We start from the raw sequence: 288,358 nt of genomic DNA, 5'->3' as shown, positions 1-288,358 counted from the left end.
CTAGTGAAACTTCATGTGCAGATAGGTAGCTTAAAGTACTTAAAGTAACTATCTCTCATATGAGGACTTACTGATTATATACCTTCCCTAAAGGGTGAGTAACTGATCTGAGCAATGAATTTGCCTAGGGTGTAACCTAAACTAACCAGCACATGCATGTACATGCATGTACACACACATACACACACATGCATGCATGTGCACACACGATATAGCCTTGCCAATGCCAAAATACTTTGCAACAAAATCACAAACATAACAAGTGTTATTTGGCCATTATAAACATTTGAGTTTGTATTCCTCCTAGGAAATCCTGTTGAGTGTACTCTTCCTGTTGACTACCACATAGATTGCTGTCTAGACTTCAGATTCTAGACTATCTATTGCTATAAAACAAACATGGTGACTTCAATGTAAATAACCGCTAATTGTCACTTTCCGGTTTAATCTTAGAAATTTGTACATGATTGCAATTATCATTCTTGGGAGGGAGGTTACTGTGATATTTGAAATATTTTCATTTGTCTGTGTAAATGTCTTGATCTAAATTTATTTTTGGAAAGGAGAGTGTTCAGGGCTAACATGTACAATCTTCTTATGTAAGTAAAGTAAGTATAAGATTTTTTGCAATACATTAGAAATTATATTCTTAAATTGAAAAGAAATTCTGTCACTATTTATGAGTCTAGATTTTGTGATTACCATTGTTTGAAACTATTGAATAAATCTTTATTAAGTGTAATTGTTGAGAAAACTGTCAATTAATTGAAATAGAACTTAATTTTGTAAATATTTAAAATCCTTTAGGTTCTACTTAAATTCATTCATCAAGAGAAAATAACTCTTAAAATGATATAAGTGTTGGAAATAAAATGATTGCTGTTTTAAACAGGAAATGAGATATTCTCCATTTCCTTTGCATTAGGCACAGAATTAATATGATGAAATAAATTAAGTACATAAGGAAACCCTGAATATACTTAAAATTGTATACCTAATCTGTACAAATTTAAGAAATAAAATTACTTTATCTTTAAAAGAATAAAGATAAAGATATCAGTTCAGTGCAGTCACTTGGTTGTGTCCAGCTCTTTGTGACCCCATGGACTGCACCAACTCCCAGAGCTTACTCAAACTCATGTCCTCTGAGTCAGTGATGCCATCCAACCATCTCATCCTCTATCTCCTCCTTCTCCTCCCACCTTCAGTCTTTCCTAGCATCAGGGTCTTTTCCAATGAGTCAGTTATTTGCATCAGGTGACCAAAGTATTGGAGTTTCAGCTTCAGCATCAGTCCTTCCAATGAATATTCAAGACTGATTTCCTTTAGGATGGACTGGTTGGATCTCTTTGCAGTCCAAGGGACTCTCAGGAGTCTTCTCCAACACCACAGTTCAGTAGCATCCATTCTTCGGTGCTCAGCTTTCTTTATAGTCCAACTCTCAAATCCAAACAGGACTACTGGAAAAACCATAGCTTTGAATAGATGGAACTTGTCAGCAAAAATGTCTCTGCTTTTTAATATGCTCTCTAGGTTGGCCATAGCTCTTCTTCCAAGGGGTAAGCTTCCTTTAATTTCATGGCTTCAGTCACCATCTGCAGTGATTTTGGAGCCCCAAAAAATAAAGTCTCTCATTGTCCATTTTTTTCACCATGTATTTGTCATGAAGTGATGGGACTAGATGTTGTAGCTGATCTTAGTTTTCTGAATGTTAAGTTTTAAGCCAACTTTTTCACTCTCCTCTTTCGCTTTCATCAAAAGGCTTTTTAGTTCTTTGCTTTCTGCCATAAGGGTGGTGTAATCTGCACATATGAAGTTATTGCTATTTCTCCCAGCAATCTTAATTCTAGCTTGTGTTTCATCCAATCTGGCATTTCATATGAGGTACTCTGCATGTAAGTTAAATAAGCAGGGTGACAATATACAGCCTTGACATACTCTTTTCCTGATTTGGAACCAGCCTGCTGTTCCATGTCTAGTTCTAACTGTTGCTTCTTGACCTGCATATAGATTTCTCAGGAGGCAGGTAAGGTGGTCTGGTATTCCCATCTCTTGAAGATTTTTTCACAGTTTGTTGTGATTCACACAGTCAAAGGCTTTGGTGTAGTCAATAAAGCAGAAGTAGATATTTTTCTGGAACTCTCTTGCTTTTTCAATATGGGCTTTATCTTTAATAATTCATGGAAAAGGAAACTGACATATAAACTGAGAGCAGGCTGATATGAAGATATGGGCTTTAAAACTTAGATATTTCTTGGGAAAGTAGACTGACAAACTATTTGGTTTAATTTTATTTCATGTAAATAATAAAATTAGGAGATTAGGTTATTTTGGAGATTTTGTAATAAGGCAGTCAAGTCTCAATTATCACTAGGGTATTAGCTTTCTTTTGGAACAAATTATTTTTTTTCTTATTCCTAACCCCCACCATGTTGGGTTTCCCAGGTGGCACTAGCAGTAAGGAATCTGCCTGCCAACACAGGAGACACAAAAGACACAGGTTCGATCCCTGGGTCAGGAAGATTCCCCTGGAGTAGTAAATGGCAATCCACTTCAGTATTCTTGCCTGGGAAATCCCATGGACAGAGGAGCCTGGTGAGCTATAGTTCATGGGGTCACAAAGAGTTGGACATGACTGAGTGACTTGAGTAACATATATCACCCATGTAATAATTGCTGAAAGATCAGAATCCAGCTACTCTCTGTACCTAGGGTCTTCATTTTGCTCTACTGGTGTCTTTAAATTGGCATTTACACACAAAGTGTGTCTTTTTAATTTTACACAGAAAAATAAACCAAGTCTAATCTGAGAAGTTGGCCTTCCCTGGTGGCTCAGAGCATAAAGCGTCTGCCTGCAATGCAGAAGACCCAGGTTCAATCCCTGGGTCAGGAAGATCCCCTGGAAAAGCAAATAACAACCCACTCTAGTATTCTTGCCTGGAGAATCCCATGGACGGAAGAGCCTGGTGAGTTACAGTCCACAGGGTTGCAAAGAGTCGGACACAACTGAGCAACTTCATTTTCAATCTGAGAAATTATTTAGTAGGAAACAACACACTAGGCCCATTTGACCACTTAATATTTATTCTTGATACTAACTGATTGGTTTAACTTAAATTTAAAGAATATTGCAACACCCCAACTAATTGCAAAATATCATCCTACAGTTAAAAATAATAAACATTATGGACTATTGGTTATATTGTTCTTTTCAGCTTGAATGAAAAATTGATTACAAATAACACACTGTTACAATTTGATTGAAAAGGGAAAAGTTTAAGTAAGTTATAAATCAGAAGCAAGACTTGGCTCCTACACAGTATTACTACGTTTGGGAAAATATTATGAAATGTGAAATGTATATCACCTGCAAAATAGAATAACAGAAAGAAATCATATCACATAGCTGTTACCTTGGGACAAAATATACAGCTTTGGTCACATTTAATTGGTACATTTTAAAAACAGGCATATTCAAAATCTGTCAATCACAATAACATATCTAGAGAAAGCCATGTTATTAAATACTAAATGTTGAAAAATACTAATGAAAACCAAAATAAATGATGCCTGAATTACCAGTAGAGTATGAGTTAAATAGGAATTAGAATACCTCAATATAACTTTCAAATAATTAATCTCCTTTAAAAATTGGTCTTGTAGCTGTTAAGAAAATTGAGCCTTCTATCTGTTCTAATAAAAGTTTTAATGTATCAGTTCAGTTCAGTTCAGTCACTCATTCGTGTCCAACTCTTTGCAACCCTATAGACTGCAGCATGCCAGGCCTTCCTTTCCATCACCAACTCCTGGAATTTACTCAAAGTCATGTCCATCGAGTTGGTGATGCCATCCAACCATCTCCTTCTCTGTTATCCCCTTCTCCTTCTGCCTTCAATCTTTCCCAGCATCAGGGTCTTTTCAAATGAGTCAGTTCTTCACATCAAATGGCCAAAGCATTGGAGCTTCAACTTCAGCATCAGTCCATCCAATGAATATTCAGGACTGATTTCCTTTAGGATGGACTGGTTTGATCTCCTTGCAGTGCAAGGGACTCTCAAGAGTCTTCTCCAACACCACAGTTCAAAAGCATTAGTTCTTCAGTGCTCAGCTTTCTTTATAGTCCAACTCTCACATCTGAACATAACTACTGGAAAAACCATAGCTTTGACTAGACAGACCTTTGTTGGAAAAATAATGTCTCTGCATTTTAACATGCTGTCTAGGTTGGTTATAGCTTTTATTCTAAGGAGCAATGTATACAAGGCTTAATAAATTTTAGGGTACATTCATTATCTCTGGCATTCATAACATCATGTGGACTAAGTTCATTAATATCATTTAACAAATGAGACAACTGAAGGCCATTTGAGAAGAGCTAGAGATGGAGCCAGGGTTCAAAAACAGATCTTTGTCTCCAGATCTACAATATAGCCTCCAAACTAGAGGAGTTAATTTTATTTTATCTGTATATATGTTTCCCTGCTAGTTTTGCTATGACCAGAGGGTAGCATAAAGTGAGCTCCCTGAGGTGGATTTTGTTTATTATCTGAGTGTTGACTGCACAATAGGTTCAGTAAAAATTCATCCAACTTTAACCTTATGACTTGTGCAATTATGTTAATCTTCAAAAAATAAACAAAAATAAAATAAAATAGTATTTCTGTCCAAGAGCACCATTTTCATTCATAGTAAATGTCATCACATTTTTCACCTACCCAATGCCACTCCTCCTGCTTTATTTTTCTTCTCCATCCCTTGCTTTATTTTTCATTATATAGCTTTTCACAATTTAATATATTATGTGTTTCACTCACTTAAAAATGTTTTTTCTCTCCATTAGAATAGAAGTAACATGAGGCCAAGAATGTTTATGTGTTTCATTCACTGTTATGTAATCTGTGCCTAGAACATACTAGGTGCTCAATAAATACATAACAAATTAGTGGGTGAATCAATTAAATCAACAATGGAGAAAATGCACATAGTCGCAATGCATTCATGCACTCCATTCTCCTTTTATTCCTACTATATTCCATGCAGACTTCCATGAAAGCAACTTCATATTTCATTGTACTATTTTATTGACACTTTTGAGATAATTGTGCATTCAATGTAGTTATATTAAATAATACACTTTCCATGTAAACTTCACTCAGTTTCCACCGATACTGACATTTAAAAAAAAATTGTAATATATCACAACCAAAATATTAAAATTGATTCAATCCACTGATCTTATTTATATTTCCTCAGTTTTATCTGTACTCACTTGTGTATGTGTGTATGCATTTAGCTTTATACAGTTCTGTCACATGTCTTTATGTTCATGAATCCACCAGCAGTTAGGATACTGAAAGGTCCATCACAGTCCTTCACATTGCCCTTTAATAAAGACACCTACCTCCCTTCCACTGGCAACCACCAATCTTTTCTCCATTTAATTGTATAATTTCAAAAATATTATAGAAGTGGAAGTTTGCAAACTTTAGCATTGCAAATTGGATATATAATTCCCTGAAGTTTCATCTAAGTTGTTACTTGATTCAAGTTAGTTCATTTTTATTGATATAGTTTCCATGATATGCATGTATCACTGTTTAATTTCTTACTTTTTTGAAGGTAATATGGACTGTTTCCAGTTTTCAACTATTACAAATAAAACTGCTAAGTACATTTGTATACAGACTTTTGTATGAACACAAATCTTCACTTCTCTGGGATAAATTCCCAGGAGTGCAAGTGCTGGGTCATAAGGTAGTTGCATGATTAGTTTTATAACAAATTGACAGATTTCTACAGTGGCTGAACTGAGCAATGTGTGAGTGATACCATTTCTTCATATCCTTGACATCATTTTGTATTGTCACTTTTTTTTTTGGTCAATCTGATAGGTATGTAGTCTAGTTTTGTTTATAAGGTGGTCTTTTCTTTAAAAAAAAAAAAAAAGGTGAATCTGAAAGCCAACCTTTGTATTATTCTTTTCTGTATTTCCTGTACTTAATCTACTACCTGGCACATAGTGTGTCCTGAATAAATATATGTTGAATAAATAAATAAATAAGTTGATGGATGAGTAAAACTTTTATATTCTAAAATTTTAAGGTCCAATATATATAATTATTAACACAAAACAATGTTAGCTAAAAATAAAATCTATACTGTAATTAAATGACCTATCATAAATGTAACTAAAACAAGGATATATTTCCATTATATTCATTGAATTTCATAGCTATAGTGTTTGAAATTATGATGTTATCAGCTGATTAAATTTCACTGTATTCATTGCATTACAAATATATAGTAAGGAAATGGTCTCTGAAAACTTACCAATATGATTTCATAGTAAAAAGATTATCCCAGGATAATCATTATAGTTATTTTACAATAGAATTCTTATTAAAACTGAACATACTATTACTGAATGCTTATAAAGATGACAACATCTCATGAAAAAACATTACAGCAACATTACACTCTGTTAGCAATAATAACATTTTCACCTTCCTTAACAAAGCAGGTCAGTTATTATATTATCACAGCAAATTACTATGAGCTCTATACATAAAACATTTTTTTTCTCACCATTAGATGAAAAAATATAATTTTGTGCTTAGTATTCATTTTGGGCAAAATACTCTTATTATCTAAAAATGTGAATTGGCATGGAGTAGGCAGTGAACCAGCTGAACTCAAGGTTTCATTTCTTTTTAATTTAGGGGGGAAGAAATATGAAAGGCTCAAAATGAAATTACTTCATCAGAATTCACATTTGATTTTCATCTTTCAAGCTACCCAGCTGCATCAATGCTCAACTGACTATACTCCCAGCTGCATTATTCAAGAAAGTTATTCAAGAAGGAATAGTTGCAATATGTGTTATACTGAGTAGCAAGCTAATTAAAAGAAACTCACAGCTGGATTTTTTGAAGGCTTTGATCTTAATTGTAAGGTGCTGAAAATGCTTGTTGGTTGGATCTTATTCTTTGTACCCTAAATCTGAAGTCTTCTCTTTTAAGAAAATTAGTAAGAACTGTTCATGAATGAGTGAATCTTTATCTCTGCTCTCTCTCTTTTTTTTTTTCCTATCAGAGCTTAATCAACTATTTATCATTTATAATTTCTTACATTTCAAAGAGATCTCCTGAACAGGAAAAATGGTAAGAATGCAATACTACATCTTCCAGGAAGGTTCTGTTGTTTACAGTCAATTAAAAACACTACATTTAAAAAATATGTGTTCTGAAAACTGTATTCCTCTAATTGAAAATTTATAAAATGTTTGCAATGTTTTGCTTTGGGTTTATTTTTCTTCACCAAATTATAGGGCTTTATCTTTGCTACATGGGACCTAATGGGGTTGGGGAGAGAAAATAATAAGAGAATTTAAATGGAAAAATAATATGAAATAAATAAAAAGGACTGCATGAAAAGAACCTTGACCAAGAAGAAGCAGTGAAATAATTGAGTCTGGACACGACTGAAGCGACTTAGCAGCAGCAGCAGCAGCAGTATGACCTAAGAATCCACCTCTTAAGATCTGTATGTCACTTGCTTCAATTGCAAATATATAATTGTGCAAGTTATTTGTTTTTTTTTATTATTATTCTATAGGCAAGTTATTTTGTTTGAAGTAAATAAAATTTACTCCTGCTGGCTTAAGCAGAAAAGGGAAATTTAATGTAAGGGAAGGGAGTGTACCATAATTAAACTGAGAGCAGAAAGTATATTCGGGACTTGCATTAAACTAGCAATCTACAAGAAAAATAGCATTTCTAGAACTTCTTGGTTTCTTCTCTGCTGTGCTTTGAGTTTAATCCTGGTTTTGTTTGTTGTTTTTTGTTTGTTTGTTTCTCTCTCTCTCTCTCTCTCTATTTTCTTTTTATGCCTCTTTGGCCAAGTCCTCATTCTAGTACTGTTATAGGTTAAGTAGGATTAACGCATCTTCAATACAATTTCCAACTCCATAGACAGAAAAACAGGTTAGTCAAGTATGAATCAGAATCTACTTTTTGGAATCAACTAACAGTAGGGAGGGAGGGGGCATGTGGCTCCCTGTCTGTTCAGCGGGGACCCATGTAGCTTCATTGAGAAAGGTATCGGGAGAATAGAAGAAGGGATTGAACTTGTTCACCTCATTGAAGGAGAGGCTATTATGGGATTTTGGAGTAGAAAAATAAAATATATATATTTTTTTCTTTATTTATGCAACAATACAATGTTTACTATAAATGTCTTGTATATATAGATTTAGAAGAGTGGAGTGAGAGGAATGGGATTTCCAGGTAGCACAGTGGTAAAGAATCTGCCTGCCAGTCCAGGAGATGCAAAAGATATGGGTTTGATCTCTGAGTTGGGAAGATCCCCTGGAGTAGGAAATGGCAACCCACTCCAGTATTCTTGCCTGGAAAATTCTATGGACAGAGAAGCTTGGCAGGCTACAGTCCATGGGCTTGCAAAGAGGTGGACACGACTGAACAGGCACACTGACTTGTGTATATATGCAGATTTAGAAAGTGAATGAAAATAGAGGTATCTGGAGAAAAAAATTCAGAATTTTTGTAGCCTGAATTGCTTCAGTGAATTAGTCTCTTGACTTGCCATATATATATTTTTTCTCTCTTGATATTATTTGAAAATGAGCTATTAAGCATGTTTTTGATGATTTCTCTTTCCTGTAAAATAATCATATAAATGGAACTAATGTTAACCTCGGAAAAGTCACTGGATGATGTTTAGAAAACTGGAGAAATTTATATATGTTCATATTAAGCTCAGTGAATTGATATTCTCATTTGCAAAAATGGTCCATATTCTTAGGACATAGTATGTGTGAACCACCTCAATTTTCCCTCAAGTTATCTATTTCTCAGCTAGTTGATGTTATAATAAAATTTCTGAATTTTGCATTATATATTTTCACACCTAAATAAGCTTAAAATAAAAATTGAGGTATTCAGCATTTTTAAATTTTCAAAAAGATTGTTTCCTCATTTAATTAAAATTTATCTAAAATTTGAATTATATAAAGTCATTCAGATCAATCTCTATCAGCTATAAATATCTTAAATTATCATTATGTATTTTGGGATGAATGTGATTTGTTTGATATGACCATGGTCAATTACCATGGTCATTTTCCTGGTTAATTAAGGCAAAATGACATGGTTAATTAAGGCAAAATTATAATAATAATAATTATTATTATTACTTATATTTTATATTCTTTTAATTTTACAAAGACCTATAAATTTGCTTTTATCTGGTCTTGATTAAAATTGTAAGGTAAGGATAGGAATTATTTTTCACCTTACCTCTAACAAAGATTCATAGAAATAAATTGTGTTGCCTATACTCATATAGCTTTATAGAAGCAAAAGCTAGGCAGCAAAAGTCAATCAAAAATCCACGTTGATTCAGATTCACCCTTCTTTCTATTATACTGCAGGGTCTAATATTCACTAATAATGTTTATGTACATGATAAGCATCATGCCCATTTAAAATAATCCAACTGGGATAATATTTTGTCTCTAACAGAAGCAATAAAGATTGCTTTGGGAAGAGAATTAACATTTCCTTTCAAGCAATTTTCCTTAAAATAATCCTAGCATGTAATTATGTAACCTAAATATCCATAATTCCTTTGGTGCATTATTTATGATTTATGTAAATTTTTCTTGAGCCTATTTAGAATTTCTTTCTAAACTCCTTCCTAATGATATCCATGAAAGTACTAAATACTTATTTTCTCCATTTAATCCCAAGGCCAGGTCTTTATTCTAAAATTCTATGTTTTGGAGATTAGTTTCACATCCAATGTAGCTCCATTTTTAATATTTTCATCTATTTTCTTGAAAACACTAAGTAATTAGGTACTATTTAATTAGAACCACTCTTATTTAAGAGTAGAATCTAAACCTTGGGTTATTTTGATACCAAGCAGTGCCCTGTGGCGATCCTGTGCACAAAATCCTTTCTGTGTCTCCCATTTATTTGATTATGGGAAACAGGTTTCATTCAGGCTCCCTGACCTTCCCTGTGTTCTGAGGGGCAGATTCAAACAGTTATTAATTAGAAAAGAGAGAGGATGTGAGTCAATGGAGAAACAACAATATCTTAGCTGTTTTGCAGATACTGAAGCCCCCACTCCCAGGTAGCTCAGTGGTAAAGAATCTGCTTGCCAATGCAGGAGACACAAGTTTAATCCTTGGGTCAGGAAGATCCCCTGGAGAAGGACATGGCAACCTATTCCAGTATTCTTGCCAGGATAATCTCATGGACAGAGGAGCCTGGTGAGCTGCAGTCCATGGAGATGCAAAGAATCAGATACAACAGGGCAACACACACGAAACCCCCCCTAGATGGAAGCATTAATGGTTAATGGTGGCATGCTGCCCACAAACATGTAGGCCCCACATTAGTAGGAACTTGAAGGTTGATGATGCTGAATCCTACTTACCTCATCACCAACCAATCAGAAGAATTTACAAGCTAATCACACCGTTGTTGAATCAGAGCTTTGACTAGATGGACCTTTGTGACAAAGTAATGCCTCTGGTTTTTAATAAGCTATTTTTTATTGCCTATACTAACATAAATTTCAAACAAATTTGTGAGATAAAACATAGCTAATTCTCCAATTTCAGAAGCTAGCATTTGATGTTAAAATATTTTACAGTAATACTAGCTAACATGCAAACTATTAATGCTACATATATTAACTCTTCTAATATTTTTAACAACCAGAGATGTATTATTATTTTCTGATTTTACAGGTAAAGAAAGTAAGATACAGAGAGGTTAAGATATTTGTTTCTCTATATAGCTAGCAAGTGGTGGAGATGATACTTGAACACTGGCAATCTGGATAATCTGCTACTTATTTTTTGTTATTAGGATATATTATTTCTGACCCTGTGGATGGCAGCCCACCAAGCTCCTCTGTCCATGGGATTCTCCAGGCAAGAATACTAGAGGGGGCTGCCATGCCCTCCTCCAGGGGATCTTCCTGACCTAGGGATCAAACCCATGTCTCACATCTCTTGCATTGACAGGTAAGTTCTTTACCTCTAGTGCCACCGGGGATGTCCCATTACCAGCTTTCACTAAAGAAAAATGACCCTCAGATGTTTTCCTGCTAGCACTTGTAATAGGTACAGATCTACTGGCTGATACTTACTAAAACCCTGACTAAAGGATCCTCCACCTGACAGACAATGTGACCCAGATGCTCCTTTTGTAAATTTCCAATGACTTCAACTTTCTTCTCTTGCCCATCTCTGAGGACTGAACACCTTTGCCTGTCCATCTACAAGGGTGTCTTTTGTCTATTTTCCTCAAGCCAAAAACACTTCCTGACTTTGGATGGCCTATCCTTTCCAAGCTGAACAAATAAATAAAACACTATAATCAAGATGGTATGGGGAGGGAGGAGGGAGGAGGGTTCAGGATGGGGAACACATGTATGCCTGTGGCAGATTCATTTTGATATTTAGCAAAACTAATACAATTATGTAAAGTTTAAAAATAAAATAAAATTTAAAAAAGAAAAAAAAAAAAAAAAAGACTTCATAGACCAGTAACAAAAGAGAGGGTAACATAGTATCATTCTGGTGATCACTAAGCCATCTTTGAGGTCTCAATGGAGAATTAGTTTTTAACAAATATCCTTGTATTCTCTTGTGAACAATGAACATTTAACAGGGAAGACTATCAAATTTCTGAGGACTGCATATATGGTGCTTATATCTAATTCAGAACATCATGACTTGTGTAGTGGAGCTGTCCAATTGCTAGGAGAGAATCAACCTTTAAACCTGAGATAGACTCTTTGCTTTTACAATTAAACTAACAACTTTAAGTCTTATCTAACTTAATAAATAAATAGACTATTACAAGATTTTTTTAACTACATTAACTATTTCTCTGGCTAAATAAAGAAATCAAACTGATCTAACTTGGTAATCAGTTAACCTTCTGCAAGTAGTATTTTATAATGAGAAAACATATCTGTGTTTAAATAGACTCTTCTGAGATTCATCCTGTAGTGTTAATGACTTGAGCTAGAAAAATAAAGCCGTCTTTTTGTTTCTCTAAAAGCAGATTATACAAAGAAAATAAATTTTAAGTTTGTTTAGACAGATAGATTGTTCCAATTCGAAGCAGCCAGCCATGTGGAAAAATGTAAATTGTCCAGGCAGGAATGATATGCTACTCTATCCAGCCTCCATAACAACATCTGTTGTAAGCACAATAAATACTTATTGAATTGAAGTGTTGGAGCAGCAGTTCACCAACATTTTTACAAGAAAAGGCTGCTGGAAAAATTCGTAGTCTTATTTTTACAGAAGTCATATCGCCAGCATTATTATCTAATGCCAAAGATTTTTCTTTCACATAACCTCAAATGTACAAAATAACAGAAAGATAAGTATTATATATATATATGTGTGTGTGTGTATATATATATATATATATATATATATGTATCTTATACTCTCATGTTTGATGGTAAGTTTTATATGCAACTTCAAATAGCAGATCAGAGTGGTATTGTATATTTCTGCAATTTTCATCATTTTTCCTTCATCTGTTGATGTTAAGAACTCTGGAAAAACCATATAAACTGTGGAAGTCTACAACATAAGAAAGAAAGAACAAAAATTAACTGTGGACTTGTTTATATAATAGTGCCACATTTAGAGAAATTGTTTGGCCAATTTAGCAGTTGTCCACAGAAGGAATAGAATAAATCTGTCCATTCCTTAATTACTGAGTGCTTCTGGCAGGGTTCCTCAACCTATTGGCATTTTGGAGCAAGTAATTCTTTGTTTAGTGATCTGTGCTGTGCATTGTAGGGTATTTAGCAGCACTGTTGGTCTCTGCCTACCAGATGACAATAGCATTCTCCTTTCCAAAATTGAGACAACCAAAAATGTCTCCATATAATTTCAAATGTCCTCTGAGAGCAAAAATCACTGGTTAAAAACCACTTAGCTTCATTTTGCAGTTTAAGCAAAACCAAAGGACAATTGTTTATTTTTCTTTTCCTCTTTTCAGTCTAGTATCTTTACTCTAGAGCTCTAAAGACATAAGGCAAATGCAAGCTTTGTAATATGCCTAAAAGCCTGGATGTACAATTGATAATAGAGTTACCAGGAACTGTCCACCGCTGCTTGATTGTTACAACTTGTTGCAAGTTTTCAAATTTTTTTTTTCTAGAGAGTAGGAATCCATCACCTTATGTATTAATACCTAGAAATCAGAGCTATCATTTAGTTACTGGAGCTCCTCAATCTGCCTGATAAATATGTTATTTGCATAAAAGAGACTACAGTTTTTCCAACCTTGAAAGAAGCCATTAGTCTTGAAGATGATTTTATAGAGTAGACAGCAAAGCTTGTATTCATACATGTTCATTTTTTTGTGGGAAGGTCAAAAAGAAATTCTTAGAATGTATGTGAACAGTTCTGGGTGCTTTCATTTGGGGCCTCAAGAGGTGTTGACTGTGAGGTTGTCCCTAGAAGATTTTTTTTTTTTTAAACACATGGTGTGGACATATTATTTTGCTTTTGTTCTTTATCTGTATAGCCACGTCACAGGGAGGTTTCTCTGGGAAGCTGACTCTGAGAATTTCATGCAGTAACATTATTGGAGAAGGGGAGTTGGGTTGAGCAGGGGAAGGAGAACCACAAGACAAACACAGTAAAGGCCTTAGCACACCCCTTGAGGAGTTCTCAAGCTCGGATGGCCTTATAGAATCATCCTGTCTTAAGAAAAGGGAGTTATCTTCTATGAACTCCTATAAACCAATCCTCAGAATCTAGCTGCCCTGCAAAGGCAGTGTGGATTTACGCAAAGCAGATCTTTTGAATTGAGGCCAATGCCTGGAAAGGGATAAAGTTGAGTGGTGTCAGCCAGAAACTTTCCTACAGCTGGAATAATTGAGGCCTCAGTTCTCACTCATTCTCAGTGTGCTCAGTTGCTCTGTCCTATTCAGCCCTGTGACTCCCTGGATTTCTCAGGCAAGAATACTGGAGTGCGTTGCCGTGGTCTCTTCTAGGGGATCTTCCCAATCCAGGGATCGAACCTGCGTCTCCTGCCGTCTCCTGCATTGGCAGGTGGATTCTTTACCACTGCACCACCTGGGAAGTCCAGTTCCCACTCAGCCATCTACTAAAAGACACATATTTCTAGAGAAAATTATACATACCTACTTCCATAAGCTTGAGGGAGCTCTGAGATGCTCTTCTTAATTCTGCCCCCAGCATCAGATCTGGGAGATTTGTTGGATTTTGAAATTTTTAGACAAGAGATAATTTTAAGGACACTTGTAATTATTTTTTCCTTTCCTATAACCCTTTACTAATATCTGAAAATGAATCAAAAGTTTCTGGAGTTCCCCTAAAATTAAGAGAAAAAGACTAGAATAATCATCAAAATGTGCAAGATCTGTCATGAAAGAAAATAACAATCTTCTCACTCTAGATTATAGCAGTGGTCTCAAAAGTGCATGTGAATGAGAGTTGGTCATTCACTGAAAATTAAATCAGATTTTTCCAATTGACATAAATATTAATTACATAAACATTTTTTTCTTTACTGCAATAAAAATGACACCACATAGAACAGAAAATGAAAATTAGAAATATGTTTTCAAATAATAAAAATTGTTCATTACGATTTATATTTTTCTATCAACACAGATTCAAAACAGCACATGAAATATCTAACACAAGATGTGCATTAGTTATGTCATTGTTTGTAGTGTCTGATTTTTAGAACAAGTAATCCATGAGATTTTAGAAATAATAAACACTATCTTTAAAAAGTCTGATTTTTTTAATTTTCACACAACTTTATTGACATATAAAATTATATATAATTAAGATATACATGATTTTTATATATGTATATATTGTAAAAGAATCACTACATCAAGCTAATTAATCTATTCATCACCTCTACATAGTTATAATTTTGTTTTTGTGTGTGTGCATGTGTGGAAAAAGATTAATCTCTATCCTCTGCAGATTTCAATTATACAATACAGTATTGTTAACTATCGTCACAAAATACAGAATTCTTCTCTGCATGTCAACATTGATCAGGCATCATTCTAAGCTCTGTATTGATCCAATTTTAGTTTATGTGCTAACAAAATGAGAACAAAAAAATCTTACTTTAAAAAGCACTAATCTTCATTATCTTCATTATCTTACCCATACTCATATTCATTAAAACAATTTATACTTAACACCATTGTAACTTGTTTCACTGATTATCATCATTTTTAATATCATAATGTTCTCATTTTTGAATTATAAAATATGAGTTATCTTTTCAAGATGATACTTCTTTTTCTAATAATTAATTGCAACTGCTATCACACATGAAAGAAAGGAAATTCCCAGAGAAGTAACCAAGAATAAGAGTATGGGTGTGCCCATGAGGAGCCAATGAAAATCCCAGTTGTTCAAACCTCCCATTCCTCCAATTCTACCACAAACTCTGGGAAGACTAATATGCAAATTAGCATTTAGTCGACTTTTTACTTCTTTTATCTATCTATCTGTTTCCTCTGATCATTCTCAAAAGATAAAAAAGAAAGCTTCTACACAAACAGATCCACATAAAGGCACAAGTATATTTTTTCAAAGTTAACATTGTGGAGATGATATGCAAGAAGTAAAAGCATTTTCTTTCCTCTGCTGAGCAAAGCAATGCAATATACTGAGGAAGAAATAAATAATTTAATTCTAAAGATAGATAATAGTATGAAGGCAGCATCAGTACATATACAAATGGTACCAAATTTTCTTCTAGGTGTACCAGGGGAAACTTGACTGGGGACAGGAGCAAAGTGCTGGAAAGAAGGAGGTCCTCATTCTAATAGTGACTAATGTTGCTAATAGTGTTAATACAGCATGTGCTAATAGTGATTAATACACATACTAATAGTAACTAATAACCTATACTGTTAATTACAATCAGTATTTTTCATTCCTGGGTGAACATTAGAATCTCTTGGGAGATTTGAAAAGCTGTCATTCCAGGGGTGCCATCCAATACAAATTAGTCAGTATTTCTGGAAGTCGGTCTTTAGAAGTGATAATTTTTAAATCTCCCCAGTGGTTATTCATATGCAGAGTTGGGAAGTTCTACTTTAAACTATTGATATAGACTACTAAACAGAGTTTTACTTTATATTTTTAGATTTTCCCAATATGCTTTTTACATTGTTGATGAATTTCCCTAAGTACACATACTTCCTGAAAAAAACAATGAATGCTATATATTTAAATACATTTTACATGTAACTATTTTGTTTACTATTATAAAGTAAATATTAAATATAAGATTTAGTTTCAACAAGTCTAACCATATTTTTAGTAGAAGTTATATAAAGTATCTAATGACTAGCAACTTCAATTATCTTCTAATAGGTAATTGCATCAAATGCATTAAAACTATCCATGAATTTCATCTAGTATTATTCATAACCTCCTTCATATGAAAGAAACTTTAAGGATTTTCCTTCTATCTTGTAAGTGTGATGCATTATTCAGAAATTCTGTTTTGTCTTCCTTTCAAACCATAATCTTATACTTCTTTTCAACTAAGAGAAATGTTTTTGAATTTTTTTTTCTTATTTGTTCTCTTATCCAGTCTGCTCTCCCTTATGGATTTTTATCATATTCAAAAATGTTCATATTTCCTTTTATTTCTCTTTTAGTATTTATGTCTTTGCCTTTTTGTAAAGGCATTTTGAGACATTTTGAAAAGACATGTTTGAGAGTTTTAGAGACTACTTTTCTCAGAAATCCATCAGCTCCCTTTTCTAACTCATTAATTCAATCATGTTTTGTCTCTCTTTTTAAAGACATTTTTCCCTTAGGAAAAATATTTAACCATATATTCTGGCTTGATATTTTTATATGAAGACTTTTATGATAATTTGATAATTTTGTGTAGATTCACTATTATCTAGGTTAGAATCACATTGAGGGTATTTTAATTATATTTTTAAAAGTATTTCCTCTATTAACTGTTTCATTGAGATCTATTTTACAATTCTGAGAGTTAACAACCTCTTTTCATTGGATTGTCCTCACTTTTGGTGACTTGCGTTACATATATTTAGATTTTTTATCATACTTAAAGTCAGAAGCAAGTAAATATATGTTGTCACCTAAATGAAAATCAGTGTACATTCAGTGGTAAATAGAGCTCTCCATTACAGGATCTTTCAGTTTAGTTCAGTTCAGTTCAGTGGCTCAGTCGTGTCTGACTCCTTGCGACCTCATGAATCGCAGCATGGCAGGCCTCCCTGTCCATCACCAATTCCCGGAGTTCACCCAGACTCACGTCCATCGAGTCAGTGATGCCATTCAGCCATCTCATCCTCTGTCGTCCCCTTCTCCTCCTGCCCCCAATCCCTCCCAGCATCAGCCAGTTGGTATTAATGTGGAAATGGTAGACATATGAGATGAAGTGGCAAGACACACATGTAGCTTGATTTACGGCTGTCAAAGTTCATAATCGTCTAGGTTATTTTATGTCTGGGCCCTTTTCTCTTTCCATATCCCCAGTATCTGTTTCAGCAACACTCTAAGTTAAAATCACTTCATTATTCAGAAAGAAAATACACAGATTAATCATTTTTCCATTTCCATTCCTTCTCCTATTGTTTTTGAGAAGGTGCCAAAGTAAGACTGGGCATCCCAGGTGGTGTAGTGGTAAAGAACCTGCCTGCCAATGCCGGAGACATAAGATACACAGGTTCAGTCTTTGGGTCAGGAAGATCCCCTGGAGGAGGGCAGAGCAACCCACTTCAGTATTCTTGCCTGGACAATCCCATAGACAGAGGAGCCTGGCGGGCTACAGTCCACAGAGTAGCAAAGACTGGGACATGACTGAAGCAACTTAGCATGCACACAAAGTAAGACTACTCAGCATCTACCTAGTCTTTTACTCACAAGCTTTGGACAGTAGAAGCAACCAGTGCTTCAGCTAGAGTAACCAACCATCTTTAAAGTCACCTACTGGCATATATAAGGGAAAGGCTGGGATCCCCCTGAACCAGGTTTTCTAAAATGCAATATTTTAGTTAATCATGAAGATAATTATTAATGTCCCAAACATTATGGTGTTAGTTGTTTTGTGGCCAATAATTATTCTATTTTTCTCTTTCTACCTAATCCAGGCAGTGATTCAAGTACCTTGAAATTCTCTGTCCCTTTGAACTTACAACTTTCTTTTAGATATATCTCAAAAAGTTTATCTATGATATTTGTCTTTTTAAAGCCATGATGGCTCTCTTTTGTAAATATTTCCTATTATTTTGATTGGAATTGATTCACAGGCTCACTCTACCACCTTAATCCAATCTCTCTCCTTCCATTTTTTAAAACATCATTTCTTATTTTGTCTGCCCTAGGACTCAGTTGCAGCAAGCATGTATGATCTAGTTCCTCAACCAAGGATTGAACCTGGGTCTCCTGCATTGGGATCTCAGTCTTACCCTCTGGACCACTAGGGAATTTCCATCTCTCCTTCCACTTTTAAAGCAACTTTTCCTAGTCACATACTTTTATTTCTCTGTATAAGGATTGCGTTGTAGCTTTTAGAATCTCCATATATATTTGAAAGCTACAAATACCAGAGAATTCATTTAAGACTGAGACCTAGTAGCACAATTTGTTTATAAGTAGCAGTATTAGTATAATATAGGTAGCAGTATCTCTAAAGATGGCTCAGGTCTCAGAAGGCTTAAGAAAATATCAGTGGGGGAGGTATGTATGCAGTATGGTAGAAGGACCCAAATTCTACCTGGTATGAGTTATGTTTAATTAGATTTAAAATGGATCTATAAGATTTTGTATACTTAATTTAACATTGAACCTTTACCAGCATCTATTATTCAATATTAAAAGAATAATATGATTGTTGCATAAAATTATGCTATCTCTAGCAGTCCTCTTTATATTTATTTTTCTTCATTATTTCTGAGAAGTGACTAATATGGTTATCTAATGTAGGAAATTTGTAGAAAAGGGTTTTATTTCTTTTGCAGCTTGTATCATCTTTAAAAGAAAGGCTCATTAACTCCTATTATGCCCCACTGATCCAGCTGATCCAGGAGATATTTTGAGGGTGGCCATATCAGTACCACTTAACAGATTCAAATCTAAAACTACAGTTAAGAATAAAGCATACTACATTAAATCAATTCTACTTAAGAAATGTTTATTGAAAACTTTTCATATATAAAGTATAAAAATGAATGAAACTCTGTTCTGTACAGATTTGAACAGTGAAATCAATGTATAGCTTCACAGAGAATAGCTGAAAAAAACACAAAAAGGTCAGAATTTACAGTAAAAATGCGTCCACATTTTAGATTCAGCGTAAGAAGAGAAACTATCAAAAGATACAGAGAAAAATCAATTAAAAGTTAAGATTTCCACAAGGATCTCAAACTGGCAGCCTCAAAGTCAAATGCAATAACCAGAATAAACCCAAAGAGAGAGAGGTTTATGATTGATAAATCAATCTTTTTTTTTGAGAAACATTTTAGTGAGAGGGCAGTTGGCAGAGGCCATGTTAGGTGATGGAGTGGGTTGTAAAATACTATAGAGTATAGCCTATGCTTTCAAAGCATAGCAGGGTGAGAAAGAAAGCATAGTCAAGGATTGAATTTCTTGAGTTCTTAGAAGCCAAGGTCACTAGAGGAAAAGAGATAACCTAAAAATACAAAGGGAAAAGAAAAATTCTGGGAGGGTTGGCAGACACAAGACCAGTCATTCAAGTAGTTAAGTGTTTCTCTGAAAATGGAGAGAGAAGAAATAATTTAAATTTTGGAGAAATTTGAAGTGAAAAGTAGAAATTTGAAAGAATTCTCATTGGACAGTTTCTATCATTCTATTAATGTAAAAAATCAACACCATAGGATGGAATTTCAGGCTTTATTTACTGCTTCACTAAACAAATCATACCTGACAATTTATATAAGTTTGGTACAGTGCTAATCACTGGGGATTTGTTGAAAAATGAAACAAGCATAATTTCTGCACAGGAACCTAAATAAAATGTAAGAGCACTGATAAATATTATATAAATAAACAGGGATAATATGCATCAAAAAAAAGGGGGCTAGATAGAGAAAAAGGCTGAGGGAGAGGATTAGGCTTTTAAATCAAGTGAACAGAGAATTCCTCCTGACTTAACTGAAATTTAAAAAAAGACTTAAAGGATTAGATGAAACTGTCCAAGTAAAAAATAGGAGGAAAATCATTCCAGATAGGATCCCAAAGATAAGAAAAGTCTTTCCAGTAGAAAATGGTACAGCTTTGTGAATGAGAAATGTTGCTTTCCAGATCAGTAAACAAAGGATGTTGCAACTACCAAGCCACTGCAGTCCTCTCAAGGTGAACCTTAAGGAACGCAGCCTGGGAAACATACTGGTCTTAGATAGCTAAAGTGAGTATCAAAAGAATGGTTTCAATGACCCCAAAGTCTGACATTTTCTCATACATAGAAAAATGCTAAATTCATTAATTTGAGATCTCTGGTTTTTTTTGTTTGTTTATTTGTGTTTGTTTTCAGCAGTAATTTATTGATGTACAGATTTTCCCAGGTGGCTCAGACAGTAAAGAATCTGCCTGCAATGCAAAATACTTGAGTTCAATCCCTGGGTGGGGAAGATCACCTGGAGAAGGGAATGGCAACCCACTCCAGGATTCTTGCACGGGAAATACTATGGACAGAGGAGCCTGGCAGGATACAGTCCATGGGGTCTCAGAGTCAGACACGACTGAGCGACAATTTCTTTCTCTTTTGATATACCAACTTTCTGGTCTTCTTTGCAAAAATGTTTATATATCCTGGCTCCTCCCTTACCTATTAGGATCAGTCCCTCTGAGATGTCTGAGAGATTGCTTCTTAGGCTGGAAGTCTTCAGAAAGACAGCTGAAGAAAACATAATCTCAACTTTTAGTTTTGAAAGGTTGTTGCTGAACCACAAAAGATGCTGGGATTCTTGGCCTAAAAGGTAGAATAATTCAATCTGGGGCCAGAGATGAGGCTTGATTGCTCAGAGCTTTGTGTAATAAAGTTTTATTAAAGTATAAAAGAAATAGAGAAAGCTTCAGAAGAGGGAAGAAAGAGTGCCCCCCTGCTAGTCTTTAGCCCAAGGCTATATAGCTACGAGCAAGCTGTTAACTATAGAAAGCAGCAACTCAGAGCAGCAACAAGCCCCTCACCCACAACATGCACTTTGAGATAACATCGGCACCAGGTGAGTCATTCCAGGCCATAAAATGATTGACATGAATCTTGAAGAAGGCAGGTTTCCAGGTAAATATAGTTTCATTAACATAGATTAGGAGAACAATGTGTGGGTAAAACACACTGGTTTGTTAAGTCATTTCTGATTCTTAGGTGGAACCGACTTGAAGACAGTTCAGTTCAGTTGAGTTGCTCAGTAGTGTCCAACACTTTGCAACCCCATGGGCTGCAGCATGCCAGGACTCCCTGTCTATCACCAACTCCCAGAGTTTACTCAAACTCATGTCCATGGAGTCAGTGATGCATACAACCATCTCATCCTCTGCCGTCCCCTTATCCTCTCTCCTTCAATCTTTTCCAGCATCAGGGTTTTTTCAAGTGACTCAGTTCTTTGCATCAGGTAGCCAAAGTATTGGAGTTCGTCTCCAAGGCAAACCATTCAATATCACAGTAATCCAAGTCAATGTCCTGACCAGTAATGCTGAAGAAGCTGAGGTTGAACAGTTCTATGAAGACCTACACGACCTTCTAGAACTAACACCCCACAAAAAAGGTCCTTTGCATTGTAGGGGACTGGAAAGCAAAAGAAGGAAGTCAAGAAATACCTGGAGTCATAGCCAAATTTGGCCTTGAAGTACAGAATGAAGCAGGGCAAAGGCTAATAGAGTTTTGCCAAGAGAATGCACTGGTCATAACAAACTCCCTCTTCCAACAACACAAGAGAAGACTCTACACATGGACATCACCAGATGGTCAATACTGAAATCAGATTGATTATATTTTTTGCAGCCAAAGATGGAGAAGCTCTATACAGTCAGCAAAAACAAGACTGGGAGCTGACTATGGCTCAGGTCATGAACTCCTTACTGTCAAATTCAGACTTAAATTGAAGAAAGTAGAGAAAACCACTAGACCATTCAGATATGACCTAAATCAAATCCCTTATGACTATACAGTGGAAGTGAGAAATGGATTCAAGGGGTTAGATATGATAGACAGAGTGCCTGATGAATTATGGACGGAGGTTCATGACATTGTATAGGAGGCAGGGATCAAAACCATCCCCAAGAAAAAAGAAGTGCAAAAAGGCAAAATGGTTGCCTGAGGAGGCCTTACAAATAGCTGTGAAAAGAAGAGAAGCTACAGGCAAAGAATAAAAGGAAAAACATACCCACTTGAATGCAGAGTTCCAAAGAATAACAGGGAGAGATAAGCCTTCCTCAGTGATCAATGCAAAGAAATAAAGGAAAACAATAGAACGGGAAAGACTAGAGATCTCTTCAAGAAAATTAGAGATACCAAGAGAACATTTCATGCAAAGATGGACACAATAAAGGACAGAAATGGTATGGACCTAACCGAAGCAGAAGATATTAAGTAGAGGTGGCAAAAATACCCTGAGCTATACAAAAAAGATCTTCACAACCCAGATTATCATGATGGTATCATGATTATCCACTTAGAGCCAGGCATCCTGGAATGTGAAGCCAAGTGGGCCTTAGGAAGCATCAGGAAGAACAAAGCTAGTGGAGGTGATGGTATTCCAGTTGAGCAATTTCAAATCCTGAAAGACTTGAAGACAGAGTCTAGGGTAAATATATACCTCATTTACATAGCTTAAGATAAACATTTCCTTAAGAAAAAGGCATTGGTTAGTTCAAGGTTTGAGAAAAGTTAAGTTCAGCTTGTCTTCATGTTGATTTCATGGCAACACAGAATTTTAAGAGAAACCTCTTTTTAAATTTGTGTAGAGAAGGGGGAAAAAAGTTAACACATTTTTGTTTCCTTCTGCCAGAAGAGAGAGAGAGAGAAATGTCTGACACTTGCAGCCTATTTCCTCTGTTGGGAGACCCCTAGCCTTGCTGCCTATTACCCTCTCGGTATGAGCAATTTTTTTCAGTGTGATGTAGGATATCTATGGGTTCCAGTTTAGATGTTTACAACTAGCCTCCTGTTTGTATTTCTTGAGACAAGGGATAGGTGGGCTCCATTTGTTCAGTTCAGTCGCTCAGTCCTGTCTGACTCTTTGCAACCCCATGAACTGCAGCTCGCCAGGCCTCCCTGTCCATCACCAACTCCAGGAGTTCACCCAAACCAATGTCCATTGAGTTGATGATGCCATTCAACCATTTCATCCTCTTTCATCACCTTTTCCTCCTGCCCTCAATCTTTCCAAGCACCAGGGTTTTTTCCAATGAGTAAGCTCTTCGCATCAGGTGGCCAATGTATTGGAGTTTCAGCTTCAAAATAGGTCCTTCCAAAGAACACCCAGGACTGATCTCCTTTAGGATGGACTGGTAGGATCTCCTTGCAGTCCAAGGGACCCTCAAGAGTCTTCTCCAACACCACAGTTCAAAAGCATCAGTTCTTCAGCACTCAGCTTTGTTTATAGTCCAACTCTCACATCCATACATGACTACTGGAAAAACCATAGCCTTGACTAGATGGACATTGGTTGGCAAAGTAATGGCTCTGCTTTTTAATATGTTGTCTACGTTGGTCATAGCTTTCCTTCCAAGGAGTAAGTGTCTTTTAATTTCATGGCTGCAATCACTATTTGCAGTGATTTTGGAGCCCAGAAAAATAAAGTCAGCCACTCTTTCCACTCTTTCCCCATCTATTTTCCATGAAGTGATGGGACTGGATGCCATGATCTTAGTTTTCTGAATGTTGAGCTTTAAGCCAACTTTTTCACTCTCCTCTTCACTTTCATCAAGAGGCTCTTTAGTTCTTCTTCACTTTCAGGCTTAAGGGTGGTATCATCTGCATATCTGAGGTTATTGATATTTCTCCTGGCAATCTTGATTCCAGCTTGTGCTTCCTCCAGCCCAGCATTTCTCATGATGTACTGTGAATATAAGTTAAATAAGCAGGGTGACAATATACAGCCTTGGTGTACTCCTTTTCCTATTTGGAACCAGACTGTTGTTCCATGTCCAGTTCTAATTGTTGCTTCCTGACCTGCATACAGATTTCTCAGGAGGCAGGTCAGGAGGTCTGGTATGCCCATCTCTTTAAGAATTTTCCACAGTTTGTGGTGATCCACACAGCCAAAGGTTTTGGCATAGTCAATAAAGCAGAAATAGATGTTTTTCTGGAACTCTGTTGCTTTTTCAATGATCCAGCTGATGTTGGCAATTTAATCTCTGGTTCCTCTGCCTTTTCTAAAACCAGCTTGAACATCTGGAAGTTCATGGTTCACATATTGCTGAAGACTGGCTTGGAGAATTTTAGGCATTACTTTGCTAGCATGTGAGATGAGTGCAATTGTGTGGTAGTTTGAGAGTTCTCTGGTGGCTCAGAAGGTAGAGCGTCTGTCTACAGTGCAGGAGAACTGGGTTCGATCCCTGGGTCAGGAAGATCTGCTGGAGAAGAAAATGGCAATCCACTCCAGTACTATTGCCTGGAAAATCCCATGGACAGAGTAGCCTGGTAAATTACAGTCCATGGGGCCGCAAAGTGTCAGACATGACTGAGCGACTTCATTTCATTTGAACATTCGCTGGTATTGCTTTTCTTTGGGACTGGAATGAAAACTGACCTTTTCCAGTCCTATGGCCACTGCTGAGTTTTCCAAATTTGCTGGCATATTGAGTGCAGCACTTTCACAGCATCATCTTTCAGGATTTGAAGTAGCTCAACTGGAATTCCATTACCTCCACTAGCTTTGTTCTTCATGTTGCTTCCCAAGGACCACTTGACTTCACATTCCAGGATGTCTAGCTCTAGGTGAGTGATCACACCATCATGATTATCTGGGTCGTGAAGATCTTTTTTGTACAGTTCTTCTGTGTATTCTTGCCACCTTTTCTTAATATCTTCTGCTTCTGTTGGGTCCATACCATTTCTGTCCTTTATTGAGCCCATCTTTGCATAAAATGTTCCCTTGGTATCTCTAATTTTCTTGAAGAGATCTCTAGTCTTTCCCCTTCTATTGTTTTCCTCTATTTCTTTGCATTGATCACTGAAGAAGCTTTCTTATCTCTCCTTGCTGTTCTTTGGAATTCTGCATTCAAATGGTATATCTTTCCTTTTCCCCTTTGCGTTTCCCTTCCCTTCTTTCCACAGCTCTTTGTAAGGCCTCCTCAGACAGCCATTTTGCTTTTTTGCATTTCTTTTTTTTTGGGGGGGGGGATAGTTTTGATTCCTGTCTCCTGTACAATGTCAGGAACCTCCATCCATAGTTCATCAGGCACTCTGTCTATCAGATCCAGTCCCTTAAATCTATTTCTCCCTTCCACTGTATAGTCATAAGGGATTTGATTTAGGTCATACCTGAATGGCCTAGTGGTTTTCTCCACTTTCTTCAATTTCAGTCTGAATTTGGCAATAAGGAATTCATGATCCGAGCCGCAGTCAGTTCCTGGTCTTGTTTTTATTGACTGTATAGAGCGTCTTCATTAGGTGTCAACCCTCTGGTGATTTGAGGCATTTATAATCAGCCTCCTGTTTGCCCTCTGAAATGGAAGTAACAACAGAAACAATAAATAGCCACTGTTTATCTCTTGTAAACACCTTAAGGGAATAGTCATGGCAAAGGCATAGGGGTAAAACCCTGTATGAGTAAAGGATTAAGGTATCTCCTTACCCCTTCTTTTGGGACGAGGGAGACACTACACATGTGCAGAAAGATTCCTTGTGGATCAAAAATCAAGGGGCAACTCCAGGCTATAATGAGTCTTGCTCCTCCCAGAAGCCTTCATTTTGAGACCCATCTTGACTGAGAGGTGTATGCACACCCAAGGGAGGGTCCCAGGCTAGGTCAGGTGTGGAAAAAGAAATCAGATAATTGGCCTGGAGGAAGACAAAGACCCAGAAGAGCTGATCTTTATAAATGACCTAACGGCCTTTTACTGTGCTCCTCTTCCCTAGGAGGTATGCTTACACTCTTTCTCCCTAGGTGTGCATCTCTGCCTTGCTTCTGTCTTAACTAAACAAACTGTTTCTCTAGGTGCTCTCCCACTTGCTATGCTATGTCTCTAATAATAAACTTGTACCTTAATTTACAATTTCTGCCTCCATGATAAATATATTTTTCCCTGGGGACAAAATTCCATGGAAAAATAACTTCTAACCTCTAACCCTTGCTGGTATGATGACTAGGATTCCTGGTTCTCATCAAGGCTACCCAGGTTCAATTCCTGGTCAGGGAATAAGATCTTGCTGCTGCCTTGCAGAAATCAAGTTGACAGTTTGTTGAAAGAACTGAAATGCAATTGACCCTTGGACAAAATGAGATTGAACTGTGCAAGTTCATTTATATACAGATTTGTTTTTCAATAAATGCTGCAGTACTACACAATCCTTGGTTAGTTGAATCTGCAGATTGTGGAACCATGCAGAGTGTGGACTGTGAAGTTTTTTCAGTGTAAGATTTTTGACTGCAGAGAATAGGTAACCTAACCTCCACCATTTTTGAGTCAACTGTAATTTGAGTCAAGATTAGAAAGCAAGTGAACAAGTGAGAACATAACAAGATATGAGCTTGGGGAAGTAAGCAGGAGTCAGATCATGAAAAGCTTTGTATAACAGGTAAAAGAATTTGAATTTTGCTACAGCTACAATGAGAAACCACTGTAATATTTTAAGCAAGGACCAAATACAGTTTTTATATTCTAAGAAGATCGCTTGGAATATTGTATAGAATATGGTCTGGAAAAAAGCATACAAGAAAACAGAAGAAGTTAAGAAGCAATGAGGACTGGTGGCACTAAGATGGTGGCAGTAAATATAAAAAAATAATGGACAGATTTGAGGTGTTCTTGTGAAGATGATTGATATGGGGTTGAGGGAAAGAAAAGCAACTATAATAACTTGTAGATTTTGGATTTAGCTTCCTATATGATTGTGGCATTTAAAGAGATGGGAAAGAGGGGAGGTGCTAAGATGGCAGAAGAATAGGATGGGGAGAACACTTTCTCCCCCACAATTCATCAAAAGAACATTTAAACGCGGAGTGAATTCCACAAAACAACTTCTGAATGCTGGCAGAGGACATCAGGCACCCAGAAAAGCAACCCATTGTCTTCGAAAGGAGGTAGGAAAAGATATAAAAGGCAAAAAAAAGAGACAAAAGAGGGAGGGACGGAGCTCCGTCCCGGGAAGGGAGTCTTAAAAAGAGAGAAGTTTCCAAACGCCAGGAAACATTCTCACTGCCAAGTCTGTGCCGAGCCTTGGAAGCACAGAGGGCAACATAACAGGGAGGAAAAATAAATAAACAATTAAAACCCACAGATTACGAGCCTTACAGTAACTCCCCCAGTGGAGAAGCAGCGCAGATGCCTGCATCTGCCATTAGCAAGTGGGGGCTGGGCAGGGAGGTGCGGCGCGGACCACAACACTTAGAGTAAGGATCTGGCCTGAATACCCCGAGTGCTACCTGAGTGAAATAATTTGGGCTAGCAAACCAGACTGTGGGATATCTACCACGCAAAAAGCCAGCCCTAACCGCAGGGCCGCGCACGGAACAAAGGACTGTACAGAGATAGCGGGCTGCAGACTGTCCCCCCTCCAGTGACAGGCTGCCAGAGCCAGAAGGGGTCAATCGCAGCCCCAGAGAGACATTATCTACAAAACTGTAAGCAGGCTTCTTTGCTAACTAAAACTTCTTGGGGTTCTGGACAGTCAACATCTGCCTGAGAAGGTGCGCCGGTTATACACCCAGATAACCGAGCGGCGGGGAGGCGATTAGTCACAGCAACCGTGCTCGCCAAACACCTCATCATTGAAAGACAAGTATATGTCTTGTCTTTCTTGTCTGAGCTGCTCGGACCTGGGAAGAGCACAAAACGCAGGCCCAACCGACTCTGTGCCTCTGAGGACTACCCAAGTGCCTGAACCTGAGCTGCTTAGACCTGGGAGGTTGCAAGCAGCCCAGGGCCAGCCACAAATGGTTCCCGGAGGAGCAATCTAGAGCCTGAGCAGTGTGCGCAGGGAGGCTACACGTGCCGTGAGCAGGGGCAGGCCCAGTGTGGCTGAGGCACTGCGAGCACTTGCCAGTCTTATTTATTTGCAGCGTCCCTCCCTCCCCACAGCACGACTGAACAAGTGAGCCTTAAAAAAAAAAAAAAAAAAAAAGGTGTCCACCACCGTCCCCTTTGTATCAGGGTGGAAATCAGACACTGAAGAGACCAGCAAACAGAAGAAGCTATAACAGAAGGAACCGCCCTGGAAGCGACAGGCAATAGATTAAAACTCCATGGTTAGTACCGACTACATAGGAAGAGACCTATAGATCTTGAGAAATATAAGCTGGAACAAGGAACTAGCCGAAAATAAACTGAACCCACAACACCCACAACAACATCAGAGAAAGTCCTATATATATTTTTACTATTTTTACGATCTTTCTTTCTTTTTTTTTAATTAAAAAAAAAATTTAAGTCCTCTATTAGTCCTTCAATTTTCACTTTTATAACCTCCTATTACTTTGCAAAAAAAAAAAAAAGACCCTTTTTTTGTTTAAAAAAAAAAGCAAACTTCATATATATATATTTTTTATAACTTTTGTGACCTTGTTTTTTTTTTTCCTTCTTCTTTTCTTTAACATTGTATTTTTGAAATTCCAAACTCTGCTCTAGATTTTTAATTTTAGCTTTTTGGTATTTGTTATCAATTTTGTACCTTTTTTTTTTTTTTATAACATTTGAGATTTTTTTTTCTCTCTTTCTTTATCTTCATCTTTTCTTTAACATTGTATTCTTGAAATTCCAAACTCTACTCTAGATTTTTAATTTATGCTTTTTGGTATTTGTTATCAATTTTGTACCTATATCTTCTTTATAATTTTTGTGACTTTGTTTGTTTTTGTTTTGTTTTGTTTTCTCTTTCTTTTTCTTCTTCTTTTCTTTAACATTGTATTTTTGAAATTCCAAACTCTACTCTAGATTTTTAATTTTTGCTTTTAGGTATTTGTTACCAATTTTGTACCTTTAACAACCCAATCTTCAGAACCCATTTTATACTAGGGAGCGAGATTACTGGCTTGACTGCTCTCTCCCCCTTCGAACTCTCCTTTTTTTCCACCAGGTCGCTTGTGTCTCCTCCCTAACCCTTCTCTACTCTACCCAACTCTGTGAATTTCTGTGTGTTCCAAACAGTGGAGAACACTTAAGGAACTGATTACTGGCTGGATCTGTCTCTCTCCTTTTCATTCCCTCCTTTTATCCTCCTGGCCACCTCTGTCTCCTTCCTCCCTCTTCTCTTCTCTATATAACTCCATGAACATCTCTGAGCGGTCCAGTTGTGGAGTGAACATAAGGAAGTGATTACTGGCTAGCCCACTTTCTCTTGTATTGATTCCACCTCATCTCATTCGGGTCACTTCTAACTCCCTCCTCACTCTTCTTTTCTCCATGTAACTCTGTGAACCTCTCTGGGTGACCCTCATAGTGGAAAAACTTTTCATCTTTAACCTAGATGTTTTATCAATAGTGCTGCATAAAAGAAGTTTTGAGACTACTGTAAAAATAAAACCGATAACTGGAAGCAGGAGGCTTAAGTCCAAACCCTGACTCCAGGGAACATTAATTGACAGGAACTCATCAAATGCCTCCATACCTACACTGAAACCAAGCACCACAGGAGGGCCAACAAGTTCCAGGGCAAGACATACCAAGCAAATTCTCCAGCAACACAGGAACACAGCCCTGAGCTCCAATATACAGACTGCCCAAAGTCACCCCAAAACCATAGACATCCCATAACTCATTAATGGACACTTCATTGCACTCCAGAGAGAAGAAATCCAGCTCCACCCACCAGAACACCAACACAAGCTTCCCTAACCAAGAAACCTTGACAAGCCACCTGTACAGACCCACACACAGTGAGGAAATGCCACAATAAAGAGAACTTCACAAACTGCCAGAATACAGGAAGGACACACCAAACTCAGAAATTTAAACAAGATGAAAAGACAGAGGAATTCCCAGCAGGTAAAGGAACAGGAAAAATGCCCACAAAACCAAACAAAAGAGGAAGAGATAGGGAATCTACCTGATAAAGAATTCCGAATAATGATAGTGAAATTGATCCAAAATCTTGAAATCAAACTGGAATCACAGATGAATAGCCTGGAGACAAGGATTGAGAAGATGAAAGAAAGGTTTAACAAAGACCTAGAAGAAATAAAAAAGAGTCAATATATAATTAATAATGCAATAAATGAGATCAAAAATACTCTGGAGGCAACAAATAGTAGAATAACAGAGGCAGAAGATAGGATTAGTGAATTAGAAGATAGAATGGTAGAAATAAATGAATCAGAGAGGAAAAAAGAAAAACTAATTAAAAGAAATGAGGACAATCTCAGAGACCTCCAGGACAATATTAAATGCTACAACACTCGAATCATAGGGGTCCCAGAAGAAGAAGACAAAAAGAAAGACCATGAGAAAATACTTGAGGAGATAATAGTTGAAAACTTCCCTAAAATGGGGAAGGAAATAATCACTCAAGTCCAAGAAACCCAGAGAGTCCCAAACAGGATAAACCCAAGGTGAAACACCCCAAGACACATATTAATCAAATTAACAAATATTAAACACAAAGAAAAAATATTAAAAACAGCAAGGGAAAAACAACAAATAACACACAAGGGAATTCCCATAAGGATAACAGCTGATCTTTCAATAGAAACTCTTCAAGCCAGGAGGGAATGGCAAGACATATTTAAAGTGATGAAAGAAAATAACCTACAGCCCAGATTATTGTACCCAGCAAGGATCTCATTCAAATATGAAGGAGAAATCAAAAGCTTTACAGACAAGCAAAAGCTGAGAGAATTCAGCACCACAAAACCACCTCTCCAACAAATACTAAACGATATTCTCTAGACAGGAAACACAAAAAGGGTGTATAAACAATAGAGTAAATGGCAACAGGATCATACTTATCAATAATTACCTTAAACGTAAATGGGTTGAATGCCCCAACCAAAAGACAAAGACTGGCTGAATGGATACAAAAACAAGACCCCTACATATGTTGTCTACAAGAGACCCACCTCAAAACAGGGGACACATTCAGACTGAAAGTGAAGGGCTGGAAAAAGATTTTCCATGCAAATACGGACCAAAAGAAAGCAGGAATAGCAATACTCATATCAGATAAAACAGACTTTAAAACAAAGGCTGTGAAAAGAGACAAAGATGGTCACTACATAATGATCAAAGGATCAATCCAAGAAGAAGATATAACAATTATAAATATATATGCACCCAACATAGGAGCACCACAATATGTAAGACAAATGCTAACAAGTATGAAAGGAGAAATTAACAATAACACAATAATAGTGGGAGACTTTAATACCCCACTCGCATCTGTGGATAGATCAACTAAACAAAAAATTAACAAGGAAACACAAACTTTAAACAATACAATAGACCAGTTAGACCTAATAGATATCTATAGGACATTTCATCCCAAAACAATGAATTTCACCTTTTCTCAAGCCCACATGGAACCTTCTCCAGGATAGATCACATCCTGGGCCATAAATCTAGCCTTGGTAAATTCAGAAAAATTGAAATCATTCCAAGCATCTTTTCTGACCACAATGCAGTAAGATTAGATCTCAGTTACAGGAGAAAAACTATTAAAAATTCCAACATATGGAGGCTGAACAACACGCTGCTGAATAACCAACAAATCACAGAAGAAATCACAGAAGAAATCAAAATTTGCATAGAAACGAATGAAAATTAAAACACAACAACCCAAAACCTGTGGGACACTGTAAAAGCAGTCCTAAGGGGAAAGTTCATAGCAATACAGGCATACCTCAAGAAACAAGAAAAAAGTCAAATGAATAATCTAACTCTACACCTAAAGCAACTAGAAAAGGAAGAAATGAAGAACCCCAGGGTTAGAAGAAGGAAAGAAATCTTAAAAATTAGGGCAGAAATAAATGCAAAAGAAACAAAAGAGACCATAGCAAAAATCAACAAAGCCAAAAGCTGGTTCTTTGAAAGGATAAATAAAATTGACAAACCATTAGCCAGACTCATCAAGAAACAAAGGGAGAAAAATCAAATCAATAAAATTAGAAATGAAAATGGAGAGATCACAACAGACAACACAGAAATACAAAGGATCATAAGAGACTACTATCAACAATTATATGGCAATAAAATGGACAACATGGAAGAAATGGACAAATCCTTAGAAAAGTACAACTTTCCAAAACTGGACTAGGAAGAAATAGAAAATCTTAACAGACCCATCCCAAGCATGGAAATTGAAACTGTAATCAGAAATCTTCCAACAAACCAAAGCCCAGGTCCAGACAGCTTCACAGCTGAATTCTACCAAAAATTTAGAGAAGAGCTAACACCTGTCCTACTCAAACTCTTCCAGAAAATTGCAGAGGATGGTAAACTTCCAAACTCATTCTATGAGGCCACCATCACCCTAATACCAAAACCTGACAAAGATGCCACAAAAAAAGAAAACTACAGGCCAATATCACTGATGAACATAGATGGAAACATCCTTAATAAAATTCTAGCAATCAGAATCGAACAACACATTAAAAAAATCATACACCATGACCAAGTGGGCTTTATCCCAGGGATGCAAGGATTTTTCAATATCCACAAATCAATCAATGTAATACACCACATTAACAAATTGAAAAATAAAAACCATATGATTATCTCAATAGATGCAGAGAAAGCCTTTGACAAAATTCAACATCCATTTATGATCAAAACTCTCCAGAAAGCAGGAATAGAAGGAACATACCTCAACATAATAAAAGCTATATATGACAAACCCACAGCAAACATTATCCTCAATGGTGAAAAATTGAAAGCATTTCCTCTAAAGTCAGGAACAAGACAAGGGTGCCCACTTTCACCATTACTATTCAACATAGTTTTGGAAGTTTTGGCCACAGCAATCAGAGCAGAAAAAGAAATAAAAGGAATCCAAATTGGAAAAGAAGAAGTAAAACTCTCACTATTTGCAGATGACATGATCCTCTACATAGAAAACCCTAAAGACTCCATCAGAAAATTGCTAGAACTAATCAATGAATATAGTAAAATTGCAGGATATAAAATCAACACCCAGAAATCCCTTGCATTCCTATACACTAATAATGAGAAAACAGAAAGAGAAATTAAGGAAACAATTCCATTCACCATTGCAACGAAAAGAATAAAATACTTAGGAATATATCTACCTAAAGAAACTAAAGACCTATATACAGAAAACTATAAAACACTGGTGAAAGAAATCAAAGAGGACACTAATAGATGGAGAAATATACCATGTTCATGGATTGGAAGAATCAATATAGTGAAAATGAGTATACTACCCAAAGCAATTTATAGATTCAATGCAATCCCTATCAAGCTACCAACGATATTCTTCACAGAGCTAGAACAAATAATTTCACAATTTCTATGGAAATACAAAAAAAACCTCGAATAGCCAAAGCTATCTTGAGAAAGAAGAATGGAACTGGAAGAATCAACCTGCCTGACTTCAGGCTCTACTACAAAGCCACAGTCATCAAGACAGTATGGTACTGGCACAAAGACAGAAATATAGATCAATGGAACAAAATAGAAAGCCCAGAGATAAATCCACGCACATATGGACACCTTATCTTTGACAAAGGAGGCAAGAATATACAATGGATTAAAGACAATCTCTTTAACAAGTGGTGCTGGGAAAACTGGTCAACCACTTGCAAAAGAATGAAACTAGAATACTTTCTAACACTGTACACAAAAATAAACTCAAAATGGATTAAAGATATAAATGTAAGACCAGAAACTATAAAACTCGTAGAGGAGAACATAGGCAAAACACTCTCCGACATACATCACAGCAGGATCCTTATGACCCACCTCCCAGAATATTGGAAATAAAAGCAAAAATAAACAAATGGGACCTAATAAAACTTAAAAGCTTCTGCACAACAAAGGAAACTATAAGCAAGGTGAAAAGACAGCCTTCAGAATGGGAGAAAATAACAGCAAATGAAGCAACTGACAAACAACTAATCTCAAAAATATACAAGCAACTCCTACAGCTCAATTCCAGAAAAATAAATGACCCAATCAAAAAATGGATCAAAGAACTAAATAGACATTTCTCCAAAAAAGACATACAGATGGCTAACAAACACATGAAAAGATGCTCAACATCACTCTTTATCAGAGAAATGCAAATCAAAACCACTATGAGGTACCATTTCACACCAGTCAGAATGGCTGCGATCCAAAAGTCTACAAGTAATAAATGCTGGAGAGGGTGTGGAGAAAAGGGAACCCTCTTACACTGCTGGTGGGAATGCAAACTAGTACAGCCACTATGGAGAACAGTGTGGAGATGCCTCAAAAAACTGGAAATAGAACTGCCTTATGATCCAGCAATCCCACTGCTGGGCATACACACTGAAGAAACCAGAAGGGAAAGAGACACGTGTACCCCACTGTTCATCGCAGCACTGTTTATAATAACCAGGACATGGAAGCAACCTAGATGCCCATCAGCAGATGAATGGATAAGAAAGCCATGGTACATATACACAATGGAGTATTACTCAGCCATTAAAAAGAATACATTTGAATTAATTCTAATGAGGTGGATGAAACTGGAGCCTATTACACAGAGTGAAGTAAGCCAGAAAGAAAAACACCAATACAGTATACTAACGCATATATATGGAATTTAGAAATATGGTAACAATAACCCTGTTTTTCAAGACAGCAAAAGAGACACGGATGTATAGAACAGTCTTTTGGACTCTGTGGGAGAGGGAGAGGGTGGGATGATTTGGGAGAATGGCATTGAAATATGTATAATATCATATATGGAATGAGTCACCAGTCCAGGTTCGATGCACAATACTGGATGCTTGGGGCTGGTGCACTGGGAGAACCCAGAGGATGGTATGGGGAGGGAGGAGGGGAGGAGAGTTCAGGATGGGGAACACATGTATACCTGTGTCAGATTCATTTTGATATATGGCAAAACCAATACAATATTGTAAAGTTAAATAAAATAAAATTTAAAAAATATATAAAAAATACACAAATAAATAAAAAATAAAATAAAGAGATGGGAAAGATAATAGGTTAGGGAACATGCTTGCTGGGGATAGAGATTTTTGGAGTGAAATAAAACTAATAAAGAAAAATATAATTTTGAAATTGAGTAGAGAAGAAAAGGATAATAATATTGGGCATCCAGAAGGCCAAGCACTTTTGAGTAAAAAAATGAAAGAAGAAATTGACTTCTCTAGAAATGCACAATGAATGACAAGAAGGGGCAGAGACAAAAGTTCAGGAACTGCCTGATTGACAACGAGTGAAATGTCAGAAACAAGGAGGCAGCTACACTGGTTCAGAAGGTTGATTATTATAGAAAAGCACAAAAAGAGGGCAAAATGAATGCACAAGTAAAAAAGATGAACAAAGATAAGGTGTTGCTTCAAAGATGATTTCAGATGTTCTTTGTGGGAGATAGAACGATTACAATTTTATGGCAAAGCTCAAATTTAGATGAAAAGGAAATTTAGATACACAAATAGTTTGTATTTCTAAGTAATTGCTTTCCAAATAATTATCTTCAAATGGTCAGAGTTTTGCATGAACTTACATTAAAACTTCATCAGCATGACTTTAGGGATTTGTGTCATTAAAATAAAAAACATTTCAGCCAATAAAACTTTGAACTGCTATCTGTTTATATTTTAATGTGAGCCTGTAACTGAGCTTTGGAGAAGGTGGTTGCCCTTGAAACAACTTTGGGCCTAGGTTACCTCCTCTCTGCAAACTCGAAAGTCCTACATTGAAAAAACTTTATAGTATGCCTTCCAAATGTGCAATTCTCAAGGTACAAAGAAACTGCAGAAGGATAAATGTTGGCAAACAGTCTATTAATATTTATTAAACACCAAATATTTATTCAGTATCTGTAATTATTCCTAAAGGTATACTGTATATTCTGATTATGATAATAACAATAACAGAAATAATAATTCCATTTGTTGAATACTCATTAGGCCCAATTCTCTTGTTTAATCCTTCTATAAATAAAATCAAACTCAATTTTCATAGCCCTGTCTGGTAGGCATTATTATTATATATATTTACAGATTAATTGAGAATTAAAAAGGTTAATTTGAAGATTAATTGACAATCATAATACTTACAAAAGATAATGTTGGGACTATTTGATTCAACCTCTTCATCTGGTAGAAGAGTAAAGCAAGACTCAGAATAAAGAAATAATTTGCTAATAGTCACATGGCTACTGAGCTATTTCCTAGGATCATTTAAGTAATTTTTATGTCAGGATAGAAGTTCCTTAGAAGAATTATATTTGAAACATCCTTGAATTGCAAATAATAATTCAATAGCTAGAAACTCCAGAAGATAGAATATGGTAACTAAAGATATTTCAACTGTTTAAAAAGTGTTCTAGAAACAAATTTGACTTTGACTTAAGCTGATGGTTTATATAATAAAATAAGTAGTAGAAAACAAGGTGAAAGAAAGTGAAAGTCAAAGTCAAAGTCAAAGTGAAGTCCCTCAGTCATGTCCAGCTCTTTGCAACCCCATGGACTGTGTAGCCTACCAGGCTTCTCAGTCCATGGGATTTTCCAGGCAAGAGTACTGGAGCGGGTTGCCATTCCCTTCTCCAGGGGATCTTCCCTACCCAGGAATTGAACCTGAAAACAAGGTAAACATTATTAAATGAACACAGATTGAATTAGGCTTGAAAAACTGTCTCTTATTGAGCCACAGTTTACTGATTTATCCCTTTAAAAAGGACATAGTTCAGCTTTTCAAAGGCCGATATGCAATCTCTGTCTCTACCATCTGGGGCTAGTTATCAGTAGGTTTCCTCAGTCTTAGTTTTCCCATCTATAACATGATTTTAACAATGCCTCTTTTATATTTTCAAAACTTCATTAACAAAGTATTTTATCTTTTACTTTTTGCAAGTAAAGAGATGTTAATTTTCAGTACTTCAAATTTATAGATATTACAAAAGCTGAATATTCAGTTTCTCAATATTGAGCTTTCTTGTTTTGGTCTTCATTAGCTATAACTGGGAGAAGACAATGGCACCCCACTCCAGTACTCTTGCCTGGCAAATCCCATGGACGGAGGAGCCTGGTGCACTGCAGTCCATGGGGTCGCTAGAAGTCGGACACGACTGAGCGACTTCACTTTCACTTTTCACTTTCATGCATTGGAGAAGGAAATGGCAACCCACTCCAGTGTTCTTGCCTGGAGAATCCCAGGGACGGCAGAGCCTGGTGGGCTGCCGTCTCTGGGGTCGCACAGAGTTGGACACCACTGATGCGACTTAGCAGCAGCAGCAGCTATAACTATTACTTTCCAAATTTTACAAAGATAAATAATATCTGTTGGATTTCTCTTGAAATTCATATAACTTCAAGGTTGATTATAAAAATTAAATTGTGTGGTCAGTGAAACTGTCACTTTTTGGTTTATCTTTGGGCCAGTTCTAAAAGTCTAATTTCATCCTAGATTTCTTCCAACTTCTCAAGCCAGTTCTGTCTATAAGAACATGTGAAGTTATTTCGGTCAGTTTTTTGTTTTTTTTTTTGTTTGTTTGTTTGTTTGTTTTCAGTTGAATCATTTGAATTTTTTAAAAAAATTTTAATTGAAGCATAATTGCTTTACAATGTTGTGATTTCTGCCATACAACAAAAAGTATTCAAAAAGTATAGGTCATCAATTCAGTTCAGGTGCTCAGTCGTGTCCTACTATTTGCAACCATATGGACTGCAGCATGCAACACTTCCCTGTCTATTAACATCTCCCAGAGCTTGTTCAAACTCATGTCTATCAAGTAGGTGATGCTATCCAACCATCTTATGCTCTGTCGTTCCCTTCTCCTCCTGCCTTCAATCTTTCCAAGCATCAGGTCTTTTCCAGTGTGTCAGTTATTCACATCAGGTGGTCAAAGTATTGGAGCTTCAGCATCTGTCCTTCCAATGAATATTCAGGACTGATTTCCTTTAGGATTAACTAACATGATCTCCTTGCAATCCAAGGGACCCTCAAGAGAGAGTACAAATTGAATTCATTCGATTTTCATTATAGGGGACTGGAATGCAAAAGTGGAAAGTCAAGAAATTCATGGAGTCACAGGCAAATTTACCCTTGGAGTACAAAATGAAGCAGTGCAAAGGCTAATAGAGTTTTGCGAAGAGAACGCACTGGTCATGGCAAACACCCTCGTCCAACAATACAAGGGAAGAATCTACACATGAACATCACCAGATGGTCAATACCAAAATCAGATTGATTATATTCTTTGCAGCCAAAGATGGAGAAGCTCTATACAGTCAGCAAAAACAGGGAGCTGACTGTGGCTCAGATCATGAACTCCTTATTGCCAAATTCAGACTTAAATTGATGAAAGTGGGGAAAGTCACTAGACCATTCAGGTAGGACCTAAATCAAATCCCATATGATTATACAGGGGAAGTGAAAAATAGATTTAAGGGACTAGATCTTATAGACAGAGTGCCTAATGAACTATGAACAGAGGTTCATGACATTGTAGAGGAGACAGGGATCAAGACCATCCCCAAGAAAAAGAAATGCAAAAAGGCAAAATGGCTGTCTGAGGAGGCCTTACAAATAGCTGTGAAAAGAAGTGAAAAGCAAAGGAGTAAAGGAAAGACATATACATTTGAATGTAGAGTTTCCAAAGAATAGCAAGGAGGGAAAAGAAAGCCTTCCTCAACGATCAGTGCAAAGAAATAGAGAAAAACAAGAGAATAGGAACAATTAGAGTTCTCTTCAAGAAGATTAGAGATACCAAGGGATTTTTTTCATGCAAAGATGGGCTGGATAAAGGACAGAAATGGTATGGACCTAACACAGAAGAACTATACAGAAAAGATCTTCATGACCCAGATAATCACGATGGTGTGATCACTCACCTAGAGCCAGACATCCTGGAATGTGAAGTCAAGTGGGGCTTAGGAAGCAACAGGAAGAACAAAGCTAGTGGAGGTGATGGAATTACAGTTGATAAATTTCAAATCCTGAAAGATGATGCTATGAAAGTGCCCCTCTCAATATGCCAGCAAATTTGGAAAACTCAGCAGTGGTCACAGGACTGGAAAAGGTCAGTTTTCATTCCAATCCCAAAGAAAGGCAATGCCAAAGAATGCTCAAACTACTTCACAGTTTCACTCATCTCACACGCTAGCAAAGTAATGCTCAAAATTCTCCAAACCAGGCCTCAGCAATACATGAACCGTGAGCTTCCAGATGTTCACGCTGGTTTTAGAAAAGGCAGAGGAAAAGACCAAATTGCCAACATCCGCTGCAACATCGAAAAAGCAAAAGATTCCAGAAAAACATCTATTTCTGTTTTATTGACTATGCCAAAGCCTTTGACTGTGTGGATCACAATAAACTGTGGAAAATTCTGAAAGAGATGGGAATACCAGACCACCTGATCTGCCTCTTGAGAAACCTGTATGCAGGTCAGGAAGCAACAGTTAGAACTGGACGTGGAACAACAGACTGGTTCCAAATAGGAAAAGGGGTCCATCAAGGCTGTATATTGTCACCCTGCTTATTTAACTTATATGCAGAATACATCATAAGAAACACTGCGCTGGAGGAAGCACAAGCTGGAATCAAGATTGCCAGGAGAAATATCAATAACCTCAGATATGCAGATGATACCACCCTTATGGCAGATAGTGAAGAAGTGAAAGAAGAGAGTGAAAAAGTTGGCTAAAAGCTCAACATTCAGAAAACTAAGATCATGACATCTGGTCCCATCACTTCATGGCAAATAGATGGGGAAACAGTGGAAACAGTGGCTGACTTTATTTTTCTGGGTTCCAAAATCATTGCAGATGGTGACTGTAGCCATGAAATTAAAGATGCTTACTCCTTGGAAGGAAAGCTATGACCAACCTAGACAGCATATTAAAAGCAGAGACATTACTTTGTCAACAAAGGTCCGTCTAGTCAAGGCTATGGTTTTTCCAGTAGTCATGTATGGATGTGAGAGTTGGACTATAAACAAAGCTGAATGCTGAAGAATTGATGCTTTTGAATTGAGTCGTTGGAAAAGACTCTTGAGAGTCCCTTGGACTGCAAGGAGATCCTACCAGTCCATCCTAAAGGAGATCAGTCCTGGGTGCTCATTGGAAGGACTGGTATTGAAGCTGAAACTCCAATATTTGGCCACCTGATGCGAAGAGCTGACTCATTTGAAAAGACCCTGGTGCTTGGAAAGATTGAGGGCAGGAGGAGAAGGGGAGGATAGAGTATGAGATGGTTAGATGGCATCACCAACTCAATGGACATGAGTTTGGGTAAACTCCGGGAGTTGGTAATGGACAGGGAGGCCTGGCCTGCTGCGGTTCATGGGGTTGGACATGCAAAGAGTCGGACACGACTGAGCAACTGAGCAGAACTGAACTGAACTGATTATGATTACTTCAACAAGTATGGTAGCTCATACTATTATATTACACATGACTTACTAAATAGGCAACTAAGTAGACAAATTTGTGATATTAAATGTTTGCTCTTAGCAAACACGTTAGAATTGTTGTTTGGACATAGGTCATGGAGATTTTTAAATCCAGCACAATTCACTTGAATTTTCATCCAATAGACATTTGGACCACACAGCATGTTTTTTATTATAAAGTGAATGATTTTATGAATATAATATTTTAGGAATTATATCCACTAATCAAGACAGTATAGGCTCAAATAAACTGTTTAGGAAATTATTGATACAGTCTAAGAGAAATTTAATAATTAACAAAGCTGTTGAAAGACAGAAGCTACTATGATAACTGAATTGCATATAAAAGAAAATAATTAAAAATTGATTTAATAGTTAAAAATTAGAATTGTAGGAAAAAAATCAATAAAATATTCTCTATGTCTTTTTAAGCGAGAAATCTAGATTGCCCAGAACTAGATATAAAATATAGACAAAGAGTATATAGGTTTTATTCACTTTATTCACACCATTATGTGAAAAGAAAAAGCTGGTGTCGTTTATTGATTTTTTTTTGTTTAACTGCATTTGATATAGATCTGATCTCTTTTCTAAGAACTTTAAAGTTGGAAAAGCTCATATTTGTTCCTGTAGATATTGTTACTGGGTTTAAGTCAATGCTACATCTGAAAGAAAAAATAAATAAACACTAACTATTAGGTTATCTATTGAGAACATAAAATAAAGGCATAAGTACCCCTGAGGAAATTTTGCTGCCACTTTCTGACATCCTTAAATATGTTTAAATATGTATTCCCTCAATGTAGAGTATAACTGAGTATACATCTTCTTTGTACAACTGCCCAAGAGAAGTCATGAGTATCCCTGGTGGTTCAGATTGTAAACAATCTGCCTGCAACGCAGGAGACCTGGGTTCGATCCCTGGGTCAGGAAGATCTCCTGCAGGAGGGGATCTTCCAGTATTCTGCCTGGAGAATTCCATGGACAGAGGAGCTGATGGGCTACAATCAGTCCATGAGTTTGCAAAGATCAGATACAACTGAGTAATTAACACTATGAGGAGTAATAATGCTTAGGAATAATATAACAGTTGTAGCACATCAATTTCTTTACAAGTGTGTATGTGCTCAATCATGTCTGACTCTTTACAACCTAATGGGCTATAGCCCACCAAGGCTCTCTGTCCATGGGATTTTCCAAGCCAGGATACTGGAGCAGCTAGCCATTTCCTACTCCAGTGGCTTTTTCCAATCCAGGGATTGCACCCATGTCTCTTGTGTCTCCTGCTTTGGCAGTCAGAGTCTTTACCACTGCACCACCAAGAAATCATAAACTGTACTTTACTATACATGTATTTTTTTTTTACAATGCTACAAAAATTCACATTTTCATTAAAATAAAAGTCATTTATAATAGTAATGAGCAATAAAATTACTCCATTTCATGGAAAAAAATTATTCCAAAGTAGGGCTAGTGAATTTCTAGGGTTAAAAAAAAACAAAAAACAATTTTTGTTTATTAAGATATTATTTCTTAAGGAGGTAAGTTAACTGAAAGAAGCCAAATAAAGTTTACTAAATGGATAGGATTGTCCAAAACGAAAGGTACATTCTTTTTTTTTTTTAATTTATTATTATTATTATTTTTACTTTACAATATTGTATTGGTTTTGCCATACATTAACATTTTTAATAAATGCAGGATTCTTGAATTTTTCCTTTTCTTCAGAAGAAAAACACTATTGTATGTAGAGAGGAGGAGGACTCTCTCCCTGAAGCTATAACTATGCATTTAAACACAGGATAATTTTGTTGTTTAATTTTACTTACAATACCTTCACGTCTCTCAATTTAACTCTTAGTTTAAAAAGGACCATAGAAAATGTTATAAATTGGAGCATATATACTGCATATACTAAATGAAATTTTTTGTTGTTGTAACGATTTGAGGCTTTTTAAAAAAATCATCGTCTTACAGGAGAAGGAAGTAAATCATATAAAAGTTATGACTTCCCCATAGACACATAGCTAGTTTGAATCAGTTCCCAAATTGCAACTGAATCTGATTTCAAAAGGGATATCTGGAACCATTTAATTATGGGGAAAAAAATAGGAAAGGTCCCAAAGCATTGTAAATGAAGGTGGGGACCAAATTAAATTGGAAAAAAATAAAATCAAAACAAAAGGAATTTCTCATATCTTATGCAAGTGACCACTTTTCCTAATGTTTATTTAAATGTGTTTTACATTTTATTGAAAAAGTCATTCTTTTTTTTATTTATTTTTTTATTGAAGAATAATTGTTTTACAGAATTCTTGTTTTCTGTCAAACTTCAACATGAATCAACCATAAGTATACACATATCTCCTCCCTTTTGAATCTCCCTCCCATCTCCCGACACACCCCACCCCTCTAGATTGATACTGAGCCCCTGTTTGTGTTTCCTGAGCCATACAGCAAATTCCCATGGGTATCTATTTTACATATGGAAAAAGAAATTCCAATTCAGACTCTACATATATCATGACTTGGAAGTCAAAATTTCAAAAATAAGCATGGAATTCATTAAAGTCCAAAAAAGTCTTGCACTTTAGTATTACATTATGTAAAATGATGAAATAATTCTTTGATATATTTCAGTTTCACAGTGGTTCTTATTTGACCTCTTGTCAGTAGGATTATTTAAAGAGAGAGGAGATAACTCTTTTGTGAAAAATTTCAACTTAGCATACATTGTTTAACCAAGGTGAATTTTTATTTTAACAGCATGCATAAAAATTATGAACATTTCTTAGCTTTATTACAATAGTTATTAACAATTCTTGCTGCAATTATAATTAATAATGGTTCTTATGTCAGTCATTGTACTTAATGATATCATTAATGATATTCATTTATGCATCTTAAAGCAAATTAAAGATACAGTATTCTAGAATAGTGCAAATTTTGGGAAGTTACCATTTGACACCACTCATGAAGCAAAAATTTATAATAATAATAAAATAATAATAAAAGAATTGATTACTAGAACACTTGGAGAACTAACTTTGGTCTAGTTTCACTTTATTTCCTGTGTATATTGTGAGTTCTTGTTGAACAGAAGTTAAATCTTATTGCAATTTTTGTTTTTCAGATAATAATTGATAATATGTCAAATAATTCATACCAACTTCTGTTCAATAAATGTTTATTGCATAAATGACTTAACCAATAGATTAAGTGGTTATAACATTTAAAATTATATATTAGTAGAAAGAATGCTTTATTTGTAATCAAAATTCCAAAATATGAATCCCTTCCTAACCCATATACTTTCTTATTATGAGAGTTTAGAGAAGCCACATGTTCACTCTGATTCTAATCTAACAAATGGGGTAAATAATGTTATATCTCAAAGCTTCTGTATGTATTAAATGAGACAATGCATGCAAAATAATTTGACTAATTTTGAAGTTATGAGACTTCTTAGCTCTCATTTATTTTGATACCACACACATGGAGAAGGCAATGGCACCCCACTCCAGTACTCTTGCCTGGAAAATCCCATGGGCAGAGGAGCCTGGTGGGCTGCAATCCGTGGAGTTGCAAAGAGTCTGACACGACTGAGTGACTTCACTTTCACTTTTCACTTTCATGCATTGGAGAAGGAAATGGCAACCCACTCCAGCATTCTTGCCTGGAGAATCCCAGGGACAGGGGAGCCTGGTGGGCTGCATCTATGGGGTCGCACAGAGTCGAACACGACTGAAGTGCCTTAGCAGCAGTAGCATTATATCACATATTACTATCTTAAATGAGTCAGATTCTTCTAGTACCTATCTGTCAGAGATGGCATGGTACAATAAAAATAGAATTAAAAGATATAGGTTTTCCTTTGATTTTTAATCTTTAATTTGTTATCTTTATGAACATCTTTGTTATCTTTGAAATTTGGATGCTTCATTGGTAAAATATGTATGTTTGTGTTCACTTATGTCCAACCCTTTGTGACCCCCATGGACTGTAGCCTGCTAGGCTGCTAGCCTCCTCTGTCCATGGGATTTTTTCAGGCAAGAATGTGAGAGTGGGTTGCCATTTCTTTCTCCAGGGGATCTTCCTGAGAGATCCCCTGAGACTGAACCCACATCTCTTGCTTTTTCTGCATTGGCAGGTGGATTCTTTAGCACTGGTACCACCATTGATGAAATAAGAATATAATATTGGAACATTTCTATATATTCTCTGTTCTGCTAGGCCTGTAAGGATTTTTTAGTGGGCATAGTAATATTGAATTATATAAACTATTTTCCTTTTATAAAGTGCAAAATGTTTATAACTAAATATGTTATTAAAAAAAAACTTTGTAGTGCATAATCTATAAAACTATTGAATTACTATGTTGTACATCTGAAACTAATATAATATGGTATATCAATTACACTTCAAGCAATAATAGAAAAAGAGTACCAAAGTCAACTATTTAATCTGCATTCAATAAATATTACAGACTTATGAAGCATATGTTTTTTAATATAAATCTTTTTTGGTTTCTAATTATGTCTCTCCTGCTTTCTACTCTTTCCTTATCTCTTTCTCTCTCTCTATCTGTGTGTGTATGTGTATACACACTAAATTATCTTAGTTTCTATTTCTATTTATTATTTTATAATTTTATCTTTCTCTGCATACGTATATGTGAAAACATGATTAATTTTCTCTATAACATTTGACTATCATGACATTCCATCTTGACCCATAAACCACATACAAAAACCAATCTTAGCTATATTTTGTCATCTTTAAGTTTAAACAAAACAAATTATTTTGCTTAGCTACAAGTTTTATTATACCTTTTGAGCACTTAATAATTTATTTCCTTCAACCAAGGGCTATGTTACATATAACATGTCTGCCTTTACACCCACCATCCCAGAAGTTTTCTTTTGCTGAGTTATTGTCATTTAGAGCAATTTTGAGTTTCATGAGACTCTGATGTTATAATAAAATAAATTTAAGTATGCAAATTATTAACATATTATTTATGGCAACAGGTATTTTAGAAATAAAATTTTAAATTATCTATATTTGCTTACCTTTTTAAACTGGAAAAATAATTTGTTAAGTGCTTAAGTTGACGATATGGAGGACAGAAACAAGAAGGAAACAGAAGCTACATTTCTCTGAATATACTCTTTTGTAGATTTGGCATTAGAAGCATGTAAAAGTTTTGCATAATTATAAAACAAAATTAAATCAAAGGAGAAAAAAGAAACACCTAAAATCTGTGAACAAAACAGAACAATGAAAGTTGAACTGATAGCTCTACCATGCAGAGAGGAAATATTTTAACTGATCTTAAAGTATAAAATTTGATTATAAATAAAAATAATTGGGAGAAAAAAGGAAAAAAAAATCTTAAACAGCTTTTAGTGATACTGTTAAGAGTCAATATCTTTATTTGAAATAAGCATTGCAAATAGTTTCAGTAATGTTTAGGGAACTAATATTTTAAGTGTAAGAGAAAATAGATGATATTGAAACCATTTACCATAGACTGGACTCGAATCCAGCCAAAACCCTGCTGGGGACTTGAACTCACGTAACTGGGACTCAAACTAATCCAAAACCCAAGGTGCCTGGTTTTAGGACCCTAACCCTAACCCTAACTCTAATCTGAAGCTCAGATTCTTGATGTCTCATCACTAAAAGAATTCAGTGAGAGACAAAGTGAGAGGTAAGAAGTGGATTTATTCAGATTCAGAGAGCAGCACACTCCATAGAGAGAGTGTGGGGCATCACAGAGGGCAAGTGTGGCCCCTAAATTTGGCATGGTTAATTTCTATAGGGTGGGAATTTCATATACTAATGAGTGGGAAGATTATTTGGGGGAAGGGGTAGAGATTTCTAGGATTTGGATCACGACCCACTCCTTGGTAGTTTAGCAGTGCCTTGGAACTGTCATGGCAACTCTGGGTGTGTCATTTCACTTGCTGATTGAGTATCAAGGTCTAGTCTTATCTGCCAACTTGATCCCATTTGATTCTAATCAGTTTATGTTGTGTCTTTGGGTTAGGTCATTCTTTCAAAAATTGTACCCTCTCCCTTTACCTCTTGTTACAATATATTAAGGATTTAATAAAACCACACAATTCTACATTTAAACTAGAAATATCAATATAATTCCCAAAATACTTCCTTTTTTAAATTATGCATATTTTCTGGTTCTGTTCATTACAATAGGTATGGGAACAGGGACCAATTCCATGAATAACAAGCGCACTATCTTCCAGATAGTAGATTTTGAATATCATTTCTCACAATTACTTTAAGAAATACAAAGAATAAAATAAGAATTACAGAATTCAAGGTAGAGAAGAGAAACAGAATAAGCCATAGCATTGGCCTGTAATATTGTATATTCTAGTAAACTGATACAGATAAAATTAAGATAATTCAGTAACAATTGTTATTGAAAACCTATCAGCTATTATCTGTATTTAATAAATTTTATATGGAGACATACACAAATATTCCAAAACTCATATAGCTATGGTAGGGGATTGGTTCCATGACCCTCCTTCATACCAAAATTCATGGATGTGCAAGTCTCTTATTTTATAATGACCTAATGTCAATACAATGTAATTCTTTTGTAATAGTTGCAAGCAGGAAAAATTCAAGTTTTGTGTTTTGAAAATATCTGGAATTTAAAAATATATATTTTCCATTTGCTATTGGTTAAATCTTTCAATCTGGAACCTCCAGATACGAAGGGCTGACTGTACTTATTTGTTTCAGGGGAGAAGCGATAAAGGACGTCAAGCCCCATAAGAACTGAATGTCTTCAGTCCAGGTATGTGTTTCAAAATAAAACTTAAGATAAAGGAAAGTATGGTGTGCAATAATTAGTAAAAATTATGACCATTAAATTTTCTTGCTAAAGTAAACCTTTCTGTATCTTCTGGAGATTTTAAAATTTCTCTCCACATCTAGTCTTTATTCACAGATCATGCTTTTATTGTACTTTTTAAAAGAATGTATAAGCTTATTATTAAAGTTATCATTCACTAAGACTGAACAGAAAAATTATTTATGTAGTTTATATTACTTTGCATAATTTATATTTCTTATTAAGAGGGGAAAATATACCAGAGCACACTAATTCTACCATCTAACTTTTATCACTCTTAAATTTTAGCTTCTAACCTGTTTTTTCAAGTATCTTAACATAAAATGTTTTAAAAAATTGATGACAAACTTCATCTTTTCTCTTCTAGTATAACTTCCATATCACAATATATTCTGTCTTTCCCTTTGTTGTTAATATTCAATATTGATTGTTCAGTTAGTTACAAATCCTATCCCTTAATAGCAAAAGAACAGATTCTTATTGGCTTAAAAGCTTTGCGAATAATCATCCAGCTACATTGCCACAAATTAGACTAGCTATTACTGAATTTTGCTCTATAGTATACTTAGCCATACATCTTTAATGTACATCAATTTCTAAAACCACATATAGTTAATACATTGATGCAACTCAGTAATCCTCTTCTGAGAGATGTTCAGAGGAGTGACCTGAAGCAGCAGTCCCTGAATATGCATGTTTGTGAAGATACTCAGAGTGCCTATTTCTTGGAGATCCTCAGTGCACATTGTCATAGTAGCACTATAAATTAAAACATCCAAGGGGGCTTCTCTAGTGATTCAGTAGTTAAGACTCCACATATCCAGTGCAGGTGGCACAGGTTTGATCCCTGGTCAAAGAAATAATATCTCACAAGCCACAAAATGCAGCTAAAAAAGCAAAATTAAAACAGTTTAAAGGCTAAAAATCAATGATTTTTAAAAATAATAAATACATAGATGAAAGCATCTGAGAAATCCATCTGTAAAATTATTTATTCAGTTGTTTGTACCAATGTTTCTTTTACTTGTTGAAATATAGAATGCTTTTTCATTACAACAGATCAGTGTCTGTGTATGTATGTATGTAAGCTGCATTGGTTTGTTTTGTTTGGATTTTTTTTCTATTATTTCCCAATATACTACTTTGAGGAATGTTGAAATGACATTTAGTCTGTCGTCAATACCAGAGTAACATATAACTATGGATGAATATGCATGATTAAATAATAACTCACTGACATTTTAAGAGTTTATATTGCTTGGTTTACCATTTATTTATGCAGTTCATTATTATTCTCTCTTGGTGGTGGCTACAGAGTGTATAATCTCCCTAAAAAACACTATCTTCTCTAAGATATCTTTATTTAAATTCAGATGTCTTACTTGCTCTGAGGAAAACTGCTTTTTAAAAGTAAAACAAACACTCCATACTGTACTTAGTTACCAAGCAAAACCAAATAAATACCTCTTTCCAAATTTCTAGTTACCATTTCTTCACATCATGCATAGTTAAATAATTCCAATGGCTCAAGTGGAACTCAAGTGTCCAGTTCTAAGATATCAGTAGTGGTCCAATAAGCTTGGGCAAAGACAGGCTTTTCTAACAGGAAAATCTGTTTTCTTTCACTTCAGCAACTATCAAAAGTGAAAGTGTTAGTCACTCATTTCTGTCTGACTTCTTTGCAACCCCATGGATTGTAGCCTGCCAGGCTCCTCTGGCTCCTCTGAATTCTCCAGGCAAGAATATTGGAGTGGACTGCCATTCCCTTCTCCAAGGGATCTTCCCAACCTAGGGATCAAGCCCTGGTCTCCTGCACTGCAGGTGGATTGAAAATTAAATGGAATAAGCATGAGTTTAGAGTATTATCTGATCTAGAAGAGTACCTGGTCAATAGTTAGCTCTCAATAAAAGTTAATTGTATTTAATACTCTACATTGCAGTTTATATATATATATATAAATAAAGATGTATATTTATGACTTGGGATAATAAACACTATTTTCTAGGTTCCCCATAGTTAGTAAGTAAATTGTCTTAAGTTCAAGCATATTACTGACTTTTGAAGGACAAAAACATTGGGATCAGAAAAAAATTTCCTTAAGCTCAGATAAAGACATTTAATTAGTATTTCACTTCAAAATTTTTGTATTTATTCATCCAAATTAAATTAGTTAAAATCATATCTCACAGAACGTTTCCTTTTCCGTATGTGCTCTGTCTTAAGATGACATTGTAAAAGTTTATTACTCAAGAAATATGCAAATACAATGCTGGTATTAATAAGAATATTATAATTATCTATGGAAATTGAATTTAGGTTATTTTTTTATAATCTCACTCAAGACAAAAACTTTTGTCACAAGGGATTAAAAATTATCATCATCAATATCATCATTAAATTTTTTTTCTCAAATATATACCACTGTTTTAAGTGAGTGCCAGCAAAAACTCACCTTAGAAAAATGTTATTTTATCTAGAATATACAAAACCGTTTTTGACAATTTGGAGAAATGATTTTTTCCCATTGAAATTCTTACAGAGGAGTAGTAAATGCATATTGGTAATTCTTTAAAGTGAATTCCCTATTAAAGTAACTATGTTACTAATATTTCTAGTTGCTTGTTTGCTAAGTCACTTCAGTCATGTCTGACTCTTTGTGATCCCATGGACTGTCATCTGCCAGGCTCCCCTGTTCCTGGAATTCTTCAGGCAAAGATAACCTGAGTGGGTTGCCATTTCCCCCTTCAGGGGATCTTCCAGACCTGGGATCGAACCCATGTCTCTTATGTCTCCTGCATTGGCAGGCAGGTTCTTTACCACTAAGTGACAAAATGGTCAGTGAAGAAGCGAGTGAGTGAGTGAAGTCGCTCAGTCGTGTCTGACTCTTTGCGACCCCATGCACTGTAGCCTACCAGGTTCAAAGTTTCCTATATATACTTTTTCTTAACCTGACAATTTTAATAAGTATTAGATGTTGCCAAAGCTAAGATGAACAGTGAAGGAAGCATTAGGTTCCTTATTACATACTCATTATTTATTACATACAACTTGCTATTTTACTACTTCTTCTGGATTATTTCTCACAAAAATTTAAAACAAAATCTGGAATGTCTCCAATAACCTTGTAAGCTATTATTGATGTAGGCTGAATGAAATTTTTTTAGAAAAACTGAAATGAATTTCAAGTATCATATAGTACATATGGGTACATTCCCAGCCCAGGAATGGAACCAGGGTCTTGCTTTGCAGGTGGATTCTTTACCAGCTTAGTTACAAGGGAAGCCCTATATGGTACAGAGAAATAGGATAATTTTTAGGAAAGCTTTGGTAGAAGTAGAAATAAGCTATAAATAACACATATACAAAGTCCAAAGCTACTTATATCTACTTTATAAATATTAATTGATTACAAGCTTCCAAAAGATAAATTAGTGTTATTCTAAAGAGTTCTAGAAACACTTACCTTTGTATTTTTGCAATATTTTTCATATTTTTTTTCAATGACTGAATGGAAAACCCCTAATCCTTAATAGAGCTGTGTTTCTTTTATACAAAATACATTTTGAATGGTCAGCAATCATACTATTTTTATGCTTGAATAACAGATAATTAATACCTTAAAATTCGTGTAATGTATTTTTAGATCCCCAGAAATGACTCTTCATTATTAGATGTTGATATTTAGTATCCCCCTCCTTTTAATGGTTAAGTTTTAGCTTCATTTATGATTATCAGCTTTCCTCATATCAGATTGCTTTTTTACTGACAGGCTAGATTTCATCATAAAATCATTTCTATATGTGGGCCTTCAGTACCCATATTATTCCATTTTCCCAGCTTATTTTTCCAAAAAGTTAATTATGTGAAATTGACTCAAGCCAAGCAGTGAATTGGTAAATCAGGCCTAAATCTATGATTCACATTCCTGATCCTTTTTATCTAACCTTTTAAGCAATAATTAAATACTTTCAGCTTGTGTGTGTGTTCCATTTTTTATCAGCACATTCTACTACTTATCTTCTTTAAATGTTATCTGTTCCCTGTCATTAAATGCTGTGGATAATAAGTACTATCTGCAAAAGCTATGTTTTACTGTTTTCTAAGAGAATTTCATTTGTGGTTTTTATTTTATTTTCACTGCTGTGACCTTATCTTTTTTTAACCACAAGCACATGTAGATGGCACATGTCATTCTGTACCCTTTCTTACCAGATGCACTGCTGTCTTTCTAATTCCTTTTTGTTGTCAAGGATATTTTTGCATGTCCTCAGCAATAATGAACAGACTCTATAAATTACTGAAATAAAAGTGTATATAATATATTTTTTCATCTTCAAAATCTGGAAGTAGTAAAGAGACACAAAAACTGATGTTAAGCTATGGTGTTCAATAGCTAAGTGATTGCATATCTCAGTCTTTACCATTTTGTACTTATAAGAGTAAATCATATGACTGCTTCTCTAATTTTCATGTATTGAATGAGACCCAGGTTCGATACCTGGGTCAGGAAGATCCTCTGGGAAAGGAAATGGCAACCCACTCCAGTATTCTTGCCTGGAGAATCCCATGAGCAGAGGAGCCTGTCAGGCTACAGTCCACGGGGTCTCAAGAGTCAGACATGACTTAGTGACTAAACTACCACCACCTAATTTTCATTTATGAACTTATTAAATTAAAAATACCACAGTGTATAACCGCAAGAAAATATTGCACAATCAAAATGAAGGAAAAGTTCAAGGAACTTAGACTAAATTCAGCTTATCCTGCAAACTTTTTGCCTTAGTTCATAGGCAAACCTAGAGCAACATGAGTCATGCAAAAGATAGTTTAACTGATACTGTTTAAAAATATGGCTAGAGAATATAATATGGATTTGTGTGTAAAGAAATAACAGAAAGTGAGAATAAAGAAGAGACAAGTGCTACCCAAACTGAGAGGGGCTTTAGAAGCTGTGCTAAATATTAACACTTAAAATTTAGAGAGAAGCAATTAATGATCTGCTAAATATTTTTAAGTAACATTGCAGTATCAGAATACTGCATTTATGATATATGTAAGGAAATTGTACATAACTACCACTATATATTTTCACTAACACTTTATATGTAAATGGAGTAAAATCATCTTAGTCTTATGACACAACTGTTTTTAGCTCTTTGAAGATATATAAGTCTTCCCTTTCTTCATATTCTTTCACCCCTTACCAGTTAATGAAAAAAAGAAATCCTAAGGAATATATTAACATAAATTTGTAGCTAACCAATAAGGTCTTATTGTATAGCACAAGGAACTACATTCAATATCTTATAATAAACCACAATGGAAATATACATGAGAAAGAATATATATATATGTATATAATATTGATAATTTGATAAACTTGAAGCTCATCAGGAGTCCACCTGAGGCCAGATTAAAGGAGTTCAGGTCCTCTGGCTTATCCACAACCCCATTCTTGAACCATTGCTATAAAACTCCTCACCAAAACTGCTTGGGTCAGGACACACAGTTTTAAGGGCAAGAACCTGCTGTAACCCCCTTTTCCTGGCAAAGCAATAAAACCCTTCTTCTCTACTTCATCCAAAACTCTGACTGAGATCTGACTTGGTACTGTTGCACAGAGACTGAGATTTCATAATTATCCACTGCCAGCCAGATTCCCAGAACCAAAAGTGGCATAAAATTTTACTGCTTTTTGCTCAACAAAAGAAATGACAATCAAAACTATGGGAAAATTATCTTATAAATGATAGAAGACATATATGGGGTCCAAGTCAGAAAATGTATCTTGTTGATCTGCATTCTGGAAAATTCAGTCAATTCAGTCACTCAGTCATATCTGACTCTTTGAGACACATTGGACTGCAACATGCCAGGCCTCCCTTTCCATCACCAACTCCCAAAGTTTGCTAAAATTCATGTCCATCAATTTGGTGATGCCATCCAACTATCTCATCCCCTATCATCCCCTTCTCCTGCCTTCAATCTTTCCCAGCATCAGGGATTTTTCCAATGAGTCACTTCTTTGCATCAGATGGCCAAAGTATTGGAGCTTCAGTTTCACATCAGTCCTTCCAAAGAATATTCAGGATTGATTTCCTTTAGGATGGACTGGTTGGATATTCTTGCAGTCCAAGGGACTCTTAAGAGTCTTTTCCAAAACCACAGTTAAAAAGCATCGATTTTTCAGCACTCAACTTTCCTTATAGTCCAACTCTCACATCCATACATGACTACTGGACAAACCGTAGCTTTGAATAGATGGACCTTTGTCAGCAAAGTAATGTCTCTGCTTTTTAATATGCAGTCTAGGTTGGTCATAGTTTTCCTTCCAAAGAGTAAGCATCTTTTAATTTCATGGCTGCAGTCACTATCTGCAGTGATTTTGGAGCCAAGAAAATAAAGTCTGTCACTGTTTCCATTTTTTCCCCATCTATTTGCCATGAAGTGATGAGACTGGAAGCCATGATCTTAGATTTTTTAATTTTGAGTTTTAAGCCAGCTTTTTCACTCTGGAAAATAAAATTGTCAATTTGGAAAATTAAAATGCATTAATTCTTGTCTACCAGGAATTTTTTAAAAGTAGAATGGATGAATGGATGCAAATTACTGCACTAAGACGGAGTTCTGGGTAATTTTAAATAGTTACTTGGGATAATGGGGGATACCTTGAGTGGAAAGAGCAACTCTTGTCATTTGTACATCTATTCATTTGCACTAACAGTTCAGTATTGTGTCCTACCTCATTATTTCTATGAAAAGGAGAAGTCATACTTCACCATTCCAAGCTTTAGTACAATGCTAAACATAGTAGGTCCTCAAAATATATTTTAATAGCTGAATAGTATTACAGATATAAAACATCTAGATAATAATAATCAAGAAACAGATTAGCAATTAACATGTTGTTTATTTATGACATTATCTTCTATGATTTATGGAAGCTACTAAAAGCCACACATCCTGATCATATCTCCAACATAACAAACAATGTAATTAAAGACTGTAACTAGATGATGAATATAGGCATGAAAAGAGTGTTGATGGCACTAAAATAATTTATCAATGATTAATGTGAAGGTGGCTATACAGCTCCTCTTAAAAACACATTGTTTAGTTTACAAATGTTTGTTAACTTGTTCTTCCATCAGCCCCCCTTCCATCTTATGGAATTTCCCCCCCCTTTCCCTACTATCTCAGTACCACAGATGATGGTACCACCATCTTCCTGTTATTAAGCCACACAAGAAAATCACTTGGCCTCATTTAAGCCAGCTCGTCTCCATTTCTGCTATTCCTTTGATGCTGTATTCCTGGCAATTAATCACCTTGTGCTGCAATTCTTAACAGCACTGAAATTCTTATTTCTGCAAAGTGAAACATAGAGCAACTATGTCAAAATGGTTTATAAAAATTTAAAACAGCCAGATATTAGTCTCAGAGCTAGGAGATTCCATTGTCAAGCACAATAATACATTTATATGATAGTTTTCAATTCTAAAATTTAAATGCACATTTTTGAGATCTCTAATAAGAAGAAATTTGGTTCCCATGCCCATGGTGATTCGGAGAAGTCAGTAAGTGGAAGTGCAAGTTAGTCTCCCTTAACTGAACTCGCCATGTATCAGAACTTGCCGGACAGTTTTGCAAACTCAGGAGAATGGTTTTTGCCACATTACCAAGAATGGATTTATTTTTCTCAAGCAGTCTGAAAAGTGAAAGTTATAGCTTTCTTTAAATAATTCAAAACAACCTCTTGAAATTCAAGCCAGAAGTTCAAATATAAATACCCGAAATGGTATGCTGTAAAAACTTTCATTTGCATTCTTGGTTTGGACAATTCGTGAATGACTCGGAAAGTCTATGGCATGGTAATTTGCAACTTTGCCCAAACAAATTCCAGTCATACACCTGCTGGAAGTCTTAAATGTGGAAAAGAGACATTTATCTGGGAACTGAGCCTGGTTTACTACACAGCATCAAGAATTCAAAGCAGTTTCCCTCTTTTCCACTTGTGTCTGCTCTCAAATAAATAATACGAGGCTGAAGGTTGTTACTTCAACTTTTCATTATCAATTTGCATGTATACATTTTGAAGATTTGAATTCTGAGGGAGATGGGCTTAGAGATTTTTATTTCCTACTAAAAATTAGAATTAAGTAAATGTCTCTCTGAAAATAACACACATACATACACATACAACCTGTTGTGCTGGAGCTTTATGCTCATCCAAGGGCAGGTTAAAGCATCTGCCTCCAATGAGGGAGACCCGGGTTCAATCCCTGGGTCGGGAAGATCACCTGGAGAAGCAAACAGTAACCCACTCCAGTATTTTTGCCTGGAGAATCCCATGGACAGAGAAGCCTCGTAGGCTACAGTCCACAGGGTCGCAAGAGTCGGACACGACTGAGTGACTTAACTTAACAAGGGCAAAATCAAAATTAAAGGGAAAGTGATTTTTGTTCCCTTGTCCTAGAAGTAAAGTAATAAAATCTTACCTTCTTTAACACTTTCTTAATGATAATCTGAGCAAAACATTTTAAAATGACAATTTCAAAAAAACTGTAGTGTGGTAACTACTGTAATTACAAGTCTATATATTTTTCTAAGATAGTACTACTTATAAAGTCCTAAAGGACAGTAAGAATATAAAAGCTAATGAAGTTTTTATGCTTTGACACTAACAACAAAATTGAAGTATTCAGTAACAAACAGTTTTTGGTGTCTTTCTGTAATATAAATATTGAGATCTCTAGAATAGTGGTCATCAAATATAAATAATGCTATTTCTGGGTGGTGTGATTTTGGGTGGTTAAAATTTCTTAGTATTTTTCTGCTTTGCTCAATTAAAAAAATAATGCACTATATTTTCTTAAATAATAGACAATTGAAAATAAAAATCCTTTGTAATACCTTTAAATATTATATTGGCATTCTAAAGATTTGTTTTATTGTGAACCTTTATCATTCACTAAATTTATAGAAAACCCAAGTTTCAAGTCAATTAAGTTTAGTTTGCAATCATTTTTGGCTGGAGTGAGAATAGGGAGAAAGTATTCTTAATGAAAAATTTCTTTTAACATACATTTTCAAGATAAAGCTAGTCTTAAAAGATGCTTAGTCCTTGGAAGGAAAGTTATGACCAACCTAGACAGCATATTAAAAGCAGAGACATTATTTTGTCAACAAAGGTCCATCTAGTCAAAGCTTTGGTTTTTCCAGTAGTCATGTATTGATGTGAGAGTTGGACTATAAAGAAAGCTGAGCACTGAAGATTTGATGCTTTTGGACTATGGCGTTGGATTAGACTCTTGAGAGTCCCTTGGACTGCAAGGAGATCCAACCAGTCCATCCTAAAGGAGATCAGTCCTGGGTGTTCATTGGAAAGACTGATGTTGAAGCTGAAACTCTAACTTTGGCCACCTGATGTGAAGAGCTGACTCATTTGAAAAGACCCTGATGCTGGGAAAGATTGAGGGCATGAGGAGAAGGGGACAACAGAGGATGAGATGGTTGGATGGCACCACTGACTCAATGGATATGGGTTTGGGTGAACTCTGGGAGTTGATGATGGACAGGGAGGTCTGGCATGCTGCAGTTCATGGGGTCACAAAGAGTTGGACATGACTGAGCAACTGAACTGAACTAAACTGTGTAATCATGAGTCCTACTTCACATTTTATGTATTTGTATTCAGCTCATTTGTTGAGAGGATTGGATAACATCACTGACTCAACGGACATGAGTTTGAGCAAACTCTAGGAGATAGTGAAGGACAGGGAAGCCTGGTATGCTGCAGTACGTGAGGTTGTTAAGAGTCAGAGACAAGCAAGCCACTGAACAACCACAACTCATTTATTGATATATGAAACAAATTATCTAATTGGAAGATATTTATTTATTCAAATTTATTATTTGTTATATTAATTTTAATCATAACATTGACTTTAATATACTGGTCACAAATTGTGCTTGCCATGCATTAACTCATGGATGGATGTGTCTATTTTTTTTACAGCTTAAAAAAAGAAGGGTTAGAGAATGAAGTAACATAGCAAATGTGTAAAACTAGTAAGTGATATAAAAATCAAGATTTAAATCTATGAGCACCTAAGTTTTACATATATTATTTTAATACATTCTTCTGAAATTAAAATAATTTCTAAACTATATAAGATCTTTCAGTGTATCATATGTTAAATTTTTTCCAATTATCATTTCTTTTAATCCACATAAATATACAAAGTAGATACTATCATTATCCCTTTTTATAGATAAAAATAATTACATAATTTACCCAAAGTCATGCACTTAATAGTCACAGTAATGCTTGTTGATATTCAGTATCCCACCTAGCTTTTTAACTCTTACCACAAGGGCATTAGGCCTCTAAACCTTTCTCAGACTTTCTTGCCCAAGAGTTCCTGTGATATATTTCTTGGGCTCCCTTTAATCTTCAAACCAAAAATGGCCAGTCACAGCACCCTGACACTGATGCCCTTCTGCCTCCCTCCTCCCCTTATAAGGATCCTTGTGATTACTCTGGAACTACTCAAGTAACCCAGGATAATTTTTCAATATCAAGGTTGCTGCTGCTGCTGCTAAGTCACTTCGGTCATGTCCAGCTCTGTGCGACCCCATAGACTGCAGCCCACCAGGCTCCCCCATCCCTGGGATTCTCCAGGCAAGAACACTGGATAGGTTGCCATTTCCTTCTCTAATGCATGACAGTGAAAAGTGAAAGTGAAGTCGCTCAGTTGTGTCTGACTCTTCGCGACCCCATGGACTGCAGCCTACCCGGCTCCTCTGTCCGTGGGATTTTCCAGGCAAGAGTACTGGAGTGGGGTGCCATTGCCTTCTCCAATATCAAGGTTAGTTGACTAGAAATTTTAATTTCTTCTGAAACTTTCCTTTGCTGTGTAACCTAATATATTCTAAGGTTCGGAGGATAAGGACATGGATATCTCTGGGGTGGGTATTATTCTGCCTATCACAATTGGCTATAAAAAATAGACCAAAGACAAAAGATTTTAGATCACTAACCTTTAACTGGATGACTATCTGATTCAGCTTGGTTCAGTTCAGTCGCTCAGCTGTGTCTGCCTCTTTGGAACCCCATGAACCGCAGCACACCAGGACTCCCTGACCATTACCAACTTCCAGAGTTAACCCGAACTCATGTTCATTGAGTTGGTGATGCTATCCAACCATCTCATCTACTGTCATCCCCTTCTCCTCATGCCCTCAATCTTTCCCAGCATCAGGGTCTTTTCAAATGAGTCAGCTCTTCGCATCAGGTGGCCAAAGTATTGGAGTTTCAGCTTCAACATCAGTCTTTCCAATTAACACCCAGGACTGATCTCCTTTAGGATGGACTGGTTGGATCTCCTTGCAGTCCAAGGGTCTCTCAAGAGTCTTCTCCAACGCTACAGTTCAAAAGCATCAATTCTTCTGCACTCAGCTTTCTTTATAGTCCAACTCTCACATCCATACATGACTACTGGAAAAACCATAGCCTTGATTAGACGGACATTGGTTGGCAAAGTAATGTTTCTGTTTTTTAATATGCTGTCTAGGTTTGTCATAACTTTCCTTCCAAGGAGTAAGTGTCTTTTAATTTCATGGCTGCAATCACCATCTGCAGTGATTTTTGAGCCCAAAAAATAAAGTCAGCTACTGTTTCCCCGTCTATTTGCCATGAAGTGATGGGACCGGATGCCATGTTCTTAGTTTTCTGAATGTTGAGCTTTAAGCCAACTTTTTCACTCTCCTTTTTCACTTTCATCATGAGGCTCTTTAGTTCTTCTTCACTTTCTGCCATAAAGGTGATGTCATCTGCATATGTGAAGTTATTGATATTTCTCCCAGCAGTCTTGATTCCAGCTTGTGCTTCATCCAGCTCAGCATTTCCAATGATGTACTCTGCATATAAGTTAAATAAGCAGGGTGACAATATATAGCCTTGACGTACTCCTTTTCCTATTTGGAACCAGTCTGTTGTTTCATGTCTAGTTCTAACTGTTGCTTCTTGACCTGCATACAGGTTTCTCAAGAGGCAGGTCAGGCGGTCTGGTATTCCCATCTCTTTAAGAATTTTCCACAATTTGTGGTGATTCACACAGTCAAAGGCTCTGGCATAGTCAATAAAGCAGAAATAGATGTTTTTCTGGAACTCTTTTGCTTTTTCAGTGATCCAGAGGATGTTGGCAATTTGATCTCTGGTTCTTCTGCCTTTTCTAAAACCAGCTTGAACATGAGGAAGTTCATGGTTCACATATTGCTAAACCCTGGCTTATAGAATTTTGAGCAACACTTTATTAGCATGTGAGATGAGTACAGTTGTGCAGTAGTTTGAGCATTCTTTGGCATTGCCTTTCTTTGGGATTGGAATGAAAACCGACCTTTTCCAGTCCTGTGGACACTGCTGAGTTTTCCAAATTTGCTAGCATATTGAGTGCAGCACTTTCACAACATCATCTTTTAGGATTTGAAATAGCTTAAATGGTATTCCATCATGTCCACTAGCTTTGTTCGTAGTGATGCTTCTTAAGGTCCACTTGACTCCGCATTCCAGGATGTCTGCCTCTAGGTGAGTGTGAGTAATCACACCATCATGATTATCTGGGTCATAAAGATCTCTTTTTTTACAGTTCTTCTGTGTATTCTTGCCACCTCTTCTTAATATCTTCTGCTTCTCTTAGGTCCATACCATTTCTGTCCTAAATCCCATGGACGGAGGAGCCTGGTAGGCTGCAGTCCATGGGGCCACTAAGTTGGACATGACTGAGTGACTTCACTTTCGCTTTTCACTTTCATGCATTGGAGAAGGCAATGGCAACCCACTCCAGTGTTCTTGCCTGGAGAATCCCAGGTATGGGGCAGCCTGGTGGGCTGCCATCTATGGGGTCACACAGAGTCAGACACGACTGAGGTGACTTAACAGTAGTTGAATGAAATGTTCCCTTGGTATCTCTAATTTTCTTGAAGAGATCTCTAGTCTTTCCCATTCTATTGTTTTCCTGTATCTGATTACTATGGTCTTCTTTGAGCAAATATGCCAAGTTTCCCTCCCACCCAAAAAAAATGTATTTGCTATGGTAATTGTTGTGATGATAGCTGTGGCAGTATTTTGTGGGAACTTCGATATTGTAAATATTGTATATAAGAGGCAGTTTCCAAAGTTTTCATTTCATAACATTGTTCCTATCAAGGAAATTTGTGTTTATATTAAGAAAATGTCTATTTTAAAAATTAACAGTATTTGAGGAGATAAAACACATTTCTGAATTCTGTTTTAAACCAATTTACACCTATTAGAATGTGTTGAACTGAAAAAGGAAATATCCATATTTTCAGCATGTCAAATGCAAATGTTTTCTGTGTTTTGATATTTCAGAGGGTGAGAATGCTCCTTGGGTCAGCTAAATTTTACCACAGATATGTCTAATTATATGCAGAAATCCATTAGGTGCCAAGGTAAATAATACTGATTGCTGTTTCCTCCTAATAGACATCATTTATAATAGAAATAATGAATCTATGGAAAATAGTAAACATTCTTTTGGAGGAAACACCTTTTTTTCTGCCGCTCCTGATTCAAGCCAATGCATGCAAGAGTATCAAACCAAAATACCTTGCAGCTAAAATAGCTGAGATTCAAATCACTGTTCTGCCACTTTCATGCTGGCTGACCTTAACAATCAGATTCCTCATTAAAAAAAAATAGAGACAATTATATAAATGTTGTGTTGTCAGGAGAGTTAAAGAAGGTGAATTAATTTTTCCAAAAATATTTATTATCTTTTCATTGACAGCTGCTTTTCTAGGAGTTGGGCATCAAAGAGCTCACATTCTGGGGGCAGGTAGACAAGCAGGTAGACAAATACACGAATAAACATTATAGTGTCTTTTACGGTAAAAAGTGCTAAAGATGAACCATTGAAGGGGGGTATGAAGTACAGCAGTCTGGCCAGGGATGACCTCATTGAGAAGGCAACCACTTTCAAGCACCTAAAGGAAGTGAGGGAATCAGATGTGCTATTACACATAGAGAACAATAAGTGCCCATAGAAGGACTTCCTTGGTGGTCCAGTGGTTAAGACTCTACTGTAGGGGGCTTGGGTTTGTTCCCTGGCCAGGGAACTGAAATATTGCATGCCCACCCATGTTGTCCCTCAGTCATGTCCGACACTTTGTGTCCCCATAGACTATAGCCTGCCAGACTCCTCAGTCCATGGAATTTTTAGTGGTATGAATACTTGAGTGGGTTGTCATTTCTTACTCCATGGAGATACTGCATGCCATGCCCCATGGTGTGTGTGTGGGGGGCGGGGGGGGAGGGTGGAGTGTCCCATAGAAGAGTAGGTTCAAATGACTCAAGTTGGAAGAAGCATAGCATTTCTAGAAACACAAAGAAGATAAGTATAACTGAAGCAGGGAAAGTGAAGGACAGTGTGACACCAGGTGAATACGGAGAACCAGAACTATACCATATCAGGAAGGCTCATGTGATGGCTTTATTTCCACTGTAAGAGAAAAGGGAAGCCATTGATGAGTAAGCGTGATGGCAATGTAATTGTAGTTGTTTTTATTAAACATGTTGGCTTTTGTAAAGAGAATGGGGGGGCAAGAATTGAGGAAACTGAGGAAGACAGAGTAATTAATGGGCTACTCCGGCATTCCAGATGAGCCTTAAAAATGACTTGTACTATGTCAGGAGCTAGAGAGATAAATAGTTGAAAGAAAAATTTAGGACCTAGAATCTACAGAATTTGGGGACATATTAGTTATGGGGTATAAAGAAGAAATCACTGTCAAAGATGACCTCCTAATTTTGGTATGAAATACTGTGAATGGTGGGGCCATTTTCTGAAGTGAAAAGGAATGGATGAAGAGCTAGTTTGGCAATTAAAGTGGAGTTGCGAAGTTGGGGAAGATCGTGAATTCAAATATGAAAAGTTCACGTTTGCAGGGCTTGTGAGATGTCCAAAAAACTACTGAAAAGAGTTGCATACACAGGTGTGAAGCCCACATGGAGATCTGGCCTGGAGGCTCAGATTGCTGAAGGTTGAAGCAATAAAGCACTAGAGAAGCAGTGCCAAGGGGGAAGTCAAGCTTCCACTAAGGATAGCAAAATGTGCTGAGGGAATATTCTGAGCAGTGGAAGGATCTGGTCATTTACTGACTGTGAAGCTGAAATGGCCCAGAGAATGAGTAGGAGGTTAGAGAAGTAAATAGCTGTGAAGGGGAAAGGATGTAGGGAGCCTTTGAGGGATATGGAATGCCTCTAAAGTTAATCTACATATTTCTGCTCTGAACCATTGCATGTTGATTTTGGAGACATCTTACTTCCAAATTCTTAAAATTTATCTTACTATAACATCTGTGTATTGATAATAGCTTTCACATTTAAACTATCACATCAGATGAAATTTAAATGTTTTGATTCAATGCTATTTAATCTTATTGTACTTCTAGATAATTATTTTTCTCAATTCATACACTGTGACTTCTTTGACTATTATATCATAATGTATCAGATATTTCAAGTAAGGATTTCACCTACATGAGCTATAATTTTTTCCCAAACTCAGTGTTGAGAAATGAAATTCTAGTTGGTGATGTTATAAAGTCCACAGTGATAAAAGGACTAAAATAAAGTAATAGATTTGGTTTTTTTTTCCAATTAACCTATTTCATTGTAATCTCATTTTAAAATAAAATTACATGTGGTCACTACATATTATTAGTATTCATTTAAAAAGTGAAGCAATTTTCATATCCATAGTAAACACAAAATTATGTCAAAGATCTTTAAAATGTTTACTAAAATGACATTAAGAAATGAAATATATATATTATAATAGAAAAAGCTTAGTCAGATATGGCAGTAACATACATCAGGAACAAAATGTGGAAGACCTGGCTAATAAAGAAAATAATTATTTGATGAAATGGCTGATAATTTCATGGCCTATATGATATGTTAAGTTTAAAAAGAAACAAATTTACATCCAACTATTCAGATAATGTCCAGAATTACTGAAATACATAAAAATATAACAAGGAGCTAAACAAATAGACAAGAAGCAGAAGAAAACAAATTTTATGAAAGAATAAACTTCAAATAATTTCTCCAACAATTTCAATTAAAGAAATTTTAAGAAGAGAAATATTTAAATTTTTAGAAGAGAAAAATATTTCTTTTGGACAACCACAATCTGTAGTACTCAGTAACCATAAGATACAATACATGCTCTCAAGAGACACTGTGAGATTTGTTTTTTGATTAGTTTGTGACTACATTCAAGCTCTGGAGTCTAAGAGTTACTATCTGGAAAAGTAAAACATATATAGGGTAGTAACATAATATTTCATTTCCCTTAATTTATGCAAACTGTATCAATTTTGAAACTTGTATTCACAAAAATTTGTAATGACAAAAGATAAAAACACCACAATCTCCTCTGCAATCTTTCAACTGCTCAAAAGATGTCTCAACATTTCCTACCTAGTTCAACCAGAAGATCTCCCAGGGAGAGTCCTCTGTATGTAATGTGCAGTTGCTCTCACACCTTTGATGTAAGTTAATAAAAATATTAACTTCAGTTAGACTACATGTATAAGTATATTTTGTTCCCTGCAGAGATCCTGGTGCCAGTTAGCTTGCTCCTCCCTTAATCTTGTATTTCTTCTCATCTAGAATGACTTTCCCAAATCTATGTAATAAAAAAGCCACTTTGTTTACATTTATTCAAAATCATATGTATGTACTTTTTTCTAATTTATCACCCACCAACCAATAGTCTATCAAAGTTCCCTTTTATCAACATCCTCTCCAACACATATTTCTTGTGTTTTGGATTATAGCTGTCATTATCATTATGGCATCCTTGTATTCTGAGCCTTTTGGCTAAGATCAAGTGTAACATGGGGACTTCCTTGGTGGCTCAGTGGTAAAGAATCCACCTGCCCATGCAGGAGACACAAGAGATGTGGATTCAATTCCTGGGTCAGGAAGATCTCCTGGAGTAGGAAATGGCAACTCACTCTAGTATTGACTGAAAAATTCCATGGACAGAGGAGCCTGGTGGGCCACCATCCATGGGGTTGCAAAGAGTTAGGCACAACTGAGCATGTGACTGAGCTATTCTGAGTTATGAATTCTCTTAAATATTTCAATTATAACAACATTCAAATTTTTTTAATTAGGAAAAATTATATATTATTCAGATATTAGTTGGTTGAGTAGATTCAAATAAACTTAAATGTTAAAAAATACCAATGAATATTATTTTAAATCATGACTTAGTCATTCAACCAGAATGAATGAGCTAAGGTAATTTATTCAGCTAATTAAATAAATAGATAGTAATGTTTTTTCTCCTATCCATAAAGGAAAGCTAGAGGAAGAAATCTGGATTTCTGCCCTGGCCTGAAGCTTGTGTCCCCTTCCCCCAAGTTCATATGTTGAACCCCTAATTTCTGACAAATTGGTATCTAGAGATGACACCTTTGGGACATATACAGTCATATGGGTGGAGCCCTCATGAATGGAAATAGTGTCCTATAAGAAGAGATGTCAGAGAGCTCAGGTCCTTTCTCTTTGCTTTCTGCTATGTGGGGACACAAGGAGAAACTGACTGTCTGCAAAGCAGAAAGAGGGCCCTCACCAGACACCAGATCTGCTGGTGCCTTGATCTCAAACTTCCCAGAACTGTGAGAAATACATTTTTATTGTTTAAGCCACACAATCTATGGTAAATTCTTACAGCAACCCAAACTAAGACAATTTCCTTTTGGAAAATAAATAAAAATGTACATTATTTATATTTAAATACATTTTATTTTTTGTTTTCTAATTAAATGTATAGAATAAGAAATAATTAAATCTGATGACAATTGGTGGTGTGTAACTTAAAACTACTAAACATTGAAGAAAATGTCATATAAAATCACAAAATTTTTGCTTAATTTAAAAATCACCTGTTTTAATTATATCTTAGTTACACACACATGTATTTAGTAATTAGATTACAGTTTCAGCTGATACTTAGTAAAAGCAACTAGAACCATTAAATTCTACTAAATATATTTAAAAATTGAATCTAGGCCATGTTAATAGTATATAATTAATATTAATATTGATTAACATTCTGCAATAACTTTATATAGATGTTATTAAAATCATATTTTACACAATATAAGAAACAAATGAAGAGGGTAAACTATAAGTATGGTGGTAAACTTAAATCCAGATGTTAATTTCTCTTTGACAACTCGGACTGATGGTGATCTTCATGACCAGTTGACTTCTATTGGTTCATCTAGAGTAACATTATTCCCTGTTAGATCAATATCTAATATCTTTAAATAGAAAAAAAACAAAAATGGTAATTAATTGTTTAATCAGAACTTGGGTTTTTTCCAACAAAAACTAATTCCATAAATAAATACTTTATAAGTAAACACATTATAGCTTGTTTTTCTTTCCCATTTTGATGAATTTTTACTTCAGAGAGTTTGCAACCATTTCAGTAATACTTCCAGCCCAACCACCCATTATACAGACGATGAAAATAAGTCTCAAAGAGGGCAAATGGCTGTCAAAACACAATCAGAAACTATTTACCAGTTATTTCTACAACTTTTCTCTTTCTCTATGACTCATAAATACTCAATTATAATTGCATTACATATACCTCTATGCTTTCTGCCCTCAAATATTATCCAGTCATCTACACACAGAATTTAGATTTTAGTAATATGCTTTCTTTTGCATCGGTCTCAAAGGGCTTTATGCTGAATTTATTGCCAATGATTTCATTGCATGTATGTTACTTTCTTTCACTGGAGAGAATCTCTATCAGACCATATAGGGACTAAGTAGGGAGGTGACTAATGAAGCAGCTGTACTTAAATAATCATCTGTAATATATCTGTAATATAATGAACTCACTAGACTTTTCTATTGCTCTGATACACTCACATGACTCTCAGTGCCTTTAGCTCAGAAAGTGGATTCAATCATCAAATATGTAAGATAAGAAGAAGAACATGAGCATTCCTTTACTGCTAACCAAATACCAAGTATGCATGTAGGGACATTATACAATTTATTCTTTATTGGAGCACCTTAGAATTTCCCACACTTTATAGTAGAAGAGTTTAAAACGTAACAGGTAAATAATGTTCTTAGTATCTAACAGCTAGATTTGAAACTGATCCATCTTATACAAAAACCTAACAAAATTCTTTTATATCAAACATGAAGAACAAACCCATGCATCTCATAGCTCTTAATAGCTGCATAGATGGCAACTAGGCGTAATCGTTGTTAGGTGAATATTTTTAAAATTGCCCTGATACAGCAATTAAATCATCTTTTGTATGTAATTCCTACACCCATGGGCAACGGTCACCAAGATAGAGAAAGAAATTGATCACTCCTTCCTTTTCCCATATATCTATAAAACCTTAGAAAACAAAAGGTGTTCATAAATATTTGTTTTATTTAAATGTACTTAGAAGGGATTGCTCCATTTTTTGGTAAACTTAACATCTTCTTTTAGAATCATTGAGATTATAAAATATTAAAAAATTATTCTTAATAGTTAAAATTCTTTGTGAATATTTGAAAGCAGTGGAATGAACTTTTCTTTATAAATAATGATTTTTTTTAATGCCAAGTATTTGGTCAAAATTAACTTGAAATAATACTTGGTATGTTAAAATACCTTATTTGACATTGCTTAACTGACTGTATTTAGTTTTACAGTAAAAGTTGTGAGCTTTATTTTTCACCATTGTGAAACAATGAACAAGAACAAGAAAGAAGAAGAAAATAAATAAAGGAAACCACCATTCTTTAATCTCATTTAAAACTGGGTTATTAAAAAAAAAAGCTGATTTCTGATTATGATGGATAATTATTGACTGTTTATTCTTGGGGAATTAATTTTCTCTTTCAAGCTCAGTTTCCAAGACTGTCATATAAGACTACTGGACTAAATCACTGATTCCCATACTTTAGAATTGTATAAACCAGTAAAAATTTAAGAAGAAAAAAATGAGGGTGAGGTGCTAAGTTATCAATTTTTATTCTATCATAGAGGGACACAAAATACATAAAACTCTAATTTCTCAAACTCTATAGAGTTTAAAGAAATTTAATGTCAAGGTAGTAATTAAGACTCAGATATATATGAAAGGGGAAATTCTGATTGCCTATAGAATAGCAGTAATAATAGGATAGATGCTAAATTTCAACAGAATGAAATGACTTTTCAGGCGCTGTTCAACTCTCACATCTTGTAAAATTTATGAAAACCTAAAATTGTGTCCAAGACAATTATTTTCTTTTTCAGTTGTAGTCAGCCAAACAACTAGCTGTTTTGTAAATTATGTTCACTGAAGTGGTCAGTTGATTAAAAAGCCAGTTGTTTTCATTCAGCTTTAAACACAAAACAGGTATGTGTACACACACTTAACGTTTTAGCAGTTTAGATGTAGCCTTGAACTTGGATCAAACAAAACAGTTCATGGATTCTAAAATATATGTTCTTTAAAATCTATTTTTGTAGAATTTAGGATGAGAAAGAGTTTAAGAGATTGTTTACTTGCATATTCTTATTTAATAGGAAAGAAAAAGAAGCACTGAAATTATTTACTCAAAGTAAAAAGCTCATTACTAACAGCAAAGGGACTTTAACATAAGAATCCTGAGTCCTTATTTAATGTTTGAATCATATCCTTGTACTGTATGCCATATTATTCATAGATGTTAATAGATAATTCTATTCATTTTGAAAGGGCTTTAAAGTATAATTTATCCAAGACATATTAAATGTTCAAATGTGAGCATTTTGTTTTAGAAAACTATTAGGTTTTGAGGCACTTTATCGTAAAGGGATGAAAATAATTTAGAGGTTTAATGTTAATTTTGCTTTGATTATGTCAGAACAATTATAAAATAGATTCCACTAGGTTGATTTCTATGACAAGTTACCAAGGATGATAATATAGAAATATGTATGAAAGTTTAATGAAAATAAATAAATAAGGACAGTCATAGGTTGTTTTTTTTTGTTTGTTTGTTTGTTTGTTTTAGGTCTAAGAAATGTAAGAGGTTCACACAGATATTTTGAATAGTTCCTTTTAAAAAGAAACATTTTCTTCTGTCAATTACCTCCAGGTTTGCGTCTTCAGTAAAATTAACAGACTCTTTATTTCCTTTGTGTGTGAGAGTAACCTCACTAACACGCATCTTTTCTTTCCCCCATATGTGGATATATCCAAGCCTCATTTCATTTCTGTTTATGTAACCATTTTTCAGTATAGTGCTTGTCAAGATGGTCTATGAAGACAAAGAAAAAGAAATCATTTGAACCTTTCATCTAGCAAGAGCAATTAAGTCTTTTGTTGTTGTTTAGTTGGTAAGTCATGTCCAACTCTTTGCGACCTTATGGACTTTAGCCTGCCAGGCTCCTCTGTCCATGTGATTTCCCAGGCAAGAATACTGGAGTGGATTGCCATGCCCCCCTCCAGGGGAATCTTCCCAACCCAGGTATTGAACCATGTCTCCGCATTGGCAGGTGGATTCTTTACCACTGAGCCACCAAGGAAGTCCCATTAAATATTTAAAAAGCATATATTTGTTAACCAAACTATATCAATATTTCATAGTATACAGATTGTTTATTCATATACTTGAAATGAGGTATATTATATAACATATATCATATGTAAATACAAAACATGGCATAAAACTTCAAATATTATTTAACACAATTGCATATAAATGATCTGTAATGATTACATACCTTATTTAAATTAAATTGTACCAAGGAATATAGGTCTCTTTCATAGGTGTCTATAGGGGAAAAAAGAGTGATGTATTTATATTTCCAAAAAATAATCTGTAGTAAATACTAGCATATTTTGCTTTTCTTTCACAGTACAAAGGATACCAAATACCATCAATGTATATCTAATTCTGTCTAAGTTTATGTATCTTATTCAAACACATTCTGAGGAGCACTGAAATATGAAGAATAAGTCATGTATCCATGTAGACAGAGTCCTACATGGATGGGCAGATTGATGTGTGTGTGTTTGTGTGTGGGAGAGTAACTCTAAAGGAGACACAGGTCTAAACACTTCTCTAGGAGGGTGGAACAAGTATAAGAATAAACAGAATTAGGTGTGATAATCATCGACACTTCCTGGCCATCTTGATGGCTGAGAATAACAATATAAAGGTAAAAGAATATGATGACAACTTATCCTAGTGTCATTTGAGAAAAATATTCATTGTTAGAGATTATTAAAAGGAAAATTGAAATCAAATGGATAAAACATAGGCTTTATATTCATCACTTTAAATTAGGTATAATCTTGCCATGCTAAGTCGCTTCAGTCGTGTCCGACTCTGTGCGACCCCATAGACGGCAGCCCACCAGGCTCCGCAATCTCTGGGATCCTCCAGGCAAGAATACTGGAGTGGGTTGTCACCTCCTTCTCCAATGCATGAAAGTGAAAAGTGAAAGGGAAGTCGCTCAGTCGTGTCCGACTCCTAGCGACCCCATGGACTGCAGCCTACCAGGCTTCTCTGTCCATGGGATTTTCCAGGCAAGAGTGCTGGAGTGGGGTGCCATTGCCTTCTCCAAATCTTGCCATACTGAAAATCAATTAAAAATGTAATCTTAGAACTAAAATTTATTTAGTATCTGTCAAATTCTAACTACTTTATCACTATGCTGTAAGAAATATATTATTATTTTTCCTACTGTATAGAAGAGAGAAATGAGTCCCAGAGAAATTAAATAAATAGCTCAAAATGAAACAACTAATTAATATCAAGTCTGAACTTATGTCTGGTTTTCTCTGATTTCTATGATTGTGTTCATATGTAAAACCACACAAACGTGTAAGACAGAAAAGCAAAAGTAGAGTCAAAGGCATGATGAAAACAAGTATTAGGATAACATTGAAAAAGTAACAAATTTTAATTCCTTCTTCCATTACCATGCCAGCATTGTATTCATTAATTCTCTGAAAAATAAAATGCTTAATTTGATAATAATTTTTTCATAAAAAATTAAATTATATTCTCTGTAAACTTTTTCTCTATAAATAGATTAATTCATATATGATTTAATAACACATTTGAGGCAAAAAATTTAGACTAATTTTAAAATACATAAGTATAACAAATTTTAAGAGCAATTTTTAAGTACAGATCTATGAGATGAAAGAAAGCAAAAGTGACAGCTATTAAGAGCATATGAGCAGTTTTTTTTGTTTTTAATGAATAAAAGAAAGATATCATGTATGATCTTACTTCAAGGTAGACATATGTCTATTTCACTAAGATGAGTAGGACAAATTAATATTTTACTAAACTACAACCTTATTAGCTAGAACAGTCAAAATTTACTTAATATACCCACATTTCAAAATAAGTTTATTTTGCTTTATCTTATTTTTGTTTTTTGAGAAAAATACATGTTTACAAATAAAAAGTGATTGGGACAGAGGAAAGGGACCAGATAGATGATTAAATAGTTAATTCCACTAGGGAATTTTAAGTAAAAAAAAAAAAAAATCCTGTAACTTAATGATCACTCAGGAAAATAGGTTTGCTTAACTACAAAATCAAGCAGGCTTGCTTAGCAATAAAATCATACAATGCAAGCATGAGACATGGTCCAAACGAATAAAACAGTGGAGTGAAACCCACACCCTGCTCAGTAAGATCAATAAGTTAATGAATCCTGGGACAAGCTTTTCTGCACACACTAAAAACAAAAATATAAGGAAAAGATGACATTATACTGAAACCTGAGATAATTTACTATATTTTAGTATGTTACCCCCTTTTTGCTGATTTCCACTGTGCCATGACAGTCCCCATTTGAGCATGTAGGAACAAGAAAACTCCCTCCCTTGCCTGATGTGGAGGAGGAGCTGATGTTGGAAGCTTGATGTCTACTCAAGAATGAGGAAGAAGGTGGTCTTTTCTCCCTCCCCAGCTCTCCTTTGATTATAAAACAGTAGCCCACTAAGTTCTCAGTGCAACACCCTCTTGCCCACCTCTTATAAACCTCACAAGAGCTCTATTCTTGCATCTTATTAAGGATCCTCTTGCTTAATTCTTTCTGCCCTGAAACATAAAGAATTGGAGCCTCCCAAAACACATTTTTACAGTTTCAATAGTATTCCTTAAAATTTAAATATACTTAAAAGAAAATTTTATTTAGATATCTAGTTTATTGGATAGGTTGACAAGCTGGTTGTAAGAGAAAATTTCTTCAGAGATTCTGATCTAATAAAACCAAAGATTCCAAGCATTTGCTATGTATTGTTGTTGCTATTCATTTAAGAAATTTCAGAGGATTTGCTGAAACCTTTATAATTACTTATAACAAATATACTGAGATTGTGAAATATAACCAAACTAGTAGATAGAATGGGTCAGAACAACTTTGTATGTTTGCATAAAGAGAACATAGAGAAATATATGAATTCTGCTCACTTTTCAGTGATAAAACAAAAGAAAAATCTGCCATGAAACTTCAACAGAGTAAAGGTTTTACCAAGTTCTTTCATCTATATCTTAGCTTGATAGAAATAGCTGTATTAAAAAAAAAAAAAAAGAAAAAAAAAAAACAACTAAGAGAAGCCTTGTCTCCCTACTGTTAAAATGAATTAACTAAATTTGCTAGACAGTGAGATCCAAATATTCCAAGACAAGCATGCAAATTATGCATAACTCATCTTTACACCCCTGGAGAATTGTAGGCAAATTCAAAGTGCCTCCTAGTGAGGAAGAAAGGCTATAAACTTTGTAGAACCTCAGTTAATGTGTTAATGAAGTTCAGAGCTCTGAAAACAAGATTTTATTTAACTAATAGCAGTTGAGTCACTTTCTAATTCACAAAATACTAGGAAGAGCTTATTTATTTATTTATTTTGAGGCTTGCTTATTACCATATGATTCTTTTTTTTTTTTAATTTTATACCATATGATTCTTATATCACTTTCTGATATAGATTACTTACTAATAGATTCCTCTTTCTTATGGTTGTAGAATATTAACTATGATTAACCTGAAAAGACGCAAGAAAGATGTCTTTGCTATTAATGAAAAATCTCTCATCTATGGATAATGTATTTAAATTGTAGTACACTGTCCTACAGCTCTACACAAATGTTAGTTACTATGACTAAGAGCCATGTCAAGAGAATACTTAGATCCCCATCTTAGGGAGCTGATATTGCTAATCCTCTAACAGTGTTTATTTAACAGTGAAATAATAACCTGGAGGCACTGACTCAAAGGCAGATTTCTGGGCCTTTCCTTAACTTAATGGAATTTGGATGGCCTTAGAATAGCCATTCTTTACAGACTACTCAGGAAGCAGAGCACACACTGCTAAAAGTTTAGCAGTTCAGTCTGATTTTGAGGAATAGCCATGGAGTAAACAAAGATTTAAATTTAAATCCTCAAACTTTTCATGTAAAAAACTGTAAAATATTAAAAAAGAAAAACAGAAAAAAGCAAAAGCTATAGCATAAAGCACACAGACTAAGTTTAAATTTGTTTCTGAACTATCTCATGTTTTAAAGGCATCGTTATGCATCAATATGTGCACATGGGAAAGTGGCTTTTCAACTCAGCTGACCTCACACATACTGAATGTCTATCATGCAAACAGAATTGGCTAATTCTGGGAATACAAAGATGATCAATATACCATCCCTGTCCACACAAATCTCTTTGTTATCTAGACGTTGATCATAGGGATTACATATATTTAGGATAAGAAGAACGTCTTTAAATATTTGTAAGTCTATTTTTAAGTTGACTGAGGTGGATGAAACTGGAGCCTATTATACAGAGTGAAGTAAGCCAGAATGAAAAACACCAATACAGTATACTAACACATATATATGGAATTTAGAAAGATGGTAACAATAACCCTGTGTACGAGACAGCAAAAGAGACACTGATGTATAGAACAGTCTTATGGACTCTGTGGGAGAGGGAGAGGGTGGGAAGATTTGGGAGAATGGCATTGAAACATGTAAAGTATCATGTATGAAAGGAGTTGCCAGTCCAGGTTCGATGCACGATACTGGATGCTTGGCGCTGGTGCACTGGGACGACCCAGAGGGACGGTATGGGGAGGGAGGAGGGAGGAGGGTTCAGGATGGGGGATGGGGAACACATGTATACCTGTGGCGGATTCATTTTGATATTTGGCAAAACTGATACAATTATGTAAACTTTAAAAATAAAATAAAATTTAAAAAAAATCAAGACTTAAAAAAAAAAAATTAAGTTGACTCAAATATTAATTAAACTATTTTAGCTCTCAATCACATTATTGGCCTTTTTTGTACTCAGCTTCCAAAGCACAATAATAGGTAACCAAAAAATAATGTGAGATAATATGTATGTTATCAGTTATATTTAATCTCCTGTTGAGTAGTCATTGCTATTTTGGACTTCTTCTTCCTACTCTAACTACTTAGTGAGTGAAGTTACTTAGTTGTGTCTGACTCTTAGCGACCCCATGGACTGCAGCCCACCAGGCTCCTCTGTCCGGAGGAGACAGACACGACTGAGCGACTTCACTCACTAAGTAGTTAGAGTAGGAAAAAGGAATCCAAAATAGCAATGGCTAAAAGACAAAGAAAGGAAAAAGCCCACAAAAATAGGTCAAAGGAAGGTCTGAGGACTGGAGTGAGAACCTCAGGTGAAGCAAACAGCTCTCCTGGCTAGCACAATTTACATAAGGTAGGCTCAGGGGTAGGAGAAAAAAAAAAAAAAAAAAAAAAAAACAAAAAAAAAAAACAGAAAAAGAGGAGCCAAAATTGAGCCTCTGTCTTCTCTTCTCTTCTCTTCACTTCTTTTGGGTCAGCCTGTCCTCACATCCTGCCTCACACTTTGAGGATGTATTTTCCTTTGCTTGCCAAATAAAACTGAGCTGTAACTGACATAATACTGAGCTGTAACACTGGTCCATCCGTCGCTTCAAATTGTTGCTGCGGTAAGTCAGAACAAAGGAAATTACACACTCCCCTGACATATCTGGTGCTGTTTCTTGGATTTAACCTGGATGAAACAACGTCAGCCTGGCCCCCATGAGGCAGAGACCAAGCACAGCAGAAGCCCAACTTGGTGAAAGCTCCCATGGTGGAAGCTGAATGCAAAGAAAACCCAGCACAGTGGAACTGACAGGATGCCCAGTGTGCTGGAAACCAGGACAGCAAAAACAAATTTGGTAGAAAGCTCACATGGCTCAGTCTCAGATTTCAAAAGACCCTGTTAAGGGGTTAAGGTAGGATGTCCTTGATCCTATGGCTGGGGGGACATATGGCTAACAAAATCTTAATGTTGTGGTCTGGGTGTGGGTTGGAAAAGAATTTCCAGACGTGAGGCAGAATGAGAGGAAAATAAAGTTTATTAGAGTGGGAGACACTGTTAGAAGAGTGGGCCAGCACAAGGGAGAATCAACTTTGAACAGGGGTCCTTAGTCCACTTTTATACCCATGGTACAAAGAGTTGGATGGGGGTCTTGTGGGTAATTTGCTGATTGGATGAGGCACATATACTGGGTGGGGATAGGGAAGAGTAAGGCAAATATCTTCTCCCTATGTGGTAGTGGAGTAGCCATCATGGTCAATAAAAGAGTCCAAAATGCAGTATTTGGATGTAATCTCAAAAATGACAGAATGATCTCTGTTCGTTTCCAAGGCAAACCATTAAATATCACAGTAATCCAAGCCTATGCCTCAACCAGTAACACTGAAACAGCTGAAGTTGAATGGTTCTATGAAGACCTACAAGACCTTTTAGAACTAAAATCCCAAAAAAGATGTCCTTTTCATTATAGGGGACTGGAATGCAAAAGTAGGAAGTCAAGAAACACCTGGAGTAACAGGCAAATTTGGCCTTTGAGTACAGAATGAAGCAGGGCAAAGGCTAATAGCGTTTTGCCAAGAGAACGCACTTGTCAAAGCAAAGACCCTCTTCCAATGCAAGAGAAGACTCTACACATGGACATCACCGGATGATCAACACCAAAATCAGACTGATTATATTCTTTGCAGCCAAAGATGGAGAAGCTCTATACAGTCAGCAAAAACAAGACCAGGAGCTGACTATGGCTCAGACCATGAACCTCTTATTGCCAAATTCAGACTTAAATTGAAAGTAGGGAAAACCACTAGACCATTCAGGTATGACCTAAATCAAATCCCTTATGATTATACAGTGGAAGTTAGAAATATATTTAAGGGACTAGATCTGATAGAAAGAGTGCCTGATGAACTATGGATGGAGGTTTGTGACAGTGTACAGGAGACAGGGATCAAGACCATCCCCATGGAAAAGAAATGCAAAAACCAAAATGGCTGTCTGGGGAGGCCTTACAAAGAGCTATGAAAAGAAGAGACATGAAAAGCAAAGGAGAAAAGGAAAGATATAAGCATCTGAATGCAGAGTTCCATAGAATAGCAAGGAGAGATAAGAAAGCCTTCCTCAGCGATCAATGCAAAGAAATAGAGGAAAACAACAGAATGGGAAAGACTAGAGATCTCTTCAAGAAAATTAGAGATACCAAGGGAACATTTAATGCAAAGATGGGCTTGATAAAGGACAGAAAAGGTATGGACCAAACAGAAGAAGATATTAAGAAGAGGTGGCAAGAATACACAAAAAAACTGTACAAAAAAGATCTTCATGACCCAGATAATCATGATGGTGTGATCACTGACCTAGAGCCAGACATCCTAGAATGTGAAGTCAAGTGGGCCTTAGAAAGCATCATTACGAATAAAGCTAGTGGAGGTGATGGAATTCCAGTTGAGCTATTCCAAATCCTGAAAGATGATGCTGTAAAAGTGCTGCACTCAATATGCCAGCAAATTTGGAAAACTCAGCAGTGGCCACAGGACTGGAAAAGGGCAGTTTTCATTCCAATCCCAAAGAAAGGCAATGACAAAAATGCTTAAACTACTGCACCATTGCACTCATCTCACCCGCTAGTAAAGTAATGCTCAAAATTCTCCAAGCAGGCTTCAGCAATATGTGAACCATGAACTTCCAGATGTTCAAGCTGGTTTTAGAAAAGGCAGAGGAACCAGAGATCAAATTGCCAACATCCGCTGGATCATTGAAAAAGCAAAAGAGTTCCAGAAAAACATCTATTTCTACTTTACTGACTATGCCAAAGCCTTTGACGATGTGGATCACCATAAACTGTAGAAAATTCTTAAAGAGATGGGAATATCAGACTACTTGACCTGCCTCTTGAGAAACCTATATTCAGGTCAGGAAGCAACAGGTAGAACTGGACATGAAACAACAGACTAGTTCCAAATAGGAAAAGGAGTACTTCAAGGCTGTATATTGTCACACTGCTTATTTAACTTATATGCAGAGTACATTATGAGAAGTGCTGGGCTGGATGAAGCACAAGCTGGAATCAAGATTGCTGGGAGAAATATCAATAACCTCAGATATGCAGATGACACCACCCTTATGGCAGAAAGTGAAAAGGAACTAAACAGCCTGTTGATGAAAGTGAGAGAGGAGAATGAAAAAGTTGGCTTAAAGCTCAACATTGAGAAAACGAAGATCATGGCATCTGGTTCCGTCACTTCAAAGGAAATAGATGGGGAAACAGTGGAAACAGTGTCAGACTTTATTTTGGGGGGGCTTCAAAATCACTGCAGATGGTGACTGCAGCCATGAAATTAAAAGACACTTACTTCTTGGAAGGAAAGTTATGACCAATCTAGATAGCATATTGAAAAGCAGAGACATTACTTTGCCAACAAAGGTCCGTCTAGTCAAGGCTATGGTTTTTCCAGTGGTCATGTATGGATGTGAGAGTTGGACTGTGAAGAAAGCTGAGAGCCGAAGAAGTGATGCTTGAACTGTGGTGTTGGAGAAGACTCTTGCGAGTCCCTTGGACTGCAAGAAGATCCAACCAGTCCATCTTAAAGGAGATCAGTCCTGGGTATTCATTGGAAGGACTGATGCTAAAGCTGAAACTCCAATACTTTGGCCATCTCATGCGAAGAGTTGACTCATTGGAAAAGGCCCTTTTGCTGGGAGGGACTGGGGGCAGGAGGAGATGGGGACGACAGAGGATGAGATGGCTGGATGGCACCACCGACTCGATGTACATGAGTATGAGTGAACTCCGGGAGTTGGTGATGGACAGGGAGGCCCTTTGTGCTGCGATTCATGGGGTCGCAAATAGTCGGACACGACTGAGTGACTGAATTGAATGGGGTAGGAGGGGAGACAGGTTATAATGCTCAGGAGCACCTGAAATTTGTCAATAGTTACAACATGGGGGAAGGAAGGATGATAAGGTTCTAGTTTTTCCATTCCTGCATTCCAAGATCCTCCTTGGTTTTATATGCTCTTTTGTCCTTGGGTCACCACACTTAATTCCTTTATAATCTCTCATTTCTTGTTTCTTTGAACCCCTTGCAAACAGGCGAGCAGCAGTGTGTGCAATTGAGGGACTCTGGCAGGGGCTACTTAGTAGCTGTTGCCCAAGCAAGTGGGGGTTCTTTGTCCTTAACCTGCTTTGTGCCAAGGATCAGGCCAATTAAAACTGTGAGCACAGGTCAGGTATTTAGCAGATTTTCCAGCAGGTTATGAAGGCGATTCCTTGGCACAATCTTCCCAGTGTTTTTTCCTCCTGTCCTTCATCTCCTCTCTCCATCTATGCAACTGTTTACAAAATATTGGACAGGTCATCATCTTTCGATTACTGAAGGTTGTGTTTGAAACTGATTACCTAAGATTGGGACTCAAATCTAGGTGGCAGGGACTGTGCTATGCTTAGTCAGTCAGTCGCATCTGACTGGGACTTGAGCCTAGCCAAAATGCACAGTGCCTGGTCTTAGGACCTAATGAAGCTCAGGCTCTTGATGTCATTGCAAAAAAGTCAGCTAGAGACACAGTGATAGGTAAGAGGTGGATTTGCTTGGATTTAGAGAGGAGCACAGGCCACAGGGTGTGGGTCATCACAGAGGGCAAGTTCCAGTGCTGTGGCCATGGAATGTGGTGTGGTTAGTTTTCGTGAGCTGGGTGATTTCATATGCTAATGAGTAGGAGGATCATTCCAACAATTGGGGAATGCCTTGGAACAGTCATGATGCCTCTGTGTGTGTCATTTAGCTTGCAGATTGAGAAGCAAGGTTTAGTTAAATTTGACTTGTGCGTCATCTTGGGCCCATTTGATTTTAATCAGTTTATGTTAGACCTTGGGCTATGTCATTCTTTCAAAGGTTGTGCCCTGCTCCCTTAGCTCCTATTTCATGCTCTTTTCCTAAGCCCTATCAGGGCCCTCAGTGTTGCCTCTATATTCTCCTGGAGGGAAAACCAGAAAATAGCTCGCTCTTGGGAGGGAAATACTATATAATATCCAATCTCTCTAGATATTCCAGCCTTCATCTTCCATGTTTCGTACAACATGTGCAACAACAGTATTCTCAGTGAACACGCTAGGGCTGGTGACAGGCACACAATGCCTGCTAGAAGTCTGTCTGTTGGTGGCATCCCTTTAAGGGCAATTGGGCTTCCATGGATAATGTTTGCCACTTTGTGAGTTAGCCCTGCAGGCCGTTTGGGCCCAAACCCTTACCATCCTTCTCCTAAATTTATAAACGTACCCCCAGATCAAATCTCCTCTCCACTTTTATGGAACATCTGTTCTGTTGCTTCTTACCAATTTGTTCTTAAGCCACTTACTAACTCCTACAACCAGAACTCTGCTCCCTTGTAGCCATTACTCCACCCTGCTTATGATTAAAATATTCTTAATGCCCCTAACAGGACCAGATAACCCAATCCTTTGTCATTACTTAATATTACTTAAAGTGGGTCTATGACAATGAAATATTTACCACTGGAAACATCCTAAACTGTTCTTATGGAGGACTAGAGGAAGAAATCAGTGCCTTACATTCCCTCAGAGCAATAACAGGATAAGGCTTATGGCTATTTCCCCAGGTTCCCAGTTTCAGGCCATAGGCTTGTATTGCTTTACATCATGGTATCTATTCCCATCTGTGGCGGAGAAACCGGCAATGAGTTAAGATTACAACCCCTTAATCCTAAGCAGCAGTAGTCATGCTGGATACCTTGGGGACACCCAACTCCAGCCTGGGATCCCAGGAGGTTGATCTGCCTCAACCTGCCTAGGGATCTGGTCCCTGGGAGATTGTCACACCTCAATCTGCTCAGAGATCTGCCAATCCAGGGGTTCCAGGAGGCTGACATGCCTCGACTTGCCTGGGGATTTGATCTTCAGGAGGCTGTCATGTCTCAGCTGGTCTGGGGATCTGCACCCTGACCTGGAGAAGCCTGGCTCTCAGGTTGCAATAGAACTTGGTAGGATACATTTCAGAAAGATTCACCCCTAAGGAAGTCCACCTGTAAATAATAGAAAGAGGCCTACTCTTTTTTTTTTCCCTCCCTGTCATCACTATCTTTCAGGTGGGAAATAACCAATCCACTTCCTAACAGACACCCTTGAGATGCACCCTTGAGATAACCAGAAGCTGTTCAATCCTCTAACCTTAAGGAGAAGTTGCTTAAAATTCTTTTGTGCCACTGCCTGGCCATGGTATCCTCAGGGATAAGGAACTCTTGCCTGAGTATGGAAGTTTAAATTACAATACGATCCTGCAGCTAGACTTATTCTGCAAAAGACAAGAGAAATGGACATAGATACCCTGTCCAAATTTTCTCCTGACTAAGGGATATGAAGGAACCCTGTCTTAAGTATGGGATTGTATACCTAAAAGTGAGCTGACTAGGCAAATGGTGTTAGGCACAGACAACCAAGAGAAGGAACCACCACCCCCCGCACCCCCCCCCCCCCCGTGGCCCCCATGAAGGCTTACCTCCCATGGCTCCCGAGTTGTCTGGTGCTCCTTCCTTGTATTCAAATATGCCCCCATATCCAGGATCACCCCCTCCACAAAAACCAACTTGAGTACGTCACTTAGTTGAAACTGGAGGAGAATTCGGACCAACCCGGGTGCATAAGCCCTTCTCCCTCTGAGAACTAAGATAGATCAAACAAGGCCTGGGAAGCTATATAGATGACCCAGGCAAATATACAGATACATTGCAACACATTACCTTAACCTTTGATTTAACGTGAAAGGACATCATGGTCATATTTAGTCAAACTTTTTCTGACCCTGAGTTTGCTGGAGTATTAAAGGAAGCCTGAAGGTATGCTAGGGGGCTTCACAGGTCAAGCGATAAATACCCAGTGGGAGAAACTGCGGTCCCCTCATCAGGTCCTAATTGGAATTATAATAATATATAATATGGGAATTATAATAACCCTAAGCACATCTGAGAAAGGGATCATTTTCTGATCTGTGTAAAGGCAGGACTAAAAGCAGCCAAGCAAAAAGTAATCAGCTATGCCTGATTACTCAAGAGCCCAACAAGAACACCATTGCCTTTCTGGAAAGGCTAAAAGAGGCCTTCCAAAGTTTACCAATCTGGACTTAGATTCTTACAAGGGACAGGTGATTTTAAAGGGCAAATTCCTGTCCCAATGTGCATTAGACATCAGGATAAAATTATAACAGCTACAGCAGCAGGACCCTGCTACCTCTTTAGATGAGAAGGTCCAGACAGCCACCATACCTTTTATAAGAGAGAACAGGAAAGGGAGGAGCCAAGGCCCAGGAAAGGGAGAAAGGGAAACAGACAAGGCATGCCCAGGTGCTGACTGCCCTCCAGGGAAGCCCTATGACAAACACCCAGTCCTTAAAGGACAAGGCAGGGGGCAAATACCTCAGTTATAAACAAATGGGACATTGGGCCAAAGTGTCCAAACCATGACAAGTTTCCTAAAATGGCTTGCTACAAATGCCATCAGTTGGGGCATTAGGTGGCATTCTGCCCTCGGGACACAAGAGCCTCAAAGTCAAGCGCCAAGCCTTCTGTTATGATGGTTCAAGAGGACTGAAGCAGCCCACTCCAGCCAGCCTGCATGTCACAGATAACCATCACAGGGCTGGAGCCAAGGGTGCAATGGGATATGGCAGGTAGGTCTGAGAATTCCTTGGTTGACACAGGGGCTACCTAGTCTGTCCTGACCTCCTACTCTGGAGCCTTCTCTTCCCAAAATTTTACCATTTTGGGTGCTACAGGAAAAGCAATTACAAAAAGATTCACCTGAGCACTTCTTTGTTGCTGGGATGGACAAATATTTTCCCACCAGTTTCTGGTGGTCCCTGAATGTCCTACTCCCTTATTGGAAAGAGATCTTTCCCTGTCTTTGAAATCTTTCAGCTACTGCAGTCCTGATAGAAGATGCTTTAAAACACTCTTTTGAGGGCAAACTATTTCTACCAGTCACCAAGTGAAACAACTCCTGAATGGGAGAGGCCATTTATGGATGTCTGATCAAATGATCCTCAGATATCAAGTAGTGCTGATGGAAAATCCAGGCCTGACTATATCCCCTTGTGAGGTTCTTAACCCAGCTACCTTCCTGCCTACCTCTGAGGTCTCTCTTCTCTTTCACTCTTGCCTAGAAACCTTGGACCACTGGACAAAACCCAAGCGGGATTGTCAGAAAATCTTCAGACCAATCCTGAGGAAATCATGTACACTGATGGAAGCAGCTTTGTCTTGGACGGAAAAAGAACTGAATATGCAGTAGCCTCCAATTTTGAGATCACAGGTGCTAAACGTTTGCCACCAGTTACTTCGGCCCAATTAGCTGAGCTCATAGCCCTGACTTGAGCTTTAGGGCTGAGAAAAAGAAAAAGAGTAGCCATTTACAGACTCCAAGTATGCCTTTGTGGTGCTACATACACACTGCTATTTGGAAAGAAAGAGAACACTTGACCACCTGAGGGTTCCCAATCAAATATGGTGATCAAATCCTTAGGCTCTTGAAGGCAGTCCATCTGCTCATTGAGGTTTCAGTCTCCCACTCTAAAGGGAGCACGGAAGTGGTACGAGGGAAACAAGCAGCCAATCAGGCAGTTAAGAGAGCAGCATTACGGAACAATGACCTAATAGGGGTTGCCACCTTAGATCCACAGACTAATTTGCCAGAAACTCCTTCATAAACTGAAGGAGAGACTCTTAAAGCTAAGAGTGAGGGCTTTCACAAAGATCATATGAGGGTGGTTCCAAAAGGAGGGATTCCTTTTTCTGCCTGGGAACCTTCAATGGAAGTTGGTTAACTCCTTATATGCCACCACTCATTTAGGGGAAAAGGCCCTCCAAAGATTACTAGAAAGGTCCTTCAAAGGAACAAGCCTCCAGACAACTAGAAGGCAAGTGTTCTCCTTTTGTCCCACTTGTCAGTTAAACAATGCCCAAGGAGCCCAAAGACACCAGCTGGCCCAGCCTGCCCAACAATGTGGTACCTACCCAGGAGAGGACTGGGAGAAGGACTTCACCCAGATGCCAGTTTCTCAAGGGTATAAATACCTATAAGTCATGACAGACACATTCACAGGATGGACTGAAGGCTTTCCCACCCAGACTGAGAAGGCTGAGGAGGTGGTAAAAAAAAAAAAAAAAAAAAACTGCTCTATGAAATCATTCTGAGATTTGGTCTGCCAAGATCATTACAAAGTGACAGTGGGACATCATTTTCTTCTAAGCTCATCCAAGGGGTCTCTAAAGCATTGGGCATTACTTATTATCTCCATTGTGCCTGGAGGACTCGGTCTTCAGGAAAAGTAGAAAGAGCCAAACAATTATTAAAATCAGCAATTAAAAAGATAACCCAGGTGACCTCCCTGGGATGGAAGGAGGCTTTACCAATAGCTCTCCTCCACATCCATATTGCCCCTAAGGAACAGGTTGGTCTTAGTCCTTATGAGATGCTATATGGGAGACCATTTGTTTATGTCAATGACTTCTTCCTAGATCCAGAGACTCAGACCCTCCGGTCTCATACCATGGCCACTGGGCAATTCCAACAAGATATACACTTGTGGGGTGTCAACCAGGACCCAAAAGATTCTAAAGAACCACCATTATAAGCTCCAGGGACTCAAGTCTTAATTAAAATCTGGAAAGATGGGTCCCCAAAGGCTCAGCTCCAGCCCACATGGAAGGGCCCCTTCCCTGTAATGCTTTCTACCCCCACAGCAGTCAAGTTAACAGGATACGACTCCTGGATTCACTACTCACAGGTCAAGCCATGGAAGAAAACAGAAAAGGACAATCAGTATACCTGTGAGCCCCTGGGAGATCTCAGATACCTATTCAGGACTACAAATGAGTGCCATTCTAATGAACAGCCAAAAATTAAGTTTCTGGGGATGAAATTTCTCAGGATAGCTCTAAAGAGCCAACACAGCTTGGTAAGGGTTGTACTCCAAAATAGACAAGAGATAGATCTCCTGATCCCTGAACAAGGAGGGACTTGAGCCATCTTGAACGAGATATGTTTTTTCTGGGTAAATACCTCCAGCTAAAGTTTAAGAAAGTCTCACAGTTCTCAAGAAAAACAGAACATTCAGATCCTACAGGAGCTTAAAGAATGAGCTGGAGAGTTCTTGGGGTGGCTACAATCTCTCTTTGTGGATACTTCTTCTGGTGATGGAGGATTTGGAGCTGGCTAATGCAGAAAGCTGAGCACTGAATAATTGCTGCTTTTGAACTGTGGTGTTGGAGAAGACTCTTGAGAGTCCCTTGGATTGCAAGGAGATCCAACCAGTCCATTCTAAAGGAGATCAGCCCTGGGTGTGCTTTGGAAGGATGATGCTAAAGTTGAAACTCCAGTACTTTGGCCACCTCATGCGAAGAGTTGACTCATTGGAAAAGATTCTGATGCTGGGAGGGATTGGGGACAGGAGGAAAAGGGGACGACAGAGGATGAGATGGCTGGATGGCATCACTGACTCGATGGACATGAGTTTGAGTGAACTCTGGGAGCTGGTGATGGACAGGGAGGCCTGGTGTGCTGCGATTCATGGGGTTGCAAAGAGTCGGACACGACTGAGCGACTGAACTGAACTGAATGCCCCTCCTAATCCCTGTTATCACAATATTGATGCTGCTTGTGATTGCTCCATGTATTATCAATTGTGTAACCCAGTTTGTCTCTGCCCAGGTCAATAAGCTATAACATGCAGTGCCAGTTCAATACGGATATATAAAACTACACCTGACCATGGGAAACATCACTCACCCTTAGATAGACACCACTATAAGGAATCTGAGGCTTGAGATTAGCAAGAGGGGGAGGCCCAATACCCCTCACCATCCCAGCTCAGTAGGAAGTAGCCAGACAGACCTTGATGGAGGCCTCTATTCCAAAAGAATTGCACCTCTCATCTCTTGAGGGGGGGAATTTTAGGTACTTAGAATAGGAAAAAGGAGTCCAAAAAATAGCAGTGGCTAAAAGACAAAGAAAAAACCTGCAAAAATAGAACAAAGGAAGGTCTGAGGACCAGAGTAAGAACCTCAGGTGAAGCAAACAGCCCTACTGGCTAGCCCAATTTACATAGGGCAGGCTCAGAGGGAGGAGAAAAAAAGTATAAAAGAGGAGCCTCTGGCATCTTTTCTCTTTTCTTCACTTCTTTTGGGTCGGCCCACCCTCACGCTTCAAGGATGTATTTTCCTTTGCTTGCCAAATGAAACTGAGCTGTATCACCAAGCTGTAACACTGGTCTGTCCATTGCTTCAAATTTTTGTTGCTGTGAGACAGGACCAAGGAAATTACACACTCCCCCAACACTCCTAAATGGAAGACTTACCAATAGTCTCTCCATCATCCCAAAACAGAGATCCTTGTGCCATCTGATTATCATCTGCAGCAACAATGAGCTTCATGTAATTCTGTCGGCTGTAAAAAGAATATAATTTTATCAACATTTAAAGAGTATCAAGTGTTTTATTGTATGGGTCCAAAGAACACAAATAAGAATATCAATTAAGGAGAATACAAAATGTTTTAGGAAAATAAAATAAGAGGATTTTCCTGGCTTCCCTGCTGGCTCAGATAGTGAAGAATCTTCCTGTAATGCAGAAGATGTAGGTTCAATCCCTGGCCTGGAAAGATCCTCTGGAAAAGGGAATGGCTACCTACTCCAGTATCCTTGCCTGAAGCATTCCATGGAGAGAGAAGCCTGGTGGGATACAGTCCATGGGATCACAGAGAGTCAGATACAACTGAGTGACTAACAAGAATGGAAAGTATATAAATCACAAATCCTTCATATTTAATAGAAAATATGCATATCTTTGATATCAAGGATTTACCTACTATAGAAAATCAGACGTGACCTCATTTATAATTAAAACTATGTTAAGGTTATTAATGTATTTATTTACATTTTCTATGATAATTCTGCAATTGACCATTAAACATAAAGCTGTTTCAGTAGCATGTTTTAATCCTTATGACATAAGTTATCTTCATATTTCCATATATAAATAATTTAATTATCATTGGCAGTTGTTAATAAGAATGTGAAGAGTAGCTAGTAGAAAATTGCAAATCCTCTCCTTGGATTGAGCAATACTTACCATCTTCTGCCTACAATATGCTTATTTCTGAATTAAATATCTGCTTCCATGTTCAGTATACAAATCACTTGGTTTGACAGCCTTATACTGCCATGGAAGGATTAATTATGCTTAGCTATCTGCCTTTTCTGAACACAAATGTTAAAGGCTGTACTACTATGGAAGTCTCCTAAAATATCCAAAATATCTAGAGTTCAAATCTCCATAGCAACTTTATACTTTCCATGTAAAGATTTTAGCATGTCTCAGCAAGTATGTATATATGTATTTCAGTTCACTGTCACTGAATTAAAATATAAGTAGATCTTACTAGCAACATGAAAATATGGTTTAACATAATTTCCCAACATACTTAAATGAGATTAAGAGAAGCTTCACAACTTTCATTCTACCCTGTATATAGAGTTTACCCTTGAACAGCATATATCCAAGTAACCACAGTTCCTCTGCACCCACAGATTCAGCCAATCATGGACTGAGTATTACTGTACTATTTACTATTGAAAAATATCCATATATAAGTGGACTCATGTAATTCAAACCCATGTTGTTCAAAGGTTATCTGTATACCTAAATATCTTATTTACTTTACCCATCTACACACACACACACACACACTTACTCACACAGAATCGCCTCTCTAGTCCTCTTTAATAACATAAGGATTCTTCAAGGCACAACTTATAACTGGTCTCCTTCACGAGATTCTCACTTCTCAGGTGCAATCATTTTTCTCCTCTTTAATTGATATCAATATAAAGTATTGGAGGAGTACTGGAGCAGGGTATGGCAACCCACTCCAGTAGTCTTGCCTGAGAATCCCCATGGACATAGGAGCTTAGCCAGCTACAGTTCATGGGGTTGCAGAGTCAGACACAACTGAGTGACTAGCCACAGCACAAGATAAGGTGTTGATAGAAATGGATCTGGATGGCTTTAGGAGATACAAATAACCTATTCATGCCAGCTGGGGCTGTCAGCACATGTGAGAGGAGGTACAGCAGGAGATGAGAAGAGGAACAGAACTGAGTCCTCTAGAATCTGAATATCTAAGCCAGGAGTTGAACAGTGGAAATACATTCTGTGATTGGTGTCAGAGATTCATTCTTACATCAGTCATAGGAGACAGAATGGACCCACAACCCCTGGTAGATATGACACATCGTTGAACAAGAAGGAGATAATGTCACATAAGCGGTCTTAGAAGATGTTCAGTTATAAATGGTAATGGATAGAAAATCTGAATTACCTTTAATTGTAAAATGGGACAAGATTGATAAAAACAGGTCTGGTTCTTCTATGGACAACAGAAGACTTAGCAGTTTGAAGAAGTAGTGATATTGTCAATGGATATCTACTTTCATAAACTAAAGTGAATCAGGGAATGTGTCATAGTACTGATAGAGGAAGAAAAGGGGGACTGGAAAAGACGAAAAGAGAAGTCTTCTGAGCATTGTTTGATTAAAGTTCATAGAAAAGTTCATTTTAAAAATATACTTTAATAAATAAAATAATACTTCTTTCCACATATCAGGCTCAGAAAAAATAATAAGTCTTAGTTGAGGCAGCTATTTAAAATACAAGACCTTTGCACGTTATCAGTACCTTTGCATGTTTATACAAAAGACATTAAATTTCAGTTGTTTTTTTGGTCTGGGAAACATTCCTATCATGTTGGAAGTCAATTTTCCATGAGTCAAGTTTCTGCATATTTAAGCACTGACAGTTTTTCTCCCTTTAAAGCAAATAATGGATAATTTACTCAAAATCTATTATAAAAGGTTGAGTTTCCCAAAACTTGGCATTCCATTGTGACACAAACCTCTTGCATGGACAGTATCCACCTGGGTCACTTGATGTCACTCACCCATATGGGACTTGGAGGTCAAGTGAAACTGAAGGAAACATGAAGTTTGTATTTCTTGCTATGCCATGAGTAAGACCTTTGTCTCAGACACAGTAGTCATGAAACTGGTAGGGTAACCTGTAAACTTGGATAAAATCTCAGACCTTTCCTGGTTCTTGACAATTCTAGCATTATGTATTTGAAAATCTCATCTGAGTTCTGTAAACACTTTGTTTTTGTTGCTGTTGATCAGTTGCCAAATCGTGTCCAACTCTTTACAACTGTAGCTGCCAGGCTCCTCTGTCCTCCACTATCTCCCTGGTGTTGCTCAATTTCATGTCCATTGAGTCGGTGATACTCTCTAATCATCTCATCCTCTGCTGCCCCCTTCTCCATTTGTCTTCAATTTTTCCCAGCATCAGGGTCTTTTCTAATAAGCTGGTTATTCGCATACAGGGCCAAAAAGGGGCTTCAGCAACAGTCCTTCCAACGAATATTCAGGCTTGATTTCCTTTAGAATTAACTGGTTTGATCGACTTGCAGTTCAAGGGACTCTCAAGACTTACACTGCACTTACCTGTAAAATGTGTTGTTAGCAGGCTCTTGACATGGTAGGATGTAACCACCACGGACATGTAGGTTTATTTCATATAAAGGAGCTGCAAATGTATGAAATGTTTCTCTGACACCAATATCTTTGCCCTGGAAATGAGACAGTTGCAAGATAGAACAAAAGCAATAAGAGAATCATCAGCAATACTGGTACTTGAGGGGGCACATTTATAGAATCAAATAATATACTTTTTAATTTAAAAAATAATAAAACCACACACATTTATTCAGGAAGTTATATTGGTTAAAGGATAAACCACTTTATTCCTTAGTTTATTTATAGCTTTGAAATTAACTTACCACTATTTTTTGTAGTATGCACATGTAGAAAATACATGGGTGTTTGATGGGTCACAAAAGCTATTCTTGACTTGTCACATATATTATTCTTGGAAGGAATGCATTACTGTTAACAATCTTCTTGCATACTTAATAAAAGGCAATGACCTTTTTGTGCACAATGTACAATTTTGACATTTAGTAAAATAAATCCATGACTATATAACAATCTATGGCACAATAAATTAACTCTCTCACTGTTTGTTAATTTGATTCAGATATAATTAGTAAGAAACATCTTACTCTTTTTAAGTGGAAAGGAAAATAAATATGTCATTAATAAAAAGGCTATAATCAAGTTGTTACCCATTTCTATTTTGTCAATCCCCCAGAATTCCTTAATTACTTACTGTATGGTAATCAAACCACCGAGCATTAGGGACATAGCCTTCTACAGTGTCAACGTACTGGAATTTAAAAATATAGTCATTAAAAACATATAAACCAAAGAATATTATTTTGTGAACAAAAATATGTGATGTGACTTACAGGTTCCAATACAGGGGTAACCATAAATGCTGGACCCCACAGAAACTGTTTGAATATATCCCAGGTTGGTTTTTCATTTAAAAACCTGGACAAAATATATACAAAGTTAAATCAAAGAAATTTAGCTTTTATAAATGCAATAAAATAATTATTAAAATCATATTTTGAACTATGGACTTTTGTGGATTGAAATGCAAATCAAACTATAAAAGATCAAAAACAATTTCATCACTTGGAATTCAATATGTGAAAGTCACTCAGTCATGTCCAACTCTTTGTGACCTTATGGACTATACAGTCCATGGAATTCTCCAGGCCAGAATACTAGAGCAGGTAGATGTTCCCTTTTCCAGGGGATCTTCCCAAACCAGGGATTGAATCCAGGTCTCCGGCATTGCAGGCAGATTCTTTACCAGCTGAGCCGCCAGGGAAGCCCCAGAATTCAATATGCAGTGATACAATATTTATGAGTAAACCTAGAGCATGACTAAACCTTCTGACAAAATGCAGAGTTGCAATGGACATGTAAGACCAACTGAGTGAGAAATCTCCTTTGACGTGAACTTGCTGCTAAGTCACTTCAGTCGTGTCCGACTCTGTGTGACCCCATAGACGGCAGCCACCAGGCTCCCCCGTCCCTGGGATTCTCCAGGCAAGAACACTGGAGTGGGTTGCCATTTCTTACTCCAATGCAGGAAAGTGAAAGTGAAGTCCCTCAGTCATGTCGGACTCTTCACGACCCCATGGACTGCAGCCTACCAGGCTCCTCCATCCATGGGATTTTCCATGCAAGAGTACTGGAGTGGGGTGCCATTGCCTTCTCCGAGAAGTGAACTTACATAGGTTCAAATATTAACTTTGCCAAGTAGAAAATCAAAACACAGGAAGCAAAGATACAAACACTCTGGAAGAAAAGTGTGAGGCTGTGAAAGTGCTGCACTCAATATGGCAGCAAATTTGGAAAGCTCAGCAGCGGCCACAGGACTGGAAAAGGTCAGTTTTCCTTCCAATCCCAAAGAAAGGCAATGCCAAAGAATGCTCAAACTACCGCACAATTGCACTCATCTCACACACTAGCAAAGTAATGCTCAAAATTCTCCAAGCCAGGCTTCAGCAATACATGAACCATGAGCTTCCAGATGTTCAAGCTGGTTTTAGAAAAGTCAGACGAAACAGAGATCAAATTGCCAACATCCGCTGGATCATCCAAAAAGCAAGAGAGTTCCAGAAAAATATCTATTTCTGCTTTATTGACTAGGCCAAAGCCTTGAACTGTGTGGATCATAATAAACTATGGAAAATTCTGAAAGAGATGGGAATATCAGACTACCTGACCTGCCTCTTGAGAAACCTATATGCAGGTCAGGAAGCAACAGTTAGAAGCGGACATGGAACAACAGACTGGTTCCAAATAGGAAAAGGAGTACGTCAAGGCTGTATATTGTCACCCTGCTTATCGAACTTATATGCAGACTATATCTTGAGAAACGCTGGGCTGGAAGAAGCACAAGCTGGAATCAAGATTGCTGGGAGAAATATCAATAACCTCAGATATGCAGATGACACCACCCTTATGGCAGAAAGTGAAGAGGAACTAAAAAGTCTCTTGATGAAAGTGAAAGAGGAGAGTGAAAAAGTTGGCTTAAAGTTCAACATTTGTAAAACTAAGATCATGGCATCTGGTCCCATCACTTCATGGGAAATAGATGGGGAAACAGTGGAAACAGTGTCAGACTTTGTTTTTTGGGGCTCCAAAATCACTGCAGATGGTGATTGCAGCCATGAAATTAAAAGACACTTCCTCCTTGGAAGGAAAGTTATGACCAACCTAGATAGCATATTGAAAAGCAGAGACATTACTTTGCCAACAAAGGTCCATCTAGTCAAGGCTATGGTTTTTCCAGTGGTCATGTATGGATGTGAGAGTTGGACTGTGAAGAAAGCTGAGCACCGAAGAATTGATGCTTTTGAACTGTGGTGTTGGAAAAGACTTTTGAGTATCCCTTGGACTGCAAGGAGATCCAACCAGTCCATCCTAAAGGAAATCAGTCGTGGGTGTTCATTGGAAAGAATGATGCTAAAGCTGAAACTCCAGTACTTTGGTCAACTCATGTGAAGGGTTGACTCATTGGAAAAGACTCTGATGCTGGGAGGGATTGGGGGCAGGAGGAGAAAGGGACGACAGAGAATGAAATGGTTGGATGGCATCACTGACTGGAAGGACATGAGTTTGAGCGAACTCCGGGAATTGGTGATTGACAGGGAGGCCTGGTGTGCTGTGATTCATGGGGTCGGAAAGAGTCAGACCTGAGTGACTGAACTGAACTGAACTGTTTAATTTGAGTAAATGTTCTCTGCATATTTTTTACTGGTTTATGAATAGTGAAATCTAACAAATCACCTCATTCAATTACTCTGATAATATAGGGCACACAAGAAGATAAGTATGTCATGATTATTTCAATTTTTTTTGGTTTGTTTATGTGTTTGTTTTTTACTTTGTGTAACATCCATAAGAAATGTATTTGCACTAAAAACAGAACATGTTAACATTTTTGCAACTATATTCATAGAATTGAATTTCAAGATTTGGTCATATATAGTTTGAGATTTAAAGAGTAAATCTAAAACAATTTTCTATAGAGAATGAGAGAATTAGGATGGTCTTCTTCAGTCAGGCATTTGTATGTGCTACATTTACTGGATTGCAGTAAACTTCAGTTAAATAAATTATAATATAGAGATAATATTACTTATTTCCAAGTATTCTCAAAAATACACAATGTAATAAGGTCTATAAGTAATCTAAAACAATACTTGGTATATAGTAGTTATTTCTAAAAATTATCACTTTTTAAAAACTGGTTAATGTATTTCATTTTTAATGGCACATATTGGACTGCTTTTTAGTAGATTTCTTCATGTAAATACTTATTAATCTAAAATGTACACTAAAACAACAACAAAAAATGTTTTAGTTTAAAATATTTTATATTGAAGTGAAAGTAGATTGGAAAGTGAAAGTCTAGATCACTCTGTCATGCTGACTGTTTGTGATCCCATGGACTACACAGTCCATGGAATTCCCCAGTCCATAATACTGAAGTGGATAGCCATTCCCTTCTCCAGGGGATCTTCCCAACCCAGGGGTTAAATCCACATCTCCCGCATTGCAGGCAGGTTGTTTACCAGCTAAGTCACCAGGGAAAGTTCATTTTATATTGATTATTGAATAAAACAAAGAAAAGCTCATCTCTTTGTGGTAGTAAAAAGATAATGTGAACTTACTCATGCAAAAGGGGTCGGATAACAGTGCCACCATGAGCATGAATTTCATGCATCTGTGTATAGAAGTAGGGCAATAAAGTGTATCTAATATTTAGAATATCCCTTGACATTGCAGAAAAAGTTTTATTCCAGGAAGCAGGATCTTGTCTCTGAAACAAAGCAAAATGAAATAGTCATAAGCTCATGTCCTTGATTAAATCATAATTTTCAAATACATATTTGAAGAATAAAAAGTATGGAATAATTTGAATCACCATCATATGCTATATACGTTCTTAACAAAATTCTTCTGGAGTAATATTTCTATCTCATATGATGGAAAGACAGAGCATAATATTAACACTCTAATAAGAAAATGCAAATTAAGCCCATACATGATTTCATGTAGGTGAACCTACTTAAAGAGTAGTTTATATTTGAATAGGTGACAAATATCCTTGTCAACTGTGGTGATACTCACTATATGATGAAAAATCTAGGGGAGAAACAGAATGCTATACAAAAGTGGACTGAAATAGAGACATGCAAAGTCCATCACAATAACCCTGCACACTGTGATCTCATGAGAAATGAATAAACTATGGTACTGAAGAATTAATAGTATAGGAAAAGGAGAGGATCAAATTAATATTGCATAACAAAAAAGAACATGCCCCACAAATCTACTCTGGAATCATTCTCCAGGTAAAAAGCCTAAAATTGATACTTGAAAGTTAAAAACTTCTCAGTAATGTTATTGTGGGCTTCCCTGGTGGCTCAGTGGTAAAGACTCTGTCTGCCAATGCAGAAGACTCAAGAGACGCTGGTTCAATCTCTGGGTCAGGAGGATCCCCTGGAGGAGGAAATGGCAACCCGCTTGTGTATTCTTGATTGGGAAATTGCCTGATGGGCTATAGTCCAGGGGGTTGCACAACCCATGCATGCACCCAAACAATGTTATTGCACTTACTGGTTAAAAAATAATAATTGATTACTATCTTACATTCTACTTTATATCAAGGGAACAAACAAGACTGCCACATGACTCCAGGGGACAACACTTTCAATGTTTTTTGTGATTATCAACAGGAACAGAGTTTTTTAAGAGTGGCATCCTATCTATGAAGATTCCAGCTTTTCTAGATTTCAGTAGTAAAAATGTTTGAATGGTGACCAATTGTTACATTGGTACTTGTAGAATTGGAATAGGCAACCTTGCAAGTACAATGATCCAATAACTATTAAGCTCTGTCTTCTCCTACTGTTAGCAGTTTCCAAGTCAAGTTAGAAGAAAGAGGCAAAGACCATATCTGTTGCATACTAACTTTGTTGACATTATTTCAGTTTTTAAATGCTGAAAATAAGCATTTAATCCTAAACTATACATCCCTAAATTCAATTATACTACCTCCTAAACTTGAGACTTCTGTTCTTCACATTTTCATTCAGAAATACTTCATCAGTCTTTCCCTCTCCAACTTCATAGTCTTAAAAACTCCAGGCACATTCCCACCTTGTGGTCTTTCACTTGTTCCCCTGAATTTCAAGTCAGGGGAAATTCATCCCCATATGTTTAAATTTGTTTCTTTCCCCAACTCAAGTCTCTGCTCTAATGCTAATGTCACTTTATCCAAGAGGACTTCCCTGAGCACCCTCTCTAAAACAGAACCCTCATAACTCCTTATCATTTTAGCTTACTCAAGTTTTCTCTCATATGACTTATTTGGACTTGCTCTTCTATAATGTATTATATATAATATACTACTACTACTAAGTCACTTCAGTTGTGTCCGACTCTGTGCGACCCCAGAGACTGAAGCCCACCAGGCTCCCCCGTCCCTGGGATTCTCCAGGCAAGAACACTGGAGTGGGCTGACATTTCCTTCTCCAATGCATGAAAGTGAAAAGTGAAAGTGAAGTCTCTCAGTCGTGTCCGACCCTCAGCGACCCCATGGACTGCAGCCCTCCAGGCTCCTCCATCCATGAGATTTTCCAGGCAAGAGTACCGGAGTGGGGTGCCATTGCCTTCTCCGTATATATAATATATATGTATATAAAACTGTCTATAATCTCTATCCTTCCTGCATTATATAAATCATATAGCACAAGGACTTTGTAAATTATTAAATAATAGATTTTCAATGAATTCCTCTTGAATAAAAGAAGAATTAAAGAATTATTAAAGAATCCCTGTTTAGGATTTTATTCATTCAAGCCTCAGTCTCCCAATAATACAGCATTCTGAATTACATTATTGACATAATGTTCTCCTGTTAAAATATTCCTATCAACTTCTCTATTGCCCAACTTATTATAAATTATTACAAAGAATTACAAATTCTCCCAAAATGTAGACTCATACTGCCTTTAACCTTGTATATATTTTCATTTTGTAATATAAATTTTTCCTTCTATTCTGACTAAAATTTCCCAGAGGTGACATGAAGAATTCACAACACATGATGAACACTACCATTCAGTTATTATGGCTAGAGTGCATCCTTAAAAGACCAACTCCATCTACAATTCTTCCATGAGGTGCATTTTGATAATTTATCTTTTTTTCTATATTTTTTCACCAAAAGTGAATATCACAAAATTTAGCACTTAGTTAGATACTATCTTCAATTGTTTATACTTTTCCATGAGCTGTGTGCTAAGTTGCTTCAATCGTGCCCAACTCTTTGCAACCCTATGGAACACAGCCCTCCAGGTTCCTCTGTCCATGGGATTCTTCAGACAAGAATACTGGAGTGGGTTGCCATCCTCCTCCAGGGGATCTTCCAGCCCAAGGACTGAACCCACTTTTCTTATGTCTCCTGAACTGGCCGGCAAGTTCTTTACCACTAACACCACCAACCACCTCACTCAAAAAGTTCTTCCAGTTTAGTAAAGTATATATAAAGTATATAGTGCTACCATATATAAATTAGTTCTCATGATTCCCTTTTCCTTTTATTTCTTCTCAACTCATTTTTAAAATGTTTGCTGTTTAAACTTGCCAATTTCACGCATTGATACTAATATTTTAAATGACTTTTTCTAATTATTTAGGTTGAAGTCAATTTTTTTTTTATTGTTCTATCCAGGTTTGTAAGGATTTCCAGAAGCAGTTTTTTTCCCTGGCTTCCCCAAAATTATATAGAGCAGCAGTACATATGCCAGCCAACCAAGTCTTGAACCCCAAAGTATAAAGAAAACCCAAATCAGAAAATTCTTAAACTGATGGGCTCAGATGCCCTCAGTAAATGTAAAGAGATTCAAAGCTGGAAATCAGCCAGGAAGGGTGAATTCTGATCAAAGATGCTTAAGGTTAGTGGGACAAAGGAATGAGAGTAAATGCAGTAATTACATACTCTAGTAAATGCACTGTTGTGATTTCTTGCATATGGATAAAATGCTCCAAGTTGCATCCAGCGGGCACAAAGCTGATATTCTGAATTGTTGAAGAAACCACAGATATCTGCTCCAATCTAAAATACAGTTATATTTAAATGAATGTTAATAGTATGTTTTTTAATATTCACAAGTGATGAAGATAAGAGGAATGGAGCTACTTACATATGACATTCCAAAGAGACTAAATTCCATCATACCTAAAAATTAGAAAAGAAAATTGTAGAAATCAATATTTTGATATTTGCTTTTTTCTATTTATTTTTTCTAAAACTGACCTCTAATTCAATAAAACAGCTTTTCAGATTAATACACTTTTTATTTTTTCTTCCTATAAAATGTATGTATTTTTTTACTTTATAGTGTTAATGACATTTATAAAAATAAGGCTCTTTGATTCTTTCAAGATGACACATTTAGATCACAAAACTGTTATGAACAAATTATAGTATAAGAATGTGTTAATGGCTTCCTTGGTTTTATTATTAAAATAAAAGGCTGTTTCTGTAATTATTTAGCCATAGATCTTATCATCTGAAACAAACTGAATTATCCTTATTAGACAAAATCCCCTGAGGAGTGATCATTTTCATGAAATAGAATGTATGTGAATTTCCAGCTCTTCTTTTAAAGGAATATTCCTAAACATTGATTAAATGTTTTCCTTGAATCCTAATATAAATATAAAGAATATTTAAGTCTGTATCTGAAACTGAAAAATAATGCCTTTAACAAAATAATATTTTATTTACTCTTTATCCAAATATAGTCAGAAAACTTTCAAAGTTTGTTTGAGATGTTTCATACTTTAGCATCTACAAGATATTCTTATTCCCTAGACTCTAGAATTTCTATCCATTTCTTTTCTTAGTTCTATATGTTATCTTTCCATTTCTGCCCTTTCACAAAAGGAAACTGAGACCAAAAGGGACAAAATTATTTTCTCAAAATAAGCTAAATCCTGCTTTCTGGCCCACTGCTTTTTCATTATGCTATTTGTCAGAGAACATGGTGCCAAAAGCATATTCAAAGGACTTATAAAGTATATGAACTTGCAACAGTGAATAGCTAATACAAACTTCAAAAGAATAATGAGAAAGATGGTGACTCTCACATACCAATGATAGATTTTTCCAAATTGTCCCATGTTGCATAGTTGTCTCCAAGCCAGTGTCCTGACCATCGTCCAGCAGAGGGATATGTGGAACGAGAAATAATAATTCCTCTTTTGCCAGTTGCCTTTTGCAATGCACTAATATAGATGGAGAGGAACTATGAGTTCTTATAATATATGAGATATTTTCTTCATATATTTCTACATAAGACTACTTCCTTAAAAAAAAAAAAAGTATTTTATTTATGGTGTCTATGCCCCCAATCCCTCCCAGCATCAGAGTCTTTTCCAATGAGTCAACTCTTCGCATGAGGTGGCCAAAGTACTGGAGTTTCAGCTTTAGCATCAGTCCTTCCAAAGAACACCCAGGACTGATCTCCTTTAGAATGGACTAGTTGGATCTCCTTGTAGTCCAAGGGACTCTCAAGAGTCTTCTCCAACACCACAGTTCAAAAGCATCAATTCTTCAGCACTCAGCTGTCTTCACAGTCCAACTCTCACATCCATACATGACTACTGGAAAAATCATAGCCTTGACCAGACAGACCTTTGTTGGCAAAGTAATGTCTCTGCTTTTGAATATGCTATCTAGGTTGGTCATAACTTTCCTTTCAAGGAGTAAGCATCTTTTAATTTCATGGCTGCAGTCACCACCTGCAGTGATTTTGGAAACCCCAAAAATAAAGTCTGACACTGTTTCCACTGTTTCCCCATCTATTTGCCATCTAACTCCAAGAGTTGGTGATGGACAGGGAGGCCTGGTGTGCTGCAATTCATGGGGTCGCAAAGAGTCAGACACGACTGAGCAACTGAACTGAACTGAACTGATGCTGTCTCTTGCTATAGCTAGCTCTTTACAAGTGAGTCTTCTCTCTTATACTATAAAATCCTCACAAACATGGAAGACATCTTTTTTCCCTTCAAACATTTAGCAGAGCAACATGCCTAAGTGGCCCTTTTGCTATTTGACCAGTGAATACAAGCCAACTATTGATATTATCAACTCAACTAATTATATTGTGAGCTTTTGAATGAACTCATTTCATTCTATTTAAACAGGTTCTCTTAATAAAGTTTAGGCCCTATTAATGCTTCAACTCTTCTTATTTATAATTTGTCAACAATTAATCTCCATATCACTCTGCAGAGAATCTTTGCTGTAATACTCCCTGTTTTAGAGGGTAGTTTAAAGACAGAAAGGCTTCTCTAGGTCTTAAAAATAAAAAAAATAAAAATAGTTATTCTATTTTAAGCATAGAGTCTCTCCAAAGCCAGATCTCAAAAGAACGGTTTTAAAAATTAGATCTTATATTTTTCTTTTCCTCTCTTTTCAGCCTTTGAAGAACAAGTTTATTGACTTTATTATTTATTTAAAATATATGCTAGTGTTAAGAATAATGCAATATATTATCTGTATCTATTATAATTATAAATGTACCAAAAATTAAAAAACACTATTGTATTAGTTATAAAAATAATTGCTTTTATTTTATTATTCAGAATAAATTGTATATGAATAGGGACTATAGAACTATATTGGAAAAATATTTCAAATTCTTAGGCAGATTTGTAACCTACAGGCATGTTATCAACTGTATGTAATCATTTCCTTGTTAAAGATGGATCACAGTGTGTACTGATTTCTTTACACATAAAACTTCTTCAATGAGACCTTGAGACTCTGGAGGTTTAAGGAATGCCTTAATCTTCTTTGTACTCCTTATACCTAATATAGTGCTTGGCATATAATTAATTTTTGAATTAATATCTCAAACTTATAGGAAACAGAATTATTGAAACTGAAATAATGAAACTGAAAATGGTACAGTCTGAATAACTTGAAGAAAAATATTATGCTTTTCATTCTTTCAGTTTTTTCCAATGTTAAAAAGTCTTACTCTCCATTATTTGTTTAAATGTAATTTATTTATAGCATCCTTTTACATTTGCAAGATCTTTAAATGTATAATGACTATATTTAATCTCTATAATAGCTGAGAGTTCAACAATTTTATTCTCATATAACTGAAAAAGTTAAATAATAAGAAAGTACTTAAAAGATATAAAAAGTCTATGGCTATGCATAAATTGAGCTATTTAACTCAACATTTAAAACTTATTAATCTTTTAATTTAAACAACAAATATGGTTAAACTTTTACTGAAAGATTTAATGTACAAGAACAAAATTAACATTAAATGGATGTTCTTTGGAAAACTGTACCCATATCTTCCTCATAATGCTATTTGAGAGCTGAAAATGGATTTTAACATCCCCAAATAACTTATAACGTATCATATAACAACATATCAACTATCTGGAGATTTACCTAATTTTTCCCTGAATTTATTTATACAATTTTAATAGCTGTGGTAAGATAAAACTGGTTCACTTAGATGTACTAAACATTGCACAGTGTGTCAGGAACCATGCTAGATTCTGTAACGTGCCCCAGAAATTCAATTTATTGTCCTCTGTGGGAAAAAAAAAAATTCTTTTCATTTCCCTTAAAGTACATACATTCATCTCAAGTTATATAAGTTTTGCTAATGGGTTCACCAGTCACCTGTCAATATTTCTGTTATTTTTAATATCTATAGTTTTATGGTAAAGTGAGGTTAGGGAAGGATAATTGTGCTCCATATTATGTTCCAATAGGGTTAACTGAAGAAGCATTTGTCTCAATAAAAAAGCATTACTCTTAAGAAATACATCTACTAGTTTTTCTGAATGTCCTTACATTGGGATTTAGTGAACAAATCTATAGTCAGTCATTCATGTAATAATATCTTAGATAATTCACCTATTCTAGGTTGAAAAGAGTTTGGTCCTGGAAATAAGATGTGTGTTTCGCTAAATGAGGAAATATTACCCATACCCTTTACTGCAAAATGCTTTTCATTCTTTTACCAACTTTAGCCATCTACTAGAGTACTGGTTTTCAATCCCGGATGCTCATTACAACCCTCTAGGGAATTTAAAAAAAATTCAGATTCTTGGGCTGCAGTTCAGATTAATTAAAATCAGAATTTATACAGTACAAAAATCTCCAATTTGGTACTATATTTAAAATAGATGACTAACAAAGGTCTACTGTATAGAACAGGGAACTCTACTTAATATTCTATTAATCTAAATGGGAAAAGAAACTGAACCACTTTGCCATACACCTACAAATAACACAACATTGTTAATATGTTGTGTTATATGCTCCAATATAAAATAAAATTTAAAAAATATCCAGTTGATTACAATGTGTAGTTAAGAACCAATGATCTAGAGTTGCACTGTGTAATTTGGTGACCATAAGCCACATGGTACTGTTTAATTTAAATTTATGAAAATTAAATAAAATTTAAAATTATTTTCCCGAGTTACACTAGCCATATTGTTCAACAATCATATATGGCTGGTAGCTACCACACTGAACAATCCAGAATTATAGAACATTTATATCATTGCAGAAAAATCTGTTGCACAGTGTTAATAGAGACTTGATATTTAAAGAATTGACTATGTTTCATCATTATTAGCCTCATATAAGAATTTGTTTAATAGAGCTATTAGTGGGCTTCCCAGATGTTGTGGTGATAAAAAATCCACCTGCCAATTCAAGAGACATGGGTTCAATCCCTGGATTGAGAAGATGCCCTGGAATAGGAAATGCAACCCACTCCAGTATTCTTGCCTGGAAAATTCCATGGACAGAAGAGCCAGGCAGGCTACAGTCCATGGGGACGCAAAGAGTCAAACATGACTGAGCACAAGTATGATTATTAAGGTTTGAGAAGCTCAAAGTCAATTACATAGTTTCTTGTTTGCTGATAATGGATTTAAATAGCAGATTTAGCCTAGCATTTGTGCTTTAATTAATGACATCAAACTATATATTGTTTACTCAAATATTCATTAAAAATTACTCTTTGAACACTTACTATTCCTGAGGCATTGTGCTACTATGAGCTGAGTACATGCTTGGGAACAAAATAAAATGATTCAGGGTCCTTTGGGAATAGGATGAAAATTTAAAATAAATATACAGAGAGAGAGAGAAACTATTCTAAGTGCTTTGAATGGCCAAGTAAGGTAAGGTCATCAGGGAAGGACTCAAAGTAGGAACATTAATATCTAACAAATAATAGAAAGGATGATTATGAAAATTGCTTACTCATAAGTTGGTTTCAGCTGTGACCATCCATATAGATTGTGAACATCATAATGTAAAACAGATGATCCATCACTAAGAATCTGCTCTGTTTCCATACACATGGTTCTGAAATGTAATCCATCAGTTCTTTTTGTGAGTTCTGGGGAGAATCAATGAAAAAACATTAATATGTTATAAAGTCATCTATATTGAAATGTGTAACCTGTAGTCATAAGCTATTTTGGTAAAACATTAATCACTGTTTGAAAAAGAGTACTTTTTAACCAATTGTACACTTTGTTTATGCTAATTTTAAATTAAAAACTGGTCTGCAATTGTTAAGTGGTTGCAATTACAATTGTGACTGGAAAATATGTGCAAAATTTTACTTTATTTAGTAACAAAAATGTTAATAATTAATATGAATTCATAAAGCCATGAAAAATGTACTCCTTAAAATCTACTATATTTTATGCATTTAGATGAGAAATACTGATTAAATAGATTTTTTTTAAAAAAAGACTCCATTTGCTAACATAAAGCCCTGGGATAAAGAGCCAGGCAAATGCTATAACAGCACTATCTCTTGATCCAATTTTTTCTCAGTTTCAGATTAAAATTTTCAGAGCTTTGCCATCACTTTAGATGTTAACCATTTATGCAGTTTACTGCCTATGTGGAAGTATATGAATCAATGCCAAAAGACTGTACTTTTCTCTCCTAGGTCAGGGACAACCAAGGAAGTGTTGTTAGCATTCTTTCACTTTTTCCCTAATAAAGAAAAACTTAAAAAAAAAAAAAACTTTATAAAAGATTTAAAGATTTTTATTCAAACAATACTGAGGATTCTCAAATCTGAGAAGATTCATAAGAAAATCAAAGTAATCAAATTTAGAAATGTATTCATATAGGTAAAGCATATTTTTTGACTTTTTTTTTCCTCAAAGTAATGTTAGATGATCTAGATGATATTGGTAATGAGCTGAGGTGTGGTCCAGTGTGCAAATGGGTAGTGAGAATTGGGAATGTGAATCCTGTTCTCTAGATCATAAAGTTATATAAACCTGATAAATAAATGATAATAACATGATAACATCAAAGGTATAACAGCAATAATGTACCTGGAAAATAAGGTGGATAATTCAGCTCTGTATTTCTGCATTGATTAGTAGTTGTTCCGTTTACAAAACTTGATGGTTCATTCATATCCTTAAAGAGAGAAAGAAAAGTAAACAAAAAACAAATTTAGGGCATATCTTCTTAAAAGAACTAATTCAGAAACTCAATAAATTGAAATAGCATATCCAAATACCAACACTTTTAAAAAGCAAAAATATAAGACAATCTCAACAATACAAAAGAATTTTGTTTAGCTCAATATTTCTTAACATTTTACAGTTCATGTCTCCTTTTTTAAAATATAAAATGTCCTATCTTTCTCTATAGATAAAACCTACATGTAAAAGTGAATTGTTTTCTGTGTTTCTAGACATAAAACTGAATTATAATAGTGTATATTCCCTCATGTTTTTCCCTCCACTTCTGCCCTGGAACTTTGTATAATTTTTATTTTTGAACAATGGCTTGTGGTTTTTAAAACTGCAAGATATAGTTTACAAATACAGAAAACTTCAAAAAGTCTCTATTGTGAATACACATTTTAGAATCTTAGTAGCCACATATAAAGGGATCATCATATAAATATATAAATTAGTTGCCAGTTAAAGGTGAGGAGGAAATGGCAACCCACTCCAGTATTCTTGCCTGGAGAATCCCATGGACAGAGGAGCATGGTGGGCTATAGTCCATGGGGTCGCAAAGATTTGGATGCGACAGAAGAAACTAACACACACATTTAAAGCTGATTCCTTTAGCATAAAAAGGTTGTTTTTTCTGGAACAAGATATAATTCTTAGGGATTATTTAATAAAATCCCTTATAGTGCACAACTTTACACATAAAATAAAATTGTATTTCCATTAATTAAAAAAATACATACACTTTTATATCCTCAAGGCTTGTACTTAATATCACCTCTATAAATTTTTTAATTCAAAAAGTAAGTAAATTAATGCAGACATGCTGAAAAATCAACAGATAAGTTCACCTACAAAAATCTAGAGAAGTATTATGTAAAATCTCCTGTATTAAATGTTTACTTGTGATATAGTAAATTCATCTTATGTTATCTCAAAATTTTATTACTAAAATCTTATATCAACACTTTAAAGTTACACATAAAATTAGAAAATTATTTAAAGGATGATTTTGCTACATCTGTAAGAGACTATGACTTCTTAAACCAAAGACTGACAGTTGAGTGTGAGATTTATTCCTACATTGGATGAAAATTAAACAAATATTTATAAGCACTTATAAATCATTAAAGAGACTACTTTGGTTTCTTGGTAAAGTTGAAATTCAATTTTAATATTCAGCAAAAAGCAGCCAAATACTTAAATTGAATTGTTAAAACTGCATTTTATCAGTTCTTTGCATAAGAAAGTTCTACAGAAAAAAATGAGTGAGATAATTTCATAAAGAATACTTTGTTAAGATTATTAGAATTTAGTAAAATTTTTGCATAATCAGTATGCAATAAATAACTTAAAATATAAATTTCTCAAAGTTTGCTTACAATCCACAATCCATCAAACTTCATCTGGTTATTATAAAAATCTATAATTTCCCTTGCCCACCACTCTGCTGTGGAATTCCTGAAGAAATCTGGAAAAGCTGCATGAGCTCTGGTAGCCTGTAAAAACAAAAATTAGACCAACATGTAGAAAGTCATAAGAGAAATCTTATATTTCAGTAAGATATTTATCTATCAGATTCACAAGTTGTGAACAAGTTATAGTAAAGGCAACTTGATCTCAACCCTAATGAATGAATATCCATGATCATCCTCCAACAACCAAGTCTATGTGTGTCCTGAAATCTAAACTGAGTTTCTCATAGACAGCATATTTATATAACTTACAAACTGTTAGCTAGACTAAGGAAAAAGAGAAAGTTAAATAAAATCAGATATGGAAGATGAGAAATACAACTGATGTCACAGAAATAGAAAGGATGGTAAGAGGCCATGATAAATAATTATACAACAGACTAGATAACCTAGAAGAAATGGACACATTCCTAGTTTCACACAAACTAACAATATCTAATGAGTAGATATACAAGCATTCTCAACCAAACTATTAGCAAAACACATTCAACAGCACATCAAAAGGATCATACACCATGACTAAGTGGGATTTTTCCCTGTGAGGCAAGGATTATATAACACACAAAAATCAATTACTGTGGTACAGCATATCAACAGAATATATGGTAAAAATCACATGGCCATATCAATAACAGTGCTTCCCCAGTGGCTCAGTGGGTAAAGTATCTGCCTGCAATGCGGGAGCCACAGGAGACTCAGTTTTGATCCCTGGGTCAGGAAGATCTCCTGGAGAAGGAATTGACAACCCACTCCAGTATTCTTGCCTGAAAAATCCCAAGGACAGAGGAGCGTGGTGGGCTATAGTCCGAAGGGTCCCAGAGTCAGACATGACTGAATGACTAAGCATAAGCATATCAATAAACGATGCCAGAAAATGTATTTGATAAAATTCAACACTTTTTCATGATAAAAACAAAAAACAAAAAACTCCCAACAAACCAGAAATAGAAAGAAATTACCTTAACATGATGAAGACTATATATTAAATGTCCATAGCTAATATCATAGTCTTTAAGAAAACACTTTCAGTTTTCTAGTTCAAATAAGAAACAAGATAAGGTTTCTTACTCTCACCACTTCTATTTAACATAGTCCTAGCCAAAATAACTAGGCATAAATAAGGGGGAAAGAAGCATGCTAATCAGAAAAAGAACTGAAAGTGTCTCTGTTTGTAGATGATATAATCTTATACTTAGAAATCCCTAAAGAACACACACACACAACTATTAGAATTAATAAATAGGTTCAATAAAGTTGGCAGAATACAAAATCTACATGCAAAAATCAGTTACACATCTGTACACTAATAATAAACTATTTGAAAGGAAAATTAGGAAAGTAATCCAATATATAATAGCAATAAACAATAGTAAAGTACTTAGAAATAAATGACTAAGGAAATAAAAAATCTGTACACTAAAAACTATAAAACATTCCTGAAAGATATCTAAGAAGAAACAGACAAATAGAAAGAAAACCAAAGTTCATGGACTGAAATAATATTGTTAAAATATCCTCAGTACTGAAAGTAATCCATAGATTCAATGTAACCCCCATCAAAATCCCAATGACATATTTTACAGAAACAGAAAAAACAATCTTCCAACTTATTTGGAACCACAAAAGGCCTTGAATAGTTCCTTAAACATAATAATCTTGAGTAGGTAGAACAAAGCTGAAGGTATTAGGTTTTCTGATTTCAAGATATATTCCAAAGCTACTGTTGTGAAAAGCATGGTCTTGGCATAAAAATAAACATATAGGCCAATGGCACAGTTAAAGAGCCCAGAAATCAATCCACACATGTATAGTTAACTGATCTTTGATAAGAGTGCAAGACTATGCAATGAGGAAAGTATAGTCTCTTTAGCTAATGGTGCAGGAGAAACTGGATATTCACATGCAGAACAGTGAAATCTCTAATTATTAAATCTAAGTGCTGAATTTCTTTTAGTTCTACAATTAATCAACATGAAACTTACATTAACAGCTTCATCTTCAGTTAGACTTTCATCTATTGTCACATTAGGCAAATCTGGCCAAACCTACAAAAAGAGAAGAAATGAGAAACCAGTTCAAAATAAATTCATAAATTTACTTTTGTAAATAAAGCATAACAAAGTTTTATAAGCAAATAATAAAAAATAATTCCTTCAATTATTTGCTTAGTTTGTGTTTTGCATATGTATCATTTGCAAACTATTTCCATTTTCCATATTAATCTTCTCTTTAATATGACAAATAAAAAAAAATCCATCCTTGGTGTAGGTAGTGATTTTGAAAACAATGCATGTAATGAAATTGTCTAGTGAACAATTAATTTGAAACACATACACCAAATTTAATTTAATGTGATATATTAAAATTATGTCTACACCTACTCCAGGATAACATTTGAAAAACAAAAATATATATATTTTTATATGAAAGGAATTTAATATCTGAGTTGGATGATGCCATACTGAGGCAAATAATCCTCTTGGTTTTCACAGTAGTACTAAAATCCTTCTCTCCACCATATTCCTACTCCAGTCACTGCCTCTTAGCCTACCAATGTTTCTTCTACTCCAATCACAAACAGAAAACAGGACTCAAATTCAATCATACCAAAAGCTCTGGGATTTAAATCTATGTTGTAGAAAGTAGAATCCACAGAAGGGTAATTACATATAAGAGATTAGTTGCTGATAGAGAATAGTGCTTAAAAGGTAGTAAAAGGAGAAAATGTACAAAAATACAGAATTAGAAGAAAGTAGGAGGAAAATAATCCCTTTTAATAATAAATATTCTATACTTGCATGTTTCTTAAAACATTGTGATTTTTCACCTTTTACCACAGAATTTTTTCTATTTTACTTTTAACTTTTTATTTTAAAATACTTTCAGACTTATAGAAAAGTCACAAACAATATACCTAGTGTTTTTCTATACCTCTCACCGTGCTTCTCCTAATAGTAATATATTTATAACCACTGTACAATTAGCAAAACCAAGAAGTTAACATTAATAGAATATTACTAGCTAATCTATAGGCCATGTTCAAATATCACCACTTTTATCACTGATGTTAATATTTTTGGTCTAAGATCCAAATAGACTTGCACATTGCATTTAATTACATCTCCCACAATGGAAATTATTTTCATTTCAATTGTGACTAGTGGATTTTTTTCTTTACTCTTTACAAAAATGTATTCTATATTGGAGTATAGTTGATTAATAATATTGTGTTAGTTCATATACATATACATGTATCTATTGTTTCTGAAATTCTTTTCCCATTTAGGTTTTTATAGAGTATTGAGCATCTTTACTCTTTATGTATAAGCCAAAGGAGGATGTTTTCTACAATGTATTAATATAATCAGATCTGAATATTATTGTCTAAATGAAATACAATGAATTATTTTCCCTGTTCAAGTAAGGAATATAAGTATGCTATGCTATGCTATGCTAAGTCACTTCAGTCGTGTCCGACTCTGTGTGACCCCATAGACGGCAGCCCACCAGGCTCCGCCGTCCCTGAGATTCTCTAGGCAAGAACACTGGAGTGGGTTGCCATTTCCTTCTCCAATGCATGAAAGTGAAAAGTGAAAGTGAAGTCGCTCAGTCGTGTCCGACTCTTAGCGACCCCATGGACTGCAGCCGTCCAGGCTCCTCCGTCCATGGGAATTTCCAAGCAAGAATGTAAGTATAGCTTTTACAATTATACAAGATGTTTTAAAGAGAATTACATTGTGAGAGTTGGACTGTGAAGAAAGCTGAGCACCGAAGTATTGATGCTTTTGAACTGTGGTGTTGGAGAAGACTCTTGAGAATCCCTTGGACTGCAAGGAGATCCAACCAGTCCATTCTGAAGGAGATCAGCCCTGGGATTTCTTTGGAAGGACTGATGCTAAAGCTGAAACTCCAGTACTTGGGCCACCTCTATGTAAAGAGTTGACTCATTGAAAAAGACTCTGATGCTGGGAGGGATTGGGGGCAGGAGGAAAAGGGGACGACGGAGGATGAGATGGCTGGATGGCATCACTGACTCGATGGACGTGAGTTTGAGTGAACTCTGGGCATTGGTGGTGGACAGGGAGGCCCAGCGTGCTGCGATTCATGGGGCCACAAAGAGTCGGACAAGACTGAGCAACTGAACTGACTGAACTGACTGACAAATATTAAATGACTTTTGTAGTATAGAATAATGAATAACCATCTTATTAGTGGTAATTTTATAATAAAACACCAAGGTACCAAGAAATATGATAAAAAACAAATGAAAGATGAAACGAATAGTATTTGGACATATGATATATGAATTCTTTCTAACAGTTTGGACTGAACTCATGGAGTATCTATTATTTTATTTATTAGCTATTAAATCATTGTATCTCTTCTTCTGAATAGCCTTAACAGTTGCTTAATTAAGTAGAAACTTTCAATGAAATAGCATTTTTACACTTATTTTATTTCAAGCTATCAATTCAATACCTTTGCCCAACAAATATCACTTGTGTTAGGCCATTTGATAAAGACATCTTTCTCCTGTCCTCTTTCAAAGGCAGGGTAAGGCTTTGTTTCATTTCCTGAAATTGCTGGATCCTAAAATGAAAATGAAATACAAAATAGGTGTCTATGATATAGAAGTATAGCCACCTGGTAGCTGTTATGAAATATTACAATTTTGCATTATTAAATTATCATTGTATTGTATTATCACATAGACTGACAGATGGACTGATGGTATAAATTTTTGTGTTCTAGCTTGATTGTTTTTTAAATTTTTAGATGGAAAATTTAAGAACTTCTGAAAATGTGTTAGCTATGATTATAAGCAAGATTACTAGTATTTTTGTTTTGCTTTTATTGCCCCAGTGGGATTTTTAACTGCCTAGCTTGCTTTTTGTAACGTATTGATGAAATATTCTCCCCATAGAATCACTAATTCAAAGGCAAATTTTTAAACATGACAAGCGTAAGAAGCAGTCCCAGAGAGAGATATGAGAATCTTAAAGGAATAAAAAAATCCATCATCACTTTGTGATAGTGTCTATAAACTGAGGTCAGTTTGTAGCTTGGGTGATTATTAAGAAACAGCCTGTCTTTGACTCCCAGCTTTATTTAGTCTTAGGTCTCTACGGATAAACCCAAGAATGAAGGTAGCCTTGTGGCTGCCCATGTAAATTAATTGTTAAAGGAAGAAAGCTTTAGATTTGGGAGTAGAATTCAAACTTACATATTTCATATTTTGAAACACCTTTTCCTCCCTCGTTAAAAAGAGAAATCTGAACAAAACTAATATAATAAGGCTCAGATAGAAGATGAAATACCTCCAATTAAAATAAATACAATTAAATTTAAAAAAAGAAGATAAAATATAAGTACTGACCAGGATAATAATGTACCTCATTCCCTCACTTCTTATTTTGTCAACAAACTGAGGAAGGTCATTGAATTCATCATCAATTGTAAAGTCTAGTTGCCTTTCCATGTAATCAATATCTGTGTACTGAACATCCTGAAAAATATGTGAATTGTAGTGTGGTAAGAATCAGCAGAGTGAATTCATCACATTCTATCATGTTTATAAAAGTAATAGTAGTATGAAAGTTTCAATGCTTGAGAATTGAGTAATGCGATATTCAAGAAATAAAAATAGCATGTATAGATGCAAAATATTCTAAGAACAAGTTCATATAAGTGCTATGTTTTGTTAAAAGTTCATTAAATAGTAATTCTGATTTAGAAGTAAAAATCCTTTCAAATCAGTATCTTTTGTTTTATAATTCCCAAAAGAAATAAGACACAAGAGTAAAGGACTTATGAGGTTATGAAATTATACTAAATAATAACTTGGAATTTTGCACAGTATACAGAAAAAAAGTATTGCTCTATTTCTGGAAACAAAATGCAAATATGGGATAATTTCAATAATTCTAAAATTATAAAAGGAGAAAAAATTATTAATAAATTCATCAATTATTTTGTTATTCTTTTATCATCCACCAAAGTCATTTTCAAAATAATAGCCTAAGCTTAAATAAGCAAAATATTGTTTACCAGTAGATATTTACAAATATATTTATATGAATAAATGCTTTCATTATATTATTAAATCTTTAATTTAGGCCTAAATTACTTTAAAAAAATATTTTCTGTTAAAGACAATTTCTTTTTCTAGATATTACAAAAAATTGGGTAACATAGGACTAATTTCCCTATAATAATGTATTCAGGAACCATATGTTGGATTCTACTGTGTCTTGATGTCTTATAAATGAGACTCTACTTATTCTTCTTAGAGTGAGTTCTTATATACAAAGCATTCTAGATTTTAATATTTAAATATTACCAGGAGGATACCTGAGATTACTTAATCTTGCTAAAAAATAAAAATCACAGGAACTGATTATTTAGTTTCCCACGCATTGAGGGAAGAGGATATTCTGCAAGCCCACTGATTCTGTATGACAGCTGTCAGCAATTCCACAGCAAAAATCATTGTTTCACCTCAAAGTGTTTTTCTGTAATTTGTTATTTCAGTTGATGAAATAAGTTCCCTGGATTCTTACACTCATTTAAAAGAAGACAATAAATGTGTTCGACTACCTATGGGACACAGAGTTTCTCAGAGAAAAGCAAGTGCATAGTGACTTGTTTAGCACAACTCACAGTCATAAGACTGATGAGAAAGAAGGAAAAATAATGGTATTAGCCCTTTCTTTAACCCTCTGTTAAAGACAATCAGTATAATCTGATATCCAATTCATTTTGTGCTACTAACAAACTATGCATTGCTTTTTGTCAAATGTTTAAATAATTTTAAAGTGTATGTTTAATTATTTCATTCTGCTTTTATAGATGACATATTTAACACTATTTTAAAAATTGATATACATACATAGGGGATCTGAGCAGCCACCATGTCATTATATACTTCTTCAACTTGTGAAGTATTTCTGTATCCATAACGACATAACTGGAATCCCAAAGCCCAATAAGGTGGCATGACTGGTTGGCCGATTACCTTTGAAAAAAAAAAAATTCCTGGTGAACTAAGATAAATACTTTATATTATAAAGAAAACTTTATCTCTTTTTAAAATCCGCAATCATACTTCATGGTATTGCTGTGTTGCGACTTCTGGAGATGGGCCCAAAAACATATAAAAGTCCAAGATTCCTCCAATCATGCGATATGTCAGAGCAGGCATTGGCTGAAATGTAACATCTGGAAATCCAAAATATGATTAAATTTTATCTATATATGTTATTATTTTATTTGAGTCACATAAAATATGATTTTTTAATTTAACTTTTTAAAAAATTGTTTTACCCATTGCATTGCTGTTAAGTAAGAGAACTCCATGAGCATTGTTCTCATCTTCCAGAGCCATGTAATAGGGATGAACTCCATAGGAATCAAGTTTGTACTAAAATTGAAAAAATAAACATAATGTATATTTAAATAATAATAGCATGTGAATTTTTGTCAATGTAATATTTAAATTCACTATAAGACTGAGCCTAGGAATTTAAATATTCCTTCATTGCATACCTACACTATGACTGAATTAAAACAAACACATTTTTAAAAAAAATTTATTTATTATTCAAACCATTAGTGCATTAGAGTATGAGAATGAATATACAAATGTGTAACACTCACAAATACTGCCAAATTAACTTACATAAAGAAACCACTGGTTTTAGAATAGCTGGGTTTTTTTCCATAGATTATGTGTCTTAATTTATTTATGAATTGGTACTTCTTTTTCAATAATAGAATGTTTTATTAATGATTAAAGTGATAAGTACTCAATCTCCTTAAGTACTTAATGGGATATCTAAGTTTCTATAATAATTTATGATAATATTTTAAATTAATATATTTTTCTTCTACTGAGCATTTAATTTCATTTTCAGCATCATCTTTTAATTTTTCAGAATGGAAAATCTATATGCAGAGTCATGCAATGTCAAGATTACAAAACTTATATAAGTTGATGATCCCTAATCAAATTAGTGTCATTGACCCACAATGAATCCTAGTAACTGAGTAGCTTGTGACAGAAAATTTATATATTTAGGAACAAGGTTATATGAACCTAATAGTGCCAGTACTTAATGTTGAAGGGTTTTTGTTTTTTTTTTTGATTCCCCAACCAAGGATCAAACTTGTGCTTCCTGCAGGGGCAGCATGGAGTTTCAACCACTGCACCACAAGGGAAGTTCCTGAAGCGTTTTAAAGAGGTAAACTTTGGTAAGACATGGTCTTTCAAGCTGGAATAAATGAAAAACAGCATTCATAAGTTTGAACTATTGTGATACAAATGAAAATTGTATGAGCACCGTAAAATAAAAAGTGGTTACGATAGTATACACATTTATAATCTCATGCTGAATATATCCTTTAAGTACACATGACATATGAAAAATGTAAATGAACTAGTATGTTTATTAAAATGTACTTTTCTATGATATATTTAGAGTAATTATAGTTAATATTAATTGTGAGAAATATATTAAATATTCATGAAATATACACCATTAATAAGACAAAACTTTGGGGAAAGTGTCATGAGTATATAAAAATATTTCCTAAACTTGTAACTAACAGCATAACCTCATAAAAATGCATAAAAACTGCAGCTTAGGGTAACAAAGGAAAAAGTGAGAATCCAATCTTTATCTAAGGGGTAAAAAAAGAAAATTTCAAGGAGAACTTTAGCCAGTTATTTTCTAAAAGCTGAAAGTAAACATGTATTTGGCAGGGAATATTGAATCTGAATGTTCTTTCTATGCAGTTGAGAGAGTAAGCAATTGGGTCACGACCTCACTTCTCACTGTAGTCAATGATGTTATCTGATCAGTAATTTACTTTCACCTGTACTTTATTGTGACTTTTTGTTTGTTTTTCAGAAAAACACTCCAGCAACTGTCATGATTTCTAGTCCCTTTTATTGTTTCAATATTGAAATACAGGCCAACAAAGAGATGGCTGTGTCTTAGTTGCCACTTATGGTAGTCAAATACTGGTACTTACACCAGGGGGTTGGTCTCTTGTGAACATTCCCCAAGTATGCCAGTTCAGGTCACGCTTAAATGTTGTGTGTTCCATTTCCCCAAAACCATACACATATTCTGAAGGCAGGCGGGTAGATATCTGAATGAACTGGTTGTTAAAAGCAAAACCAGGAAGGCGAGAATCCCAACTGAAAACAAAAGAAAGCAATTGTATTCCTGCATATGTATACAAATAGGATCAAAATAATAATGGTAATTCTTTCTTAGGTGATGTTAAAATCAGTAGTATTTTTCCCTCTATAGGGCTTACCATACCCAGATATAGATGGAAATAGATAATTATTCCAATACTTTTGTGGCTAACATAACAAATATCAAAATATGTTTTACAAATTCATAATCTTATTATGACTATATGTGTGTCTTTAGATATATATCACTTTTTAAAATAAAATCAATATAAATATATAAATAATATACGACCTATAAGTAATAAATGTTCTAAGAATTGAAAGTCCTTCATTTTCCTGTTCTCTTGAGAGAATCAGCAAACTTTTACTACATATAGAATAAAAAGAAATCAATATCAAAATAAATAACACATAATGTATATTTTAATTTCAAACTCTATTACTATACCTTATCATTTTCTTCATCTTTTAATTTATATTTGTAAAAACATGTTTACAAAGAAATCCAGAAGAAAGGTGTTACAGAGAATGTCATTTACAATAAGAAGATAAAAGAAGAGGAAAAGAAAGTTGGCAGAGGAAGAAAACATATTATTACAAAAAATTTGGAACATATTCATATTTTTATATTAATGATTTTGGAAAAGTATTTGCTAAAGAATAATGCTTCCTGAATAACAATAAATAATGTCTCTGAACCAGGGATTTTCCACAAAATCATTTAGCTTTTTAACATTTGGAATGAAACTCTTCAACATTTTGAAACAATATAACATGTTTTTCTTCATTATTTGTATCCATACTGACAATACCTGAAAACATCCTGACAACATCATGTAAAGAATAGCAGGGAAAGCTTAAATTACATAGAAGTATTTTGTAATAGAAAATACATAAGAGTGTACTTTGTAGAACTTTTCACTAAAATAAAGGAAATATTTTAAAAATTAAATTTATTCATTGAACATAAAAATCATATCTATATGCATACATCTAAACTTCCTTTTGATTCTTGACAGAGATAGTATTAACTTGGTCAAAATCCAGAACTAAAAAACTCCAATTTCAATCGTTCTAATAAAATATTGACATATTTCTAAACACATTTATAGATACTTATTTTGACAAAACTCCTCAGGCTTTCCAACATGAGTCTTTATTTTTGCTCTCAGCTTGAATAGAAGAATGGGTCTGATATTTAATAATCAAATTCATCACATCCAAAGTATCAATAAAATCTTAGACCAATTGTTAACGGCTCACTAACTTTTGTTTTTGAATGTTAAAATAAGCCAATTATTTAATACCTTTAAAACCACTTTTGATTTGATGACACAGGAGCACAGTGAAGGCTGTGAAAATAATCATCCAACTTTGCCACCTAAGCTAAAATGAAACTATCCTTCATATCAAGTAATTCAATTACTTACATAACTCTTCTTGTGCTTCTTCTTCGAATCTGAATGCCAAATGGATTTTCCTTGATTTCAACATCATAAAGTCTAGTTTCATAAGTACTTGTTGGTGTATTTGGAATGTTCAATGGTACAGGAACTTCATATCTCTTATTTTGGGCATCATAAATCTATTATAGAGAAATAAGGAAAAGAGATATGTTTAGTTCTTAATAGTGACATATTAGGTGCTGTGCTGTGCTTAGTCCCTCAGCCATGTCTGATTCTTTGCGACCCCATGGACTATAGCCTGCCAGGCTCCTCTGTCCATGGGGATTCTCCAAGCAAGAATACTGGAGTGGGCTGCCATGATCTTTCCAACCCAGGAACCCGGGTCTCCCACATTGTAGGCAGATTGTTTACCATCTGAGCCACCAGGGAAACCCGAGAATACTAGAGTGGTAGCCTATCCTGTCTCCAGGGGAACTTCATGACCCAGGAATCAAACTGTTGTCTCCTACATTGCAGGTTGGATTCTTTAGCAGCTGAATTATCAGGGAAGCCCAATATATTTAGGTACATATCATTAAATAATTTAAATAATGCCTCAAACAAGAACATTTAAATTATTTACATAATTCTTAATTTTGTATCCATGGTCCATATATCTATTTCAAATTCCATAAACATATATAGATGTATAATGAATTAAATTATGTACAGTATTTTACCTGTTTTAATGTTTTGTAATTCATTTTTTCATACAGTAAGACCTTTTAAGGAAGAGAAGTTTCAGAACTAGATATTCACTTATATGGATACACAAAATTATTTACCACTCATGGTTAGACACAGTTGCCTCAATATTTTACAATGAATATTAATGCTAATTTATCTTCATTCACATCTTTACTTAGTATATTACTTACAAGTGATAATATTAGGTCAGAATATATTATAATTTGTAGGATCCTTGATATCTATTGGTAAACTATTTTCCAGAATTAGTGTATTAATGAATATTCTCATTAAAATATGTACTCTAATACTATTCTTTGTTAAACAAGAAAACACTTTTTTTTCTAAAACTGCCATTTATTTCCTTGCTGATGAGGATAAACACTTAGTTTTCTCATTTTTTGTCTTTGTCTTTAATTTCTATCATTTTTATTAGCCTCCAATAAAAATAAATAAATTTATATTAAAAAAGTAAAGGGTGTTAAGTATTTTAATATTTTATTCCAGATTGTATTTCTTCAGTTAAATGTCTGCATATGTATGGGTTGAAATTGCTTTCCATTTGTCATATATAAGTCAGTAGCATTTCTAATAATTTTCTTAATGGAGTTCTTCAGTGCTCTTAAGTGAAAAATAACTGCTAGGTATAAATATTGAAAGAAATTATCTCTTTCGTATTTCTTACTATATTGGCCATAAACTTCAGATCACTGTTTAAAAAGAATGGAAACAATAAGGATCTTATTGTGTTTGTTTTGTCCTATCTTGTTTACTTGAATGGAACAACCAACAGAGTCCAACTAAACGATTTATCAATTTATCAAGAATTTAAATAATTAAAAATCACCACTATATGTTTACTTATTCAAAAAGCTAGCTAAAACAGAAAGTTTTACTTATTGTGCATCTAGCTATGAGCTCTGTAGGAAGATAAAAAAAGCTTTATAGAATCAAAAGATCATCAATTCAATTAACAATCCTTAATATTACATGAAAAACTCAAGCACCTAATCTATTTAAAATTTTTCTTGAGAGATGAATCATGCATTGTGATAGTTTATAATAAACATACCTTAAACTGCAACATATCATCTTTGTGATATTTCACCTCTACACGAAGAGACGAAATGGAGTCAGAAGGTAGCTTTATTCGAGGATTTGCAGTATTTAGCTGGAGGTCAGCTGTTATACCTACTGATGAGTACTGAGTTGAGTGGACTAAATAAGAGTTGTCTTCTTTAGGAAAGTAACACTCAGGTGCTTTGGATCCTAAATGAGCCTAAAAACACAATACATGTTCATTTCAGAAATTGTAAGAATTGTAATTTTTAGCTAAAGAAAACCAGAGTAGACATGTTAACCACATGTATGATTTATAAAATGTTTACATTAAAGTCTATAAATAATTTACATTAAATATTAATTACAAATTTATATTATTTAGTGCAATAAAATACATTAAATAATTTACAAATTATTTAATACAAAAATGAAAGTACAATCATAACACAAAATATCTATCAGGAAACACTATCTATCAGGGTAGCCATTCCCTCTCCAGTGGGATCTTACCAACCCAGGGATTGAACCCAGGTATTCTGCATCGCAGGCAGACTCTTTTCCATCTGAGCCACCATTCTCAGAAGACATCAACTAGACCCAAACTGATGGACATTCTACCACAAACCTTGCCAGTAATCTTCAATTATAAAAGACAAGACACAGAAATTTCACAACTTAGGAGGAAACAGAGATCAAATTGCCAACGTCCGTTGGATCATTGAAAAAGCACCAGAGTTCAGGAAAAACATCTACTTTTGCTTTATTGACTATGTCAAAGCCTTGGACTGTACACAAACTGTGGAAAATACTTAAAGAGATGGCAATACCAGACCACCTAACCTGTCTTCTGAGAAATCTGTATGCAGGTCAAGAAGCAACAGTTAGAACCGGACATGACTGGTTCCAAATCAGGAAAGGAGTACATCAAGGCTGTATATTGTCACCCTGCTTATTTTACCTATATGCAGAGTACATCATGTGAAGTGCCGGGCTGGATGAAGCACCAGCTGGAATGAAGATTGCCGGGAGTAATATCAATAACCTCAGATATGCAGGTGACACCACCCTTATGAAAGAAAGTGAAGAAGAACTAAAGAGCCTCTTGATGAAAGTGAAAGAGGAGAGTAAAAAAGCTGGCTTAAAGCTCAACATTCAAAAAACTAAGATCATGACATTCAGTCCCATCACTTCATGGCAAATAGATGGGGAAACCATGGAAACAGTGGCAGGCTTTATTTTCTTGGGTTCCAAAATCACTGCAGATGGTGACTGCAGCCATGAAATTAAAAGATGCTTGCTCCTTGGAAGAAAAGCTGTGACCAACCTAGACAGCATATTAAAAAGCAGAGACATTACTTTGCCAACAAAGGTCTGTCTAGTCAAGGCTATGGTTTTTCCAGTAGTCATGTATGAATGTGAGAGTTGGATTATACAGAAAACTGAGTGCTCAAGAATTGGTGCTGTTGAACTGTGGTGTTGGAGAAGACTTTTGAGAGTCCCTTGGACTTCAAGGAGATCCAACCAGTCCATCCTAAACATTCATTGGAAGGACTGATGCTGAAGCTTAAATTCTAATACTTTGGCCACCTGATGCAAAGAAGTGACTAATTGGAAAAGACCCTGATTTGGGGAAAGTTTGAAGGCTGGAGAAGGGAACAACAGAAGATGAGATAGTTGGATGGCATCACCGACTTGTTGGACATGAGTTTGAGTAAGCTCCAAGAGTTGGTGATGGACAGAGAAGTCTGGATGCTGCAGTCCATGGGGTGGCATAGAGTCAGACACAAGTGAGTGACTGAACTGAATTTAACTGAGGAGATCCCTGGGTCAGGAAGATCCCCTGGAGAAGGGATTGGCTACCCACCCCAGTATTCTTGCTTGGAGAATTCCAGGGACAGAGGAGCCTGGCACAATGGAGTGACGAACACATTCACTTTTTTTCTAAATCTCAGTGCCTAAGTTTTTTGGCTTAATGTGGCTTGAAAAATGCTGGAAATCATGCAGATTGCTCTCCCTTTACATAATCATGAAAGTTAGAGTAGGTCCAAAAGACATAATCATGCTATATTTGCCTCGTTCATTCACTATCACACTGCCCTGGATAACATTTTCCTTTTGTCTTCATGAAAAATCCTCCCTATTCTCATCATCTCCTAATGATTTTCCTTATTATTTCAGTATGAAAAGGAAAGCAATCAGAAGAAATACCAGAATGAAACAGGACAACTACCCGACCACCTCTTTACTTCCTGTTACAAAATATGTTCTGCCTGTGATTCTATATAAGGAGAACCATTTCATTTGTGCACCCAGTCCCATGCCTCTTTGCCAGCAAAGACATTTCTCCTGCAATTCTCAACTTTCTGTCCTGTATCACTAATATTCCACTCATTACAGGTTATTCCCAATGGCATAAACTCATTTGATTTTTCCCATCTTGTTGTGCTAGTTGTAAACATTGCACCTGCCAAGGCAGGAGATTCAAGAGACGCAGGTTCGATCCCTGGGTTGGGAAGATCCCCTAGAGAAGGAAATGGCAACCCACTCCAGTACCTTTGCCTAGAGAATCCCACGGACCGAGGAGCCTGCCAGGCTATAGTCCATGGGGTTGCAAAGAGTCAGATATGACTGAGGTGACTTAGCATGCACTCATCTTAAAGAAACTGTCACCTCATTAATTTCTCCATCTACTGCTCTATTTTTTATGCTTTCCTTATGGCCAAATACAAAAAGCTCACCATATTCTCTATATCTAAGTTGTGACTTTAGTGTTAATGGAATCTCATTCTCACTCTGATGAGGCTTTTATTCCCAGAACTCTATCAGTATTTCTCTTGTAATAGTTACCAAAGACTTCCATGATGCCAAATCCATGCCACTTTCCAGTTCTTATCTTACTAATTTTTAAACATAATTTGTACAATTGGTAATTTTCACTGTCTTGAAATGCCTTGTTTGCTTGGCTGACAAGAACAACAATTAGATTGTTTTCAATCTAATTCATTTACAATTTATTTTCAGTCTCTTAACTGATTCTTTATCATTTCACTGAGTCAAAGCTTTGGATGATTCAGAAGTTTAGTTTTTGAACTTTCCCCTTTTCAAGCTCCTTCCTTTGATGATGTCACTGCATCATATAACTTTAAAAACTATATATATATACTGACTCTACATTTTATATATTACCAATGATGTAAAATTTTCAGTTTCATTAGTTTCAGTTCAGTTTAGTCACTCAGTCGTGTACGACTCTTTGCAACCCCATGGACTGCAGTACCCCAGGCTTTCCTGTCTGTCACCAACTTCCAGAGCATGCTCAAACTCATGTCCATTGAGTTGGTTATGCCATCCAACCATCTCATCTTCTGCTGTCCCCTTCTCCTCCTGCCTTCAATCTTTGCCCAAATCAGGGTCTTTTCCAGTTAGTCAGTTCTTCACATCAGGTAACCAAAGTATTGGAGTTTCAGTTTCAGCATCAGTCCTTCCAATGAATATTTAGGACTGATTTCCTTTAGGATGGACTGGTTGGATCTCCTTGCAGTCCAAGGGACTCTCAAGAGTCTTCTCCAACACCACAGTTCAATAGCATCAATTCTTTGGTGCTCAGCTTTCTTTACAGTCTGACTCTCACATCCATACTTGACTACTGGAAAACCATAGCCTTGACTAGGTGGAATTGTTGGCAAAGTAATGTGTCTGCTTTTTAATATACTGTATAGGTTGGTCATAGCTTTTCTTTTAAGGAGCAAGCATCTTTTAATTTCATGGCTGCACTAGGCATCTGTAGTGATTTTGGAGCTCAAGAATATAAAGTCTGCCACTGTTTCCATTGTTTCCCCATCTATTTGCCATGGAGTGATGGGACTGGATGCCATGATCTTAGTTTTTTGAATGTTGAGCTTCAAGCCAGCATTTTCAGTCTCCTCTTTCACTTTCATCAGAAGGCTCTTTAGTTCCTCTTCGCTTTCTTCCATAAGGGTGGTGTCATCTGTATATCTGAGGTTAGTGATATTTCTCTGGGCAATCTTGTTTCCAGCTTGTGCTTCATCCAGCCTAGCATTTCACATGATGTACTCTGCATATAAGTTAAATGAGCAGGGTGACAGTATACAGCCTTGATATACTCCTTTCCCAGTTTGAAACCAGTCTTTTATTCCATGTCTTGTTCTAACTGTTGCTTCTTGACCTGCATACAGATTTCTCAGGAGGCAGATATAGTTTGTTGTGATCCACACAGTCAAAGACTTTGATGTAATCAATAAAGCAGAAGTAGATGTTTTTCTGGAGAAGGAAATGGCAACCCACTCCAGTGTTCTTGCCTGGAGAATCCCAGGGACGGGGGAGCCTGGTGGGCTGCCGTCTATGGGGTTGCACAGAGTCGGACATGACTGAAGTGATTTAGCAGCAGCAGCAGATGTTTTCTGGAACTCTCTTATTTTTTCTATGATCCAAAGGATGTTGGCAAATTGATCTCTGGTTCCTCTGCCTTCTCTAAATCCAGCTTGAACACATGGAAGTTCACAGTTCATGTACTGTTGAAGCCTGTCTTCGAGAGCTTTGAGAATTACTTTGCTAGCATGTTAGATGAGGGCAATCGTGCAGTAGTTTGCCTTCTTTGCATTGCCTTTCTTTGAGACTGGAATGAAAACCGACCTTTTCCAGTCCTGTGCCCAGCGCTGAGTTTTCCAAATTTGCTGGCATATTGAGTGCAGCACTTTCACAGCATCATCTTTCAGGATTTGAAATAGCTCAACTGGAATTCCATCACCTCCATTAGCTCTGTTCATAGTGATGCTTCCTAAAGCCCATTTGACTTCACATTCCAGGATGTCTGGCTCCAGGTGAGTGATCACACCATCACAGTTATCCAGGTCATGAAGATCTTTTTTGTATAGTTCTTCTGTGTTCATTAGTTTATATCTCACAATTGGAAAGCTTCACTTTGATTTGTATTGAGTGTCTCAGTTTTAATTTGTCCAAAACAAAACTCTTCCTCTCCTTGCTTGTTTCCCCATAGTTTTGACAGTGTGTTACTAAATACTTTCTCTTTTTCTCAGCTGTTTACACCAAAAACTTGAAGTCATTTTACTCTTCTTTCTCTCATATCCCATATCCAATCAAAGAACAACATTTTCTAGCTTTATGTTAAAAATATGGACAAAAATCAATCGTGTGTGTGTTTAGTCACTAAGTTGTGTCTGACTCTTTGTGATCCCATGGACTGTAGCCCACCAGGCTCCTATTTCCATGGGATTTACTAAGCCAGAATACTGGAGTGGGCTGCCATTTCCTCCTCCAGGGGATCTTCCTGACTCAGCAATTGAACCTGAGTCTCCTGGGTCTCTTGCACTGGCAGATGGATTCTTTACCAATAAAACACCTGGGAAGCACCGCACAAAGTCAAACACTTATTACTAATTCTACCATTACCACTTTGGCTCAATCTACCAATATTTTACTTTGTTTACTGCAGTAACCTCTTTCCTGGTCTCCCTGTCTTAGTCTTCTCACAGACTGTTCTCAACACAGAAACCATTATAGTTCCATTAACATGGAAATTTAATCTACTTATTTGTCTGTTCAAAATTCTCTAGTAGAATTCTATCTCGGAGTAGAAATTTTATTCCTAAAAGTGGTCAAAGTAACGGAACTATATTATCTGTTTTCATATGTCTGTAATTTTATCTCTGGCTGGTCTTCCTTCCACTCATTCTGTTTCAGACACAATGGCCTCCTTGCTGTTTGTAGACTCTACCAGGTACATTTTTACTTCAGGTTCAATTCAGGTTGATTTATTTTCTTTCTGGAATATTATTCCTTCCTTTCTTCCCTTTGTCTCTTTTAACAAATGCCACCTTCTCAAAGAAACCTTTTGTGCATACTAATTATAGTTACACAAATGACATCCCACATCCTCCCTTTTCCTTTTCTGCTTTTTGTTCTCTGTAATAATTAACATAGAACACAATTTTTATTTTTTAAGTTTTTAAAATATTTTTTGATGTGAACCATTTTTAAAGTCTATTTGAATTAATTACAATATTATTTCTGTTTTCTGCTTTGTTTTTTGGCTGCAGGGCATGTGGGATCTAAACTCCCTGAAGAGGGAGTGAACCCACAGCCCTGGCACTGGAAGACAATGTCTTAACCACTGGGCCACCAGGAAAGTCCCTAAAACAACTTTTTAAGTTATCTGTTTCTTTTCCCACACTGAAATATAATCCCTAACAGACAGGAGAGTTTCGTTTGTTTTGTTCTCCTACAACAGTGCCTAGAACATAGTAGCGCTCAACTATTTGTTAAATGAATGAATAAACAGTATGGTCTAAAGAAACATTAATTTTCTAAATTATATTTGATAAATTTCTAATGTTAAAGCTCCACTTATTTGACTTAAAAATCTATAAGGTGTTGAATATGAAGAGTAATAGTAATGCGAAGAGTAAATTTTTCACACTTTCTTATTAGAAGTTATTGGAGCTTTAGTACCATCCTTTAGATTCATTTTGATAACAGAAGTGACCATGCACTGAACTCAGTGGAGGATGGGTATGGATTTGAATGAAGAGCTGCAATTTTAAAAGAAGATACTGTAGGCAAACTGTAACGATACTTCAATATTTGTTTTTATTGATTTCAGAATCTTTTCTCCTTCTCACTTGTTTTCTTCAGCTCTTTCATAAACTTTCCTAATGGTAAAGATTATGCAATTTTACCAAGCAATGAAGAGGAATGAGGGCCATTTCTTTTGGGGCAGGTATTCTATGTATTCCTCATATAAGTGCAGATATTTCTAGGAAGTTGCTGGCAGATGTGTCTAGACTCTTCTCAGTGTAATAAGACATGCATTTAATTTGTTGGTAACATGAAATTTGGAAAACTCAGCAGTGGCCACAGCTCTGGAAAAGGTCAGTTTTCATTCCAATCACAAAGAAAGGCAGTGCCAAAGAATGCTCAAATTACTGCACAATTGCACTCAACTCACATGCTAGTAAAGTAATGCTCAAAATTCACAAACCCATGCTTCAGCAATATGTGAACTGTGAACTTCCAGATGTTCAAGCTAGTTTTAGAAAAGGCAGAAGAACCAGAGATCAAATTGCCAATATCTGCTGGATCATCGAAAAAGCAAGAGAGTTCCAGAAAAATATCTATTTCTGCTTTATTGACTATGCCAAAGCCTTTGACTGTGTGGATCACAATAAACTGTGGAAAATTCTTCAAGAGATGGGAATACAAGACCACCTGACCTGCCTCTTGAGAAATCTGTATGCAGGTCAAGAAGCAACAGTTAGAACTGGACAGGAACAACAGACTGGTTCCAAATAGGAAAAGGAGTACGTCAAGGCTGTATATTGTCACCCTGCTTATTTAACTTATATGCAGAGTACATCATGAGAAACGCTGGGCTGGATGAAGCACAAGCTGGAATCAAGATTGCCAGGAGAAATATCAATAACCTCAGATATGCAGATGACACCACCCTTATGGCAGAAAGTGGAGAACTAAAGAGTCTTTTGATGAAAGTGAAAGAGGAGAGTGGAAAAGTTGGCTTAAAACTCAACATTCAAAAAACTAAGATCATGACATCTGGTCCCATCAATTCATGGCAAATATATGGGGAAACAGTGGAAACAGTAGCTGACTTTATTTTTCTGGGCTCCAAAATCACTGCAGATGGAGATTGCAGCCATGAAATTAAAAGACCCTTACTCCTTGGAAGAAAAGTTATGGCCAACCTAGATAGCATATTCAAAAGCAGAAACCTTGTCAACAAAGCTCTGTCTAGTCAAGGCTATGGTTTTCCCAGGAATCATGTATGGATGTGGGAGTTGGACTGTGAAGAAAGCTGAGTGCCAAAGAATTGATGTTTTTGAACTGTGGTGTTGGAAAAGACTCTTGAGAGTCCTTTGGACTGCAAGGAGATCCAACCAGTCCATCCTAAAGGAAATGAGTCCTGGGTGTTTATTGGAGGGACTGATGTTGAAGCTGAAACTCCAATATTTTGGCCACATGATGAGAAGAGCTGACTCATTTGAAAAGACCCTGATGTTGGGAAAGATTGATGGCAGGAGGAGAAGGGGATGACAGAGGATGAGATGGTTAGATGGCATCACTGACTCAATGGACATGAGTTTGGGTAAACTCTGGGAGTTGGTGATGGGCAGGGAGGCCTGGGGTGCTGCGGTTCATGGGGTCCCAAAGAGTCAGATATGACTGAGCAACTGAACTGAACATGAAATAAATGTGTTTTTGTTTTGTTTTGTTTTGTTCCCCAACAAATCCCAATGATGTAACCAAAAGCTCAGAATTTATAAAATAAAATGAGCACATGAGGGTACTCTTCTCATATACCCTTCTGTAAAAACCTCTGCTTTTAATGACCATCATTGTTCTTGAAGTTTTGACCAGAATTACTGGCAGAAATTGTCACCTCTTAGTAGACCAGTTACAGCCCATCAATCAATTTCAGAAGTTTTGATAAGCTTTTGAAAGACTACTCCCTACTGGCAAAATACCTTACTGAACTAAGCTAGTCAGTCACATCCAACATTTAACAGATTGCAACAAATAGAATTCTATTTTATTAAATAAAGTTACATATTTCTAAAGTACCTGGAGAGCAATTTACACATACATTTAGCATGGCATGTACTAAACCATGTCTTTGGAGAATTAATTAAGATAAATTACCTATTAGAAATTTAATTTCAAATTCCAAATGCTTCTCTAGATGAATTTAGTTTGTATGCTGTAGACTTAAAATTGTAATATGTACAGTTTACATTGAAATGCTTATGTGGAATCCATTCATGAATAATTAAAAATCTTATTACCGTTTGCCATAAGCAGCCACGTTCTTCGCAGTGTTCTTTAGTTGCTGTGTTTGAATCTGGATAACAAGTAAACTTTTCAACTTCCAAGAAAGTTTGATCCCATTGAACAGTAAAGTTTCCTCCAAGGTTAAATGTCAGATTGTGAATTAGTAGAATCTTTGGGGACAAAGAAAACAGTGAAAAGTATTTCTGACCATTGGATAATTCAAAAATAGTTAACATTTATAAAATGCAGCAACCCATCATCAATTCTTCAAATCAAATCTTAATAATTTTAATGCAGTACTAAAAAAAAAGAATAGATAGGAGAAAACATGTCATGCCACTGGAAAAGCTACAACTTCAAGAAAGGAAAACTATGAGAAATTACAGAATACTGATGAAAAACATCTTTAAATCCAGACATGAGTTTACTTCTCAGTTCTGACAATAAATGCTCATGAGTCTGAGGAAACACCTATCTTGTTTTAGCTTCAATTTCCTGCCTCTGTAAAATGAGATTAACAGATAAATAATATGTGAAATTTAAAACACATACAATGCTTGGGGCACAAGGCTTAGAATATCAGGTATGAAATAAATATTAATTTCTTCAATGAAGACAATGTTGACACTGGTTGATTTGAAGGCTTCCCGAGTCAAATCCACTGCTAACAGTATTTGAGGTACAAATTAGGAAATAATATGGCAATACACAAAAAGAAAAAAAATGAGAGGATAGTGTTTTATGTATATATATATATATATAAATAATAGTGTATTGAAGTGTATACACACACATATATATACAAACATATATATATATAGATATGTATATATAAATAGATAGATAGATAGACATACGAGCTTTCTAGGTGTGCTTTTGATTAAGAACCTGCCTGCCAATTCAGGAGACATAAGAGATGTGGGTTTGACCCCTGGGTAGGGAAGATCCCCTGGAGCAGGAAAAAGAAACCCACTCCAGTATTATTGCCTGGAGAATCCCATGGAGAGAGGAGCCTGGAGGGTTACAGTCTATAGGGTCTCAAAGAGTTGGACATGACTGAAGCAACATAGTAGGCATACACACACATATGCATATCCACAATATATGTATGGGCTTCTCTGATGGCTCAGTAAAAAATCCACCTGCAATGCAGGAGACTTCGGAGTTGATCTTTCAGTTGGGAAGATCCCCTGGAGGAGGGCATGGCAACCCATTCCAGTATTCTTGCCTGGAGAATCCCCATAGACAGAGGAACCTGGTGGGCTATGGTCCATTTTGTAGAAAAGAGTTGGACATAACTGATCAACTAAGCACACACAACATATACATTTGTATACACAATGTATCATCAGTTCAGTCCGACTCTGAGATCCCATGAATCACAGCATGTCAGGCCTCCCTGTCCATCACCAACTCCGGGAGTTCAAACTCAGGTCCATCGAGTTGGTGATGTGATCCAGCCATCTCATCCTCTGTGGTCCCCTTCACCTTCTGCCCCTAATCCCTTCCAGTATCAGGGTCTATCCCAATGAGTCAACTCTTCATATCAGGTGGCCAAAGTATTGGAGTTTCAGCTTCAGCATCAGTCCTTCCAAAGAACACCCTGGACGGATCTCCTTTAGGATTGACTGCTTGGATCTCCTTGCAATCCAAGATAATCTCAAGAGTCTTCTCCAATACCACAGTTCAAAAACATCAATTCTTCAACACTCAGTTTTCTTTATGACCCAACTCTCACATCCGTACATGACTACTGGAAAAATAATAGCTTTGACTACATAGACTTTTGTTGGCAAAGTAATGTCTCTGCTTCTTAATATGCTGTCTAGCTTTGTTGTAGCTTTTCTTCCAAGGAGCAAGCATTTTTTGATGTCATAGCTGTAGTCACTGTCAGCATGATTTTAGAACCAAGAAAATGAAGTCTGTCACTGTTTCCATTGTTTCTCCATTTATATGCCTTAAAGTGACGGGACCAGATGTCATGATCTTAGTTTTTTAAATGTTGAGTTTGAAGCCAACTTTTTCACGCTCCTCCTTCATCTTCACTAAGAAGCTCTTTAGTTCTTCTGCACTTTTTGCCATAAGGGGGGGTGTCATCTGCATATCTTAATTTATTGATATTTCTTTTTTCAATCTTGATTCCAGCTTGTGATTCATCCAACTTGGCATTTCACATGATGTACTCTTCATGTAAGGTAAATAAGCAGGGTGACAATATACAACCTTGATGCACTCCTTTCCACATTTTGAATCAGTCTGTTGTTCGAGTTTGATTCTAACAGCTGCTTCTTGACCTGCATACACATTTCTCAGGAGGCAAGTAAGATGGTCTGGTATTCCTATCTCTTTAAGAATTTCCCACAGCTTGTGATCCACACAAAGGCTTTACTGTATTGAATGAAACAAATTAGATGTTTTTCTAGAACTCTCTTGCTTTTTCCTTGATCCAATGGATGTTGGCAATTTGATCTCTGATTCCTCTGCCTTTTCTAAATCCAGTCTATACATATGGTAATTCTCTGGTCATGTGCTGTTGAAGTGCAGCATGGAGAATTGTAGTTTGAACGTTCTTTGCCATTAACCTTCTTCCGGATTGGAATGAAAACTGACCTGCTCCAGTCCTGTGGCCACTGCTGAGTTTTCCAAATTTTCTGGCATATTGAGTGCAGCACTTTCACAGCATTATCTTTTAAGATTTGAAATAGCTCAGCTGGAATTTCATTACCTCCACTAGCTTTGTTCCTAGCGATGCTTTCTAAGACCCATTTGACTTATCACTCCACAATGTTTGGCTCCAGATGGATGAACACACCATTGATCTTATCTAAATCATTAAGAACATTTTTGTATTGTTCTTCTGTGTATTCTTGCCACCTCTTCTTAATCTCTTCTGCTCTGTTAGCTCCATACCATTTCTGTCCTTTATTGTGCCCATCTTTGCATGAAATGCTTTTCTCCTTTGCCTTTCACTTCTTTCAGCTATTTGTAAGACCTCCTCAGACAACCATTTTGCCTTTTTGAATTTCTTTTTATTGGGGATGGTTTTGGTCACTGCCTCCTGTACAATGTTCTGACAAAATATGGTGCACTGGAGAAGGGAATGGCAAACCATTTCAACATCTTGCCTTGAGAATCCCATGAATGTTTTTTCATTGTTACAATATTTCAAATTTTTTTTGGTTACCGTTTATGACAGTGACAAAATTTACCACAATTTCATCTGTACAGTTTTTTTTTTTTATCCTTCATAGCTCTAATTTAGAAATAAAAAGTCATATAAAGATTAGAAGCTTAGAAGAATTAGAAAGATGTACCTCCAAGTGTCTTTGTAAATCTTTGTTGTTGTTTAATTGCTAAATAATGTCCAACAATTTGGTGACTCCATGGGCTATAGCCTGCCAGGCTCCTCTATCCATGGGATTTCCAGGCAAGAATACTGCAGTGGGTTACCATTTCCTTCCACAGGGAAACTTCCCAACCCAAGAATCAAACCCTTGTTCCCTGCACTGGCAGGAGTATTCTTTACTGCTGAGTCACCAAGTCCTCATAAATCTCTACATTAGCATAAAGCTAGAAATAAATATGAACTGGAATTGTAAAAACCATATAATAAAATGATTTTGTATTGTGCCCCCATACAATCTTTACTAGACTCATAAAATTCTCAGTTAGCCTAAGTTGTTTCATTTATATTGGTGAGTTCTTAATAGTCACAGGAATGTATATTTTATTGTACATTTACTAAATAAAAAAACAATTAACCAATACATATTTTATGGAAATTCCTACATGGAAAACTCCGGGCTAGAGGGCTTAGGAGCTAGACAAAAACACTCCAAAATCATGTTATATATCTTAATTTAGAATTTATGCTAACATTACTATTAGGGTTATAGAAATGGTAGGAAAATAAATGCCAATAAAAATCACTTCTATGTTTTAAATTATTTTAAATAATTTAACATAGTTAAGCAACATTATGACTAAATATTTCATTTTACTTATGAGGAAGCTGAGATATTAATCTATTATTTAAATGCACAAACTGCAGGTCTAGAATTGAACCCAGTTCTGGTACTTCTATACCCTCTCTAGTACATTTGTCAAAGGAGGAAAAATGAGGATAAGAAAGGGCCCACTAGAAGGGAAGAGTGTTAACAAAAATTTGAAAAAGAATATTGATACAAGATATGTTGAGGACAAAGAGAACTCATGAAAGGAGAAGTGGGGAAAACTGAAGAAATGAATTCAATCAATAACTTAATGAGTCTTAAATGAGAAGTTAAAACATTTACATTTTTTATTGTATGCAGTAGGTAAATTAGAGAAATGGAATAAAAAAATATTAGGAAGGCAGAGATAAGTAATGTCTAAGAAAAAATGGAATAGAGAGGGAGTAGTATGAATTAACCTTATGGTTGATATCTCAATATAAATTGAAATGACCTAAAATGGGATATTGCCAGCAAAAGGAAAATAAAACTAGAAATGTAATGAATAAAAAAATCACAAAACCATGAGCCTGAATGATTATATGTTAAAAATGACAGAATATTGGACTAAAATATTTTAAGAGATTGTATTTACCTGGTTGGAAGCATCATAACTGAAATTGTAGTGAGCTCTCAATGGTTGATTATCTTCTATCACTGAAACTTCTGTAACAGTGTTTATCAACCCAAGGACTTTTATAGTCTCAAATGCTAAAGCAGTTCCTTCTGGGTACGAGGAATGCATACACGTGATATCTAGCTTGTTCTGAAAAAATATATATATCAAATAGATGGTCACTGGATACAAATCAGAAATAACAATACAATTGTATTTATAACAATGGATTAAATCTTATAGTTATAAATATATATAAATTATAGTCTGTTTACTAAATAAAGACAATTAACCAACACACATTCTTATGAAAATTGCTAAGTGAAAAACTCTGAACCAAAGGGTGTAAGAATTAGATAAAATTCTAAGAAAATATTTTGAATCTCACATAATTTAGAATTCATTTACACTGACATCATTAATAATTTAGTATTTAGTATTTATTTATATTATATATATATAATAAGTAAATAACCAATCATCTATCCCTACATTCTCAATGGCTCTTCATGTTCAAGTACCCTATATAAATATACTTATTAGCGACTCTTTAAAATTTTTTTGTATATATGCCATAAATTATTTTCAGAGATAAATTATGCATGATGCAAATCATGCATATCCCTTCTCACTCTAGCCCTAATGTTGGTGAAGAATAACTTAGCTTTAACAAAAAAGAATATATGAAGAAATCTAACTTTTACAAGAAGCATTGCAACTAATTATTCAAAATTTAACCTTGTGCAAAGCATTTTCATTTTCACCCCAAATGCATGACAGTCACTGCTATGATTGGTATATTAAAACATTGTCAAATATGCTGAGATTATTTTCCTAAGATCTGCTTAAACAAGACATAGTGCATCAAGAAGTCTAATGATTTTGTGCACAAACTTCATCATCAGAAACTCATCTATTATATTGAAGTATACTATTATATTGAAACATAAAAATTTAAGGTAATTCATATACAATTTAATAATTTAAATTAAACAATTTATTCTATTTTTTTCCATTGATCTTTGGAGAGACATGCATCTTTCCAAGAAAAGGCACAATCTAGACATTAACAAGCTATTATATTTAACTATGTATTCAAGGAGAATGCTTACATTAGAAACTGAAAATGTATATAAAATGTAGTTGCCCTTTTGGATGGTATCTGTAATGGGGAAAAAAAAATTATCAGATCAAAATAATGTCAAATTTTTATTTTATTATAACAGTTAGACAACACAGGAAAATTTTTTAAAATAAGTATTATTTATTAAGCAAATTAAATAAATTCTTTTCATTAAACTTCTTAATTATCTTTAAATAAAATAACTTTGGTAGTTTATTTTCCCAGGAAGTAAAGGTAATAAATGCACCTTTGCCCAGTTTGATTTTTCAGACCAGTAAAATCGTTCTAGAAATTCAGAGAATGCAAACTTGTAGCAAAATATATACAATTATAACTATTGTTTTGAATAATATTTTATCTCTCTCTAATAAACTGTGTAACAAGAAGTTTATCTTGGGAAGACATGGGACACCACAATATTGTTTTGCATCTTTCAATTTTTTTTTTCATTATCTAAAGGACTGAATGTGGAGACATATTAAAGATTCATGTACACTTTAATGAGAAAAAATGGAAGAAAATAATTATTTTCTGCTTCATATATGAAATATAGCATTTTTATCAACATGTTTCTTTAACAGGAAACTGTAGATTATAACTAAAATATTTGGGAGAAAATAGAGTGGAAAATATAAAGAGAATCCTAGGATTTATATAGACTACTTTGAGTAACATTAATTTACTTAACATTTTAATCCTAGGGAATAAAATTAAAATCAGAATCTGAATTGAAGGTTATTTTGCTGTTTATGTATTTGACTGATTATTCAGAAAATTCTGATTTTAACTTTTCAACACACTTAAGTATATAGTCATCATATTAGATGACTGATTAAATCATAACTCCATATTTTAACCATCTTATATGAAGTAAGAGAAGGAAATGGCAGCCCACTCCAGTGTTCTTGCCTGGAGAATCCCAGGGACAGGGGAGCCTGGTGGGCTGCAGTCTATGGGGTCGCAAAGAGTCAGACACGACTGAAGTGACTTAGCATAGCATAGCATATGAAGCAAATTATCAATATAGTTTTTAATTAATTTATTTTCTTTGAAGGATAATTGCTTTACAGAATTTTGCTGTTTTCAGTCAAACCTCAACATGAATCAGCCATAGATAAATTTTTGCAAGTAGGAAAAATTAATGAACTTAGAAACAAATAATTTGAGAAATAATAACCTTAAAGTCAAGTCTCACATGCTAGCAATAGAGGTGTTGTCTCAACAAAATTCTTTACCTGATGATTATGAACAGTTTATTAATGTTACTGCTGAAATCCACTCTTATTGAATTTCTATGTAATAAGTGTTTGGAATCTATACTCAGGTCAGAGCTCACCTTAGTATGCTTAGACTCTAACATATTGAGTAAGAAAGAAAAGTCTGGTGTGCTGAAGTAAAATGAAAAATGGAGAGCAGTAAGGAAAGATTTGTGTGAGAGTGCATGTGTGCATGTGTGTGTGTGTAAAATCTACAGGACATGGTGAGTGCTCTGGATGTTGGTAAAGACTGTGGCTCCTGAATATAATGGTGAACTGTTAGAGGGTTTTGAGCAAAGAGGTGAGCAGAAAGAGATAATTTGAATCATTTTCTAAAGGGCTTACTCTATCTGCCAGTTGGTAAAGAGAATGTAAAAAGAGGCGGCTGACAAGAGCCATCAACCTATAGACCGATTAGGGAGCTATCGCAGTTATTAGAATGAAAAGTAGTGATGAAAACAATGGTGGAGTTGATAAGATTCGTAGATCAAGATGGAACCAAGAGATTCCTAGATAAGAGTGAACTGTAAAGTTGTTGGCATCTTGTAGAGATGAAGTTACCATCAACTGACAAGTGGAAGACAATGTATTTAATGAAGCAGATATACTGTGGTAATTTACATATTCACAGGCAGGTAAGACTTCAAAAAGAACAGAATTTTTTCAAAGATTCCATATTTTTCAAATTGTAAGAGAACACACCAATACATAGACTATTTCTTGGAGTTTAGTTAGAGATATTGGATGCTTCATATACTATAATGGGCTACCCAGGTGGCCTCAGTGGTAAAGAATCTGCCTGCTAATGCAGGAGACACAAGAGATGAAGGTTCCATCCCTGGGTTGGGAAGATCCCTTGGAGGAAGAAATGGCACCTCAGTATTCTTGCCTCAAAAATCCAGTGGGTAGAGGAGCCTCATGGGCTACAGTCCATGGGGTTGCAAAAGAGTCAGACATGACTGAGCACCCAGGCAGGCCATATACTATAAAACAACTGAGAAGTAGTGAGCTATAATAGAAGGTAAACTATAATTTTTATACACACATATATAAAACATATATCTAAGAGCCCTCTATTAAAAAGTGAGATTAAAACACCTTAAATTTATGAGAATGGTTATAATTGACTAAGTAAATCCAAGCAGATTAATTTTCTATAGCATAATTTAATATTAGAAAGAATGATTCTATTTTTATTCCCTTGGTGTACTGAATTCTCAACTTTTGGGCTAATTAATTAGAAGACATTTAATAATTCAAATGATGACATTTATATGGTAAAATCCTTATCTCAAATAATTTGACATTAACTAAATATTTTTATTGAAGTATAGTTGATTTACAACACTTCAGGTAAAGTTATTCAGTTAAACATATATATATATATATATGTATATACATATGTATATTTCTTTTTTGGATTCTTTTCCATTACAGTTCATTAAAAGATACTGAATATAGTTTGCTGTGCTATACACTAGGTCCTTGTTGTTTATATATTTTATATATAGTATTGTGTATTTGTTAATCTCAAATTACCAATTTATTCCCCCTTCCTACATTGAGTAAACTTTAATGTTGGTTTTCTTTTACAGTAATAAAATTTTAGTTTAAACCACTATAATCATCTAAGATAGTTGAAAATAGGATGCAATTTACACATCTGTGAACTTATTAACTATTTTAATTTTTATTCAATAATCTAATAAATAAAAGTATCTACACTTGTCAAAGATTTTTACAATAAACAAAGAGAGAAAACTAAATGTTGTAATTAAATATACATAATTTAAATAACAATGCTAAATTACATAAAGTTACCTAAACTCTTAAGATAGATAATAAAACAGAAATTAAAAATTAAAACTTGTGACATTTTTAAATGAATGTAATTTCATAATAAAAGCAAAACTTCCCATCATCAAAATAAACATTTTAAAGCATATCACTTTGAAACTTACCTTTAGTTTCTCCATCATCCCAGAAAAAGTCTCCTTTTGCTGTGTTATTATCATTTAATGCAACTATAAGTCCTAGAGGGTTCTTTCGGCTGTTAAGTAAGTTTGGGTGTATTTATGAGTAAAAAATAAATTTATAAGAGTGAAATATCCTATAAATAAATCCATTTCAACATAAGGATTTGTAGGATTTCTGCACAAAAAACATTGATATTAATAAAATTCATGTCTATATTAATAATTTATCAATGAGAAAAATAATTTATATATTTGGAAAATAAATGAAAGAAATAAATACAATAAATATAGTATGGAACGTCTTGGAGGCTAAGACACTACCATCAAAATTGAAACAGTAAAATAATATTTCAATTCAATCAACAAAATTAAATATATATATTATGAAGTACCATATTCAACATGTATTTACCACAAATATATTAACCCTGAATTGCAATGCATCAAGGTTACAAAACAATGAAAAAAACTATAAAATATACTTTTAAATGCCAGGTAGAATCTCTAATAATCATCAAAACGAAGCTAATTATACCATGTGAAATGAAATGTGGTTAATATTTTTTTTAGTTGTATATTACTATTGATTTCTAAACTTAAAATGAGGCTGTATAGTCCAGGTAGCTGCTCTATACAGAATATATTCTTTCCAGCATACACTCATCAGAGCGTATGTTTCTCTCATTTGATACATCTCTAGAGTATAACTAATGATTTTGAGAACATAATCATGAAACGTTGACAATATGAAAATAATTTTAGGAAACAAACCTAATTACATGACCAACTAGTTTAATTCATTCATCCATAAATTTGTTCCTTCAACAAATATCTAGGGAAAACCAGGAGATTATCCCATAGTAGGGCTTCTCTGATAGCTCAGTTGGTAAAGAATCTGCTTGCATTGCAGGAGACCCCGGTTCGATTCCTGGGTCGGGAAGATCCCCCAAGGCTACCCACTCCAGTATTTTGGCCTAGAAAATTCCATGGACTGTATAATCCATGGGGTCACAAAGAGTCGGACATGACTGAGCGACTTTCACTTTCTTTCACTTTCATTCCATAATAGGGTGACACTATTGGTATGTGAAATAAAGTGTGAAAAGTTGCGTCCCTGCCTTCATGGAGTATATAGTTGAGGAGAACAGACATACTACATACAAGAACAAGTAAAAATATAATTACATATATTCTTAATGCTTTGAAGAAAATACAGCAGGGTAAGGAACATAGAGTGACTATCTGTTGAGGTGTTGTAGAAAATGGGGAAATGTGTAGATGCAATATGATACATTCTGTCCATATACCCAGAATGAATTTTGCAAGATGAAGTACCAGAATTTTCAAGTTTCTCCTTTTTTCGAAGTAGTTCTAAAATGTATTCTTACTGAACAACTTAATTTCTATATCATTCTTTACCTATACAGAAATATCTACCTCATATATTGACTTTAAACATTTTACCTGGAAAACAATCATTTTGACATTTATGTACTGATGATACAAACAGGTAACAACTGACACTTTAATCAATTATATAACATTTAATATTTCATTATTTAGTAATAATCAGCAATTAATTTTAATTATATATATTCTTTACAGAAATAAGTCAGTACAGTTTTGACACAGGAGATAAAGTTCTAATCTAATTATGCTCATTTTTTTAATTAAGATGTTTGTTGTAATATATTAATACATAATTTGATTCTTTCTTTTTTTATAACTATGATAGTTATATATAAGAATCCCTTGCATTAAATATCTTCTGGTTAAAAAGCTAAATATCAATCATTGATTTTTTAATAAATATATGAAATATTAAGTATTAAATTATAGTTCAGATTTCAATTAATGCCTTTTGCAGAGTCGGACACAACTGAGTGACTGAACTGAACTGAATTTTACCTTGCTGTTGTAGTTACAGCAGGTTGTTGAAAGGGGATAATGTAACCGCCTCTAAGATGTAATCCTATTTTGTCCGCTGGAAACTGCATATCAACACGTTGTTTTCTCCATGGCCTTTTTACACCCTAATATTTGGAAAATAAAAAGTAATTTTACAAGAATTACACATAAAATTTACACAGAGAAATAAATCTTATTATGAGCCATTCATGTCATTTTAGTGAATAGTAACATGTTGCTTCCTAACTTTTAAAGAAACTTCTTCAGTTTACTGAAGAAATTTGGCTAAAAATAAATTCAGTTTAACAAAAAAAATCACCATAGAGAAATCCATTTCCTTTCCACCATAATTAATAATACTCTTAATTAGTCCTATTTTTATTCTTTGTTTTCGGTTAAAGTTAACCAGGTCTCTTGAAAGGATTAAAAAAAAATATTTCTTATAAAAAATAAAGGTTCTACTTAGCAAATGTAAGTGCACTGCAAAATACTTCCCTTTAAAATACACAATTTTTCTGGAAGAATATGTAAAATAGGATAAGTATTAAAATAAGTTACCAATTCTTCTTAAAGTTACTCTTGACCTTTTACTTCCACAATTTAAGATGGATAACTACACTGAAGAATATACTTCATATTAATCATGTGCAATGGAACATATACCTGCTCACATGTAAAAAAATGTATACCTGTGCAGACTTTTATGCATTATTAAAATCTGAAATTGTTATTTTTTAGAATAATAACAGAAATATTGTTAATTTTCCATGTATAGATGTTGGACAATATATACTTTTGAACTATTATTATATTAGGTTTACTTACAGTTTCAAAGTCATACCAAGTAGCATCAGGGATGTATGCACTCACTATTTCTGCACCCTAAAATAAAGCAAGATAATTTATATGTGGAGAAGGAAATGGCAATCCATTCCAATATTCTTGCCTGGAAAATCCCATGGACAGAGAAGCCTGGTGGGCTACAGATTCCATGGGGTTACATTTACTTCTATATGTAACAGAAGAGAGTCACATCAAATGTTGGATTTTCATAGTGAAGTGAAAAGCTTCCTTTGTATGCTACACTACAATATTTTCTATATATATATAACAAAAGGCTATTTTAATAGTTTTAGATACTTTCATAATATACAATATTCCAAAAGCAAAGATGAAATAAATTTTAGTGGCAACTAAAAAAATGGATGCATATATTTGTATTATTATCATCTGCATGGCAAGCGTGAGTGTGAACACATTCATTTCTATATATTTCCATGACATACCAACATTTAAGTAACAGGCGAAATCCAAATATTTCATTCCACTATTTTTTCAACATTTTCATATGATCTATTGGCTTTCAAGTTCCCCTTTATTTACAGTATAGCAAAATTTCAATGTCTATGACTACATGAATGACAGTTATTTGTTACTATTATAAGATTTGCTATGTTTCATAAATAAAGCTTTCTTTTGTGGAAGAATACTAATTTTATACAATTTCTTCTCCCCAGTACATATTATATACTTGAAAAGCATAAATCTACTTAATATACTTATAACTTTTCAAAATTTCTTCTATGTTTTAGAATTTAATTAAACACTTATCAGTTTGAAGCATTCTACTGGTAACATTTATTACCCAGATGTTTTGTAATTTAGTGTGGATTTGATTACACAAAATTCCCTTTAAAATTTATTAAAATTGTATCCTACCTGTTTCAATACAGGGGTTATAAGTAATGAGGGGCCCCATAAGAACTGAGTATCTTCAATCCAGCTATTAGTATCCTCATAAAACCTAAGAACAATGACAGTGTTTACAATATAAAGATAAAAAATGTTAATCCAAATATGTCAATTTATTATCTTTTAAGTTATTACCTGGGAATAATCATTGTCTTTAATTTTGCTTGATATTTAAAATTGACTTTATAATGTCAAAACTGACTTAATATGTAATTTTGAATCTATAATTATTAATGCATCCTTATGGTACACCTGACACTCAAGAAAAAGAAACATAGAAAGGAAAGTAGAAAGTGAAAAAAGGTGGGAAAGAGGAAATTACTTCATTTGGGACTCAAAAAAATAGTCTATCATATATGATAAATAAACAACTATAAAAATAAAAAGTATAATAAACTACTCTTCTGTTTAATTCATTTTTTCCTGTAAAATAGGTTCATGAACTTTCAGAAATCCTTCATATTATACTTTCCTCCTTTTTATACTTTTTCCTTATAAACTTCAATTTGACTTGGACTTGAAGGGATCTTTAGTCATTTCTTGAGGAATGACCTTGTTTTGGTCAAGAGATACAAAGACAAGCACAATTCATTGTTTTATAACTATACTATATGTGATTTGTATTTAGATAATTTTCACAATATGCATGATTATATTTTTAATATTTTCTTGTTTATTTAATGATATTTAATGTTTTATTTGATAAATAATATTAAATGATATTTAATATATGTTTTAATATTATATATTTAATATTATATATTTAATATTACTTACTGATATACTTTAATATAGTATACATATTTCTTTCCTTTTAAGTTCTATACAATTATCACATTTCTAGATTGAACTTGTCCATTTCACCAAATTAATTATATTTACTATAATTTCACATTTCACCAAATAATTTACATAAATGTCAAGAAAAGCATCAGAAATCCACATGACATCTTGATCTACTCTTAATTTTTTATTATTTGTCTGAATATAATTTGAAAGACTGAAATTCTTGAACATAGTACTCACTCATGAAGAAAAGGCCTTGCTACTGTTTCTCCAAACATATGGGCTTTATAAAATAGAGTATAAAGGAAAGGTAACAAGGCATAGCGAATATTCAAATAGTGTTTTGATGATTTAACCAAAAGAGAATCCTTTCCAAAAAATGCTGGATCCTGATGCTGTGGGATAAACAGAGAAATTGAAATAAGAAAGAATATGAATACAAATTGAAACATAAGCATTTAATCTATTTTTGAAAACCAAAATGTGTACTTTTTAGCATGCTTATAAAAAGTTGAGATGACTCCTATTTCATCACTGAAGTATATGAATTTCTAGTTTTTATGTTTTCATTTGGATATATATACTAATTAAACTTTATTTTAAAGTGGACATTTCCCTTTTGAATACACATTCTTGGAGAAGATAAAACATATTTTAACAAAATATTCATTTCTATTATTTGCTGTAGATTGGACTATTGGTCCCAATTTTCATGCCTCCTTGTAGCCACAATTTCTGTTATATAACTCTTATTAGTATCTACCTCTAACAGTGGAATGTATTTCCCCACTATTTGACTTTGTGCTCAGCTACATGATATACTCTGACCAATATAATCTTAGGACACGGGACACCGTCAAGTAAGGGCTTGAAACGTGTTTGGATTGCCAAAGGATTTGCTGCCTTGCACCTTGTCACTGCTATTAGAACAATAAGCTCAAACAGTCTGCAAACCAAGGGACACAATGAACAGAGCCATCTGGTCAGCCTGTAAGCTTGCAACCAGCAAGAAGGACAGCCTTCTTGCTGAGCCTAAGCTAGCTTAGTTGACTCTTTCAGCCAAGCTGTAATGATGTAAGAAAACCTGCTTAGGTTTCCTGAAACCAGCTACTGCCTGCCTGGATACACCATTATGTTTACGCCAAAGCCACAGTTTCCTTTGGCTGCTCCCTGGAAATCAATGAGCTTGGTGGGATATATAAGACCCATGCCAAGGAGATACAGGTCTTTCCCAGTGGTCAACTTTGCCTTGTGGACTCCCTATCAGATGAGTCAAAATTTCCATTGAACTGGGCTGTAGAATATAACTCTTTATCAAACCTCCTTCTTTGCCTTCACCTGCATCAGATTTAGGCCTGAATTGTGATCTGAAGCTCTCTCCACTTTCTCCTTCTTCCTCTTCTTTATCCACCACAAGTATTTCAGCAATAAATTGCTAACGTTTCTAACTCTGTCTTGGTGTCTGTTTTTTGGAGGGCATAAATGAACACAAGTATAATTTAATTCACATGAGGATCTCCCAAGAACACAAATTTCTTGAAGCATCACTTAGGTGGATTAGGAAATAACGACTATCCAGTTTATACTTTTACTTCTGTATTGTCATGCTTCCTTTCAGGGGGAGCTCTGAGTGGCTGTCCTTCTCAAAGAGAATTAAGCCCCATTGTGTGTACGGTGAATAACTTCTTAACCAGTATGCACTTAATTGACTTAATGCTTTCACCTAATTTTCTCATTCCCTCTAAGAAATACGCCTATGAGAGCCCATAGCTCAGGGTTGGTAGATTAACCTCCCACCAGTTCAGATGCATGTTTACAAAGTGTTAGTTTTATTTTTTTCCCCACCTGTCATTACAGTTTTACTTATTAAAGAAAAATTATGGACCCAAACTACTTTGCAAGTGTCTTTAATTTCTTGTGTATCTTTAATAAAAGAAAAATGATAAATCCTTAAGAATATATTCTATTTTTATGAAAGAAAAGTTACCTGGAACTTATTATTAGAATGTAAGAATTCAGACTCAAAAACTTTGTCATTAACTTAAAATATTATAATTTCACACATGTGTATATGTGTTAGGCTTAAAATATTTCTGCAATACTGTCATGATTTCCTTATTTGATCATAGTTTTATATACAAAATACAGACCTTGAGAAGAGGAGTTCCAACTCTTCTTTGTGAATTATACCACAAACTTTCAGACCAGATCTCTATACATATACATTTAAGTACATTGCTAAAAATAGGATTATGTTTTATTTCGAAACATGGAGAACAAGAGGCATTTACCTCATATCCATCAGCGTTATGGTTTCTGGCATATGGATAAAAAGCTCCAAGTTGCATCCACCTTCTGCAAAGCTCTTCTGTGGTCTCAGCCACAAACCCACAGATATCTGCTCCAACCTAAATAACATATATATCTATTATTTATATTGTAAAAATTCTCAAATTTGCCCAGGGCATCACATTTATACAACTGATTAATCTGTACCAATTTATAGTCTTTGTTTTACCGTCTTACTACTTCTCCTTGGTCTAATTAATTTTGGATTTTTGCCACATACTTGCCTCTAATTCAATGTATAAAGCTGAAACTTACAGTTATTAAAATGTGTGGCTTCTTAATCTAAAACTCACCACCTGTGATTTGACTTTCCCTATTTATATTGCTGTAGGAGTAAAAGAGTAAAAATATTGCCAGATGTATGATCACATATAATTGTACTTTTTGTCCCTCAAGAACTCTTCAGAAAAAATGACTACTTAACTATTCAGTATTTAATGTTTACAGGCATTTCTCTGTTTTTGTAAGTGGTATACATGTATCTATGCTGCTGCTGCTAAGTCGCTTCAGTCATGTCCGACTCTGTGCGACCCCATAGATGGCAGCCCACCAGGCTCCCCCGTCCCTGGGATTCTCCAGGCAAGAACACTGGAGTGGGTTGCCATTTCCTTCTCCAATGTGTGAAAGTGAAAAGTAAAAGTGAAGTCGCTCAGTCTGTCCGACTCCAGCGACCCCATGAACTGCAGCCCACCAGGCTCCTCCGTCCTTGGGATTTTCCAGGCAAGAGTGAGTGGGGTGCCATCGCCTTCTCCGATATGTATCTATAAATAATATATAATACTATTTTGCATTCTTATTAGCTTTACATAAATGACATGTATGTGTTATACTGCATTTCACTTCTCAAAGAATTATTTTTGTGAGATGCAATTAGGTTAATATGGCTGCAGTTCTCTATTGTATGGGATCCCATCACTATAAAATATGATTGTATGAAGTGTGTATATAAGCTTCTTTGTGAATATATATGTATATAAGACTACATTCCTGACTTATTGGAAAAGTATATTTTTTAAATCAAAACTAGTTGTAACTTGTCAGGGAACATTTAACAGGAGTATTCCTGCATGCTATTTTCTATTTCTCAAGGATTCTCTGTTCCTTATCAGTTCCTATTCCAAGAATGAGTAGAGCTGCACGCCGTTCTCAGGACTGAGGTCATAGGATGAGACATACAGTGACTCTTTTCAGTGTCAGCAACCTTGTATGTATTAGACTAACCATATTGGGGCTATTGATAAAATTTTATCTTGTGTAACAGCAGAGTAATCATCTAACTAAAGATATATAAGCTTGCATTTTGCTAATAAAGCACTCTTGCTCCATCAGAGCTCAGGTCCCTGTCTTTCTTTCTTCCTTTCTTTCTCTCTCTCTCTTTCTCTCTTTCACTTTATCATCGACTCTGGACCACCAGGTTCTGAGTCCATTAAAGGACCCCAACAGTAACTATTTATAGTAAGTACAGTCACAATACAGGAATGTTCCCACTTGCTTCATTTTCTTGCTGATTTCTGATATTTTCAGGTTTTTAATTTTTATCACCTATATGTATTAATGCATTTCACCAAAGAGACTTGCATGTCTCTTATTACTAGGAAAGTTGAGAATTTTTTCACGTTTTTTTTTTTAGTCCATATGTATTTCTCTTTCTATAGAATTGCTTGATATATCCTTTGCTGATTTTTCTACTCTCTTACCTTTTACAGATTTATATTAGGTTATTTAAATTAAATATTACTCATTTATTACTTATATGAATTGAATATACAATTTTCCAGTAGTAGGAAACATTTTATTTTAATTTTTAAAGTAGGCATTAGATGAACAGAAATTTTCATTTTGTAACCAAATTTGTTTCTTTATTAGTTGTGCCTCTGTGCTCTGTTTAAGAAATTCAACTCCTAACCTTACGTCATAAAGTTACTCACTTATTTTCTTCTATGATGCTTAAAGTTTACTTTTCACACATAGGTTGTGTATTATTTGAGACAGAGAGTAATTTTATTTTATATTTTAAATGGATAATCAATTGTCCATATGAATGGTTGATACTTTATTTACTGAGCTACAGTCATAGTGCTACTATTAAACAAATTTCTATTAATGTATGGACCCATGTCCTATTTTGAAATATTAACTTATCTGATCATTCACAGTTAAGTATCATTGCATTATATTATTATTTTAGCTGATAGGGCAAAATCCATGTGCTCTTTTCTATGTCTTTAAAGTGTATTGTCTTCCACATGAAGTTTAGAGTAACTTTATATGTTCTTCAAATTCTCTTTATAGTTTAAAATAGAATGTCACTGAATTAGATAACAGTTTTGGGAGAAAGCCTATTTCTATGAGACTTCTTATCCATGAACATGGTGTATCTTTAATTTACTAAGTTACTACAATTTCTCTTAAAAAGTCCCATACTTAGCTTGAATACTTACTCCTGGTTATTGCTTATTAGTTAGTTGCTATACTATACATAACATCCTATCTTGGAATACGTTGTAACAATGCTTATTTTTTCTTTTTTTTTTTTTTTTGGACAAAACTTGCCATATATTGATCTATTTTATTCAAAGTTTCAGAGTCACCTTTTTATTTTGACATTTGTTTCTCTAGAGACATTGCATTCATCTCTTATTTTCATTACCTATGTGTTTAGATTTATTGTTTTCTTTTTCTTAATTCACGTACTTCACTAATTAATGTTCAAAACTTCTTTGTTTATAATCTAAGCATTTAAGGCTAAAAATTTTCTTCTAAATATCAATTTGTCTGATGTCCCAAATTTCTGATATGAAGTACAATTGTTTGCATTCAATTCTACAGTTTCTCTCCCTCATTTCCATTCAGTGTATTTTGGTGAATCAATTGGTAATGTGTTTACTTTACTTTCCAAATTCAAGATGGGGTGTGTGTGTGTGTGTGTACATGTGTATGTGGTAGCTTTTTTGTTTTGTTTTGGTTTGGTTTGTTTCTGGTTTTCATTTTGTTTGATACATATGAAAGAATAAATGAATCACCATAATTTTATAAATATTTCATATTTATTTTGTTATGTAATGATACTCCTTACTGTTGAAAATCAACATGTATAGTTCTTTATTTGCTTGATATAGAGACTTACCTGATTTATTACATTTGGAATAGCTTATATAATTTTCTCTGCTTTAAAAATTTGAAACATTTCTGTCATCTTTTCTCTTTTAAATAGAAGAAACAACTTTATTATCTTTTTAATGTAAACTGATAATCTAGAGAATTTTGAATATATCTAGACAATTGATATTTACTTTCTTTACAATGCCAATTTGGATTTTTCCCTACAGTTTTCTCTGGTGCTTTTGTATTTATTATATAAGATTTTTCTGTGCTTTGTTTATACTGACTTTTGTTTTAGGAATTAGTATGATTTGACCAGATTTTTTTCATTCTCTGTTTACACTCTAATGTTATAGACACCATTCACAATCTTATTTTTCTCATAAAGTCTCTAGGAATAGAAATTGAAATTTTCTGTCATATGCCTTTAATCCTTTAACTGAAAATCATTAAGATGACAATATTACAAAATTTGTAATTACAGTGTTTATAAATAATATTGTAAAAACTACTTACCAAAGGTATTCCAAACAAACCAAACTCCAGCATTCCTGTAATAGACCATTCCATTTGTTCCCAAGAAGCAGTATTGTCTCCTAACCAATGTGCAGAATGGCTTCCAGATCCAGCAAAAGTTGATCGGGTGAGAATAAAGCTTCTTTTATTAGGAAGAACTTTTTCTATAGCTCTAAAAACAAAATCAAATTAATAAATAACATCTATTTTAAAATAATATTGATATGATAAATTCTAAAATATTAAATTCAAGGCATATATTAGCTTTTAGAACCAAGCTATAATAGTTACAACTATTTTATCAGTATTTTATATTAATTTTGCATTTACATATTAATATTTACTTAGTATAATACATTCAGATCAAACATGGAAAAGAAATATTCTAGAAATGATTTAGACTTTGAATAATTTTCTTTACCAAATTAAACATGGGTTTTCTGTACCCAGAAAACAAATCAATATTTGTTTTTGAAATATATGATTTAAATCCATTGAAAAATCTCTTTATAATATAAAGTACAGTAGTCCAAACTTGAACCCAAAACACATTTTTTGTGATTCAGTGATGCTCAGTTCTCATTCAGTTGCTCAGTTGTGTCCGACTCTTCACGACCCCATGAATTGCAGCACACCAGGCCTCCCTGTCCCTCACCAACTCCTGGAGTTCACTCAAACTCATGTCCAAGTCACTGATGCCATCAAGCCATCTCATCCTCTGTCGTCCCCTTCTCCTCCTGCCCCCAATTCCTTCCAGCATCAGAGTCTTTTCCAATGAGTCACCTCTTGGCATGAGGTGGCCAAAGTACCAGAGTTTCAGCTTTAGCATCATTCTTTCCAAAGAACACCCAGGACTGATCTCCTTTATGATGGACTGGTTGGATCTCCTTGCAGTCCAAGGGACTCTCAAGAGTCTTCTTCAACACCACAGTTCAAAAGCATCAATTTTTCAGCACTCAGCTTTATTCACAGTCCAACTGTCACATCCATACATGACCACTGGAAAAACCATAGCCTTGACTAGCCGGACCTTTGTTGGCAAAGTAATGTCTCTGCTTTTGAATATGCTTTCTAGGTTGGTCATAACTTTCCTTCCAAGGAGTAAGTGTTTTAATTTCATGGCTGAAATCACCGTCTGCAGTGATTTTGGCTGATCATACATTAATGTCTATATTTTCAAATATTATCTAGCAACATTGATGTAAAACTTATATGCTTGCAAAGCATTTTATTTTGTTTTAGAATTTCATCATCCACAATACTAGCATTATTCATCTCACCTCTATTAGTACCTGAATATTGTTGACAAATTTTTCCATAATTGGAAAATAATCAGAAAAAAGGTAATACAATTTTAATTTGGTAGATTACATTAATAAAAATATAGTAGTATACTGAGGTGCTTTTTTAAAATTACCTTTATATGAACTATAATGTTCTTTCTTTCTAGAATTTATTTACTTATACTCTATTATATAGAGAGAGAAGTGAACACTATGAAGATAGCATATACAATTTTGATATCCTGGTATGCTTTGGGACCAAATATGCTTTAGAATTAAAACTTGATCACAGTTGCTTAATTATGATAAAATTTAAAATTTATTGATCGAGAACTTTTTTTTGACTTACTATTACATTATAGGTCCTTATACTATGCTTGAAAAATAGTAGGCAATCCATATACGATTATCTCCTTTCTCTGCTTTGTATCATGCTACTTTTTTACACACAAGCAAACACATTTTATAGAGAATTACTTGTGAAATACTACATAGAAATCCACATTTTAAATGAAATACTCTTTAAAAAAAAACAGTGACTTGTCCAAATAGCACCATTGTCTTAGGCCAGTTATGAGATTCATGTTTAGAACACATGTTCAGACACACCAAGCTGAATCAAAATTTAGAAGGATAATTTCAGTTGATGAATTAAAAAAGGATCACAGCTAAGTACATATATCATGTAATTCTTAATAATTAAGTTTTAAATATGTGAATATTTAATAAAAGAGGTGATGCTTTTATGTCCTATTTTTTCACAATGAAAATAGTATCTTTCTTTCCTTTCCTACAGTTGTTATTATCCACTCTATGTAAATTACCAATTACATTTCTAGACAATAAATATTAGAGAGTATTCTGAATGAAATTACACTTACTTCTCTGTGGCTATAGACATACTATATCCATAGAGGCTGTGTACATCATATTGTTTTCCCCAGTATTGCATAGCATCCATGCAAATTGTTTTGGAGTACATGAGTTTGTCAAGAATATCTTAGAAAAAAAAAAGAAAGAAATAATTAGGTAAGAAATATTTTGCCATTTCAAGCTTCATAATTCTTAAGTGATGTGCTCTGTAATACTATATGTAATTAAAACATAATGAAAGACATCACTTTATGCTAAGTTCCAATTGGGTCTCTACCCTTTATTCTCATTAACTGGCCATTACATTCGCACTTAAAGTAATACATATTATGTTTCTTAGCTTCAGTAATGAATAAATTCATGGAAATCTTAGACTTTAACATGTATATAGAAATATATACATCTGTATTGTAAATCATATAATTATAGTCCTATTTGAAAATTGTGTAACTTTTTAAAAATATAACCTAATTCCACACATGTGGACTTGTTACACAACAGCAAATCATTTAAATCTCTGCTTTTCAGTTTTTATTGTGTTTTAATTTGCAGGCTTATGTAGCATTGTAATAATTATTGCTTTATTCAGATGTCCTTATTACAATGTATTTCCCTAAGATCACTTATTTGCCTTTACGTTAACTTTTTACCAGTTTTAATGATGAAAACATGCTTTTTAAAATAGGTGAGAAGTTATTCACATTTGTTATTGCTGTTGTTTAGTCACTAAGTCATGTCCAACTCTTTTGAGACTCCACGGAGTGTAGCCTACAAGGATTCTCTGTTCACTGGAATTGCTATTTCCTTCATCAGGGGATCTTTCCAATGCAGGAATTGAATCTGTGCCTCCAGTATTTACAGGCGGATGATTTGCCACCAATTCCCAAGGGAAGCCCAACTATTCATATTAGCTACATCTAATAATGGCAAAAGGAGAAAAGGAAAGATATACCCATTTGAATGCAGTGTTCCAAAGAATAGCAAGGAGAGATAAGAAAGCCTTCCTCAGTGATCAATGCAAAGAAATCGAGGAAAGCATTAGAATGGTAGAAACTACAGATCTCTTCAAGAAAATTAGAGATACCAAGGGAATATTTCATGCAAAGATGGGCACAATAAAGGACAGAAATTGTATGGACCTAACAGAAGCAGAAGATATTAGGAAGAGTTGGCAAGAACACACAGAACTATACAAAAAAGATCTTCACGACCCAGATAATCACGATGGTGTGATCACTCACCTAGAGCCAGACATCGAGGAATGTGAAGTCAAGTGGGCCTTAGGAAGCATCGCTACAAACAAAGCTAGTGGAAGTGATAGAATTCCAGTTAAGCTATTTCAAATCTTGAAAGATGATGCTGTAAAAGTGCTACATTCAATATGCCAGCAAATTTGGAAAACTCAGCAGTGGCTACAGGACTGGAAAGGGTCAGTTTTCATTCCGATCTCAAAGAAAGATAATGCCAAAGAATGCTCAAACTACCACACAATTTCGCTCATCTCACACACTAGTAAAGTAATGCTCAAAATTCTCCAAGCCAGGCTTCAACAGTACCTGAACTATGAACTTCCAGATGTTCAAGCTGGATTTAGAAACGGCAGAGGAACCAGAGATCAGATTGCCAACATCCATTGGATCATTGAAAAAGCAAGATGATTCCAGAAAAATATCTACTTCTGCTTTATTGACTATGACAAAGCCTTTGACTGTGTAGATTACAACATACTGTGGAAAATTCTGAAAGAGATGGGAATACCAGACCACCTGTCCTGCCTCCTGAGAAATCTGTATGCAGGTCAAGAAGCAACAGTTAGAACTGGACATGGAACAACAGACTGGTTCCAAATAGGAAAAGGAGTACGTCAAGGCTGTATATTGTCACTCTGCTTATTTAAATTATGCAGAGTACATCATGAGAAATGCTGGACTGGATGAAGCACAAGCTGGAATCAAGATTGATGGGAGAAATATCAATAAATTCACATATGCAGATAACATCACCCTTATGGCAGAAAGCAAGGAAGAACTAAAGATGAAAGTGAACTAAAGATGAAAGAACTCTTGATGAAAGTGAAAGAAGAGAGTGAAAAAGTTGACTTAAAACTCAATACTCAAAAAACAAAGATCATGGCATCTGGTCCCATTAAAGTGAAATTTGAAAGTGAACTTGTTCTGTCGTGTTCAACTCTTCGCAGCCCCATGGACTGTAGCCCACCAGGCTCCTCCATCCATGTGATTCTCCAGGCAAGAATACTGGAGTGGGTTTCCTTTTCCTTCACCAGGGGATATTCCTGGCAGGTCTCCCACATTGCAGGCAGACACTTTAACCTCTGAGCCACCAGGGAAGATCATGGCATCTGGTCCCATTACTTAATGACAAATAGATGGGGAAACAGTTGAAACAGTCACAGACTTTATTTTTGGGGGGTTCCACAATCACTGCAGATGGTGACTGCAGCCATGAAATTAAAAGATGCATGCTCCTTGGAAGAAAAGTTAAGACCAACTGAGACAGCTTATTAAAAAGCAGAGACATTACTTTGTCAACAAAGGTCCATCTAGTCAAAGCTATAGTTTTTCCAGTAGTCATGCATGGGTGTGAGAGTTGGACTATAAAGAAAGCTGAACACCAAAAAATTTATGCCTTTGAACTGTGGTGTTGGGGAAGACTCTTTAGAGTCCCTTGGACTGCAAGGAGATCCAACCTGTCCATCCTAAAGGAAATCGGTCCTGAATATTCATTGGAAGGACTGATGCTGAAGCTGAAACTCCAATATTTTGGCCACCTGATGCAAAGAACTGACTCATTTGAAAAAACCCATATGCTTTAATGGGAAAGATTGAATGCAGGAGGAGAAGGGGACAACAGAGGATGAGATGGTTGGATGGAATCACTGATTCAGTGGATACGAGTTTGAGTAAACTCCAGAAGTTGGTGATGCACAGGGACGCCTGGTGTGCTGTAATCCAAGTGATTGCAAAGAGTAGGACATGACTGAGTGACTGAACTGAACTGCATAATGACACAGAATTACAGCATAGTGCTCAAGGAAAAAAAAAAATTATCATTTAAATTATGATTTCAAACAAATTTTGTTTCTTTCATTTATCATTTAATCATGGGCAATTCATCAGTGGTAAAGATAAAATATTCTACACCAAAATTTAAAAATGTGCTCCTTTCCTTAGGCATACGTATTTTGGACAAAAATAAACACCTCAGTTATTTCAGGGTCTCAAAATTATATGAACATATGTAATTTAGAAAGATATGCTTGAATATACCAGTAAATAAGTATAGTTTTTCTCAATTAACTGTAGAAGATAAATGAAATTTACCAGGAGTAAAAGGTGGGTAATTCAGGTTGTTCGCACTGCATCCTTTCTTTGAACCTTGAACAAAGCTGGAAACTTCATTCATGTCCTGAATGGATATAAGATAAAAAACAACATATTTTATATAGTTGTAAATCATATTTGCAGAAGGTCTCTATTTATTTGTAAATATTTTATCAAGCACGACCATGACATTCTTCTCCCAGAAGGCAAATATAACCTGCTGCTGCTAAGTCGCTTCAGTCATGTCCAACTCTGTGCGACCCCATAGACGGCAGGCCTCCAGGCTCCCCCATCTCTGGAATTCTCCAGGCAAGAATACTGGAGTGGGTTGCCGTTTCCCTCTCCAATGCATGAAAGTGTCCTACCAACCTACAAACAACTTGTTTAACTATTCTCACTACTTGATTCTACTTCTAGTATGAACAAGTTATTATAGTGAGAAAAAATATTACTTATGTTTGCATAAATGTATATACCAGATAACAGAGGTATCTGGATGGGATTAAAAGATTATACGGAGAAGGCAATGGCACCCCACTCCAGTACTCCTGCCTGGAAAATCCCATGGACCGAGGAGCCTGGTGGGCTGCAGTCCATGGGGTTGCTAAGAGTCGGACATGACTGAATGACTTCACTTTCCCTTTTAACTTTCATGCATTGGAGAAGGAAATGGCAACCCACTCCAGTGTTCTTGCCTGGAGAATCCCAGGGACGGAGGAGCCTGGTGGGCTGCCGTCTATGGGGTTGCATGGAGTCGGACACGACTGAAGTGACTTAGCAGCAGCAGCAGCAAAGGATTATATACAACCAAAATATACTTGATGTACCTTGTTTAAAATATACATAAAGCATTAATCATATTAGATTAAATGTATTAAGCAATGGTCTTTTAAAATAACTGTATTGATCTTCTCACTGAACTTATCATTGTACATATTTCCAGCACATTCATTTATTTAGCATAGTTTATTAATTTCAGCTGGCATTTATCTAGTTTCTATTGTGTGCCTTGCTAGCAGCTAGACACAGCACTTTTTGCCTTGGCTTTCCTGGTGGCTCAGAAGGTAAACAATCTACCTGCATTTCAGGAGACCTTGGTTTGATCCCTGGGTTGGGAAAATCCCCTGGAGAAGGGAATGGCAACCCACTTCTGTATTCTTGCCTGGAAAATCCCATGGACAGAGAAGCCTGGTGGGCTACAGTCCTGATGTTGCTGCTGCTAAGTCGCTTCAGTGGTGTCCGACTCTGTGCGACCCCATAGATGGAAGCCCACCAGGTTCCCCCATCCCTGGGATTCTCCAGGCAAGAACACTGGAGTGGGTTGCCATTTCCTTCTCCAATGAATGAAAGTGAAGTTGCTCAGTCGTGTCCGACTCTTCACCACCCCATGGACTGCAGCCCACCAGGCTCCTCGGTCCATGGGATTTTCCAGGCAAGAGTACTGGAGTGGGGTGCCATTGCCTTCTCCGGGGCTACAGTCCATGGGGTTGCAAAGTCACTCAGACATGACTGAGTGACTAACACAACTCCTACATTTTCATGAGAGAGTGAGAATACAAAAAAGGTGAATAGCATTTTAGTAATCTAATAAAAATGGCTATGACCTTATTGAATCCCTGGAAGAGTTTCAGGGAACCCTAGGGCTGCTGGACCACATTATAAGAACCAGTGATCTACTTCTTGCTTTGTAAACTGAGGCCTCAATATTGTCTTCCCGCTTACTAGTTCTATGTCCACAACAGTTGAGTAAAATCTTTGGACTAAAAAAGATAATTCATATAAAATAATTTATAACATGCTCAAGAAATGTGTGTCTTTCTCCTTCTCTGTTAATACACCAGACTTCTACATATTTTTGAGTCTTATTTCCCACATCTACAGTATGTTGTTTCTGCTCTCACAAAGGTATCAAACTCAATCAATTCCTTTGTTAATTTGGTTTTCCTCAGAGGACACATTTTGTCTTCATTACTCTTCCCTTCTTCAATCCACATGATGCTCAGATGGAATTAATGTAAGAAATTAAGGCCATTCAGGGAGAAGATATAATTTCTCATTTTGATACACATTTTTGTTTTCTTAAGAGCCACAAAGAAAAACAATTAAATAGTTATTCTAAAGTGTACATTGGGGTTATTTTACTAAAATTACCTAATATATTCAATTTTGCTGTCATATGTCCAGTAGAATTAATACAAAGAGATACTATAGTTGAACAGGCAATAATTTTAGATAAACATAAATATTTTTTCTTCTTGACTGCACAAACTGAATTAAATTTAAACATAGCATCAAGTACTGAAATTCATAAATGGAACTGAGTTGTATTATTTTAAATTTTGTCTTTTTCTAAAATATTGTATTAACTCTTGTATATAATATCACTGAAGAAATGCAAGAGCAAACATTTAACTCTGATATTGATGTTATTCTACTTGAACTGTGTATTTGTAACTTGCAATAAAATTGCAGCATTCACTCAAAATATACTTTATCTTATTCAATTTAAAGTAAATAAAATAATTTAATAAAAATAGTATAATAATAAAATAACTTAAAATGAAATTTGATCATTTGTGTGATTTTAACTATATTCTATAGCAAATGGATAGCATTTAATATTTTATTTTTAATTAAAATGTCTTATCTATTTGGAAAGATTATATTATTAATAAGCTAAACTTACTACTCATAATTTGAAGGAATTGATTTGTATTTCTTTTAATGTATTTTCTATTTTTGTTCTTTCAGAATTCTGAAAATACTTTTCTCTAACATATTCAAATCATTTAAGTGATGTTACATTTATATAATGTCATGTAAAACGTGACTTTGATTAGCATTTCAACATTAGAGTCAGATTGAAAGTTTTGTAAATTTTGAGGCAAAGAACTCAGTGAATTGATACTAAGATGTATTCCTACAGATTTTCAGGTATCATTAAAATCATCTCAAGTCTAGTAATGACTATTTGTAGAATTTGGCAATGGCATTTTTAGGGGTACTTAATAAAGTCCATTGAAAATTGTATAATAATCTGGTGATATTACATAACTTCACATTTAAACTAAATCTAAATGAAGTGAAATAAAATTGCTCAGATGTGTCTGACTTTTTGTGACCCTATGGACTTTAGCCTATGAGGCTTCCCTGTCCATGGGATTTTCCAGGCAACAGTAAGGGAGTGGGTTGCCATTTCCTTCTCCAGAAGTCTAAATGAAAATGCCCTTATTTTCAAAGAAATTCAAATAATCAACTTTTTCTAAGAATCTTATGAAATGTCAAGAGAACATATCCAATTAAACCTTCAGTTATTTGGTTATAAACATGTCACCCTGTTTATTTAACTTATATGCAGAGTACATCATGAGAAATGGTGGACTGGAAGAAACACAAACTGGAATCAAGATGGCCGGGAGAAATATCAATAACCTCAGATATGCAGATGACACCACCCTTATGGCAGAAAGTGAAGAAGAACTAAAAAGCCTCTTGATGAAAGTGAAAGTGGAGAGTGAAAAAGTTGGCTTAAAGCTCAACATTCAGAAAACGAAGATCATGGCATCCGGTCCCACCACTTTAACTTTATATACATACATAATCATGGGAAATAGATCAGAAAACAGTGGAAACAGTGTCAGACTTTATTTTTCTGGGCTCCAAAATCACTGCAGATGGTGACTGCAGCCATGAAATTAAAAGACGCTTACTCCTTGGAAGGAAAATTATGACCAATCTAGATAGCATATTCAAAAGCAGAGATGTTACTTTGCCAACAAAGGTCCGTCTAGTCAAGGCTATGGTTTTTCCTGTGGTCATGTATGGATGTGAGAGTTGGACTGTGAAGAAGGCTGAGCACTGAAGAACTGATGCTTTTGAACTGTGGTGTTGGAGAAGACTCTTGAGAGTCCCTTGGACTGCAAGGAGATCCAACCAGTCCATTCTGAAGGAGATCAGCCCTGGGATTTCTTTGGAAGGTATGATGCTAAAACTGAAACTCCAGTACTTTGGCCACCTCATGAGAAGAGTTGACTTATTGGAAAAGACTCTGATGCTGGGAGGGATTGGGGGCAGGAGGAGAAGGGGACGACAGAGGATGAGATGGCTGGATGGCATCACCGACTCAATGGAAATGAGTTTGAGTGAACTCCAGGAGTTGGTGATGGACAGGGAGGCCTGGCGTGCTGCGATTCATGGGGTCGCAAAGAGTTGGACACAACTGAGCGACTGAACTGAATGAACTTTGAAATCATACTGGTCATCATTCTGTGTTTTGTTTTGTTTTTTTTTTTTTTTTTCTTTTTTAATTAGTCAAAATGCTTCTGTGTTAGTGTCATAATTACTCTGACTTGCTCAGATGCTCTTCTTCCCATCCCTCCCTTTCTTTGGATATGAATCAAGTGTTTCAGTCCTCAGTAGACTTGGAAATGGAGTATTTTCTCTTCATAGCTCAGTCAAATTTTCTTGCACTATGGCTAAATGCCATTTATACTTGTAACTCTGATGCAATGGACTCAAATTGTTTCCTATGCAATAAAAAGAAAGAAAGGAAGTAAGGAAGACAGGAAGGAAGGGAAAGAAGGAGGGAAAAAGGAAACAAAGAAAGGAAAGAAGGCAAAAAGGCACTTCTAATTTAAATAAAGCAATTGAAATTGGAGCTAGAATTGAAAACAAAACTCAAGAGAAGTTTGCTTAATTTTATTATTATTATTATTATTATTGGTCATTTCTACCAGCACTGAGTGTTGTGGATTCTATCAAGAATTGTGGCTAAAAAAGTAAATAAAGAAATGAGGTAGGATTGATGGTGACAAGTATGGTCAAGGATTCCCTACCCGGCTTTTTTCTTCACCTTAAGGAAAACTTAAATAGAATTAAGTGAAATAAATCATTAGCCAAAGAGATTTAAAAATATAGAAGGCAAACTGCACAGAAGAGAAAGAAAAATCCACATGGGAGGACTGATACTGACTGGAGTAAGAGCCACTTCATCAATTGAAAATGAAAAAAAAGAGGAGGGATGCTGGCTTTTGATGGGTTGGGGTGGGAAGTGGAGACAGTTTATGTCATAGTCTTCCATTATCTCTATAAAGGAGAAAGAGAGGTCCTCTCTGTAGATAAGAGCTATTAGTAAAATGGGAGTATTCACTGAGGATAAATGGAAATTTAACTGGTAAAAAGACAAAAGAGAGGATTGCTTGATGACAGTATGTCTTATGAGTTTTGGGGTGAAATTGTAGCTATCTCACCAATAACTGTGTTGTGTGGAGCATCTGATAATTTGCAATTTTATTAAAAAGATAGAAAGTAAATCATGAAAATAAAATGCCAGCAGCTAGATATCATCACTGCAATCTCACTAATTTTCTGTCAAATAACTAAATGCCTCTCCATCTTCATTCTGTTATCAACATAAGAATTCTGAAGGTTATGCTAATCTTTTATCAACTCCATGTTTTCATGATGGTGAAAAATAAACACCTGTAATTGATTGGATAAATAAATGATTAGATGAATAATTTAATAATAACTGAATTAATAGTGAAAATTTCAGGAAAGTAGAGAGATGCTGTGACCTCAAAGGTCAAAAAGTTTAGCTATACCCAGATATCCATTATTTTTCCTTCCAAAATTTTGTACAGCTGTAATAACTTTGTAAAACATGGCTGATGTTCTGTGTCCAAACTATTAGATTTTTTTTTCCTGAAATACAGAGTTCTCAGATTACCAAGTAATTTCATTCCCCAAATGTTATTATAGTTTTATAGTCTGCCAGGCTCCTCTGTCCATTCAGGCAAGAATACTGGAGTGGGTTGCCATTTCCTTCTCCAGGTAATTTTCCCAACCCAGGAATCAGACCTGTGTCTCCTGCATTGGAGGCAGTTTCTTTACCACTGAGCCACCATGGAAGCCAAGTATCTTAAACAAAAGACACTAAATCATTGACTATAAGCACTATTATTTTAAATCGTAAACCTACCAGTAGGCATCAATAGCTACAGATAAAAAATTTTATCCAAAGAAACTTTTAAACATTACTGTTTTCCTTTAATAACTTTACCAGTAAACATATAATTTTGTCTATTTATTGTTGTCATCTGTCTTGAGATAAAACACTTAACTTATTGCTGACATTGATTTGTTCTACTCATAACTTATTAAAAGAAAGTTTCTAAAGGATAAGAGCTTGTTCAAGCCCATGTTGCTGCAATTGCTTAACTACTGTAGCTATTAGTAAATGTTTTTAAAGTTGCATTACAAATTTTATTAAATGTTTTCAACTTAAATTATTAGTCATAAAAATATAACCCCATTAGTTACAGAAATAAACTATTCTATAAAGAATATTATTAGATGATAAAAATCTCAATTAATAGTTTTTAGTTTGTATTTTCTGACCCATGAACATGTCAGGTATGATATTTATATATTCTAGAAAAATTATAGCATTATTTTATGCTTAATACATTATAAAGTACATCTTTTTGAACTTATATTTAATTTATGGAAAAATAATTCTATGTTCATTGTCCAAAATCACAAGTCTAAAATAACTACTTACAATCCAAAGTCCATCATAATTTACTTGTTGATGAAAAAGGTAGCATTCATTTGCCCACCATTCTATGCAGCTTGGATTTGTGAAATCAGGGTATACTGTTAATCCTGGCCATACCTGGAAAAACAGATTATTCCCATATATACAAATGTAAAAGAAAACATAAATAATGGAAATTCAGACTGAGTGAAGAGGAAGAGTAAAAATTCTTAAAGTTATGACATTGTACTTCTTTAGGTATATGTGATCCCTGGACCACCTACATTTACAATAATCTTAGTTCTGCTTGAAAGCACAGACATATTCACTGTGTGATAAGAGGAATTATATTAGTGCGTTTCCAAAGGCATATGTTCCCAAGAAACTTAAGCTAAAAGGTTCTTTGTGTGTTTATTTATATTTGTGTGTGTGTGCTTAGTCACTCAATTATTATGCTCTTGGGACTACTCCAACTGCTTTTAATTATTACTTCATTAAATCTTCACTAGAACTTTGGGAACTAGGTACTATTTTTATCATCACTTTACAGATGAGGTAAGTAGTATAATTAAACCCATTTTGCTGATGAAAAAAGTGATCAACAGAGGAGCTTTTCAAAGTCACTTGCTAATAAGTAGTACAGAAGGAACCTCATATCCAATCACATATCTAGGCACTCTCGTATTCAATTCCATGCTGTTAAACACTAGATGCCTCTTTATGATTTATGCTTCTTCATATTATTTTACTTACCATGTAAAATAATGACATTCAGCAAGATAAATTCAATTTCAGATATATTGAGATAAATAATATTGTTTTATATTCAAATTATGCATATTAGCAATCAGATCTGTCCATATTCAATAGAACAGGTCTTGGTAGTGGTTTAGACGCTAAGTCATGTCTGACTCTTGCAACCCCATGGACTGTAGCCTACCAGGCTCCTCTGTCCATGGGATGCTCCAGGCAAGAATACTGGAGTGGGTTACCATTTCCTTCTCCAGAGAATCTTCCTGACCCAGGGATTGAACCTGGGTCTCCTGTTTTGCAGGCAGATTCTTTACCAACTTAGCTACCAGGGAAGCCCTGGTACAGGTCTTAACAAAGTATATTTTTTGAGATATTAATGATATTAGAGGAGGAATATTGGGGTTTTGTTTCCTGATGGAGCTCATAAATTAAGAAAAATTTTATCAGAAATTTTAACTTTGGTGAATGTGATTAAATAAAAAGTGATGGATAGTATAGTCTTTATTGTTGTAAATAAATTTATTTAGTCTTATTGTCTTCTTTAGTATTTATTGTTGTAAATAAAGCTATAATAAATATGTCTCTATAAGTTGATATATCTACACATTATGGGTTTTGATATGTCTTATAAAGCTGTCTCTAGAAGAATATTTATCTTGATCAAAAATTATGCCTTTGGGAGCTAGGCATTTTCTTTACACTGCTCTTTATTAGTTCCATGATATGAGGAAAGTTAAAATTGGAAAAGGAAATTTAAATGTTAAAGCCATCTCAAATTGGCTTTTTTTCAAATGTAAAGTATTAAAAATAACTTTAATCATAGATACCTAATGATTTTATTGTAAAATCATTACACCCTAAATGTACACCATAAATCTTATTATCCAACACGTAAGTACTAAATTATACATGCAATTATTTTACATCAAATATGAGAATTGCTGTAATCAAGGTATTTATCATATTTGTATAAATAATTTCATTGCTTATCATTAAACATTATCTGCCTTCTTACAAAAACTATTTTAGAGATAACTGGAATATTTACCCTAAAACTTCTCTATGCAATTAAAATAGCAAATCCAGATTTGAAAGCAAGCAAATTCTCTGAGACACACACATACATACACACACTCAGAAACACTTTTACAATAGAAAATCCAAGCAACACAAATTTAATGAATATCATAATTTACCTCTCCAATAATTGCTGTAGTCCCATCTGACTCATTTACCCACACCTTTTGGGCAGTTCCCCTCTCATAGGATTCATATGCTGCCCCATTCGCACGTTTCTCTATGGAAACTGCAGGGTCCTAATTAATAGAGAGAAGAAACTAGAAAATCAATTAATTTTCAAATGTGTAAATACTAAAAATTAATATATATGTTCAGTTATTACCAAGATGATGACATATTTCTGCCCATGAGCATGCAAATCTTGAACAAATTCTGGGAGGCCGTTAAATGCAACTTGATCATAAGTAAAGATTTTCTTGTCTTCCATATAGTCAATATCAGTGATTTGTGTATCCTAAAAATTAGCAGAGTATATTTCAATAAACAGTACTGAAAGAATCCTCTAATCACATCAACCTTAAAGTCCAAAGAATTTCTATTATAAATTTAATGATTAAAAGGAAGAAAGCTGAGTGCTGAAGAATTGATGCTTCTGAACTGTGGTGTTGGAGAAGACTCTTGAGAGTCCCTTGGACTGCAAGGAGATCTAACCAGTCCATTCTAAAGGAGATGAGCCCTGGGTGTTCTTTGGAAGGAATGGTGCTAAAGCTGAAACTCCAGTACTTTGGCCACCTCATGCGAAGAGTTGACTCACTGGAAAAGACTCTGATGCTGGGAGGGATTGGGGGCAGGAGGAAAAGGGGGCAGGAGGAAAAGGGGTGACAGAGGATGAGATGGCTGGATGGCATCACCGCCTAGATGGACATGAGTTTGAGTGAACTCCGGGAGATGGTGATGGACAGGGAGGCCTGGCATGCTGTGATTCATGGGGAAACAAAGAGTCAGACTTGACTGAGCGACTGAACTGAACTGAACTGAACTTAGATCTCTTTTATTTCGCTAAAGACACAATGATATGGCTGATAAAGCTAGTTTTTCTAATCATTATTCACATTTGTTTAAGTGATGATCACTCAGTATGTATTATGTTATAAACACATGCATGTGTACATATATGGGCTCGTATAAAAAAAAAATCTTCACACTAAATAAAATACATAAAATTGTAGTACATTAAAATTATACAAACTTTAAAAGTATATATAAAAAACAACATAATTTTGTTCATACTTCAACATGTGTTCTATTCTAGTATAACTAATAATCAGTCTCAAAATTCAGGTACACCTGGGCATTGACTATGGGCATAAAGTATACTTCATCATTAATAAGCAGCTTAATAACCTATATCTGTTCAAGCTGGTTTTAGAAAAGGCAGAGGAACCAGAGATCAAATTGCCAACATCTGTTGGATCATGGAAAATGCAAGAGAGTTCCAGGAAAACATCTATTTCTGCTTTATTGACTATGCCAAAGCCTTTGACTGTGTGGATCACAATAAACTGTGGAAAATTCTGAAAGAGATGGGAATACCAGACCACCTGATCTGCCTCTTGAGAAACCTGTATGCAGGTCAGGAAGCAACAGTTAGAACTGGACATGGAACAACAGACTGGTTCCAAATAGGAAAAAGAGTACGTCAAGGCTGTATATTGTCACCCTGCTTATTTAACTTCTATGCAGAGTACATCATGAGAAACGCTGGGCTGGAAGAAGCACAAGCTGGAATCAAGATTGTCGGGAGAAATATCAATAACCTCAGATATGCAGATGACACCACCCTTATGGCAAAAAGTGAAGAGGAACTCAAAAGCCTCTTGATGAAAGTGAAAGTGGAGAGTGAAAAAGTTGGCTTAAAGCTCAACATTCAGAAAACAAAGATCATGGCATCTAGTCCCATCACTTCATGGGAAATAGATGGGGAAACAGTGGAAACAGTGTCAGAATTTATTTTTCTGGGCTCCAAAATCACTGCAGATGGTGACTGCAGCCATGAAATTAAAAGACGCTTACTCCTTGGAAGGAAAATTATGACCAACCTAGATAGCATATTCAAAAGCAGAGACATTACTTTGCCAACAAAAGTCCGTCTAGTCAAGGCTATGGTTTTTCCTGTGGTCATGTATGGATGTGAGAGTTGGACTGTGAAGAAGGCTGAGCACCGAAGAATTGATGCTTTTGAACTGTGATGTTGGAGAAGACTCTTGAGAGTTCCTCGGACTGCAAGGAGATCCAACCAGTCCATTCTGAAGGAGATCAGCCCTGGGATTTCTTTGAAGGGAATGATGCTAAAGCTGAAACTTCAGTACTTTGGCCACCTCAAGCGAAGAGTTGACTCATTGGAAAAGACTCTGATGCTGGGAAGGATTGGGGTCAGGAGGAGAAGGAGATGGCAGAGGATGAGATGGCTGGATGGCATCACTGACTCGATGGACGTGAGTCTGAGTGAACTCCGGGAGGTGGTGATGGACAGGGAGACCTGGTGTGCTGCGATTCATGGGGTCACAAAGAGTCGGACATGACTGAGCGACTGAACTGAAATGAACCTATATCTATATTTGGCAAACAGGTATGAAAAGAAGAGGTGAAAGTCAAAGGAGAAAAGGAAAGATATACCCATTTGAATGCAGAGTTTCAAAGAAGAGCAAGGAGAGATAAGAAAACCTTTGTCAGTAATCAATGCAAATAAATAAAGGAAAACAATAGAATGGGAAAAGATAGAGATCTCTTCAAGAAAATTAGAGATACCAAGGGAATGTTTCTTGCAAAGATGAGCACAATAAAGGACAGAAATGGTATGGACTTAACAGAAGCAGAAAATATTAGGAAGAGATGGCAAGAATATACAAAAGAACTTTCCAAAAAGATCTTCACGACCCAGATAATCACAATGGAGTGATCACTCACCTAGAATGCAAAGTCAAGTGGGCGTTAGGAAGAATCACTATGAAGAAAGCTAGTGGAGGTGATGGAATTCCAGTTGAGCTATTTCAAATCCTGAAAGATGATGCTGTGAAAGTGCTACACTCAATATGCCAGCAAATTCGGAAAACTCAGTAGTGGCCACAAGACTGGAAAAGGTCAGTTTTCATTCCTATCCCAAAGAAAGGCAATGCCAAAGAATACTCAAACTACCGAACAATTGCACTCATCTCACATGGTAGTAAAGTAATACTCAAAATTCTCCAAGCCAGGCTTCAACAGTACATGAACTGTGAACTTCCAGATGTTCAAGCTATCTTTAGAAAAGGCAGGGGAATCAGAGATCAAATTGCCAACAACTGCTGGATCATGGAAAAAGCAAGAGAGTTCTAGGAAAGCATCTACTTCTGCTTTATTGACTATGCCAAAGCCTTTGACTGTGTGGATCACAATAAACTGTGGAAAATTCTGAAAGAGATGGGAATACCAGACCACCTGACCTGCCTTCTGAGAAATCTGTATGCAGGTCAAGAAGCAACAGTTAGAACTGGACATGGAACAACAGCCTGGTTCCAAATAGGAAAATAAGTACATCAAGTCTATATATTGTCACCCAACTTATTTAACTTATATTCAGAGTATATCATGAGAAATGCTGGACTGGATGAAGCACAAGCTGGAATCAAGATTGCTGGGAGAAATATCAATAACTTCACATATGCAAATGACATCATCCTTATGTCATAAAAGCGAAGAAGAACTAAAGAGCTCTTGATGAAAGTGAAAGAGGAGAGTGAACAAGTTGGCTTAAAACTCAGTATTCAAAAAACTAAGATCATGGCATCTGTTCCCATTACTTAATGACAAATAGATGGGGAAACAGTTGAAACAGTCACAGACTTTATTTTGGGGGGGCTCCAAAATCACTGCAGATGGTGACTGCAGCCATGAATTAAAAGATACATGCTGCTTGGAAGAAAAGTTATGACCAACTGAGACAGCTTATTAAAAACAGAGACATTACTTTGCCAACAAAGGTCCATCTAGTCAAGACTGTGGTTTTTCCAGTAGTCATGTATGGATGTGAGAGTTGGACTATAAAGAAAGCTGAGTGCCAAAGAATAGATGCTTTTGAACTGTGGTATTGGAGAAGACTCTTGAAATTCCCTTGGACTGCAAGGAGATCCAACCAGTCCATCCTAAATGAAATCAGTCCTGAATATTCATTGGAAGGCCTGATGCTGAAACCCCAATACTTTGGCCACCTGATGCAAAAAACTGACTCATTTGAAAAGACCCTGATGCTATGAAAGATGGAAGGCAGGAGAAGGAGACAATAAAGGATGACATGGTTGGATGGTATAACCGACTCAATGGACATGAATTTAAATAAACCCCAGGAGTTGGTGATGGACAAGGAGGCTTGGCGTGCTGCTGTCCATGGGGTCACAAGGAGTTGGTCACGACTGAGTGACTGAACTGAACTGAACTCATATTTGGCAAATATGGTAATCCTGAAAATGCCCTGCATTTATTTTCATGTGAAAATATTTAACTTTATATATATTCCCACAAACCCTTCATCCTACTTACAAATGGTATGCCAGCTTCCCGATTTCTTTGTACCACTGTTTTCACCACATCAAGTGTCTTGTAATTCCAGCGACTCAGCTGAAATCCAAGATTCCAATAAGCTGGCATTGCTGGTCGTCCAATGAACTTGAAGTAAATGGATATTTAATTATGTTCAATGACGAACATTAGAAACTAATACTAATATTAATTGCTGTATCTCTAGTATTGCTTTGAATTTAACTACATATATTAAACAAAGATTTTGTGGTATCTACATTCTAAAATGGATATTCTCTTAGAATTGTCTTATGAAACACTTAGCAAGTCTATGTTCAGTCACTCATCTTTTATTTTGTGTTAAAACATCAGAAAGGTAGCACTTTAAAGGTAGCATTTATAAAAGTGTATTTTGCTGTGCATGAAAAGTTAAAGAAAAGAATAAAACGATAGCATTACAGATATTAGAGAACAAGAAAACTGTCCCACTGCATTCCCACTTCCTGTAGCAACAAAATGAATGAATGATAACATGTAAGAAAAGGAATTTACAATTCCTATTCTGTTACATTTGGCACTTATTTCTCTCCTAGTTTGCAAAAATATTAATAAAATATGTGCCTACAAGGCTCCCCACATAGTATTTCATAAGCTACTTTTGACAGTCACATGTAGGGCCTTGGTTTCTTCCTTCCTCCAAGGACCACATGGGCCCTTCTCCTGCCACATTGTTAGCCCAAGCAGGCTCAGTGCATATTTGCAACAGACCACCAGTGTCTTATCACAACAACAGAGCACAGGATTTTTCACATGGATATACGAGTGCAACTGATATTATTTTTTTCACTAAAAATGAAGTATTAGGTTGTATTAACACAAATAACTTTATATGGCATGATGGCTTTTCTCTCGTTAAGGTATATACATTTTAGGGGAAAGAACTGTGATTTCATCATGTACGTCTAAAAACTACTATTTAAAAATTTTTTAAAATACTAATGTTAAGTCATTGTATTTTCTTCAATTTAAGCACTAAATTTATCTTTTAAAACTTGGTATCAAATAAAACTCTGCCAAAACTCAATATGTTTACACTATTCATAAACATATTATGTTCCATAAAATTTTAAAGATTTAGACATGTGATTGAAATTTGTGTGTGTGTATGTTATACATATCACATAATTTATTTTCATAAAAGTATATAAAATAGGTGTTGCTACGTATTATGTTAATTTATGTACTTTTCATCTTATACTTTATATGTATATATCATCTTTAAAATGTATAAAATGATCTGGTCATTCAAACGTATTAAAGTTTTCAATTTTGACATCCTGGCACCACTAATGAGTTAATTTGTACAGAAAGGATAGCTTGTTCTTCTTCAAATAAGAAACAGTTACTTTTGTCTATTCCCTATCTAATTTGTTCCCCCATTGAAATTAATAGTGCTATATTCCACACGTCTTTTTTAATTTAAATTCAAGATTTTGCAAGTCTACCCATAAAATGATGTATGCAAGTGGATAACTGTATTATTAATGCATGAATGCTGCATTGGCATGTCAAACATGACTCAAGTTCAGGTAGTGCTGACCACAGACTTTACTCAGCATGTAATAGACAACTATCCCAACTAATATTTCACAAAGCAAATCTTAAACTCTCAAAAATGTGCTATCCCCTGTTTTGATGATGTGACAACCATACACAATAAATATGATTTCATATTAGAGAGACTGCAAATTTTGTAGGCATTTCTGAAATTCACATTTATGAACAGCAATTTGGGAATTGCAAGACTTTGTAAATTATTCAATTGGGTAAAACTCTAGCTACTGTTAGTTTAGGTTTTTAGATCATAACTAAACTTTTTGATAGTAATTACTTCTCTTTTGATATTATTCTAGGAAATGGGAATTATATGTCAAAAGATTTATCAGTAAAACAAGATTTAAAAAATAAGCATAATTCTTAAATTGCATGTCTATAAAAAGTATTTACTTTTTATGATGATAACACCAAGATTCATATATGCTAATAGTCACAGAATAACAATTTACATGGGAGAAACATTCAGAATCAGGCTCAAAATAAGTCCTGAGTTCTTCACCTTTCTAAAGTCCTTCCTGGGCTCATGAACAATAGCATGTTATTTAATAGGTAAATGAAAGTTGTTTAGATAGTATGTTTAAGGTGTAAGACACTTCAGACTATGTTTTCAAAATCTGCCTTTCTAAATCTGATTGTCAGAGCCAATTTTACTGGGATTTACCTACTGTAGATTAACACCAAGTGTCAGTAGCCCTTTTTTAAAACTCAGTTGCCTCCAGAATTCTTATCAAATGAAGACAATATACCCCATTTTTTTTTATCCCATCAAATAAAGTCGTAGTGTAATATGTAACATCTCAAAGAAATCCAAATACTGAACTCAGCTGCCTGGAAGCAAGAACTGATTTGTTATCAGAAATATAGACATCTAAATATACCTAGGTGTCATTGTACAAGAAAAACAAAAATAAAAGTATCTTCTCATATCTGAAAAATGGTAAGGTATAAAAATACATTCAGCTAAGAGGCCTCCAGTAGCTTAGCTAAAATCATTTCAATATGTTAGATGAAAGAAAAGTATGGTAGAAAAAAAATTTAAAATAGACCTGCAACACACCTCTTGATACTGTTGAACTACTTGTTCTGGTGTGTCTCCCAGAAAGATATAAAAGTCCAGAATTCCACCTATAACTCGGTAAGTTACTATTGGAGTAGGTTGGATGAAAATCTCTACAAAACAAAAATTGGAAAAGCATATGTATATAGTAAAAATGTACGTAATGAGAAAATAATTGCAATGCCTACTTAAAGTACTTCACATTAATCACATAATTTTAGAGTTTTTTATTATTAAGATAAAATATGATATTTAAGATAAGAATACAGGAGAAAAGTGGAATGCCGCCATATATGAGGTTTATGATATGTTATTCCAGATATTCCTTTTACAGATGTTGGCAAAAGCTCCCCTAGAAACTGCTTAGCAGAGAATAGAGGATCAGTCCTTTTACAATAAAAAATATTTCTTTTTGAAGTTGAATCTCAATTAGTTATTCTATTTGAAGATTCAGTGAAAGATCATGTCACATGTTGATTTCTATAAAATAAAACTATGAAAATTTTAATTTTTCTATATGTTAAACATAGTAATTGTCTGGATAACCATATGGAGCACTGCTCTTGCTGGAATATTATTATTTTTGTAGTTTTTTTTAATTATCACTAATTCATCTATCAAATATAGGTATTACATTATTCACAACACTAGAAAATAAAAGGTTCTACATTATTTGAGTTATGGTAAACTGAAATATGATTCTTCTCTCTTTTTATCCCCATATAGACCTTTGTTTTTTTAATCTGCAGGGCATATGAACTTATTTTAACAATCAAGGCTATGGGAATGGGAATAGTCATTTACATGGATATATTCGATGTTGCTCTGGAGGGAAAAGGAAGTGCCTATATATCATGATATAGCATACTTCCCCCAAAACAGACACACAAAAATCCATATCTCAGGCTCCTCTGTCCATGGAATTCTTCAGGAAAGGATACTGGAGTGGGTAGCCATTCCCTTCTCCAGGGGATCTTCCCAACCCAGGGATCAAACTCAGGTCTCTTGCATTGCAGGCAGATTCTTTACCTGAGACATAAAGGAAGCCCTCACTAACTATAAAACCTGCTTATAATACTTTCACATTCTAAATCACTAACAACAAAGTTTACTCTGTTATAATATATCTATGATTGGAATAAATAAAGCAGTTAAAACATTTCAAGTCTCATTTGAACATATTATCAGATAAATTACTCTTACCCATTGCATTGCTGTTCATTAAGAAAACACCAAATGACTTTCCAGAAGTATCCTCAATGCACATGAAGAATGTTTGATGTCCATATAAATTATTATTATTCTATAAGGCATAAATTTGAAAATTAAAACTTAAAATACATTTAAAATTAAAAAGTATACTTGAATGGCTTTTATGTATTCCTGTATTTTTCTGTAATTTATTCCTCATATTCTATAATAATTTTTTCTACTATATACCATATGAAACATTGTAGCACAAAAGTCATTGAACTTATTTTATTTATTAATACATTAATATACAGTTATATAACTATATATTATGCTATTAATAGATTATTTAACTTTCTTTTATGTTTTATGATGATTAAATGAGTTTTAATAAGCCATTCATCAACTATATTTCAACAAAAAAATAAACTATCTGTGATAGGGTAATGAAATGTTTTTTTTTTTAAATTTTATTTTATTTTTAAACTTTACATAATTGTATTAGTTTTGCCAAGTATCAAAATGAATCTGCCACAGGTATGTGGAATGTTTATATATCATGTCTCATGTTCGCCCCAAGGTATTGCCAGGAATTCTAAGATGATGTCCACTTCATATAACTTTTTCAGTATAGTTGTTGAGAGCTGATGAGTAGCAAAATTTATTAATATTTTTATACCAAATGAGGATCTTTATAACAACTGACTTATTCATTTCAGTAGCACTGGAAATTTAAAAATTAGTCACATTTGACTCAAAGCAATCATGAATCAATTTTTAAAAGCTTTTTAATGCTATTGTATTTCTCATAAAAAACTGCATACTTTTGAAATTCAGAAATATATGTACACAAATAATAACTCATGACATCATAACAAAATATAAATAAACTATTAGAAAATAAAGATTAATTCTGCATGGAGGAGTTTGGGAAATTTTCTTATGATGTGAGATCAAATGAGCTATCAATGGTGTGTATAAGTAATAAAAAACTAACTTCTTATGAAAATATGTGAACCTAAGAAAGATTACTATGTTATAGATGAGGAAAAAGTAGATATAGATGCAGGACATGATGTCCACTAGATAGACAGACAGCACATATACAAAGCCATGTCGAACATGGTAAGTGTTTGGAAGTGTTCTTATGTAATAACTAGTCCTAGATAGCGTTAAGTACAAGAGTAACTGAAAAGTTGTTGATAAAATATAAAAGTGAAAAGTCAAAGGAAAACATTCATAAATTGGAAATACCTTTTAAAATATTCATAAAATCTGTTCACTTATTTAGTTAATTTAGGACTTTGATATGAATCCTCATCCCTAAAGTAAAGAAGCTCCTGGAATATGTATCACTGACAACAAAAAATGATGGTTACAAAAAGGCTAGAATTATCTCCTGTCAAATATAATTATTTTATTTATAACAAGAAATATAGTTCCTTACATCACCAGGAAGTTGATCCCGAGTAAAAATTGGCCATGTTTTCCAATATAAATCATGACGAAATCTCTTATGAATATGTTCCCCGAGACCATAAATGTATTCATTGGGAAGTCTGGCTGAGATCTGTAAATACTGGTCGGAGTATACCAGGGGACCAATGCTGGTGTCAAACCTAGAGCACGAAATAAATACAAGGGCTAAAAATATATAAAATGTTCTACTAAATATGGATCTATGTTATCATCCAGAATATTTCATTTTAAATAGGTCAGTCTTTAGCTGTGATTACTTCTTATGAACACATGATTTGTACCATAACCAGAACTTGTTAATTTTACTAACACAATTTGCCTCATCATCAACAATATGATTCTTCACACGCATCTCTCTCCTTTTATCTTTACTACAATACTGAAGCACAACCACTATTATAAATTCATTTCACAAATGTCACAATTTGGACAAATTTACTCATGTTTTCAAGGTGACAAACTGGTAGGAAGCAGAACCAAATTTCAAACCCAGTTTTGACTTTCTACAGAGACAGAGTTTTAAAATGTAGTACTATACTGGTTTCTATACCTCTATACATGTATTAAAATTAAGTTTAAAATCATTTTTCCTGAAAAAGAAAGGTTTCATGTTTTATATATATCAGATATAAACTATGCAAAATGTCAAATAGCATTTCTTTTGTGATTTAACATAAAATCAACTTCAGGTTATTAAAATACATTTATGAAAATTAATTGCTGAGATTAAGTCCTGATAATCATCCAATTAACCTTTCTTGGAAACTCAAGAGCAGCAATATTGAAAATTACTAACTTTTTTGCCAAAAATGTCCCTCAAAATACATTTATAATGAAGGCATTCAGATAATGTTTAAATTATTATATATGGCTATTTAAATTTATTATGTGTAAATTTATTCAATTAATTTCATACACATAATGAAAAATTCTCCAACACTATGGAAATTTGTCCCTCTCTGAATAGTAACTATTTGATCCTACCAGTTGAAAGAGAATATGATAGATAACAAGAAAAAGACATATAAGGTTTTTTAGGTATGCAAACTATATGCAAGGCTAAAATTGTATCAGAGGCTCTCTTCATTTCAACTTTGGTTGGCCCATTCTATACTTCATATTCTGGTACATTTCATCCATAAGAAATTAAAGCTTCTTTGATATTATAATATTTAAAAACATGTACACCCACCCTCTTTTGGAAGGAAATTTATTCTTTCTGAAAATGCCCTAAAAATGAGACTTTTGTGGTTCTATGATAATACAATAAAATTGACCAATTATTTAAACTTACATAAATATAATTACTTACAAAATTTTATTATTGCTTTTTCTAGAAATTTTAATGCTAAATGGATCATGTATAACCTCCACATTATACAGTGGATCAGAAGCTGCAGTTCCACTAAATTCTTTTACAAACTGATGAGGAACTTCATATCTTTTATTATTTGGATCAGTGATCTGCAAAGATATTTTAAAATTAGCATTATTTGATTCAAAACTGTTACTAAATTTTTCAGTTCTGAATTAGGTATTAAATGCAAGTTCCAAATACAAAACAATAAATCTAATGATTTTATAAAAGAGTTATTAATCTAGTCATAAACTTAACTTACATTGTTGAATGGCTATGCAAAGAATAAATTGTAATACTGTTAAGGAATTAATAGAATTAGTTAATTATAAAGGTACTATATCATATATAATTTTTATTGACCAATATAAAAAATCATGAGACTATTATTAAATATTGATTCTTAAATAGTAGATTTTTGTGAATTTAATTATTAATTATCCATGCAGTATTTTGATGATCACTCACTAACAAGTCCTGAAAGTAATTTGAATTTTGTTTTAAAAAAACAATTTTTGTGAAATTGTTGCTACAAGTTATTGTGCAAAGGATATATTGTTTTTACTGCCAATCCAAAAGACCATACTGGCAAACAATTTGGTAAAGAAAGCAGAAATTAGTTTCTTTAAAATCATGACTAGAAGTGACACCAGTAAAAAGAACTAGTGAGTGTGTCACACATGGACCAATTAACAGCTTCCTTAAATTAAATTCTAAACTAATCTTTTATCACAGTCTGTAGTTCAATAACAAAAATTACTACAGTTTTTGAGTGTTAGTTCTTCTGAGGACACTTTATCAAATATTTTACGCTAACTATATTATTAAATTCTTTAAAAACTACTGCCAGAGGAGCTAGTTCGTGTGTTCTATCTGAGAAGAAGGCTCAGAGAAGTGGAGTAACTGGTCCAATAAGTTCTTTTCTTTGGAATAGACATTTATTAAGAGGGAAAATGTCTTGGTGGGTTAGAGGGTATACTCATAACATGCTATTTAGTATTAACTTTTCTTTAGGAAACTAAAAAACCAAACCTTGAACCGCACACGATTGCGTGTCTGACTTTGAGTGGTGAGGAGAACGCTGTTAATGTCATTTCCAAAGAGTGTAGGTGAAGCTTTCCTTTTTAATTTGGCTTCAACTCCTTGAAGAAAAAAAAGTTGTATGAATTATGGTTTTATTTATAATGATTAGTAATCACTAAATATTTTCATATTTTTTCCAATTTTATTGTAGGTCTCACAAATAACCTTTTCTTTTTTTAATTTGGAAGATAGAATCATGAAAAAAAATAAGTTCTTAACATACCAAATTTGAACATTCTTGTGTACATGTTCCTATTTGATTTTATTTAAGATATTTTTCCAAAGAAAAAATTTAAATATACTTTTTTTATTCAACTTAAAATATGTTGGATCACCATGATAGAACACTTCTCACCAGCATTTGTTGATGTTACTTTCTCAGCATTATAGCCGTGGTTATTTACGAAGAAGCACCAAGGAATAACAGAATCATTCCATGGCCTCCAGCAGCAACCTCGAGCTGCACAAAGTGTCTGATAAAACATTTATTAAAGGAATCATAGGATTAGTGCTGTTATTATATATGTTGGTCTCTATTTTTTTTTTTTTGGTTTTGTTTTGTGTTTTTTTTTAAATTTTATTTTATTTTTAAACTTTACAAAATTGTATTAGTTTTGCCAAATATCAAAATGAATTCACCACAGGTATATGTGTGTTCCCCATCCTGAACCCTCCTCCCTCCTCCCTCCCCATACCATCCCTCTGGGTCGTACCAGTGCACCAGCCCCAAGCATCCAGTATCGTGCATCGAACCTGGACTGGCAACTCTTTTCACACATGATATTTTACATGTTTCAATGCCATTCTCCCAAATCTTCCCACCTTCTCCCTCTCCCACAGAGTCCATAAGACTGTTCTATACATCAGTGTCTCTTTTCCTGTCTTGTACAGGGTTATTGTTACCATCTTTCTAAATTCCATATATATGCGTTAGTATACTGTATTGGTGTTTTTCTTTCTGGCTTACTTCACTCTATATAATAGGCTCCAGTTTCATCCACCTCATTAGAACTGATTCAAATGTATTCTTTTTAATGGCTGAGTAGTACTCCATTGTGTATATGTACCACAGCTTTCTTATCCATTCATCTGCTGATGGACATCTAGGTTGCTTCCATGTCCTGGCTATTATAAACAGTGCTGCGATGAACATTGGGGTACACGTGTCTCTTTCCCTTCTGGTTTCCTCAGTGTGTATGCCCAGCAGTGGGATTGCTGGATCATAAGGTGGTTCTATTTCCAGTTTTTTAAGGAATCTCCACACTGTTCTCCATAGTGGCTGTACGAGTTTGCATTCCCACCAACAGTGCAAGAGGGTTCCCTTTTCTCCACACCCTCTCCAGCATTTATTGCTTGTAGACTTTTGGATCGCAGCCATTCTGACTGGCGTGAAATGGTACCTCATAGTCGTTTTGATTTGCATTAATGAATATTTAAAAAACATTATTTCTTCAAATATGTATGTGCTAAAATATCATTTATTCTTTTGTTCCTTTCACTTTGAAGAAATGTAAATATTTGATGAATTGAATTACATCAGTGATCGATGCTCTGAGTTGTGATTTATCAATTTTCCATATGAATACACATTATCATAAGGTCATGTTATTTTCAAGATTCCTGCCCTCCAGATAATTAATTATAGTCTGTTCTGTTGCCATGTAGCCAGTGCAGAAGAACTAAAATATTTATTGTGCACCAATTATGTATCAAGTTGCAAGTGAGGCTATAAAGAAGAGATGGTCCCAAATTTAAGCCTAGGTAAAATGTTTAAGGTCTTTATTTCCAGATAATTATTACTTTGATATGATTTATACTATTTAAACTAGTTCATATGCTAGCTGTTGCAACTAGTAGCTGCCATTACATCTAATGTATAAAGTAAAATAATAAATTCTCCTTAATATTATGATCTATATGGAAAGACTACATGAAGGGAAAGAAAAATTATATATGTTTATAGTAAAATTTGAGTTACATGGTGATGTGTGTCAACATTGGTATAATAAAAAATCTATTTAATATTTAAGTTTAATAGTGTAACATATTTTCGTAATTTGAATACTTGTGAGCCCTTTTTCTTGGCTATTTGCATTGAAAAAAATTTTTTTAAATCTCCATGTTTACCAGTTAATGGTACACATGTTAAATTCTCTCCCATTTTTAACATCAAAGTGGCATCAGGTACACATATACACAGGGGCTTCCCAGGTGGCTCAATGGTAAAGAATCTGCCTGTAAATGCAGGAACCACAGGCGATGCAGGTTCAATCCTGGGTTGGGAAGATCCCCTAGAGGAGGAAATGGCAGCCCACTCCATATTCTTGCCTAGAGAATCCCATGGGTAGAGAAGCCTAGCAGGCTACAGTCCATGGAGTCGCAAAGACTCAGACACGACTGAGCTACAGAGCACACATACACACACACATACATACGTGCACACACACATACACATGCATACATGTTATAAAAATGATAGTTCAATGGGAACTGAGCATTTTGGAGGGTCATTACCTAACAGAATCTGAAGAATGTGTGACTTTTGATATAAACATCACAAAATGGGAATACACACATATACATCTTCACTCATTGACCTTTTAATCCCATACAAGTTATAATGACTAAGGAAGAGTCAATTTAGGGTTAAGTGAATCCATTTATTTACACTTAATTTGCTCCAGTTGAATTCCTTCTCCCCAAATAATAAAAAAATAAATGGTTTGAAAAATTTTAAAAATAGTTACAAGAATCAATGTTACTTTATTTTCCACAGATTCTTCTTGTTAATGTCATCATCACAAACAATTTAATAGAGTGTAGATATTCTTTCTTAAAATTTATATATTTATCAAAGGTCATACTTTTAAGCAGTAGTTTGAGAGGATAGAATTTCATAAAAAATTATAAATTTAATAATAGCTTTTTAAGTATGGAAAAATATTAAGTGGCTATTTTGAACTGAAGTACATAAAAGCAGGCTCAGTAATTTCCATTATCTCTCATCTGTGCATACATAAATAAAAATAAATGTGGCCTAATAAATGGCTATACTTTTTAAAATATGAATATATCCAATATTGAATAATTATCTTAATATAATTATCATACTATATATCTATTCATAAAAATATAAAAGACTTTGGTTGCAGACCTGTGTGGGAGATCGTTCTGGAATGCAGTTTATTCTCTGGTTGATAGGATCGTTCAGTACACTTGGGCATGTGCCTCGGGTTGAATCACTGATTTCTGAGACAGAAACAGATCAATAAAACAAAACATGGTTTTAAATTTAATTTTCAAGTAACAAATACATTGAAAGTAAACACAAATATATATATATATAATGAAAATTAAACATAACTTAAAAAAACCCTACAAATTCAAGTCCTAATTACCGAAAGGAAATGATCCAAAAGCCCTTTGACTGTTCCTTAAGAGAATCAAAGTATATTCACAGAAGGTCTTAAAAGACAGACTCAAAAGGAAACAAAATGTTTTCTGCACCATACTCATAAACTGTGTTTTAGAGATGAAGAAAGAAGATGGAGAAATATGTATGGGGAATATATATGGGGAGAGGATGCAGAGAAGGAGACAAGAATTAAAGAAGACAAAAAGTTTAGGAGGAAGAAGATACTAAAACAGAAGAGAAAGAAGAGAATAGCAAAAAAAAGCAAAACCCCAACTCTATATAATAAAGAGGGACTTTCTAGCAACCAGAGATGGGGAAGATAAATTTGATTGCTTCATAGTATAGCAAGCTTTCAGTTTACTAGAAGAATATAAAACAAGACAAGAGGCAGCAGAAAACACTAACTACTGTTAGACTAGAAGATAATTTGCAATACATTTTCCACTTCTGATTTAATTAGGATAGAATGATGAAGAAAGAAAAAGTAGATCAGGTGGATGAAAGTAGCATGCGTCAGCTCTAAATTAGGATATAAATATTCAGGAAAAAATGATAAACACTTCAAGCCTGTTTCACCTACTCTCTGTTTCTCTCATATGACCTCACTCTTGAAAAAAAAAAAAAGTCTATGACAAAGAGGTTATCCCCTTAAATTTCCTAACCCCTCTTGCAAGTGTCTGAAAGCTAGAGCAAAACCCGACTAATGAGATTTCCCACTAGTTAGAAGAACCTTACTAGTAACTATACAAGATTACTGTGCTGTTTATTAATATTTTGGGGTTTTTTTGCCTATTTACCAGTTCTAAAGCTAGGCCATTAATATCAAAGCATATGGGTTTCTTAATTGCAATGGCACGTCATTGAAATATCTGTAATATAATGGTTAGAAAAAGTTGGAGTAACTGTAACTTACCTGAGATCTTTCTTCAAGTATTTCATCTTGTATAGATCGCACATAGATTATAAACTAGTTTTCAAGATCCATAATTATTATACAGTAAACTTTATCTCAACCTCACTATAATGTATAAGTATTTTCAAATTATTTACCTTCAACAGCAGGTGTCTTAGTTGCTAAAACAACAACTAGGGCAATAGCTATTATTGTAACTATAGCAAAGAGGACAATCAAAGTAATTTCTAATCCAGAGAATTTCTTCTTGGCCATCTAAAGAAAGAAAAAGAATATACATTTGAAATGTAGACTATACAATAAATAACCATAATTATCATAAAATTATATATTTTTTCTACTAAGCATAATGCAAGCAGAGCTGCAGACAGCTCTAACAGTTTACAATCTAAAATAATGCACATTTGCAAAAGGGTTAACAACATGTGCAATTTCAAGTAAAAAGACAGAATTAGTGATGAACATTATAGTAGTACACTGAAATGAGAATATAAAAGGAAAAAAATTTCCAAGAGGGATTAGTTGCTCTCTCATTTTAGAGCATTTTTCAAGTCAAGGAAAGCTTATACTTGTATTGTGTTCCTTAATTCCACAACAACTGTATGAAGGAGACACTGTTATTTTATGAACCTCAGGCTTAGAGAAAATATTATTTTTTCAAAGTAAAAAAAAAACCCAGTTCTTCCTACTATAACTATTGCTCTGCAATTCCAGCACTGCTTTCTTATAAGGATATTATGGGAAAGTATATAAATATAAATATGGGGGAAATAAAATAAATATAAACATATAAAAGAATACAAATATAAAATGTTGTAGAAAATACATATATACAGGACACATACATACACACACACACATATATATATGCTATACATTTAGGAGTTGTTGCTTTAAAAAAGCATTTAAACTACATGATCTCCAAATTCCACTCTCAAATAGCAAAATATACCAGACTCTCAAATCAAAATGTATTTATTTCAGATAATATTATGTATTTGAGTTACCATCCAGAGGTGCCTAAATGTAGGTAGGGAAGGGCTCTTCTCTAGTAATTATCTTAAAGCCTATTTGTTTAACTTAGTTTTGGTCATAATCTATCTCTCCTTGTCTTTAAGCTTCCATGAGTTTTCTATATTTTATGTTGCTATATGTTTTAATTCAATGGAATATACCCAGATAGAAATTGAAAATTTTCACAGTAAGTGGTCTTATAAATTGCTGGTTTTAAAATCAATTTTTATTTTTGCCCTCTTATACTCGCCCTTTCTCTTCTGTCTATGTCAGTTCACATACTGAGTTGTCCCGATCTAAAAACTTTTTTTCTCTCTTACATATCTTTCTACCACAATAGAGCACTCAACAAGTCTTGCTGATTCTACTTCTGGAATAGTTTCAGAATTTTACCCTTATCTCCAACAATGAATTATTTTTTCTGGATAACATGTTTTAGTACATGCTGTTTAATCTTTCTTCAATTCTTCCACACCTGCTCTTCTAGTTCCAATTTATGCCCAGTTCAAATCCTATGTCATCTGTGAAAGTTTTCTTACTTTTAGAAGCAGAGTTAAATCAATTCTCTTCCTATTTTACAACAGTATATAGTGTATCTATTGCAATTATTTAAGCATGTGTTAATCCTCCATTGTATTGTCACATTCCTAATAGCAAGAATCATGAAAGTAGCTCAGATCCTAACATCAAATTAGTATAAGCTTAATTTGAAAAATATACCTTATGATTGAAAGTTTAAAGATTAGCATTCAGTTTTAGCTTATGATTTTCTGTTATAGATATGTAAGCTGTTTACTGCATCAGTAATCTTCAGAGAACTTGAATGAATGTAAGCTAAATTTAAATAAAGCAACATGATCTAAAAGGCTGTTTAGAAAATGAATCCCGGTTGCTCAATGTTATGTGAGAAACAACAGAAATGCATTTAATGCTTAACTTGAAATAAGTTTAACTCTCACACAAAGTAATTTTATTTTGAGATCAAGAAGCCAATAAAAATGATTGTTCTTTTCTTTTGTTAAGGGAAATCTAAAAAAAAAAAAATGCATATTGTCATGAAGCTAACCCTCTTTAATTTAAATAAATCAGAACAAAAATGTACCAAAATTACAGTAACAATAAATTAGAACAAAATAATAAATCAGAACAAAAATGTACCAAAATTAAATTATTTATATGAGTACTTATAAATGATCAGTACTAAAGTTGGTCATAAGCTGTAGGTGGTAATTATAGTAATTGTATTTTGGATTGCAGTAGTTTTAAGCAAAATATTTTTGGAGAAATTATATACTGATGCCATTTCTCTGTATATTTGTTTTCAAAATGAGTAATACTTACTACTAATTTTAAAGATCACTAATGACTAGTCTTTAAAAAAATTAGCTAGAAAAGATTTAAGTGTTTTATAAGTGTAGCATTCCATTCTGCATATATTTTTCCTAAATATATATTTATCATGCCTACAGTATTTCTCTAAATTTCAAAATATATTTTATATCTATTTTCATCTATATAGAACAATTCAACTAAACTTGCTATCATTCTACTTGGGTCTGACAGTTTTAATGAATAGCTCGTCGAATAAAATATTATATCTTTAAAACATTTTAGAAATGTTTTTTCCTGTTTTAGTACAAGGGGCTATACATTTAATATGGAAAATGAAAATACGTTATCATTGCTATTTTAACCAATTGAATATAGGAATACTGCTAACATGAATTAAAGAAATACACACACAATTACTTGGAAACTCAAATGGTTCCAATGTTTCAAATGTTTGTTTGTTTTCAAACAAAGAAATACGATAGGTAAACTTACCTTATTTCATAGTCTGTTCTTTCTGCTTTGCTGTACCAGAGTTGAGTAAGGCTGCCAAAGTAATGATCAGGGAAAACTGCTCAGCTATAAAGTGAGCTACTCATAAAGTTTTATTGCACTCTCACCAGCCTATCAGTATTTAATAAACTTCTGTTCAATGTGCAGTCATAAAAAAAAAAACTTAACGCTGAAAACTGTTGTGTAAATCTCTCTCTGGGAATCTAGGTTAATTAATAATTGTGCTCTCAGATAGTCTTTGATTTCTGGAAGCTATGACTAGCCTAAGAACATAAAAGTACTTATTTATAGTGTTTATTTCCCTTTTCAAAATTGTATTTCTTTTACCATGTAGATGCTGTTTCATTTTACTGTTTTATCTCATTGTGCAAAATTTAAACTCTCATTGGAAAGTTGAAACATACTTGTAAGCTAGGATTTGAAAAACACTTGTAGGAAATGACAATTGGCAGATAATATTTCATAAAAGGCAGTGATTAAATAAGTTATCTCCTGTGTCTTGTTATTAAACTTCAAGTTGAAGAACTAACAAAATCCCTAAAAATGAAGTGTAAAAGTATAGATATACAAATAAGTAGTACAGAAATAAAATCAACATTTTATTTATTACTTATAGCACTGATTTTGTTATCAAAAATTATTGCATAAACACTTAACTTTTCATACAAAAAAAATATAGGATATCAATTATTACACTATTGGTTTTAGCTAAAATAAGGTTTAAGGGCAAAGGACTTGAAACAAGAGCCCTGCATATACATACCAGCTGTAACACATATTTCTGAGAAACTCTGGGCACATTTGTTAATTTTCTTCAAGCCTCAGTCTCTGTATCTACAAATTAGAAATAAAAACACTTACCCATAGGGTCATCGTAAGAATTGTAAGTGCTCACATAGCCCATTATCATTATTACAGCTCTGCTACCACAGAGTACAATTTGACTCTGAAATGGTTAGTATGAGTTCTGCATGTAGTCAGGGTACTACATTTTCAAAGGAATTTACATTAAAACAATGTGGTCACACAGAGTAGAGTAACTAGTTTCTTGAGGCATCCTGAATATGAGTTTAAACAGAAACAGTAAAAGAAGTGTACACATGGATTACTCTTAAGACCTGGGGAGATATAAAGAACTTCCAGTACATAAATAGCAGAGATATGGAAATAAGATTAAAGTGATTTCCTCTCAATTCACAAAGCATATAATTCTTTAAGTGGAAAATCTCATTAAATCAACTTAAATCTTCTAGAACCAAGAGGTGAGTGGAACAAGGTCACAGGATATAAGGTTGATATACAAAGGTCAATCATGCTCCTATAAAACAGCAATGAATGATTGGACAATGAAACTAAAATACAGACCTACAGGTAGATAGAAATAGATACGCATATTTAGAGAGATATAAATGAATGGGGCTTTCCAGGTGGGGCTTAACTTCTCTTCCAGACTCCAGTTAGTCTGATTTTCTCTTTCTTTCCCTAAAGTATTCATCTACCACTCCCCAGCAAAACAATGCAACTTGTTTTAATCCCAGTGCAGTATTCCAATAGCACCTACTGCCTGGAGATAGAGATTTAAACTTCTTAACTTTATATTTACACTCTAAATTTTGCATTTGCCATTTCAGCTGACATCCTCAGTGAACCCACTCTCCTGTCATAACTATCAGTTAAGCTCTTCCACTTTCTCACTCTCACACCTGTGCTTATTTGGTCCAGAATCTGGATTGCCCTTCTTCAATGCAAGCTCTATCTATCTTTCTAATATCAGTTGACATCACTTTTCTACCAAAGGGACATTTGAATTCTTCTACTTGTCCTCAAGAGCATTAGTTAATGTATTTTACAATTGTGTTACAGTACTGCTTTAGCTTATATATTACCACTATCCATGCTTCCTTAGGGCTTCCCTCCTAGTTCAGTAGGTAAAGAGTCTGCCTGCAATGTAGGAGACCCAGGTTTGATTCCTGGGTTGGGAAGATCCCCTTGGAGAAGGAAAATGCCACCCACTCTAGTATTCTTGCCTGGAGGATCCCATGGACAGAGAAGCCTGGCAAGGCTACAGTCTATGGGGTCACACGAGTCTGACACGACTAAGCACACACAGCACAGCATGCTTGATTATATTGCCCACATGAGACTGAGCACATTTAGCAAGGACAATGACTTCTTCACTTAATTCACAACACTACCCACAACATTTTATGGAGCAAGATATAGCAGTGACTGTAAATTGTATATCTATATCAGCCCTCCCTTGTCAAAGTTCACCAGCAAAAAACCATCAGGAACATGACTGGATTCAAGCAAGGAAGGGCAGGGTGTCTCAGACAAAGTTGGCAGTGTTTATTATAGAATTTGTACTTACACTGTGTGTATGTGCGTGCATGTTCAATCTTATTCAACTCCATTGACCCAGGGTTTGAACCCAGGTCTCCTGCATTGACAGGCAGATTCTTATATTAAGCCTTATATTAAGAGACTTACATTAAGTGGACTTATATTAAGTGACTTTTATTAAGTTATAATATAGTATAATATATGCCATGCCGTGCTAAGTCGCTTCAGTCGTGTCAGACTCTTTGCAACTCTATGGACGGTATCCCGCTAGGCTCCTCTCTCCATGGGATTCTCCAGGCAAGAATACTTGAGTGGGTTGCCAGTGCCCTCCTCCAGGGAATCTTCCAGACACAGGGATTGAATCTATGTCTCCTGAGGCTCCTGCATTGAGGGTAGATTCTTTACCACTGAGCCACTGGGGAAGCCCCAATATAATATATACATATATATAAGTTATCTGGACTTATATTGTGTGTACTAAATCGCTTGAGTCATGTTCAACTCTTTGCGACCCTATGGACTCTAATCCTCCAGGCTTCTCTGTCTATGGGATTCTCCAGGCCAGAATCCTGGAGTGGATTACGAAACCCTCCTCCAGGGGATTGAACCCATGTCTCTTAATCTCCTGTGCTGGCAGGTGGTTTCTTTCCCACTAGCACCACCTGGGAAGCCCGGACTTTTATTAAATGACCAATAATAAGAAATTAGAGAAGAGGGAAGAACTATGCCTGGATTGGATAATGTCCAGAAGTGAAGAGAATTCAGTAATTAAGAATCTTAACCCTGGCACAGGAGGTGGAAAGAAGAAAGTGGAGCTGGGGAACATCACTGGTAATACACTCAAGTCAATTTTTGCAACAATATGGCCTACTTAAAAACACTGTTTATCAGTCTTACCAGCAGCAGAGTCAATTTTTCAGTTTGTCTTTTTTCTGTTTTCTTCTTTTAAGGCAGAGAGTCCCCTAAATTTAATAAAGTACACGCATGTCTATTTATAGACTACATTTTCCAGTCTCTCAGATATTAATTTCGATGATGTAACTAAATTATATTAATAGTGAGATGAGACCAGAATTCATGCATGCAACTTTCACATTACATTTTTAAGAAGAAACTGCTTCCCCTCATATCCTCTATTTAATTCTTTCTATGAGCCAGACATATATTGGTTCTGTAAGCCAGCTTTGAGCATGTATCCCCAGTAGACAAGAAGTTAGGAGAGATTTAAACTCCTGGATCACCTTGTGGACTAGAAGAACCTATCTACCCTGGATCATTAAATTTCCTCTAAAATATTAAATGGGAGAAAAATAATCTGTCTGCTTTAAATCACTGAAGATTTGAGCATCTTTATTAGAGCACTTTATACACATCTAATACATATGGTAAGAATAGACATTGGCTACTGAATTATAAATTCTAATGATAAAATGTTAACAGTATCCACTATAAATCAAAAGATTGCTAGTTGGATTATGTGTACTATCTGTGACCTCCTTTGGCCTTCAATTGTGTGGCTTGCCAAGTATTTTCCCAAATCAGGAATCTATATGCATACATATGCATAAATACCCAGAACTAATAGATAATAAAATATTAAAGGGACTAACAGAATCACTACAAATGATTGCCAAATTGAAATAAAAATTCATTATTACTTTATTACTCATGCTTTCCTATGTTGGAGGGAAAGATTTTATTTCTGTCAAATTTGCACTCTTGAAATGTGAAGAGTGATTTGGATGGGAAGGGCTGGGTCATTTTGAATATAAGTTCTTGAATAACTAGTAAGGTAATTTTCAAAATAAGTCATTTAGGACTTTCCTGGTGGTACAGTGGATAAGAATCTGCCCTGCAATGCAGGGGACTTGGGTTCGATCCCTGGTCCAGTAAGATTCCACAGCATGTGGGAGCAACTAAGCTCATGTGCCACAACCCTAGATTCCACAAATTGCAACTACTGAGCCGCTGTGCTGCAACTACTGAAACCTGTACAGGTAGAGCCTGTGCTACACACAAGAGAGGCCACCAAAGTGAGAATCCTCTACACCACGACAAAGAGTATGCCCACTCACCACAATAAGAGAAAGCCAGAGCATAGCAACAAAGATCCAGAGTAGCCAAAAAAATTAAAAATAAATTAAAAAAAATGTCAATCATCACTGGGAAAAATTGACAGGATAGATTGTTATCTATTAAGTTCCAATCATATGATATAAAATATATTTTGTCTGTGTAATACCAGTCTATGCAGTTGACATAAAACTGGAACAACTAATAAAAATGAATGCCTGAGAGTAATCTAATTATTATTGTATTTATTGCAAATATCATTGAAACTATATAAATATCAAAATGATATTTGTTTTATGAAAACTGTACTAAAGTTTCCAACTTATTAATAACTTTTTTGACCCTATTTCCATATTTGGATTCTAGGCAATCTCTGGTAGGAAAAAGCACTTTTTGATGATGGGATATTCATTCATATTTAAGTAAGCAGACTATGATTTATTTCAAATGGCTACTAATGTATATAATCCTGAAAGAGTAGTTTCATGCATAACAGTAAAGAAAAAGAAAAACAAAGTGACTAGAGGATGTTCTAAGATGAATCTGATCCCCTTAGCACTGAAAGATTTACTCACTTTAAATAAATATTTACTAAAGACTTAAAGTCATTTTTCTTTGGCAAATAAGAACACTGAAGCCGTCTTAGAAACCAACTTTCTAAACCCTTCTGAAGTAATTTCTACATTAAGAATAATCAGTAAAGTTGCATAGAACTCTATGTCTAATTCTGTGAAGGTTTCAACAATGACAGTAAGTTTTCAATGACACATGGACTAAACACTCCAGTTTCTTGTTTCTTCACCCATAATAATATTTATTAGCTGAAATATTTATTATCTGGCAATTACGAATAGGGAATTTTAAATAAATTTAAATATAAATTATTTGAAGGTAATGAAGTAGCCCCTATGAGTGAGCATCTCCAAGATGTAACCTTTTTACACTTTCAGTTAAAATTACATCAGATATTTTCCAATATTCATTTTAGTATTCACCCATATCAGAAATAGTTTTATGAAACATAAGTTTTAGGAGGAAAATATAGACTCAAAGCTCATTTAACTCATAAGTTTTCCAAGACAATGAGCAACCATTGAACTAAGAAATTCTGCCCAGCTCTAATACTTACATTCAATAAATTCTGAGATTTTTATGACCATTCTAATCCATTGATACATTACCATATGCCAGCTTTGCATTAAGGAGAATAGTGGTGAATGGTACTCCCATTTCTATGCTCACTGCCTCATAAAGTATGTGAGACTTTGCACTAGGTACAAAAGTCTTAAGTTATGAAACTGTTTATGATACAATAGGAAAATTGTCTAATTAAAATGAGAAAACAAACCAGAGTTAAAACATTTTATTATTAGCAAACTTCTCTGATGTTTTCAGAATATATAAAACAAGCTTACAATACAAATACTGTAATTATTTCCCCCAGAATGTCTGAGAACCTATACCTACAATATAAAGTCAAACTAATAGTTGGGGTTAATTTTAAGTTTGGACTACATTACTTGAATTATATTAACAGAAATTCTAATCCAAGAAAAATACATGTGTTGTATGTTACCTATAATATACATATCTGATTAACTGTTCTGCTCTTTCCCAGTAGCACAGGAAAATGACTCAAAATATGTAATGCTTTGGATAGCCACAAGGTTGCCGGCACAAAACTGAAAACTCGCACCAAGACATATTTTATCAGCTTCTTCCATCAGCATTGAGTTGCTAAGGAATTTTATTTTATGACAGGTCAATTTTAACAATATGATTTCTAAAAAAAAAGTTTATTTATATTTCAGAATGTGGACTTCTGCCTGGAACATAGAAATCTGGAAAGATCATAATGATATGAATTTGATATGAATTTTAAAACAACAAAAAGTCAGTTAACCTGCAAAACCACAACTTTTCTTGAATTCATTGGTAACAGGTAAAATTGATAACTTGAAATTGAAGTTAGAAGAATGCAAGGAGACACAGAACACATTTGCTTAACCAAATTACATGGACACCAATGTCACACAAGCCAGTAAGGAAAATTCAGTTAAAATTTGTACTGAATTGCTAGAGGTTGAATGTGGCTCATATGAAAGTAACCCTGAAAGCCAAAGACAAGGGACATTTGTACCTATTCACAGGCTCTTTTTAAAAGAATCTTTTTAATGTGGGCCATTTTTTAAGTCCCCCACCTTTTTTTAAAACTTTTAATTTTGTGTTGGAGTACAGCTGATTAACAATGTAAGTTTCAGGTGGACAGCAAAGGGACTCAGTAACAAGTATACATGTATCCATTCTCCTCCAAAGTCCCCTCTCATCCAGGCTGCCACATAACATTGAGTAGAGCTCCCTATGCTGCACAACCTTGTTGGCTATCCATTTTAAATATATCAATGTGTACATGCTGATCCAAAACTCCCTATCTATCCCTTCTGCCTATCCTTTCCCCCTAGCAACCATAAGTTAGTTCTCTAAGTCTGTGAGTCTGTTTCTGTAAACAAGTTCATTTATATTTCTTTTCAGTTTATGCATATAAAGGATATCACACTATATTTCTCCTTCTCTGACTTACTTCACTTAGTATAACAATCTCTAGGCCTATCCATGTTGATGCAAATGACATTATTTCATTCTTCTTTAATGGCTGAGTAATATCCCACTGTATATACATACCACATCTTCTTTATCAATTCCTCTGTCGATGGACAATAAATGACTTTACATATGCTGAAATATTTTCCCTCTATACCCACTTCCATTCAGTTCAGTTCAGTTCAGTCACTCAGTTGTGTCCAACTCTGCTACTGCATGGACTACAGAATGCCAGGCCTCCCTGTCTGTCACCAACTTCTGGAGTTTACTCAAACTCATGTCCATTGAGTCGGTGATGCCATCCAACCATCTCATCCTCTGTCATCCCTTTGTCCTCCCACTCTCAATCTTTCCCAGCATCAGGGTATTTTTGAATGAGTCAGTTTTTCACATCAGGTGACCAAAGTATTGGAGTTTCAGCTTCAACATCAGTCCTTCCAATGAATATTCAGGACTGATTTCCTTTAGGATGGACTGGTTGGGTATTCTTGCAGTCCAAGGGACTCTCAAGAGTCTTCTCCAACACCACAGTTCAAAAGCATCAATTATTCAGTGCTCAGCTTTCTTTATAGTCCACCTATCACATCCATACATGATGTGTATGGAAAAACCATAGCTTTGAGTAGATGGATCTTTGTTGGCAAAGTAACATCTCAGCTTTTTAATATACTGTTTAGGTTGGGCATAACTTATCTTTCAAGGACAAGTGTCTTTTAATTTCATGGATGCAGTTACTATCTGCAGTGATTTTGGAGCCCCCCAAAATAGTCTGTCACTGTTCCCATTCCATTAAGTGGCTTTTTTTTTCTTTTATCATGAATGGTGGCTTCTCTTGTTGCTCAGCTGGTAAAGAATACACCTGAAATGCAGGATACTTGGTTCAATTCCTGGGTTGGGAAGATCCCCTGGAGAAAGAAAAGGCTGCTCACTCCAGTATTCTGGCTTAGAGAATTCCATGGATTGTATAGTCCCTGGGGTTGCAAAGAGTCGGGCACAACTGAGTGCCTTTCACTTTCACTTTCATCATTAATGGATGTTGAATGTTATTAAATGCTTTTCCTTCCTCTCTTGAGATGGTCATGTGGTTTTTGTCTTTTCTTTTGTGGATGTGGTATATCACATTGATTGACTTGCCTATGCTAAACCATCCTTGGGATTCTAGGATGAATCCAACCTGGTCATGATGTATGATCTTTTTTATGTAGTGTTGGCTTTGGTTTGTTAATATCTTTTTGAGAAATTTTTGCTTATATATTCATCACAGATTTTGGGCTGTAACTTTTTGGTAGTTTTTTTTGTCTGGTTCTGGTATCAGATATCTTGTTTGGGACCCTGAATGCTTCCTGTACCTAGATATCTGTTTCCTTTAGCTTTGGGAAGTTTCCATTCATAATTTCTTCAAATACACTTTCAGTACCCTGTTCTCTTTCTTTTCCTTCCAGGATTCCTATTATGTGTAGATTGGCATGCTTTCTATTTTCCCATAGGTAACTTATATTGCTTCCATTTTTTTTTTTTTTAATTTGGTGTTCTGTCTCTTGTCCTGATTGAGTGATTTCCATTATTCTATCTTTTAGATGACTTATTTGTTTTTCTGCATGATTCATTCTGCTATTCACTGCCTTTAGCTCAGCTTTTGAATTGGTGAGTGAGTTTTCTGACATTTCTTGGTTTCTTTTTATAATTTCTAGTTCATTTAACAGTAACTTTCATTTCTATCAATAGCCTTTCTTAATTCTTTCCTTATTTTCATTATTTCCTTTTTGAACTTGGTATCTATTAGACTGAAGAGTTCTGTTTCTTTCTTTTTTTGAAAGTGATAGAGTCAGGATTGATTTGTTTTGTTTTGTTTTTCAAACTTTAAATTTTTAACTTTGTATTAAAATATAGCCGGTTAACAATGTTCTGGCAGTTTCAGGTGTACAGTGAGGAGATTTAGCCATGCATATACATATATCCTCTCGGCCACCGCCCCTGACCTCGGACTTGGGGTAGTTCCTCTCGGCGCATGTCCGAGGTCAAGGGCGGAGGCCTAGAGGAACAATCCCACCTCCAAGGAACGGTGGCTGCGCAGGTGCAGGAGGACCAAGAGGAGCTAACCCACATTCAAGGTCAGGAGGGGCGGCTGTGAGGAGATACCCCTCGTCCAAGGTAAGGAGCAGTGGCTGCACTTTGCTGGAACACCCGTGAAGAGATACTCCACATCCAAGGTAAGAGAAACCCAAGTAAGATGGTAGATGTTGCGAGAGGGCATCAGAGGGCAGACACACTTAAACCATAATCACAGAAAACTAGTCAATCTGATCACACAGACCACAGTCTTGTCTAACTCAATGAAACTAAGCCATGCTGTGTGGGGCCACCCAAGATGGGTGGGTCATGGTGGAGAGGTCTGACAGAATGTGGTCCACTGGAGAAGGGAATGGCAAACCACTTCAGTATTCTTGCTTTGAGAACCCCATGAACAGTATGAAGAGGCAAAATGATAGGATACTGAAAGACGAAGTCCCCGGGCTGGTAGGTGCCCAATATGTTACTGGAGATCAGTGGGGAAATAACTCCAGAAAGAATGAAGGGATGGAGCCAAAGCAAAAACAATACCCAGTTGTGGATGTGACTGGTGATAGAAGCAAGGTCTGATGCTGTAAAGAGCAATATTACATAGGAACCTGGAATGTCAGGTCCATGAATCAAAGCAAATTGGAAGTGGTCAAACAGGAGATGGCAAGAGTGAATGTCGACGTTCTAGGAATCAGTGAACTAAAATGGACTGGAATGGGTGAATTTAACTCAGATGACCATTATATCTACAACTGCAGGCAGGAATCCCTTAGAAGAAATGGAGTAGCCATCATGGTCAACAAAAGAGTCCGAAATGCACTACTTGGATGCAATCTCAAAAATGACAGAATGATCTCTGTTCGTTTCCAAGGCAAACCATTCACTATCACAGTAATCCAAGCCTATGCCCCAACCAGTACCGCTAAAGAAGCTGAAGATGAACGGTTCTTTGAAGACCTACAAGACCTTTTAGAGCTAACATCCAAAAAAGATGTCCTTTTCATTATAGGAGACTGGAATGCAAAAGTAGGAAATCAAGAAACACCTGGGATAACAGGCAAATTTGGCCTTGGAATATGGAATGAAGCAGGGCGAAGGCTAAGAGAGTTTTGCCAGGAGAATGCATTTGTCATAGCAAACACCCTCTTCCAACAACACAAGAGAAGACTCTACACATGGACATCACCAGATGGTCAACACTTAAATCAGATTGAATATATTCTTTGTAGCAAAAATGGAGAAGCTCTATACAGTCAGCAAAAATAAGACCAGGAGCAGACTGTGGCTCAGATCATGAACTCCTTATTCCCAAATTCAGACTTAAATTGAAGAAAGTAGGGAAAACCACCAGACCATTCATGTATGACCTAAATCAAATCCTTACGATTATACAGTGGAAGTGAAAGTGAAGTCACTCAGTCATTTCTAAACTCTTTGCAACACCATGGACTGTAGCCTATCAGGCTTCTCTGTACATGGGATTTTCCAGGCAAGAGTGCTGGAGTGGATTGCCATTTCCTTCTCCAGGGGATCTTCCTGACCCAGGAATTGAACCAGGGTCTCCTGCATTGCAGGCAGACGCTTTACCGTCTGAGCCACCAGGGAAGCCACAGTGGAAGTGAGGAATAGATTTAAGGGACTAGATCTGATAGATAGAGTGCCTGATGAACTATGGATGGAGGTTCATGAAATTGTACAGGAGACAGGGATCAAGACCATACCCATGGAAAAGAAATGCAAAAAAAGCAAAATGGCTGTCTGGGGAGGCCTTACAAATAGCTGTGAAAAGAAGAGAAGCGAAAAGCAAAGGAGAAAAGGAAAGATATAAGTATCTGAATGCAGAGTTCCAAAGAATAGCAAGGAGAGATAAGAAAGCCTTCCTCAGTGATCAGTGCAAAGAAATAGAGGAAAACAACAGAATGGGAAAGACTAGAGATCTCCTCAAGAAAATTAGAGATACCAAGGGAACACTTCATGCAAAGATGGGCTCGATAAAGGACAGAAATGGTACGGACCTAACAGAAGAAGATATTAAGAAGAGGTGGCAAGAATATACAGAAGAACTGTACAAAAAAGATCTTCATGACCCAGATAATCACGATGGTGTGATCACTCACCTAGAGCCAGATATCCTGGAATGTGAAGTCAAGTGAGCCTTAGAAAGCAACACTATGAACAAAGCTAGTGGAGGTGATGGAATCCCAGTAGAGCTATTTCATATCCTGAAGATGATGCTGTGAAAGTGTTGCACTCAACATGCCAGCAAATTTGGAAAACTCAGCAGTGGCCACAGGACTGGAAAAGGTCAGTTTTCATTCAAATCACAAAGAAAGGCAATGCCAAAGAATGCTCAAACTACCTCACAATTGCACTCATCTCACACACTAGTAAAGTAATGCTCAAAATTCTCCAAGCCAGGCTTCAGCAATATGTGAACCATGAACTTCCAGATGTTCAGACTCGTTTTAAAAAACACAGAGGAATCAGAGATCAAATTGCCAAAATCCACTAGATCATCAAAAAATCAAGAGATTTCCAGAAAAGCATCTATTTCTGCTTTATTGACTATGCCAAAGCCTTTGACTGTGTGGATCACAATAATCTGTGGAAAATTCTGAAAGAGATGGGAATAACAGACCACCTGACCTGCCTCTTGAGAAACCTATATGCAGGTCAGGAAGCAACAGTTAGAACTGGACATGGAACAACAGACTGGTTCCAAATAGGAAAAGGAGTACGTCAAGGTTATATATTGTCACCCTGCTTATTTAACTTATATGCAGAGTACATCATGAGAAATGTTGGGCTGGATGAAGCACAAGCTGGAATCAAGATTGCTGGGAGAAATACCAATAACCTCAGATATGCAGATGATAGCACCTTTATGGCAGAAAGTGAAGAGGAACTAAAAAGCCTCTTGATGAAAGTGAAAGAGGAGAGTGAAAAAGTTGGCTTAAAACTCAACATTCAGAAAACGAAGATCATGGCATTTGGTCCCATCACTTCATGGGAAATAGATGGGGAAACAGTGGAAACAGTGTCAGACTTTATTTTTCTGGGCTCCAAAATCACTACAGATGACTGGAGCCATGAAATTAAAAGATGCTTACTCCTTGGAAGGAAAGTTATGACCAACCTAGATAGCATATTGAAAAGCAGAGACATTACTTTGCCAACAAAGGTCCATCTAGTCAAGGCTATGGTTTTTCCATTGGTCATGTATGGATGCGAGAATTGGACTGTGAAGAAAGCTAAGTGCTGAAGAATTGATGCTTTTGAACTGTGGTGTTGGAGAGGACTCTTGAGAGTCCTTTGGACTGTAAGGAGATACAACTAGTCCATTCTAAAGGAAATCGGTCCTGGGTGTTCATTGGAAGGACTGATGCTAAAGCTGAAACTCCAATACTTTGGCTACCTCATGAGAAGAGTTGACTCCTGGAAAAGACTCTGATGCTGGGAGGGATTAGGGGCAGGAGGAGAAGGGGACGACAGAGGATGAGATGGCTGGATGGCATCACTGACTCGATGGACGTGAGTCTGAGTGAACTCCAGGAGTTGGTAATGGACAGGGAAGCCTGGTGTGCTGCCATTCATGGGGTCTCAAAAAGTCGGATACGACCGAGCAACTGAACTCAACTGATACATGTATCCCTTCTCTCCCAAATCCCCCTTCTATTTTTCGCTTTTTCAGGGGAATTATCTTGATCTTTTAATTGGGAGTGGTTCCTCTGCTTCTTCATTTTACTTATATTTCTTTTACTCCCTGGATTTAAGATAAACAATTATCTACTGCAGTCTTTACTCAATATGTGCTGATTGTTATGTTGTTGATAGCAGATGTGACTGGTGTTGAGAGACTGAACTGGATACTGAGCAGGTCTCTTTGCTCTGTAGTTATCACCGAGGTATCAGGGGTCAGGTCTGCCTCCTAGTTGTTAGCATAGCAGCCCTCAGGTCCATTCTGAGCTGCATTGTGAGATAGGTGGGACTGGAGCACTCCCACCTGCAGAGGAGCCTCTAAGTATTCCTTTCCCAGAGCTGTCCACTGGGGAGTGCGCTCTGTGGTGCTCAGTGTTTGCGCTCACAAAGTACACTGTTGTTGGCACTTCCATTGGCCCCACCTCCACTGCTGAAATGCAGGCAATCTGCGCTGGTGTTCCTCAGGGTGCAGTGTTCACAAAGCTGCAGCACGGATCCTTGGGTGCCAATGTGTTGAAGAAGTCAGGAACCCAGAACACAGTACTTGGACCTTCTGTGGGAGCACTGAAACCAACCCAGACCCTGGCCCTGCTTCTGTGTGCACGCTCCCGCAAAGCCCACAGATGCTGAGGCTGGACCCATCCCAGACACTGGAGTACCTGTTGTCTTGCTGGCAGAGCTCACAGAGGCAGCAACAAGAAAGAGGCGGCTATGGTGGATCTAGCCCTTTCCTCGCTTGTGCATTAATAGTGGGATTTCAGTGGCAGTACATGTCCACTGTACTGTGAGCATGCCAAAAGTGAGGTTGCTATGGTGGGCCCTGGCCCTCCATCCTTGCATACCTTAGTGAGGACATTTTGCTTCTGTGATGGGGCCATGCTTCCTCCATGTACAGCTCCCCTCCACGCCCCATCCAACCCCTTGTGGACCATACCACACTCAAGCCACTTCAGGCTGTTTCTGTGCAGCCAACCCCAATACTCTGAAGCCCAGGGTTCAGCACCCAGACCCTGCATGTACCGGCAGGTGCATATATGGGCTGAGGATCTCAGTGAGGTAGCATGGATCCTCTGTGACCTCTGCCACCCCACCTAGTCTTTTCCTACAATTGGGTTACCTCTGTGGTTCACTGTTGAGTCTCTGCCCCAATTATGGCTACCCTAGATACAGTGCCATGCTGTGATGTGGAGTAAGCAGGGCCTGGGAATTAACTTAGATTAGGCTAAGGTGTGTGATTGGACAGTGACCTCTCTCTTCCCTTCCTGGGGTGCCAGTGTACATATGCTGTTTATGAGTGGAATCCAAGAGTCTTACTGGCATTCTGTTGGTCTCAGTGGTCCTCCAACAAGACAAGAGGGTTTGTTTCTATATCTCTGTTCTTTATAAAGATGCTTTTATACTTTCTGGATCACTAGCCCCTTTTCTTTACCTCAGTTCTATCATTCTACTGCTAATATGCCCACTTATGTCTACTATCAATTACATTAAATTTCGCAGTTAGAGTAACTGAAATGTACAAAAGGGAGCAGACATTGAATAAGAGGATTACTATTTGAGCATTTTATAGATTAGAAAGACTACTGATATCGGTCAGATATGACTGGGATAACATCAGAAACAAGAACTGCATTTTAGTTTTTTTTAGTACTAGGAATTTAAACATAAACCTGAAATGAAACCAACTGACTCACACTGAAGTAAATACAAAGTAAACCAATGATTTTGACTTGAGATGTCTGGTTCAGTGGTCTGATGGAATGTCACAACAAGCTAAGTCACTGCAAACAATGGTTTCCTGGCTGTGACCATCAGCTGTCACTTCTAACATAGCAGAATCATTTTAAGGGAATGGGAAAAGTGAGCACCACTTCTTACCGTGTTCTCCCTCGTACTGCCAGTCTCCCTCTGCCTGCGTCCTGGATGTAGCAGAGACCATCCACCAACCAGGACAGGGTAGGTAGGCCAACAGGGAGGAGCCAATCACTCTGTTCACCTACAGCCAGACTCACCCCTACAGCACTTCCTGTGGCTCTAGCCTGGACTCCTGTACAGGAATCTGGCTCTGGAAGTGGCAGCTGGAGAGGGTAATAAGACCTCCTACTGCATGAAATTGGGTGAATGAATGGGTGAGCTGCAGGGGTCACTTGCATAGGGACCAAGAGTGATAAAGAAACAACTCATTCAGGCAGATGCTTTTGATACCTAACTCCTAAACTTGCCTGTGGCACGAGGAATGCCATCTCCTATGGGAGAGAAGAGGGTGAGAGGCCATATTCTCACTACTGAGTCTTTCTAGGAGCCAGGGCTTCAAACCACAGACTCCTGGTTCCTTCTCTCAACCACCCCCTCTACTCTCCACTCTCAGTCCTTGTGCTTCTTCTTTGTCTTCTTCTTTACTGACCTGCTGTCCTTTGATGTGTGCCTTGTCCTCTTGCCTGTATCACTCTCAGAGTCTGAGCTGTCGGAGTCAGATGGCTTCCTGTCTCTATGTTTACTTTTCTCCTTTCTTTTTCTAGAAGAATTTCTCATGGGGTCAGGCTTTTCAAACTCTGTTGACTTTGCCTTTTCCTTCTCTTCCTCATAGGAGAGTACTTGGTCCCACCTGGTTGCATGAAACAATCCTTTGCAAAGTGGCTTTTACAGCAACACTTCTTGCAGGTAGCGTTCAGGACAGCCTCAAGGGTGATCTTCTGCCCAGTGTAATCCTGGAAGGACCGCCTCCGCCTCTCTTCTTGCTCAATGATAATGTTGTTGGGATCAAGGTCCTTCCCAGTCCCTTAGTTGACAGCCTTCATGGAGAAGGATAATTTTATCCTATCATTTTTTGTCTCTCGGCCAGTAAACTTCATCCACACTTTGTCTCCAACATCTACTATCTCAGAGGGCTTATCCACGCAATAGGATGACATGTGAGTTCAAATCAGACCTTGCTTCTGACAGCCTGGAATTTTGATAAAGGCTCCATAGTCTATGACTTAGCAACCTCTCCTTGGAAAACAGTGTAGAGAGCAGGCAAGTTCCCCATGGTCTCGGGTCTTCCTGAATTCATCCTTAATGTTCTATAGCTCCTCCTTTTCTCTTCTGCTAAAGCTAATTGAAGTGTTTTGGTGTCAGCCTCTGGTCTTCCCCTTGCAGCATTAATGACAGATTTTTAATCACACAGAACTACCTCTTGTCCCTAAAATATAATTCCAGAAATCAAGAATGGAAACCCATTATCCAAAAATATTGTATTTACTTCCTTAAATCATAATTTTCTTGGTTTCAAGGTCAGCTGTAGGACACAAACAAATGAAAGAAAAGAAACAAAAAATAAAGCTGGATGTATGGAGGTATAAATTTAAATAATCTCATTTTATATATGTTTTATTATAGTAGTTAACATCTAAATTTATTTCCTACAATCAGCAAGAAATAAAGAGTTTGAGATTAAATCAGATTAGATTATATTTTGAGTATTCTGTTGGTCACTTTGTGCAATAAACGGGGGGAGTACATGCTATTTGTTTGAAGAACATCTGTCCTACCCTTGCAACAACATCAACGTTCAAGTTAGTGTCAACAAGCCCAAGTGAATTGCTTTTGAAATGTCATGAGCCTACATTTCTCTTTCAAGGCCACTAACAGAAAAAGAATTTTTGAAAAATTACCAAAAGAAGATAAATCTGCAAAGGAAAATGAGTAAAAGTCATGTAACACAGAAAAAATAGCATTTAAAACAGAGAAATATGATCACAAAAATCATTTAATAACTGAAAATGTACAATGTTATGTAAATCTAGGTTGCTTATTATAAAAAATAATTTATTGATTGAAATAAAATTCATTACTTGAAATATTTTGAATATTTCAGGTTGTGTTCCAGTTATCTTGATAAGGAAAAAAGAATTTATATTTAAAAACTAGTTCCCACACACAATGATCTCAAAGATAAAACACTTTAATATTATGATAACATCCTGGAAGAGTTATTGGAGCAAATTGTTGAAGTAAGGTGAAACAGGTGGCATTATGGAATAAAAATAGTTTCCAGTAAAGAAGGGAAAATGAAGGGAGTTCACATATACTAAGCCTTGGTATAAAATACTGTGCTATACTCTTATCTCATTATTTTATTTTACACCCCCCCCCCCCGAAAAATGAACACTGCTCTAGAGTTACAGGTGTGGAAGGCAAGGTTCAATGACAGTCCGTGAAAGAGCTATAGATTTCTATCTCCAAAGTCCATGTTCTTTGCATGAAAGCATAAATATCTGGAGTTTAGCCTATCATATATTTTAAACAGTAAATAACAATTTCATGCCCAATATAGTCATGAATAAGCTCCAGCACTAACTGAATCACCAGGGTGAATTCCCAGAGTTCATCAGGTCATTTTTATTTATAAGGATATTAACTTGATACTGAGAGTGTACATGCAGGAATCACGTCTTGCAGCAGTGTATAGTTTCCAATGAGGCACTTTGCCAAGGATACTTTGTCTTTCTCTTAACCATGGAGACTGGAAATGCAGAAAGGTGGTAAAATTTTTTGAATTAAGTAGATAATGAAAAATGCACATAAAAGATAAAAATTGTTGCATGTCCAGGGGCGTCTGTACAATCTTAAGTGTATCTAAGACTCCTTAACCATCTCCAGAAATTCTAAAATAATCCATATATAGATAAGTCTGTGATACCAAATCAGTTCAGTTCAGTCGCTCAGTCCTGTCCAACTCTTGGAGACCCCATGGACTGCAGCACGCCAGGCTCCCCTGTCCATCACCAACTCCTGGAGCTTGCTCAAACTCATTTCTATCGAGTTGGTGATGCCATCCGACCATCTCATCCTCTGTCATCCCCTTCTCCTCCTGCCTTCAATCTTTCCCAGGATCAGGGTCTTTTTGAATGTGTTAGTTATTTGCATCAGGTGGCCCAAGTATTGGAGTTTCAGCTTCAACATCAGTCCTTCCAATGAGTATTCAGGACTGATTTCCCTTAGAACTGACTGGTTGGATTCCCTTGCAGTCCAAGGGACTCTCAAGAGTCTTCTTCAACACCACAGTTCAAAAGAATCAATTCTTCAGCTCTCAGCTTTCTTTATAGTCCAACTCTCACATCCATACATGACTACTGGAAAAATCATAGCTTTGACTAGACGGACCTTATTTGCCTTTGACTAGAGGCAAATAATGTCTCTGCTCTTTAATATGCTGTCTAGGGCATAGCTTTTCTTCCAAGGAGCAAGTGTCTTTAAATTTCATGGCTGCAGTCATCATCTGCAGTGATTTTGGAACCCAAGAAAATAAAGTCTGTCACTGTTTACATTGTTTCTCCATTTATTTGCCATGGATATGAAATAGCAGCTATAATATTTACTTTAATGGTTAATTCTTCCAAATAAATGACCAAAAGTGTACCACAGTGACATTCAAAACTGTAGCATTCAAGATTTTTCATAGACAGCTCTTCCCTTTGCTGACTACCCGTTCTCTTTACCCTAAATCATTACCTAAATCTTGCTTATGGAAACTGCACTAAAATAAATATTTAACTCAACAACTGAATATGGTCAAATCAGTACCTTACTGATTCTAAGGTAACTCAAGGGCTTAGAAATTATTACAGTATGTCTCTGATATGTGCTTAGTAATTTGGTTAACAGAGGGCAGATAGCTCTTTAAACAGTTTATAAAATACTGTTAAAAAATTCTAGACCTTAATATTTGCTTCATATCTATGGAGAAATGAAAGATTATTCCATAAACAGTGTTAGAAAAAGAGGGTAGTCACCTGGAGAAAAATGATATGTTGCATTTTTACCTCACCTTTTCTCTAAAATTGGACTCATATGTCAGGATTTATAAGAGGGGGGAAAAGCAAGAATCAAAATAGTGTGCATAAAATGCAGCATGAACATATATTACAATCTGAAAAAATAGCATTCTACTGAAAACCATATATATATTTATATTTATGTTACATATGTTACATATATGCACTATACACACCCACCCATATGCACACACCAGGTATTATTTCTAGAGTCTTTTCCTTTTTACTCCTGCTGAACTTTATGAGGCATTCATCTTGGAAGGCTGCTTGGTCCAGAAGAAAGAACTAGAATAAGAATTAGTAGCTCTGTATATGGAGAAGGCAATGGCACCCTACTCCAGTACTGTTGCCTGGAAAATCCCATGGACGGAGGAGCCTGGTAGGCGTCGCTCAGAGTTGGACATGACTGAGCGACTTCACTTTCACTTTTCACTTTCATGCATTGGAGAAGGAAATGGCAACCCACTCCAGTGTTCTTGCCTGGAGAATCCCAGGGACGGGGGAGCCTGGTAGGCTGCCGTCTCAGGGGTCGCACAGAGTCAGACATGACTGAAGCGACTTAGTAGCAGCAGCTCTGTATACAAGTCTCAGCTTTAACATTTCCTGACCATATAATCTTGGGTAAGTTCTTGAACCTCTTTGTCTCAGTTTACCTCAAGTATAAAGCAAAGATTAAAAAACCTTATTTTAATAAAATTCAGTGTGTCATAGTAGCCTCAAAACCTCTCATTGACTTACTAGGACATACTGACTTTTAATCTTTGTTTAAACCTTATTTTAATAAAAGTCAGTGAGTCCTAGTAAGTCAAGTCAGGGGTTTTGAGGCTACAAACCTAAGTCTAAGGGTTTGCTTTGTTATTTCTTGGTTTTGGGTCCTTGAAAAGTGACTTAAACCATTTACACTTTATTTTCACAACTGATATCGAGGATAATATCTATCTACTAGTGGTGCCAATAAAAACAATGAGGCTCAGAAAGTTTAAATGATTTATTCAGAGATGTAAGATAGTGACAGACAGAAAAGTCTACATCTGTTGTCTGATTAAATTTAACCTATTCACAACATTGGCTACCCAAGTGGCTCACTGGTAAAGAATCTGCCTGCCAAGCAGAAAACCCAGGCTTGATTCCTGGGTCAGGACCATCCCCTGGAGGAGGAAATGCCAACCCACTCCAGTATTGCTGCCTGGGAAATCCCATAAGAGAACCTAGTGGGCTACAGTCCGTGGGCTCACAAAAGAGTCAGACACAACTTAGCGACTAAACAACAACAAATTCATAACATTGTAGATCATATTTTCGAACAAAATGTCCTTGATAGCAATATAAAAAGATAAGGACACACATAAATTTTCTTAAATTGCTCTAGATTAGCATGAATAGTACAACTCTAATTATATAACTAAGAAGATTCTTACATACTTTGGGGATTTACAATATATTGACTTCAGAGTTTCTTATTAACATTTAACTGCCTTAAAAGCAGTGAAAGCTTGAAACATCATATCATTAATTTTTAATGACATATTTTCTATCTCTTTGAAAAGAAATATTATTTAGCAAAATAATCTGAAAATCAAAATATGCAGGATTTATTTTTGTATTGGGTTTTTGTGAGAGAGAAGGATTTGGGGGTAATCTTCAGGATAACTAAACATAAATGGCACAACACAGGCTGTAAATTAGTATTAATAACTTGAATATATTTTAGCTTTGGCTAACAGCATATGTCCCTTTCTACACATTCTTTAAATTCAACTTGTTTTGGGATATTTGAAATAATTCTAATATTTACTTTTCTCAAATTAAAACAGTACAACAAATGCTATATAATAAACATGATTCTGGCTGTAGAACCTGACAATTCACAGTCAATCTGGCTAAGAAACTGTACACTAATTAATACAAACGGTTATCTTGAAGAACTCATATTTAGAGCATCAATGTAAAACGTACCCAATGCCAAAGTCAAATTTAAGGCTATCAAATAGTTTTGTTGTTTAAATGTTTCCTTTGGTTATGACATTTTTCCCACTACCATCACATTCAATTAGTAAATTTATTTTATCAGGATGAGTTACACTTCATCCTTACTATCTAAAAGACATATTTTCACATACATAAACATCAGTCAGAAATCAATGTCAAATTATGGAAACTCATTTGAATAAAGAGAAAACTAAAGGGAGTAGATGACAGTACCATATACCCATAATTGCTAAAATAAAAGTTTGAAAGCTGAGTTGATACACAAAAAAATATAATGGAATATTATTATTAAAGATAAGAGTAGAAAAAAGTCTTAGTACACTATTTTTCTTTTTTTTAATTCATTAGTTGTTCTGTCATGTCTGACTCTTTGCAATCCCATGGACTATAGCCCTACAGGTTCCTCTATCCATGGGATTTTCCAGGCAAGAATACTGGAATGGGTTGCCATTTTCTTCTCCAGGGGATCTTCCTCACCCAAGGGCTGAACCTGGGTCTCCCTGCATTACAGGCAAATTCTTTACCAACTGAGCCACTAGGGAAGCCCAGATAGTACAATATAGTGAGCTACAGAAGGAATTCTTTCCATTCAGGTAGAAGATGTTTTAAGTAAAAGACTATGAAATGAAATAAACAGCACTACAAGGTGGTTAATAGATGCTTGTTTAAGGACCAGGTAAATAACCATAATACATTCCTTACTTCCAAGCTCTACTCAGAATTTAGAAATAAGTATTTGAAAAAAACATTTCAAGATCTCTGAGTATTCTTGGTCACTGAGTTAGAACATGTTTTTAATCACTGAACCTATGCGATAATTAATGATAAAACACAGATCAAGAACATGTATTTATTGAATCAAGGGCATTATCAAATTTACTTTCATTTTTATGCAAATATAAATGAAATAAAGCCATAAATTAAAGGGTTGTTAGCATTGTGTTTTGATTTTGTATAGGCTTGCTGGGTAAAGATCTGAATTTTATGATGCTTCATAGTGTTTACCCTCTATCACATATTCAGTCCACAACTTCTAGAATAAGTATGTCTTGAATATCCTAAATAACTGTAAAGTGCAGGAGTTACATAATTTACAGAAATAACGAGGCAATATACATGGCATTCTGTGGTTTCATCAAACATGCCTAAAAGTGAGATAAAAAGCATTCTGATTATGACTTATAAAGATGCTTTCCACAGCATTCTTTATTTCCTTTGTCAAAACTGTTGGGACTGTCATTTTTTTTTAATAGACAAAACTCAAATGTAGTTATTAGATGTTATGCCTTAAAGGATAATGTCTTCAAGTGTGGAACTTCAAATGAAGACTTAAAGAAGGCCATGTAAGAGTATCATGAAAATTAATTTGCTTACAGAAAGATGTAAGCAATCAGATCTGAAGACATTCATACTATCACAATAGCCAAGCTATCAGAAGATAGTTGATAAAAGCAGATGTCCCAACCCATTCTCTGAGGCTTTCTGCTATCTAGGTTCAATAAAAATCAATGGGAAAATTAATTTCAATTGGCAAAGAGTAAAAGATATTTCCTCACATCATTAATATGTATCAAGTATTTCATCACTGTAACTGTATAGACAAAACTTACTCAAATGTTTACTTAAAATGGGTACATTTTACCACATGTAAATTTCCTCTTAAAAAGCTGCATTTCAAAAGTTTATAGGAATTGTAGAAATACTGTGAATAAGAATCTAAGACTCACCCATATATAGTAACCAGGGTCATGAACTCCTTCCAGATTCAGTCGTGAAGACTTTTACAAACATGCCTACATCAAACTAACTGAACATTAATACTGTTTCAGTATTCACCAGATGTATGTGGTCATAAAAAGGCCTGTTCAGGGTCCACACATAGATTTTAGGACCTATCAAATCTGTATGTTTAACAACTTTATGACGTGATTACTAGAATTTGCACATTTGAAAAACAGGGTTTTTGTTTCTCCAGTCCTGATTATGATTATTTTTCTACTCAGTTTTTCAAGCAAAATTCTTTCAGCTTTAGTTTCTATTACTCGGTGAAATGTCCACAGTTTTATGGACTTCTGCTTTCCAGAATCCAAATATTGGGGTATGTACTGACAACATCCTAATCAAGAATTCAAAAAAGAATAAATACTATAAAAGGCTAAAGATCTCCTACTTTGGTTCATTACATCAGGTAATGGAGTGAAAGGAAATAAAAATATGGCATTGGCACTTCCAATGTCACCTTCCTAGGTATAAAGGTATTAAGGTTATGAACTTTGGTCAAAAACAAAGAAAAAGCTTCAAGCACTTTAGAAGCAATTTAATATCTTGAAACAAAACATGAACAAAAACCAAAAAGGACTTTATAATTTCGCTGGTGCTAGTGGTTCAGTCACTCAGTCATGTGTAACTCTTTGCAACCCCATGGACTGCAGCCTGCCAGGCTCCTCTGTCCATGGAATTCTCCAGGCAAGAATACTGGAGTGGCTAGCCATTCCCTTCTCTAGGGGATATTTCTGACCCAGAGATTGAACCTGGGCCTCCTGCATTGCAGGCAAATTCTTTACTGTCTGAGCCACCAGGAAAGCTCTGTGTGAGTGTGTGTGTGTGTGTGTGTGTGTGTGTGTATACATATACATATATATATATATATATATGTATATGTATATATACAGACATGGACTATATACCCCATGAAGTATATAGGGGTCACACAGAGTCAGACACGATTGAGCAACTTTCACAAAAAATATGTATATTCCTACCAGGGAAGCCTAATAAGCCTTTTTTTTTTTTTTCTTTTTTAGGAAGAGTCTGTTAACCAAAGAATTGCTTTATTAATACAAATTATTAATACATACCCAAAATGTAAAGTGCTAAGAAATTTAAATATCTAAGTCATAGCAAACAGGTGGCAATTCAACATCCAGAGTCGACAGAATGCTTGAGAGAGACTGCAACAGATTAGACTCCCACAGAGGAGGAGACATCTTCAGAGGCGAAAAGGGGCCCACGTGTAACAGCTGTTCAAGCTCCCTCTCCTCATCAAGGATCATGAGAGGCACTCCATTCAAGGGGAGGTGTGCGATCTGGTGCTCCTCAGGCAGGTTAAAATTCTCAAAATCTAGTGGATTGAAGGGAAAGAATTTTTCTATTTCCGAATAGGTGTCATCTGAGGCAGGAACATAACTTTTTGCTTTAACAGTCTTCTCAGCAATCTTTTTGGTAAAGAAAGTTGTCTGTTTCTGTCTGAGCGGTCCATTCATCTTAACCAATTTTTCTGTAGCTCTGTTGACAGTTCCCAAAGTCTTTCTGGCAGCTTTTGATAAAGCTGGTGGAGCATCAAACATTTGTCAACACGTGGCATTGAAACCTGAGATCTTCCATCTAAAGCTTTGACTAAAGGCATAGACCCCATGTTCAGCCTGTCCTTCGGAGCCACATGGGTGCATGGTTCATATATACATGTGTATATATATATATATATATATATACACTATTCCTCCTTCTCTCTCTTCCTTCTCTCCATCTATCCACACAGAAGTAGTTTTCTAAGAGTATTTCCTGGCTGGCAAAACTGGTGGTAAGGAAGAAATAAGGAGAGAAGGGGTCTTATTAATATATATGTAAGAACAGTGATGTAGAATTTTAAAATTTTAATGTGATCACAAATATTTATGTTTTTAAAACTGGGGAAAAGAGACCAGACAACTAAGGAGTAACAATGCATCATTTTGTTGAAATTCTTTTATTCTTTATCTGTTTTGCATAATATTTTGCTTCCTGCCTACCATTGCTGTCTTTCTTCTCTCTCCCTGACTCCTGACTTTTCATTCTACTTCACACTTTCTTGTTTCTTGCATTTATTAATCCGTATATAATATGATTGCTTTCTCTTCAGGTGAACAGCTTATCAAGTTTTTATAGTTACGTACTTTAAATATTTTGGAGGACAAGATTTGACGTAAAGTGGATACCACTTAATAACAAGCTGTATTTAATTGCATTTACCTCTACTTGCTTTAAACTGATCTTTGTCCAGTACAAAAATCCTATGATAACCATCCATAAAAATTATGAGATAGCACACACAATTTCAGGGTCAGCTTTTCTGCACGTGGTTGAAAACACATGCTCTTCCGAGGCATATACATTAAGTAAAACCCAAGATTTAGAATACAAATACTCTTAGAATATAAGTCTGTCAGACTTTGCAAGGGAAAGATAAATATTTCATTTATTCAATTTGTTCTTGCCTTTAAAAGAAAAATACTTTTGAGAATGGCTGATAAAGAACATCCAGCACTTGTTTTCATGGAAATCGATGCTCTGTGAAGCCATTTACTAAACAGCACCTTGATTGCCTGAAAGAGTCAATGTGTCTTATAAAGAGAGGTTTCCAGGAAGCACAAAGAAGGTCTTGTACAACATTTACGCAGTGCCATTTTTTTAAAATAGGTTAAATAATTTGTTAACATGGTTTTTCTTCCAAAACATTTTGAAAATAGAAGACTTTTAAAGTTGAATAATCATTTTAGCAAGGTGAATCCTTCAGAGATAACAGAAAATTCTTGGGAGATACAATTAAAGTTATGACAAAGTACAAATTAAAAATTGAGCACATACTTCACTATGAAAGCTTCCATATATCTAAGATATAATTCTGAAGAAACTTACATAATAAAGCTGTCATTTCTTAGACAATGTCATTTCATGAAATTACAGACTTTTCTTATCACGGTTATATTTTATTAAAATTATAAATTTACTTTCTCATTCACAATGGTTTTAGTCACCAGTTTTAATTTTGATACTCTCTTAAGTCTCAGAAAATATATATATTGTACAATATAAGTAGTAGGTATGTTGTGTATATATGTAACATGTATACAGGTATATGTGAATAGATAAAACAATCATATAGGTATGTGTATATGTACAGTAGGCATATGCAGAGGGTAATGTGTGTGTGTGTGTGTGAATGTATTGATAGGGACTTTGTTTTGACTCCACATCCTGTAAAATGTAAGTCCTCAATAAGTAGGTAATGAATGACTTAAGTTCCAAAATTTAGTATTAAACTTAAACTGAAAAATCTTTTTGTATCCTTGAAAATATACTATTCAACTATCCAAATGTGGCTATTTCAGTTATCCTCAAATATAAACTTTTCTTCTGAATCTCATGCCACAGGCTTTACTATTTTCTTGAGATGAATAAGGACTACCTTATTGCACAATACTACCGACCTACAACCTATTATATAACCTAAGTTAAAAAACATCCTAATAGGACATTCCTTTTCTAACTTCAAGATAATCCACCATGAACAAACATCTTTCAAAGTGTCCTTCATAAGTTATTTTTCACAGGATATTATAAATAATAATATTGCAATATTCTTATTCAGGTAAACATTTTCATAAACTTTTATGCATATAATGGCAATATTATATGAAACAAAAACAATATAAGGCTAAAAAATGTGATTCATTTATTCAAAAAAGCATGTTCCCAAGCATTGCTCTAGGAACCAAGAATAAAAAATAAGACAGATATGATCCATGATTTGATAGAAATTAGTCTATCAAATTAACAAGACTATGACATTATTTGCATAATGATACAACACTCTTAGTCACATTCCATCTTGTGATAGAGGTGTTTTATTTTTTTTTATTTTTTTTTAAATTTTATTTTATTTTTAAACTTTACATAATTGCATTAGTTTTGTTTAAATTAGGTAAACATTAACAGAATTAGCCTAGAATGAAAGAGCTATAAAGATATTACTAAGTATACACTAAGATTTTACTAAGTAATATATTAAGATTTTACTGAGATATCATCTAGCTTTATCTTTTTATGTGCCAGTGATTCTACATGGTCTCAAATCCCTGACCTCAGCACCTGGAGATCAGGCTACTGATCAATACAAACCTCACCATCTCCCCTCCTGCCATCAGAAGATACATTCTCTGCTCAATACCCAGGAATGTTATAAGTCTCTCTAAACAATTGCTCTCATACTGCCTTGTTTCACTTCTCCCCTAATCCTCACAGTCTTCCTTTCATGCTTATAAACTTCCAGTTTTCTCAGTATTTTTTAACTATTGGCCAATCAGAAAATCCTGAGAGAATCCCATTGACTGTCTAAGTGTGTCTAAATTGGGAAAGCATGACTTCTAGAGAGGTTCATCTGAAGGGCTGAATCTAGGGTGACACATAAAGTCAGGCACATTGCTCTCAATAAGTCACACCCACTCCCTCTCTAAGGCCATATTCAGAAGTCTCACTATAATGGGAATAATTCTCTGATCTCCAAGATGAGCTGTCTGTAAGGATGCTCCATCATTCTATGTCAAATGAGCTTTCTCATTCAAATACTACATAATCCTAAACGCAATGAGTAAACATTAAATGGTTTCAGACTGGGGAGTAACATAGTCACATTTGAATTTTAGAAAACCCTCTAAATGCACGTAAGGGATATACATTGAATAGTATGCAGCAGAAGTAACCTTCTGCTGGTGGCAATTCAAGAGAAGGATGTTTGCTTGGATCTAGATAGTGACTGTGAGCATGAAGAAAAGTGCCAGATCTGAAGTAGGAGACAAAGTCCTTGCTGTGACCTAAAAAGCTGAAGCTGGTATGGTTAAAGAATATTTTTTTTCTTGCCGTGAGGAAGTTGACTTCTAGCAGCAGCAGCAAGGAAAACAAAAGAGTAAAAATACCTATCTTAGAATGTGAGTAGTGCGTTGAACAAAGAAAAAAGTAAATAAAATAGCATAGATCACAAAGCTGGGGATAAGGGTTGTATAATGAAATATCCTGATCAGATGATGCATCTTCAAGAACAGGTCATCTAGGTAACACCTCAAGGCAGTAAGGAATTGAACCACAGGCAAATTGAAGTAAATACGGTGGGCAGCGGGGTAGGAGGCGACAGACATGGTAAGCGGGGACACTAACCCAGTGTGGGAGGGATGACCAGAGCATGAGAGCTCTGCGGAGAGGCTGCATGGGCCTGGGGGCTTTGCCCTCCATGGTTGCTAGCCAGCCTCCGCTCTCGCCTCACTCCCTGGATGGGCCAGAACCAGGAGAAGCACAGGTGCAGCCCCGGGGCCCCATCACCTTTGACCTCCATCCTAGTACCTGGGGGCTCCCTGAGTTCCCGCCTCCGCTTCCAGGACCTGGGGAGTCTCCTTCCCTGCCGACCTAGTGCTGCTGTTGAAGTGAGTGAGACCCGGAAGTTGTGGAGGAAAGAGACTGGAGGGGTTGGAGGTAGGCCTGAGGTCCACTTGGTGTCCCTGCGGTGAGGACAGAGCTGAGGACCGGAAGGTGAGATGCTGCCTCCGGGCTCCTCAGACCTGGCCTCCTCCTCTGAGGAAGCCTGTGCAATAGCCAGAGCTGCACAAGTCGCATGAGTGTGGGGCTTGGCCTGTGGGGCCTGGTAGACAATTATGGGATTTCAGCTTTTCCTCGAGACAAGTGAGAGCCATTCAGTTTTGAGCAGAGAAATAACACTATCTGGTTTAATGGGGCCCCTGGCTGTTGTGTAGGTATTGCTTATAGAAGTGGAGAAGTTTGTTGAGACAACTGAGCATCATTTGGTGATGTGTCCCAGGATAGTAGTGATGAAGGTGGTGAGAAGTGGATCCTGGAGGTAGGGATGTAGATAGAGATTTTTGTAAATGGAAGAGGCAGCAGGAAAGAAACAACAATCTGTTTATATGTTTCATTCTCTTTATGCCCCCTGCCTGGCACCAGTTCTCAGGTTACATGTGTCCCATCACCGCTTTCTCTTCTTGTGTGCTTTTGTTCTTTTCTTGACTGATGATGTTAAACAAACCAAGTATAGTTAAACCTCAACTTTAAAGAGTGAAACATGTTTACTTTCTTTGGGCTTTCTTCTCAGTCACAACATTCAATTGTAAGTCCCCAGAAATCAGCAGAGACCGGGATGCATAGAGTCAAACACAGCCTTTCTCAGATTAAGGCTGTGTTCCTTCTATTAATACATTGGTGTTTTATGAATTAGGTGCATTCAGTCCCTGGGAGTAAGATTGAAAACACATAATCGGATTTTTTTTTTTTTTTTTACTGTTTTGAACGGTTTAATGATTATCATTTATTTTGAAATTTCCTATAGTCTTATAGAGAAAATATATGATTTTTCTATTTATCAAAAGTGATCACATCTTTATATAAGATGAAGAAACATTTTATCAGATTATGCATTATTTGGTGTCATCTGATTCTTTTTATTCCCCCATACAATGCAACCGTTTATAATCATTTATGTGTTGCAATTGCTTTTTTCTTTTTAATATAGTGGGAATGACTTTTTTGTTTCACTTGAAGGAAGAAACTTTTGGTGGTGGACTGAGTGTCCAGGGAAGGGAAGGAGAGAGTTAGGGATTTATTGTTTATTGACACTTTTTAGTTTTTGTTTTTTTTTTCTATCTCAATAAACCTGTTTATTTATTTATTTATTTTACAGTCTTTTTTTTTTTAATTTTATTTTATTTTTAAACTTTACACACATGTATACCTGTGGTGGATTCATTTTGATATTTGGCAAAACTAATACTTTTTAGTTTTAGATTAGGCTTCCCTGATAACTCAGTTGGTAAAGAATCTGCCTGCAATGCAGGAGACACCGGTTCTGTAGATTCACATGTAAGTTGTAAGGAATAATATAGAAATATCTCATGTATTCTTTACCTAGTTTCCCTCATGGTAACATTTGAAAAAAATTATGATACAATATGACAACCAAGATATTTATATTGATACAGTCAAGATGCAGAACATTTCCATAGCTACAGGGATCCTGTTTGTTGTTCTTTTATGTGCTGTGCTGGGCTGTCATGCCCAACTCTTCACGATCCCATGGACTATACCTGCCAGGCTCCTCTGTCCATGGGATTTTTACTGCCAGGAATACTGGTGTGGGTTACCATTTCCTCTTCCAGGAGATCCAGACCCGGGAATCGAACCCACGTCTCCTGCTTCTCCTGCACTGGCAGGCAGATTCTTTACCACTGCATCACCTGGGAAGCCCTGAGTTCTTTTGCTGCCATACCCAATTTGCTCCAAGTAACTATCTTCTAAATCCCAGCAACAACTGCTCTGTTTTCTATTTATATATAATTTTGTCATTTCAAGAATGTTAACATAAATGGAATTATAGAGTAACTTACCTCTTAGGATTAGCTTTTTTCACCCAGCATATTTCTCTGGAGATTTATCCAAGTTGTGTGCATTAGTAGTTCTTTTTTAATTTCTGAGTAATTTTTCATGGTATAGATATTACACAGCTACTTTAACTGTTCACCAGTTGACCATCTGGGTCATTTCCAGTGTTTAGGCTGCTACTAATAAAGCTGATATAAAATATTTATATACGGGTTTTGTTGTGAACATACATGTTCATTTCTCTAGGATAAATGTCCAAGAATGCAATTTCTGAGTAGTATGGTAGTTGCATGTTTAGTTTTATAAAAACTGAGACACTTTTCGAAGTGACTGTACCATTTTACATTCTCATCAGCAGTGTATGAGTGATCCAGTTTCTATGAATCCTTACCAGTATTTGGTGCTGTCACTCTTATTTTATTTTAGGCATTATGGTAACTAATATCTCATTGTGGTTTTAATTTACGTTTATTTGCCATCTGTATGTCCTCATTAATGAAAAGTCTCTTCTGCCCATTTTCTAATTGGATTATTTGTTTTTATTATTACTATCATTGAGTTTTGAGACTTCTTTATACATTCTAAACACTTGACCTTTGTTGCTGGTACTTCCAGTGCTATGTTGAATGAGTGGTGAGAGTGGATATCCTTATCTTGTTCTTTGTAGATTTAAGCATTTACTCTTTGGCTATTAAATATAATGTTAGCTATACATATTTTTTTGTTGTGGATGCTTTGCATCAAGCTTATTCTTATTTTTGTCATATATGGATGTTAAAATTTGGCAAAAGCTTTTGCTGTATATGTTGATATAAGCATTTTGAGCTAAGGAGTAGATAGGCCCCAGACAGTAGATAGACAGCAGAGCTGCAAATGCTAATTCTTTGAGATGGGATACTAATGAGAGCATTGAGCCCTGGGCTGGGTGCATTCGTGTGGATTTCCCAGCCTGACACATGCACAGAGAAGGCCCTCAGTCTAGGGGAAGGACAAATGGAGGAAGAAGATGCCGGCTATAATTCATATTGGCTGAGATACATGCACACTCCAGGACCAAATATGGAGATGATTGGCAAGAAACAACCTGGAAAACTGTCCCATGTAAGGACCATTAGTCACCCTCATAACATGTAAGTCATTCAGAACCCACCTGTGTTCTTTCACTGGTACTTTGCTCCCAATAAACACTTTTATATTTTTCACAATTTTGGTTTCTTCACTGAATTCTTTCTTCAAAGACGACAAGAACCAAGGTCCTTCTTCCATCTTTTCACTGCCAGAATCAATATGAATTTTAACTTCTGTAATATGTTGATATGGTGGATTACACTGATTTATGTTCAAATACTGACCAAGCTTTGCATATATGGAATAAACTATACTTGATTATTTCTAATTCTTTTAACTATTGTCAGATTCTACTTGCTAATAATCTGTTAAGGATCTCAGCCTCTGTATATATGAGGAATGTATGTTTGTAGTTTTCTTTTTGGGGGGTTCTGACTTTTTGCCTTATTTTGATATTTAAGTAGTACTAGTTTCATAAAATGAATTGGAAATTTTTATAATCTTTTATTTTTTTTGAGTTTGTGTTCATTCTTTTTTGGTAGAATTCTCCAGTGAAGCCCTTTGGACCTAGGTATTTCTTTTTTGGGATGTTCAAAATTGTGAACTCAGTTTCTTTAATATTTATAGGGCTACTTAAATTACCTATTTCATATTAAATGAATTTTGAGAGCTCGTGATTCTTTTTTTTTTTTTTTGAAGAATTGCTCCATTTCTTCCTTGTGTCAAATCCATTTGTGTAAAGTTGTTCACAGTATTTCCTTGTTATTATTTTGATGCCTGAAGTGTTATTGTGATATTCTCTATTTAATTCTTGATATTAGTAATTTGCATCTTTTTTGTTTTTTTTTTTCTGTTTTGCTAGAGGTTTGTCCAATTTTAATATCTTTTCAAGGAACCAGCTCTTTCTTCTCTCTTTGTTGATACTTCTATATTGTCTTCTGTTCTCAACTAAATTTAAATCTGCTGTTATTTTTACTATGTCCATCCTTCTGCTTGCTTTGGGTTTATATTTGTCTTCTTTTTCTAGTTTTTTAAGATTAGACTTAGATTATTGATTTGTGATATTTCTTTTCTAATATATGCACTTAGTGCTATAAGCTTTCCTCTCTTCATTGCTTTAGATTTGTCCCGTAAATTTGATATGTTGTATTTGCATTTTCATTCAGTTCATTAAAAAAAGAAATTCCCTTGAGACTTTCTCCTTGGCACATGGATTATTTAGAATTGTGTTCTTTAGTTTCTAAAACTTTGGAGATTTATCTGGTATCTTTCTACTATTGATTTCTGGTTTTACTTCATTATGGTCAGAAAATGCACTCATGATTTCTGCTCTTTATATTTGTTTATTTCCCAGAATATGGCCTGTCTTGATGTATATTCTGAAGACGGGCATGAAAAGAATGTATACTGCTGCTGTTCGGTGAAGTCTTGTATAAATTTTAATTAGATCCAGTTGGTGTGGTACAAAGTTTATATATCCTTACTGATTTTTTTGTCTAGTTGTTCTATCAATTGTTGAGGAAAGATGGGTGAAATACCTATAATTGTAGGTTTTTGTATTTCTACTTTTAGTTTTACTTACTTTTGTTTCATATATTTTGCAGCTTCATTTTTTGATGCATATTAATTTAGGATTTCTGGAATGCTGTATTTTCTATTTGAATCGACTTTAATATATAATGCCCCTCTCTGTCCTTGTTAGTTTTATTTTCTCTGAAGTTGATTTATTTGGATATTTACATCACAACTCTCACTTTTCTTTATATAGTGTTTATATGATACATACTTTTCCATTCTTATACTTCCAGCTTCTTATACATGAAATGATTTTCTTATAGACAGCATATAGTTGGGCCATAGTTTTTAATCAAATCTGGCTTTGTGTTTTAATTGGTGTATTTATACCACTTACAGCATATTTAATATGTTAAGGCTTAAGCCTGCCTTTTTCTCCTATTTGTGTTTTTTCTTTGAATGTATCCTTCTAGTTATTTTGAACATATCTTTGTATAGTTTTTCTTAATTGATTTCTTAATTGTATATATTATATTATATATACATATGTATTATCACAGTCAATTGGAGTCATTATTTTATAAAATTTTATGAAGTATGGAAAACTCATTTCTCTATATATCCTTTATCTTCTATTTGTAATTGTTTTAAATACTTTTTCTACATGCATTTGGAACCACATAGGACAGTCTTATGATATTTGCTTTAATATTCAAACTTAAAATATTCAGGCGTAGAGGGGAAATTTGTTCCATTTACCCATATTTTGCTTACCATCCATGCTCTTTTTTCCTACCTGTTGTTTCAAGGTTCCTTATTTTATCATTTCATTTCTGCTTAAAAAAACTTCCTTTAGCTAGTTTTTTAGGGGAGATCTTTTGACGACAAATTCTCTTAGTTTTTCCTCATTGGAGAGTGTTTTGATTTCCCTTTCACTTCTGAAGGATATTTTTGTTGGGTATAAGATGCTGAGTGACAGTTCCTTCCTGTTGTGCCCATTTCTTTTGTCTTCTGTGATTTCTGATAGGCAGTAGTCTGTCATTTGAATTGTTTTTCCCTTACAGATATAGCATCATTTTTCTCTGACTGATTTTAGGATATTTTCTTTGCTTTCATCTTAATTATGGTGTATCCTGATGTGGATTCCCTTAGGTTTCTCCTGTTTGTGGTTATTATTTCTAGAGTCCATAGGTTCATATCTCTTGTCATATTTTAAAATTTTCAGTTGTTATTTCTTCAAGTATTTTTTTCAGCACTGCCCTAGTTTCTCTCCATCCACAACTATGATGGCAAAAATACCAGATCTTTATTATAATACAAAAGATGTCTGAGATTTTGGATTTTTCCCATCCTATTTTTAATTAGTTCAGATGGACAATTTTTATTGTTCTGTCTTCCATGTTACTGATTCTTTCTTTTGCATCTTTCTTCTAAAATTTTCATTTGGTGGTTCTTTTTATGCTTTGTTTCTTTACCAAAACTTTCTATTTATTTTCTAAGTCTTTCTAATTTTTTTTTTAATTTTTCAAGAGTGATCTTAAATGCTTGTTGAAATACTTTTACCATGGCTGCTTAACAACCTTTGTGAGGCAGTTGTGAGCCAACATCTCAGTGTTGGCATCTATTGATTGTCTCTTTTCATTTAGTTAGAAATCTTCCTGGTAGTTGGATAATGAATGGTTTGGGCTTGAAACCTGAATATTTAGTATTATATAGTGAGAGCTTACATCTTACTTAAATCTTCTGTTTTAATTGGCTTTATTTGACACTTCTTGCTTCATTGGGGAAAATAAGAGTACCTTCTCGTCACTACTAGATAGAGGTAGAAGTCCAGTTTTCCCTACTTGGTCTGCATTGACACATGAAGGGGAGAAGGATTCTCATTTTATTGCATGAGGGTGGAGCTTCTAGCTCCCCAAGTATCTACAAATGCTGCATTGGGGGTAACCTTATTTGTGTCAGGTGATGGTGAAAGTCCCGACTCCATTAAGCCTCCTTTAATACCTTGCTAGAGGGGAAGGGGCGAGGCATCTGGTTACTACCCAGAAAGGGTTCAAGTCCAGACTCCCCATGTGGTCTCTACTGCAGCAATCTCAATAGGGGTGTAGAGACACATTAGTACATACTGATGAGGGCAGAAGTCTCTCCTCCCCACTCTGCTTTTGCTAATATGGTTGGCTTTGGACTACAGTTTTGTTTGCTTTTTTACTGTAGTAGAGTGGTTATTATATAAAAGTATTTTTGTCTTGTTTAGGCTCCTCCTTTCTAGGGATTTTTTTTAATCAACCAAAAATATAATAAATTGCTTATATCCATGTGATATATAGGATCTGAATATCAATATGTAAATATTGATATTAAATAAGGTGTTACATTGAGAAGAGAGGCACTAAAATGAATTGTAGTGGAGATTAAGGCTCAGAAACTCCATTAGTGCACAAGTATTGCCACCAAGTACTTAAATTCCTGGGATAGGAGAAGCTTGGGAAATGCTAACGGAATTAAGAAATCTAAGAAACCTAGTCATGTCGTGCAAGTCAGGTGGAACAATCATTTAAACTTTTCTGATCTCTGTTGTGCTCATCTAAAAAAATGAGGGAGTGGATTGGTTAATCTTTCAATGAATTATTCTAGCAATGTAATTCATTCTATAGTTCTACTAAGTCATCATACATAAAAGATAAATCAATATTTTTTTTTCTGTTGAGTTTAGTGAAATTAAAAGAAACTTACTAATATTTAGTTGAGCAAATCACACTATGATTCAAACATTATTCAACACTTACCAGTGACAATATTTGAGAATACATTTTCAATCAGTTTAAGTTATAAATAAAACGTAAAATTATTTAAAAGTGATACAACCTATTAGAACCAATCAAAACTTGCCTTTTCTGTGTAACTATGTCTCTTATCTTAAAAAAACAAACAAACAGTTTTTATCAGTTAATGGACCATTACCAATCCAATAAATACTGAAGTACAAAGAACTAAACAACTCTGTGGAAAAGACAAATCGTATATTTTTCACATGGTATTGTAGAAAATACTCTTCAGTATTAGTAAGATATAATCCATTTAAATTACAGGCATACCTTGTTTTATTGTACTTCACAGATAATGCATTTTTTACAAAGTGAGGGATTGTGGAAACCCTTCACTGAGTATGTCTATCAGTGCCATTTTCCCAACATTTGCTCATTTACTGTTTCTGGGTCACATTTTGGTAATTCTCACAACATTTCAAACCTATTACCAGCCAAAACAACAACAACAACAACAACAACAACTTGCTATAGTTTCAGATGACAGTATTTTTTTAGCAGTAAGATATTTTTAGATTAGATATGTACATTTTTTAGACATAATGCTATTAAGGCTACAGTGCAGTGTAAATTTGGAGAAGGCAATGGCACCCCACTCCAGTACTCTTGCCTGGAAAATCCCATGGACGGAGGAGCCTGGTAGGATCCAGTCCATGGGGTCGCTAAGAGTCGGACATGACTGAGCGACTTCACTTTCACTTTTCACTTTCATGCATTGGAGAAAGAAATGGCAACCCACTCCAGTGTTCTTGCCTGGAGAATCCCAGGGACGGGGGAGCCTGGTGGGCTGCCGTCTATGGGGTCGCACAGAGTCAGACACGACTGAAGTGACTTAGCAGCAGCAGTGTAAATTACATTTATATGGACTGGGAAACAAAAAAAATTATGTGGCTCACTGTATTTCTATATTCATTTTATTGTGGTGCTCTGGAATCAAACTTGTAATATCTGAGGTAGGCCTGTACATGTAGCCAAGTGCTAAGTTTTTTTTTGTTTTTTTTTTTTTAGAGTATAGTTAATTTATAATGTTGTGTTAATTTCAAGTGTACAGAAAAGAGAATCAGTCATATATATGTGTGTGTGTATATATACACACACACTGTACACACACAATCTTTTTCAGATTCTTTCCCACATAGGTTATTATAGAATATTGAGTAGATTTCCCTGTGCTAATGGCAGATCTTTCTTAGTTATTTATTTTATATCTGTTAATCCCAATCTCCTAATTTATCATGTCTCACCACCTTTCTCCTTTGGTAACCATAGATTTGATTTGAGATCTATCAGCCTGCTTCTGTTTTGTAAAAAGATTCATCTGTCTCATTTTTATTAGATTCTACATATAGGTGATATGGATTATATTTGTATTTCAGATGATATTTGTATTTCTCTGTCTGACTTACTTCACTTAGTATAATATTTAAGTTCGTCCATGAAGTACTAAGTTTTTGTGTAGCCTTAAATTTCTCACTCACTAGAAGTGTGACCTCTGACAACTCATATTTTCACCAGTTCCTCAATTGTAAAATGATGGAAGTTCAGTAAGTCTATCTTAGATATTCATTTCAGTTTTAAAGCTTTATGATTTTATGACTCAGATGCATTTATTTGTAATTTAGTTATTTGTGGTAAAATACCAAGGGTCAAATTCCATCCCTAAAAGAATGTTTCATTCTGCTTTATCACAGCCATACCCAGTTATATATACCCCATTGCGTCACCTCGGTGCCTTTTCCTTCACCTTCACTTTACAGTTCACTTTGGCAAGTCCTCTGTGCCAAACAGTTACCGCTCACATGCACAGTTGCCTCTTTGGCCTGATTATCAATTAGAACTGTTCTACTTCCATGATATTAAACTTAGAATATTTCCCTGCCACTTTCATAGTCCCACCATTCCTTCTCCTCTTGTTGTTCAGTCACCCAGTTGTGTTTAACTCTTTGCAAACACATAGCCTGCAGCACCCCAGGATTCCCTGTTCCTCACCGTCTCCTGGAGTTTTCCCAAGTTCATGTTCATTGCACTGGGGATGACTGCCATTCAGCCATCTCATCCTCTGACACCCTCTTCTCATTCTGCCATCAGTCTTTTCCAGCATCAAGAACTTTATGAATGAATCATCTATTTTCATTAGATGACCAAGATACTGGTGCTTCAGCATCAGTCCTTCCAGAGAATATTCAGGATTGAGCTCCCTTAAGATTGACTGTTTTGATTTTCTTGCGGTACAAGACTTTCAGGAGTCTTCTCCAGCGCCACAGTTCAAAGGCATCAATTCTTTGGTATTCTGCCTTCTTTATGGTCCAGCTTCACAACCATATGTGACCACTGGGAAGACCATAGCTTTGACTATATGGACCTTTGTCAGCAGAGTAACATCTCTGCTTTTCAACACACTGTCTAGGTTTGCCATTGCTTTCCTGTCAAGAAGCTATCATCTTATGATTTCATGGTTGTATTCACTGTTTGCAGTGATTTTAGAGCCCAAGAAGAGAAAATCTGTCACTACTTCCACCTTTCTATTTACCATGCAGTAATGGGGCCAGATGCCATGATCTTAGTTTTGTTTTAATTATTTAGTCTTATGCCAGCTCTTTCACTCTCCTCCTTCACCCTCATCAAGAGACTCTTTAGTTCCTCTTCACTTTCTGCCATTAGAGTGGTATCATCCACATATCTCAGGTTGTTGATATTTCTCCCACATATATGAGGTTGTTGATGTTTCTCCCGCCTATCTTGATTCCAGCTTGTGATTCATCCAGCCCAACATTTCTCATGATGTGCTCAACATTTAGGTTAAACAAACAGGGTGATGGCAGAAAGTTCTGTGGTAGTCCTTTCTCGATCTTGAACCAGTCACTTGCTCCTTACAGGGTTTTAACTGTTGCTTCTTGACCCGCATACAGATTTCTCAGGAGACAGATAGATGGTCTGGTATTCCCATCTCTTTAAGAGCTTTCCACAGTTTGTCATGATCCACATAATCAAAGGCTTTAGTGTAGTCAATGAGACAGAGATAGATGTTTTTTTCTGAAATTTTCTTGCTTTCTCTATAATCCAGCAAATGTTGGCAATTTGATCACTAGTTCCTCTTCCTTTTCTAAACCCAGCTTGGATATCTGGAAGTTCTTGGTTTGTATAATGCTGAAGCCTAGAATGCAAGCTTTTAAGCATGACCTTACTAGCATGGGAGATGAGTGCAGTTGTCCGATGGCTAGCACATTCATTGGTACTACACTGGCTTCATTTTCTCCACTAGGTTCACTGAATTCATGTGCACCACCCCCCCCCCACCATTCTATTAAGTCCCACAATTCTAAGCAGTACAGAAGAGTCACCTAATTGCTAATTGAATCCGCTATGAAGTCATGTAATTTCAGAGAAACCTTCAACTGTACCAATAATTTCTTTTATTATCAACAGTCAGATGTCAAGCCACTATTAAGAGATCTATAAACAGGTTCACATTTTTAATAATTAATGAAAAAATCCTCGTCTCTATTTCAGGTCCCATTTAAACTTACATACTGCCAAATTTCTTGAACTTATTACACTGTCATTTGGTGCTTCAGTTTCTTACACATTATCATTACATTTTTGCACTGGTTATCTATTCACATTCCTTCACTGATCTCAAAAGCCTAACACTCAATGCCTCATAAATGCTGAATCAAATGACACTTTCTGTCATCACATTTCCTTTCAAAGGTCTTGTCATGATCAACCACCAAGTGCTTTTCAGTTTCATGATTTTCATTTTCTACCAAGCAATTACATTTCATCCAAAGAATTCTATCACTTTTGCTTATTTTCTTTTTCTTATAATATTTTTAGGGGATATCTTTAAAAAATAAACCTGACTAACTAGCTCTGTGCTGATCACTGCCAAATTCTTAACTCCCACTACATTTCTCAGAATTGTGTTACTTGATCTTCCCTTATGAAAGTCCTATCAACCTCTCCAGCACAGTACAATTATATTGAACTTTATCCATAATAACATAACAGGAAAATTTAAAGATCCTAACTTAGAAGAAATAATATATACTGATGAACTCCGAATGAAAAGATAATGATTTAAAAGATTTCTTCCAAATGTGAAATTAGAGGTTAGGTTTCAGGAACGGAACAGCCCAATACTTCTTACATGGTATATGTTTGCTGCTGCTACTGCTGCTAGGTCGCTTCAGTCGTGTCCGACTCTGTGCGACACCATCGACGGCAGCCCACCAGGCTCTGCCGTCCCTGGGATTCTCCAGGCAAGAACACAGGAGTGGGGTGCCATTTCCTTCTCCAATGCATGAAAGTGAAAAGTGAAAGTGAAGTCGCTCAGTCGCCCAGGTTCCTCCATCCATGGGATTTTCCAGGCAAGAGTACTGGAGTGGGGTGCCATTGCAGTGTTTAGGATGCTGCAAAAATTAAGATGAACACTTAGTCAGGCACCTAACTAAGTTTGCAATACGTAGTTCATGATTTGGGTCACAGTCAGCTCCCAGTCTTATTTTGGCTGAGTGTATAGAACTTCTCCATCTTCAGCTGCAAAGAATATAATCAATCTGATTTCAGTATTGACCATCTGGTGATGTCCATGTGTAGAGTCACCTCTTGTGTTGTTGGAAAAGGGTACACATATATCCCCTCCCTTTTGAACCTCTGTCCCATCTCCCTCCTCAACCCACCCCTCTAGGTTGATACAGAGCCCCTGTTTGAGTTTCCTGAGACACAGCAAATTCCCATTGGCTATCTATTTTACATATGGTAATGTAAGTTTCCATGTTACTCTTTCCATACATCTCACCCTCCCTCCCCTCTCCCCATATCCATAAGTCTATTCTCTATGTCTGTTTCTCCGTTGTTGCCATGTGAATAAGTTCTTCAGTACCATTTTTCTAGATTCCATATATACGAGTTAGAATATTGAATCTATCTTTCTCTTTTTGACTCACTTCACATTTCAGTCCCCTATGATGAGAACATCTTTTTTTGCTGTCTGTTCTAGAAAGTCTTGTAGGTAGGTCTTCACAAAACTGTTCAACTTCCACTTCTTTGGCATTAGTGGTTGGGGCATAGACTTGGTTTACTGTGATATTGAGTGGTTTGCCTTTGAAATGAACCGAGATCATTCTGTTGTTTTTTAGATTGCACTAGAGTACTGACTTTTGGACTGTTTTGAGGGATACTCCATTTTGTCTAAGGGTTTCTTGCCCATAGTAGTAGATACAATGTCGTCTGAATTAAATTCACCCATTCTGTACATTTAAGTTCACTGATTCCAAAAATGTCGATATTCACTCTTGCCATCTCCAGTTTGACCACTTACAATTTATTTACCTTGATTCATGGAACTAACATTCCAGATTCCTATACAATATTGTTCTTTATAGCATCAAACTTTACTTTCACCACCAGATGATACATCCACATCCACAATTGGACATTGTTTCTGCTTTGACTCAGCCTTTTTATTCCTTGTTAAGCTATTTCTCTGTTATTTTCCAGTAGTATATCAATAATCCCAGATATGCAGATGACACCACCCTTATGGAAGAAAGAAAAGAGGAACTAAAGAGCCTCTTGATGAAGGTAAAAGAAGAGAGTGAAAAGCTGACTTAAAACTCAACATTCAAAAAACTAAGGTCATGGCATCCAGTCCCATCACTTCATGGCAAATAGATGGGAAGCAATGGAAACAGAGATAGACTTTATTTTCCTGGGCTCCAGAATCACTGCAGATGGTGACTGCAGCCATGAAATTAAAAGACGCTTACTCCTTGGAAGAAAAGTTATGACTAACCTAGACCTCATAATAAAAAGCAGAGACATTACTTTTCCCACAAAGGTATGTCTAGTCAAAGCTATGGTTTTTCCAGTAGTCATGTATGGATGTGAGAGTTGGACCATAAAGAAGACTGAGTGCCAAAGAATTAATGCTTTTGAACTGTGGTGTTGGAGAAGACTCTTGAAAGTCCCTTGGATTGCAAGGATATCAAACCAGTCATTCCTAACGGAAATCAGTCCTGAATATTCATTGGAAGGACTGATGCCAAAGCTGAAGCTCCAATATTTTGACCACCTGATGCAAATAGCCAGCTCATTGGAAAAGACCCTGATGCTGAGAAAGATAGAAGGCAGGAGGAGAAGCGGATGACAGAGGACGAGATGGCTGATGAGGTCTAGGTCACCATCTCAATGGACATGAGTTTGAGCAAGCTTTGGGAGATGGTGAAGGACAGAGCAGCTCTGCATGCTGTAGTCCATAGAGTTGCAAAGAGTCAGACATGACTGATCAACTAAGCAAAAGAATAATTAGGGTTAGGCAAACAAGGGAACTAGTATAAAACTTAAGGACGTACTGACACTTGGTTCATTTAGGTGCAGGGTCAGCATTTGCACGGAAGAGTATCTCCTTGAATTTTTTTTTTTTTTTTGTATATTTCTTTTCAGATTTTTTATTGCATGCAATTTTAATTACATTTCATGTATAATTTAGTGGTGATTTTTCACTTGATATTAAATGTAAGTATTTTCACTAAGTTATTAAAATGCCTCATGCTCCCTATTTTAGTAGCTGCATACAATTCTATCATTATGGGTATCACAATTTTCTTTTTTTTTTTAATTTTATTTTATTTTTAAACCTCAAACACTGTATTAGTTTTGCCAAACATCAAAACGAATCCGCCACAGGTATAATGTGGTATAACCCCATCCTGAACCCTCCTCCCTCCTCCCTCCCCACACCATCCCTCTAGGTCGTCCAGGTGCACCAGCCCCAAGCATCCAGTATCGTGCATCGAACCTGGACTGGCAACTCGTTTCATGCATGATATTACACGTTTCAATGCCATTCTCCCAAATCTTCCCATGCTCTCCCTTTCCAACAGAGTCCATAAGACTGTTCTATACATCAGTGTCTCTTTTGCTGTCTTGTACACAGGGTTATTGTTACCATCTTTCTAAGTTCCATATACATGCGTTAGTATACTGTATTGGTGTTTTTCTTTCTGGCTTACTTCACTCTGTATAATAGGCTCCAGTTTCATCCACCTCATTAGAACTGATTCAAATGTGTTCTTTTTAATGGCTGAGTAGTACTCCATTGTGTATATGTACCATGGCTTTCTTATCCATTCATCTGCTGATGGACATCTAGGTTGCTTCCATGTCCTGGCTATTATAAACAGTGCTGCAATGAACATTGGGGTACACGTGTCTCTTTCCCTTCTGGTTTCCTCAGTGTGTATGCCCAGCAGTGGGATTGCTGGATCATAAGGCAGGTCTATTTCCAGTTTTTTAAGGAATCTCCACACTGTTCTCCATAGTGGCTGTACTAGTTTGCATTCCCACCAACAGTGCAAGAGGGTTCCCTTTTCTCCACACCCTCTCCAGCATTTATTGCTTGTAGACTTTTGGATCGCAGCCATTCTGACTGGTGTGAAATGGTACCTCATAGTCATTTTGATTTGCATTTCTCTGATAATGAGTGATGTTGAGCATCTTTTCATGTGTTTGTTAGCCATCTGTATGTCTTCTTTGGAGAAATGTCTATTTAGTTCTTTGGCCCATTTTTTGATTGGGTCATTTATTTTTCTGGAGTTGAGCTGTAGGAGTTGCTTGTATATTCTCGAGATTAGTTGTTTGTCAGTTGTTTCATTTGCTATTATCTTCTCCCATTCTGAAGGCTGTCTTTTCACCTTGCTAATAGTTTCCTTTGATGTGCAGAAGCTTTTAAGTTTAGTTAGGTCCCATTTGTTTATTTTTGCTTTGATTTCCAATATTCTGGGAGGTGGGTCATAGAGGATCCTGCTGTGATGAATGTTGGAGAGTGTTTTGCCTATGTTCTCCTCTAGGAGTTTTATAGTTTCTGGTCTTATGTTTAGATCTTTAATCCATTTTGAGTTTATTTTTGTGTATGGTGTTAGAAAGTGTTATGATGAGTGACTTGAGATCCTAATCAGATAATTCCAACATTAGATTCAACTTGATATTGGTGTCAGTTTTTCCCCAGCAAGTTGTGATTTTCTTAGTTCTTTGTATGACATTATTTTTCATTGTATTTTGGACATAGAGAGTAGATTGGTGGTGTCAAGGGATAGGGAGATGAGAAAAGGATCAATTAGGAGTTTGGGATTAACAGATACAAACTGGTAAATATAGAATGGAATAAACAACAAGGTTGTACTGTATAGCACAAGGAACTATTTTCAATAGCCTGTGATTAAAACATAATGGGAAAGAATTTGAAAAATAATGTGTTTAAATATATATATGTATGTATGTATGTGTGTGTGTATATGTGTGTATAACTGAGTCACTTTGCTGCATGGCAGTATTTAGCACAACATTGTAAAGCAACTATACTTCTATAAAAAAAGAAACACTTGCTAAGCCATAATAATGTACTCATAGACTCAGACCATATTGTTTCATTATGAAATTGTATACAGTATAAATTTTAATTTAAAACATTAGTCAACGTGAGAATGGTTAAATAAATCGGTGTATATTGCACAGCCATTAAAGATATATTTAAATGATTAATGATATTATTAAAATAGAATGTATACTCATAAGCAAAATAGGGAGGCTCCCTGGAAAATTGCATGGACAGAGGAGCCTGGTAGACTGCAGTCCATGGGGTCACTAAGAGTCGGATACGACTGAGCTCTTCACTTTCACTTTTCACTTTCATGCATTGGAGAAAGAAATGGCAACCCACTCCAGTGTTCTTGCCTGGAGAATCCTAGGGACAGTGGAGCCTGATGGGCTGCTGTCTATGGGGTCGCACAGAGTGGGGCACGACTGAAGAGACTTAGCAGCAGCAGCAGCACCAAGCAGAATTTATTATCTGATTCAAGTGATGTCTACATATAGATATGTAAGTACATGTGCAGTTTTAAAAAGGATATATATCAAAATGTAAGTAATTTTGGTTTGTAATCTTAAAGTGAAGTCAAAAGTGAAGTCGCTCAGTCGTGTCTGACTCTTTGTGACCCCATGGATGGTAGCCTCCCAGGCTCTGTGATCCATGGGATTTTCCAGGCAAGAATACTGGAGTGGGTTGCCATTTCTTTCTCCAGGGGATCTTCCCAACCCAGGGATCAAACCTGGGTCTCCTGCATTGCAGACAGATGCTTTACCGTCCAAGCCACTAGGGAAGCCCTTAGTAATCTTAACTGGTTATTTAAATATTTTGCTTTATATTTTTCTGTATTTCAACTTTTTAAATAATCTTGGACTAAGAAGGAGAAAATGATGTGTTTACTGAATGTGTACTGTATTCCAAGTTTAAAGTATTTGGTAATTTAAGATAAATAAAATATAATCCCTGCAAATCCCACTGTGTAGCAGAGAAGACAGATGACACACACATACTCCTACACACATAAACGACTGGTCGTGGTGTAATATAGAGGATTTCATGCTATAGTGTCAAAACCCCGTCTGTGATAGCAAAATAATATGCTCACTTCTTAAAAAAATAATCAATTGTGTATGAAAACCAGATGAGTTGGATGGAATTACTAAAACCAAACCATAGCTCACTCTTTTTTCTTGATTCAGTTTTCCCTAAAAGTGACTAGAGGCAGTGTTTGCCTCTAGTAAGTGATCAATTGATGCCTAAACTTTTGGTGTGGTTCTCCATGCAGCAATGCATTTTAGATGAAAAAGAGAGAGAGTAAAGGATTGAACATTGAGTTAATATTCATTGTAAAGTTATTTATGCCAATTGAAAGAGTGTAATCTTTATTTTCTTCCATTTATATGTACATTTTAGGAGAAGTTATTGATAAAATTTGACTTTTTTGCTTAGCACAAGTTTGTATCTGTAAATGAGCATTATATGTTTTAGGTTCTGCACATAATATACTTTGTTAATAAACTTAAATATAAACGTATGGCCCCGGCTGATGCAGCAAAGGCAATAAAAATATTTTACTATGCATTCCATTAATCCAATTAATTTATCATTGCTTTGATAAGATGATTACTCTGCTTTATTTGACCTCAGTAGTAAGTTTTATAACTGACAATATTTTGTACTTAAGATTTTACTATTTTCCAGCAACACCTGTTATTTTACCTTACTCCACATGTAGCCTCAAAAAAATGGAAGGGTTCTTTGTTCTGACAGTTCTTTTTATACTACTTAGTCTCCACAGTCAATTATTCCTGAAACTTTCAACAAATACCTAGATGTAACAGTTGAAAGTCAAGTGCTTTTCTTCTCTCTTTTCTCTTTCCTTTTTTAGTTGCCCACGATTATCTAAAGTCCTACTTAAAAATTACATTCCGCAGGCAAAACAATAGAAACATTGAACATATCAGTGATGGTGAGGGACTCAGGAGGAAGGAATGAGAGGTGACTAAGTGACACACAGGACATTTTTCAGCAGTGAAACTATTCTATATGTAATAGTGGATGTGTTAGATTCCTGGACCTGCCTAACAAATTAACAGAAACTGGGCAGCTTAGAACGGTCCTGGAGGCTAGAACTCTGAAATCAAGGTATTGACATGATTAGTTCCTTTGGAGGGCTATGAGGGAGAATCAGTTTCATGACTCTTTCCTAGTTTCTGGTGGTTTGCTGGAAGATTTTGCATCCTTTGGCTTGTAATGCATCTCTATGATCCCTACCCCTCACCTTAATGTGGCATCTCCCTGTGTCCCTGTATCTAAGTTTACTCTTTTTATAAGGATGCTAGCTTTATTGGGTAAGGGCTCACCTCAGTGACCTTATTTTACGTATCATCTGTGTAAGGCTCTTTCTCAAATAAGATCACATTTCGAGGAACTAGGTGGGGGGGTAGAACTCAAACATGTATTTTGGGAGTGTGACGCAATTAAATGAATAATGGGTGGATATGATATTACACATTTTCAAAAACCCATGAAACTTTACAACACAGAGTGAGACATAAGTATGCAATTTTAAATAATAATTTAGGAAATCAGCAGGTCCTAGGGAAGAATGAACACTGTGACAAGGGAATCTAATTGAATTATAAATGTATAAAACAATCTCACGGAGGGGTCGTAGGGTGGAGTTACTGACCTAAGTAACTTGGAAATGAATGGAATCTGTAAAATTAAATGCAAAAGGATCTGCCCATAAACACTGTACTCTGGTTGATGATTTATTTTTTTCCACAGGAGTACAGATTAATTATCTGAAACTGCTGTACATGATTCTAGAATCCAATAAGTAAGTGCATGGTGGTTGATGGGAGCAAGGTTTATCACTATTGAAGTGGGAATTTACAAATTATCAAGAGGAAAGACACTAAGATTATTCATAGGGTAAGAGTAATCAGCATTCAGAAAACTAAGATCATGGCATCTGGTCCCATCACTTCATGGCAAATAGATGGAGAAACAGTGGAAATAGTGGCTGACTTTATTTTTCTGGGCTCCAAAATCACTGCAGATGGTGATTGCAGCCATGAAATTAAAAGACTCTTACTCCTTGGAAGAAATGTTATGAACAACTTAGCATATTAAAAAGCAGAGACATTACTTTGCCAACCAAGGTCCATCTAGTCAAGGCTATGGTTTTTCCAGTGGTCATGTAGGGATGTGAGAGTTGGACTATAAAGAAAGCTGAGCGCTGACAAATTGATGCTTTTGAACTGTGGTATTGGAGAAGAGTCTTGGACTTCCCTTGTTGGAGAGTCCCTTGGAGTGCAAGGAGATCCAACCAGTCCATCCTAAAAGAGATCAGTCCTGGGTGTTCATTGGAAGGACTGATGTTGAAGCTGAAACTTCAGTACTTTGGCCACCTGATGTGAAGAGCTGACTCATTGGAAAAGGCCCTGATGCTGGGAAAGATTGAGGGCAGGAGAAGAAGGGGACCACAGAGGATGAGATGGTTGGATGGTATCACCGACACAATGGACATGGATTTGGATGGACTCCGGGAGTTGGAGATGGACAGGGAAGCCTGGCGTGCTGCAGTTCATGGGGTCACAAAGAGTTGGACACAACTGAGCGACAGAACTAAACTGCAGAGTAATCAGAACTCATGTTTAACTGAGTTCACTGATGGTTAAATACAGAAATATTCATAGGTGTGCATCTATACATTAGTGTATAAAGATAGATTTATTTTCTTTATCATTTGAGAGGGCTTTAAAGTAAAGTCATCCCAGTAGCGATGAGCATGACTGGAACCTAGATCTTGGTTTATAATATCATTCACCACTAAAAGGAACCAAGGTTTCTTTTAGAAATGATTGTGAGAGGAAATAATTAAGATGAGCCTCAAGCAGGAGCATCTTAGAAAGTTAAGGAAGTGCTAAAATATCACATTAATGGGGACACAAATGTATCAAAGGGGCAAAGGAGTTAAGTGAAAGATTTGAAAATGTTAGTATTGGATTATAACCAGAAGTATAAAATAAATACATATGATTCCATACTGAAATGATTGACTAAGTTAACACATGGAGGAAAAAGATAAATCCCTCATGCAGAAGAATTTCAAACAAATTATACAGAAACTTGCCCTAAAGGACTATGCTGCACAAAGTGTACAGTATGGAAAGGAAGAAATAAACAGTAATTTTACAGTAGAGAAACCTTACAGTACTTCAGCCAAGGGATCAAGTTCAACATCAACAGTCATAAATCATGTTGATTGTGTGTACATTTGATAAACATGGCACTTTATCTTTGTGATCTTTTTATGTATAACCCATTAAAAATTGCATTTCACCTTGCAAATTCAATTTTTACTATTTCTGTAATTAATGAAAATAGTTGGAGTGCAAATACTGTTTAGAATATGTTATTGACTATACCTCCTCTCCAAATTCATGTCTTGAAAGCTCTAACCCCTCCTGTGGTGTATTTAGAGGTAGAGGCTTTGAGAGAAAATGACATTTAGATGAGGTCATGAGGAAGGGACTCTCTTGATAGGATTAGTGTACTTGAAAGCAGAGGAAAAGATAAAATAACAAGGATATGCTATTAATTCAATCATAACATATATCCTTGTTATTTGTGGGTTCTGTTAGTGAATTCACCTTCTTACTGAAATTTGTTTGTAACCTCAAGGTTAATACTTGAGGCAGTTTCTAGGGTAATTGCTGGACATGCTTAGAGCACCTTCAAATGTACATATATTCAGCTGAGGTCAAACATGGCAGCACACTGCCTAGATTCAGTTTTTGTTCAGAGATGACCAGGAGATGGAGAGAGTAAGGGGCAGTGCAGTATATTGCAAGATGCTCTAGATTTGGGGCCAGTTGGGTGAGATTTGTATATGGACTCTGGCATGTATTAATGGGGCAGCCTCAGGAAAATCACTTTCCTGAGTGATTTCTCAACATCATTTTCTTTTTTGCAAAATAAAATAGAATTTACCAGAATGAGTTGTTTTTAGGATTTAGTATTATACTCTATACGTGATATGTGTGTGCATTGCGTGCATGTAGGTATACATATATATGTATTTCTCCTAGAAGCTAAAGTTCAATATTTACTAACTCAGTGTTCCTCTAACCTTTATAGAAAATTACTACTGGGAATAACAAGAACACACCTTTTTTCAGTGTGTTAAATACCAGAAACTCTGCTAGGTACAAAGATGTGCACAGCCTCTGACTAGGAAGAAGTTACAGTAAAGTGGGAAAAGGTATTATTTTAATAGAAGAATTTTTTTTTAGCTCATTTGAAGGAGATAGAATGCAGGCCCTATTTGGGACATCTGAAGTACAAGGACTATTTCACTTCTGATTTTTCCCACTGATTCCTTCCTAGAATTTAGATCTGAGTTTAGAGGCATATCAATAATTCCAATTTTATACTCAATTTTTTAAAACAATTCGCAATCCACTTCTGTCTAAAACCTTTGGAATGTGTCCTTTCTTCCTGTTTTATGTCTTCCAAAATTATTCACAGCACATGTTTAGTGAAGGTGTGCTTGTACCTTTACTAACCTCAGGCACTGACTATAAGAGTCCATTTCTTTGTGACTGGGTGTTTATGATGTTTACATTCTAACCTAGAATGTAACCTACCTCCTTCTAACCTAGAACACTTATGCTTCTGTTTTTAGGTATTAAATAATATAAATCATCTATTATACCATCAAAGTTAATTTTCCTGTTATTATTTTTAACCTCAGTGAATGCTTGAAAAGTTAGAGTCCGATTAGTGAGTTTAAATGGCTTTTAGTAAGTTTTAGTGCTAAAAATTTTTATAATGAATTGACAGTAATATGTCAATTTCTACTCCCTGAAATTGAAAGAAGTGCATTAAATTCAAATAACGTATTTTCAAGTTAAGTATTTACCCTGTTGCATTCCAACACAAATTTATGATGTGACGTATGTTTACAGACTATTAAACTATCATGAATACAGATTTAAAATTTACAAGTTGAAACAGAAAGCATGGTATAGGTTAGCTCCAATCTTTCTCTTATCATCCCAATCACTAACATTTAAGCATCAGTTTATGGAAATAACCTACAAAAAGCAATAACTACCCAATTCGAAAGTCCTGTCTCATCTCAGTTCTCCTTTGAGACTGTCAGTTATCTCATCCCATTCAGGCACTATTTTAAACACTCTCAATTCTGATTTTCACTTTAATCCTGCTAATATAACATCTTTTGTATGGTCTGGGAAAGCTCTTCCTGTCTCTGGTCTAACAAAAGCTTACTGTCATATCCCAGCACCTTCTAAACCTTAGTGTCATCTGTCCAAATCTGTGGAATCCTACCAAGCTGAAAAAAAAACAAAGTTCACATGTGTCTTACCTTATATGCCACCCTGAAAAAAAAAAGAAAAACACTTTATAATCATACATTCTCATAATTTTGTGGTGGTAAAAGTAACATGAATTTTACAGCCAATGGAGATAAATTGTCCCACCAAAGTGGAAATTTCCCAGGAATATTCAAGTCTGTAATGTCTTCAGTTCAGTCCTCAGTCATGTCCGACTCTTTGCAACCCCATGGACTGTAGCACGCCAGGCTTCCCGGTCCATCACCAACTCCTGAAGCTTGCTCAAACTCATGTCCATCGAGGCAGTGATGTCTTATCCCTATCTGTGTAAGCTCTGAAAGTTGCAAGCAAACATTGACAAAACAGCAAGAAAGAGATAGAGACAGAAAGGGACATCCGGACTGTTTTGTTTGTTTGTTTGTTTTTTACTTTTAGGAAAACTTTAGTCTGTTAAGACTGGCACATACAACCCTATATAGCCTGATAATCTATTTTTGGTCTGTTCTTCTGGACTTGCTTCTCATTCCTGAAGCCTGGCTCAAGCAGAAATTATTAAGTCATTGTTTAATGGAATGATACAAAATATGCATATTTCATATCAATCCTAGTCATTCTGTTCTAGTCCATTTGGGTTACTATAAAAATATTATAGACAAAGTGGCCTATAAAAAATGGAAGTTTATTTCTTACAGTTCTGAAGGCTGGGAAGTCCAAAATCATGGCACTGACAGATTCGTGTCTGGTAAGATACAATTTTCTAACTCTTAGACCATAGTCTTTTCTCTGAGTTCTCAAAAGGTAGAAAGATCAAGGGAGCTCTCTGGATTCCCTTTCTGAGGACACAAATCCCATTCGTGAGGGTTCTACCCTTATAATCTAATCACTCTCCAAAGGCCCCATCACCTAATACCATCACATTGGGCATTAAGATTTAATATATATGAGTTTGGAAAGGGTAATAGCATTCAATCTGTATAGCACATTTGTAAAAACAAGAACAGCCCACCTAGTTGGGATATATTCTGAGGCTTAACATAGCAACCCCATCAATATGAACCCTCAAAATCCAGCCTTCTACAGGATGTACTACCCTTTTCTTGAGTACAAATCCAGAGTGAATCACTTTTATAAATTTTGCTCTCTTTAGTTATGCTAGAGAATAGTAGTTCATATACTTTTCATTTAGTTTAGAAATAAAAATGTGCTGATGTAAATTTTCTTTTTTATATCCAGATAGTCCACTTTAGCAGATTTCCTGCATCTATATTAGGCACTTGTATAAAAATAGAAGTTTCCCCTTTAAACACATGGATAACATACTAACATGTTTAGTGATGAAGTATTAAAGACAAGTACAAATAAATATATTTTCCCACTACCTTTTCTACCCTTTAGGAGAAATTTCTTAGTTGGAGGAGAACAGTATTCATCTCTCTGTGCTTTAAAATTATATATAAAATGATCATACCATGTGTATTTCAATCTTAAAACAAGTAAAACACATGTTTTCAAAGAATTCATGATTTCATTTCTCCCTTTCTAACCCATAACATAATATTTCATAAATGGCTAAGATGATAAAACACAGTTTTAAGAAGCCATAGTATTGAAGCTGTTTCCTACTAAGGCTGAATAATTAAGGTCAGTTTCTTAAAAATCTTGACTTTAAGAAAAAAAATTATTTTTGAAAGTTTAGGACATTCCATATCATGTAAAAGTTTATTTGTATAAAAAGGTTTTGTCATAACAGCATTCTGTATTTTTTTTCCTTCAATGAAACATTGATGAACATATATCTTAAGGGGTAGATTTTGCTCTCCCATGAACTTCTGAAATCCCATTTTAAATAATAAGACCAGAATTCTGTGAAACTGATTGCTGACTATGACCTTCTGAAAATGGTATTAACATTTTTTTTTTTAGAAAGGCAAGATCTTTACTTTTTGGTGTCTTACTAGAATGGGTAAAGGACCTCAGTATGTTTTGGTCTTTGCTTTCATACACAGGGTATCTGTCTCTTCTCCAGCATCTAATTTTGCCATAGATTTTTCTGGTAAAAGAGACTTTATTCTACTTAGTGTTTGTTTGGGGTAAATGGAATTACTTTCTATTATTCATTTGAAATAAATGTTTAAAGGCAAGTTACATTAAAAACAAATAAAATGAAACTTTGTAGAGGTTTCAGTGCAACCTATAATAAACTAAAACATTGAAATTAAAAACATAATGAGTCAGTATTTAAAAATGTTTTAAACACATATGTCTATATAAAGCTTGGAAGATAGAACCTCAGCTGATAAAATGTACCATAATGATTCACAAGTTTAAAAGTATTAAGCAAAATAAATGCTTTTGACAAAAAGGCAAATATATTAAGGTAATCCCTTAGGCAAATTTAGAGCAGAATAATTATGTGGAATTCAAATGTAGTTTGGATTTGGTACCAGTATTCTTACACATACAAACACCCATCAGTCAAACAGATTTCATTATTACCATTAACTACTGCTCAGAATATAGAAAGGTGCTCAGAAGTAAGAGAATTTTACTTCTCAAGGACTCTACATATAGTTTAAGGGATTATGTTTTGAACTTATAACATCTTGCTCAAAACACCTGAATAACTGGTAATGCTTAGACATGGTTTGGCATTTCTTTAAACAGTAAATTTGCTTCTAGGTCTGTTTAGTTTTGCTAAATTGAAATTCATGCTATATTCTAAGTCTTGGATCTTGGTAAATGAGATCCCTTGGTAAATGAGGTAAATAATCTATTATTTGTAGCAGGTTTGGGAAGTGGGAAACTTTTATCAGACTTGTAGTGTCACTTTATGTGGTCAAGGCCATGTTCCTTACATCATTTTTATTTTGGCTATCCTTGGTTTATTCTTATTAGACAGTTGAATTTTCAGTCATATATACTCTTTTATTTCTCACACACACACACACACACACACACATACACTTTCCTAACATACAGGCATGTTCTTTTATACTTTATCATTCTTACTTTTCAGTCCCATTATTGAGTCATCAGTAGGTGGTTTCAACCAAAAACTGAAAACCAATGTTTGGCTTACTTATACATGCTTCTCACCATGCTGACTTACTGCATTGCTTGTTGCTGTTCAGTCGCGAAGTTGTGTCTGACTCCTTGCGACCCCATGGACTACAGCGCATCAGGATTCCTTATCTTTCACTGTCTCCCAAAGTTCTCTCAAACTCATGTCCATTGAGTCAGTGATGCCATCCAGCCATCTCATTCATGTCCACTGTTACCCGCTTCTCCTTCTGCCCTCAATCTTTTCCAGCATCAGAGTCTTTGCCAATGAGTTGGCTCTTCATATGAGATGGCCAAAGTATTGGAACTTCAGCTTCAGCATCAGACCTTCCAATGAATATTCAGGGTTAATTTCCTTTAGGACTGACTGGTTTGATTTCCTTGCTGTTCAAGAGACTCTCAAGAGTTTTCTCCAACACCATAGTTCAAAAGCATCAGCTATTCAGCGCTCAGCCTTCTTTATGGTACAACTCTAACATCCATACATGACTACTGGAAAAACCATAGCTTTAACTATATGGAACTTTGTCAGCAAAGTAATATCTCTGCTTTTTAATATGCTGCCTAGGTTTTTCACAACTTTTCTTCCAAGGAGCATGAATCTTTTAATTTCATGGCTGCAGTCACCATCTGCAGTGATTTTGGAGCACAAAAAAATAAAATCTCTCACTGTTTCCATTGTTTCTCCATCTATTTGCCATGAAGAGATGGGACCAGATACCATAATCTTAGTTTTTTAATGTTGAGTTTTAAGCCAACTTTTTCACTCTCCTCCTTTACTCTCATCAAGAGGCTCTTTAGTTACTCTGCTTTCTGCCATAAGGGTGGTGTCATCTGCATATCGGAGTTTAATGATATTTTTCCTGGAAATTTTGATTCCAGCTTGTATTCATCCAGCCCAGCATTTCTCATGATGTATTCTGCATATAAGTTAAATAAGTAGGGTGACAATATACAGCCTTGACGTACTCCCTTCCCAATTTTAAGCCAGTCTGTTGTTCCACATCCGGTTCTAACCGTTGCTTCTTGACCTTCATACAGGTTCTGCAGGAGACAGCTAAGGTGATCTGGTATTCCCATGTCTTTTAGAATTTTCCATAGTTTGTTGTGATCCAAACATTCAAAGGCTTTAGTGTAATCAATAAAGCAGAAGTCAATGTCTTTATGGAACTTTCTTGCTTTTTCTATGATCCAGTGAATGTTGGCAATTTGATCTGATTCCTCTGCTTTTCTAAATCTAGCTTTGCCTTTAACACTTGCTATTTCAAAGTATTTTAAAGAGCTCAAGATTTCTTCCTATTATCAAGCCATTATTCTGTGATTTACTTGTAAAATACTAACTTGATAACTTTCCTCTTTTGATTTACTGTTTCTGTAGGTACTGGTATAGTTTGTCCCAAATGGTCGACCACCTACCTAAAATATATGTGTAAGAGCATGTGAACCGAACAATTCTCTTATTTTCTTCACAGTGTTCCTTCTCTTTCCTCTGATGCTGTGTCTATTTTTTTGAAATCTTCAATTTCTCTATTACATAAAAGAAAGAGAAAGTGAAGCTGCTCAGTTGTGTCTGATTCTGCGGCCCCATGGACTGTAGCCCACCAGGCTCCTCCATCTATGGAATTTTCCAGGCAAGAGTACTGGAGTGGGTTGCCATTTTCTTCTCCAGGGGATCTTCCTGACCCTGGGATCGAACCTGGATCTCCAGCATTGCAGGCTGATGCTTTTACCATCTGAGCCACCAGGGAAGCCCCTATTACATAAACATCCCATAAATATTGCTCAGAATTTTTCAAAGGAGGTCAGCATCATTTTTATTTGTTAAATTGTGTAATTATACACATTAGTAAGTCAAAAAACACATTACTTTTATTTGAGTGAGCTTTTGCATCTAGGCTTAATTTTAGTATGAGATAGTATTTCTGTTTAGACAGAAATTTAACTTTTCATGTCCCTAGATGACTTTGCTAATTGTCTTCTACTAAGTGTTATTAATTCAGTTATACCAAAAGGTTAAATAAATCTAACAAGTTAATCTCTGTACTTCATCTTTTCTCCTTCTTGTATAACTAAGTCCATCTGCCAAAAGAATTTGTCCTGGTCAAACAGCGAGAGGACGAGCTCTTGTTTCATTTTAACCAGATAGTCTCTCTTATTAAATTGTAAATATATGATAGGAGCCCAGTCTCATTTATCTACAAATTTATCTTCCTTCACCCTCCCTTACCTCCTCCTGTGAATGGTTATTACAGTGCTCTGAAGATAGTAGGTTATTTTATTTAGGGACCATTACAAACATTATTTTGTCCTATGAACCATGCTAAATAGCAGTGTATACATAAATTCCCATCAAATTTTCACAAGTTGACACTATCATTATTATTATTATCATTTTATAAAATAAGAAACTAATGTTTAACAATGCAAAGTCACTTGTTGAAGGTCACATAGCTGTTAGTGGAGGTCTGGGACTCAGTACTAAGCATTCTAACTCTAGATCCCATCTCTTACTCAAGCACTCTGTGACTCTACCTCCTGCCTCCCTAGAGAGATTGACCGGTTTTTAACTGGTATACTTTTAGATTTCTTGTGATCCTATCCTGTGATACTGTATTTGTGTTGCTTCATTTATGTCCAGTCTTAAGTGTCGCTCAAGTGTGCTGTGCTTTAAATGCAGATGACCAAGCAGCCACAACATAGTACTTCTGTTATTCTGCTATGAAGAACAGTGTTTTTGACATACAAATTTCCCAGACCACTCTAGTTGTACTCAACCTCCTCTCATTTTTATTGCTTTCACTGTTGAATTCTTAGCTCCATATCCTACATTTGTAACAGTTTCTATTCTATATATTTGAAGTCCCTTCTAGACATTTAACTTCTTTTTTTTTTTTTTTACTGGAACAGATTGTGCTTATGCCTTTGATTTAAGGTCCACTTCAGCTGTGAGTGAGGCTGCTTTCTTCAAAATCCTGTCTTCTTAGTTCTTCTCCCTTCTGTCCACCAGGGGAGAGGTATTTGGATTTGTGAGACTGAGTCATATTAATTCAATTATAAGGAATTATATATAAATTAAATATTAATATCTTTTATTTACAGTGAGAACTGTGTCACAGAAATCAAGATAATTCCATGTCTCACAGTGGCATTTCTTTCTGAAAAAAATAGCAACATAAGAAAAAATTGAAAAGAGAGTGTTGGTTGATGGGCATAGGATCAAGCAAGAATAGTAGCTGGATAATCTTAATGGATAATTCATTCTTATCCACAGCAGGACACTTAACCTTGGTGTTTCCTCAGGAGGCACCTACATTTCTGACACAGTGTCAGTGAGGTAGTGGTAAATTCTTATTCACTGACTTGTTTTAGTTAGTATTTGGTTTTAGTAGTTATTGCTCTAACTTGATTAGGTTTTTGTTTTCATTTATTCATGGACTAATTCATTTAAAGATATTTATTCAACACAGACTATGTGCTAAGCACTGAGTAAATCATGAAGACACCATATTAACAAGGCAGACATAGTTTCTGTCCTCACTGAACTTACAGTTTACTGATGGAGTCAGTTACTAAAGAAGTAAGTACAAGAAAATGATTTACAGCTGCCTTCATTACTCTGAATAAAAAGTGAGTGGTGTTGTGAGGTTGCGAAACAGAGGACCCAGTTTTCTGTGGGAAGTCAGAGGAGACTTTACTGTGGAAGAGATTTTTAAGGTAGGCTTCCCTTGTGGCTCAGCTGGTAAAGAATCTGCCTGCAGTGCGGGAGACCTGGGTTTGATCCCTGGGTTGGGAAGATCCCCTGGAGAAGGGAAAGGTACCGACTCCTGTATTCTGGCCTGGAGAATCCATGAACACAGTCTGTGGTGTGACAAAAAGTTGGACACGACTGAGCAACTTTCACTTTAGGATTTATAGCATGGACATGACAGAGAAGTAGAGGAAGAGACTTTTAGGCAGTGGGGACACAGAGCAAGGTCCCCAGGTGGGAAATAACTTGGGTATTTTAAGTAATTAACAGAGAGTAGATATACGGAAGCTTAGTGAATGAAGGAAAGAGTGATTAATAATGAAGGGCAGAGGTGAGGATTTGGGAAGTAGAGACCAAGCAGGGCATTCCTGAATGTGTTACAGATTTTGGACTTTCTAATAAGTTGTTGAAGGGTTTTTAAGCAAGGAAGAAATTAGTTAGGATTCCATTTTAAAATTATCAGTTTGACTGCTAGGGCTATCAAGTATTTATCTGGGTAGGGTCAAGAGTGAAAACTGTTAGAAATAATTAGCTATTGCTTAGTTTAGGAATAAATTATGATGGCTTAAAGAATGGTTTTCTAGTGGTAGATAAAAACAATTCCAGAAATATTGAGGATATAAAAATCAATAGGCTGTTTTTTCCCTGCCATGGATTCCTGAGACTACACTTAAATCATTCTGACCAAATATGATTATATAAGAAACTCACAACAGAAATAACTGCCTGAGTTATTCTGCAGATAGATAACATTTTTTATTATGAATGATTGCATTATGCTTATGATTTTTACTTTAAGAGCCTCTTTTTAAAGTTCTAAGGAGTAGAATATTGCTGACTCCTATAGATTTGTTGCAGAGATCAATAATTATTTATTGAAATGTGCATAATGGTGAGTGCAGTCATAGGAATCTAAAAGATTTTGGAAAAACCTGACCTGATTCCCAAGTGTACAACCACTATAACTTCAGCCATTCTTTCATAGCACTGTGAGTCCTTTTCTACCGTTCACAGAAGGCTGCATGGAAACAATGATTATGAATCAGTTCAGAGATAAAGATGGCAAGACAACCAAATTCAGGGAGCTGGAGTTTATTTCCATAAAATATGCTAAAATGAATATTTTAAAACATGATGATATGAGATTCTTTTTTTTTTCCCTTGCAAAAGGAGTGTAATGATTTCAGATGCAGTTGTTTGAACAAGTCAGCATTTTTCTAAATCTATTTACTTAGAACACTTTAATAATATACAGTAGTTTGAATAATTATAACTGTATCATTAAGTGACTTACATCTCAGGACTTATAAGCGTCAAGTCATGGTTAATCTTTTCCTTCAGATAATTTACAGACTTTGCATTTTATACACTTAATAGTTGTTTCAAGATAATACAAACTGAGACAAAAATGAGCTGTGAACAAGGAGCTAGTGCTGTGTTCTTTAAATTTCAAAAGGTTCTTGCCAAGGGCTGACCTTTGTGTTGGTCATTAGATTACATATCAAGGTATCAAAAAATATCAAATAGTAATTAACTCCTTCTTAATTCCTATACTGTTTTATCTATAGCAGTAGTTTTTAAACCTTTAAATAATTTTGCATGTATAGATGACATCTCCAAAAACTAGTCTGTCATTTCCTTGAGATAATACAGTTTTGTATTCATAGTGACTTGCCTTCCAGCAAATGTTCAGTAGCCCTCTGCAAAATAAGGATCTATATATCCTTGTCAGTACCTCACATACTTCTTGATAAGTAACTTTGCATCATTCCTAGGACACCTGAAAGTCACATTTTTAAACATCATTTAAGAAGCATCATGTTGTATCATTTTAGTCATAAAATCCCTGCCACTGTTGCCTGTTTTATGGCAGGTTTAAAATTTAAACTGATATAATTAAATTCTTCACTCAAAACAAGATACAAATGGGGTGAGGGAGAAGGATTACTGGTTCAGAAACTGGACTAAGTGAAACTGAGAAAGGTCAGGCACCAGTATCACAGACAGCAATGTTAAAGTCATTCAGAATTAAGCCTTTAAAAATGACATCTCTTACTTTAAGAAAGAAGCCTATAGAATATCATTCAGAGAACTTTCAAAGATATTTTTAAATAGTACACACGTTATTGAAGGCTCATCTCCTATTTTTATTCTAACAATACTTAAATTATGAAAACAGGTTCTCCGCTCAGCACTATGGTGGCTGTGTCTGCATAGGAAAAGCAAAGGAGAGAGTTGAGACCATTATTCCTGAAACACCAGTAAGATTAAATAACCCTTTGGATGAGGAAGAAGTGGGAATGTTTTTAAACATTCACACTCCTATCCTTCATGTATGTATGTGAAGTCAATCTTTATTGGCATTTTATCTATCCCCATGGGCTGCATTAAAGGACTAAATCAACTAATGGGATTCATGGCCTGGATTCTACCATGCTAACTCTAAGTAAAATATTCATTTTCTTAATAACATTCCCTTGTTTGTGAATGCTTTAAACCTTATTATTCTCTACTGTTTAGCACGTATGTGTGCTCAGAGAATAAAATATAAGCAGATAGAAAAGTACAAACATAAGCTATAAACAGAAGGATAAACAGAGCAGAAGGATAAGTAGAAGGATAAGTGAAGTTCAGCTCCAGTCCTTTCTGTACTGTTCACACTGAAGAATCTGAGTCTCAGGACCTATGTCAACACAATTAAATAATTCTAGGGAATGTGTCTGATGCCCAATAATACCAGCACAGGAGAAATATGACTAGAGTTTGAAAGATTATTAGTAGTTAAGAAGCAATCTTTGCTCCTTTGCTTTATATTCTACCAACTTACATGTACCCACCTTCCATCTAATGAATGGTAGAATAACTCTTAATTGTTTAGTATGTATACAACTCATTTCCTGTTTTCACATTCAGTAGTACTTTGAGGCTACCCTTTTGTCCCTCTTTAGTGTTCAAGTCACATGTATAATGAACCTGCCACAAGATTAAATATAACATACAATTCCAATCAGACTACCTTATGATTAGCATGGAGTCTAGATACATGATGATACTTTTAAAATCAGGTAGTCAGCAAATTCTGGGTATTTTGGTTATGCACAGCACAAAGGAAGTATCCTATAGCATCATGAAGACATGCTGCTCTTTCTTACCCTGGAGATGACTAATTTCTTGGCTCAGCCAGAATTTATTTCTTGGCACTGGATAAAACTTATGCCAGGATTTAAAATATTTTACCTTCCTTCAGAGAAGATTAAGAACAATCCCTCATTTTTGGCACGTTAGTCTTCTCACTCTCTGACTTTAGAATGGTTTCAGATGGACAGAGGAAAGGAACATGATAATTGAACATTTCCAGCAGCCCTGGGCCTTTTCCAATGTAGGAATCTACTAAATATTTCTATCAAAAGCAGATGTGACTCCTTTGGCTAAATTCACCATTCTCATCCTCAAAATATCCTTTCTTACTGCTCTAAAAAGCACTATATGATTAGTGATGGACTGAATACAGGAAATCATGTTCCTTACAAGGATTTTTTTTTCACTTTGAATTCCATTATTACATTGATGTAGTAGTTTTCCCACTGAGAAGTATATTGATATTAAAAAATTATATACTCTCCCCTATGAAATGAAAGTGTTAGTCACTCAGTCATATCTGACTCTTTGCAACCCCATGGACTGTAGCCCACCAGGCTCCTCTATTCATGGGATTTCCCAGGCAAAGAAGACTGGAGTGAGTTGCCACTTCCTTCTCCAGGGGATCTTCCTGACCCTGGGATCGGGTCTCCTGCACTGTAGGTGGATTCTTTACCATCTGAGGCACCATAAATTCCAAACTCCTTAGTATGCATTTAAGCCCTTCTTAGTATGACCCCAGTCTGCCTTAACAGTTTCATCTTTATTCCTTTCAACTCACCAAAACTCTTCAGTTGTCATAACACTTTGTTCCCTTTTATACCCCTGTGGCTTTGTTCAAGTCGTGCAGTTACTCTCAACCTGGGATTTTACAGTGGAGCCCTTGTATTATAGGGTCCTTAATTAGGGAATGTTAATATGCATATCCTTCTGTGGCCCTGAACAAGGCCTGGCATTTTGAGATTACACTTACCTTGGATAGGAATCTGAATACACTCTACAGACAAAAGTATAGAACCAAACAGGAATGTGTCTAACTGGCATCTGATAGACAATTTCTTTGCAATCTGAAGCAATATCAAAATTACTTTCTGATGACAATAATGATGAAAATGATGATAGTGGTGATCATCATCATAATTGTGTAGTGGCCATCATTTATTGGACACATACTGTGGAACAGCCATTGATCTAAAAGTTTTATGTACATTATTCTTAATATATCTTAACAAGTCTAACATGAAACTCATGATTTTCATTCTAGACATGTTTTCAATCCCACCTTCCCTCTAGTCACCTGTCTCAGTAAAAGTCACCACCATCTACTCAGTTCTTCTAGCCAGAGGTATAAAACATCTTTGATTCTTTCCTTTGCTCATGATTTATATCTATTAGTAACTTCACCTATTGTTTCTATCTTCAGCATATATTTCACATCTACTTCCTTCAATCTTCACTGCTACCACCAAGTCTAGGCTGGTATGTGGAAGAAAATAAAATTTAAAAAGTAAAAGTAAAAGCAATGCTATTAAATTCAATATGATATCCTGAGTTTGATCTTAGATCAGGAAAAAAAAAAGACACTTATGAGAAAAAAACTGTTGAAATATAAAGTTGTAGTTGAACTAATAATGGTGTACCAATTTTTAATTTTGACAATCGCATCATCAGTATGTGAGATATTCTTAGGGGAGCCTGATTGAATGATACACATGAAACTCTCTTTACTATTTTTGCAGCTTTTCTGTACATCTTAAATTATTGCAAAGAAAAATTCTTTTATAAACCCTACTTTCTTAGCTGCTATCTAGTCCCCTTCAGTCCATTCTTCACAGTTGCTAGAGTGATCTTCTTATAATATAAATTTGGCCATGTTACTTAGAGAGTTTAAGCATCTCAGAAAGATTAAAACAACCTGCCCAAGATTATATTGGTATTAATGGCTGAACAGGGAGTCTCATCCAGATCTGACAGAATTCACTGTATCGTAAGCATTTTACTCCTGGGTTCTCTATGTGAATCATGAATTCAACATGTATCAGAAAGAAATCAGTGTCTCCCAGCTTTGCATATGTCCTACTCATGGTATAATTCAGTCTGATTCAAAATCCTAAGAAATCCTCATCAATACCAACTAAACTGCTAGGTAAGAGATGAAAAAAAGGTGTGTGTGTGTGGGGGGGGGGGGTAGGGGGTTTAATGTTTTTCAGCTACAATGCAGTGTCTGAGATTTTTATCAAGGTATGAGAAAAGTCTTCCTGCAAGGTTATTACAGTAGTCACAATTGCCTTCACAATGATGCCTTACAGGGATGGACATTCAAAAGGACACACTACCAAATGGGTCATTAGCAGAGGTTCCACATCCTGAATACTGAGCTTCATTCTCCCCTTCCTTACAAAGCAGTACCTGAATCATGAAGACATCCTTTGTAGTTTAGGCCCATCCCACGTTCTTGAGTTTAATGGGGAACTAAAATTATGTTTAAAAAAAAGACAAGGATTTTCAATCTGTATTATTATAGGCTACTCAGCTCAGTATTAGGTCAAAGACCCCTAATATCCCAAGTTCCATTTTCACAGGGGGAAGGCATTTAGCAATGAGACCTATTATCTCTGGTTATCTATATGATCCTCATTAACCTTAGCTTTCTATTGACCCATAGTAGCTTTAGTGCAGAAACTTGGACAAAGGATGAGATTCCAAGCTACAGTAGTCTTTTCTTGTCCAGTCATCACTTCAGTTGTTAATAGCAGAAGGCAGAGGAAAGCTATGACAAATCTAGACAGTGTGTTGAAAAGCAGAGACATTACTCTGCCAACCAAAGTTTGTATAGTCAAGGCTATGGTCATCTCAGTGGTCACATATGGTCATGAGAGCTGGACCATAAAGAAGGCAGAGTGCCAAAAAAATTGATGCCTTCAAACTGTGATGCTGGAGAAGATTCTTGAGAGTCCCTTGGACAAAAAGGAGATCAAACCAGTCAATCTTGAGGAAAATAAACCCTGAATACCCCTTGGAAGGACTGATGCTAAAGGTGAAACTCCAGTATTTTGGTTATCTGATGTGAACAGCTGACTCATTGGAAAAGTCCCTGATGCTGGGAAAGATCAAGGGCAGAAGGAGAAGAGAATGTCAGAGGATGAGATGGCTGGATGGCATCACTGATGCAATGGACATGAACTTGGGAAAACTTCAGGAGATTGTAAGGGACAGGGAGGCCTGGCATGCTGCAGTCCATGGGGTTGCAAAGAGTTGGACACAACTGAGTGACAGGACAACAACAACAAAGAGCCCTAATATCCCAGGTTCGGTTTTCATGAGGTGGAAGATATTTAGCCCTGAGACCTATTATCTCTGTTTATCTGTGGGATCCTCATTAGACTACCTTTCTGTTGAACCATAGTAACTTTAGTGGAGAAACTTGGACAAAAGGATGATATCACAAACTACAGGTTTCTTTGCTTCTAGTTGTCACTTCAGTTGTTACTTGCAGAAAGCAGAGGAAATATTAATGCCTATAATACTCATTTAACAAAGATTCATAGTTGTTGGGATTTGTGTTTTTATATTTTTCATTTGTTTTGACATTTTCATCTTTTAAGATAAGAGCATAATCCATAATATTACAAAAATAATAATGACTCAGAGCAGAATCTACATACCGCAGTGATATATTGGAAATCCTCAGCTCTTTAAAACAAATCTGATCATGTTGCAATTTCATAACTATAAGCAATCAAAAAATACATTTTATTAGGAGATGCAAAAGGCCTTTTATGTTTCTTAGATTTCAGCATGCTGTAAAGCTCCAGTGAGATATATAGTTTATGACCATTTTCAAGGCATGGAAAAGTTTTCCCTGTGTTATTCATTATTACCATATCTGCCCTCCATACAACATCATGTTTTTACATAAGCTGGTTATTCAGAAAAATTCAGGTTGATATGCTTACTAACTTTTACACTGGGTCAAGATTTGATTCTCAATTTGAGTCTTATGTTCATAGCTTTTATAAGTTGTATGTTAACTTTTTTACCTATTTCTGTAGCATTTTTATTAATGGAAATAGTAATAAAAGTATGTGGAATATAGGTACATATAGCTATATATTTGAAGATTTTACTTTAAAATCCCACATAGTAGTCTTTAATATCATATTTTTATATTTTAATTTTATATAAGCTTACTTTACATTTGAAGAATTCATTATCTCTACATCCCTGATTCTGTTTAATAAGCAAGATATGCTTATGTTACATCTTCTAAAACACAGTGTACTATATATCATTTATTTGCTTTGACAACCATTTGAAATTCTGCAATTCTTTTGCACAATAACTTCTAAGATATGTGAATTAATTATACTCTAGATGTATTAAAATATACAAATGTACAATTTAGGATCTTTTTTTTATAATAGAATTAGAATTGAAACACAGTATATTTCAATAACCCCATAAAATGCCAACAGGAATATGCAGTTTTAATGCAAAGTCAAGCATTCAAGACAGTTAAGGTGTAGCACCACAGTAGCAAGCTTCCTGATACCCAAAAAAGAACTCTGAATTTACATAAGCTGAAGATAAATGAAATAAATATCTGCAAATTATAAAAGTATGTCATTGTATTTGCATTACATGTTTATTTTTGGTCTAATTTTACCATCAACTAAACTTTCATTGATTGCCCTATTATTTCCTTTGGTAGGATAGAAAAGAGTGTGATCATAGTAGCATTTCAAAGTTCAAACATGAGTACAATGAAAGATCAGAAAGATAAATTCAAGAAACAATTCCACCTGCCATTGCATCAAAACAATAAAATACCTAGGAATAAACCTACTTAAGGAGACAAAAGTCCTGTACTCAGAAAACTGTAAGAAGCCTGTGAAGGAAAGAAAAGACAAAACCATATGGAAAGATATACCATGTTTGTGGATTGGAACAATCAGTATTGTCAAATGACTACACTACCTAAGGCAATCTACAGATTCAGTGTAATCCCTATGAAATTACCAATGACATTTTTCACAGAAGTGGAACAAAAAATTCTCAAAATTTGTAGAGACACAAAAACCTCAAATAGCCAAAGCAATCTTGAGAAAGGAAAACAGGGCTGGAGGAATCAGGCTCCCTGACTCCAGATTATATACAAAGCTGCAGTCATCAAAATAGTATGGTACTGGCATGAAAATGAAAATATAGATCAATGGAACAGGATAGAAAATCCAGAAATAAGCCCATGCACATATGGTTATGACAAAAGAGGCTAGACTACATAATATTGGAAAGACAGTCTCTTCAACAAATGGTGCTGGGAAAACTGGACAGCTACATGTGAAAAAATGAAATTAGATCATTCTTTAACTCCATACACAAAAAACAAGCTCAAATGGATTAAAGACCTAACTGTGACCCAGACACTGTAAAACTCCTAGAGGAAATCACAGCAATATTTATTTTGATTCACTTCCCAGAATAATGGAAATAAAACCAAAAATAAAGAAATGGGACCTGAATAAAGCAAAAGCTTTTACATAGCAAAGGAAACAATAACAAAATGGAAAAGCAATCCATAGGTTGGGAGAAAATACTTGCTAATGATGTAACTGATTAAGGATTAGTCTCCAAAGATGCTTAGCAACACCAAAGAAACAACCCACTCAAAAAATGGGCAGAAGACTTAAAGTAGACACTTCTCCAAAGAAGACATACAGATGACCAATAGGTACATGAAAAATGTTCAGCATCGCTGATTATTAGAGAAATGCACACCAAAACTACAATGAGGTATCACCTCACACCAGCAAGACTGGCTGTCATCAAAAAACCCCCAAAGGGTAAATGTCGGAGAGGGTGTGGCGAGAAGGAAAGCTCCCTACATTGTTGGTGGGAATGTAAATTGTAAATTGGTACAGCTGCTATGGAGACCAGTATGGAGGTTCCTTAAAAAAATAAAAATAGAGCTACCAAATGACCCTTTGTATATTCAGAGAAAAACGTTATCTGATAGGATACATGTATCCCAATGCCACTGCAGCACTGTTTATCATAGCCAAGACATGGAAGCAACCTAAATGTCCATTGACAGAGGGATGGATAAAAAAGAAGTGGTATATATACGCAATGGAATATGACTCAGCCATTAAAAAAATGAAATAATGCCATTTTCAGCAACATGGATGGACCTAGAGAGTGTCATCCTTAGTGAAGTAAGTCAGACAGAGAAGGGAAAATATTGTAGGACATCTCTTAATTGTGGAATCTAAAAAGAAATGATCCACATGAACTTAGTTACAAAACAGAAACAGACTTACAGACTTAAGAGAAAGAGTTTATGGTTGCTGGGGGAAAGGACGTGGGGAAGGGATAGCTAGGAAGTTTGGGATGAATATGTGCACACTGCTATACTTAGAATGGACAACCAAAAGTGCTATATAGTTATATAGCTCAATGTTATGTGGCAACCTGGATGGCAGGGGATTTTGTGAGAGAATGGATACATGTGTATGTATGACTGAATCCCTTCTTTGTTCACTTGAAACTATCACAACATTGTTTGTTAATCAGCTATATACCCCAATACAAAATAAAAACTTAAAAAAATAAATAACAAGAAAGATTCAAATGTTAGTAAAAACATAAATGACTTTTTTTTCTCTTTTTAAAGTCTGGCATTACCTAAGTGAAAATGTGGTTAGCTATGCATTAATATTTGACTCTTATAAGATAGAAATATATTTTATATATTATTCATATGATGAGCCATGCACTTCTTCACTCATCAGCTAAATTTACCTCACCATTATCCACAACAGGATCAGAGACTGAAATATATGAATAGAGATAGTCATCATCTGTCACTAAGTGTGAAATTTTGTAGTGATATATTTGGATGGTATAGAAAAATTAAAAATTTAAATTGCACATCTCTTTAAAGGAAGGTTGTGCATAAAATTCGTGTATATATGCCCTACTTTATTTACCACTCTTGGCTGGATTAATATTTCAATAAAATTTTCAGTAAAGCAGTAAAACTATCAGTTAAACAATGATGACAATGAAGACATCAACAAAGCCTATTAAATTATTGCTCTTATTTATAAACATTTAAACAACTGAGCACAAGCTTCACTAATGCAACATCTGCACGCTACTGGGTAAATTCCTTTGCTTTGGGTGCTGTTGAGGAAGATAAAACTAAGTTTTGTAGATCCTCTCTCTCCCTCCTTCCCTCTTTTCCTTCCTTCCTCCTTCCCATCTTTCCTGTCTTTCTTTTCACTATTTTCTCCCAAGAGACAAACTCACACTATTCAGTTTCTTCGTTCGTATTTCCTTTAGGTCAGTGTGTATATTACTAGTACAGAAATGAAAGAAAAGTATAAGAGGTTATTAATTTCACATACTGTCATAGTTCTTACCACCTCTTCCATACTCCAGCCCCCTCTCTCTTTTCAGCTTTGCCCTGGGTTACATACCAAAAGGCTATAAACTTTTTGCAAGAATTCATAGGCCTTACATATTTTAAAACTCTGTTCATGTATTTAGTCAACAAATAGTTACATACTGTCTATTGTTATGAAGGCTGTGTATTTGAAATAATGGGGGAAAATCATAGTATTGTAGCTATTCTAGAAACAAGATAAGATCCATAAAGCTCAGAAATTTGATCAGAATGCATTTTCCATAGCTATGCAAAATATGGTCCTAGACAAGAGCTACAGAAGACTTGAAGAGACTGTATATTCTCAAGTGCTTATAATATAATGGATAAGTCAATAATTCTTGGTTTAGACAGGCAACGTGACTGAAGGACACTTAGGGTAAAATATTCCAACATATTTTATCTAAATCAGCATAGCATAAATTGCATACATGAGTATTTGAGAGAATTTCAAAATTTTGTTGTATCAGTAAAGGTCTACTGGATGATGGAAATTTGAAACTAAACTTAAATGTCCATGAGAGATGTGTATTTTCAGAAAATAAAAGGATAACCATGGTGATTTGTACAAACATGGAAATTAGCAAATTGCAAACACTGAAAGATAAAGCATTTACTTGGATGCAACTAAAGATACTTGCTGAGAACAGTAGTTCCCTAAGTTCAGGTTGATGAGTGAATATATCAGAACTACCTTAGGAGCTTTTTCCACCAACAACACACTATCTTCTCTCATTTCATTTTCTGTGTGCAATATATATTTGTTTATTACCTTTTTGTGATGCCTCTTGTAGTGGAAATAAGTGTGGAACTCTGCATGTTGCAGTTAGTATAGGCAGAGAGTAGTTTGCAGAGAAATTTCACAGAATTGACATCTCTACCTGCCCTTCTTTAGACACAGTGATTTATAGAAATGCTAATTTAATTTTGAAATGGGGTAGAAGTAGTGCATTTATCATCTCAAAATGGGGTCGCCATGTTTAAATTAATGAGAAGAGAAGTGATTTATTGTCAAACTTAAGCCTGGTTTGTTTAACAAAGAAAACATTAGTAACCAGACTTTATGCATTATTCAGCATTCTACAGTATATTTTAACCCTGTTTTAATCCTTAATTTAAATCTTCTTAAAATTTCATCTGTGTGCAGTGATGAATTATGTAAATTTATTTGATAAAGTTATTAGTAAATAAAATCCATATATGTGTGTATATATTTATATGTACAAATCAGTCATTCAGTCGTGTCCAACTCTTTGCGACCCCATGAATCGCAGCACGCCAGGCCTCCCTGTCCATCACCAATTCCAGGAGTTCACTGAGACTCACGTCCATCAAGTCAGTGATGCCATCCAGCCATCTCATCCTCTGTCGTCCCCTTCTCCCCTTGCCCCCAATCCCTCCCAGCATCAGAGTCTTTTCCAATGAGTCAACTCTTCGCATGAGGTGGCCAAAGTACTGGAGTTTCAGCTTTAGCATCATTCCTTATATATATCAAAGTTATTTAAGCAGTACTCAGATATTAGTTATCTACATTTATAAAGAGATAAGAGTTTATGATCCAAATTAAGGAGTAATTTCAGTATGACTTGATAAAATTAAATTAAAAATACCAATAGAGAAGAACAATATTATAGCTAATGAAAACTGTTTAAATTACATATTTAAACAAGAATAATCATAGATCTAGGATATATTGCATGACAAATTGCAAACATCTGTTGGATCATAGAAAAAGCAAGAGAATTCCAGAAAAACATCTATTTATCCTTCATTGATTATGCTAAAACCTCTGTGTGCATCACGACAAACTGTGGAAAATTTCTTAAAGAGACCAAGTTACCTGCCTCCTGCAAAACCTGTATGCAGGCCAAGATTTAAATTGCCAACATCTGTTGGATCATACAAAAAGCAAGAGAGTTACAGAAAAACATCTACTTCTGGTTTATTGACTATGCCAAAGCCTTTGACTGTGTGGATCACAACAAACTGTGGAAAATTCTTTAAGAGATGGGAATACCAGACCACCTTACCTGCCTCTTGAGAAATCTGTATGCAGGTCAGGAAGCAACAGTTAGAACTGGACATGGAACAACAGACTGGTTCCAAATCGAGAAAGGAGTATGTCAAGGCTATATATTGTCACCCTGCTTATTTAACTTATATCCAGAATACATCATGCGAAATGGTGGACTGGATGAAGCACAAACTGGAATCAAGATTGCTGGGAGAAATATCAAATAACTTCATATATGCAGATGATACCACCATTATGGGAGAAAGTGAAAAGGAACTAAAGAGCTTCTTAATGAAAGGAAAGAGCAGAGTGAAAAAGCTGGCTTAAAACTCAACATTCAAAAAAAATGAAGATCCTGGCATCTGGTCCAATCACTTCATGGCAAATGGATGGGGGAACAATGGACACAGTGACAGATTTTATTTTCTTGGGCTCCAAAATCACTGCAGGTGGTGACTGCAGCCATGAAATTAAAAGATGCTTGCTCCTTGGAATAAAAGCTATGACAAATGTAGACAGCATAGTAAAAAGCAAATAGTTTGCCAACAAAGTTTCATATAGTCAAAGCTATGGTTTTTCCAGTAGTCATGTATGGATGTGAGATGTGGACCAAAGAAGGCTGAGTGCCAAAGAATTGATGCTTTAACTGTGGTGCTGGAGAAATCTCTTGAGAGTCCATTGGCCTGCAAGGAGATCAATCTAGTCAATTCTAAAAGAAATCAATCCTGAATATTCATTGGAAGGACTGATGCTGAAGCTGAAGCTCCAATACTTTAGCCAACTGATGCAAAGAGCCAACTCATTAGAAAAGATCCTGGTGCTGGGAAAGATTGAAGGCAGGAGGAGAAGGGGACAACAAAGGATAAGGTGGTTGGATGGCATCACCAACTCAATGGACATGAGTTTGAGCAAGCTCTTGGAGATGGTGAAGGACAGAGAAGCCTGGCGTGTGGTAATCCATGGGGTCACAAAGATTCAGACATGACTGAGCGACTGAACAAGAACAATAATGAAAACTGTTTTAAAGTCATAGATCTAGGATATATTATATGACAAATCACAGTAAATTTTTAATAATTATTTTCCTTAAATATTCATAACTGGTTTATGTTCCTTAAATAAACTCTGATATGGGGCAAAGGAAAAAAGTATGTTAACACAGCCCTCAAATTAACTGTGTTGTAATGATTTATGTATTATTTGGAAAAACCACTAATTAAAAGAGAGGACTTCATTTTACACATCAATAACATGAATTAAGTTAATTGTCTTAGTTTGCATCATTACCTTCCTTTATCCTTATAATTTTTTTGCATTAAAATTTATTTTTTATGCTCCCTGACATCATACACAAAAATAAATTCAAAATGGATTAGAAACCTAAACGGAAGTTTATATACTATGAAACTCTTGTGCCTGCTAAGTCGCTTTCAGTCATGTTTGACTCTTTGCAACTCCCTCGACTGTAGCTCTGCATGCTCCTCTGTCCATGTGATTCTCCAGGCAAGAATACTGGAGTGGGTTGCCATGCCTTCCTTCAGGAGATCTTTCTAACCCAGGGATGGAACCCATGTCTCTTATGTCTACTGCATTGGCAGACAGGTTCTTTACTGCTAGAGCCACGAGGAAAAAACAGGCAGAACACTCTTTGACATAAATTGCAGCAGTATCTTTTTTGATCCACCTCCTAGAGTAAAAAAAAATTAAAAACATAATAACCAAATAAGACCTAATTAATCTTAAATGTTTTTGCACAGTAAAGAAAACCATAAACAAAAGAGAAAACATTTACCAAAATGAAAGAAAATACTTGCAAATGAAGCAACCCACAAGGGATCAATCTCTGAAATATACAAACAGCTCATGTAGCTCAGTATAAAAAAAAAAAAAAAAGCAATAAAAAAATGGACAGAAGATCTAATATTTCTCCAAAGACATACAGATGGTTTTAAAAAGCACATGAACAGATGCTCAATGTCACTAAGTATTAGAGAAATACAAATTAAGACTACAATGTGGTATCACCTCACACCAGTGAGAATGTCCATTATCAAAAAATTTACAAACAATAAATGCTGGAAAGGGTGTGAAGAAAAGGAACTCTCCTACCATGTGGTTGGGAATGTAAATTGGTACAGCCATTATGGAGAACAGTCTGGAGATTCCTTAAACAACTAAAAATAGAACTCTCATATGATGGAGCAATCCCACTCCTGAGTATATATCCAGATAAAATTATAATTTGGAAAGATACATGCACCCCAATGTTCATTACAGAACTATTTACAATAGTGAAGGCATGGAAGCAACCTTAATGTCCATCGACAGATGAATGGATAAAGAAAATGTGGTGCATATATTCATTGAAATATTACTCAGCAATAAAAAAAAAGAGCAAAGTAATGCCATTTGCAGCAACATGTATGGACCTAGAGATTGTCCAACTGAGTGAGATTAAGTCAGATACAGGAAGACATATATCATACAGTATCACTTACACATGGAATCTTAAAAAAGGGTACAAATGAACTTATTTACAAAACAGAAATTGAGTTACAGATTTAAAAGTCAAAATTATGGTGTAAGGAAGGGAGGGATAAATTGGGAGACTGAGACTGATATATACACACAAAATATTTACTTTTAATTATGATTAGTTTAATTATTGTTAAGGGTTAATTTCATGTGAATGACTATGTCAAATAATGGAGATTGAAATGGCTTAGAATCATGTTGGAAGATACAGTGAACCAACTGTATCTTGTATAGATTTAACTCTTCCAAAGGTAGAACATCAAAAAATTATTATGAAAGTCTAGTTCAAACTTTCTCCACTAAGCCTTTATCAGATGGTCTTCAAAAAGAGAAAGCATATTTATTTTTTTCTCTTCTCTTTCCATTGTCCTTCATGTTGAGGAAGTTTTACTAAAGGTAAAAGGAGAGGTCATGGACTTAATTATTCCACAAACAGATTATTTTTACCCATTAATATTTTCTTTGCCCACCTTCCTCTTAGTACCTGCTGGAAATATAAAGCATCTAATAAATTGTTAATTAGAAATAAAGGACTAGATTTCACTTTTGAATAAAAATTTTGTGAAGAAGAGCATAAGTAAGCAAAAAAAAAAAAAAATCCCAGTTCAATTCAGTACATATAAGATGCCCAATTTTAGGTAGATTTTAGAGTTGTTGGCTTTTTTTTCCCTGCAAATTACTGTATATGGTTAATAGTTTACATATTGACAGACTTGTTTTATTATAAAGCTAGTTATGAAAGGCAAAAAAAGAGACATTTTAAGATAAATTGCCATAATTCTGGTGGGGAAAGAAACCTTTAGAATTCTAATGAACAATGTAACAGCTAAATGGAAAGTTTAAATTGCAAATAAGGGAAATCTGCTGAAAATGTGTGGATTCCAGTAGGAAGAGTGGGTCTTAATACAGGTATTTTACATTATTGTTTTAATTTTGATTAAACCAATATTTTGAATGCATGGCAAAGACAAAGGCATTTTAGAGTAGGAAAATCAGGGCATTGAGATTTTAAAGATAAGGTCCACATTTTTAAAGCATTTGGAGGTTCTCTCTTGATCTTTAGAAGTGGTTCTGAGTTTATTATTTTAGGTTCTGACTTTTTTCACTGGACTTAAAAATGATTTCACAGTGAAATGAGATATGTTGAATTATTTTCTCAGCTTCAGGTGCAAGATAAGTGAATTGAACATTTTGTTATCGGGTGAGGGGTTTCTCATCATTCCCTCATTTTGCCTTAGCACCTAATTTGAGCTCAGTGATTGTGCCCTTAGTCACAAGAATATCTTGGTACTGAGTCAAAAACAGAGGTAGAAGCAGGACTGTCAGGAATAGTGAAAGGAATAAGATCAGGAGCCAGAAGAGAACTTTCCATTCCTTCACATAATCAGATGACATCCTTGTTTCAGCATCCTTTTTCAGAGCTAACTTTGCCACCTCAGGTTAGGCAGGATATGCTCTTGTTTTAAATTCTACCAAAAATCATTATGTAGTATTTCATCATGCAAATAAACTCTAAACCCCAAAAGTTCCCAGTAAAGTAGGTCAAAAGCACAAAAACCCTGCATTCAGATATAATAAGATATCAGTAACATGGTACTTTTCTTCTTCACGAGAATGGTCTGCTAATTCCTCTTCAAGAGAATGGTCTGCTAATTATTACAATTGAATTAAAATCAAGTACTCAGGTTTGTTTTTAATTGGTTATTAGCACATTCTTTTCGATGAAACTTTTTTGATACAATTGAATACACTGTAAATTCTACCAGTTCACTATACTCATAAACATGTGGATGAACTGATACACTAAAGAAATATTTAATTATGTATGCTGGGCCTTTTTATACTGGGTGTTAATGAATAAAGCCTTCTTTTTACTAGTGTTCATCTATGTTTTAATGTTTGAAGGTATTGGGTCACCCATAAATTTATGATAAAGTCTTCCTGGCTATATATCTTTGAAGTTCATCACAAGTATCAGTTTCTATTAAAATTTTAAAGTTTATGAAACTTTAAATTTTATGAAAAATTATCTATATCTATGCAATACAGAAGAAACAATACATATTCTCAAAAAATGTATATTATTTTCAGAAGCAAATAGTATCAGAATTAAAGAGGATAGTCAAACCATTACCTCTTCACAACTAGCAGACCTGGTGTACCCCTGCCTTCTTGATTGAAAAATCTTTGCCTTCAATTTATATTTTGTAAAAGCATACTAGAAATGATCACCTCTGCTTATTATTATTACTAGTATTATATATTATATATTAAGGATATTATTTTAAAAAGTAAAATAGGATGCTGAATGTCTTAAATAAGTCCTTTACTTATATTTACCTTTAAGATTTCATTTTTCTATATATCTAAATAAATTACAAAGATCTTATCAAATTAATAAAGCTGCTGAAATTGTTTTTACCTGTAAAATTTATTTTGGAAATATAAAAATGAAAGAAGCACTTGCTTTTCATTTGACTTGTGTTGCATATTTATAAGAGATTAGTTTCTTTTCCGTGAGGACTTGACTTAAATCACAGTTTGACTGAGATTTGTCCCCTATGACTTAAATAATAAAATGAAACAAATTGGAAGATAAAAGACTTTTAAATTCAAAGATACTAATTACAGAGTTACTTTTTACATGTGAATATTCCCAGAGTGAAGACTCATAATTTCATCCAGCTTTACTTGGATGGTAGCTAAACAGAAGCAAGGAAAATAAATGCATAAAACTGAAATTATTATACATGAAAGAAAAAGATCCATAATTTACATGTATGTATAATCCAGCATATATAAACTCTATACATGTATATACAATGTATATACATATATAATAGTACTATATTTATATACACACACACGACTGCCCAATTAAACATGTGTTATTGCTCCTATTTAAAAAGGCATATAGTATATTTGTTAAGCAGAATACTTATATAATAAAATTCGTGATAGTTATTTATGTTCTGTTTACCTGAATTTTCACAGTTGAGAATTTTGAGCTAAATATGTTAGAAATGCCTAAGCTCAAACTTCCCTGGAGATCTAGTGGTTAAGACTGCAGGGGGTACAGGTTCCATCCCTGGTCAGGGAAGTTCCACATGCCACATGGTGCGGCAAAAAGGAAAAAAAGAAAAAAAAAAAATGTCTAAGCTCAAATTCAACTTGCACAAGTCACTTAAGATGAAGTCTTCTTTTAGTCATTTCCTCTCATATTATCTTAACTCATTACAGTCATATGTCTTACGTTTTGTGGAGCATCGTGTTAACGATTCCTTTGTCATAGCCATTTTACAAAAAAATACAACATTTATTGGCTTAGACAACATAATTGCAAAAGGTTAGGACTGTGTGAGCAATGAATTTATACTAAATGGATCAAAATAATGTGTTACAGTAGTCAAAGTTATGTTCTGTGATTGCATTATCAAGTTTCATAATTCTAAACACAAGTATTCTTTGTAGATAGCAAGAATTTAAAACTAGGATTCCTAGATGAGGGGGGGAAAAAAAAAACTTTTCAAGTTCAGTAAGCTTTTTCCTTGTGATCTCTCTTTCTAAACTTTTATTTAAAATATGGTGCTCATTATCCTTATATTTTTTAGTATTTTGCAATTAGATGAAATAATACTTTTTAAATTAAAACCTAAAAGTAGTCACATAATAATACTGTATAGAAAAATAATGTGTTAAAACTAGCAGTGAGTCAAACTAACATTTCACTTTCGAGTATTTTCTACTCACCATCTCATAGTTAAAGGGATAAAACAATACATGTTATTATTGTCAAGTATTGTTATTCTAATTTGTACTAAAACAGCAAAGAATATAAGAAGATATTAGTCAGATCTGGGACTGCTTCAGTCTAACTGACCATCACTATGAAGTGAATTAATAGTCTATCTTTTAAAAAAATTATCATTTTACTGCAGCAAAAACATAGAACAAATCTTAATCATAGGACCTATGTTAATGCCCATGGTACTTGAAGAAAACGTATCTGGTATCATAAATTGAAGCTAACTTAACTATTTTTAATGCACAGCTAAAATAAGTGGCCTTGCCCAGGGCATAGAAAACTCCATGGAAGCAAAATATTATCTCTTTAGATACAAAATTTCATTCTCATATAAATTTATTTTCATTAAATAAATTTATTCCTAATTCAAGGATAAAATTCATACCTATATAAGAAGAGACAGTCTTACTTTCTGTATTTAATGAATAAAATATAAACATTACAATTATCAAGTTATAATTTGATATGGTTTATGGACACTTTTCAAATGTTGAAAGATCTGGTTTTACTAGGGATTGTACTATAGTCTGATTTGTATAATATGTCATGTTATGATTGTATGCATAGTTGTTAAGGAAATGATAATAATGTTAGAAGTATCTTGCTTTGCACTTTGAGTTTTATTATGCACATGCTTTCTGCTAATCATCAAAACATTTGATTAGCAGGAATAGAAACATGATAAATACCTAGTCTAAAGGGACTTCATAAATCTGATAGTAAGCCACTTAAAGGTTAATACTAACTTTCTGTGCCTTAAAAAATAAAATCGTCAGGTAAAGGATGAAGAGATGATTAGAAAGAGCAAGGAAGGTGAGATAACTTTGAAAAAGGTAACTTCTGGGAAAGTGAAAAGAAAAGAAGAAAGAAAGAACGACAGCTATGTAATACTGGATCTGATCCTCTTGCAAAAGAGCTGTATTTCAATATTGTATATAGAGAAATAGTGAATTATGCCCATGGGCTTTTCTTCATCTGAACTAATTCCAAAATATACTTCAAATAATGGAGGAGGAAAGTTTTAGATATAAGGTACCAAATACAAGGTAGTCCTGAAAAGTTGCGTTTTACATCGATATACTTGTGTTTTTTATTTTATGCATATCTATGTTATTACTCATATATAATTAATCAAGAAATACAAATATGTTATTCTAGACATTCATGGGGCTTTTTTAAGTACCGTGCCTTAGTTTTGTATCAGTTAAGGAGCTTTAGAAGCTACTAGTCTTCTTTTTTATGGAAAAAAAATGTGATGTAAGGCATCAGGGCCTGCAGTGAATTACATTCAAAGCATAATGATAATTTCTACTAAGGGCAACTGGAGGAAACAAGCAGAGAACGCTGGCCTCACTGCACAGCTCTGCAGCTACAGGGTCTATGAATCTCTGGAGCTCTGCTGTCCTCTACTGGCCTGATGAGATAAATGCCTGTCTCAAGGCTCTGGTTTCTTTGTATTAGTTCAGTTTCCTTCACAAACAAGATACTGGCACCTTAAAAATACGATTTTCTTTGGTTTCGCTCACATGTAAATGGATAATAACTCAAATTATTGTCAGATTAATTTTGCAACATCATTTTGGTGTCATACAGAAAGATAAACTCATTCAGCATCCTGTCTTAGTTCAAGCATGTTTAGGGTTGGTTGCAGTAAGTGGTTGGTAAAAGCAAGAGCTAAAATATAACAATGACAGCTTTCAGAAATAACAGAATGCTGACGGTCAAATTGGCTCCCAGGCCTTATACTTTGATTGGTTGGTGTGTGTGTGTAAGTAATTTTAGTGTATATTTTTGAAAAACTATAGCATTCCTTTAAGCCTTTAACTATCATACGATTCATGGATTCTTGATCAGTGTCTCCTAATTAATCCTGTACTTCTTAGCAATATATTTACAGTTTCTCCCAACTGCATCCTGCCTAGGAAAAATGATACATCATTGGAGTACTAAGTTTGAAACTCATAATTCAAGAGAAAGAAGTGAACTATATATTGATAAATCACATTTTTTTATGTCCCATTTTTATCCTAGTGTGTGGAATGGGTGTCGTGAGTTACAAGATTTATTAACATCACAGTGCATCAAACTTGTTAATAAACTAGCTTTCTGTGTAAGAAGTAAAAGAAAGATTTAAAAAAATGGGAGCACAAAAGGCATGGCATAGCTGGAGTTTAGAGTTCAAGCTTTGTATCCTCTATATATAATGTATTATGTTTTTCAAAAACTTTTTATTAGGAAAGCTATACCAGACGCATAATCACTATACAATGATTAAACATTACCTTTACAATTTATAATCACTGAAATTACAGAATAAATATATGCACATTTCTTTTGAATCTTTGTGTGTGAGAGAGAAAACATTAAAAGTGCTTCCTACAAAGCTGTTAGTGATATATACCCAGTTGCTTTTTTATGTTTTTTTATATATTATATATATATAAGAAAGTGCAGATGTTCTCCAAAAAATCTTGGCATCAGGCTGAAGTGTCACAAAGAAGGTGCTCATCCCTAGGTGAGTGCCTCCAGCTGTTAAACCACCAGGCCTCCACTTCAGTAGGCTCCAGCCTAGAAGATGACTTTTCCAGGGTGGTAGGAAAGATGTTTTGAGCTGTACACTAGAGGAGAAAGGAAGGTGAAGCTATGGAGAGGATAGGAATGGATCAAACCCGAACTAATTAGATTGGGTTGAATGGATGAGGGGGGTGTGTGTGTGTGTGTGTGTGTGTGTGTGTGTGTGTGTGTGTACCTACACCAGAAGGAAGGAACTGCAGGTTTAGGGACCTAACTATGTGCAGGGATTTGTGATGTGCATGTGGGTATGTGTGTGACAGAAAAAACGAGTGGGTGAGAACATTCCAGCAAAGCCCGCCCCCTCCCTCCCCGTCTTGCAGTTTCCAGGCATGCAGCAAACTGCATTGTTAATACATGTACAGAATCTGTGCCATGATGGGAAGAGGAACGAAAACCACAAATGGCAATCTGTTTTCCCCCCTCCTTGTCAAAACAAAACTACAACTAAAAAAAAAAAAAAAAAGTTACTGAAAATAAAAAGACACATTGAATTTTACTTAATTAGGATCAATACAATGATCCCCAATATACCTTATACATGGCACAGTCAAAGTCTCAAGTTTCAGTATAAAAAAATAATGATAACATTTGCTGGCAAAAGTCTGCGAAGGCACTTCATTGATTAATGATCTGTGTATGGCCCTTCCTCCAAATCACATCTGAGTGGGGAGAGCATACATCTGTATTTTCTAGTTATCATGCGTTTTCCGTTCTTTTCAGGGCAGGGAAGTTTGTGAGGATGGAGTTATTGGGACAAGTGTAAAGGGAGCAAGGGATATATTTCTTTTATTTTTCTTTTCTTTTGAAAAAAAGCACTAATGTATTTTTCTTTTTCTGTTAGAACCTATATGTTGTCTTCTCCAGGACTTCGAGGTAATCCGGCTTGGTTTGAAGTTTGGCCCTTAACTCGAGGTAATCACTTTTTTGGGTTTGGTGGTCTGTGAAGCCCTTTCCAGCCGAGAAGAGAAGGGTTTCTTTGAGCCTGGCGTCCTGCTGTAAGTCTGGGTATTGCATGCCAGGAGGATGGACATGCAGTTCCTTTAATTTGGGCACTGTGCCGTAGAGACAGTCCACAAACCCCACCGTACAGGGGGCTGGTTGTGGCCTTTCTCGGTCTAGTAGCATACTGCTGCCACCACAACCTCCCCCCGGAGGAAAGAGCACCACCCCGCCATTCTTCTCGTGGTGGCGGAACCCAACCAAGTCTCCCCCAGTTCCCGCAACTACCCCGGAAACCCCACCAACTGCTGAGTGGTGAGGGTGAGGGTGATGATGATTCATGGTCACTATGGTATTGAGCTGGGAGCTGGACACTGCCAGCGCCCACTCCTTTTCTTTTTCTAGCAAGGTCCGGTAGTTGCTGTGGTTCTCCTTGGGTGTCTCAGCAAACTGCTCACTTCCTAGGAGAACCTCCCCCATTCCTGGAGGTTGTGTCACAGGAGCCCCACGTTCTGCACCCCCTGCCTCTGGCCCTGATGAAACAACCACCTCCTCCTCCTCACGAGGCTTGTAGATGGGGTTGTTGCACATCTGAGTAACGGGATGAGGAATGTACTCGTATACATGACCCACAGGAGGGGCCTTCTCTGGGGAGGAAATAGTTGGTCGGCCCCCACCTCCATTTCCACCTCCACCACCTCCACCATCCTCAAAAAGTCGATGGCATTGCATCTGGATGCCAGTGAGGTCCACGCCTTCCTGCCTCTTGCTTCTAAAGGGCAGCTTCTTCCGGCGCCGTCGGAGGACATAGGCAAAGAGGCCTGCAGCAACAAAGACTGCTGAAAAAAACAGAACCAGCAGGCTGAGAATCAACACAGAAAGTGGCACAGGGCCCCCAGGGGGAGAGAACTCATAAGGTGATGCACTCGTCGGCCCCCCAGCAAGGTGAGCATCTCCAGGCTGAGCTGGGGATGCTCCAGCTGGTGCGATGTGTAGCATCTCTGGGCAGAGAACTTCCAGTTCAATAGTGCGCACGTCACGGTGGGTGAGGTTCTCAGGGCTCCTGCATAGGACATCACCCACCACACTGACTGAGCTGATGGTTTCAATCCACTGTTTGAAGGGAACCAGGTCACAGGTACAGTCCCAAGGATTCTCGTTGAGGTCTATCTGGACAATGGCATTCAAGTGTTCTAGGACACCAGCCACAGGAAGATAGAGGAAGTAGTTCTTTCTCAAGTTGAGCCGAGCCAGGGATGTGCCTGCAAAGGCATCTGTTGGCAGGGTCCTCAGCAAGTTATTGTTGAGGAATAGCAGCTTCAAGTTGGGCATGAGGCTGAAGGCTGCAGGCTGGATTTCCCGGATGACGTTGAACTCAAAGTACAAGTAGTGCAAACTCTGTAGGCCTCGAAACATGCCTGGAGTCAGCTTCTCGATATCGTTGCCATTGAGAAAGAGGCTCTTTAGGTTAGGCAGGTTGATGAAGGCCCCATCCTGGACATAAGAAATACGATTGTTCCCCAGATGTAAGAGATCCAAGGAAGAGAAATTCCAAAAATCAGAACGGTATATTTTCTGAATCAGATTGCTACTCAGGTACAATTTCTTGGCATTCAGAGGCCTTGGAAGAAGTTCAGAAATGTTATTAAATCCTCGCTCTTTGCAGTTGACAGTCAAACCAAGGTCATTGATATGCAAATTACAGGTACACCCAGTAGGGCATATAATGGGAATGGGTGGTCTGGTCTGATAAGGAGCAATGGGAGGTTGGTTTGGACCAGGGTATAAAGCTTGAGATGTGGACGGTGGCCTTGGTGTTCGAGGCTGTTTGGTGGGTTTGGGCTGTTTATTTGAGGACTTGTATTCAACAGAAGAAGCAGTAAAATGGACAGAGGACAGCATTGAGGAAGGCTTAGTTGGCCATGCATTCTCCTTGTTTGATGACAAGTGGGGAATCCCCAAACTAGCCTCCACCTCAGAGTCAGACAACAAGGGACAGAGTTCTGTTTTCCTGATTTCTCGCAGGTCCTTTCCATGAAAATGGAAAGGAGTCTCACAGGTGATATCTCCCACCAGGGCAGTGTAAGGAATGCGTTCCAGCCAACTCTTCAGTTGCACGATTTCACATGTACAGTTCCAGGGATTTTCTTCCAGCTGGAGCTCCATCAGGCTTCTGCCAATGTGGTCTAGCATTCCTCGGTAAAAAAGAACTTTTAACCTGTTTCCACGCAGGTCCAAGTGGGTTAAGGAGACAGCCTTAAATAAATTTGTTGGAAGCATGGGAATGAGATTATCATTTAAAATCAGAACTCTCAATTTACTTAGATTCCGAAATGCCCCACTCTCAATACGTTTAATTACATTGTAGTCTGCCTGAAGATATTCCAGACTTTCCAAGCCAAGGAAGGTGTCATTTCTGAAGACGTCTAGCTTGTTCTCGTGAAGATACAGTCTCTTTAAAATCTTAAGACCGTTGAAAGCTCCTGTTTGAATGTCCTGCAATGCATTGTTCCCAAGGTTAATGGACACAGCATTATTCAAATGAAGAAAACTGTTGGTGTACAATTTCCTCATTGAATTTCTCTGCAGATACAGTTTAAAAGGTCTTGACCAGAACTCAGTAATCTGACTAATATTTGTAAATCCTTTGCTGTCACAATGTATATGAAAGAGGCTTTCTTTAACTTCACAGTAGCATGGATCAAAACAGGGCTCATCTATTTCCTCTGAGTCCTCTATCAGGGGAATCGGGGTAGTCCATCCTAAAGCAATTGTGCTTAGAAGAATTATCCACAACATCCTCCCTCTGTGAAGCATCTCAGCTATAGAAGGTTTCATCATTCGCGGTTGATTACAAAACTGCAACAGAAATAAAGATGCAGATTTTTAGCTTTTCATCATATACACTACTCTAATTGACTCCTATATGTGGACCTTTTTAAGAGTGATATAAAAACTTAAGTAATTGTTGAATTGACACTCAAAATGACCTATCAACATGCTTAATATGTCCTATATCTTAAAATTAGGAGACTGAAGTATTGTGCCATGTGATGACATTTTCCTGAATCAAGCCATACCTGGTGAAGGGCGTATCATTAAATCAAAAGCATCCTTTGTTGTCTCTTGTAGCAAGCAAGGAAACTGGCATACAGTGATTCCTCTTAGGGATAGGCAGATTCAGTAATAATGGCAATTATTTGGCTATTACACTTGTTTGCCTGTTAAAACTCACATTGTTATCAGAGGTGCCTATTATGGATCTGACTGAAACTCTGATAGAAGAAAATGTTCTTTAAACTATGGGTTTCTGTTCATAAAAAGATATGGCATGCCCCAAAGTTATTAGATTAAAGAGTATGATAGATTATGAGCCCTTGGACCAACATCAGATGTTAAGCTGTGTAAGATGATTGGTATCTCAGGAAAACCCAAGATTTCTCTTAAGAAATGAGCACAATATGCTTAATTTTAGTGCATGCCCAGTAACTCACTGTACTCCAACCCCTTTTGCCCAAGCACAGATTATTAACATCTCCTTTAATTAAATGATTTCTACATATGTGTATCATTTGTCTGTTTAAATCCTTTAGGCGTGATTAGCCTTTCTAAAGAACAAGCCCATGCAGTTGTCAGAGCTAAAGATAGTGACAGCTAAAGGGTGCTGAGCCTAGGAGTGTCTGTATTAAAACACTTGCAGAGCTTAGTTTGGAATGTATATCTGTTCCTTCATGATCAACTGAGGAATCCTGCAAAAAGATGGAATGGCAGGTGGTTTGTAGAGGAGGTTTGGGTAAAGGCAAGAAATAGTGGAAACCTGGATTCTTACCTCCTGATAAATGATCACATGAAATACATTTCAGAAAGATATTGCTCTTTTCCAATGAGATGGAACAAATACAGTGCACTAATCTAATAATTTGGAGCTTTCCTCCATGGCTCTCTTGGAGCCTAATATCCATATATGAAAATGCATATATAAATAAATAATAATAATGCAGTTATATTAGATTGCCCTTCTAAGTCACTGAAATATCAATCAAAATTGAATTGTTTTTGATCAATAAAAATAAACCGGAGTTTTTAGTATGTCTTTTCTTTCCACACAGATGCATCCATTAAGGAAATATTTTGTCAACCTAACTTAAAACACAATGATATAACTTATAGGGAGAGTGAAAAGAATAAATCTCCACATTCAGCTTGCATATGATGTACACAACTGTACGGAGAGGAGAACCCTTAAGAAAGCAAAGAGAAATTTGCCTCAGGCATGCAGTACTCAATTTTTGGAAACAATTAAATGAAAAAAGAAGGCAGATGAGGCTACACTGCAGTATAAGTCTTCCTTGTACCCCTTTTAAAATATTAAAACCTACTTAAGTTCTTTCTTTTTCACCATTCTTTTTTTTTTTTTTCTATGTTTTTCCTTGTTTTTGAGGTCCCTGATATTTAGAAAAGAAAATCTCCATATGGCTTTGACTTACCTATTTTGCAGGATTTTTATTTTTTTAAGCATTGATCATCGGGGGAGGGGGGAAGGAAAAAAAAAAAAAGAAGAAGAAGCTTGAGTTTAAGGATTCTTTCTTTCCCTCCCCCTTCCTTCCTTTTGCTGAAGCTGAAGCAAAGGGGGATAGTGGGGGGTTGGGGAAGAGACCACAGAAAAAAAAAAATAAAAGCAAGCTTGAGACGTGCTGGGAATGCAAGGGGCCTTTCAATGGGTTTCTTTAGAATGCAGAACTGCCGCTTGGCACACTCAATAGAGGAGAGAGAAGGGGCTGCTGCAGGCTTCCAGCTTCGCTGCCGCCGCCGCCGCCGCTGCCGCCGCCGTAGCGGCTCTCCCTGGGTACCGGCAGCACATCATTGGGCACTTGGAGGAAGGGCGGGAGGAAGGCAGGGAGGAGGGCAGGCTCAATCACAGTGCAGAATCGCGGACTTCTCTTGCGCTGGCTTTTTTTTTTTTTTTTTTTTTTTTTTAATATGTGCTGTAACCCTGGATCCGGCTTTCCACGTCACGAAAATGAGCCCCGAGAAGGGGAACGCGCTTACCATGGGGTCGGGCGCGAGCACTAGGAAGCCGTGACTATACAGTTGTGTGGGTGTGAGTGTGTGTGTGTTTAAGGGGAGAGAAAAGAAGTGGAGGGGTCAAGATGACAAACTGTCAAAATTTTTTTAAAAAGGAAGACGAGATCAACCAAAGGGAAACATTCCTTTGGTCGGGACGGGGGAAGGGGTAGTTGGCTTTTTTTTTTTTTTTTTTTTTTTTTTTGATTTCTTAATTTAACTCTGAAGGAAACCATTGCCTGACTAGTTTGCTCCTCTAGTTTCCAAATCTCCGCTCTCTAGTGTAGACAGTTTGAAAAGTAAGACTGTTCTTTAGAATTATCGTTTTCACAGCCCACACTTACTCTCAAAGACGGGGATAAAGGGAAATTCAGGTCTCCAAAGCAGAAGAGCTGAATATAGCTGATTCTGCTTGGGTGTCCTGAGTAAGAGCTCAGGCAGCCTGAGCGACTTGGACCGAGTTTCTCCTGCATTTTGCTTCGATTTCTTTGCACCAGGAATCCTTTTGTTGTGCAGCAGTTTGGAGCCTTCGATTTCCCCTGGATTCAACAGCTCTGGCTGCTTCCACCTTCTAAAAACCAGAGACAAGCCAGTGCTCTGGAAGGATACGCAGACCACTTGGGTAACAATGACACATTTCACTTCTTCCACCAGGAAAGACCTCGCGGGGATAGGGGGCAGCATTTCAGGGTTTAGATTCTTTTCTTTTTTTTCCTTTCATTTCTTTGCCCCGCCCCTCCCCCCCAACCCGCTCATATTTCTCCGTGGTATTTTCGGGAAGAGGATGGTAGAGAGTCCTGAGGGTGGGGTTGATTGAGGGAAGACATTTCAGTGAAGAGGAGCCACCAGATCAGAGCTCACAAGGATTCTCTAAGAAGAGTTTTTAAAGCCTCATCTGATGGTTTTACAGCCCTACCTGCTGGGACGAAAATGCACCTTAGTAGGGAAACTGGAGAGAGGCAAGTGTGCAGCAAAGGAGTCTAGTTAGCGACAACTGTGCCTCGGGGATGTCGCCCTCGCCCCCACAACACACATGAATCCTGTCATCATCTCACGGGGAAGGGAAAGGCTTTGTGGTGGCTAAAGAACTGGACTTGTCCAAGGGCTCAAAGTTAGCTAGCCCGTAGAGGTGAGTTTTTCTTAAAGCACTTTTTCACGAGACCAAATGTATATGTCATTACCATTCTAAATATATATAAATAATCTAACAGAAAAAAAAAAGTTACTTAAAAATCAGTCATAGGATATTTGCATATTTTGCATTAGAAGTGACCGCACCTGTGTCCGACACTCCACAGTGGCTGTCAGAGACTAAGTAAGCAGGAGGGCAGGATTCTCTTAACGTTCCCCAACCTTAACATTCCAGACCCACCCTATCTATCGGTCTCAGCCAAGAAGCTGAGCTCAGAACAGAGCAATCCCGTGTCTTTCACCAGCTGCCTCCCGCCCCAGCCCCCAACACCACCTTCTGTACCCAACGTGCAGAGATGGTGACTATTTCAGGAATCTTATCGGAACCCAAGATGCGATGGAATCGATGGGTAACCGGGAGGCTTCCCTGCGCTCCAGTGACAGTAAATGGCCCTCTCTGCAATCATTCTCTGTTCTGTCTTGAACTACAACCACCACCACCACCCCCCACCCCCACCCCCACATCCCGCTCCAAGTTCTTGATCTGGGACATGTCCTAAAGGGCATTTCACCATTTTCCTTCCCTTTTTCTCGATGCAGGGTATCTAAGCGATAGGAAGAGCTCCAAAAGTTAGGAGATGAAGGGCCCTGGAGTCCGGATTTCGACCGCTTCCTGCTGCGAGCGCCCAGCATCATTTGTTTGTCCACAGGGAGGACAAGAAGCCCTTTCTCCCCACAGTGCCCCCTCCCACCTCCCCCTCCCCTTTGCTGGATCTCCGAGCCCACTAATCTCTCCATATCTAAGATTAAATATTCCAATATGGAAGCAAAATGATCTTCCCTAGAACAAATAATTAAAATGCTGCATCATTCATTTTCTGAAAAGCCCTGATCCTTCCAGAGGTCCTTTTCTAATCTGTCGCCAGGCGAAACGCACAATGGGTCTGTTTAGAAATGGAAAATGATTAAAAAGCTCAAGCCATTTTCCTTCTATCCTTTACAACACGAGCGATCCGCTGGGGGAGGGGCCCTTCGCTCTGCCACCTGGCCTATTTGTTGGAGTTACTTACGATTTACACCCCCAAGAAAAGGGGTCCGAGGATATTTTAGTCTCCAGTACCACTCTATCATCGTCCTTACAGCTAAATGATCCGGTTCAAAGATATAACCCTCTAGCACCTGTGAGCGTACAGAAGCCACCGCGGCCAAACTATATGCTCTACAAAGAACATCCTTACACGCGAAAACACTGGTTTCAATTAGGCAAAGTAGGAAAGGATGGCGGCGAGTACCTATCAGTGCAGAGCGCTCTCGATCTCCGAGGTTTACTCCAAGAGGCTTCCCAGCGAGAGGTGCAAACTCTCTGGGAGGCAGAATTATATCCATCATGCCGTAGCCTGCAGTTTCTCCTCCCCAGGCCGCCAACTTTCAGAAAGGCCACCAAATCACGCTTGTAATCCTTTCAAGTGTTTCCACCTTTGAGACTCGCAGGGAAATGGTCGCTGCATACCAATGGGAGAGCCGGGCGCACACCTAGCGCGGCAATGCCGGTGACAGACACTCAGGACCACAGCTCTATATACCCTCGATGGCAGGCAGGCAGCGTGAGTGTCCCAGGACTGAGCTCTTTGATTTCAGATCTCGGTGATCTCGATTCAGCTGTGAGCTCCACGGTCCCCGAGAACCCTGGCTCGGTCTCCGGGTTTTTCTCTCTAGCTTCCTGAAAGGTTGTCACTCAAAGCGCAATCCCTTCCCGAGGCCTCCTTCCCTAAAGGGAGCTGGGATTAGACCTTGCCTTCTCCCGGTGTCTTTGCTCTTGACCCTTTGGGTAGGTGGAAGTGGGGGTGGGTGCTGTGTAGATGAGAGAAGAAGAGGTGGGGTGGAGTGGGAAGCAGGCTGGAAGGGGGTGTCCAGATCCCAGATCCCAGCATTGGCCAGACAGCGAAGGTGGGGGCGGGGGGAGGAGGAGAGAAAAAGAGAGACGGGATACAAATACAACAGTATGGCTGTACACTCCAAATTCGACTTGAATTTGGGGGATCTCGGGTAAAACACCAAGGTGAAGCGATCCGGTTGGCAGAAAGTGAGCCCCCTGACAGCTCACCATTCAAGCGTCCTCACTTCTGGAGCAGGAGAGGGTGGGGGGCGGGGAAGGGGACCGCGGAATGCTTCAGGCCAAGGAGACGCTCTCGGCGGCAGCCTCATTTAAGACTGACCTGCTTTAAAAGTGCCACTTTAATGGCCTAGGAAATAACTAAAATCGGATTACACGTTACTTACCAACGTCTGCACCCAAACTGGGAGCGCCAGGTCGGGTGTTAGGAGACAATATACCGAACGCCAGGCTGGAACCCGAATGCAAATCCATCAGCCGCCCCCAAATCGCTCATGGAGGGAGCGGCGCTCGGGAGCCCCCAGATCAGCCCATCACCGGAGCCTCCGCCAGCTTGTCCCCCCAGCACCCCCGGCCCCTCCTCCGCTCCAACTGTGTAAATCAGCCGCCGCAGTCCTCTCGCCGCGCATCGCAGGCAAATCCCTGCTTAGGAAGCAAGGAAGCAAGTGATATTCATATTCTCTCTCTCTCTCCTCTTTTGATCGGTCACAATCTGGCAGGTCTACAAAGAAAAACCCTGTAAATTTGACTAACAAGAAGTTAGCATTCTGTATCTCTGGATTGATTTTAACTTTTATTTGCAAATGAGAGATGGCTGTTTGGAAAATTACAGCCCAGGCCTGAGGGGGTGGGGGTGATCAAATTAAGCGCGTCTGACCTGTCTCGGTGGGCGGTATAGCTAAACGCCTCCTAGAAGCAGTTTTCAAGTTATTTGCAGTAGACCTCCACCTTCATGATACATAAGTGACAATTTGAGAGTACGTGTTTTTTCTCATCTGTTTACACCTGCTAAAAAGGAAGAAAATAAGATTGTAGACTGAAGGAAGGTGGGGAAATTTAATGGAGATATGCTGGATAGAGACAAATTAAGGACACTTGAACAATTGTTGCACCTATGTGAAAGTATTATTGCAACATTATATACCCACTGAAGGCGACCATTACCCCCACTGCAGTCATACTAACGCAGTCACTTAATGCTCCATTCAATCTGCAGTGTAAACCAACGCACTTCTTCTTAATAGATCCCGTTCATCAGAGACTTGTGTTGGTAGAGAGGACAGTCTTCCACTAGCTACCAAACTGAATAGGACAGAGTCTGCAGAATCATCTCTGTATCTCTTACCATTCCTTCCTGAAGTGAATGCAATAAATTGTCCAAGACAAGAGAAGTTGTGTAGCTATTACAATTGTAGATGTAACATGAACTCACCCTATTTTCAAAAGCTTTCAAAGGAACTCTAACTCAACCCTTGCTAAGAGACAGTGCTTTTATATATGAAAATCTCTGAGGAGCAGGTCTCAAGATACGATTTTAGCCTTTATTTAATGGATTCTATTTTCTGTGTTATATCATTGTTACTCTTTATTATATGCACATGAGAAGTCTAGTGTCCATATTACCTTCATTAAAAAATGACAAGGATGGAACTGGTTATATTGAAAAACTAGAGGCCTGTGAATTTTTTTTGATCAAATATATGCCATAGTCAGTATACTAAATGTATCAGTTATGTATAAAGTGTGAATACATATTGTTTTTTTTAAAAAATAATTGCAGTGTTCCAATTTGTTCTCCAAAATACCGTTTCCTTTAAAACTGTTTAGATTAACAAGATATCTATAGGAACCAAGAAAGTGATAAAAGAGTACCATGATATCAAAACTTATTCCTGTAAATGTAGCTTTGCATATCTACTGGCATGAATTCCAAACGTTTCCTCAGTATTTTCTTAGGTCATAAATACTTCCATATGAATTTTACATAAGTGAAAACATGAATATGAAAAGAACATTTATCTCAGGTTTCACAATCATTAAGTCTTTAAGTTCAGTTTTGAAGAGCTATATCCAGGAAAGGTTGCAAAAAAGATCCATGCCTATAACAAATCAGTCTGATTTAGAGGAAACCAAGCTTCATCAGTAAGCTGATGAGTCATAGACATGTTTCTGGCCTTTTCAGGTGGTTGCTCAATTTGAGGAGAATCACTCCTGAGTACACCATATTCTATGTGGGCAGGTGTGAAATCACATACACACCCCTGAGCTTTAGGACTGGAGGATATTAGAGTAACCCTGAAAGCTGTCAGGCAACATCATTTCTAAAACAGCTGAATCTCTTTAACTTTTGAAAAAAATTTTTTTCATTTTATTTGATTTGCAAAGTTATTTGTTGATGAGAGGACCCTGAACATGTTAATACTGAGCAGATTTTGGTATGGCTTGATGGTACTGGGGAGCTACATAAGACTGAATAGAGAAGGCAGATTGTTAGTGTTGAGTACTTCCAACACAAATATTTCAGGCTATAAAAATGTTGTGGAGAAGGCAATGGCAACCTACTCCAGTATTCTTGCCTGGAGAATACCCGTGGATGGAGGAGCCTGGTGGGCTGCCGTCTATGGGGTCACACAGACTCAGACACGACTGAAGCCACTTAGCAGCAGCAGCAGGGTAGGTAAATTTCATGGACCTTGGAGTGATTCTGTATTGTGAGTTTTAGTGGATTCTGTGAAGGCAATTATATGTCCATGCTTGTGTGTGCTTAATTGCCCAGTTATGTCAGACTCTTTGCCACCCATTGGGCTCTAGCCTTCCAGGCTCGTCCGTCCATGGGGTTTTTCAGGCAAGAATACTAGAGTGGGTTGTCATTTCCTTCTCCAGGGGATCTTCTCAACTCAGAGATCAAATCCGTGTCTCCTGTTTCACCTACACTGCAGATTCTTTACCTGCTGAGCCATTGGGAAAACCCTTTATATGTCCATAGTTTTATTTTGTGTGCTAAGTCTCTTCAGTCGTGTCTAGCTCTTTGCAACCCTATAGACTGTAGCCCACCAGACACCTCTGTCCATGGGATTCTCCAGGTGAGACTACTGGAGTGGGTTGCCATTCCTGTCTTCAGGAAGGTCTCCCTGACCCAGGGATCCAAACCTCATCTCTTACATCTCCTGCATTGGCAGGTGGATTCTTTACCACTAGCGCCACCTGAGAAGTCCTTAGTTTTGTTTTAATTACATATAAATTTACATTGTGAAAGGGAGAACTCTTATGAAAAAAACTGTTCTTTATTAAAAATGCATAATGGATAAAGGGAAAATGTAGCCATAACATACAAAATATAGTTTTCAGTTCAGTAAAAATTAAATGTTTATAATGCTGATTGACATATATTTTTAGTTATAAAGACTTTATAATACTTCACAAGGTTCCTTTTTACTACCGTGCCATTTTCCAGAGAAAGACAAGGGTATTAAACTGCATAAAGGAGGCATATTTCTTTTGTCTAATATATATTTTACTTACTCTGATTTAAATGATATAAATACATCTTTTGAAAGATTTAAAACTAATTGAAGTATCACTAGAGAGTTTGTTGTATAATGGAACATTCACCCAAGAAAGTTCCAAACTGTAGCAATTTATGATTTTATATAGCATATCTAAATTATCTAAATATTGTATTCATTTGTTTTCAACTATTGCATAAGCATTGTGAACCCTACTTCTTTCTTTTATTTATTTGTGCATTCCAAATAATTTTCAGGCCAACAAGCCACATATTTAATAATTATAGAAATGTTAATTGTAGCCTCATTTCATCAACTTTTTAGACCATTGTTGAAACAATTGAAAATACAATTACTTACACAAGTTTTACAATGAAAATTTAGCCTGCCAAAAATAAATAGGCAAATAAAAGTATGAGGAAACAGAAATTAAATATTTTTAGTTTTGTTTTGTTTTAGAGCTTATTGGTATTTATTGAGAGAATTTAAAGGCTTGATTAATTGATACTGAGATTATGTTCTTACATAAATATTTATTAGAAAGATATAGATCTTTCTAAACCTCCATAAGAAACATGCTTGTACCATTTTATATCATGTAGAAAAAGCTCAAGAGCACTCATAACTTTGTTCAAAAGCATCTTGTAAAATTTAGTTAATCAACTTAGATTTGTAATGTTAGCTGCACTTTCATTATAACTAACAAGCCATAAGTATGGGGTAGGTCCAAGATATTCAATTAGACAGTGATCTTTTCTATCCTGTTTCATTGAAACATTTAGATACATTTTATAGGCATCTGTCAAATGAAATCTCAGTTTATTTTTGAAGTAAACACATCTTTCTTAAAGGTAAACTATTTTAGGATTCCTAGAGTTAATCTTTCAATATGAACAAATTTCCAGATTTTTATTTGTAATTTGGATCAAGCTTAGAAAGTTGTTTTTTTTATAAGAGATTTTCTAAATTTATTTGGAATTAACAGATTATAGGTGTTAAGATTAAATTTACTAAGAGACAAAAAAAAATCCTTAAGAGATCAAATTAGGAGCAAATATATTTTTTGAAATGAATTAAACTGTTGAATAATACACCAGGAAGTAAGTAATCTGTGTTATATGTAATGGAAAAAATGTAAACTATGTAAGTTTTATCAGTGAAAGAAGTGTTTTCAAAAAATATATGATGAGAGAAGAGCATAAAAGTAATTGTATAACATAATAGAACCTCAGAATTAAGTGGGACTTGAAAGTTTATCTTGTCTGATCAACTATGTGATAGTCAAACTCCTACTTCACCATCCCTTGCCAAGTTTTTATCCAGTCTATGCTCTTTAGTATTGCCTAGGATGTGGAGCATAGTACATTCCAGGGAAGCCCATTTTATTTTTCGACAAATGTAATCAATAGAAAAATGTTTAAGCAAACTGAAAATAAAACGTTTTCTTCTACTTCCTATTAATTTCTATTAGTTACCTCTTAAGAATTTGTTGAAAAATCTGAGGTAATAAACTATTTCTTTATTTACTCAGAGAAACTCACCTGGCAGGTAGAAATGCAGAACCAGATCTTCAAGAGATGAGTTAGAGCTAAAGGAGTCATTTAAATTGATGTGAAGTCATGAAACTATAGAATTTGTAATAATTACTACAGGGAGAAAATTTTAGAGGACTTTAGAGGACTTAAAAATTATTTCTGAAATATTCAAAATATTTAAGCTAATTTTCATGGAAATCTCCAAGGGACCACATTTGAAGTTCTATATGTGTCCTCAATGTAATTTCAGATCAACTGCAGCATCATAAAGGAATATCATTTGGCATCAGCGAAAGAAGCTGGAGAGCCAAAACAATACATTTAGATGTTTATAAGTCAAATCAAATTTCCCATGGTCTTTGAATTTTTGATCTATAAATGATAACATGAATATGGAGTGAATATTGTTATATCAGACTGGTTTCAATATAAACCTGATGAAAAATGATTTCCCCAGAAACTATGGGACAAGATAAAAGGCTTTAAACATGATCATGTTCTCACAATCACAGATCGTGAAAATCTTATATAGAACTTTGCATTTTAGGGATAGAACAAGAATGTTATAAAACACTGAATATAAATAAATGTTAGTAATTCCTAAAGTGACTTATATATAAAAAAAAATTATTTTCCTGAATTTGGCTACCTCCCCTATATCACTCTGCTTAGTTACTTAGCCACACAGCTCCTTTTAGCTTTTATGTTGTTTTCTTTAGTCACTAAGTTGCGTCCAACTTTTTGCAACCCCAAGAACTGCAGCATGCTAGGTTTCCCTTTCCTTCACTATCTCCCAGAATTTGCTCAAACTCGTCTCCACTGAGTCCAGATGCCATTCAATCATCTCATCCTCTGTCACCCCTTCTTCTCCTGCCCTCAGTTTTTCCCAGCATAAGACTTTTCCAGTGAGTTGGCTATTTGCATCATGTAGCCAAAATATTGGAGCTTCAGCTCCAGCATCAGGCCTTCCAATGAATATTCAGTGTTGGTTTCCTTTAGGATTGACTGGTTTGATCTCCTTGCCCTCCAAGGGAATCTCAAGAGTCTTCTCCAGCACCACAGTTTGAAAGCATCAATTCTTCAGCACTCAGCCTTCTTTACGGTCCAACGCTCATAACATACATGACCACTGGAAAAACCATAGCTTTGATTAGATGGACCTTTGGTGGCAAAGTGATGTCTCTGCTTTTTAATATGCTATGTTTGCCATAGCTTTTTTCCAAGGATCAAGTGTCTTTTAATTTTGTGGCTGTAGTTACCATCTGTAAGGATTTTGAAGCCTAAGAAATAAAATCTGTCACTGTTTACACTTTTTCCCCATCTATTTTCCTTGAAGTGATGGGACCAGATGCCATGATCTTGGCTTTTGTATGTTGAGTTTTAGCCAGCTTTTTCTCTCTCCTCTTTCACCTTCATCAAGAGGCTGTTTAGTTCCTCTTCACTTTCTGCCATTAAAGTGTTATTATCTGCATAACTGAGGTTTTTTTATATTTCTCCCATCAGTCTTGATTCCAGCTTGTGATTCATCCAGTCTGGCATTTTGTATAATGTACTCTGAATATAAATTAAATAATCAGGATGACAATATACAGCCCTGACTTACTCCTCTCCCAATACTGAACCAGTCCTTTGTTCCATGTCCATTTCTAACTGTTGCTTCTTGTCCTGCATACAGGTTTCTCAGGAGACAGGTAAGTTGGTCTGATGATATTCATATCTCTTTAAGAATTTCCCAGTTTGCTGGGATTCACACAGTCAAAGACTTTAGTGTAATCAATGAAGCAGAAGTAGATTTTTTTGTTTGGAATTTTCTTGCTTTTTCTATGATCCAGCAAATGTTGGCAATTTAATCTCTGGTTCCTCCACCTTTTCTAAATCCAACTTGTGCATCTGGAATTTCTCAGTTCATGTGCTGCTGAAGCCTAGTTTGAAGGATTTTGAGCATTATCATGCTAGCATGTGAAGTGAGTGAAATTTTATGGTAATTTGAACCTTCTTTGGCATTGCCTTTCTTTGGGATTGGAATGAAAACTGACATTTTCTAGTCCTGTGGCCACTGCTGAGTTTTCCAAATTTCCTGGCATATTGAGTGTAGCACTTTCATAGCATCATCTTTTAGGATTTGAAATAGCTCAACTGGAATTCCATCACCTCCCCTAGCTTTGTTCGTAGTGATGTTTCCTAAGGCCCACTTGACTTCACATTCCAGGATGTCTGGCTCTAGGTGAGTGATCACACCAAGGTGATTATCTGGGTCATGAAGATCTTTTTTTGCATAGTTCTGTGTTTTCTTGCCACCTCTTTTCAATGTCTTCTGCTTCTATTAGGTCCATACCATATCTGTCCTTTATTGTGCCTATCTTTCATGAAATGTTCCCTTGGTATCTCTAATTTTCTTGAAGAGAAAGTCTTTCCCATTCTATTATTTTCCTCTATTTCTTTGCATTGATCACTAAGGAAGGCTTTCTTATCTCTCCTTGCTATTCTTTGGAACTCTTCATTCAGATACTTATATCTTTCCTTTTCTTTTTTTCTTAGCTACTTGTAAGGCCTCCTCAGACAACCATTTTGCCTTTTTGCATTTCTTTTTCTTGGGGATGGTTTTGATTACTGCCTCCTGTACAATGTTATGAAACTTTATCCATGGTTCTTCAGGCATTCTGTCTATCAGATCTAATCCCTTGAATCTATTTATCATCTCCACTGTATAATCAGTGGAGTTTGATTTAGACCATACCTGAATGGCTTAGTGGTTTTCCCTACATTCTTCAATTTAAGTCTGAATTTTGCAATAAGGAGCTAATGATCTGAGCCACAGTCAGCTCCCGGTCTTGTTTTTGCTGACTGTATAGAGCTTCTCCATCTGTGGCTGCAAAGAATATAATCAGTCTGATTTCAGTATTGGCCATCTGCTGATATCCATGTGTAGAGTTGTCTCTTGTGCTGTTGGAAGAGAGCGTTTGCTATGACATTCTCTTGGCAAAACTCTATTAGCCTTTGCCCTGCTTCATTTTGTACCCTAAGGCCAAACTTGTTTGCTACTCCAGGTGTCTCTTGACTTTGTACTTTTGCATTTTAGTCCCCTATAATGATAAGGACATCTTTTTTTTGTCCTATTAATATATCTACTTTTATGTTATATCTACTGATAAGTCTCTCTTCACATTTCTGTTGTCAGTCAGTGTTTTTTGTGTGTGCTGTGTGCTCAGTCATGTCTGACTCTTTGTGAGATCATAGCCCATTAGGGTCCTCTGAACATGGAAGTTTCAAGGCTAGAACACTGGAGTAGCTTGCCATTTCCTACCCCAGGGCATCTTCATGACCCAGAGATCTTGCATCTCTTCCACTGGCAGGCCAATTCCTTAAAACAGTGTCACCTGGAAGGCGCCGCTCAGTGTTTAGTTGATTACTATATCTATAAATCTGTCCTTTTTAATGTTAAAATTGATGTTTTTTTGTGTGCTTCTACATTTGTAAATCTCAGCATAGATATATGATTGCATGGGTGCTAATTTTTTACCTTCGTACCAACGAAATTCTCTTCTCTCACAGATAGTGATCTGAATTTTATTTATTCTAATGGTTGGTATTTTTAAGAACTTGGTGAGTGGGAAATGTTTATTATAAATGTTATTTTAGCAAATGTTTTAAATAAGAATAAAAATTAGATAAACATTTGTGGCAGAGCTAAGATACAATTCACTGTTTTTAATGATGACAAGATTATCAAACAATGTGGAACTGATGATGCTATAAATTTACTCCCCTCTAAAAAATATAATTAAATACCTTCTAGAAATCTTCACCAAAAATATAAATAAAAGATAAGGATTTTGTATATTTAAGCATGTATTTTAATGTGATGTGCACTTAATATTTTCAAAGGATAATTTGAACAAACACTAATTTTCTTATTTCTTGATTTGATTGGATATTTTTATTGAAAGGGTAGTGATGAGATGTCTCTTATGGTTAACACAGTGACAGAGTGTTTGCTAACTGTCCCAACTCCCTCTCATTTTGAAATACTTTATGACTGATTTTGTAAAATTTCATTTGAAATGCCATGAAAAGTACCCAAAATATGTCTACACATTTACAAATGACCCACATCTGTATGTGTTTCTGTATTTGTGTGAATTAGGATATAAAATTGGAAATTAATGGATTCTTTATAAAATATTTGAATTGTTTTGTCTCTAAAATTATCTTGTTTATAAAAGGGAAGGTATACCTAGTTTTAAAACTATAATATAACAAGGGCTTCCCAGGTGGCAGTACTGGTAAAGAACCCACTTGCCAATGCAGGAGACATAAAAGATATGGGTTCAATCCCTGGATTGGGAAGACCCCCTAGAGGAGGGCATGGCAACCTATTCCAGTATTCTTGCCTGGAGAATCCCATGGACAGAGGGGCTTGGTGCACTACAGTCCATAGGGTCACAAAGAGTCAAACACAATTGAAGCAACTTAGCATACACATAGTATAACAAACAAAATAGTTATCCATAAAATATTAAAATTCAGACATATATCTTAAATTCTCTTTTATTGATATTGGATGATAATATTCATGGTTTTGAAAACTCTTGAAACACTCATGCCACAAAGGATCAGAAGATAATTTTTAGAAACTGACCTTTCTCTGGCTTAAGCCAATGCCCTGGAAAAATAACTCTGTTCAACAATAGGTTGACATCACCTGCCCATGTGCAAGCACTTTCTATCATTTATAAAACAAACAAACAAAAAAAAAAGGTATCATGATTTTAAAATACTAGTATCTTTTAGCTCTTATGCCAAAACATATAAAAATTCAAAATATCCAAGTCTTGAATACTTTTAACATTCCTTAGAGTCTTTAGCAATGTAGTTTAAGAAAAGGGTTTTTCTTATTTTTCTGGAAGAAAAGGATATAGTGTTGGCTCATGGAAATTCAAAGACTCAAACAAATATATAGACCTCATGGGAAACATAATTGGAAATTAGGCCAGACTTCATCTGTCTCAGGGTCCAAATGGCCTTCCAGTCACCTACCTCACTTCCCATCTGTTCTGTACAATAGCCAGAATAATTCTTAAAAATGTAAGCCTGATATCATCTTCTGGTAAGCCTCACCTCTCTAGGTAAAAGCTAGCATTCTGACACAAGTTCACAAGCCCTGTGTCATCTTCTCGCTCACTCCATATCTGACTTCAGATCCTATTGCCAGCTCTCTTGCTTTCACTATACAAGGCAGTTTTCCCCTTTTGCTGTTGCTTTGATTCATCAAGCACACATTCGTTTCAGAGCTTTTGTACCTGCTGTGCACTCTGTCCAATATCCCTTTTCCACAAATATCAGCATGGCTGGCACCATTATTGGAATACAAGTTTCCATTCAAAAGGCACATGATCAAATATCCCTGCCCATTTCCCCAGGTAGCATCTTCCCCATTACTTTAAACTTCATTCCCTGCTTTGTTTTTGTTTCTACAGTTTTTTCAACTAATGAAATATAATTTATATGCTGGTACGTATTTACCATCTCCCACTACAAGAATAAGCTTCACAAGAACAGGGACTTTGTTTTAGTCATTGTGGTATTCCTAGCACCTAGAACAGTGCCTAGTACACACTCGGAACTCCATATGAATGTATTAGAGGAATTCAGAGAACGAATGATTTCTCTAATCTCTACTTGTTTTTGAGTCTGCACCGTGTTTTTTTCCCTTATGCTAAGCTTCTTTCTCTACATCAGCTAACACATGGTTCTTAATTGCTGTGTGGCCTTTCAGCTGCAGTGTTCTCCACCAACTGGCAGCTTCTCCCTTTTACTTCAGTTCAAATTCCTCAAAATCTAATTGGACAGGTTTCTATTTTTCCCATAAGTTTCTGGCCCATGTCTGGATGTCTTCTTTCTTCAGGCATATATTCCTGGTCTAATAAGGCTGAGTATGGATGACTAGATGTGAGGAGATGTGGGCAGGCAACCAGGCAACACAAATATGTCTAGTACAAATAACCATTACAACTACATCAGCAACAGTGCTCTTCCCTGTCCCAAGTCTTACTCATGTGTCTGATATCACTCTTCAGTTCAAGGCTCCTACGTTCTGCTCCATGTCCTTGATCAAATGACTGCTCTAGGTATTTTTGTTGTTGTTGCTGTAATATTTTTTTGTTAGATATAACCATGCATCTATAATATGTTTATTATAGATGATATGTTTCTGCCCTGATCCTAAAGGCAACAAAATGCACTCCTATTCCTATCAGGCTGTTCCACTCATGTTTTTGGACAATAAGCAATAAAACTCAAGTGTGTCTACATAGGACCTATCGTAGACACACCCTAAGGTGACCCTCAGTGTGTAAATACCCTTACATAACTCCCTCTTCTTTAGTATGACTAGAACCTATGACTTGCTTCTACCCAATAAAAAAAAAAAGAAAGATATTTGTATATGTAATTAAAGTCACAAATTAGTTGATCTTGAATTCATTGAAAGGGAGATTATTCTGAGTCAGTCAGACTTACTCAGGTGAAAGTCTAAAAGAGAGACTGCTGCTTCCCTGAAATGAAGACGTGTTTTCCTGGTGGCCTTGAAGAAGTCAAGGAAATGAATTCTGCCAGTAACCTGATTTAATTTAGAAACATTCTTCCCCAATCAAGTCTCTAGACAAGAATATGGCCCAATTGATACCTGCAATGCAGCCTGTGAGACTCTGAGCTGGGTACTCATCAAAGTTTTGTCTGTGGATGGCTGCCCTACAAAAACTGACAGGTAATACATTTAATTTGTTGTTGTTGTTACATAGAACACTAACACAGACCTTTTATCTTAATTCATTGTAAAAGACAGATGTTTAGACTCCACATGTTGCTTTCATTTTTAGACTCCAGAGTGTGACTTTGACTTGGACCTTTTTGCTTTCTATAAGTTTTACATGCTAAATTGAAATAATTGACTTCCTTAGTATACTTCTATCTGGGGACTTAGTCTTTCCTTATATTTTTCTCTTGTCTCAGTGTCTTGAGATTAATTTTAGACCTTCTTTCAGGGAACAGCACATGATTATAATACTTTTCTTCTCCTTCTAGCCACATAATCTTCTCTTTTGCATGCAGCATCCATTTTCTATCATTTTTAGCTTTTGGTGATGATGTAGATAGGCAGAGTAACTCTGGCTATGAAATTCACACATCTACTCTTCTCATTAATATCTCTTTTTTTTCTATTTATGCATGTAAATTTATATTTTAATGAAGTCATTCTTGAGATTCTGGGGATTTTTTACATAAAGAATGATTTTGTAAGTTCAAAATATTTAAAATAAAGGGGAAACTTTATCCTCTAATTTATCTCTTTCTTACATTTACATTTTCATGTATAAAATTTTACTTGGTAAAAGTTAGGCATATCTGTGTTTTGTCAGTGCTTATTACTTTATTATTTGTAAATTTCCAAGCCTTATTTTTCTGCTTGTTGTCTTAAACTATATATTTCAGTGTCTTGTCATCTAAGAAGTTCTGTGCGACACTAACCATAGTGCAACATGTAAGTCATGTAATTTAGGAATCAGTTAACTAATATGTTTTCATATTCCACAATAGTAGGAGTTGAGGATATACAGACATGAAGAGTTAACATTCTTTTTTAATCTCATCAGCACATAAACTTTTAGAGACTTTACAAACCCACAGAAATTATGGCTTGATTATTTGGTACATGCTCTATTTAAAAGAAAAAAAAAGTCTCATTTTTCTTAAGAGTATGTTTAATGGCATGCCTTTGAAAAGCCAGTACATTCATTTATCATACATACATAAATAAAAATTAAGATGAACTATTGATGAAACAAATTTATTCTGTTTACCCTGACAGAAATTCTCAAACACTGATTTGAAATGGAAGTGTTAAGAATTTCTATTTCCCACAGGGGTCTCACAGAGTATATAATCCAAGCTCCACATTTGCTTGGAAAACTATAAATCACTGTAGATGTGTCTATTACTAAATAGTTTAAAAAGTCAAATTTTAATTTTAAAGGAAAAGTGAAATACCAAATCATTATGCTTAGTGGAGGTAGGACTAGCGGTTGGATGGGGATTGTGGATGGTGATGCATATTCATTTTGATCTGTAGGGAGTAATGAAACATCCAATAATCACATTTCTAAATGCATATCACAGTAGATAAGACTTTAAGTGCTCCATTCAATTAATTAATTAAGCTTATATCTCATTCAGGTATACAAATTATCCTCTTTAAGGGAAAGAAGCTTAGGGAGATATTTAGAGGGAAATTAATTTAAAGAGCTTTTGTTGAAATATTAAAGTCATATGAACACCTTATCACATGCGCTTGAACTGAAACTGGTTTTCCTTGTTATCATTCTCAAGTCAGTATATTGCATTGATAAGGAACACACTAAACATTTCCAGAGCTAAGTTTTGTAATTTTTAAAGTAGCACAGCGTGTTTAACATGCTTACATTATGTTAGTTCAGAGGCATATATTTCTCTTTTGAAAAGCTGCCTTTGAGTTAGCTACTAAAATATTGAAAATTTCTGATAGTAGCCAGTGTTGATTATTTTTTTTTTTTTTGAGATGAGACAAGAAGAAGCAATTAATTTGGCATCTCTTAATATTTGAACCTAAATGAAATAGAAGTTTTCACTTTATAGTGATGTGTAAAAGAAAGAGAATGCTCATAGGGAACAGAATGAGACTCTCCTACATTTTTCTGTCTTTTAAAAAAATGTTTGCAGGAAAGTGTATAGAACGGTATGCTTATTTAACAAAGAATTTGCTGACATTTTTGTTACACCTAGTTGTTTTAAGCTTGCTGTGGCTGCCTAAAGACGCCTCCAGATGGCGCCCTAGTGCTCGCTCTCTCCGCCCAGTGGCCGACGGAATACCACCAGCTGCCAGGGAGAACGAGGTTGGAGCTAGCGGCAGGGCTTAACCCGGCGAAGCTCTGAGATGGGTTGCTGAAAGATCCCGGGAGGCAGCTGCAACAGGGCATCACTCACTGTCCAGGCATATCCGTTTCTGAGTGCAAAAGGAAGAACTTGAGTGAGCGGCAATTGGAGTGAAAATTGCTTTGTAGTATCTAAAAGCAGCATGGATCGTGGGCAGCTGAGCTGGTACGTGCAAGAGAAACTACTGAATGGAATTGTGCTGGGTAGGAACCCATCTGATTATTCTTTGTGTACCAAACGTTCTCTGTCCTGAATTGTACCTATGTGTATACACTCATTTCATTTTCACCTGGATCATGGGGGCTTGGGATAACAATCTTTAATTTTTCCAACATGATATAATAAAAGCTTTACAGAACATTGTTTATTGATAAAATATGACCCGAATCATGGTCTCAAGAAACACATGACAGTGGCACCAAAATACTTTTATGTTTCTTTGTTAGAGGGGAAAAAGAAGAAGGAAGTAAAACTAAACCATATTACCATGTAATTTTACCAGATCGACTTCTAAAAACCAAAAAATATTTATATTTAACTACCAGGGATTAAATATTAAATCACTTTTACCTGTAGGTGTGGGCATAAACACACCTGTAAAATATGAGTGATTTTCACATCTGTGTGCCAGAAAGAATGTTGTGTAACTATGAAAACAATGAAGATGGAAAATATGTGTTTTGTGTGTAATTTTGTGTAGTCTAATATGCCATGTAAATGTGTGTTGTGTATGTGTAGTCAGTGGCATGCATATGTGACTCTGTTGCAGAAATATTGCACAGTTATAAAAAAGAATATGTTGGATATTAGATGGATTTTTGCACCTTCACATACATACACCAATTTCTAGCTAGTTAACTTAGTATGAAGATTATCTATTGAAAAATATTAAATTTAAAGAATGTACTTGTTTCACTGTTTCATTCAGTTGTGTGCTTAGTTTTTTGTGCTTTTAAACTTTGGGGAAATGTTTTTTTTTTTATATTTTGAACAGGAAATATTGGCTGACATGATTATATGAAAAGAGGATACATAGATATATAAATTCAGGTTCCCTAGAGTTGAGATGGCCAAAATGCACAAATACTCTGAAAACTTGAGAGTTCTAACTAAGAGTTCATATTAGAAACTAGCCAGAAAATGAATGATTCAAAAGTTCAGAATTAAATTGGAAATATCAGATGCTGAGTTGCTGAGGTTTTACTGTTAGTATTAATACTCTAAAACTAATGTTAGACCACTTATAAACTTGTATGTATTCCCTTGTAACAGATGTGTAAAGTGAATCAGATACTGAATTTTATGTGCTGCCATTGCAAATATAACACAATTCAACATAAAAAAATGAATTGAGAATTAACTATGTAAGATAATACGCTAAAAAAGAAAAGCCTGAGATGCCAAGAAAAGTTAGAGGCAGTTCCTGCCCTCAAAAAGTGGTCAGTCAAATGACTAGGATGGGCATATATATGAATATGAGTACCCAGTAAATTACAAATCAAAATAAACACTACTAGAGAACAGTATGCACAAGGTGTATAGCATTTAAGTGGAGGGAAAAATTGGACTTAGGGGTTTAGTAGAGACCACATTGGAAGGCTCTCCTCTCAAGGCATGGACAGAAAGAGCAATTTTGGTGGGTGAAAATGATAATGTCCTACCACACATTTCATTTGTGTTGGGCTCTGCCTTCTCCATTGGTCTTAGATGTGAGCAGTAAGAGATCATATCATACAGATGGGTGAGGCAGTATTGGAGATGGCCTTGAACATTGGGCTGAAAATTTTGGATTTTATCACTAGTTTGTGCCCAGCGCCACTAACAATATAGGCATTCAGTACTCTCTTAGAAACACTGAGGGCTGTGCCTAACAGTGAGAGCCAATATGAGATTTTTACAGTAATTTTGTAATTAATTTATTGTGTATCTACCATATTGGAATATAAGTTCCAAAACACAAAGTCTTTCGATATTATATCCAGAGAACCTAGAAATTTCTTGAAAAGTGTTTATTTACCATAATAGATGAATGGTAGAATGAAGACAAAGTCAGGTTTATTTATTATTTACATGTAGATTTCCTAACACTCAACAATCATTAACAACCTCAAAATTTACCAAGCTCTTTGGAGCTGTTGTTCTAGTTTATTGCTTTTATGGCTCAAGTAAGGCAGAGCAAGTTAGAAAGAACAGTGGCTGGGATAGCCACTGTTGATGTTTAATCTTACTCTGTCTTTAACCTCTTACATGAATAGTCTTGCCTTTACGGTTTTAAAAGTGCCATTAAGACAGTTATAAACTGTGTAATTATTCAGGCAGAATTCATCAACTCATCTTTATATCTCTTCAGTAGAGATAGAGTAGATATATAACACATGTTAAAGCAATAAATTTAAGGAAACAGTTGAAGAGTTTGAGGACTGTTTTTGCATCCTATAATAAAAGCTTCTCTTCTTACACGAAGGTCAAGTATTTGGTTGTCCATAACATAGTTTAGGTCATACTCTCTACAGCTCTTTTACAATTGTAGGAGTCCAAAGTAATTTCTTGGGAGATCCTTAGGTATTTGCTTGCATAGTTTTGGGGAGCACTGAGGTAACATTCTTGAGGTCCCAGCCTCCACACACAGGCTGTCCTTTTCTTTGTGTAATGATATCTATACCTTGTATGGAGAGTGATAGGCATATGTAAAGAAAAACTTGTGTCATTTGAAAAGATGACACTAAATGAAAATAAACATTTTAAAGAAACTTATAAATGTTATCTACTTAAATTATAGATAGATGTATAGTGTCTTACAAATAAAGAGGCTAAAAAACAATGTCATTGAATCCACAGCATTAAAAATTACACAAAGACCTGGAATTTCCCTTTTTGTCCAAGACAGACCTCTCTTCTGTGATGATGATATTTTTGTTTTAATTTGATTTTATATAATGTCTCCAAAATTATACAAGAGTGTAATTCTTCAATTAAAAAATTGTTGGAATTTTTTAAGTGTCAGTTGAAGTGAGGAAGCAGAATTTCTCTGTGAGCTAATCTGCACAGAGTCAGGCGCCTTCTCTCTTCAGTGTCAGAAAGACACATTTCCACACCATTCCTTGGAGTTGGATCTGCTGTTACTGTTTTATTTTTAATCCATATGAGAAGAAGTAGTAAGATATAGTGACCCAAGGCTTTCACCTTATTTTAAGCCTTGGAGCTTGGCTCGGCTAGAGACTAACGGCTTAGAGGAAGCATACCTTGTTCAAATAAAGCTAAAAATTCAGCTTCAGAGAAATATACTGCAGTGAGTACTGCAGGATTTCCCCCCTAGTGGTTGAATTAAAGCTGCTGTTTCTTGTAACAATTGAAATATATTTTTCTTGGCATGTTGGAAATAGTGTGGTGAAGATTCTCTAACATACATTTTTAAAAACTTATTTCAGGAGAGCACATTTTTTTAAATTTATTTAAGTGATCATTTTGAAAGATACATTGCCTTGAAAAATATACTAGACACTTTCCTTTATTTGGAAAACTAGGGATTCAAAAAACACAGATACAAAATATATATAAATAATAGAAAACTGTGCTACTGGATCCCATGTTATGCTCCTCTTTCTTAGTGTAGAGAAAAGTTTTCTTCCTCTGGTGTCCTGATATTACTCTTTTCTGTGGTCAGTGCCCCAAATCATTTTAAGATGATTTTCAGCTTTTCCAACCATAATGCAAACTCCTTAAAGAAAGGAAATAAATCCTGTGTTTCCTTTGAATCTTCCTATTTCACACTACCAGCCACAAACAGCACTGAAGTTTGTTTACTGATGATTAAGTAAAGACGAAATTCTTTTTTTTCATACAAATTCAAATAAGTGGTTGTAGTCATATAGAAGTGACTTCTAAAAGGCAAAATGGAAATCTTTCTAGACTCTGTATACTGGGGCTATATCTGATACACCACAGCAGAAAAAGAAAGTTCCTTCTCCTCAAATAAAACTTTGAAATGAGATATCTTTTTAAAAAATAATATTTGAAATATGAAGATATCTATAAAGGCCCCAAACTTACCTTGACTCAGTAAAGTTATTTACATCTGGAATAGATACTTTCTGGCATGCCTGTGTCTCTGGGGTGTTGTGTAACTACAAGTAGTCAGAATTGCTAAAAGTTCAAGCAAATCAGAAGAGTTCCTAACAGCAGGAATTAACCTTACGGAACCTTAGAAGTTTTGACATGCTTTAGAACCATTCCTGGGGGGGGCGGGGAATCATGTGCTTTTATAATCAGTATATTTATGAGCATACAGCCACCTGCCACCAAGATGTATAAAAATGAGAGTTAGTAGCATCAAACTTCTATTTAGAAAGTGCTAAAGCAAAGTAACAAAGGATCTGTGGCTGTTTCATTAACAGAAGTGAAGAACTTCTCTTCTGTCTCTGGAACAAAGACTAACAGAAGAGCCCTTAGTTACTAAGATGTATTCTTTTCTGGTCTCAGGCTCATTAACGATGGAAGTAGGAGGGATAGGGTATAAAGCAGCAGCTGCAGCTGTGGGCACTCAGATCATTTTTCACCTGGCATGAAGTTAACGCTGGCATCTCTGGAGTTCCAGCACAGAACGCCAGGGAGCAAATGCCAGCTGATTGTTGTTCCTCACCAGCTTGCTGGCTAACTCTAGCTCATCCTTCAGATCTCTACTGAAGGGCTGCTTCCTCCAGTTTGCTTTGTCTGACCTCTCTAGAATACACTTAGCACCGTTCTCGCTGTTATTATGGGCTCATATCCTCATGGTTGCCATCCCACTTCATGCTCAAAGACCTGATAGCCCTTCTTATTAGACTAAAGGCAAGAGCTGAGCCTTGAGCAGTATTGCTCAGTGTCTGTGTCTGGCTTACAATAGGCTGGTTAATATTTATGAATATTGTCTGTTGCCTGATGGTTTAATGACCATGTGTAGGCTTCGATGTCAGTAAATGTTGCATTTGACTCTCAGTGTCATGTGTAAGGTGAGAAGTAACTCAGCTTCTTAGTCTCCAAATCCTCATGTACTATCTAGGGCAGTGGTATACCTGCCTCTTAAAGGTGGTTGTTAAGGTTAAAAATAGTATCTGGTATTATTATTATTATCATTATTATGTTATGATCATTTTCTTCTGGGCTTCCTAAACATTAACTGATTTAATCCTCAAATGAAAAGGCTTATCAAGTTGATACTATTATCATTCTATTCTATATAAGAAATAGAGACACAGAAAGGTTAAATTACTTGCCTAAAGTCACAGAGAGGATAATTAAAAAAAAAAAAAAAAAAGGAAAAGAACAGTGCCCAGAAGAGAGCGAATACTGCCATTTTATTTTGGGAAGGCTGATTCTCATGTAAATGAAAAATTATCCCACACAGTTAAGAACAGTTTGTTCCCTGATTTCAGAACCTTCTGTTGCAGATATTTTATTTGTAGAATTCTCATGGAAGCCAAATATGGTCAGAGGAAAATTAATGTGTATAATCTGAGAGAAGATCCTTATCTTTTATTAAGTATTTTACAGTATTGGGTATAACAGAAACTAAAGAAACCCTTGTAAGAAATGTATTTTTGTTGTGGATGCCAGGATAAAAAGAAGCAAGTGATTTCATGGCCTATTCTAATATTTTGAAGCATTTTTTGTTCTATGTATAAATAAATAAAGTTGTTATTGGACCGGGAAGCCCGGCATGCTTCAGTCCATGGGTCACGAAGAATCAGACATGACTGAGTGACTGAACTGAACTTACTTATAAATTTTATTTTAATAATGTTTACTTTTTCTCTCTGTAAAATGTACACATAATTTTATAGAAAATGTGTAAAATCAGAAAAGCTACAAAGAAGAAAACAAAAGTAATACATAATTACTAAACCCAAAGATAACTACTATTACTACATTGATATATTTCCTATCTTTTGAGAAAATTGCCAATATATATGTTTATGTATGCACATGCATGTGTACATACAGTTTAAAATGAAATAATGTAATATAATTCACATCTTATTTTATGCCTATTATTTTGAAAGCAGTTCTCTAAAAATTATAATATTTAGTGCTTGTATATTATTAAACTGTGTGGCTCACCTTATAATTTTAATTAATAATTTCTCTTTCTTTAATAGTCTCCTAATTTTGGAAATTCTATTGTTTCCAATTTTAGCCTATTTAAACAGGCTTGTTATGGTGGTTTACATAACAGATGTACCTCCCAAATAATCATATTTAGATGACTCATTAACATAAGGTTGTTAAAAAGTGGTAATGCATTTCTACTCAAAAGTAAAGAAGCTAAAAGAAGACTTTTAAAATGGGCTCATGCTTAAGGAGATTGAAAAAGGAAAAAAATGGAATTGTAGATGGAAATGGATTAACGTTTCTAAAGTGATCTTGGTATGCTATAAGTTATAAAGGTCAGTATTGTAATCACCACTTTCCTGTGATTTACCTGGGCTCAACAAGGTCGAATGACAAGATCAGGCTGCTGTAGTATCATTATGCGTGTGCGTGCTAAGTCGCTCAGTCACGTCCAGCTCTTGGCGGCCCCGTGGACTGTAGTTCTCCAGTCTTCTCTGTCCATGGTATTCTCCAGGCAAGGATACTGGAATGGGTTGCCATGCTCCTCTCCAGGAGATCTTTCCCACCCAGGGATTGAACCCATGTCTCTTTAGTTTCCTGCACTGGCAAGTGCGTTCTTTACCACTAGTGCCACCTGGGAAGCCCCCTGGGTAGTATCATTGCCAAGATTCAAATATAAGGCTCACTTTTCGGCACTTGATCTTTTTCACCCTACCACACAGTCTATACAGCATGCTGGCAGTGTTCATAGCTCCACATAATACTTAATTTCTTTGAGCCTCTGTTTCATTTTGTGTAACATAGAAGCAATGATTCTCACTGCATAGAATTATTGTGATGATTAGTTTGAAAATTATATGGAACTGAGATCTTAAAATATATGTCCTAGGGCTCAGTGTTAGCAATGAGACTGATATGTCATAAAGTACTCTTTCACACTGATAGAACTTGGTAATCCCCCTGGGAATTGAGGGGCTGGCAAAAGGCTTGTTAATTCAAATTCCTACGCATGAATCCAGGAGATTCAGTCTGTTATGGGTCACTATTTTTGTTTTTAACAAGTTCCCTTGGTGATTTTGATGATATTTTATTAAGTGGCAAGCAGAGATATAGGCAACTAGAAAAATGAGGCTGAAGGGAGGATGAAAAGTTTAAAATGAGACACAGAAATTTGACAGTTGTCAGATATTAGTTGAAAATAGATGGAGCCTTCTCCTGAGATCTCTCAGCCCCCAGGGAGAGCATAGCATGTCTGGAAACTGTCAGGATATAAAACCAGCTCAGGGCTTGAAGGCCTCATTTTCCTAGGTAGGTCATTTGAAATACAAAACACATTAAAGGAGCCTGAAATCAAAAGCAAAAATAAAACTCAGTTTGACTAACAGAAATGGTAGACAGTAAAGTTTTACTGAGGTTGGTGGGATATGCTTTAAAGAATGTTGATTTTTAAAGTAAATGCATTGGATCTTTGATGTCTATGTATCATAATCAGACATACACTACCTAAACTGAAAAATCTAATTTGATTTTTTGATTTGACTTAAAGAAAATGTGGTATTTTAAGATTAGGTTTTACCTTCTCTGCATATCCATTGGAGTTTTTCCAGCCTTTCATATTGAGTAGTAATTGATAAAATTGGTCTTGCCTGCCACATGAGGGGAAAAGGCAATGGCACCCCACTCCAGTACTCTTGCCTGCAAAAGCCCATGGATGGAGGAGCCTGGTAGGCTGCAGTCCATGGGTCGCTAAGAGTCGGACACGACTGAGAGACTGCACTTTCACTTTTTACTTTCATGCATTGGAGAAGGAAATGGCAACCCTCTCCAATGTTCTCTCCTGGAGAATCCCAGGGACGAGGGAGCCTGGTGGGCTGCCGTCTATGGGGTCGCACTGAGTCGTACTCGACTGAAGTGACTTAGCAGCAGCTACATGAGGAGCTCCTGGAAGACAGGGTTCTCTGTTCATTCAATGAGGTTTTGTAAGAAAAAGTTCTTGAATGAGTTACTTTTTAACCCATATTGTCATTATCTTTAATACCAGATTGAAATATTTTTTAACTTTTAAAAAGTATTTTTATGGGACACATATATTACTAACTCTTTGAAATGATACCAAAGATTTTAGGACATTTGTTTTTTTCTATTTTGTGTATTGATGTCATATGTAACACCAGTGTTCTTTAAAATTGTGGGTTTTTTCCTCAGGAATTAGTAAACTGCCTGACAGTTTCTTTAAAAATTGTCATTGAAAGTATTAAATTCTTTGTTGTACCTTCAGCTAAAGAAAAATTTTCAGTTGTTCCAAGCAATTTTATTGGTATATTACCAAATAAAAACCTGAATGAAGGCTAGATATTTGACTCATAAGAAGTGATATTCTTAGTTTACCAATAGACTTTTTCTGGTTTAAAATAACCAGTTCTCTATAGTTGTGTTTTTGAATTGGCCCTTAACATATAATCTTAAAATCTTAGAGGGCTAAAGAAGAGCTTAGGAAGTGATTTTCAGGATATCAGAATCTCTTCAATTTCAAAACACTTTCAAAGAAGCTATGCTATAACTTCCCTTGCTTATTCATCACCATCTATAGCTACTTGCATTGTTGTGAAATTCTTACCTAAACTCTTTCTGAAATCTCTCTTGCTGCTACACAGGCCCACATCCTTTTGCTTGATCTTAGTAGAGACTTAGAATATCACTAGAATCACATGGTTCTTTTAATATGTGTCATTTAAATATTAGAAAGTTATTATCAAAATCTGCCTTAGCAAGTAATTCAGACAAATGACCTACATCACCTGTGCTCTTCTGACTATTTCCTTCTGCAGAGAATCCAGAGCAGGGTGCTGCATGTTTCACAAGGTAACTACA

At 35.7% G+C, this 288,358-nt stretch overlaps 2 protein-coding genes, 2 long non-coding RNA genes and 2 pseudogenes across 5 annotated transcripts; 1 reads left to right on the top strand and 5 right to left on the bottom strand.

The window, feature by feature from the left end:
- Positions 1 to 65,830: 65,830 nt before the first annotated feature.
- SI (sucrase-isomaltase) lies at positions 65,831 to 175,521 on the bottom strand. Its single transcript, XM_055570341.1, has 47 exons — positions 175,404 to 175,521; positions 174,093 to 174,187; positions 171,294 to 171,411; positions 170,888 to 170,997; positions 169,811 to 169,962; positions 168,467 to 168,638; positions 167,032 to 167,131; positions 165,829 to 165,941; positions 163,176 to 163,301; positions 158,983 to 159,114; positions 158,777 to 158,896; positions 156,852 to 156,965; positions 150,290 to 150,374; positions 146,957 to 147,074; positions 144,793 to 144,964; positions 141,117 to 141,233; positions 139,066 to 139,220; positions 138,007 to 138,091; positions 137,113 to 137,169; positions 136,288 to 136,412; positions 134,365 to 134,453; positions 131,137 to 131,186; positions 130,004 to 130,174; positions 125,431 to 125,586; positions 116,604 to 116,810; positions 114,830 to 114,984; positions 113,228 to 113,396; positions 111,518 to 111,614; positions 111,300 to 111,412; positions 111,084 to 111,209; positions 109,572 to 109,700; positions 108,674 to 108,784; positions 106,177 to 106,239; positions 104,102 to 104,218; positions 102,585 to 102,672; positions 101,485 to 101,623; positions 97,321 to 97,454; positions 96,368 to 96,402; positions 96,163 to 96,279; positions 92,828 to 92,976; positions 89,540 to 89,624; positions 89,401 to 89,457; positions 88,677 to 88,801; positions 85,482 to 85,570; positions 69,511 to 69,560; positions 68,877 to 69,044; positions 65,831 to 66,055 (listed from the first exon to the last, which is right to left on the bottom strand). The coding sequence occupies exons 1-47, from the start codon at positions 175,519 to 175,521 to the stop codon at positions 65,987 to 65,989; spliced, it is 5,442 nt and encodes a 1,813-aa protein (XP_055426316.1). The 3' UTR covers positions 65,831 to 65,986.
- A 17,739-nt stretch (positions 175,522 to 193,260) lies between these two features.
- LOC129644938 (zinc finger CCHC domain-containing protein 17-like) lies at positions 193,261 to 193,948 on the bottom strand (annotated as a pseudogene).
- Positions 193,949 to 201,526: 7,578 nt separating this feature from the next.
- LOC129644491 (securin-like) lies at positions 201,527 to 202,158 on the bottom strand (annotated as a pseudogene).
- Positions 202,159 to 227,781: 25,623 nt separating this feature from the next.
- LOC129644937 (uncharacterized) lies at positions 227,782 to 228,870 on the bottom strand. The gene is made up of 3 exons (XR_008711067.1): positions 228,734 to 228,870; positions 228,191 to 228,377; positions 227,782 to 228,088 (listed from the first exon to the last, which is right to left on the bottom strand). It is a non-coding gene; the product is annotated as an uncharacterized LOC129644937 (long non-coding RNA).
- Positions 228,871 to 257,026: 28,156 nt separating this feature from the next.
- SLITRK3 (SLIT and NTRK like family member 3) lies at positions 257,027 to 265,638 on the bottom strand. 2 transcript variants are annotated; one of them, XM_055570338.1, is made up of 2 exons: positions 265,603 to 265,638; positions 257,027 to 260,162 (listed from the first exon to the last, which is right to left on the bottom strand). In XM_055570338.1, exons 1-2 carry the CDS (start codon positions 265,603 to 265,605, stop codon positions 257,202 to 257,204), a joined length of 2,964 nt encoding a protein of 987 aa, XP_055426313.1. In that variant the 5' UTR covers positions 265,606 to 265,638; the 3' UTR covers positions 257,027 to 257,201. The 2 variants fall into 2 exon arrangements, with proteins under 2 accessions (XP_055426313.1, XP_055426314.1); XM_055570339.1 differs by lacking the exon at positions 265,603 to 265,638 and adding an exon at positions 264,791 to 264,866.
- Positions 265,639 to 277,081: 11,443 nt separating this feature from the next.
- On the top strand, positions 277,082 to 279,758 carry LOC129644935 (uncharacterized). The gene is made up of 2 exons (XR_008711066.1): positions 277,082 to 277,199; positions 279,251 to 279,758. It is a non-coding gene; the product is annotated as an uncharacterized LOC129644935 (long non-coding RNA).
- The last annotated feature ends 8,600 nt before the right edge of the window (positions 279,759 to 288,358 follow it).

This window comes from Bubalus kerabau, chromosome 2 (assembly GCF_029407905.1).
Source record: "Bubalus kerabau isolate K-KA32 ecotype Philippines breed swamp buffalo chromosome 2, PCC_UOA_SB_1v2, whole genome shotgun sequence".
NCBI classification, from domain to species: Eukaryota; Metazoa; Chordata; class Mammalia; order Artiodactyla; family Bovidae; genus Bubalus; species Bubalus kerabau.
This window is presented reverse-complemented; position numbering and strand designations above follow the sequence as displayed.

Bases quoted from the DNA above. Each gene is read 5' to 3' on its own strand.
- SI (XM_055570341.1), bottom strand. From the start codon at position 175,521: ATGGCCAAGAAGAAATTCTCTGGATTAGAAATTACTTTGATTGTCCTC. The intron at 138,092-139,065 runs GTGAGTACTATG...CATTGTTCTTAG, and splicing joins GCAAGGCCTTTTCTTCATGA to GTTTTATGAGGATACTAATA. The intron at 113,397-114,829 runs GTAAGTAATTGA...TTTTGTTTTCAG, and splicing joins AGAAGCACAAGAAGAGTTAT to TTGGGATTCTCGCCTTCCTG.